This window comes from Clarias gariepinus, chromosome 14 (genome assembly GCF_024256425.1).
Source record: "Clarias gariepinus isolate MV-2021 ecotype Netherlands chromosome 14, CGAR_prim_01v2, whole genome shotgun sequence".
NCBI classification, from domain to species: domain Eukaryota; kingdom Metazoa; phylum Chordata; class Actinopteri; order Siluriformes; family Clariidae; genus Clarias; species Clarias gariepinus.
Window position 1 is genome coordinate 13,306,298 of NC_071113.1, and position 286,652 is coordinate 13,592,949.

General features: G+C 37.8%; 19 protein-coding genes across 30 annotated transcripts in view; 6 read left to right on the forward strand and 13 right to left on the reverse strand.

The window, feature by feature from the left end:
• Positions 1-5,749: 5,749 nt before the first annotated feature.
• ptenb (phosphatase and tensin homolog B) lies at positions 5,750-19,591 on the reverse strand. Its single transcript, XM_053511834.1, has 10 exons — positions 19,326-19,591; positions 18,326-19,200; positions 10,890-10,974; positions 9,879-9,923; positions 9,569-9,612; positions 9,221-9,459; positions 8,832-8,973; positions 8,217-8,383; positions 7,854-8,075; positions 5,750-7,590 (listed from the first exon to the last, which is right to left on the reverse strand). Exons 2-10 carry the CDS (start codon positions 18,402-18,404, stop codon positions 7,405-7,407), a joined length of 1,209 nt encoding a protein of 402 aa, XP_053367809.1. The 5' UTR covers positions 18,405-19,200; positions 19,326-19,591; the 3' UTR covers positions 5,750-7,404.
• A 659-nt stretch (positions 19,592-20,250) lies between these two features.
• atad1b (ATPase family AAA domain containing 1b) lies at positions 20,251-36,814 on the forward strand. Its single transcript, XM_053511836.1, has 11 exons — positions 20,251-20,463; positions 20,545-20,639; positions 25,831-26,018; positions 28,146-28,244; positions 28,725-28,845; positions 28,954-29,154; positions 29,421-29,527; positions 29,673-29,762; positions 29,864-29,914; positions 29,997-30,124; positions 35,044-36,814. Exons 3-11 carry the CDS (start codon positions 25,842-25,844, stop codon positions 35,162-35,164), a joined length of 1,095 nt encoding a protein of 364 aa, XP_053367811.1. The 5' UTR covers positions 20,251-20,463; positions 20,545-20,639; positions 25,831-25,841; the 3' UTR covers positions 35,165-36,814.
• A 355-nt stretch (positions 36,815-37,169) lies between these two features.
• Positions 37,170-45,011, reverse strand: papss2b (3'-phosphoadenosine 5'-phosphosulfate synthase 2b). The gene is made up of 13 exons (XM_053511651.1): positions 45,004-45,011; positions 44,512-44,677; positions 43,228-43,342; positions 42,870-43,105; positions 42,602-42,740; positions 42,390-42,508; positions 41,875-41,988; positions 41,506-41,617; positions 41,111-41,316; positions 40,865-41,000; positions 38,904-39,172; positions 38,551-38,780; positions 37,170-37,820 (listed from the first exon to the last, which is right to left on the reverse strand). Exons 1-13 carry the CDS (start codon positions 45,009-45,011, stop codon positions 37,682-37,684), a joined length of 1,989 nt encoding a protein of 662 aa, XP_053367626.1. The 3' UTR covers positions 37,170-37,681.
• Positions 45,012-47,056: 2,045 nt separating this feature from the next.
• On the reverse strand, positions 47,057-56,135 carry minpp1b (multiple inositol-polyphosphate phosphatase 1b). 3 transcript variants are annotated; one of them, XM_053512230.1, is made up of 6 exons: positions 55,987-56,129; positions 54,716-54,791; positions 52,731-52,925; positions 49,218-49,315; positions 48,524-48,654; positions 47,057-47,861 (listed from the first exon to the last, which is right to left on the reverse strand). In XM_053512230.1, exons 1-6 carry the CDS (start codon positions 56,044-56,046, stop codon positions 47,483-47,485), a joined length of 939 nt encoding a protein of 312 aa, XP_053368205.1. In that variant the 5' UTR covers positions 56,047-56,129; the 3' UTR covers positions 47,057-47,482. The 3 variants fall into 3 exon arrangements, with proteins under 3 accessions (XP_053368205.1, XP_053368206.1, XP_053368204.1); XM_053512231.1 differs by lacking the exon at positions 55,987-56,129 and adding an exon at positions 55,134-55,306 and having other exon boundaries at positions 47,058-47,861; XM_053512229.1 differs by lacking the exon at positions 54,716-54,791 and having other exon boundaries at positions 47,059-47,861; positions 55,464-56,135.
• A 5,194-nt stretch (positions 56,136-61,329) lies between these two features.
• On the forward strand, positions 61,330-75,519 carry cyth3a (cytohesin 3a). The gene is made up of 13 exons (XM_053511017.1): positions 61,330-61,589; positions 68,290-68,372; positions 68,463-68,527; positions 68,613-68,679; positions 68,758-68,876; positions 70,002-70,082; positions 70,304-70,416; positions 70,983-71,131; positions 71,208-71,319; positions 72,670-72,746; positions 73,509-73,580; positions 73,672-73,826; positions 74,498-75,519. Exons 1-13 carry the CDS (start codon positions 61,571-61,573, stop codon positions 74,568-74,570), a joined length of 1,185 nt encoding a protein of 394 aa, XP_053366992.1. The 5' UTR covers positions 61,330-61,570; the 3' UTR covers positions 74,571-75,519.
• A 258-nt stretch (positions 75,520-75,777) lies between these two features.
• Positions 75,778-86,188, reverse strand: usp42 (ubiquitin specific peptidase 42). Of its 2 annotated transcripts, XM_053511016.1 has the most exons (20): positions 85,978-86,188; positions 84,694-84,850; positions 83,526-83,771; positions 83,206-83,415; positions 83,008-83,118; positions 82,809-82,908; positions 82,595-82,662; positions 82,370-82,440; positions 82,114-82,196; positions 81,854-81,965; positions 81,567-81,707; positions 81,356-81,462; positions 81,110-81,260; positions 80,400-81,020; positions 79,454-79,524; positions 78,417-79,340; positions 78,038-78,306; positions 77,785-77,949; positions 77,640-77,669; positions 75,778-77,502 (listed from the first exon to the last, which is right to left on the reverse strand). In XM_053511016.1, the coding sequence occupies exons 3-19, from the start codon at positions 83,761-83,763 to the stop codon at positions 77,641-77,643; spliced, it is 3,471 nt and encodes a 1,156-aa protein (XP_053366991.1). In that variant the 5' UTR covers positions 83,764-83,771; positions 84,694-84,850; positions 85,978-86,188; the 3' UTR covers positions 75,778-77,502; position 77,640. The 2 variants fall into 2 exon arrangements, with proteins under 2 accessions (XP_053366991.1, XP_053366990.1); XM_053511015.1 differs by lacking the exon at positions 84,694-84,850.
• A 7,020-nt stretch (positions 86,189-93,208) lies between these two features.
• Positions 93,209-108,067, reverse strand: eif2ak1 (eukaryotic translation initiation factor 2-alpha kinase 1). Of its 2 annotated transcripts, none has more exons than XM_053512216.1 (15): positions 107,743-108,067; positions 101,450-101,617; positions 100,669-100,805; positions 100,527-100,570; positions 100,223-100,316; positions 100,052-100,132; positions 99,849-99,945; positions 98,645-98,705; positions 98,229-98,562; positions 98,044-98,137; positions 97,772-97,878; positions 95,838-95,967; positions 95,617-95,696; positions 95,235-95,468; positions 93,209-93,464 (listed from the first exon to the last, which is right to left on the reverse strand). In XM_053512216.1, exons 1-15 carry the CDS (start codon positions 107,888-107,890, stop codon positions 93,345-93,347), a joined length of 1,929 nt encoding a protein of 642 aa, XP_053368191.1. In that variant the 5' UTR covers positions 107,891-108,067; the 3' UTR covers positions 93,209-93,344. The 2 variants fall into 2 exon arrangements, with proteins under 2 accessions (XP_053368191.1, XP_053368192.1); XM_053512217.1 differs by lacking the exon at positions 107,743-108,067 and adding an exon at positions 102,013-102,147.
• Positions 108,068-108,308: 241 nt separating this feature from the next.
• Positions 108,309-119,552, forward strand: pms2 (PMS1 homolog 2, mismatch repair system component). Its single transcript, XM_053512353.1, has 15 exons — positions 108,309-108,830; positions 111,552-111,691; positions 111,787-111,873; positions 111,960-112,062; positions 113,177-113,360; positions 113,444-113,611; positions 114,446-114,543; positions 115,261-115,360; positions 115,437-115,521; positions 116,379-116,531; positions 116,621-117,479; positions 117,575-117,742; positions 117,825-117,925; positions 118,023-118,192; positions 119,204-119,552. Exons 1-15 carry the CDS (start codon positions 108,817-108,819, stop codon positions 119,345-119,347), a joined length of 2,574 nt encoding a protein of 857 aa, XP_053368328.1. The 5' UTR covers positions 108,309-108,816; the 3' UTR covers positions 119,348-119,552.
• Positions 119,553-119,701: 149 nt separating this feature from the next.
• On the forward strand, positions 119,702-125,348 carry rsph10b (radial spoke head 10 homolog B). The gene is made up of 18 exons (XM_053511652.1): positions 119,702-119,862; positions 119,940-120,015; positions 120,129-120,197; positions 121,056-121,229; positions 121,320-121,405; positions 121,494-121,614; positions 121,727-121,903; positions 121,989-122,219; positions 122,400-122,589; positions 122,704-122,812; positions 122,908-122,987; positions 123,096-123,241; positions 123,314-123,421; positions 123,641-123,790; positions 124,252-124,308; positions 124,418-124,475; positions 124,816-125,005; positions 125,136-125,348. Exons 1-18 carry the CDS (start codon positions 119,702-119,704, stop codon positions 125,335-125,337), a joined length of 2,385 nt encoding a protein of 794 aa, XP_053367627.1. The 3' UTR covers positions 125,338-125,348.
• Position 125,349: 1 nt separating this feature from the next.
• Positions 125,350-133,342, reverse strand: dlgap5 (discs, large (Drosophila) homolog-associated protein 5). Of its 5 annotated transcripts, none has more exons than XM_053512212.1 (20): positions 133,195-133,342; positions 132,481-132,713; positions 132,198-132,376; positions 132,051-132,113; positions 131,252-131,282; positions 131,077-131,145; positions 130,878-130,970; positions 130,689-130,766; positions 130,486-130,526; positions 130,182-130,369; positions 129,826-130,077; positions 129,626-129,714; positions 129,369-129,529; positions 129,108-129,209; positions 127,622-127,871; positions 126,733-127,522; positions 126,179-126,227; positions 125,928-126,102; positions 125,767-125,813; positions 125,350-125,601 (listed from the first exon to the last, which is right to left on the reverse strand). In XM_053512212.1, exons 2-20 carry the CDS (start codon positions 132,710-132,712, stop codon positions 125,497-125,499), a joined length of 2,994 nt encoding a protein of 997 aa, XP_053368187.1. In that variant the 5' UTR covers position 132,713; positions 133,195-133,342; the 3' UTR covers positions 125,350-125,496. The 5 variants fall into 5 exon arrangements, with proteins under 5 accessions (XP_053368187.1, XP_053368186.1, XP_053368190.1 ...); XM_053512211.1 differs by having other exon boundaries at positions 131,252-131,285; positions 133,195-133,340; XM_053512213.1 differs by lacking the exon at positions 125,767-125,813 and having other exon boundaries at positions 125,369-125,601; positions 131,252-131,285; positions 133,195-133,338.
• An 800-nt stretch (positions 133,343-134,142) lies between these two features.
• Positions 134,143-149,665, reverse strand: ccz1 (CCZ1 homolog, vacuolar protein trafficking and biogenesis associated). 2 transcript variants are annotated; one of them, XM_053512275.1, is made up of 17 exons: positions 149,479-149,665; positions 146,580-146,654; positions 146,354-146,450; positions 145,433-145,530; positions 143,783-143,876; positions 143,318-143,398; positions 143,139-143,186; positions 142,969-143,052; positions 141,791-141,966; positions 139,958-140,039; positions 139,323-139,384; positions 136,478-136,589; positions 136,298-136,331; positions 136,063-136,180; positions 135,035-135,193; positions 134,785-134,912; positions 134,143-134,619 (listed from the first exon to the last, which is right to left on the reverse strand). In XM_053512275.1, exons 2-17 carry the CDS (start codon positions 146,591-146,593, stop codon positions 134,564-134,566), a joined length of 1,443 nt encoding a protein of 480 aa, XP_053368250.1. In that variant the 5' UTR covers positions 146,594-146,654; positions 149,479-149,665; the 3' UTR covers positions 134,143-134,563. The 2 variants fall into 2 exon arrangements, with proteins under 2 accessions (XP_053368250.1, XP_053368251.1); XM_053512276.1 differs by having other exon boundaries at positions 146,569-146,654; positions 149,479-149,487.
• Positions 149,666-160,932: 11,267 nt separating this feature from the next.
• pvalb9 (parvalbumin 9) lies at positions 160,933-162,762 on the reverse strand. Its single transcript, XM_053511698.1, has 4 exons — positions 162,702-162,762; positions 162,349-162,481; positions 161,787-161,896; positions 160,933-160,958 (listed from the first exon to the last, which is right to left on the reverse strand). The coding sequence occupies exons 1-4, from the start codon at positions 162,760-162,762 to the stop codon at positions 160,933-160,935; spliced, it is 330 nt and encodes a 109-aa protein (XP_053367673.1).
• Positions 162,763-169,473: 6,711 nt separating this feature from the next.
• On the reverse strand, positions 169,474-171,493 carry LOC128541543 (parvalbumin alpha). The gene is made up of 6 exons (XM_053512015.1): positions 171,338-171,493; positions 170,947-171,012; positions 170,641-170,773; positions 170,447-170,556; positions 169,840-169,897; positions 169,474-169,745 (listed from the first exon to the last, which is right to left on the reverse strand). Exons 2-5 carry the CDS (start codon positions 171,005-171,007, stop codon positions 169,872-169,874), a joined length of 330 nt encoding a protein of 109 aa, XP_053367990.1. The 5' UTR covers positions 171,008-171,012; positions 171,338-171,493; the 3' UTR covers positions 169,474-169,745; positions 169,840-169,871.
• Positions 171,494-174,417: 2,924 nt separating this feature from the next.
• LOC128541579 (parvalbumin-2) lies at positions 174,418-176,811 on the reverse strand. Its single transcript, XM_053512063.1, has 5 exons — positions 176,704-176,811; positions 176,099-176,169; positions 175,697-175,829; positions 175,481-175,590; positions 174,418-174,735 (listed from the first exon to the last, which is right to left on the reverse strand). Exons 2-5 carry the CDS (start codon positions 176,157-176,159, stop codon positions 174,710-174,712), a joined length of 330 nt encoding a protein of 109 aa, XP_053368038.1. The 5' UTR covers positions 176,160-176,169; positions 176,704-176,811; the 3' UTR covers positions 174,418-174,709.
• Positions 176,812-194,499: 17,688 nt separating this feature from the next.
• Positions 194,500-196,768, forward strand: bhlha15 (basic helix-loop-helix family, member a15). The gene is made up of 2 exons (XM_053511537.1): positions 194,500-194,846; positions 196,030-196,768. Exon 2 carries the CDS (start codon positions 196,060-196,062, stop codon positions 196,561-196,563), a length of 504 nt encoding a protein of 167 aa, XP_053367512.1. The 5' UTR covers positions 194,500-194,846; positions 196,030-196,059; the 3' UTR covers positions 196,564-196,768.
• A 139-nt stretch (positions 196,769-196,907) lies between these two features.
• tecpr1a (tectonin beta-propeller repeat containing 1a) lies at positions 196,908-211,706 on the reverse strand. The gene is made up of 26 exons (XM_053511536.1): positions 211,572-211,706; positions 208,932-209,028; positions 208,575-208,807; positions 208,311-208,493; positions 208,120-208,242; positions 207,892-208,014; positions 207,613-207,787; positions 207,400-207,500; positions 207,188-207,289; positions 206,888-207,036; positions 206,073-206,626; positions 205,468-205,613; positions 205,208-205,363; positions 204,921-205,070; positions 204,549-204,706; positions 203,108-203,235; positions 202,921-203,023; positions 202,518-202,614; positions 202,291-202,370; positions 202,131-202,187; positions 201,532-201,706; positions 201,295-201,430; positions 200,134-200,226; positions 199,329-199,435; positions 198,392-198,511; positions 196,908-198,292 (listed from the first exon to the last, which is right to left on the reverse strand). Exons 3-26 carry the CDS (start codon positions 208,797-208,799, stop codon positions 198,146-198,148), a joined length of 3,588 nt encoding a protein of 1,195 aa, XP_053367511.1. The 5' UTR covers positions 208,800-208,807; positions 208,932-209,028; positions 211,572-211,706; the 3' UTR covers positions 196,908-198,145.
• A 2,890-nt stretch (positions 211,707-214,596) lies between these two features.
• Positions 214,597-236,183, reverse strand: baiap2l1a (BAR/IMD domain containing adaptor protein 2 like 1a). Its single transcript, XM_053512020.1, has 14 exons — positions 235,763-236,183; positions 233,985-234,060; positions 233,787-233,873; positions 227,101-227,162; positions 226,421-226,492; positions 224,752-224,886; positions 223,198-223,350; positions 222,550-222,705; positions 221,603-221,720; positions 221,251-221,464; positions 217,126-217,185; positions 216,842-216,980; positions 215,613-215,653; positions 214,597-215,520 (listed from the first exon to the last, which is right to left on the reverse strand). Exons 1-14 carry the CDS (start codon positions 235,811-235,813, stop codon positions 215,448-215,450), a joined length of 1,437 nt encoding a protein of 478 aa, XP_053367995.1. The 5' UTR covers positions 235,814-236,183; the 3' UTR covers positions 214,597-215,447.
• A 7,674-nt stretch (positions 236,184-243,857) lies between these two features.
• nptx2b (neuronal pentraxin IIb) lies at positions 243,858-248,778 on the reverse strand. Of its 2 annotated transcripts, none has more exons than XM_053511730.1 (5): positions 248,135-248,778; positions 246,897-247,116; positions 246,460-246,701; positions 246,079-246,258; positions 243,858-244,181 (listed from the first exon to the last, which is right to left on the reverse strand). In XM_053511730.1, exons 1-5 carry the CDS (start codon positions 248,558-248,560, stop codon positions 243,954-243,956), a joined length of 1,296 nt encoding a protein of 431 aa, XP_053367705.1. In that variant the 5' UTR covers positions 248,561-248,778; the 3' UTR covers positions 243,858-243,953. The 2 variants fall into 2 exon arrangements, with proteins under 2 accessions (XP_053367705.1, XP_053367704.1); XM_053511729.1 differs by having other exon boundaries at positions 246,460-246,704.
• Positions 248,779-256,523: 7,745 nt separating this feature from the next.
• Positions 256,524-286,652, forward strand: part of trrap (transformation/transcription domain-associated protein) — a 75,129-nt gene continuing 45,000 nt past the window's right edge. Inside the window, exons 1-36 of one of the 2 annotated variants that reach the window (XM_053511122.1) lie at positions 256,524-256,570; positions 257,327-257,487; positions 259,317-259,366; positions 259,477-259,587; positions 259,708-259,812; positions 259,922-260,005; positions 260,094-260,150; positions 261,372-261,497; positions 262,112-262,189; positions 262,386-262,474; positions 263,914-264,010; positions 264,131-264,269; positions 264,736-264,814; positions 265,583-265,817; positions 266,336-266,654; positions 267,076-267,173; positions 267,411-267,605; positions 268,096-268,287; positions 268,880-269,045; positions 271,832-272,088; positions 272,177-272,377; positions 275,605-275,756; positions 277,797-277,996; positions 278,158-278,375; positions 278,480-278,677; positions 278,771-279,031; positions 279,342-279,503; positions 279,908-280,004; positions 280,317-280,438; positions 281,714-281,884; positions 282,007-282,075; positions 283,652-283,771; positions 283,865-283,984; positions 284,084-284,248; positions 284,341-284,522; positions 284,635-284,833. In XM_053511122.1, coding sequence (XP_053367097.1) covers positions 257,388-257,487; positions 259,317-259,366; positions 259,477-259,587; positions 259,708-259,812; positions 259,922-260,005; positions 260,094-260,150; positions 261,372-261,497; positions 262,112-262,189; positions 262,386-262,474; positions 263,914-264,010; positions 264,131-264,269; positions 264,736-264,814; positions 265,583-265,817; positions 266,336-266,654; positions 267,076-267,173; positions 267,411-267,605; positions 268,096-268,287; positions 268,880-269,045; positions 271,832-272,088; positions 272,177-272,377; positions 275,605-275,756; positions 277,797-277,996; positions 278,158-278,375; positions 278,480-278,677; positions 278,771-279,031; positions 279,342-279,503; positions 279,908-280,004; positions 280,317-280,438; positions 281,714-281,884; positions 282,007-282,075; positions 283,652-283,771; positions 283,865-283,984; positions 284,084-284,248; positions 284,341-284,522; positions 284,635-284,833 — 5,214 coding nt within the window. In that variant the 5' untranslated portion in view covers positions 256,524-256,570; positions 257,327-257,387. The remainder of the gene's footprint in view (positions 256,571-257,326; positions 257,488-259,316; positions 259,367-259,476; positions 259,588-259,707; positions 259,813-259,921; positions 260,006-260,093; positions 260,151-261,371; positions 261,498-262,111; positions 262,190-262,385; positions 262,475-263,913; positions 264,011-264,130; positions 264,270-264,735; positions 264,815-265,582; positions 265,818-266,335; positions 266,655-267,075; positions 267,174-267,410; positions 267,606-268,095; positions 268,288-268,879; positions 269,046-271,831; positions 272,089-272,176; positions 272,378-275,604; positions 275,757-277,796; positions 277,997-278,157; positions 278,376-278,479; positions 278,678-278,770; positions 279,032-279,341; positions 279,504-279,907; positions 280,005-280,316; positions 280,439-281,713; positions 281,885-282,006; positions 282,076-283,651; positions 283,772-283,864; positions 283,985-284,083; positions 284,249-284,340; positions 284,523-284,634; positions 284,834-286,652) is intronic. The other variant, XM_053511123.1, reaches the window with a different exon arrangement.

Consider the following 286,652-nt stretch of genomic DNA (forward strand, 5'->3'; position numbering starts at 1 on the left):
TTGGAAGATTAGACAAGCTTAGATTTGCCAAACCACCAGGGGCAACCTTTGATCTTAGAGAATACCTACTTTATTTTTTAAATCCTTGTAACTAAGGATTAGTGCTCAAGTCATTAATGTTCCATTCAGTGGGAAAATGTTAAGTCAATTTTGTCAGATATTATAATATATATATTTTTTTAAATCTTGATAGTGAGGCAAAAAGGAACGGTGCAGTGATAGTAAGAAAATTAGAACTGTGCAAGTTGGGTTGTACTATGGTATCGTCACTTCTCACTTAACTGTGGTTGTCTGAGTATCAAGAATAAGACAGATAGCATGTCCTTTTAATGTTGTACAATATGCAAAACAAATTAAAATAATGAAAAAAAAAATACATTTCTGAGCAAAATACAGTACATTAAAATATTAACATTAAAACCACCACATTAACAATAAAGCCACCTAGGGTATGGTTTTGGAAAGTTAGGCAGCGTGTACAGCAGGCTGTGATACACTGGGTGTTCTGGTGCCTTTCTGTCGAGTTCAACGCAGTTTTTTTTTTTTTTAGCAATTTGAGCTGCATTGGCTTTTCTGTGGGATTAAACAAGACCTTGGGTGTCCATGATCCTGTCCTCACTAGTATATACTGTGGGTGTATAGTTGATTAATGTTATTCAGATCGTCTGGTGGTGGTTTTAACATTATGGCTGATCACTGTGCGTGTGTATAGATGTAATGTATTTGAATGCCAGGATCTGCTACAGAACCTACGATGGCTTGTGTTTTTGGCTCATTTTATAATATGGCGATAAGTTAATTTTTAAATGCTCAGTTTGGTCCTGCTGAGTCGGCAACTTGGCTTATGGTCCTCCAGTTAAAGACCCCAAAAGGGACCACACACAAACGTTGTCTTGTGTAGCTTATTTAGTAATTGATAATGTGCAGGATGGATTTCAGCGATTGTGCAATATGAACTGAAGACACCACGAAAGAAAAGCAAATCATGAAATTATAGTAGTTTGATCAAAATCGAAAAATACAGAATAAACACTAATCAGGAGTTGAAACAAAATCTGTTGTAAGCTACTTTACAAAATATAAAAGCCGCCGCTTGGTGAATGTCCAACGCAAGTGTGTTCCAAGACTTGAGGAAATTTAAACAATGGCCTACATTTTTTCCCTTACACTCCTAGAACTTTTCATCAATCCTGTGGCTGGGGATTTTTTTTCTTTTGGGAATGTAATTAAGATATGTTACATGATCCATCATTAGATGAGAAGTTTTGTTTAGCTCCATATCATCCACGCTATCTTCCGAAAGCAGCCACACGTCCTGAAGCACCCCAGGAGGTTACTATTACACGTTCACTGCGTAAACTCAGCCTGAAAGTCCAGCGGCAACACCGTTATTTACAGACAGCAGGGTCGTATGGTAAATTGGAGGTCTTTAGCACCGACACTACTGCAGGCCAGCACTAGGAACATGCTGAAGCTATGCTCAGGTAATTTTTTTTTTTTTTTTTTTTACAGCGTTAAGATTATTGGACTTATGGATGAAAACATCTCACAAGTGTAGTTGTACGAGGTGGAAAAAAATGCATCCAAAAAGAGGCTTATTTACAAGTGGCTGTAAATATTTTTTAGTTCTGTCCCAATAATGTAAATTATGCACAAGAGGAATTTTCAGAGAAGTCAACAGAGAAGAGGATTGGAGTCGGAATCGAGCGGCTGCTTGTTGCCACGAAATGTAAATATCACAAAGCTCCACTGCTGCTTAACATCAAGAACCTAATCTATAAGTAAACTGCCTTCGCTCTATCTATTTGATCTGATTAAAAAAAAAAAAAAAAAATTGTAAAACATTGAATTCAATTCAATTCAATTCAATTTTATTTGTATAGCGCTTTTAGCAATTTTCATTGCCGCAAAGCAGCTTTACATAGTCAAAAGAATTATTTAGGTTTGTATGAAATGTGAATTTGTATGAATCAAAATGGTCAGTTTGTCCCTGGTGAGCAAGCCGAGGGCGACAGTGGCAAGGAAAAACTCCCTGAGATGGTAAGAGGAAGAAACCTTGAGAGGAACCAGACTCAACAGGGAACCCATCCTCATTTGGGTGAAACAAAAAGCAGTAAATGATCTGCATTTATACAGTGTGTAGGGTGGGAGGCAGTTCAGCTATAATAGCTGATGTTAACTGATGTTAATATGGAGTCCAGGTAGTTATTGAAGACCCAGGTAGACTTGTAAGAAGTTCCAGTCATGAACTATCGAACTGTCAAGTCCCCAGAGAAACAGTTGCCAACACCAGTCAAGGCCAGAACCATCTTCTAGGTAGAGAGAATCATTCCCAGACACCAGACGCATTCCAGAGAGACACACGGGGCATCCATGTGACGAGATCTTCAGCCAGAAGCGGGGCACCAGGATGGGTCAGACAGGTCCGGAGGGCAGAGGGAGTCTGGATCACTGGCAGCTCAGGAACGACATGTGTAGCTCGACAGAGAGAGAGAGAAAGAGTGAAAGGGGGAGACAGGAGGAGAGAGGAAAAAGAAAGAGGGGGGGAAAGAGAAGAAGAGGAGAGATGGCAGTTAGTTATGGTCACAGTCACACAATGTATAATGTGAATGTATATTAACTGTAGCGTGCAAGCAGAGACTCCGGCAGGACTAACTATGACAGCATAACTAAAAGGGAGAGCCAGAAGGAAACACAAACATGAGGGCTTCCTGACATGTAAAGCAAACAATCCCCTCACCGTCAGCAAACCTGAGTGATCAATGAGAGTGAGGAAGACAGCATCCAAACATACCAGTTCACCATAATACTCTACGTCCATGAGTCCCCCAGATCTGCTCCTTTACCTATGGCAAATCTATTTATAAAAATGCTCGGCTAAATAAATAGGTTTTTAGCCTGGACTTAAACACTGAGACTGTGTCTGAGTCCCGAACACTATTTGGAAGACTATTCCATAACTTTGGGGCTTTGTAAGAAAAAGCTCTGCCCCCAGCTGTATTTTTCATAATACGCGGTACTGACAAGCAGCCTGCATCCTTTGATCGAAGTAGGCGTGGCGGATCGTAAGACACTAGCAGTTCGCTCAGGTACTGCGGCGCGAGACCATTTAATGCTTTATATGTCAAGAGTAGTATTTTAAAATCAATGCGAAATTTCACAGGGAGCCAATGGAGTGAAGATAAGATAGGGGTGATGTGCTCATATCTTCTGGTTCTGGTGAGGACTCTCGCTGCTGCATTCTGGACTAGCTGAAGCTTATTTATGCATCTAGCTGAACAACCAGACAGTAAGGCATTACAATAGTCCAACCTAGAGGTGATAAAAGCATGAACTAGTTTTTCTGCGTCGTTTAGCGACAATAAATTTCTTATTCTGGCAATATTTCTGAGGTGAAAGAATGCTATCCTGGTAATATTATCTACATGTGCTTCAAATGAAAGGCTGGAATCAATAATCACACCAAGGTCTTTCACTGTTGCATTTGATGGAACAGAAAGGCCATCTAAAGTTACGGTATGATCTAAAATTTTACTCCTAGCTGTATGCGGTCCTATGACTAGAACTTCTGTCTTATCCGGATTTAGCAGAAGGAAGTTAGTTAGCATCCAATTTCTTATGTCCTGCACACATTGCTCAATTTTAGTAAGCTGTTTTTTCTCATCAGGTTTTGCTGAGACATATAACTGTGTATCATCAGCATAACAATGAAAACTAATACCATGCTTACGGATTATGTTGCCCAGAGGAAGCATGTAAAGGGAAAAAAGCAGTGGACCTAAAACTGAACCCTGCGGAACGCCAAACTCCACTAGAGAACATGCAGAATAATCACCATTTAAGTCTACATACTGATAACGATGGGTCAGATAGGATCTGAGCCAGGAGAGGGCTGTACCCTTAATTCCCACTACATTTTCTAATCTGTAAAGAAGAATAGCGTGATCAACAGTGTCAAAAGCTGCACTGAGGTCAAGTAATACAAGCAACACTTTATAAAACATTGCAATCTGTAACAAATTTCAGAGGACATCTACCAATGCCAAAATCAATCTCTTTACAAGGCTGCAAGAGTTGACAAGAATGAGACTTTATTGGATTTATGTGGGGTTTATAACACTAAGATAAGGAGGGGGGGGGGGGTTACACATACAATTACAAACAAACAAGTGATTTGTATGAGCATCATAACCTGTACATAACCTATACAATATTTCATACATCGTTGGTTGTGTATTCTCAGTGCATAGCATTACACACAGAGCAACTGTTGCACATCACAAAATTATCCGACCAGGCTGAAATGGAATAAGGCTCTGTTTCTTTAAACGACTGAAAAATATACCGAGTTTATGTCGCGCCTAATTGGAACTGAATCCAGAGGAGAAGTGGAGAGGGGGACGATAAGGATGGTGCGAGGGGAGTAGGTCCTCTGCAGTGTGTAAAGCCCAGGTGAGTTAGTGCACAGAACCATCCTGCCAGTCCACATGCATTACACCATGTTTTAAAACTGGGTCTAAAACAAGCACTTTTTTTCTCTTTTTATTTAAGTAAACGAGGCACTTTGTGGTAACCACAGGCATCATAGCATATTGCACAAATCAGCTAAAACTAATGACATTAAACTTACACACTGGCACCTTAATATATATTTTTTAAATCATTAAAGCTGAAACGTAATTTTTTATGCTGCCTGTGAGCTCCACATAGTTTTTTTTTGTTTTTAAACCCGTGCCACATAAAGGACATAGATGTTTTCAAGAGGTGTTTGTATTTGATGTGATACAGTACTGAAGCTAAGTTGTTTGAATGTATTGAGGATCAACATGAAGGTGGGATAGGAGTTGTGGGATGTCCTAAGGATGGTTTGTGACCTGCTGCTAGCTTGTGATGCCCTTCAACAGATCTGTCCTACTTAAACAGCGTATATTTAGAAATCAGAATACCTGCAGAGGGTCTTACGAATACTGTCATAAATAATCTGTTTATTTTTATCCACGTTCAGTCAAAAGGTACGGATGGATTATACCAAGACACTTCATTATACGTCTTTCGTCCTACATTTTACTGCTTGCATGGCTTTTACTGAAGTGTGTTTGTGTGTGCGTGTGTGTGGGGGGGGGGCGGGTATACTGTGGACTGCTGAGTGAAACCCTGCAAAAACCTGTAACTGTGCAAAAATCTAGCACAATATGTTGCTCTGTTATAATAGCTTTAAATAAGTACTATGTAGTCAGTGCTTGGGCAGAACGTTAGATAGCAAGAGCAGAAAGTACGCATCGTCAACTTCAAGTAAGGCAAAGAATACCTCCCTACTGCCTTTGGATGAAATCAAACATACCAATAAGAGAAAAAAAGAAACCCCAACAAGCTTAATTTTGGCAGGTTTTCAGTGATAAAATGTAAACAAAACAACAAAAAATTTGTAAGGTTGTCTTTTTTTCTGGGTTGGCTACTGTACAGTTGCATTACAGAGGACCGAGAACCTCATTCTCAAACCTCTGGAGGGTATTCTTTGTAAAGAAAAGCCAGTTGTACAGCACGTGTGCAGAGTTGGTGAGACGAGCGAAGCCATGACGTCGACAGCAGGAATAGGCTCACTACCCATCACCCCTCAGCGATGATTCTTGCCCAAGAGACTGAGAGACTTTTTTTTTTTTCTTTCCTTTCTTTTTGTTCTGGCTCACGACTCGCTGTGAGACAGATGTTAAAAATTTGGCATGCGGAAAAAAAAAGGAAATTATACATATTTAAATACTCATATATAGGGCTTTAATATGTCCGAAGCAAGCACAAGACATGTAAAATCTGTAGCTGCACCTCATTCCAAAAGGAATGAATCCTGTTCAAGAATGGAGGAAAAGGAAAGAATAGGAACCCGGTCAGTCAGACAGGAGATGTCTAACAGTCAGAGCACATACACAAGTCGCACATCTGACAGAAGCAACCCACATGCAGACACGCACATTCTTGGCTCTAGAATTATCATTCGTTGCGAGTTTGTAGTTTGGCAGTTTTTAAGCACCACTGTTGAATAAGCAAATGATCCAGGTTTCATTAGACCACACAAAAAGGCTACAAACTGTTTAAAGAGCCAAGAATCTGATGTCTGAGGACAAAAAAAAGAAAACAGATAGGGAGAAAATAAAACTATGGCATCGAACTCTGAACGAGGTTTCTTATAGCACTTAAGATAAACGCCAGCTTACATTCAAGTCTCTTTCACGGTGCTCAGCGGATATTTGTGCACACGGCCAGCCCACGATCACAGGCCCCCTCGCCACACGCAGACCGTCGTTGAGCGGCATGATTCGCATGCGAGTCGACCCAGTGTGACTGCGCAGAAACCTCAAGTCAAGCGCCGTCTCATGTATCGTTAACGTAGTGATGAATTAAGTGGCCTGACTGACTGACTTTAAGAGCTTAAAACAAGAACCCGAAAGAGATCTACTCGGTGACAGCTCATTAATTACGCATTAGCAGTTTTTATAGGGAAAAAAACCCATGTACTATAAAATAATGCCGCTGATGGCTTAACAATTAATACACCTGGTGAGAGAATGACGTGGGGTGTCACCTTGTTTTACTAAACATAACCAGACCTTAATGCTAGCAGAAATGTTGAATATGAAAGGGAAAGAAAAGTGTATAACATTTATTTAACATGGATACTAATTGAATTAGCATGCAAACCTTTGTCCACTATTGTCTCAACATTATTGCAACACTGGTGTCCCTGCTGTGGTAAATTTAACATAAAAACATCACACCACTGACAGAATATTGGGGTTACTGTGTTTTCCTGCTGCATTTGCAGTTAATAGACAAGGATAGGAGGGAGTAGGCTGTCAAAACATCTTATAGCCTAATATGTGGAAGAATCATTATTACTATGTTAGTGGCAATGATGCTAGCAGACTATGAAGGTTTGCACTGCACTTATTTTTTTTTTAAGGGGCTGGTCTACAGACAGCATGAAAAGCTTCACAGTAGATAAAACAGAAGGCCCGGCGGATGGACGATCGTGCACTGGAGGATTGCACACGTAGGGGATGATGGACGCTGACTTTAGCACTGGCCTTGCTATGAACAGGGTTGCAGCAGCACACTTCACCCCCTCCACCCCGCTCCCTGCTATGGAGGTGTTAACAACTTTGTCAATAAAAAGGGGCAAATGGTGTAAGGGGGGGAGAAAAAAAAAAAAGCTAATTGGTCAGAAATAGTGTCCCTAAAACGGAGGCATCTTGCATGAAAAACGTCCCACTTGTGTACTTCTGTTTCGAAGAGGCAAAAAGAAAAGAAGGACTTGCTTTCAGTTCATATTCAAGTTTTCTCCTTTTTACAACTCTGGTTTATGTAAAGATTCTTTTTTTTTTTTGGCTTCCCATAAACAAAATAATAAGTTCAAACTTTCGTTATCTGCGTGTGTTGATCATCGTCCAGCTGTTCATTTTCTGGGTCTGAGTCTGTTGTGTCAGAATATCGATAATGGTCCGGTTCATTGTCACTAACGTCCGGGGTTACACACGCGGAAGTGCTGCCCTCTGAGTTGGATGGTTCCTCCACTGTTTTTGTGAAATATAGCTTCACCTGTGAAGAAAAAAAAAATAAAAAAAGAGGAAAACATGAGCAATTTGAAAGCGGTGTATGCGAGGAACAGTTTAATATTCATTCGATTTTGCTTGAACTAAAATGCACACAATAACAGAAAATAGTTTCCTTTTTAAAATCCTTATCCTTTTGATGCATTTTATAAAACGGGCTGTTTTGAACATTACTCCAAATAAGACTAGCCTAGTGTCTTCAGACTACCAGATACCACATTGGTGCAGTGTGTGAGAGCCTGTACTCACCTTAAAATTTGGGGAAAATAATCTGTTGGCTTTGTCTTTGTTGGCCTTGTCCAGGTCATTCTTTGTTAAAACCAGGATTAGATAATCCTTATCATTGTCCCCCTTTTCTGTGCACTGGATCCCATCCAGGTCCTTCAGTAAACTCCCGTTTTCTACCTTCTCAAAGTTCTCCTCTGGTCCAGGGATGAAAAATGTATTCACCCAAAAGTGAAACATCTTGTCCTGTTTAAAATACAACACAGTCCCCGCCCCCCCGCCATTTGATATTAAAATTAAAGCATTGATTAAAACCGTTGTGGTGTCTGTGACACGTGTGTGCACTTCCTTTGTGCGGAAGCTGTGGCTAATCTAAGAGATGCTTACCTTTTTCATCATCTTGCTCTGTTTGTGAAAGAATTCCACTTTGATATCGCCACACACTGGCAGCGGTTGGGGGAACTCAAAGTGCATGTATTTGTCTTCGCGCCGTGTGTGTGCCGGATTTGATGTGTAGATCTTTACCTTCAGCTGGTACACCACAAACTGTGGGTCTGTGAGAGAAACAGATACAAACCGTTATTCACCCTCACCTTCTCCAGTCGCACGCTCTCTACTTATCTCTGTGTATTTGATGAGCTTCATAGTACTACTCTAGTCGTTTTTAATTGAGTATAGTAAATGTTCAAAAACAGAAGCTAAATTTAGAATATACACACAATTCTGTTCAGTTTAAGACTTTTTATTTGGGGCTAGGCGAGTGACGATGACGTTTATGAGGGGTACAGACCAGAGCTCCACTTTTTTTTTTTTTCTGAGCTGATATCCTGGCAGTCATACAACTTGTCAGGAAAAACGACATTAAAAATAAATACATTTAAAATGAAAATTTGAAAAGAATGTGTGTGGAGGTGGGAGGCTATAATCAGAGCAATAACAGGTTAAGTGTGAATTCAAGGTCGAACAGCAGCTTAGACAGTGTTGAAAGAACGAAGCACTTACTGCAGTTCCCACCACTAAACATGGGCACTGTTTCAAACATCATCTTGTGAAAGAGCAGTGCCACCGGTTTGTAGTCAAGCTGGTTCTTCAGAAGGTAACTGTAGTAGTAGACGTATCGCCTCTGACTTGGGATCGTCACGCCCTGTGAACAGCAAATTGACAAAACATCTTTACGTTACAGACAATACTGAAATGTGTCTTAAACCTAGGTAACGACCTGACCCAGGCTTAGAATTAATATCAATTTATCATATCCGAACATGTGTAAACTTGAATAAACCATAACCTCTAGCGCACTAAAAAAACAAACAAACCAAAAAAAAAAAAAAAACACAGCATAAAGATTTTTCATCTTGCACAAACATGTAACGATAAGACTCTTTAATTACCTTCTTGTCTCTGGTCCTGACCTCCCCATAGAAGTCCAGAGCCTCTTTTGCTTTTCTAAACTTGCCTCGGTGCAATAAGTACGCGCAGATCATTACACCCGTCCGGCCCTTTCCAGCTTTACAATGAATGGCAGCCACATGATTGTCATTTTCACTGAGCCACTTATCCAAGTCTTCACAGAACGGTTTGATGAGCTCCAACTGTGGAGGATTATGATCTTCAAACGGGTATTGTGCAACTGCAGGAGACAAACAAAAAAGGTCAATGACTTATGAATAAAGCCTAATTATTTCAGGGTTGGGGGTGGTAGGTCAGGGGATGTGGACTGTGTGTGCTTGGCATCTTACCTCTGCAATTAAATTTGGCAGCATCATAATGTCTCTCTGCACATCTAAAAAAAAAAAAAAAAAAAAAAAATTAGTTACTCACACAAACGGGGAAAAAGGCAGGTGAGCATAAAATGAATTAATAGATTAGTTTTACAAAATTTTTAGATTGCACCATTGCACCAAAGACAACAAGAGATATGAGGACATGTAGTTTTTATAAGAAAACACATTTTACCATACTTTATGGTAAAAAACCTAATAAAGCAGCTGGCAGGAGGAGTTAAAAAAATAAAAACTATGGAAATTATATGATTTAATGTATACTTACAGATTATATATCTTGTAATGATTTTTATGCTTCGAATCCAGAAACCTGGGTAGAAAGAAAGTGATGATGATTACATTTCCAGAAATGTTCAAAGTTGCATCTGTCTCTACGCCTCGCTACTTCTGCCCAAACCACCGTCTGATTAGCATGGCTCTCAGCACACAGCATACCGTTACAACACTTGTGCCGCACTGACAAACACACCATTTTAAAATGGTCAAACAGCACATGACATTTATATACACTGTAAGGTCTACAAATGATTTGTGGCAAAAAGTCACCATGATATTTTTTTTCTTTTCCCCCCCTTGCATTGTGTTTAAAAACGCACGCACACACCATATTTAAATGAAGTGTGCAGGATTTCCTGTGCTGACCTCTGCCCTAGTAAAAGCAGCTTTCCTCTGCTGCATCATAGTTATTTGAGATCATCTCCAATTTCAGATAAACTAGTTTAACATGAATAAGTGATGCAACTATACAGAATTCCATCCATCAGCAGCAAGACACTTGGACAGAGCCATGCATCACGTTGTTCTTTTTCTTCCCTGAACATGTTCATTCTCCAAATGTCAGAGTACATAGTGTTCAAATGGGAGGAGTTGATCAAGGTCAACAAGATAGAGGAGTTTAAAGCTAAATGAACACCCAGGTAGGGCTGGGCAATATGATGAAATAAGATCGTCAATTGCACAATTCCATGAGTGTTTGCAGACAGTGGATGGTATTAAATCTTTAAAATTGTACAGCATTCCTTCCTAATTTTCATTGCTCAGTAACTAATTTTGAGACATTAAAGCATAAATATTTTTTTTAGTATCAACTAACTTTTGTTGGGTTTATAGCAAACTAAATTTAAAAAAAATCTTAAGCAGATTCAAAGCAAGGTCTCTACCGTTTCTACATCTCAGATTAATCTCATAAATGAAAACTTTGCGACAGACAGTACTACAAGGAAGCGATAAGTTTCACACTGAGAATTTTCTGTTAAATCATATGAGAACCACTTACCGTACGACATCGTCAATGTTGTTTCTGTACACCCCCTCGAGTCTCTCAGCAGGAAAGCCCATAGCAATTATGTTGGGATAAATATCTGTTCTGCAGAATTAAGGAAACCCGGCAAAGACATTTTTGGAAAGCTGACAACGTTGCAGCCAACAAAAACGGCCATTGCCACATTCTGGAACGCAACTGCGCGTTTTCAGCCTGCTATGGCTTACGAGCATACTTCATCTCTGTAGAGCTGTAACTGGGTGAGCCAAGGGGTACATTACATTACAGAAACAGTACATTTTTCAGTCACGGAGAGAAGTGAACACACAAATAGAACAATAAGCCAAACTAAAACTTAATTTACTCATATAACGTGGCATCCTAGTTTCTTCGTGCAGCGGGATACCAGAGAACATACTCCTGGCTAACACACAACAGATTGGCCTCGCTGTAAGAGACTGATGCATGGACCTCTAACCCAGAAGGCCACACAGGGGCACTAAATAAATCACACTGAGCTTCAGCCCAGCCTGGAATCGCTTTCCTTCCTCACCTTTCTATAACAAGTGCCATGAGAGCTCATCAGTCTTCACTGCCTGACATTCACACAGAACAGCGAGGCAGCGCACACAAGGCTGTAGACACACTTAGGTTAGAGCTTAGCTCAAAAAAAGAAACCTGTATTTTAAAAATGAAATACTACTGCTATTACTACTTCTACTACTAACAAAAATGAATAACACTACCAATAAACAAATTATTTGCAACACCGCATTACCGTACAATAGTGTGTGAGCAAAACTACAGGCTTATGTAATGATGCGCAGCATGGTATGTAGGAATGCCGTAACACAATCGTGATATTTTTGTCATCCCCATCGCGTCAGCCACTGCATTCGTGCTTCAAACGTGGAACGTGCACGAATCAGATAAAACCGCTGAGGAGGAAATGCCTTTGGTAAGTTATGCCCTTCTTCCAGGTTTATTGTTAACCTTTTCCATACAATTCCCTCGACTTAATTTCACTGTAAACTACAACATGCACAGAAAGCCTTGCAGAATTCTCACTACAACCCAGACTAGCATGCAATTCCTTTTTATTTTTAAAAAAACTCCATCATAAAACACCACATCTGGCCAAATCAGGGATTTTAGATACAAAACTGGTCTGCACAGTTGCATGTTGTGCAAGTGGATTGTTTGTTCCATGACAGTCTTTACTGAAACCTATTAAAAGTGTGTCCTGATATCAGAACTGTTTCCTTTCATTATAAAATGTACGATAATGTGAAAGACCAAAGAGGAAGTGTTTATCGTGTTAAAGGCCACTATAAACAAGAATAAACCCTGAGCAAATGGCAAAGCTGATCCGTTTTGTAAACATTCAGGCCCAGTGCTGTTGAAATAATTACTGTACTGATAACTGCAGAGACAGCCGGGGAATACCCTGTGATGAAACTTAATTGTAGAGCTCAAAAAAAAAGCAAAAAAAAGCAAAAAAAAAAAAAAAAAGCACATTTTGGCAACAAACATGAGAACTAGAACAATGCATTGTGAATATATAAAGACAGACATACAGCGACAGTGTGCAAGTAAAATAAAAATCAGACATTTACAGTTGTCCTACCCACAAACCAGCTGGCACCTACCGCCCTCACCATTATTTTCAACATTATGAACGTCATACTATTATCTTATTTTAACATTTATACCCAAGTCACACAAAATCAGACTTTAATTTGTTAACATCTGGTGTTTCTATGGTCTAACGCGGCTGCAGTTGGTTTGATGGGAGGTGTGTCATTATAAAATGACACACTAACTACGAGAGGATCTCTGAAATAAACAGGTTGAAGTCCATGCTTTCCTTCTGTGCAGAAACTCTATGTGGCAGAAAACTTAGCTCAGCACTTGAATGTGGATTGTAGCAGACAGTTGAACATTTTCATTTGTCACACAGAACAGGTCTTCCACAAACTCCTGACAATTCACCATGTTGTGTCACACTGTGTTTAATCCATCTGCCATAATTTCTTTTCTTATACGCATTTATACACGACAACCAAAGATTTAAGTATTCTCCATGTATAAGTACTGTGAAGTATCGGGAAATATTATTAGGCAATAATCAGCATCCTCATATACACTGCTCCACACAGAGACACCATTTAATCCTCTCATCACTATGCTGGCCTGTAATTAAAGGTTTCCCCTTACACATCAACTGGCATTTGAGTCACTGTTGTATTCGGCCAGCACGAGGATGATCTACATCTTCATGACCTTTTTTTTTTTTATCTTGTTGCAAATGTATTAAAAACTTTGACTGCATTCAGTTTCTACTCAAACAATCATCAAATGTTTCGTGAACTTTAATCTACCTCCTTGATCTTGACTGGAGTTGTCAAGCAGGTACAAATGCCCTGTAAATTAATCCAATTCCACCAATACACTAGTCTCTATTTGTCAAAACAGCACAGACTTGAGGGTCCAGAATGACGTCTAAATAAATCTGTGTCTGATTCATGAAGCATCCAAATAATTAAACAATGCGAGTGTAAATGATGAATCAGCTTTAGCTGCATGGACAAGCTGCCATGCACAAGTCCCTTATTTACATAGCACACATTAGTGCTGCACAATTAATCATATAAAAATCACAATGCGGACCTGTGCGATTATTTAATCGCAGAAAAGGTAACAATTTATTACAGGTAATATTCACATAGTTGGGAACTTGTGTAGAGGTCGTCGATAGTTTAATTATTCACTTATTTTTAGTCCATAAATAAATAATGGCAAACATCCCTTTAACAAGATCATTTGTACCATTACTTGCTGTTAGCCTAAATAAATGTTTCAATACAAAATGGTTCATTTAAAAGTTAAAGCAGTTTAAAATCGCATATATATTTGTTTAAATAATCGCAATGCTTTTATTTAAAAATAATTTAGCCTTAGCGAACATCCAAATTTACCCATATATACATATCTAACTTACTTAGGTCACTGTTAAAATCTGAAACAAAAAGAAAGGGCAGATAAAAAAAAAGGGGGGGGGGGGGGGGTTGGGAAATGGGACAGGCGCAGATGCTTCAAAATTTTACAAATGGAGGGTTTGCCACACAATTAATTGAAAAAGATAAAAATCTAAATTGTAATATGAATCTGTGCAATTATTTAAACACAAGAGCCTGCAATTTATTACAGGTAATATACGCATAGTCAGGAACTTATGCAAAGGTTGCTCTGGGTCTAGTTAAATATGCTTTAGTATGAAAATTTAACATTTAATACTTAAATATGACAATTAAAAATCATTTAATGGATTAGAGAATATTTGTCAATCACAATGTGATTTTTTTTTAAGCCAACTGTGCAGCCTTTCTCCATAAACACCAAGATAAGGTAAAAAAATTGAACCGTCTTCAGTCCTTACCTATAGGCAGTAATGTTAACTACATATATATCTAGCGTTTTACTCACAGCAATGACAGTCGTGGCAAATCACAAATTTACAGAGAAGAAAAAAAAAAGAAAAAAAAAAAGATCTCAATCTGGTTGGCACACACGTTTCCAGCCACAGAGCTTACACTGTAACGTGTCCTTCCTCAGCCAAAGTGTTGGCTTCACCAACGAGCTATAAATAGTTTTCCTTATCAGTCGTTAATCACCAGTTCAACATCGCTCGATTGTTCGAATGAACGGCCACAAATCTGTTAGTGTTTAGACTACAAGTCTTACCGTTGTCTAAAGATTTGGGTTCATACCAAACCCATGCTGAAGAGATAATCAACCTGATCACTATTTGAACAACTGTAGCATCTGTATGTTAACCACAGTCAGAGATGTTTCCCTGTTTCCAGGTAATTCAAATCTCACCTATGAGTCACAGGGCATTGGTTAACAATAAATATTTTAAAAGACGCATTTACTAAAACTTGACTCGAAACACTTAAAGCCTGAATCTGTAAAAGTCATTCATGGAATAGACAAAACTTCTTTTACAGAGCAAAGAACTGATGGATATACGGGTTAACCAGTAGTTTTATTATGTTACAGTTGTGCGGGTATGTGTGCGGGACCTAGAAACCACCAGGAAAGCATCAGAATGCACGAGATGGGCTGTAAGCCGCAATTTACTTCTGCACATTGTGGTTTTTTTTTTGTTTGGTTTTTTTTTAACAGGAAGTCAAGGAGGAAGAGTGTCAAAGAGCTCGAGTGATTTTTCACAAGCTATGCCACACCTCACTGCCAAATCTTAGCAAACAAGCCCCCGAGAGTTTTAACTGCTGATTTCAGCCACATACTTTTTGCGATTTCTTACTGATACTTTGTTGCTCGGTGACCTAGAGCAGAGGTTTCGATTGGTCTGGTACGCCTGCAGCAGTAACGGGGGGTGGGTGCTTGTTCACTGTATCATACACACATACTAACAGTGTATATATTATCTGCATTGCTACACACAGATCATCACAAACCATGATCGAGCAGATTTTGGAAAGAGAGTTAGTGTAAACATGCATGCCACACACAGACTCCATGTTTCAACACATTAGGTGTGGTTGGTAAAGAGAACAATGTCCAGAAAGCTGCAAAACCTAAACTACATGAATGGCACGAATAAGCTCTTGTTGCAGGTTGTTTACAGGACACATGTCTTCTAGAGTGCATCTGATTGAAGGCAAATCAGACATTTACAGAATAAATCATAAAAAAGCTCTTGCTTTTTCATGAAAACATCAAACTTTTTTTTTTTTTTTTTTTTTTAAATGTCCTCTCTTTTTTTTAAAGATATTTTAAGGTGCGTTTGTCCTTAGTGGTAAAAGACCTAATTTCTAAAAAAAATGATGTAGATTTCATTAACACTAACAAAACTTTTTTTCTACAGTGTACAATTAAATAAAGCCACCAAAAAAGCTTTTTTTTTTTAATTTACAGTCTCTCATTTACTCCTTTATAAGACCTAGATTATTGGTATAACGTTTATAGCTTCGGATTCACAATAGATAGTTGCACATTGTAAACAGTTACTCATTTACTGCAAAGTGTTTAAATGCAAAATCTGCTCTTATTTCTGTTTCGCATCGTTTATTTTGGTTAAGTACCAAGAAGTGTCAAAAACGAACGTCATAAATAAAAATCAAACACACACGCGCTATAAATGTAGCTGGTAGAGCACTAGAGCACTCTTAAACGACTCCAGGCAAGAACGTGTACAACTCCAGATTTACATGCTGAAAAAAATAAATGCTAATTTTTATAGGATAACTGTGCATAAAAAATAAAAAAAATAAAAAACCAAGAATAATTTCTTCAGACATTATAGCCTTTAGGTTCAGTAACACCATGTGGTCAGTTAGAGCCTATAGTTTCAAGAACACCATCTGGTCCACTTTCGTGCAAGCAAATACGTTTACGTATATTATAATAGCAACTTGATAGCTCTGGAAAGGAATGTGAATCTGTAGCTTAGGCGTCATGTAATCTCGGGTTAAACTAAACGAAGAATTGCTCACAATGTGTTCGCAGAAGGAAGTCGTCGTCCTAATAAGTCAGCCGATTAATTGCAACATTTATCCTGGAATGCTGTAAGAAAGGCTGCACCTAGAAAGCAAGGTGAAGGAAATGCCAGAACATAAATACCTAGTTTGTGACTAAAGCCAAAATATTTGAAACCTGGCAGTGTGAAATGAAAAGAAATTGTTTGATTAAGTTTCCACCAGCTCCATTCAGCAGCCAAACACCAAGCTAATATGATTCACCACTTATCTGTCTGGAAGCCATGAACGTAACTCAGGGTGTCAGTTGTGTGGAGACTTGCGTGTTCCCATTTTTAGCCTGAACTCCGATCTACAATCTCTGGTAATTAGCCGAGACTTGAAGCAAACGATTAAATGGGTGTGAATACTAAATCGTCACAGTGCCTTGGCTGTCCGCAAACAGTCTCAACACACCTGGAACACGGCCACCTTATGAAGGAAAAAATAAAACAAAGCAACAATCCTAGTCGTCTACATTTTTTTACACCTTTCACAAGTGCTAATATAATTTAAGGAAGCTGATCATGGGGAAAGCATCGCCATTTTATTGAATAGCCAGGGTGCCTCAGGAAGTACCACTCTGCTCTAAGGACAACCGTGGTTCACGTCTCTGGTAGGGGGACTCAAACTCACAACCTTTAACAACATATTCATTCCACAACTGCCCAGCTAAACTCCGAATCACTCAGATACAAAAGTATCTACCCAATATATAAACGTTAAATGTAAGCTGAAGAGCTGTGTGTGTAGCGCCAGCCTGTAAGACTTTTATCAGGCGATAAAGGTAAAGACGAGTATAAGCGTTCCCCATACAGACATGCGACATTGCTGATAAGCGTGTCATGCTTCCGTTCTCCTTCCAAAGACACAAACCTTTCGTGTGTGTCAAAAAATAAATAAATAAAAGATAGCAAACAATGGCATTACACAGATAACCTTGAGTATTAAGGATTACTCAGGTGTAAATGGACAGAAATCGACAAATTGTGAAGAGGAAACCGTTATTTCTTTAACTTTAAAGATCTAATTTCTTTCAAGGCAGAGAAAGAAATCTAATTTTTTATGGACACAAGCAGCTCAATTTGGCAATGTGCTTGGGATTCTTAACATCAGCCATTTTCTGCAAGCAGCTGATGCAATGCTCCTTTGTGTGTAGCCCTGATGGTGAGTGTAATCTTGCGTTATGTAGGCCAGCCGATCCTCTGCGCACAGAACCGCACCACTCCACACCGAGGTTTTGTTTCTGATCAAACCCCAAGCTAGCTTTATAGAAGGATCACTATAACATTCTGACCATCACATAGAACAGCAGCAACAAGAAAAGAAAGAAAAAAAAAAAAACGAAGAAAACCAACCATAAATCACTATGCAAGACAGGATGTTCAGAGGCTTGTCTGAGATTCTCAGGAATTTCTCCCAACCACCTCAGGAGACAGAAACCAGCAGACCTACATGTGTAAAGTGTACACTTATGAGCGGACGTATGATGATGCTGAACTGATCGTGCAGACTTGAATACCGGAGCTAGACGAAATGTCATACTCGGAGAGAGAGAGAGAGAGAGAGAGAGAGAGAGAGAGAGAGAAATCGAGGCTTGGGGTGACAGGTTGCCTGAATGTCAGTGGCAACAGTTTGAGCACAAATGGGTTAACGTGTCTCCCTCAGTGATGCTCAGATCTGACCAGGGCTTAACACCTCATCCACACACAATATACATACACACTAAATATATATAAATAAAAGTGTTATATATGCGCATACCTATGTATTTGATCACTATACATACACATATATATATATATACACATATATATATATATATATATATATATATATATATATATATATATATATATAAATAAACACACACTGTGTGTGTACGAAGACATGTGGTTATAAAGAGGATACACGTCAAGTCCAAATCAAACCCATCCTCCTGGTATCTCCTTTTGTTTCGGCTGACCATCTTCTGTATGATCGCAGCCATAGCTGTGAAAGGAGTCTTTAGGGTTTTTAAGGTAATCGACAGTATCGTGGCCTCCGGGTGAAATGCCGTCTTTAAGGATTTTTCCCCTAGAAAATGTTTTTCCTTTCTTTCTTAATTTTCGTAGTCCTTAGGTAGTGCTAGGTTTAGCCTTAGCTTCAGCTGCTAAGCTAGCGGCCGTGTGCTGGCTGCTGCTGCTCGCTCATACAGAAGGAGGGCCTGGAGCAGGCCCGGCCGCCCAGAGCCACACCGACACCCACACCGATCCTCCGGCTATCAAGCTCCACGCGTCTCCACGTCTCGCACAGAGAGGTTTCTGAACCACGCCAAGTCTCTGAATCCGCCACAGTCGCCGTGATTGTGCCCGAAAATGCGGAGAGAAAACCCTCTCCGACGTCGCTAAAGCAGAACGTAAGAGGCAGCAGCAGCGGTGAGCGTCAGGCAGGCAGGCGGCTCCGTGTGCCTCCTCTAACGAGCGGCTAGCTGGCTAGCTAGCGTGTTAGCATGTACGTACATCTTCAAAAAAAAATACATAAAACGCTTCAAAATTCAACCATCCACATCGTTGTCGATATTCCAATACATAAAGGGAAATTTGACAGCCTCCACCATGCGATTAAAAGATACTCCTTGATTATATATTTAAAAAGGAGCTGTTTGCAGAAGATTCCAGCAGCTCCTCGGTCCCCGCTTTTCCTCTCAGGCGCTGCTCCTGCTGCTAAACTTCCATCATGGCTTCCAATAAGAAAAGAGTTCATGTGCCGACAAAATAGTACTTCGCGGCACAAAATAGTCCCAACTGAAAGAAAAAAATATTTTCAATAGTTTTTATGTAGTAAATCTCTGGTAAAATTAACACTTTTGTAAAAAAAAAAAAAAAAAAAGGAAAAAAAAGTTAATGTCTGCTTGGATTTAAACACACACCATGAGATTTGTCGGTTTAACGGTCATTTTCCCACCGGTGTATGGCGGATGGATACACGGCGCGCGCCGACACGTTCGGACTCCTTTCTGTTCCTGAGTCACGTGTCTTTCTGAAACGAGGGAAGTGTCCAGTGCTTTAGATCAGATTACTTCAAATAATAATGTTACCTTTATGTCATGTAATAATCTTCTGCGTCTCTACAAATTTGTCTTCTTTGAGAAAATCCGTGTTAACGACGAGCAAGTCGGCATTGTGTGTGTGTGTGTGTTGTGTTTGAGTGAAGAGAAATCTCAGCTCGCGTGCATTTGCCCCCTTTGGTCTGCAAGAGAGGGGCAGAAAATTACTGAAATGCTTACGCAAGCAGAAAAGTAAAGTCAGAGCACAAAATGCGAGTCTAGGAGTGAAAAAAGGACGTTTTATCATAACACGAGCAGATGGTTTATATAGCCGAGTTTTTTTTTACTGACTTTTTGGGTTGAGTTAGATCTGGGATTGATGACTTGCAGGCACACTGATGTGCACTGAGGCACTGAAGGGCGGGACAGAGGTACAATATTTCAGACAAATCGTTATTCTTTAGCGCCATCTGCCAGATTATTTAACAATACCCAAAATACCAATGCTTTATATGTGCACTTATTTAATATCACAAATGGCATAGGCTATTAATCATTTATGTATATACACTTTATGTGATCATGTTTGTTTATGTCTATTTTATGGCGCACACGTTCAGTCAGGCATACAATTCATGATTTCCAAAAATAACTTGTTCTCAATTTTGTGATTTGTGTTTTGTATTTAAATATCAATGAAGACTTGCACAGTTCCACCCATCACACATGTTAAATGTTAAAACGCATTAGCGCATGCGCACTGTGCGTGTTAATCTTATTAACTGCATGTCCCGTTAGAAACCTGTCTCAGCTCTTTAACCGGTCCTGCGGCGCCAGGAGCATTCGCATGCGCAGTGAGAATCGAACGATGACATCATCTCATGTTGAACACGCCAGACCGCTAGAGGGAGCCTGCTTTTGGGGAGCGTCTTTGGCACACAACAAGAACCATATTATGTGTTTTTGTTCAGTTTTGTTTCAAAGTTAATTGATTTACGTATTAAACCATGGATTTGATGAGGTAAGGACGATTATTTCATAACTGGTTATTCTAGTAGTTATCTGCTCCGTTTATTAAACTACATCCTGTTTACGCTTAAAGACAGTAGAGGGCGCTGAACACTTGCTCGGTTGGCTTGCAACAGCTCATTGATTTCACCGAAGAAGTAAACACGGAAGAATCGGCAAGTCGTCGAGGTGAGTGTGTTATACAGTTTCAGCGACTGGAGTAAACCCAAAAATTGATTTATACTAAGCGAAATAAATGCACACGTAAACATTTTAAAGAGTCATAAGTGAAATTAATGTGAGACATTTACTCATCTGCTGTCTGATTTCATAAAGTGATCTCTTTTCGTGTACATTTAGTGCTGTGCCAACAAAAAGGTCAACGCTTAGAAAGGCGAAGCTTTCACTTTCGGGATAGCTGACGTTTACATAGTATGCTAATTTACTCAGCAGAATGCCTTACTCTATAACAAAACACCACTACAGCTTAGTGCGAGTAGATCTAGTTTAAGAGGCCGATGTTCTGCTGAAAACGAAAGAGAAGCGTTTTAAAGGGATATCGGTGCAGCTGTCTGTCTAAGTGAGTCAGTGAGCTTGGTTAGCTGGACAGCTAGCTCACATCAGTGTAACACAAACGAGTTGTGATGCTGCTCCACGAAACACACCGGTTTAATTGTGAACACACCTGGAGCCTTGGAGTGTGACGCGGTACCTGCTCTCTCTCTCTCTCTCTCTCTGTCCCTCCCTCCCCGCCTCTCATCAGCACGTGCTTTAGTGATACGTGTGAATCTGGTTAAAGCTTTGATGTTTTTACGCCAATAAAGCCGTGTTTTACTTATTATGCAGTGTTTATTCACGGCATATTCACTCCACTGGCGTTTCATGTTGATTGTATCCATTAGGGATGGGAATCACCAGTCCCCTCCCGATACAATATCACGATACCTAGGTCCTGATTCGTTTAATATTGCGATTCATTTTCTATGTTGTTTAACGGAGGTTGGAATCCAGTAGATTTAAATTCAATTCAAAAAACAATGTTGCCATTTACACTAAATGTAGGTCTCATTCTCCTTCGTTGTTTCGGCTTATTAAAACTGATTTCCGAGTCCGGGCCCTCTTTAAAAAAAGAAAAGGAAAAAAACATAAAATGCCTCCTTCCCTGATTGTCTTTTTTTTAGTGTCTAGAACTCTTCGTCTGCATTCCAGCATTTTCACCCACTCCATGTTCTTTACACGTTCCCTCTCTGTACCACCCTGCACTTTTTTTTTAATTGAAGTTCTGTAAGTTGCATCAACACCACCTATAGAGCTCACTCTCCCTCAACTGTCTTTTAAAGCCGACCTTCCAGTCCAGTCTTACTCAAAAAAAAAAAAAAAAAAAATTACATGCTTCCTTCGCTGATCAGGGAATCCCCATTCTAAAAGACATTGCCCTTTACTCTCCCTAGTTATTGGAGCAGAGACATCATGTCTTGCCTCACCTGCACATTTTTCCTGCACATATTTCCTGCAAGAGAGCAATACTTTAATAATAATTAATCAAATAATTTAATTAATCATGAACTGTTTTTGAACTGTCAGAGGTTTCAAATTGTAATAATTGGGTGGAAATGTAATATTGAAACAGGTTATTTATACATATAGAATCCTATATATTGTGATTAAATAGGTATCATGATTTTATCAATTTTGTGATTCAATATCGCATTTTCCCCTAATTTTGTTAAAATTCTAAACCTTTTAGTAAAATTTAAATGTAGTCTGTTTCTTAGAACATATTTAGTTTTCTTTCTTAAAAACCAGGGGGCAGCATTTAAACAAATTAAATTAACTTCAAATGCAAAAGTTTAAAATTAAGCAAAAGAGTGATATAAGAGTAGCATGTCTCTGTTATGTCATCCGATGTTATTATTATTTCTCGAGAAACTTGGCAAATAATTAACTTTTACCACATGAAAATGTGTAAATAGTTCAGTGTACCACCTGTAGGATTATTAAGTAACAGCGACGTTTACCAGGTCAAACGTGCCATTTATCGCCTCAAACATAATTGATTTGCCCTTGCTATGTTTTGAGACTAGTGTAAGTGGGTGAAATGCAAAACTAATTTGCTCACCGAGTTTGGAGGAAAAGGCAGATCAGGGCCCGTATTCACAAGGCTTCCTAGAATTCTTTTAGAGAGCTCCTATCTTAGCCTAAAATGTCCTAGCTGGGAGTCTTAGACTAAAAGTGATTTAGAAAACTTCTTAGAGCAAATTTGAGTAAGGATAGTACAAAAACCTTTATCTTAGTGAGGGGGTGTGGTTGACCCCGTTGCTTCAATTGATGCAGCAATTCAAGGACTGTGATTGGTTGATAAAAAAATAACCTCTGACCTCTGCAAAGGTCTTGAAATACACTCTTTGTAAAAATAGAATACATGTTATCATAATGTTTGTATATAATGAAATTGTATAATCATGACTACAGGCTACTTTATGCAAATTGTTCATTATAGACTAATATCTTAAAGATAATTAAACAGCCAAATGTTGAAAATAAGTCTACTTTAGAAGCAACCAATTTCCACACAGTAGTTGGAAAAGCAGTGTTTTCTTTTATCTTTATGTTCGGTATTTGGAGAATATTTCTTCTTTCCACCATTTAGTCCTCTGCTATAGAAACTCTTAAGCCTATTAAAAATCCTCCTCTCTACTCTTAACAATTTTTACCATAGGATCTGTTTTTAGGGCTAAAATGTTTCGTGAATTATTTTTATCTTAACTAACATTTAATTCCAAATTTTAAGGGGAAATTCTACGAAAATGTCACAATTCAAAGAATTTTTTTAGAATTCCGTCAGTAGGAGCAACTTTTAGGCGTAAGAAGGTTTGTGAATACGGGCCTAGAAGTTTTTTACATGTGTGATTTTTAATAATGTAAAACCCTTAAAATGAGTCTCTGTGGCGCTTTTTTCTCTATTGGTCCCTAAAGTCAAAGCAACTCGTTGTTGTAGGTCAGGGTTTCTCACTGAGACAAATCATGCCCAGTTTCAGTTCCAGTTAAACCTTGGATTGCTAGCCTAATTTGTTCTGGAAACGTGCTTGTATAATATAGCACTTGTAGATTAAAGTGAATTTCTCCATAAGATGGTTCGTTACACAACCCAAAAATATTTATATAAACATAATTATAAAAAAATATAAAGTAGCCTCTGAGTGGCGCAGTGGTAAATGGCTCACCCTATTATCTGGAGATCGCGAGTTCGATCCCCGGGTGATGCTGTCACCTCTCACAGCTGGAGACCTAGAGAGAGCTGATTGGCAGAGCTCTTTCACAGGGGAGGGATGAGAGGTACTTCATGCTCCCACATTAATTACGGCTCTACAGCCAATTAGGGGCGTCTGTGAGCTTAAAAGCTGAAGGAGTGGATAGCGCTGTCCTCCGACTGTGTTACGCTGGCCCCAATGGTGCGTGAGCAAGCACTTCGAACAGATGCGGTCGTTTGGCGTCACGTGGGCCGGAGGAAACTCGTGATATATATATATATATATATATATATATATATATATATATATATATATCACGATGGGCTAATGTGTAAGACGACTTTCACACACACACACACACACACACACACACTAACGGAATCGATGCTTTCTGACAGAGAGAGACTCTGGATCTTTAACAAGGAACCTCTCTAATGACACGTGCTTTTGCTTTTCTCTCGCGTACACACGTGGTCACAATATTATAATAGACAGTACACACGCACGGATGTTGACTATATGAGTGACGTGCGCGCGCTGAGACTGAGCAGAGATTACTCACAATATCGCATGGCATGTGAGAGAAGAACCATTGGCGCAGTTGTAATAACGGGACGCTCTGCAGACGAAGCGCATACATACTACTTGTATATCAGGTCCTCGCTCATTTATTAAGTCAAAATGTATAAAAAAATTTTGCTTGTCTTGCAAAATGCTCACAGACCAAGGTTCTACTGTAGTGGTCTACTTTCTTAACAACTCATGCGTGTAAATAAGTGCTGGGTCTACAAGAATCTCAAGGAAAGATTAATATTGCTTTTATCTTGTTAGTATATAAAATAAAAAAACTGGTGAGCAGAAAGTCTGTTAAGAGCCATGTACCGTACTGTACAGCTGCTTGTTCTTTTATGATTAATATAGTATGTGGAAGAGAGAACAAGTACAGGCTTTCTGTGCTCATCACATCTAATAAAAGAAGATGACGTCACATGTACGTTCCATTGGATGGAACACAAAGGGTGCGATAGTGAGCATGTCCTTGTGTGCCTCAAAAGGCAGTCATGTGTAAAAGATCACAGATTTAAAGAATAGACTTTAAAAAGACACAAAAGCGTGCTGTATGTACTGTGCTGCGGGATGTGTTTCCTAACTCAGCGTTACTAACTCAGTCATCTTTAATAAACACTTGATTCTCGTCAAAATCATTTGGATTTAAATAACTCATTGGTTTATATTACACCAGTGGCGGCCAGTCAATGAGGGGCGCTAGGGCGCCGCCCCCTTAAAGTTAGGCAGAGAAGAATGCTACTTTAAAATGTAATTATTTAACATAATTATTTATTTTAATAATGAAATAAAGTCATTTATAGAATACAGAATATTCTTCTGTATTTGTAAATACAATTTATTTATAAAAAAAAATCTAAACTGTATTGCGTTCATTTTTGTTCATGTACGCCGGTCAAATGAGTGTGATTTGAGGCTGAGCTTTAATTAGATTTTTTCAAAGTCATCCTTGGGGCGCAGCACTGTGCCAGTTCTATAAAATAACAGATTTGGAAATAGATTAATAATAACGACAACAGTCAATTTTTGTTTTAAAGCATGAATGTCAACAGTATCGTCAGCTCCATGACGAAACTGTCTCTCTTCAGGATTGTCTAGAATGAGTTAAAGTTAGAAGGTTTGTCCAAACTAGACCAGAAGAACACATAAGGTTTGTTAACACAGTGAGAGTTTAATCCTGTCGCAGTCCTGTAGCAGAAGATTCACAAAATGTGTTAATGTTCTGCTACAAATTTATCCACTCCTTCGGAAAACAGTCATACACTGCATGAAAAAAGATGAGTGTTATGATGAATGTTTTACCTATTAATAGCCATCCTGTGTTATGAAATCACTGCTTTGGTGGCGTATGTTCTCTCCTGTTTTAAACATTCAGTAATAAATGATTTCATTCTAATAATAGGAAACCTGCACAGTATGATTGATTTATACTGGCAAGATTCCAGCACCACCTAGAAACCACTGACGCACGGGTCTGACCTGCTCTCGTGTTATTTGTTTTTTGCCAGAGGTGTGCTCTGTGATGTTTGTTTTTTTCTGACAAATTTCAAATTACTCCTCAGGCACGTATGTGATGATGGTGTTGAAGGAGATTCCAGCAGACAATATCACCCGCCCCTTGGGTCGCAATGAGGTTATCGGTTTACTCTTCCGCCTCACGATATTCGGTGCCGTCACCTACTTCACAATTAAGTGGATGGTGGATGCGATCGATCCGACAAGAAAACAGAAAGTTGAAGCACAGAAGCAGGTAAATAAAAAATCCAGATTAGCATTCTTGTGTTTTTCTTTTTGTTTAATTTGGATGATCATATTACTGAAATGGCTTTAATTTACATAGATCTGGCAAAACTGGTTCAGCGTGATTAAACTATCTCTGTATGCAAATGTGCCCCGCCATGCCTACTTGACGTACTTAATTCTGGGCTGTTACTAAATAGGGGACGAACCCACGTCCAGGGCGGAATAATGCAGTTTGCTACACAAAGCCAGAGGTGGAGTGTCAATCATAAAATGTGCACGATTTCATTGTTAGCATAAATATTGAACTACAATAAATAGTTTTAGTAATAACATATAATTAGTATTACAGCTATTTCTTTCTTTCAACACACAAATTGGCCCAGCCTACTTATGTCATTCAAAAACTGAATGACTGATGTTGATTGCGCATTAAATATTTGTGCTTAAATAACGAGAACATTGAGCAGTCATACCTCTGTGGAAAACGCCAAGGAGAAAAATAAACAAACAAGCAAACAACAAAATTAAATTAGTATGTCATTTTTATATTGGTCAATTAGTTCATATAAATAATCAAATGTTATTAATTTCTTTCTCTCTCTCTCTCTCTTTCTCTCTCTCACAATTAAAAAATAAATAAATAAATTATTAAGCAATTGACTTAACAAGTGTTCATACCCCAGTCAGCCATGACGTTAAAAGCACTGACAAGTCAAGGGGTGTGATGTGACTCTTACAAACGTCCACATGGTCATTTCTCCAAAATGTCGAACACACAACTTGCTGCGCATTTGGCTGCATAGTCGTGTCCTGCTGACCCCTGTCACACAGTAAGTGTCCACGGAGGGCACGTGAGCATCAGAACTGAACCACAGAGCAATGGAAGTAGGTCGCCTGGTCTGATGAATCACAATTCTATTAACGATTCACAGATACTTTTGTTATGATGCAAAATATGAGTCAACCTCCACATCGACATGCCATCGTGAGTTTAAGAACATTTCCAAGTCTCTTTAAGAGGCGTCAAATTTGCAATATGCAAAGTTTTTATTTATTTATTTATTATTATTTTTTTATAAAGTAAAACCACTTGGGGCTTTAACATCATAACATCAGGCGGCGGCTAAGTCGACCCTCACGCAACCAGAAGCCCTTAGTCTAAACTAAGTCTAAACTCTGCAGAGAGTAAAAAAAGCCTAAAACCGTTTTCGCAACAATAATAATGCAAAGAGAAATAAAGAGCGGCTTCCAGCTCTGGCCGAGGCAGCTTGGGTTCACCTTACCACTCCGCGCATGCGGGCTGACAGTGAGGGACTGTTCAGCATGGCTCACTGCTTACTAATAAGCAGCCATGATCGGCTTGCCAAAAATAAAGGGACTGTGTTTTATTATAAAAACATTTAGTGCAGAGTTTCGTTCGTTATAATTACAAGTTAATTTTCTCAGATCTTAATTATATTTATTTGTGCACGGGAAACCCTGACCTAATTTAAAATGTTGACTCATCGGACCACAAAACACATTTCCAGTGTGCCACTGTCCATCTCAGATGAGACGGAACCCGAAGAAGTCTTGATGTCTTTATCTATGTCCTCCTTTTGTAAATGTGAAAATGCACAGACAATTGGTGTTAATGGACTATGGTTTATTAAAGTATTTGCGAGCTCACATCATGATTTTCACTATAGAGGTGTGATGTTTTATCTGAGACGAGGTTTCCGGCCCGGCCCTTTCCCCATTCAGCTTGGACGGGTTTTCTTGAATTTCTTGATAAAATTGCGTTCTCACATTGGGGAATGTTATCCTGCAAGTAGTGGATGATTTGCATCTGTTAGCACATCAGCGAGCCTTGCCCTGTCCTTGCCCTAGAAGTAATAGGCCTTTCTTTTAAACTCTTTGTATACTGTAACATAAATTGTTCTATTGTATAACATCACTTGTTTTTCATCACCTCGTGAATTCCATTTGTTACCATGTTATTAGTATTAAATTTACAGCTCAAAGATTTGAAATGAGTGCATTGTTTGTAAAAAATGTATGTCCTGTTGGTATTGCGTATTAACAATCAAATTGTAGATTATATAACTTGGGTGAAATGACTATTTAAACTTTCCTGCTATTTTTTTTTTTTCAGGCAGAGAAACTCATGAAACAGATTGGAGTACAGAATGTCAAGTTGTCTGAGTATGAGATGAGTATTGCAGCCCATCTGGTGGACCCGTTAAGTATGCAAGTGAGGATGTCTTAAATGTTATTATTCCAGAGTTCATGGCGTGAGGTTTGAATCAGGTCTTTTGCGTAGGCCTGTCTTAGAAGATGATGATAATTGGGGTCAATGATCTGATTGTTTTCGAGGCATAGTGTAATAAAGCATACAGCCCACTGTTTATCAATGTCTAAATAAAAAAAAAAAATTGGTGTTTATCTTTTAAAGTGCCTAAGAAAACATAAGACCGGATGCAATTTCATTAGTCTTTATAGAGTAAATCCGCTTATTATCCACATATTTGTTCATAAACTTTTTTTTTTAACCTGTCAAACTGACACTAATTGTGAGGGTAGCTAGTAATCATCTCCGCTAGATTATCTCACATAATCTCAATTAATTATAATGAGGTAATTATGTCATGCTTGTGGCCGACTGACTTTAACATGAATCACAGACTGGTTTCGTTTGAGAGAATGGCTTTGTAAAGTCTTGGCATGTCCACAGATTACCTGGAGCGATATAGCTGGCCTAGATGACGTTATAACCGAGTTGAAGGAGTCAGTCATTCTTCCCATTCAGAAACGGCATCTGTTTGAAGGGTCAAAGCTGCTTCAGCCACCCAAAGGTGAGGACGTGAATGAAACTGGTCAAAAGGTCATGCTGCATAATTACAATCAATTGTAATGTAGCTGACAGAGACAACAGCGTCTTGAGATTGTCCTGTCTTTACCAGGAGTGCTACTCTACGGGCCCCCTGGCTGTGGAAAGACTCTGATAGCCAAAGCCACAGCCAAGGAGGCAGGTTTCCGGTTTATCAACTTGCAGCCGTCCACTCTGACCGATAAATGGTACGGCGAGTCCCAGAAACTGGCTGCGGCTGTCTTCTCCCTGGCCATCAAGCTCCAGCCCTCTATCATCTTTATTGATGAAATTGGTAAGCATATGCATGTAAAAATTATAAAATAGATATATTATTTATTTTTACATGCGTAAGAGTAATCATAGTGTAGACGGTGTGTTTCTGCATGCTGGTTTGAGGACAGTTTTGCACGGATTGCACGGCCGTCACTGTTACCCTGTCTGGACCTTTCAGCTGATAAAAGGATGTCTTGGATACTGAAATACTAGCATGTACAAATCAATCCAGTAGTAAAATACATGCTAAATCTGAATAAATATTGATTCTTTTTTCATTTCTAGACTCCTTTTTAAGAAACCGCTCCAGCTCAGACCATGAGGCTACTGCTATGATGAAGGCTCAGTTTATGAGCTTATGGGATGGACTAGACACCGATTACAAATGCCAGGTACAGTATAGTGAGCAGGTCTATGTGTTTATGCAAAGTAAAAGTGTCTAATGTAATAAATGAAACCGGCTCTGCAGGTCGTAAAAAACAAACCGCTAATTGCCTACAAGATTTTTCAATTAAGACGGCTGTCCCGTTTGTTCAGGTTATTATTATGGGTGCTACCAACCGTCCTCAGGATCTCGACTCGGCTATACTACGCAGAATGCCCACTAGGTTCCACATTAATCAGCCCGTAAGTTTTAATTGTAAGGTTTTAGTTGTAATTGAATTACATCTGATACACTGTATTCATTAACTGTTCTTTTTTTTTCTTTTCTTTTTTTTGCTATGCAGAATAGCAGGCAGAGGGAGCTGATACTGAAGCTCATCCTGCACAATGAGAATGTAAGTGTTACATGCATATGAAGAGCATGGTTTTGAGTGGCGTGCTGATAATAAATGCACTAATCATTTTCAAATTCTGAAGGTTGGTGCTGGCGTAGACCTGCGTGAAATAGCGAAAAATACCGATGGCTTCTCAGGAAGTGACCTCAGAGAGATGTGTCGGGATGCAGCTCTGCTATGTGTGCGGGACTTTGTGCACGCTGAGGACGGGTAAGGCTTATAAAATTCCTCGTTTATGTAGTTATAGTGTGTGTTGTGTGCGTGCGTTTAATTAATATTTCTACATGTACAAATGCGGTGAGAAGGTTACATACACTTCTGATGAACATGATCGTCATGGCAATATCAGGTTGTTTCTGTACAACACATTGGTAAAAGAAAACCCCATAAAGTTGGAGCAAAAGATTTAATTTATGTTGGATTTTTTTTTTTAGATGGGCACAGTCTAAATTATACGTACATACAGGGTCAAGAATAAACATACACCACTTGGACTATTAATTTAGTCGTACTTAAAGACTAAAAAATGCCCTTTAATTTGCCATGCCCAGGGCTTCTCTGTGCCAATATAAAAATAGTTTGTTTGAGAGCGCTCACTGGATTGATCAACACACAGTGCAATAAGAAAGTCCAAGAAGTTTAGAGGATAAGCTCTGAAAAAGGATGGTAAATTAAAACTATTATATGTCAGTACAAGTTATTGGAAGTTGGAGACACTTTGCCAAGGTCTCGAAGAAGCTGTCACCCTCGGCTGAGAGAAAATTGGTTCAGCTGGTACGGAACAACCCTGTAACTATCTGGGCTCAGGCCTGCCATGAACTGGAAGCTGCTGGAACACCAGTGTCACTGTCTGCAGCCAAACGGCTTTTAGTCTGAAAGTCTCACATATCCATCCAGAATTTTGCCGAAAGCTGGTGGACGGTCACCCAAAGATTTTCATCCTACCCGAATATTAGTTGTGCTCTATGTATATTTTTGACCCTTTATTCATTTCAGACATCCCGAAATACAATAAAAAACATGTGCACCAAATTGTTGTATTATCATTCTGGTCCAGTTCAAAAAAATAACTGGGCATGACATTCATGTTCATGATGACTATGTAAATTTCTGACCTCAAAAGTAGGCTGATGTAAAGTTCTATGCTTAGATCATGTGAATTGTGAATTTGAAGATATTTGTCCATATGATTTTAACATATTATGTTACAAAAATCTTGTGTATGTTTCACAGAGAAGGCTGACTAAAGTTTTTTTTAATTGTCTGATAAGTCTGAGAAGAATGGTTTCATGTTGAATAGTTTGGAAATGTGTTGTGTTTTTATCTTAAAATAAGCAAGAAAAAGGATATAAATGGAGATAAATGGTACGATAAAAAAAAACTACACATAAGTGACAAAAGGGAAAATTATACAACGTTTAGTTCCGACTTGCTAATCTGGTTTGACGAGAGGCAGGTATTTTACAGTCGTTAATTACACTAACATTCAGTTGCAGCATGGGTGAAAGTAGGTCTGTACAGACCACAACACTAAGGAGGGAGCACCTGCCTGCCCGAACGTTCAAAATCAGTCGCAGAAGCACTTTAAAAAAAAAAAAAAAAAAAAAATGTTGTCATTTTAAACCTTACTTTAATAATTTCTCTTTAATACAACAGCAACACAAAACAAAGCCGTCTATAATGCCTAGACAATGGCACCTTTTGTTCTGTTAAACAAATGATTCCATTTATCGCTATTCGTGATAGGGCTTTGCAGTTAATTGAATTTCAATTTCGATTACCATTATTAACTTCCAATGATTATGAAAACAAGATAATCAGGATGGGTTTGATCATTGGGCCACATTCCTTTCCACAGTAGCGTTTTCATTTTGCATTATAAAAGCAGCACATCCATTTGCTTTACAGCGATGCATCCATTTGCTCTTGCCTCTACCTGAAAACAAAACTCACTCGCGTGTGTTTAGTTCCACCAAAGATTCTACACAGCAAGATAAGTTTACTTGCGAGTAAAACCCTTTAGCATCCTGTCATGAAATCGGGCAGCTTGATTACCACAGTCCAAAATCCATAGCATTTATTTTTTGTTTAGCAGTGTGTCAGGGTTTGGACCATTTTATCGTATGCAATCTTTGGCTCTGCTTGAAAAAAAATTTTGATGAAAGAGTCTCTTATCAACAAGAAAGGTAAATTCACTTCACTCGTTTGAAAATATTGGTTTCAAGGAGGTTGCCGAAGACCAACACTGTGGCACAGTCATTGATTCAGGGCTCTCTTGATAATGCAACTGCCTTCTCATCCAGCTCTCCGAGGCATAGGAAATAAATGCTATCACATCACATTTTTCCTAGCAAAAGATATGTGTCTGATTAGCACGGTACAAGAAACTGGAAAACACTTTAAATAAGAGTTTGTACGTGTATCATATCATTTTGTATACTTTTTACTTGTTTTTTCAGTTGTTGCATATACTGAACATGAAGTACATGTTCCACAGGCAACGAATAATCCTTTTCCATAATCGTGATCCCGGTATCGACCAACATAATCATGATTATAATTTTTGCCATAATCAAGCAGTGCTGATGTTCAACACCGGATGTTCCAAAGCGGAATCAATGTAAATATAAGGAGGACTGTATACTGCCTAAATAGTTTGTTCTTTTCACCTTTAAGCTACATACAGTATAAAACTACTTTTATCCCTGTTAATTATGCTATTTGTCACCAGCTCCACCAGTCACGGTTAGTTTAGTTCCACCAGGCATGGCAGAATATTCGCCTGCAGAGCAAATGAACTGGTTAAATAAACAAGCACATCATAAACTGTTGATAAATGCAGTTGGTGGAATTGTTGTATAAAAGCAAAATCGCCGCACTCGATCTCACAAATTACTTAACCAAAGCATAATGAGTGCAGATGCTTCGGGGTGGTGCAACAGGTATAGTATAAACTAATTAAGCGGTTATTACATGGTGTGTCTAAAAATACTGATCAGTGTCATAGGGACCTCAATGGCATAAGGAAAAAGAAAAATGAATCAAAGTTACTTTGAAAGAAAGTTTTTTTTATTAGATATGGTTTGCGCACCTAGTGTCAACAAATGTGTGTGCAAAGTGGAGAACCCAGACTAAACACTTGTGCATTTAAAGAACAATTAAAGAAAACAATTAAAGAACTTATTACTTGGTTTTGCTGAAAGTATTTCTTTAGTGAAATGCTTGCCAATGCCTCTAAATTAGTCATTATAATTGGTGAATCAGTGTATCAAGTATCTCGTAGTTCTATGAGTTTTATCTAGGAAGTCTTTAAGATCATCAATGGGTGTGTGTGTGTGTGCGCGTGCACTTTATTACTGCATAGTACAAGTACAAGAACAAAACAGTTTAGCGTGTACAAGAAATGCAAATAGTAGTGCATCATCCATAAATTTAGGAACCTCTGTAGGCCAACTAGGGGCCATGGAGGCCAATGGTGATCCGTGTATTTATTCCCATAGTCATGCCTGTGGTATGACCTCAACAATCTCAATGACCTCAATGATCAACATTCACACGGGCATTCACACAGTGATTTGTGAGTCACAGTGATTCCAAATACTGGAATTGTGCAACTTATTAGGTGCAGGTTAAATCAGTACTGTAGATTTGCATAAAGGAAATGCAGTAAATATTATATAAAATGGCCATTCAGTAACTACAGAGTAGATAATCTGTCATAATACCTGATGTCCTTCAACTGCTTCGCATAATAGGTGTGATTGGAAAATTGTGCCATATTATTGAGATATGGGAAAGTTCATTTTAATGTTTTGAGACCCTGATGATTGACATAAAAGATTGTAGAATTTGTCAAGAAAATGAAATGTACTGTACAATCCACTTCTCAGTCAGTGAAATAATTTGGATTTTTAAAAAAAAAAAAATTTCTTGACATTTTCTTATTCTCCCATTATAATACTGATGCTAAAGTGAATTGAATTAGCTAATAACTTTGTTGGGTGTAACGCGTTACAAAGTAAATTTTTTGATGTGACGAGTAATTTAACGCGTTAGGTCCACCATTTAAGTACTCAGTTATTTAGTTATATTTTCAAAAATGTAATTCAGACAATTTATGTAATCCGTGAGCCAGACAGCAGTCATTCCATTAGTTTGTGTGTGTAAAAGTCATTCTACAAGCCCTGCCCCCCTTATTCCTGCTGTTATACCCCATCTTAACTATGCGGTTTGACTCGCGGTGAGAAGCCGTGTTAGGCATGAGTGACTGCCCGATGTTCCGCGAAGTTTTGCAAGGTCCTCAGGCTTCGGCGAGGACCAATAGAAACGTAATCACAGCGCCAAAACTCGCAGTGAATCATGATGAACCTTACTTGCGGCCACCGCGCGTAGGTGAGGGAGCCGTAAGTACGATTAGTAGGTAACAGATTTATTATAATATCTTCGTTGAGTGATGATGGTGGAATAATTATAAAGGTATTGACTTAAACTAGTTACTTTAATCAGAAGGTAATGCTGTAATGTAACTAATTACTTTTTAATGACAGTAATTTTGTAATGTAATTAGTTACTTTAAAATGTAATGTCCCCCATCACTGGCTGATAATTTTTTTAAAAAACAGCAGATAATTGTTTTTTGTGTTTTTTTTTTATTTTTTTAGTACATTTGTACTGATGTCCTGTTTTTCTGTTTCGCCATTGGGCCTTTTATGACCTATAGCACAGTGTTATGTTTAATCAGGAAAAGCTGACTGCTATTATTACTTTTGTTATGCTGTTAACTTTACCTTGCTTTTTATCTGCTATTACATTTATACTTTTATCTTGTGACTTTTGATAGCAATCCAGTCATGCATCAGCATCGTCTTAATTGACCCAGAAATGCCTTTCACCTCATTACAACCGAGTGTGCACACTTTCAGGAGATTAAGCGATTATTTCCCAATGTTATGTTGAACGGCGCATAAAGCAGTTTTTTTTATATAATTTGTGTAATTGTACCTTCAATAGATGCTGAATTTCAGATCATTTATGACCTGTCTGTTCTCAGCAATTCCTGTGTAACTGCAGTGCTGTTTTTGCCCAGTGTGGTTAATAGATTGTGTTAACCTGCCTGTATTTCTGTACAGTTCAGAGGATGACTACATTCGACCCATCCAGCAGGCCGACCTCCAAAAAGGCATTGAAAAGATGAAAAGGTCAAAATCCGCAGGAACACCATGTATGCTGCAAGATACAGGTCTGGACTGAGTCTTATACTACTGACCAGGGGTGAACTCTGTCCCCAGAAGTTTGGGGTCATGAAAACTTTTGTAAATGTAATGTTTCTCATATAATATCGTTTGCGTAAGAAGGTGCTCTAAAAAAATGGATATTTGATCTATCAATTCTCTATTTACAACATGGCTTTTTTTTTTTTGCTTTGGTTTTGCCACATCATGCTATATGCTTTTCATTAGGTTTGCTAAGCACTTGCTGCATGGAATGTCAAGAGAATATTTATTAAGTTGTACAGAAATTGCCTGTATATATAACATACCTAGGCCATAATTAATTTAAGACCGTAAATATCAGATAAGGAAGAGAATAAATTTTCTTTGTATTTTTTGTTCCTGATTTACTTAATGAAATAGGTTTACAGAAACAGCTGATATGAGCGTACACACCCCTGTTAAATTCGGATTTATTATTATTTTTTGTGATCTAAATAAATGAAACTGAGAGAAGTTATTCTCTGACACTGAGTGTCAGTATTTTTCCCTCCAAAAATGTTATACAGTAGCAACCACATATCTTGGATTTGTGCTTTGGGTCATTATTTTGCTGGAAGTCGAAACATTTCATCATCTTCTGCTAGACAAAATAAGCTTGCAGGTGTTTATACCAGAATCAGGTTGTTAATCAGATTGAATTTTTCCGTGAGAATAAACATACCAGACTTGTAAAGAAAATGAGAACTTGTTAGAAAAATGCAGGCAGTAATTAATACTTCCCAAATATCACTGAAGCTGTTTTATATGGATCAGATCGGGAGTGACATCATGCCCTTTGTAATGCCACTGCTGTGGCCCATTTTCTCATTTTTGATCACCATAGCTTTCATGGTGTCCTGTAGCACATTAATACACTGATTGATCTATTTTCACTACAAGACACTGTACAAGTTTGTAAGCTTTTTGTATACATGGCGTTGTATACCTGTAGGCATGTCAGATGACATTCATATTAAACTTGTGTTAAGAAAATCTTGAAGAAATAACAGATCTTTATTCAGGGTTAATCTCAGTTTACTGAATGTGATTGGTTATCTCTGAGCACACCCACATGCACCGTTGTAAAAGGGTGTGCACAGTTGTGCAACCAGGTTTTTGAAAGTCGTTTTTTTTTTTCTTTTGAAATTCTTTTTTTTTAATGATGTTTATGATTTATATGTTGCTATATCATTTAAAGTGGGAAAAATGGTTTAAGATTTGTTTTTTTGTTTTGTTTCACAAAAAAACCTGCCATTTTAACAGGAGTGTGTAAACCTTTTACAAGATTTCCACTGTAGAATGCTCTTTGGACTGAAATAAAAAAAACATGTTGTTGAGCAGTGTACAGAGACAAGCTGTTGTGGTGTGTAATGTGGTATTTACCATAGCAATAAAATAAGGTGTTCAGATTGTCGGTTATTTTAATATTATATATATTGTTTTCAATTTTTTTATGTTACCTAAGCCATCCTATGAAAACTGTTCCGATGTCTTCTGTATTAGTGTGTGTGTGAATTCTGAAAAGATTTTCTGCACAAAGTAAAAAAAGTAGAATGAACATTAACGTAAGAATTCCAAGCGATGAACATGACTTGTTTGCTCAGTATGTATATGATGCTTAGTAAACCATGTATATCAGCCTTTTCAATTTTGTGTGATTTGAGTAATGCTGTGTAAGAGTTTGCGTCCACACACACACACACACACAAAAGCCATGTTTTATGTAATACTGGGTTTTATTGGTAGTATTAACCATGATGAAAATGATCAGATAACAAGTTTGAATAAAAGAAATTATTTAAACTTAACTGTATTCATGTACTGTAGTGTAATAAATATGATTAGTTTGTTACTTTACCAATATGAGCCAGTAATTTTTTTTTTTTTTTGGTCCTTCACATGGGTCCTAAAACACCTCATAGATGACAACTTCTTTTTGAGTTAGTTTTGCATAGTCAGTTCACATTAAGAAAATATGTACAAGTTTATCCTGAATGTGGAAATAAAGATTTCAGGCACATGAGAAAAATGGACGTATAAACTGTATATGTTCATGTTCCGAGGTATTTTTCTTTTCTTGGAGGTATTCATTTCTGAAGGAGTTGTAGTTCAAGCTGCTTTAATTAAGCATTAAGATGCAGTGTATATCAAATTGAATACTTTGATCAATGCGAGACCATCATATTAAACCAATATGTAAAACGTACATATAATAAAGTGAGTGATTACATGACCGGAAATTAGCTGAAGCATGTGGCTTCGTTTAACATGACAGCATGATAAATGGCTGCAGTAATGAAGCATCGCCTGAAATCTTGAGACACGGACCCTACACAATTTTCTTTATACATTCATTTAAAATAATTTGTTTTAAATATAGTACAGAAGAAAAAAAAATCATTTGAGTTAAGAGGACTTGCATTATAAATATACTGGACTAAAATCCTATAATTTAATTATAAAACTTGAATAGATATTGTTCAGTTGGTGCCTATTGTGACATGGCATATATACATTAATCTTTTTGGAGGGAGGCATAATACTCTGTGAGGACCTTCCATGCCTTGGGTGCCATAAAACCTTCTGGAGGATTTTCTCCACTGCGAGCCAGTTTTCTCATTTTGGTCCCAGAGATGAACTCAAAGTCACTGTGTCTGGGGGAAAAAAAAAAAAAATCAGTATGCTTTAGTTTTAGTAATATGTTTCTATGAAATGATACACACAGTACTGTGCAAAAGTCTTAGGCACCATATTATATGCTGTACCAATTTTGTTATACATGTTCATCATGTCTGCATTATTATGTACAAAATCATTTCCTTAAAAATTAATAAATAAATAACATTACAGGAGAATATATGCATGGCTTTAAAGAAAGAAATATAGTACAAGACAGACCAGTTTTCAGATAGAAACAAAAAAAATCTAATGTACGCTCCTGGGATTTGCATAGAAAGAAGCGAGTGTGACAAAGTTACCAGAAGAACTCATATTCTCCAGCAAGCTCAGTAAAACCTAACAGCTGTTTTCTTATAAAACTGCACACATCTGTGTCTAAAACTCCTGATTTTTAGGCAATGAGTTTTCACTCCAAATTGAGTGTTTATTTTATTACTCTTTATAGAAGTTTTTTTTGTGCAGAAATGTTTTTAAAAGAATCTTTTGCTTATGCCATATTTTTGTATGTGCCCAAGACTTTTGCACAGTACTATAAGTTAAAACAGTTGTTAGGTTTTACTGAGCTTGCTGAAGAATGAGCTTTTCTGTACCTGTCTACAGCATATAATATGGTCCCTAAGACTTTTGCACAGTATTGTATGTTTTGCAGTGATTTTTCTGACATTTAGGTTTTCTAGTCCATTAAGTAAAAGAAAAGTCTCTAACCTATCTTTGTTGTAGAAGTCCATTGCTTTCTTTACTTTATTGTAAGCAGCCACTCTGAATGGAATGATTTCTACAGAAGTGAGCCCTGGTGCCATGCTCAGCACTTTGCCACCATGTGTGGGATCATATAGGTCCTCTTTAGTCTCAGGATGCGGCATGCCTGCTGGGTCACGGCCAACGATGTAAAAGTTAGAACCTGCAATCATTCTGGCCCTGCAGTGCCATTGTACCTGTAGGCACACACATTTTCACACGCTTTTTCCACTGTGTTCAGCTATTATCAGAAAGTGTAATCAGACTCTTTGTCCAGTTAATCCTGTCTCAGGATTAGTTGTTAGGCACGAAAAGCTCACCTCTGTGGGACCAGCATACATCATGGGTGAGGGGAAGATGGCTACAATGGTGCTGGTAGGATCTAGCACACCGTCTTCAAGAACAGCAGCATGCTGCTTCATGCGCCAATCCAGAGGCACATCATCCTCTTTAGTCCACCCTCCGAGTGGGTGCAAGAGCAACACAGGTTTCTTGTAGCCACGCTCCAGCAGTCGCCTCCTGGTGTCCTGCATCAGGAGCGCGTGGCCGTTGTGCACGGGATTCCGCAACTGGAAGGCAAAGACTACATCTGCAAGAAAGGCGGGGGATGTGGTTTAGATTTAAGCTTATTAGCCAAATATTCTTTCAGCAGCAATGTTATTACACAACCCTGAGACACACAGATGTTCCTGAGAACAAAAAGTAAACATTTCGTGAGGTTTAGTACGGTGGAAATGATGAGTGCCTGCAGTTTAATTACGGTCTACAAACAGGAAGTTGACCAGCTGATAAGGTTACAGGCCTTTTGTCCCAAACAATAGAAACACCATGGACACAGCCAAGTGTTAAATGTCTGGTGACTTGCTTCTGGATAATCCCAACTTGGTAGCACAAAAGATATTCATCTACATGGTTTATTGATTAATATATTACTGCCTTACTTGGCAGGGCAGATAACCTGTTTTGCAACCACAGAACTTTTGAACCCTGAAAAAAAAATCCCTCAGTACCGGTCTTCTTAGCTTAGAAGACTGATCAACATTTATAAATAAATAAATAAATTGTAGGTTTGTATGAGTCAGGTTTGTGCAGTTATAAAGGATTATATCACTTTTTCAGCACAACCTCAGCAATATAATGAAATTAATTAATGAAATTAATTAATTAATTAATTAAGCAAAAAACAAAGATGGGTCACACATGCAAATAAATACCACATATACATATAATCACGTGTTTGTTATGGATGTTTCCAGTTGTTCTACACAGTAAAATCCTTTTCAGTGTTGATTTAACAACGTTCCTTTCCAGAGTCTAACTGGATCTATATAAACACTAAAGTATTAATAAAAAATAATAATACACACTTCTGACCTAATGGAATTTGGGAGTTCATTCATTCATTCATTAATACCATTTATACTTTACCGATCCCTGGAGATTTTGGGCACAAGGCATGGTACAGGGTGGCAATTTTTCTCATACAGGCAATTTGGGAACACCAGTTAGCCTAATCTGCATGTCTTTGGACTGTGGGAGGAAACCAGGGTACCCGAAGGAAACCCCCACCCGCAAGCATGGGGAGAACACGCAAACTGCACGCACACGGAGAGGAGGCGGGAATCAAATCATTTATATATATATATATATATATATATATATATATATATATATATATTTATATATATATATATATATATATATATATATATATATATATATAAACCTCACATACAAAACTCCCAAATTCCAGTATGTCCCAATTTCCTGTATTTTGAAACTTGTCCGATAAGTTGCATTGTCAATAGTGACTGGTACCAAAATATAAAAACATTCACAACCTGTGGCACGATTTGTTATACTACCACAAACAAACAAATAAATGCTAATTAACTAGTAATACATTACACTTTATATTATGAGTTTGAGTTAATGTCTTACTATAACCAAGGTGATATGTACAAAGGGCTAAACCCTCAAGTACTTTTGTCCCCAAGGCTCATTTACAAATGCTGAGCACTTAGCCTAATAAGATTAATAACTGTTATGATGATTATAATAATAATTGTAGTATTGTTTTGCTCTTGCACTCTAAAGAAACTTAATTTAAACAAAAGATTCTGTTTTTGAGTCTGGTATAATAATCCTAGTGTTATTCTTCTTTTTATGACTTACGCATGGCCTGTATAATAATAGTAAAGTTTTAGTCATGGCATGTTTAAGGAATATAAAAGAAACTTGATTACCCTCTTGCTGTATGTAAAAGAAGCTCTTGTATTACCTGCTCTCATTTCCTTAAATTTTTGTTTAAGCTCCTTCGGGCTGAGACGGTATTGATCTAGACCATCGTTCCATTTGATTCGTTCCAACACCTCCAAATCTCCACCGGCCAACCAATCACCACTTTTCATAACCATCTAAAAAGAAAACCAGATTGTAAAGGAACTGATACAACACATGCAATACCACAGTATAAGATGCCATAAAAATGAGGTATGATCACAGGTGTTTATGAATTTTCTGAGACCTCGATATAAGGGTGCTTGGGACATGTGGTTCCCCACTGTCTTGCGCAGCGTTCCTCCTTACGGTGTTCATAAAACTCGGGATTCCTCAGTATGGCCACTCGGCGACCTTTATACTCCAGAGCAAAAGCAGCACAACCATTCAACCTGTCTTTGTCTTCCGTGGACACTGGTAGGACAATTGGTATGGAAAGGTTGATGGCGCCACCTAGAAGGGAACGCAAAATAACATTAAAAGCCTTCAGTCGGATTCTACTACAGTACTTGTATTGGAGCTGAAGATTGGATAAACAGATAAAATCTGAAATCTGATTGTTCTAGAGTGACAGTCACAACGAATAGATTTTCTGTAACTGAAACTCAATAATAAATGTTTGTTGTTGTTGAATGTCTTTACCATCAATTAGACTACCAAAGTGAAGGACCTGCAGGAACTCCCTTTCCTTCATAAAGCCTTTCAGAGGAGTTGCCCACCCTTCAGCCAACACTTGAACCCATTGAAGATCCAACTGATTCAACACAAACCACAATTCAGATTACTGTTTTGCTGCTTCAGTTTTTCATAATTGCAATTAAAACTGATTCCATGAATATAACATTTGACTGTTTTTATGAATGTACTGTATCTATATGACTATGATTAAAATGAGTCACGTCAAGACAGTTTGAAGATTTAAGGACATCACATAAGTGTGGAATGATTAAATTTTATGCTTCAGTGAGCTACGCTTGAAATTATATTTAGTGCAAGTGCGTGCCACATTACCTTGGTAATGTTTACCCTAGGAAGTATGTTGGCATCACTCAGTGCCAGGACAATCTTGTTTTCAGGGACAAACAATTCATTGATCTCCTCCGTAAGGCCACTGGGAACAATTCCCTGCAAGCAAAGAAGACCATGCTCATCATCATCTAAATGCCAATACTCACTCACTCACTCTACTAACACTGGCTCTGTTACTTTAAAGCCATCTACAGTACAGCGGTGCCCAAAATCTAAAATTTATAGTGAAAATACTTCTGTTCGGAATTATTTAAAAAAAACAAAACACAAATGGTCTTCATTACAAATGATAATTAGTTAAGAATCTTTGAAATATTTACATCAATTCCAGAATTTTTTGTATTCTATATGTATGCATTCTGCTTTAAGAACAATGTATAAGAAAGGTGTATAGATTTGAGCACTGTGGGAGTACTGTGGATACAACGATACGTGGCTGCAAAACAGGTTATTCTGCCCTTCTTTCTAGATTTTACTATTTACAGACACTTCCTCACCTGCTCTTTAAGGAGATTCACCAGTTGGTGTATGCACTCATTCACTGTGAGCTCTCCAGTTTTTAGTACAAGCTCAGGCGAATCTGGCTTCTCATACTCCGAATCAATCCCCGTGAAGCCTAAAAGGTGAGTGAGCCAAAGTTATAGATTAACACATTTTAGCACATATTGACACAATTTCCGGTACCAGTCCTAGTCGGGTCAGACTGTACCTTTAATCTCTCCCGCACGGGCCATTCTATAAAGCCCTTTGACATCCCTGCTCTCGCACACCTCCAGTGGCGCATTTACAAATACCTCAAAGAACTTCAGGTTTGAATTCTCGTGGACCTTCCTCGCTTCATTTCGGTCCTTTGGGCATCATAACAAAGCACAAAGCAAAGTCATACTGAATACAGGGTTTTGGCAGTATAAATCATTTTTGCAGACATTTATTCAGCTGCTGTGCGCTGTATACTGTCATATTTAGTTGCACCACACCTTCGTAAAAGGAGAGATGAAGCTAGTGATGCAAACCAAGCCGGCATCAGCAAACAGCTTGGCCACCTCTGCAATACGCCGGATGTTCTCTTCTCTGTCTACTGTAGCGAAACCCAGGTTCTTGTTCAGGCCATGGCGAATGTTATCACCGTCAAGAGAATAGCACGGAATGCCATGGGAAACTAGGTACTCCTCCAGAGCAAAACCCACTGTAGTCTTCCCTGCGCCAGACAGGCCTGGATAGAGATGATAAACATTTCATTGAGAAAGAGTTTGTTTACATAAGCTAGTGGTGAATCCCAATTCAAGGGTGTATGTTCAGAAAGGGGTTTATTCTAAATGATTAAATGAATCTAACCTGTCAGCCATACAGTGCAACCTCGAAAACCATCTCTGGTTCCCACAACTTGGCCTCGTTTGTTCCTGCTCACATGGTGCGCCTGGTATACAACGTTCGTTGCCCTTTGGAGAGCCTGAAAGCCCAGTAAATTGCTCAATCAACAAAAAGCTCTAAAGTTAAACTCATTTCAATTCATCAGTAACTTATAAGAGTTTATTTGATTCCTAAAACCACAAGGTTAAAGGTTCTTCAGTTATTCGACACTTCTTAAACAGGCTACAATGTTATGCCAGGTGACCTTAGCCCGACAAACGATAAACTTTTACAGAACCGTGAAGAAGTGTTTAACAGCACATGGGCAGCCGCCACCCTTCTGAATTCTAAACTAACTAAAAGCTGTCTGCTCCATTTTACCGGCATTTTCACAACTTACATTTAGTGTCTGAATGTTAAAGAGTGAAAAGGAAAGGGAGGGGTGGACTTGGAGAAACAAATACTACTATTCATGCAGACCAGTAGAGAGGAGAGGTGGCCAGACTGGAACACAGCCACACTTCTCTCAGCCTTTCACCCACCCTAGCAGGTCCAACGTACATCAGGGCCTCCTTTGACTCTCATAAACAGTGAGCTACTTTTTTCTGACACAGAAAAAAAAAATTGGTCTTTTTACAAAGAACCCTGACTGCAACGGGATCGCACGAGCAGATCTAAGATGGTCAGGCAGACCATCAGCAGAGGAACGGAATGCCTAACTGATACTATCTGTCTTCTGATGGGGGTCTCTGGGTAAAGTAGAGACAGCTGATCGCAATGTTTTTTTTTTTTTTTTTGTTCTCACGAAAAGTAATGAACGAGGGGAAAAAAACAACAGGATGAAAAAAAAGGAGAGAGTAAAAGTTTTTAGAAGTTTAAGGCACATGATGAAGAAAATGTATATGATTACACATTCTGATTTGTGTAATGGGGGGAAATACTAAACATCATTCATTTTGATAGTAAGAATAAAAAAATGGCAATCCTTCGTGCATCAACTGTAGTATATGACAGTACAGCAACATTCTTTAAAATAATGATAATAATAATGACACAAGTGTTAAACCTTTAACTTCATGCAGCCCGAAAAGTTCTGTTGGCTAAAAGTGCAGATCCGATCAGAAACTGGACAGAAACTAAAAGAAATCTGACACTTGTGACTGTACCCAGTGTATCCGCTCAGTCCTGTTTACCTAACTGAGATTTACAGTGTGACTGTGATAAGAAAAAAAAAGTGAGAGAGAGAGAGAGAAAAACATTTGCACTCACCGTTCTCTGATTGTTGGTCCCAGACATGACGGCACTGATGATCTGAGTGTTAGTGTGAGAGCCGTGAGGATCGGAGGACGTCTTAAATAGCAGTGAGCGGAGGAGAGGAAAGCGCTTGGACACGTAGCACAAACACAACTTTCTTCCTCTCTTCCTGGAAGTCCTCCTCCTCCCGCCGATCGCAGCGCGGAGAGGCCACGAGGGGGGCGTGGCCCGCGCCGGGGTTTACATACTACACTCCAACTCGCCGTCTGATTGGATGTCATTCAAAGCGAGGGGGCGGGGCGTGGTGTATGACTGAGAATATTGCTGTGAGAAAATCTTCCCCTAAAGCTCAGCTGTGCAGTGATCATAAAACACAAATGATCCTGTTACATTGAAAAGGGAGAAGAGTTTGAAGAGTTTTAAAAAAGTGTCTGTTTTTGGTGAACCTTGGTGCTGGAGATCCAACGCACCAGTGTTTAGGCCAGACTTACTGTGCAAACATTCTACCTTTCCATGATGACCAGTATCACTTCACTCACTCATCTTCTATACCGCTTTATCCTGTATTTAGGATCGCGAGGACCTGGAGCCTATCCCAGGAGGCTTAGGGCACGAGGCAGGGTACACCCTGGACAGGGTGCCAATCCATCGCAGGGCACACACACACTACAGGCAATTTGGGAACAGCAATTAGACTAACCTGCATATCTTTGGACTGTGGGAGGTAACCGGAGTACCCAAAGGAAACCCACCAAGCATGGGGAGAACATGCAATCTCCATGCACACAGAGACGGAAATCGAGTCTGGGCGGAAATCGAACCCAGACTCTGCTCCGGAGGTGCAAGGCGACAGTGCTAACCACTACACCACCGTGTCGCCACCCAGTATGATCAAGTGATAAATCTGTAGACATGGGAACTGGGGTGCTAACGAAACTAATCATAATAATATATACAGTGTAGCCCAAAGGTAAACAGACAAGCAAGCAAATGCTGTCAAATTTGGCTTGGTGACTAACCCTGTCTTGTGTCGTGTAAATGAGAACATGCTCTATTTTTACTGTTAGAAAATAAGGGGAAAATGGAAATTTAGAAAAAGAGAGAAGTACAGTAGTGATTAGTACCGTGACCTTACACCTCAAGGGTCGAGGGTTTGAATCCTGCCTCGGAGGCTGTGTGCGAGGGGTTTGCATGTTCTTCCTGTGCTTTGGTGAGTTTCCTCCGGGTACTCTGGTTTGCTCCCACAGTCCAAAGATATGCAGATCAAATAAGGTTAATTTATGTTCCCCAAATCGGCCATAGTGTGTGTGTATGCATACTCTCCAATGGACTGGCTCTAGGTCCCCCTCACACTGTAGATCAAGCTTAAAATTGCACCACCAGTAACAAGCATTCCTGTACCCCCGTTTTCTGATGTCAGAATTGCAAAGCAAATTATCTAATATTTACCTAAACAAATAGTTAAGGTTTAACGTCAGCCACAGGTGAGTAAACTCAAAAACTCTAAAGTATCACATTATTCAGGACAGTTAAGCAATCTGCTTGGTCATACACATACAAGCACAATTTGTTGGATGGCTTCCAAGTGTGGTAGGTGTGTTCTGGAAGTCTTCCAACTCTGCTTACTGCTCAGCAATAACAGGGGTTGGTCTGCCATTGAATTGAATATGTACTTTGATGAGTGATAGTTGTACTGAAAATTCTTCATATTTATGATCAAACATTTAGTCAGTCACTTTTGTCTGGAAAACTGTGACTATGGATCTGGAAACACTGGCCATTAGCAGGTAAGCACCTTCAAGAGAAAGCAGGGTAACATGCACACACAGATTTACATACTCATTTATACTGTACCTAAAAGTTTAGCAATTTATCGTAGCAATGTATCACCCTCTAGTAACCACTCACTGGCATGTTTTTAGGTAAGTGTGACCTTGGTAACCTTGGTTTTTAGGTAATGTGCAAACTTAATGTCAAATCAGAAACTCTACTCCCCTTGCACCACATTAAGGCATAAGATGAAGTTCTGTTTTGGTATATTTAATTAAAGATTTATACTTTCATGATAAATAATAGTTAGCATATAGGTGGCATAGTGGTTTAGCACTGTGGCCTAGCACCTCCAGGGTTAAGGGTTCGATTTCGCCACAGATCTGTGTGCGTAAAGTTTGTATGTGCTTGGTGGGTTTTTCTCACAAACTCCAAAGACATGCAGATTAGGCTAATTGGCATTCCTAAATTGCCTGTTGTGTGTGTCCGTGTGTTTGTTCTGCGATGGATTGGCACCCTGTCTGGGGTATAGAAGATGAATGAATGAATAATAATTAACGGTAAAAAAATTACTTCATATGAAATGCACTGATTTTACATTTTTGAATTATAGGCAATTAGAGGCATAATCATGATACACACACTGGAAAGCATTTTAACAAGTATACATATTCTAATTTGTTTGAACTATCTGGAGTACATGTGTAAGAAGGATTTAGCCCCAAAAAACTCCTGTATAAATTAAAAAACTAATTATATATTTGCTCTAGTCAAATATCGGCCCCCTATTAATAAAAGAATGTTGACACAACCACCATCACGGTATGCATTCACACAACAGCCCACGTCAATGCAAACCAAACTAAGACATCAAACCATACTGTTTGCTTGAAAAGTACACACCTTAAATAAAAAAGGTGCCTTTTTATTTATTTTATCAGTAGAAAGGTCTTTTTTTCAGTAGAAATATATTTGGTTCCTTACAGTTCTTAATTAAATTTGGCTTCTGTTAAGAAATTTTCCAACTAAAAAAAGGAAAAAAAACCCCTAAACCATAAATAAACTACATATTTGGTCACCAACATGATCACACATATTTTGGTTATCTCATTCATCTTAACCAATAAAAACTTTTCGGGACATTTTTGCATTCTCTGATTCCTTTACACATGATTTCTTTCTGCTCACTGTCAGTTCAAACATTTCCTTATCTACATCACAGCTCAGAGTTCTTGACTTTATCTTTAGGCAATTTACATTCTTTCTGAAAATCACACCCACCCAGGAGGTCAGAGTAGTGGTTCCTAACTGTTTCATACAATGGAGCTGGTTCGCTTATGTTAGGAAAAGACAGAGGTTTCTCATTGAGGAAAAACTGTAGTCTGAGTCCATCTGGGCACTCATACAGGACAAAAAGCAGGTTTGCGGCGTAAGGCACTATTTGACCGGAGCGGAACTTGCGACTAAGCTGAAAGGGGAAGTTCTTAGCCGTCAGTGGTGTTTCATCCCTGAAGAAACCCATCAGAGAAAGCAGAGGTAGCAGAGTCTCACCATGGCCCAGCTGGATGGTAACTGCCTTAGTTACCTCTCCAAACCTAAATAATGATAATAAAATAACATTACATCCAGACTAAGGTCGGTCAAAAAGACCCTGAACAACTGCTGAGTCGAGTGTTTTTATACCTTTATTTATTAGGTGCAAAAAATCAATATGGCAGTCACTCGTTAATGTAAATCCATTTAAATAGAGTATAAGATGAAGTAATCATGATCAGGGTCCTGGATCAGGTTTAAGAACAGTCATAGCAAAACATTATGATCAGTATTGTAGTGTAGGTTCCCCTTGTGCCACCATAATCCTGTCATTAGTTTACTGGTATATACAATTAATAATTAGTGTTAATGTTTAATGTTATGGATGATCAGTGGATAAACCTAACAATCATCAAGAATCACACACATCATAATGCAATCTGAAAGTCTACAGTAGACTTTAAGTCCTAGTCTTATAGTCTTCGGCATATCCTCTAACTGGTCTGACCAGTTGCACATGACAAGGACCATTTCAATATGGTGAAGCCTTGTAAAACATGTGAATCATACTGAATCAACATACATTCCTTTATGTCAAAATCTTGTTCAGAGAATCTTAAGGTTAAGGAACAAGTTTTAAACCTGTAATATTAATTTTAAGAAATATAAAAAAAGAGAAGAAAATACATAAATAACTAAAGCCTGCCTTGGTGAAACTGCCTACCTGTAGTCATATGACGCCTGGTCGAGTCTCCTGAAGAGGTCATGGAAGAGGACACAGCTTGATTTGCGGTTAATGTCGTAGCCATATCCCCTTTTCCAGTACTGTTTCAGATCATTTTTATATTCAAGGACCTAAAAAAAAAAAAGATTAGGAATATGCTAAATATCATAATCTGTACAACTGTAATAAGTGTGATAAGTGTAAGACAGAAAAATACCTCTATTAAGCAATCATCCTAGTAATACAGTGGAAAAATGACACCAAGAAATGGAAAACAAATAATAAGCCTCTGGTTTATTCAACTAGTCCATTAAACCTAGTATATACTTTTGTAAGCAGCTTGCAAACAGTGACTGTCAATACTGTATAGTTTATCAGTTGCAAAGCAGTTTTACAAGAATCCGGATGTAGATTTAGATTCTTAATGAGCAAAGCAGAGGCGATGGTGGCAAACAGAAACTCCCTGAGACAACTTGACAAATGTGGAAGAAACCAACAATTTCTTTATTAACACATGTTGATAAATGTTATTTTTGCTAAAGTCCTCTCAATGGTGGTCAACAGAAAGTGGAAACACCTTGTGACAGTGTTTTGAAAGACGCCATCAAAAAAGTGTGACATCAAACCATTTACAATATTAAGTCCTACAAAATCAACAATATGACCGTCACAAAGAAAATTGATTAATGCGTGCCTGTGCGTCCAACTCATCCAGCAGGTTACACCACGGTGAATTCTTGGATTTGATTGCAAACTCATAAGCGCACAAGAAGAAAGCAGCCTCAACCAAATCTGTGGAAAAAAAAAAGAAAGAAAACAATCATTAACTCGTCTTTAGTTCTTCTTGACAAACAGCTAATTTGGAATGTTGAAGAAGACTATGATGACGAACAATGGTTTTTGTAATACAGGAATGTGACCGTGTATGGAGTCAAGAAGTATGTAACTAATCCTGTGCTGTATTCTTTGTTTTCTAACTTATGATTGATTGATGTGAAGTTCGATAAATACGTAAGTAATTAGAGAAAGAGGCCCTTTGACCACATTAGACTTTATCTGTAGTATTGTGATGGTAAAGTTTACATACACCTTAGCCAAATCAATTTAAACTGTTTTTCAGAATTCCTGACATTTAATTCCAGTAACTGTAATTGTCTGTCTTATCTCAGTTGGGATTATTTTATTTTAAGATTGTGAAATGTCAGAATAATAGTAGAGAGAAAGATTAATTTCAGCTTCGATTTACATTCCCAGTGGGTCAGAAGTTTAGATACACTTAGAGTACTTTATGTTTGGTAATATTGCCTTTAAATTACTTACATTTAAATTATCTTACAATGATTTGTTGGAGGTTTAGCCCATTCCTCCTGACAGAACTGGTATAACTGAATTAGGTTTGTAGACACCCTTGTTCGCGTCAATATCTACACTTTATTGCCCTAAAGGCATTTTGCCCTTACAACTTTGGAAATATGCTTGGAGTCACTGTCTATTTGGAAGACCCATTTGTGACTAAGCTTTAACTTCCTTGCTGATGTCTTGAGATGTTGCTTCAATATATTCATATAATATTCCTTCCTCATCTATTTTGTAAAGTGCACCCCTTTATGAGCAAAGCACCCCCACTACATGATGCTGCCACCCGCAGTGCTTAACGATTGGGATGTTGTTCTCCTTCTTGCAAACTCCCCCATTTTCCCAGAGACATCTATGGTCATTATAGCCAAACTATAGAAAAAGTTCCCATGTGCAGCTTTAGACCTTTGCCTGGCGTTTTTGGAGCAGTGGCTTGTTTTTGGAGCAGTGGCTTGTTTTTGGAGCAGTGGCTTCCTTGGTGAGCAGCCTTTTAGGTAACATTGATATCACTCTTGTTTGTCTGTCTCGTTTCCTCCAGGCTTCTCAAGGTTCTTTGCTGTTGGTCTGGGATTGAGTTGTACTTCTTGTACCAAAGTCTGTGTCTTCCTGAGCAATATTGTGGCTGCGTGGTCCTCTTTGTGTAGTATTGTTGGTACAAATGAACATGGTACCTCCAGGCATTTGGAAATTGTTCCCAGGCATGAACCAGTTGTTTTTTGTTTTTTTTTTGGGGGGGGGGGGTTTACACACGGAGGACAATGCTAACCGCTCCTTCCGCTTGCGTGAGCTCACATACGCCCCTAGAGAGAGCCGATTGGCCAATCAGCTCTCTCTAGACCTTCGTCTGCAAGAGGTTACAGCATCATCTGAGAATCGAACTTGCGATCTCCGGATGATAGGGCAAGCACTTAACCACTTAATGAACTAGATTTGAAGTCCACAATCCCTTTTATCTGAGAGGCTCTGAAGGTAGGCCTTAAAACACTTTCACAGGTACCCTTGGTAATGACTCAAATGATATTAATTTGAAAACAATTTGAAGCCTAAAAGAATCTCCTAAAATCATGACAACATGTTCTGGAATCTTCCAAGATTTGTGACACTCAACTGAGAGTAGGTAAACTTCTCACTGGTAAAAAACGTATTATTGATTAGAAAACGTAATACTAGAAAAATTCTAGAATTATACAGATATTATTATACTAATTATATTATATAAGTTGACACTACACAACTAATCACTATTTAGTTTTATTTGACTGTAAAAAAATTATAAATCCATACCTTCACATTTTTATTTTGGAAGTGTGAATGTAGATACATACAGTATTAAAGTAGATATTTTAAAAATCACATATTTTTAGAATAACAGTGTACTGTAAAAAGATTAATACACAAATAATGTGGCTCAGGACTATACATTTAAACAGGTTTATAATAAAAAATATAATATAAAAGGTTTATAATATAAAAATAAGCTCATGAATTCCAATATGTATAATCACTATTGATTCTAAATGACTTTGTTGCGCTGAATTTTTATTTTGCAAGCACAAGTTTTCAGTAGCAATTTAAAAAAATAAATAAATAGGGTGGATTTTTTATTAACAATTTCTATAAAATATTCCTTATATTTTTATAGCTAGAAACTGTTAAATCGTCATTGTTACGTGAGAAATTGGTATACATATTGTGTTCCCTGAACTACTGATGTTTTTTTAGCTAATCCTGAAGACACTCCTTGCATTAGTTTATTTTCCACAGTCTTTTAAAAAGAACAATAAACATTGTGTGAGCTTCATGTACAGTAATCTCTTCCTTTTTAAATATTGCAAAAGAGATTTTGTTTTATGATGGGAGAAAGGTGAATTTATTTATTATAATTAAACCCTACAAATGATTATCTCAGTTAATTATTATATAAGATATTATATATCTCAGATTATCTAAGCCATGATAGGACGGCTGGTCCAAACATTTGGAAATCCCTTGGAGCGAGGTCAGGACTGTACTGAGGGGGGGTGGATGCGTGGCTTGAATGATATTGTGTACAGTTCCCTCAGACAGGGCCATATCTTCTGCAAGTTGGTAAATTTTTAAGGATCAGGTGGTGTATGTTTATGGGAACGACTGCAGTGGGTTCTGAGTTTCGATCAGTTTTATGTCTTCATTCACAAAAACATTTTTTTTTTGGGGGGGGGGGGGGATTATATAATATTTCTTAATATAATCCTCACCAATGTAATTCCCAATACCTGTAAAAGAACTGAAGTATTTCTAGGCTTTTGTTTATTGTTCAAAGTCCAACTTCTGCACATTGACTCACATTCTTCCTATCTGAAGCCTTAGCAACTCATTTTACAACGAGACTCAATACACTTGGGAAGGGGTGCTTACAACTTCTCAGAATCATGCATTCAATTCAACCCCTAGCTAGAATAAAGAACCTGAAATACCAGATGAGGCTTACTTATTAAACACAGAACACATGGGTAGGTTTTATACAGTGTAATCATAGTAATATTTCATGCTTATTACTTGTCACACTATACAACATGGTTTCAAAAGAATCTTGGATATAGCCTATAGTAAATCTATCGATAGACCTGCATTTAAAGAAAATAATCAGTGTTGAGATGTTCGGTGGTGATATCCAGGCTTGTACAGAGGAGAAGATTGTTTAGAGGTCACAATGATATTCTTTCTGTTAGTTTGCATGTTTCGTTTGCATCTTATCATGCAATGATGAGTGTTAAAGCAGTTGTCAGATTCTGGGATATTTATTACCCCATTTTCCAACATTTAAAACCCATACATTATGAAGCTACAATCAGATGAAACTCAATTTTACCTGGTGTCATCTGAGTGTGTGGAATTTGTAAGCGACTGGCCATCCGCCTGCAGACCTCGTCCATCTCCGGAGATGATTTGAAAAGCGTGACCTCCTTCAGCGCAGTCTTGTTCTGCTCAACTTCTTCAACAAATCTTTTGCACTGATCGAAGAAGCGCATGAGTGAATCGTTCACGTAGTGTCTGAAACCCACATCTACAAAAGTAAAGATGAGAGTTAGCTGACAACATGAAGAGAAACCAAAATGAACGCTATGAGACTAGTGCATCATTTAAAAATGCTATTAGTTGTGACGGAATACACACGACAACCGCCACAATTATTAGTCCCTGCTGAAACAAATCCTAAAAAACATTCTGGGTTTCTGTTGGTTTTGAAATTGTATGTAATTCCATGTTATGGTTATTAATGACATTTCAAGTTCTCCATATAGGTTGATCAGAATGAAAATAATTTAATAAATCGTATGCGATTAAAACCTGGTTTGAGCTTTTTTTTTTAGATTTTTTAGAAGATTTAAAAGTCCTACAAGAAACTGCTGATCTCTGATGATGCCATTTTTTGTCATAAAGATTGATTTCTTAGTAATCTAACTGACATACAGTAGGTCTAACAGAGTTGTGTAATATCTACAAGGGAACAGGAAAGCGCTGTGGTCTAGAAATCAGTGGTAGAAATAAGTTGCTCAACATCACTTCTGCTATCGTGGCTTCTCTTGCAATGGCAGTAGATAGTTTTATATATATATATACCATAGTCCTTCAAGACTGCACATCCAGTAAAAATCAGTTTACACCCAAGTCTCAATAGTTCTTCAGCATTTAACATAAAGAGACAGTCTTATACACCCCCAAAGAACACATTTCCCCATCAAGTCTTTTTGAGGATTTTTTTCTGATGTTGTCTCAGAGTTTTTCCTTGCCTATGTCTCTTTTTTGTTTCATTCTTTTCAGATTGGAATAGACACATTTTTAAGCGTGCCTAGAAGTGAAAATTCCAAAGATACTTCAAATTTTCAAAGAGGACAGATTGTCAACTGAGACTGTTTTGTAACTATGTGTCCCAAAGACAAGTATCTAGGTATCATGATATACCCCTGTCTCCTGTAAAGACATACAGTTCAGATTGTTGAATGTTAAAACATTAACAGAGTCATGAACTTGTTGAACGATATTTTCGTGATGTTCAAAGAGATCTGTTGAGAACAACCCTCTCATTCCATCCCTACGCCTAAAGCAGTTAAAAGGAAAATCAACAAAATATTAATAATGTATTAATCGATAAATATTTCTTCCACAGAAATGCAACACATTTTGCTGCAAACATTTTATCATAAAATTGTGGGTGTGTCTCCCTGCACCTCCTAGGTTGGGGTTTCGAATCTCAAATCTAATCTGTGTGCGTGTGTGTCTCTCTCTCTCTCTAGTTCATTTGTTCCCTGTGCTTCCTGCAGGTACTAAGGGTACACAGACAAACACATCCACTGTATGTTGATTTCCAGTTGTATGTAAGGAGTGAGTGTGTGTGCTTGTACCCAGCATTGTTTCCCAAGGTTCCAGGCCCCATGTGACCCTACACAGGATAACACTACTGTATGTATGTCTATTACCTTATAGCATGTCTGTGTATATCCGGACAATGGTTGTGTCTATTGTTAAAAGATCAATAAAAATAAAATCTACAGAATTGGTCAATTATTTGGATGTGGGACAGTATTACGATTTTTACAAAGAGACTGTGATGCCTCTGAACGTTATTGAAGTATGGCTTCCTTAGGCCTTAAGGGGCCTTGACAGATGGTGTTAATAGACTAAGGTTTACCAAAGTGCTCCTGATCCCACATGATTATGTCCACTACAGAAGCATGACAGTTTTTAAGATGGTGATGTATGAGGAGTCAGAGATTACACATATTCAGAAGAGGTTTTCAGCCCATTAAGATTCGACAGGCTTCCTTACATTTCTAAATGGTATTGTGTACTCACTTTTGGGAATGCTATCCTGAAAGTACTTGATAATTTGCTGGTGCATCTTCTGGCAAATCGGCAAGCCTTTCCCCATCTAGAAGGAATAGACCAACTCTTCACATACTGCATCATAATCAGTTCACTTGTTTAACAGAACTTTCTCATTACCTTGTAATTATTGTTAATTTGTCCTATTGTTATTAGTCTTAAACCGGCCATGTAGTAACTATTTTGGTTTTGTCTCAGATTTGAAAAGAGTGCATATTTTCACTCACTCATGGCCTATACTGCTTATCTGGTACAGTATACAAGGTCACGGGGGCCTGGAACCTATCCCAGGACACTTAGGGCTCGAGGCAGGTTGACAATCCATCGCAAGACACACACACATTCATTCACACACTATGGGCAATTTAGGAAGGGCCATTAGCCTAACCTGCATGTCTTTGGACTGTAGAAGGAAACCAGGGAGAACATGCAACCTCCATGCACTCAGACGCCAAGACAGCAATCGAACCCGGACCCTGGAGGTGCGAGGCGACAGTGCTAACCACTACGTGTGCATATTTTCAACGAACTATTAAATCCACATGTGAAATCATCCAATAATTTAAAAGACTTTACAGCTGACTTCTCTTGGTTTTTACTGCCAATTCCCAAACTATCCCAATTTTTAAATATATATAGAATTGGGGTTTGTATCCAGATCAACATCCACAGTAGTAGTAGTAGTTATGCACTTGTCCTGTATTCTGGTTTGTTTTACCTCGCACGTCCCAGAGGTTGAGGAGTCCCTCCTGGAAGGCCCGGATGCTGTCCACACACCTGTGTTTGGAGCTGCTGATGAACTCCACGCGCTCTCGCCGCAGGTTTTCCTCTGAAATTAGTGTCGGAAACGACTTGCTCAACCTCACGGCCAAATGTCTCAGGTCATCTTTGCCTTTCTCTACTAGTTTGCCGTCCATATCCTCAGTGTACCACATCTTCCATTTCTGTTTAATGTCCCTGAGCCACTGCTGCTCGCCGGACGCCTCGGCCATCACCAGCTCGTACAGCCGCCGCATCCTCACGATGTTCTTCTTAGTAGGGAAGCGCGTGCCGTGTCTGATCACCGCCACTAAGTGCACTGCCTGGCAGCCGGCGGCTGGAGCTCTCACCGCGGAATGATTTACGAATAAAATATCGTCTATTAATTGTGGGTTCACCTCCTCATATCGACCTTTGGTCCCAAAGTAAACAGCAATAGATGGTATGTTCGATTTTTTTAGAAAACAGTAGGAAGCACTGACCGTAAACATACTTAGAGCAGCAATGAGAAAGCGTCTGTTTTTGCACACTGCAGGTTCCATCTTTAAAAAATGCTTTAAATACTCTTTTTTTTTCACTGTAGCAAACCTATAGATCCAGCACTCGAACTTTTTATTATTATTGTTTTACTTCCTATCTGTACTCCAATAACACCGCCCTCTGAGGCTGATGATTGGCTTATAGGCCACACTCCTACGGTTTGACTAGGTGAAATGAGCCAATCATAATGCAGGGGGCGGGATTTATCCTGTTACAGCCGTTAAAAATAATGTCTGAATTGTCTTCCGGGTCAGAATGCGAACGTCTTATTGTTCATTTGATTTTATGTTCCTGAAGTGGTTGCTAAAATTTTCAGCCGTTTGTGTAAAAATTACTACTGTAAATTCTACTTAGGTCTACAGTCAAATGTTTAGTAATGTAAGTCTAGCTGCGTTACTTTAACATGAATATTAATTAGTATATTACTATGTCCACTAGATGGCACTATCGTTACTACATTTCAATAGGGTAAAGGTTCTGCCATGATACAGCACCCCTGGAGCAGACAGGGTCAAGGGCCTTGCTCAAGGGCTCAACAGCAGCAACCTAGTGGAGCTGGGACTCGAACCGCTGACCTTCCGATCAAGAACTCAGTGCATTAGCACTCTCAGCTACCACTGCCCCTATTAATAGTAAAAAACATATGAGAAAAATAAATACCAGAATCTCTACTGATATACCTGTATATTATTTTAACAGAAATAATGCTTAGATTAGGTTGAAAACCTCACATGAGAAATATTGGCTTCTTTTTAACTTTAAATATTGGAAACTCAGGCTAACCTTGTTTCATTTTGTGAAGCGGTTTCCAAGCCGATCACGGGTTTGCTTTTACATAAATTTATATTCACTTACAGAACAGGTTACACAGAACACATCCAGAGCCTACTATCCAAATTTGCAAGTCATGAATAAGCAAAAGAAGCATGCAAATACTAGTCATATGTGCATGAGGGGGAAAACCATCATTGTGTGTTACTTAACAACCCAAATGCATGTAGACCTGCATCTAATGTGTTTCTGTAATTTGCATTAGTGCTTCTATTACTGCAAAAGACTGGTCTGTGTGCAAAATACTCTTAAACAAGAGAAATGTTCACTGTGTGAGCAATCCTACTCATGTGTGTTAGAAATATTGTAGACTTTAGTTGCTCTTGGAATTTTTTAGGTATGCATAATGAGCAATCTCATTTCTGGGCCCTGAAACTTTAAGAGATTTAAATTCATCAGTAGATAACAGCTATTTGGTTATACAGTTAGGGGTAAATTTTTATAAGTGTGTAATTACATTTTTTATTTTTAGTCCAACACAATGCACAATTCAGGTTCACTATGATGACTTCTTAGCCTTGAGCATTTATGGCTGGTATGTTAAAAGAATTTTCTAAAATAGGCTATTTTTGTCAGTCCAAAAATGCAGACATCACACAGCTTGCAAAGAGAAAGCGTTTTATTTTGTTTTCCTTTCTTCTGTGCCTAAGAAAAAAAGGAAAAGTGGCAGTAACAGGCTCTTCCTGAGTTGCAGCGGATGTGTTCTTTGTTCCTCATGCAGGATGTCATTCCCACCCAGGAGTCTGTGTTTTCCTCAGTACATCACAGAGTCAAATGTTCCTGCTGTTTTGCGCACCAAGTGTGGTTTTCAATGGAACTTTTTTCCTGTACAAAGCCACAATGCAGTAATTGCACATCTGTCGTGGTTTATGTTTTGCTTGTTTTGTTTGTTTGCATCAGTTATTGTAAAAAATTATTTTTACATTTTTGACAAGGTGTCAAAGTGACCAGTTTCAAAAACTGTTCCGGTTTAATGAAACCCTTCTTCCTTTAATTCTTCATGATACACACCACTAACTAACATAAATGAAAAACTAAGCAACAATAGTAGGTCCACTTCTTTAAATTTCTTATGTTGGTTTGGAATTAGTAGAGTATTTCCATGTGATCATTTCCTGTAGAGTAACTGGAGCAACGTCACCTCGTGACCATGACCCTAGTCCCACACGAGTAATCTATAACAGTTCACAGCTATGTCCCGTTCTTCCTTTTCCAATTCTTATTTTGATATTAAGATTAATTAATAAATTATAATCCACAGTTTTTTGCAAATAATTCCAATTTTGCATGATGTTAATTCTATCTGTCGATTTAGGAATCTCTGTTGTCCAACAAGGGCCAATGGTGATTACCATTGTATTTATTCGCATTTTGCGACAGTGGTAGGACTTCTGGTCAACATTCACTCGTCGGAGATGGGCCACATACCATAGTCAATTTGGTAACGCCAAATAGCCTCTGCATGTCTTTGGACTTTGGAAACTAATGTACCTGGAGAAAACTCACCAAACACGTGTAGTGCATAACTCCATGCACACAAACCCGTGCACACATAATCGGTTCACCTGTTATTTATCACAACAGCACTTGTTTATCTTTATCTTGTAATATCTACTTGACATATTGTAAGTAGTCTTAAACCGGCCATGTAGCAACTTTTTGTTTTTATCCCAGATTTGAGATGAGTGCATATTTTTAATCACTCATCGTCTATAGCGCTTTATCCTGTACAGTATACAGGGTCACGGGGCCTGGAGCCTATCTCAGGATACTTATGGCGTGAGGCAGGGTGCCAATCCATCGCAGGGCACACACACATGCTCATTCACACACTACAGGCAATTTGGGAACGCCAGATAGCCTAATCTGCATGTCTTTGGACTTTGGAAACTGGTGTACCTGAAGGAAACTCACCAAGCACAGGGAGAACATGCTGGAACATGCAAACTCCATTGCACACAGACCCGTGGCGTGAATCGAACCCAGAAGGTGCAAGGCGACAGTGCTAACCATTAAGCTGTGTAATTTAAAAAAACATGATATATTGTTTATGTTGATGTGGGCACTGTGAACACAATCTTATGAGGATAACTAATTATATTCCAGAACTTATGAATTATTGATCTTGTTTTGATGCTCCTGGGTTTTTCATATTTCAGAACAAAATGGTGAGCTGTGTATTTTGCCAGACCTGAATAAAGTTGCATGATGGATTACGCCCAAATTGGTTTGGAAGCATATTCAGATTAAAGCACATACGGATGCTGAGCCTCTAGGAAGAAAACAAGTTAAGCTTATTTGCTCTGTTGTAGCAGTATAAACAAAAATTGGCAAAAGGCTCAGTTGCTCAGTCCCCATAAGGCTGGAAAAGTGCTATGTAGAAAAGTTGGCAGCAGGCATGACCCAAACTCAAGAGCTGTTAGCAACAATGCAACAGTATAATAAAAAGCAGAGCTTAGAGGAGATTAGTACAGCTGCTTCGCAAACAGAGAAAGACCGTAATGCAGTCTCTGTTGTTCCTAATTTTCCTAATTTGGGTAATGAGGCCACACTGGCAGGAGAGTGCTTATAGCCAACCATCTGCATCCCATGATATTCATTACATTATGTATAGTGGGGCACAGCAGCAGCAATGAGTGCACTATAGACTTGTCTTAACTTTTTCTTACCAGGGCATCTTACTGCCTATCCTATGCTGTCGTACATCAATTGAAAAAGTGACTGACACACACATGTAAGAAGGTACACAGCTGACAGTGGGCAAGTTTTTCCTTTGCAGCAAAATCTCTTGAGCTTGATAAAGATAAATTCATTCATAAAATCATACTGAGCACACTATCCGCATGCCTACATGGTATCATTTACAGTTTCACAATTCAAAAAGGAAAATGTAACCTAAAGCAAAAGAAACTAAAAAAAAACAGTAGTTTCCTTTGTTACACATTCCAGATATAATGAAAAATTCGGTTATGATCATAAATATAAAGGATATGTAGTGCCCCATTAAAGTGATGAAAGTGACACACCAGTTCATGGTCCTTCTCTTTCAATTAGCTTTATTATGAAATAAACACATGGAAATATTTTACTAGGACGCCTGGGGGATTCAAGTCAAGTTTATTTATTTATTTATCACCAGCTGTCAAAAATGAACTCACACTGAAGAATTCAGAAAATCAGATTTTTTTCTTCTATTTTACATATGCGTAAGTGTTTCCCAGACTGCTGGGTGATGAATGGGTGGAAAGGTGTGGTTTGTAGAGAGCCACTTCCCATTATTGTGGAGTAATTCCTAGAACTGTTGCACTTTTTTCTGGTTGGGTGGGGAAAAATTTAACATGACAATTTTATATATTTTTTTAATATAAAAAGTTAGTTATTTTGTAATATTGGTGTATAACTTGAACTAAAATGAATAAACAGCCCTTTTACGTATCCATGATAAATGCTCTTAGGCAAACATACAGATGCTATTTTAAGACACAGTGGAAAGGATGTACTTTAGGCAAAGCATGTGGTAGGTGATTTCTGAATGCTCCCAGTATGTGTGTGACTCACAGAGTACAGACTGTAATAGGTGAGATCACTTTCTCTTCTTTGCAGGAATTGGTCAGACCTGTACATATAATACACAAATTCCGGTAAGTTATTTGGTCATCTGTATGTTTATAGGCTCGACAGCAGCATTTCATATCCAATGTACTGTTTAAAGGCTGTTGTTTGTTCTTTAAAGGCAGTTGGGAATCCGTTAGGACCTGGTTAATGATTGACACAACAGAAGTTATTCTTGTATTCACAAGCCTTCACAGCAAATTAGCACAAAAATCCAAATGACATTGTACAGTATGTTTAACCCGCTTAAGTACAAAATGTAGTTTTTCAATGATGATTTCATTTATTAAGGGGGGGAAAAGCTGCCCAAATGGACCTGGTCCTATGTGAAAAAGTAAGATAAACTGTGATTTATGGAAAGCTGAATTAAATTGCACTCACCGCACTTAGGACTGAATCTTGCCAGACCTGTTGAATCAAGAAATCACTAAATACAGCATCTCTGATAAAGTATAGCAGGCTAAATACAGTACATACAGTATATATATTACCCCACTGTCCTCATACGCAGAGGTGATACTAGAGCCTGTTGGGGTCCTAGGCCAAAATGTTCATGGCTCTCTCCAAATATCATTCATCACCATTTTCTTATCAAAATAACCAAGTTTGTCAGCCCTCCTGCCCCAAGCAGTTGCCTGTTGACATGCAGTGCTTCAGCTCATATAAGGACATTTTCCTCCAGCCTGTTCCTTTTTGAAGACATTTTAATTTGATCAGGAGTTAAATAAACTGATCACAGTTTTAGAACGTGAAAGGGATCAATTCTAATATATACTACAGGGGGCGGGGTTAGCTGGATGACGTCACTCCGCCTTTCTCCTGTATCCGAGGCTGAATGAAGCGGCTCAGTCGCTCTTTCAGCTTCTCTCGCGGTTCAGGCTGCATGAACACTGACGAAATGTGCGCTGAAATTTGACCTTGTCTTAACGAGGAATCTTCTTTCGGACCGTCAGCTGGATACTGTTGCTCTGCAGTTGGGTGACCACAAATGTGAGAAAAAGGGAAAGTCAATAAACCGGCCGCCTGACCTTGTGTTTGTGATAAGGTGTTTATTTTAGGTCTTTCCCCATCATCAACATCAACATGGATGAGGACAGCAGAGGTAAGACAACGGGTAGTTCAAATGGTTCATTTCTGTAAATGCTACTTTATGGTTGAATAAAATAAAGATATAATTATTATTATTCACATTAAAGGCACAAACATATCATTATTTGCTAAATAAATTTGCAAAAGAGTTTTATTACCTATATAGATCCTTTTAGTTATTGATTGGGACCCAGTGTGCTTCATGCTGAAGAAGTGCTTTATAATAATCTGTTGTGTAAGTTATTAAATAAGGTTATTTATGTCTAGGAACTAGGAATCTGTTGTGTAAGCCAGTGGTTCTTAAAGTGAATTAAGCCGAAATATAAACTGAAAAACAGCAAAAGTGGAGCAATTAATATCGTCGTCTTGGACCTGGGCATCACGATATAGCTTAGTGGTTCGATCCCTGTTCGATTCTCACCTCGGGTCTGTGTGCATGGAGTTTGCATGTTCTCCCCGTGCTTGGTGGGTTTCCTTCTGGTCCTCAGGTTTTCTACAACAGTCCAAAGACATGTAGTTTAGGGTAATTTGCGTTCCTAAATTGGCCGATTTGGTGTGTGGGTGTGTGTGTGTGTGCTCTGCGATGGATTGCTATACAAAATAAAATAATGAGTCTAATAATAAATTGGTAAAATAAACCATTGGTAAAATGTCCTGGGGTGTCCTTGGAATTTTGTTTTTCATTTAAAGTTGAATTGTTCTTCGGTCTGCGGTAGGTATGCTTATATGTTGTACGTCTGTGACCATGAAAACTCCCAGTATTAGTCCTTTTGTCAGCAAGCTATGTGGTCATATAAAAATATACTGTTTGGGCAAAAGTATTTGGACAATGACCATCAAAAAAATGTCATTTTTATCCAAAATTGCTATAAAGTTGGAAACACAGTGAATCTACAGTGTCTTTTAGTGTGATAACGTTTAGGGCTGGAGTAGAATATTCGAATATTTGTTTGGAGGGATGTATCTGTATCTATATTACACAAAAATGCGACTTTGCACTCCCTTGCGTCCGCAGCAGTTGGATGAACGGTTCTCGACATAAAAATGCAACAGACAGACACACACAGAGAGATTCCTGCCTTTATTAGAGATAAGAATATATTCAGCCCCCTCCCACCGAAGCTTCCAATATTTGATGTTAATCACTACCGAATACTTGAAGCTCAAAAAATGGTATTCGGACCAGCCCTAGTAACATCATTAGCACTTTGCTCAAGCATGACATTGGTTGGCCAAAGTTGGTAGAGATTAACTTGAGTGTCCTGCACAGAGCCCTGACCGTAACCTCACTGAACAGCTGAACACAACATCACTAAAACTTTTGTGGTTGAAGAAACACGTGTATGTACTCGCTACAAAATCTATTGAAAAGCCTTTCCACAAGAGTGGATATTGTGGTGTGGGTATAGTTTGATTAAATCAGCAAATTAGGACAAATTTAATATGGTTTTGGAATAGGGTGTCCAGTACTCGGGTGTCCACATCGATGTCTATCATCATTTCTGAGTATTAGAAGATGCAGATAAGTTGTGGAATTTTCTGATGATGAGACGATTATCAGCACAGATTTTACTATAACATTTTTATGTCTATCTTTAAAGATTGTTTTTAAAGAGCATGTCATTCGATGAGTAAACAAATAAAGACTATTTTTTATTTTGATAGCATTAGATTCAAGCATTAGATTCAAGTAACATAGTACAGTTTACTTTAAATAACACCTTTTTTTAACTAACAAATTTGTAGGCTATTCACAGTTGTATAATCTCTGTATATTGTGTTGTTTCAGTAAGATCATCGTTTGTAGTATTTTGTTAACAGTACAACTAATTCAGTTTTATATTGCAGCATACATTATGCCTTATAAGTTACCCCAAAGCAGATTTTTTTTAAATTACTTGTTTAAATAATACTTATTTAGATGGAAGCTTATTTCTGCTGTTATTGTCCACATTTTCCTGTAACTGACCTCACCACTAAACATGTGATCCTGCTCTCATATCTCCAGAGACCTGATTGGCTTTATCAGCATGCTGCCGCTTGTACTGTATATGTGTGTGTTAGCATCTGATGAATTGTGAAGTCAAAGTGAACAAGTCTCTTTTATTTGCAGGAGTTAGTGTTTTATTTGGCCATGGGAAAACCCAATTGGAAGCACTTCCCTCCATTTTCTTTGGCTAGAGTTTGAAAGGTAGAAAAAGGGAAGCTCTGAATTAGGACTGTTCTTCATGGGCAATCTGCCAAACTACCTCGTTTTCTTTTTATAATGTGTAAATAAAGTATGGCTTCAGTGACAGCTCATGGTTACCACTAGGTTTTTGCACCAATGCACATTCTAGTGAAGTTTGGCATCGATCTGGGCTTTTATTGCAAACTCAATGCCACTCTTGTCTGGCTCTCCTGGGGGTGCCGTCTGGCACTAGATGAGACCAAGGCAGGGGTCATCACCTCATTAATACTCATTATAGGGAGTGTCTCTGTTGACCTACACACTTGCAATTTGAATTGTCTTTATAATTTTTTTCTTCACATATAAAAGCATAATTTAGCCATTTTGGTTTGTTTAAAGATGCAGACCCTTATAAATGGTTTCTATTGGAAAAGTCTGTATCCAAACCATACCAATATCTTCACTTAATAGGGAATTTGTGTTTGGACGGCAAAACAGCATTTGCCTACAAACTACATTATCAATTAAAGCCTGTGAATTAGTGCCAGTGAGGGTTTTTCATGCATTTGAAAAAAAAAAAAAGAGGCAAAGAAGTATGTGAAGAGCTTTTTGTTGTCTGAGTAGCACATATGGAACTGCTTTAATAGGAACACTGGCCTTTAAGATGCTTTCCCGGCAGGAGATGAAGACGAGTGAGGTGACACATTTTTGTGTGGCTGTAATGTCTTCATTCTTGACTTCATTGAAGACAAGGGGTTCTGTCCTAGCTCTTGATTCTTACAAGGGATAACTGTAAAAAGAAAATGAGGTACAGTTTTTGTCTGGTACAATAAGCCTTTCTCTCTGTCTTCAGAAAAAGACCAGTCACAAGACCGAGGCATTTCTGTCTTTTGTACTGCTTTTGATTGATCATATTAATTTGCCTTAATAAGTTTATAGTCCAGGTTTTATAAATGCTAGTAATCATATAAAAGTGATGACAGTAGTCAATATGCTGAAGTAAAAACAGTATGTTGTAACGCAAAAAAAAATACTTAACACAAGTTCCATTGATATGATTGATGAACATTACATGACCATATGCATTTATATTGGTTATTTACAAAATATGCTTTTGATTAAATTATTAGCAAATTACAGAGCAATATTCATAAATGTGATCAGCAAATTAACAGATACTGGACATTTTTTTCAGACAAAATGGTATTGCTAATAACTTTTTGAATAAATAATTATGTTGAGTTTTTAATATGAAAATAAGACAGTTATGTTTAATTGTATAGTACATAATTGACTGGATACTTTTACTTATGCTACTGTAGTTTAGGATTTTTACATATCTATTCTTTTAAAATTCAGTTATTTCTTACTTAAGTTTAATTTCTTAGTATTTTTCCATCCCCACTCATAACAGATTCTGCTCATAATTTCTCTTCATAATTTTACAGTTCATATATTACTATATGCTCAGATATTAACAGTTGTAAAATGTGATTTAAATACTGATTGTACATGTTGACATTATGTTTAAATGCTTACAGCAATTAATTAAATTAATTTATTTATTTATTGTTCACTGCCCTTCTACCTCCTTGTTCTCGAGAGGCTGAGACTAAATAGGAATTTCATTGTACCTTGGTATATATGGCAATTAAAATCTTGAATCTTAATTCAGAGAAAACAAACTTATCTTAATAAAAAATCTTTTTTCAGAAATTATCCAGTGCATAATGCTTACAGTACTAGGCCAAATCCTTGAGACATCACTCATCTTACATATAAAAATAACATTTATTAATTATGTAGGTTAAATGAAAAAAAATGGGAACAAATATTTTACTAATCACCAGCCTAATCATCTGTCATCATCTGCACCTGTTCCTCACTGGTTCTGGCCTTAAGTAAGATGATTTTTGAATGATGGATAGATCACTGTGTGAGTTTAATTTGTTGAGTCGTTAAGTCGTATTCACCTCTTCATGATCTCATGGACTATAGCAAGTCAGACCTTCCTAGATGCTATCCATGGGGTTTTCTTGGCAAGGATACTGGAGTGGGTTTCCATTTCCAGAGGACCATCTACGTGCAGTTTGGGAACGCCGATTAGCCCAACCTGCATGTCTTTGGACTGTGGGAGGAAACCGGAGAACCCGGAGGAAACCCACTAAGTACGGGGAGAACGTGCAAACTCCATGCACACAGACCAGAGGTGGGAATCGAACCCAGGACTAAAAGGCAAGGAGACAGTGCTAACTACTAACACTGTGTGGCTTAATAAGACACATATAGCATTCTTCTGAAACTGGTCAGGTACACAGACTGGACCGATAATGAGAGGCAAAAAATTGGAGCATGGAGGATGGTTCCACAAGACTCCATGGAAACTACCAAAAAGTTTGGCAAATGAGAGATCATTTAAGACTTTTACACAGTACGGTATGTCCTGAGAAAAGCATATCCACAAAACATAATTTATAAAATATGCATTTTATGCATTTATTGTAACATGTTGGTTCTAAGGGAACAAAGAATGACATGAGAATCAGGAACTGCAGACTGTGTTTTATACAGAGACTAAGCTCTTTCCTGTCCATCTGTTTTATTTCTTTTTGAGTGCATCGACATCTAACACAGGTGCTGCTGAACTAACACAAATTCGCTACAAGATAACCATTTGTATTTGTACGTTGCTCTCTAAATTAATTGGAGCATGTACAGTCAGAATAACAGTGGATTTTACAGCGAACCAATAAATCTGTTTTGAGAAAAACAATCCCAGTATCACATAAGGGCAGGAAAGGACTCAGGAGAATCTTCCAAGCCAAACACTTTTATCTAGGCTGCTTTCATCAATCCAATTTGACATCGTATTGGATTACTCAGGTTTCATATCTTGGCCGTGAACGTGACCCCCTGTGAGTTTAACCAATCCGCTGCCAACATTAGCCGTTCAAGAATTACCTCACTCAGTGTGTATCTCTTACCGGAACTGACAGAGTATATTACTCCATATTCCCCTGATAGTGCAGACGCTGTCCATCTCACACATGACGCTGGGTTTAATCCTTTTAAATCATTTTGGAAATAATTAATTAAAGGCAGTGTATAATAATAATGCTGAGATTTATGGTGAGAAATTGGTTAGAGGATTAAGGACATGCAGTGCGGTTTATTAAAGACATTGATTCTATGTTTGGTTTTAGATAAGAAGATTATAAACTGGGCTAGAATCCAATTGCATTTCACTTCGAGATCTAAAACCAACATCGTTCATTGTATTGTAGTTCATTCATTTATTCATTCATTGCTTAACATATTTAACATTTATAATTGGCACCCTTTTCTTATGAAGCTTGCTGTTGTGTAATTGGTATGTAATTACACAATTATGATTTTTTTTCAGGGCTGGTATAAAGCAGGACTTCGGAATACTAATACTGTATCTTTATACTAATACGTTTTATGTGGTTTATACTTTTCTATATCACTCACTGTGGTTTGGCTTAAAACCAAAGTTTCCATTTAAAATAAGGAATATATACCCTCAGGGTAGTTTTCATTTGTTTGAGTGATCATTAAAGCAGGTAAATTGATTTTCTTATCCAACAGAGATTTGATCTACAATCTGGTATGTGATTCATAGGACAGACATCCTGTGCAGCAGATTAGACCAAAAGATCTGGTTACGTTATCTTGTGTTTTATCCCCCCTGCTTTATTTTAAGTTTAAAAGCACAAGCACTGCTTTGGGAGTAAATGGCACATCTTTATACCCTAGGCGTGTTGCGTAATTCAGCATCCTGTTGTGTAATGAACACATGACCTCTAATTTTGATTGAATAAAGCCTCTTAAACGAAGAAAAGCAGTTTAGGTTAAATGAAATCGGCATGTGTCAGAGATAAGCCTTTGGGGAATGTTGAACTCTGTTTTGTTAAATGCCTACTTTCCCTCTATTGTTAAGTGGTAGATGGAGACAACAGCAGGACATTCCATGTTACCTCGCATGTTTTTTCCAAATGTTTGTTTTTAGCATAATAACAAAGCACAATCACGGTCTAGAATGGCAGAACTGCGTTATTCCCAATAATTTATAAAGAAATGATGTGTTTTCAGATGTAAATCTGTTTATAGTCTCATGTAAAGGTATATAAAGTAAAAATAACATTGTTAACTATATATGTGCACATATTTAACATAGAACTGTGTGTGTGTGTGTGTGTGTGTGTGTGTGTGTGTGGCACTAGCAAAATTATTCCTGCCTTATTTGACCATGAACCTCCGTGCTTCCTTAGTTACGGTAATTGAATGGCTCATAGTTTCCTCAGACTCTGTCTAGCAATATTCCACACAGTGCCGGCACTTCCGACCTTTCCAACCGCTCTGATGTTTCAATTACTGTCACCTGATACTTTGTGGAAAAAAGCTTACTATCGATCTTAAAATATAACAGCTAATTACTTCACTGCATTATTGATCAGGGAACTGTTTTGACTTGTCTCTGTTTTCCTTCATTTCGACGACTTTTCTCCTTTCTTTCTTTTAGTACCTGAAGATCTCTCTCCAGCAGAAAGAGATGAACTGTCTAACATTCGACGAAGAAAAAAAGAATTACTGGATGACATTGAAGTAGGCATGGTTTGAATAACAGTGACATGACTTGAAAAAGAAGTCTAACCACCTGTTTCGTAAAAGCCTATTGTCCTCTCTCTCTTCCAGCGGTTAAAGTTTGAAATTGCCGAAGTGATGACAGAGATTGAACATTTAACTTGCATAGGAGAGACGTACGTGCACCTGACCACGAGCTATACACTTTACTGTCATTCCATCCTTAATATGGAATACTTACTTTTTTTTTTTTTTGTACAGAAAGACCACTCAGAGAAATAAGCAGATGGCTATTGGAAGAAAGAAATTTAATATGGATCCTAAAAAGGTACTAAATGATGTCACCAATATGTTTTATTATTATTATTATATAAAAAAGCTATGATTTAAATGTGCCATTTTTTAGGGTATCCTGTTTCTTCTGGACAATGACCTTTTGCAACACACACCTGAGGACATTGCACAGTTCCTATACAAAGGAGAGGGCTTAAATAAAACAGTCATCGGAGATTATTTAGGGGAAAGGTATGTGTCAGCATTTTATCAGCAAAACTTTTTTTTTTTAAATCTCGTTTTTCTCTTTTTCTGTCTTGTTTTGCAACGATACAGATTAAAATATCCCTTTCGTGTCAGCTCACTAACCCAGTTCCTAACATATAGGGCTCCATAATATGGTTCTTGTACCACACATCACACCAAGACCTACAGAAAATTGCTTTTTAAATATTCACACTGGTCAGTTTTCAGTATTGCAACACTTTCATTTGTCTAAAACATTTTTTTCAGTTGCAGTAAAATGATGTGAAAGGTCATATATACTAAAATACAAGAATATTGTCCTGACCTACAGAAATGATGTAGCCGATAATGTTGTGCTGGAGAAATGTGTGTAACATCATTTGAGTATGAGAGTAAAGTAAGACAAATCCCTTTCTATTATGTTATCCTTGTGATCGAGTATTATAAGAACAATTTTTATTATGATGTAATTATCGTCTAGTGGATGTTTCATCCCCAGATGATTTCAGAAGATGAGACCGCAGTTTAGCAGTGTTTAATATCACATTAAAGAGGAAATTTGCAGGCTTGCCTCATTATTTAACTGATGTAAAAACAAATAGTGTTTCATAGATATTTGGTCCAGATTTATATCCAGCTTTGGGTGAATTGTAGTCAAACCTTTGCAATTAATCTAAATCACCATCTCCTCTGCAAAGCAATGTGTACTTTGTAAAGTCCCCTAATTATTGATTTGACCTCCCATTATGTTAGTGGACAATAAAGAATGAATCACTTTTGGCAGGTAATGCTAATTGTGTTTGCAAAGATCAATTATCTGTTACTGAACCGCTCATCAGAGGTTGAAGGTACAATTTGGACAATTGGATGCAAGCCGAGTCAGAGGTGTGTGTTCAAGCTGCTGTAGAACGGTCAATTAGGTTTTATTTCCCACCTAGTTGATTTATTGTGCACATGTGCAATAGAGGCAGGACTACTGACCCAAGTCTGCACGCTCCTTTCGTAAAGGTTGTTTTTCTTTTGTGTCTAAATACCACTCATTTTATATTTCACACATTTAATTGATTCAAGCTGCGAGCAAATTTCATTAATATTCATTAAGAGCATAACCGACTTTTCTTTTATCTTCAGGGATGATTTCAACATCAGCGTTCTGCAGGCCTTTGTAGAACTTCATGAATTCGCAGACCTCAACCTGGTGCAAGCTTTACGGTGAGCAGCCTGTTTTCTCATATCGTAATGTTTGTAATTAAATCTGATATTGAACACCTTCATGAATTAATTTGTGTAGACAAGCAGCACATGCTTGAAAACCTTCTGTTAATATATACCTTGGGAAAACACAAAATATTGATTATATGACTAATTTTAGCCACTTTTGTCATCTCTTCCTGTCATCAACTGACCTCTTTTTTTCCCCCTCTCTCTGTCAGGCAGTTTCTGTGGAGCTTCAGACTCCCGGGTGAGGCTCAGAAGATTGACAGGATGATGGAAGCTTTCGCAACGCGTTATTGCCTTTGCAACCCAGGTGTCTTCCAGTCCTCAGGTTAGAACCTAATGCTGACAGACGAGCGCAGGAAGAACTCATGTCATTAAATATCAAATGACATTCATGATCATTAAAGTTGCTTAATAACAGACCTTCTTACAGTCATTTCAGACATGACATGGGTAATTCAACACTGTATAAAAACACTAATTACAGTCCTCTGTTTAAATAAAGAATGAATAAGTGGAATGAAAGTGGAGTGTAAAAATCCATTTGAAATAAACAGTGCTGATGTTGGCTTAGAAACGGGGTGAAGCTCTACAAAATGCAATACTTTGGCAGGAGAAAAAGGCCAACATGCTAGGAAGAACCATCATTTATTTAGAAAAGTAGGCTGCTCTATGCCAATCCATTAGGGGTTTTGTCCATACAGGTTCAAGATAAATGAAATGGAGTGAAACAAAAAAAATATGCTGTCTAAATTCATCAAATCTTTTGTGTTTGGTTGGTGTTCACCTTTTCCCAAGGGAAAAACATAGTTCTGTTTTCTCTGGATAATCCTTCAGGCCCTAGGTTTGCAAGAGCTCTTAATTAAAATTATTGAAAGTATCTTCGCTTCACAGACACGTGCTACGTCCTGTCATTCTCCATCATTATGCTCAATACCAGCCTGCACAACCCCAATGTGAAGGACAAGCCCACGGTTGAGAGATTCATCTCTATGAACCGCGGCATCAACGAAGGTGGTGATCTGCCCGAGGAGCTGCTCAAGGTGAGCCTCATGGAGTAACAATGATAAAAAGCAAGAAATGTGAATGTGAGCTAACTTTTCTCTAATTTTCATGCAGAACTTATACGAAAGCATAAAAAACGAGCCCTTCAAAATCCCTGAAGATGATGGCAATGATCTGACCCACACATTCTTCAATCCAGACAGAGAAGGGTGGCTGCTGAAGCTGGGCAAGTCAACTCATGTTGTCTCGAATAAGGGCTCATGGAAGCTGTTTTTTTTTTTTGTTTTTTTTTTACAAGTATAGAAGTTTACGGTAATGTGATGTAGGCTTAAACAGGCAAAACAGTTTGTAAAACATTTTGTAAATCTGGTGGAACGCATTCTCTCATGAACAACACACTACTGGGAGTGAAGCATGTTCAGCTGAGAGAGAGTCACAGCTTGCCTGCAGCTGCTGGATTCTCTGAGGACATCCATTGACTTGTCTCACTTTTCCCACTTCCGCTTTTTACTTCACTCATATTAAGTGCCACTTTTACTCCAGTGAAACCAAATCCTGCTTTTTTATCCCACTGCTAAATTACACTCTGGTGCAGTTTTTTTTTTCTGAGCTGAAGGCTCCCGGTCACTGAGTTACTAAGAGGCAGACTCTTTTACCTATTGTAAAAAATTTTATGTTTAACATACTTTATTAAGGATGTGCATATTATTAAGATCATCTGTGTAAATCTCTTTACGACAAACAGCATGTTACAAACAATATATGACATAAATTATAAAGTTTATAATGTATTTACAATTAACCAATTTTTGCTAAAGAAATTCCTTAAATTAACTTAACAGATAATTATCAAAAACATAGACTAGTACAGTAGTACCACTATTACTCCTGCATATTATATTAATAGGTAGTCACGTGTCTTCCTTGTGCATTCGATGGGACTATAGTAATCTTATATGTTATTAGTGGTGATGTGCAGTCAAAGGTTTAGACACAAGTTTGGATTTACAACAAGTCCAAGTGCTGGTCACTGGCCCTCCAGGACTGGATTTGGAGACCCCTGTTCTAGAACAATGCTGGAATTTTTTCAAAACTGTAAAAAAAATACATATGGAATTATATCATTAAGTAACAAAAACAACAGTCAGTTTTTAATGTAAACATGATGGTCAGCTCTTCTGGAATAGTGCTTGCAAGAACAGTATTGTCAAGCGCATTTCCGAAACCATTAAGCACCATGATAAAACTGTGTCTAATACCGGAAAAGCAAGAGCAAACCTTACCTCTGCTGCGGAGAAGAAGTTTATTTAGAGTCACCAGCCTCAAAAATCACCAGTTAACTAACAGCACCCCAGATTATAGGCTTTACAGAGCATAAGCAGCGAAAATATCTCCATATCAACTGTTCACAGGAGATTATTGCATATTTTGGATGCCTTCAGCATTGTTTCACAGTGTAGAAAGAAATAAAAGTCCGGAAATACCTTGGAATTTGAAGGTGTGTCCAAACTTTGGAATGGTAATGTATGTACTGTATAGTGAGGATTTTCTCATTGTTGTTTTTATCCTCTCACAGGAGGACGAGTGAAGACGTGGAAAAGGAGATGGTTCATTCTGACAGATAACTGCTTGTATTACTTTGAATATACAACAGTAAGTAAAGCTACACAAATGGTAGTGAATACAAACATAATAATAAAGAGAAAATTGGGATAAAATTAATATTAAAGAGATCTCAGTTGTGTTTTTTAGATTTACCAGCTTTTAGATAGTTCTCATGTTTCAACTGTTTTATATCTCAATAAATGGCCTAGGATGACAATACATCTTCGATATGGAATTAATGATTTCATATTGATTCATTGAATACTTTCATTGAATACTTTCGGGAGGTTTTTAATCTGGTAAATTGATTATTTCCATGGTTTAGACCTGGCATCTTTCACAATGGGTGTTATTCATTTAAATACAGTTAGAATTCTTAAAACCAAATGTCAAATTTTTGTACAGAATTTTTAATGGTAAAATGTATGTTTTTTAAAATTGTACTAATTAAATGTTTTAATCAAATTGCCCAATTTAATTAATAAATTATTTATGCGGCACATTCTTATATATGAACTCTTACAGTAACTCTTATGCACGAATGAATTTGCCTCGATTTGCTGCCTTTGACAACTAATCAACTAATAAGAGTGCACAATAAAACAAGTTTAAAGCCCACTAACAGTAGTAATGAGCTGGCAATCCTAAAGCAATCAGCCCCCTGCTGCATGTTCTCCTCAGCGACAGGAAATTTTCTTCCAATGTCGAGATCCAGATTTAGCTCCCAAGCAAACAATAGCAGCTTCTTCTGCAGGCGGTTTCTTCACTGTCTTAATCCGTCTGCCATATAACCTTGCTTGTGTCTTCCAGGACAAAGAGCCTCGAGGGATCATTCCACTGGAGAACCTTAGCATAAGAGAGGTGGACGAGCCAAGAAAACCAGTAAGCACTGCTAGTAGTGATCGTGGCATGCAGGAAAATGATTCCAGAATGATATTTTAAAATGTAATGCTTAGATTCTGTTATCTTTTAGAACTGCTTTGAGCTCTACAACCCAAATCATAAAGGTCAGGTGATCAAGGCGTGTAAAACAGAGGCAGACGGCAGGGTTGTAGAGGGGAATCATGTGGTGTACAGAATATCAGCCCCTACTCCAGAGGAGAAAGAGGAGTGGATCAAATCTATCAGGTAGGGTGCATCTAACTGCCTCTAACAACTGGGTAGTTTTGGTAGTTGATCTCCCATGTTTTCTTGCACGTTTTCACATTCCTATCTCGGTGATGATCCTGCTAAAGGAAGCCCGCAGCCTAGTTCCAGAAGGTACTGGTGTGTAAAATAACTAAGCCACAATCTGGGACTGATAAGTATAACAGAGGATGACAGGCCAGCTTTTGGAGATAGTGTAATTTCCAATGGATAAAACAGAGAGCAAAGCTATTCAAGTTGGTTTTGTCACTTTTTTTCCTGTGGAAACTAAAATGCATCCTGTGTCACATAAAGTATTCATGGCAAAGGTTTGTTTAGTGGACACTTTGTTTAGTGGAACTTTTATAGACACAGTAGATCTGAATCTGCCTATGGGTATCAAGGTCCCTTTGCCTCAGTTGTTACAGAGTGTGTGACTGCGTCCCATGTGCACACAGACTGTTTGTGCAATAAACGCTGTATCAGCATGTAGTGGGGACCTGCTGGGAACCCTGGGCCATTCTCCCTCTTTAACCCCTTCAGAACCAATAAGGAGAACGTGACTTTGTCTATTGTCAGTAGTGGATAAAAACGCTACACTAAGCTACTGCGCTGTATTTCCCCATACGTATAACAAGGATTTTCTATATTCATCAGTCCCTTATGTTTTACAGGGCCAGCATCAGCAGGGACCCTTTCTATGAGATGCTGGCGAGCAGAAAGCGGCGTGTTGCACTTCAGAAATGACAGCAGGATGACCTCTTTCAGCGTGCTGATCACTAATAGACAGTCTATTGTCTGCTCATCTACAGGGGAGCATATTAAATCGATACAGAACCTAAAGGAGGTTAGCTGCAAGGCACAGAGACCTCGACACTGAGCATCAAAGCTGCTCAGCAGGAAAACACTTAATGTTGCTTTATATTGTAGTGTGGTAATCGGCAGAAAAAGCTGCAGAACTCCACATTTGTTTGCAGGGAAATGGACAAAATGGACGTTTGGTTGTAGTGCCACTCTTAAACGTGGAAACATTTTTACGATAGCCCTGATAGTTCCAGAGTTCCTCTCACACTATATGTCCATCATAATATACACTGAGGCTACTGAGCAAAATCAGTACCACACTGCCCTCTAGTGGTCCACAGCAGTTATGACCACACATTCTTACTAATATTCTGTAGAAAAATTGGCTTATTTCTCTTTTATGATGATTATGATCTTATTGACACCAATTTACCTCAGAATTAACTGGTCAGCATTGGGAGGGCTTTCAAGGAGTGAATTAATTATTCTATTATTTAAAATAATTTCATGATCTCAGATGTATAATGTGATCAAAATCAGCAGGACTGATTGAGTTTTGCAATACTACTATACATTTTTTTTAACTGGTTTATGTCATATAGGAAAATGAAGTTTCTGTTTTGTCTGTAATGCCTTAAGTGTTTTTGTAGTGAAACTCAGTCTTTATTTACTGGTTTTAATTATAATAAACTATTTATTTTACCCCGAATGTCTCAGGACCAGTTAACTCTGGCTTCCTTCTTAATTACAGTAAGTATACAGTATACCCGTAACTGGAATAAAGAAAATGTAGAATTGTGTTGGTCCTTCTGTAAAAGAAATGCAGCTATGTTTTTGCCTTAACAAATTTAAATAGGCTATGCCAGTTATGAGTATTTAAATAAAAAGTGGTAATTTGTCAAGTTCTATGATTTCACTTTGAGAAGTTATATTAGGGAAAAAGCTTAGTAAACAATGCTTACAATGAATAAATAAATCAATTAACTAAATATAACACCAGAACACTAAACGTTAATATGGCTACTGTGAAATGAATGTCTAGTGTGTGACATTCAATAACTGATATCTAACATTTGAAAGAATTTTCCAAAATGCCACTATTAAATGTTTCACAGCAAAGACAGACAAAACTTTTTTTTTTTTAGGTTTTTATCCAAAAGGTGAGAATAGAGCTCACCCTGTACAAAGCCAAACACTCAACCAACCCTCACATACATGTCCATTCATTCCAACAAAAATCTGTAAACATACTGAGAAAATATTACAATTGTAGACATTAAGGCCTATTCCCTCTCGATTAATATAGAATGCACAACATAGATTTTTTTGACATGCTACAGTAAATGTAGGATTTGAATATAACCATTTTTACTTTTTTTTTTTTCTGTCAAAGAAGGGAAATATTTTAGAACATGGCCTACATTATGCTGAGTGGTTTTTCTAAAAGAAGTGTTGATACTGAACTCCTGATACAGGATTGCAAACAAATAACTGATAGTACAGTTGAACTTAAATTCACAGTATTTTTAAAAGGAAAATAAAGGTTAAAAACATACACACAAAATAATCCACAGCCATACATTATATAATGCAATGTATATTTTTGAAGGAAATTGTGAAAGTCGGTATAATGCCATTAGATGGATTCTGCAGATCTCAAGTTTAAAAGAAATTACAAAAAAAATGGGGAAGTAGGCAAGAAAATGTCAAGTGTGTCCAGGTTAACTGTGTATAAGTGCGCACAAAGCACTAAAAAAAAAATCTGTCCCGTTGAGATTTTAAACAGAAACGTGAAAACGGTGACATCATAGCTTGCAGCCGGGAAACAGTCTTTCCACTTTTATGCAGCATTTTAGTTCACTTTTTCATCATTCCCAGGTAGATGTCCTTAAAGGGAGAATGTGTATCATCTTCACAAGTGAGAAAGTCCTGAGTCTATGTCTGAGCAGCAATTGTGATGTTAAAGCTCCAGGCTTCTTATTCCGGTGTAAGTGTATATATATTAATTAATATTCTTTTTTTTGTACATTTTTCATTGAGATTTTTTTCAAAGTTCAGCTGTACAGCATGGTAAAAAAAATCCTTAATCCTAAAAAAATTTTTAAAGCATTTTTGTTGCAAGAAAAATACAGTATGTCTTCTCTGAATAAAGCACCTTTACAATGTCCAAATAGAAGAGACCAAGACTGGATTAACCCTTCACATGCAATGTTTCTTTCCACTCAAAATCTGAAACCTCTACTCAAAATTTGAAATGTACTTAGATTTGAACGTCTTCTCATGACCATTTTCAACACAAATTGTCACCTGACTGGAGTTGTTTATATGACAGCAGTTGGAGAAGAACTGGAGAAAGATTTTGACCTCATTCACGGTTCAGGTCAGACTTGCAGCGACAGATCTTTATGGCCTCGCTGATTCTTCTTGGTAAGTCGCTTTCTTCTCTCACTAGAACTTTTACATCCTTTGTGGAGAAGTTGTGGCCACTAGCTCTGTGATCGCAGAGGATGTTTCCCATCTGTGTGTTCCCGGAAACATGGCACCCAGAGTTAACTGTAAGACCAAGTACGTCAGAGAAATGGTGAGGACCTTGTGCGCCAGGTTCCTGGAATTTCAGCGATCATAAGAACACTCGAGACCTACAGGCCACGACTTCTCCACAGAGGATGTTCTAGTAAGAAAAGAATTCACCACTTCAAGCTCGGCCAGAACCGTAAGATCTTCCACCATTTCTTCTCCAACTATTGTCATATAACCAACTTTGATCAATGAATTTTAAATCTTAGATTTTGAGTAGAAAAAAAAAAAAAAAAAACATTCCATGTTACACCTTTACAATATTTAGAAAGTGTAGTTTTTCCTTGTCCTCCGATACCTTAAGGAGTAAAAGATAAAAAAAAAAACATAAGTATTTATAATTAAATGTAAAGTAACAAGATCTTAATTTATTCCTCCAATATTCAGACACTGCTAAATATTTATTTTATTATGATATTACGATCAATATCTCACCTTAGGTGTGGGGCAGGCCTCCAAAATTCACTGTTTTTCGTGGGAAAAACAAAGTGTTGCTTTAGTTTGTTTGTCTGACATTGTAAGAGTAAGTAAATTAAAAAACATGCAGTAATTCCCAAAGAACAACATGCAATTCACTTACATCTGTATGGCAGAGGGCCCGTCATGGCAGGTTCTCCTCCACATAAGACTATCTTCCTGCTGTTATTTGAAGAAGTATGGTTCAGGTCTCTATATTTGTCCTGTGCATCAATTTCTTTATGACAGAATCCTTGGACATATCCACTGTAATGGTTTATGCCATTATCTGTAGCATGTAAACAAGAGAGGTTCAGTATCTATGAAAATTCTACATCAAACCAAATAGTCATTACAAAAACACTTATTTTGCATACCTGACTGGCTACTGAGCTGGTGCTCAGTGCATGGCCGCTTGGCGTGGTGAGGAGAAACGCCTCGATCGGAGCTGCACTGACGCTTATGGCTCCTCCTCTCCTCGCCATTCCTGCCTTTGCAATCATGTTTGTCTGAGCTGAGGGTGGACCGCCTTTCTCTGTGATGTCTGTCATCCTCCTCGTCATGCCTCCTCTTCTTTTTTTTATTCTTTTTGTGTCGACTTGAGCTGCTGTCCCCATGCTTGTCAGACACTTCCCTTTCAGAACTCCTGCAGAATGTAGACGATATCAGTTACAGAAACTTAAAACTTATTTAAAATAGGGAAAGTTCTTTGTGTTGCAAAGCATAGAGAATAGAAGAAAAAAAACATTTATTTACCTGTGCTTATCTTTATTTTTCTTTTTAGATTTTTTGTATTTCTTCACCCTGCACTCTTCCGATGTGCTGTCTTCACCTGATAAACTGCGTTGTCTGGTGCCACGCCGGGGTGAGGGGCTGATGGAACGTGGCGATTGGGGTTTTGCTCTATTGCTGCTCTGCTCGCCATTGTAGGGCCACCTGTCACGACTGTCATCGCGTGTGCGGTGCCAGCCTGGCTCTTTATAATAGTTACTTGAAGAACGGTGTGAGGTCTGGTATCTCCGGTCATGTTCCCTCTCCCGCGGCCATTCCTCTCTGCCTCTTTTGTAGTGATGGTCACGCCGGTGGTACACATAGCTGTTCCAGTGTCGAGTTGGTGATTTATCTCTGTGGCGACTGCGGGAACGCTCCTTGCGTGGATAATGTTCCCTCTCTGGCCGGTGACCGTACCTAGAACGTTCTTTGCTCCTGGCATTGAACTCTCTGTAGTTCCGATGGTTCTTATAGTCTCTATCTCTGTCCTTTGTGGTAGTAGACCCATGTGCCTGTTTTAAATCTCGGTCATGCTCTTGGTGCTCATTTGATCTTTGTCTTTCCCAAGAGCTGGGTTTGTCTGACTGACGTATTTTTATGTCTTCTTTGCCGTTTGAGCCGTTCACGGTCTCCGCCTTCATCTTAGGTCCGTTTGGTAATGGGGGTTCGTCATTCACTTGCTTGGTGAGGCTGTGATTGCTCAGTGTGGACTCTGTCGTAGTCTTCACTTGACTCGATGCCTCTGTTAAGGTTGCCTGAATACCAGGTGTTGTTACTTCTGCTGGCTTAGCCAGTGTCTGGGTGTCTGCACCAGGTGTAGGTGTGGGAGCCGGGTGTGAAATGTGCTGAGTGAGTGAATTAGCTTGTTCTGTCGAGGCTGATGAGGAGAGGAGGCTCTCGGGCTTGGAGCTGGAAAAAGAAAATGAAACTTGCAATGGTTATTATTTTATTATGTAACATGCAAACGTAGAGTCGATGAAGATAAATAGATAAATAGTGCAGAGGAAAAGTTACTTTGATACCTTAATACACTCTGGGAGTCCAAACTGTTAGTGTCGCTTATGGAAGATTCAGAGTCGGTACTGTCTGATGCCTAAAAAAACAATGAAAAGATGTTAATAGCCAATAATGTATTTCACTGTAACAAATGTTTTATATATATATATATATATATATATATATATATATATATATATATATATTAAAAAAAACAGAGAAAGCACTATTATTTGTAAAATCAAAAACATGTGTACATTTAAAAACAATATATTATTTTCAATAGAACGGTAAACTATCAATGGCAAGCAGCCTAAAACCCCTTTCACGCAGCCTGTTCAAGGCGATGCTTTTGCACCTTTATTACACTTAAGCCCCAGTCACACAGCCGGTTTAGCGTAGTTAAGCAACTCATCAGTGGGAACTATGAAGGTTTAAAAACCATTAAAACAGCAGCAAACCATACATAAACGAAACAAGCACAACAGTCTGTTGTACATATTAACTGTATAATTACATTTTCTATTATAATAAATAATTCTAATTGCCATAATTACTTCTAAACAAACTTTGCTCCAACTACCCTGGATGTTGTGCTACTTGCCAATATATGAATAGTTTAGCAAACGGTGATGTTTCACCAATGCAAATGCAAAGATACAGTTTACATTTAAACATCATTGAAGAAATTTTTTTATATATATATATATATATATATATATATATATATATATATATATATATATATATATATACACACATATATACACACACTGACCACAAAAAAAAAGAAATATATATATATATATTATATATAAAAAAAAAATTTGTGGTCAGTATGGAGATGCATGAACTGCTACACAACAGAATCACAATAAATAATACACTGGACCGACTCCTCAATCTCTACTGATTAGCGATATTCTTTACAGATCTCTGTGTGAAAATGCCCAAACACAAGAAGTTTCATACCTTGTCAGAATGTGTGAATCCGTTGACTTTGTGATGGCCATTCAGGAGGCCATGCCCTGACCCATTCGCACCCGTGTGAGACTGTGACAAGCTGTTAGATCCATTTGTCTCAGGTGAGACAGAGCTAGAACTATGAGAAATTAGGCTGTGCGTGCCATTGTTACCACTGGTTGCCTTGGCAACACTATAAGTCTTAGCAGTACCATTGTCCAAGACTCTGCTCTCCTTGTCTGAGTCCTCAGATGATTCCTCATCATAGGGAACCAGAAGAGTTGCGCTGTGACATGAGGATGTGCCATTGACCTGCTTTTTGCACTGGAATTTTGAGGTAGAGGATGAGGACGAGGACTGTGGGTTAGAATAGCTGGCTGACGATGAGGAGACACCAGGGGTTGATGAGCACCGCACCACCTTTCCATAGCCAACAGTAAAGCTCATCTTGGGCCTCTTATGCGGCTCTGGGATGCCACTGGGGTGGACGGGTTGATGAGAAGTGGACGACGAGGAAGAGTAAGACAAACTGGAGGTGGATTTGTTCACTCCACTGATGTTGCTGCTGCTGGGCTTTGAGCCAATGTGATGCTCCTTTGAGGAACCGTTACCATTGATATACAAGTTTTTCTGCAAAATAAACAACAGTTTCTTAAGGGGGGGGGATCTGAAAGGTGGCATTTTATTGCTAATAAAAAGCTCTCTTGTTTAGGCTGTACCTTTAACACGTGAGAATGGAGCTGTGGATCGATTATTGACGAGGAGCTATACGAATGCCCATTTAGCTTCGGTATCACAGCTGGTCGAGGGGATGAATGACCTGGAGTAAAACCGTTCTGGTTTATTTCTCCATTTTTCAGGTCGGTAGACCTAAAAATAAATCAGAAGAGTTTTTACATAAGCAGGCTACATCATAGGCAAAATTAATTTCTATTTCTTTTTATGCATTAATGCCTTTAACATACCCTTGCTTGATGTAGAACAGAAGGTATGCTTGTTGGTTCAGCACAGATCGTATATCAGTGGGAGTCACTGATGAATCATTCATCTGATACCACTGGCCATTACTTGCCTGAAATAAAGCATCACGCATTTTCATATTACTGCATCTATCAGAAGGCTTTTTGTTTAGGCTTGATAAAATCTTGAACTTTAAAAATGTGTAGTAGGTCTAACCTTTACATAGCAGTAGTAGTGTCCAGCATAGCAGCTAAAGCCTGAGTGCACCAGCACAGCATATAGACCATAAATCTGTGGATCTCCGTGAGACTGAGACATGTAGGGTCGCAAGTCAAGATACTCTGTGTACTTCACATCCTGGGCAGAGGAGGATTGATAGAGTTTATGCTTTAGATTTAAATTTTACTTTATTGTAAAGTTTTCAATATTTCTTTCAGCGTTTGTACAATATGTCAAGATAAAGAATTTTCCTGGCTTCTTAAAATATTACAGGGGGAACCGACCTTGGAGATTTTGCCTCCGTTGAAGTTGGCAAAGCGCTTGAGAGAGATGGTTAGCACATTGGAGTTGCGGTGAATACTTAATCGTTTTGTGGCTTGAACCATTTCCTTACACCTACAGAAAGACGATAGATAAGACTAATGGTATACACTTTTTTTTTTAGCAGTAACTTGTTTTGAATATAATGTTTTTGTCCATAATATGGTCTGAGTGCTCACTGTTAACCAAAAAGGATGACTGAAATTTGTCAGGTAATACGTACGTGCCACACTTATAGGCATTCTCCCAATCCAACTGTTCAGGCTTAACAAACTGCTCGAGCGCCTTAGTAATGTTTGGGGCATTCTGCAAGACAGCACAAGTAAACATCACTTTAATGGAACAGCAGATCCTACGATGATCAAGTAATGAAGCAACTGTTTTCTAAATATACGGTCTATACAGGACAGAACATTTAGAGCAGGAGTAAACTCATGAGTAAGGGTATCAATATTTCTTTTTGCCACAATGAACATTACCTTGATGTCCAGTGCAATGTCCAAATAGGGATCAAATGTGTCTGATGCTGCCTTGCAGTTCAGACACTTCACTGTGGAAACAGAGATCTTTTAATTATTTGAAAAAAAATAAAAATAAATATAAAACAAATGTTAAAATCTAGAAGTTGCCACCACTGCTTAAAATAAAAAATGAAAAGAAAATAAGGCATGACAAGATAACTAATTGCACAATTTTCAACTCACCTCTGGACCTCAAATATCCTCCAAATATCTGATGGATCAAAGTCGTGGCCTGCGTTTGCCTGTCCAATCTGATAAAATGAAAATGTCGAACGTGATCAGATATTATAGAAATGTGTAAACATCACATGACAGCTGGCATTGGGGTTTATCAATCAACAAACAATCAAATAATACTAAATTGTTCAGCATGTTGATTTTATCATATTATACTCACTTATTGGACGGCAGACAGGACTTTTGCATAGCATCGACTGTATACCGCAAGAACTCGTGGGCATCCTCTTGATTCCCACACCGGAAATGCTTTGCAATCCCTAAATCGTATGGTAGCAAAAAACATTTAAAAAATTTATTCATTTTGATCCAAACAGTAACAGTATTTTATTTTCATTTATCAAGAGGTGTGTACTCACATTTAAGTTCATGCAACACGCCAAGGGGTTTAATAGCATTCCCCGAATTAGCGAACACCTGGATGATGTGATTCTGCATGGTACACAGCATGCAAAATCCGGGCTCATGACCTTTATGGGAAAATACAGCATTAATATAAATCAAAGTATGTCAAATATGTGCATCAAATGTATGCAGCAGAATGTGTTAAGACCCACATGTTTTGGAATGCTCTCGGGATAGCAGATAGTTGGCAAGAGGTGCAGTGTATGAAAGACACTGGAGAGCTGAATTCAGAAAACATGTGTTGCCCAGGTTCTGGAGACCTGCTCCAATACGATGGACTTGGGTCCATTTCAAGCAGATACGCTCTGATGGAAACAGGATCTTTTGGGGCACGTTGATACCATCGCCACAACTCATGGTCACTGCAGGAGAAATTATCAAGAATAAGGTTTAATAAATTAATAGGCTTTCTCTACATACAATAAAACAGACCTGAATAACCTTTACAGGTGAAGGAAACTGTGATTCTTGCCTTGCTCATTCGGCCTCTCAGCAGGAAGTGCCGTGTTGCCTCCATACACAGCAGCTTCGAGGCTGGGAGCCACACAGGTAGCCATGGTCCTGGAAAGCTCAGCTGTTGAAGAATCAACACTCCAGCTAGAATTGCCGTCTTCCACGCCTCCGGAAGAGACAGGAGTCAGGGAGCTGGAGCGGTTGCACTGCGCTGACTCAAAGTCAGATTTCTCTGAAGTGTTGTCAACTATAGTCATCGTTCATTCTGTAAAAGGCACAATTTATACAGCGCACGTTTACTCTTTTATAGCATTTTATGGTTTACACATCATGGTAAAATTCTTTTCATGCAACACGTTAATTATCATGAAGTCACAAACATGTATGTTTATAGATATATCTTATACATTATACATGATTCTGTCACTTTAATATCCAACTAAGCTGCTTGACATAATTCGTTTATCCATTCATTCACTTTTTATACCCCTTATCCTGTGTACAGGGTTGCGAGGGGCCTGAAACCTATCCCTGGAGACTTAAGGTACATATCCCAGCGTAACTGGGGTCAGAGCGCAGGGTAAGCCATGATACAGTGCCCCTGGAGCAGTTAGGGTTAAGTTTGAGTTTGCTCAAGGGCCCAACAGTGACAACCTGGTGGAGCTGGGGATCGAACCGCCGATCTTCCGATCAGTAACTCAGTGCCTTAGCCCTCTGAGCCACCACTGCCCCAATAATACCCGAATACTACCCGAAGGAAACTCACTAAGCACTAATGCAAACTCAATGCACACAGATCTAAGGCGGGAATCAAACCCTCGACCCTGGAGGTTCGAAGCCACAATGATAACCACTACGCCACCTAGACTCATGAATGCCATACACTCAGTATGGATACTATTAAGGTTGTTCTTCAACAACTAAAGACATGGAAAAACTGCCTTGTTCAAGTACATACTAGAAAGAAGACATTGTATCATTTAATCATTTAATTGGCGAATTCACTGAACAGGTCAAAAAAATAAATCCTATGTCAACTAAATGAACGTCAGGTAACATGGGAAACACACTTGTGTCTTCATTTCTTGCGGGGACAGGGGCAACGTTTTGGGAAATCACAGTTTTTGCCAATTTGCCAACAATTGGAATTGAAAGAAAGTGTTAAAGTAGTGTTTGTATTCACTGACCGTTCGTTTCCTGAGACCAGGGCTACGTGCATGTTTTGAGCGCGCGCTGCTGCTGCAGACAGACACCGTGTACTCTGCTACTGGAGCACCACGTGACTTGCAGGAAACGCAGAGGGAATGTCGACATTAGCGAAACCTTGCACTCCCAAACGTCCAGCTAGCATTAGGGGGGGAAAGATTAGGCCAGGACTTAAGAGATGATGTTGAATCCACCGTTTAACGTGTTTGTGATGTGCGGATTGTTAAGCCTTAGTTTTACACATCGCCGGCTAGTAGCGTTAGCCCTGGTGATGATGAACAGAGCCTCAGAGTGTTGCGAAGCTAACAGCACAGGACAGGTCTGTGTACAGTTTCGGTTTGCTGAGTGGGTACTTACAAACTAATTTGCCATGTTATCACGAAGACGCCGTGTGTGTGCGTGTGTGTGTACCCACACAGTAGTGTATAAAAGGTAGTGTGAGAAACGGAACCCTATCGCTACACCGCCGTCACCCGGTTACCAGCAGCTACGCTAGCCCCGGTGTTGTTTCCTGAGCGCTACAGGCAGGCCTCGAGTCGAATCAGTTCCCAATAAAAAACAACAAACATATCTAATCTAACTCTCTTCACAACGCAAGAGAGATAAATATAAATCCCTGGGTTATTGTATTGCGTCACAATTACCACCTCCCCGCGCGCGCGTATCTGCCCCGGGCTGGCATTGTGTACTGAACACCACGGTAACGGCGAAACACAAAAGTGGGACTATTACACAATCCCACACGCATATTAGCGCTGCCGTACTATTACTATTATTATAGTACTCAGTTTAAAATCAATACTGCTGTACTAAATAGGACGCCATCTACTGGTCTATTCTTTTTGACACCGACGGTATTATCATCATCATGCCGCCTTGGACTGGACGTGTGGTATAGCACGAGACAACTGCGCCGCAACAACCCGATCGAACGACGACAACCACAACTACCCAGGACCATGTGCGGATAAATAGTAGCGGATATACAACATATTAGACCGGCGTTGTTGTTGTTTTTTAAGTTATACGCGAGGAAGCTGGCGGACACAGAATAGGAGGGGCTCGAGATTTAAAATTCGCCGGTGCGCTTTAACCCAGAAACATTAGCCTCTTTGCTAGCGTACTCTCCGCACCGACATCAGAAACTCACCGCAGCAACCGTCCCATTTTCAGGCTACCTCCAGGCACGGTAAAGAGCTATACAGCGCCTACGCTGCTCCCAAAAACATCTGCGTGTAATATTAAATCCAAAGAATGAAACATACCTGTGATTTTATTAATAATTATCTAGTTATGTTCGTCCATTATAATATCCATAGAGCGTCCGGCGGTGAACAATGACGTAGTTTCCCCACTGCTACATCCGGGTAACAGGCAGCAGGTTTCAACCAACCAGCACCGGGCCTGCCGTGTGCGTCTACGCGCCTATCCGCCAAAATGTCCGACACTGTGTTTTACTACACATAGGCTGATTGTTTTTGTCGTTTTAAAACGTTAAAAAAAATAGACGCGTCTAATTTCTAGATGTGCTATTCCTTTTATGTACGTTTTAAAGCTGGAGGAGTGAGTTGTACTGGATAGCTCACATGCTTCATATGATACGTGTATGGAGAAAACGGTGAAGTGATACTTTTACCCAATTTCTGTATTTAAAAAAAACGTGGTCCTATCAAGGTTTTTAATAAAAACTTATCCAAGGAAAAACGAAATCTCGTCTGAACATGTAGCTTAGTGGTGCAGTATAAGCTGTGTAGAACAGAACTCCTGACTGTAATGCAGTTAAAAGACTATTTGTACATGTTTTTATATTCTGTAGACATTTAGCAGATCCCACCAATAAACATCAGGCTCACGTGCAATTATACTTTGTCTGCAATAATTATTCCTTTCTGTTTCTATACTTTTCACCAACAAAATGTCAAACCAGTTACATTATACTGAGGAAATTACAGTCTGTAAGCATGTATGTTTAGCATCTTAGCATGTATGTTTGAACCTTCTGACTCTTAAGGAGACAGTTGTCATTGCTTTCCCTCCAAACTGCATATAATAATTTTCTATTAGATCATTCTAACTTTTATACTACTACATAATGGTATTTCTCACCGTAAAACTGTACTGTAGGTAACACTGCTATACTGTAGCTAGACTGCTAACTGTAAACTGTCAATAGCACATTGCTTATTTGCTTTGTTCAAGTGGGTCAGTAATGGATGCACTTCAGGAAATTATTTTAGCATGAACAGAAACTAAAATAGACTGCATACCACACAATTTTTGTAACTGATAATTTCTTGTTTCTCTACACTGCACCTGCTCATTCTCTATTAATGAACACATCAGACCATAATAGCCACTGTGGATTTAATTGAGATCACATACTCACATAAATGCTAAATAAATAGGTGTAATGAATAACAATTCTGACTCAAACATGTTTAATAGCAGTTAAAAATAAAAAACAAATAAAATATAAACATTTTAAGGCAAGGGTTAAAGAGTAAATTATATTAAAAAAACATTTGGTGAGTTTGGAAATTTGTTTTTATTTTGTAGTTATATATATTTTCCAATTAACACTGGACACTCTAGCATTTATAGAAAATGGTGCACAAAAGGTTACAGCAATATATAAATATGCATTATACTAGATACATCATGATGTTTAAAATAAAGACATACTAGAAAGTATAGAAAAATATTTGTCACTCAAAAAGGTGCATGTAATATTTATTTTGTACGAAACTAACAGAAGGTTAAGGAGCGGCTAGAGATTGGAAAGCCACAAAAGTATGCTAGAACAGTGGTTGCAGTGGTGCTTGATGTGCGGCTGGCTGGGAATGGACTTGGAAATGTACCAAGTGGCAGCACCTATGCCAGAAGATGATCATTGTCCAAGACCCATTTTTACAAGATTTCAAACATTTTTGAAATGTGAATGAGTAACAGTGGCAGTGAGAGAGAATTACTGTAGCAAGACATAATCTGTCAGGGCAGAAAAAGACCTTTTGCCCCAGATGTGACTGAGGAGGTAGCTGAAAGCTTAAGGAGTAGCAAAGAGGCCTGGGGGAAACTACATGTGATGGATGTTTGCTTAACATTGGCTTTACCTGTAGTCACTGTGGAAGGGTAACAGGAAGAGTTTTGATGATGAACACACATCATCACATATCAACTAGGAGCCCAGCCAACATTAGTCCGACCGCAACGTTGTGTCTGGCCAAATACAGCCGTGGTAGGATGGCATTAATTGGTAAAAAAAAATGTACCAATTAAGGCACTGATTGGGAAAAATAATTGAACGCAGAACATTTCCTAAAAATCCATTCAGATACATTGTCATACATACATGTCTACAGTTGTCTGGGGTTGCATGTATAGCTGTTACTTTGACTTGACATGTGCAAGATATACCCTTCAAGCAATGGCGGAATGGCCACCTGGAGCAGGGTCGGGCAGAGACGTTTAAAGGGGCGGGTGCTCAAAGTAAAAAAAAGATACAACAGGCTGGATAACAGCAACTCACATTCATGACGAATCTAATATGGAATTGCATCATACTGTATGACTGTCATCAGGTGGGGACAATGCAAAGCAAATGCAGTGTTTATTAAATGTTTAAACTGTAAAGATACAATAATTTTACTTCTGTAAAATCAGCCTTTTATCTAATTAGAAATATAACCTTATCATCTGTTACCTAATATATTTTCTTTAAAAACAGTGTTTTTTTAATATTATAAATATAATAATCCATAATTATGTGGTGATCCATATTAGATCGTTTTAGTAAAATAATAGCCCTCCAGAAAAGAAGGGAAAAGTCCTGTAACTTACTTTAAAACAAAACATGTTCCCTAAAACGGTGGACAGAGCTACAGACCCCCTTGTAACACCCTTACCCAGTTAGCTAGCAGTTAATGACCATCACTAATTGTGCAGTTCATAAAAGGACAGGTAATGTTTGTCCCGCTGTTGCACAAACAGCACGATCATTTATTTCAATTCATTTGTTGTTATAGACTATAGTGTGCGCTGTACACCCTATTTACTGTTTTGTTGCAGTCTGCACCTTTCAATTAATTTCCCTGCTTCTCCTCCAGCTCCGCGCCACCCAGCCTGTAGAAAATGCGCGTGCACTTTGCGAGATCGTACTCGGCTCGTAACGAGCGCGCTCCGGCCTCAAGGGCGACCATTGGTTAATGGCAGTCATGTGACTGATGCAAGCCAGATCCTTTTATTTAGCTGATTGAGATTAATATTTACATTTTATAGTTGAGGAGCAAAGACAGGGCTCCATACGCGCATACGCATAAAAAATATGTAAAAATAAAAAAAAAGTCCCAAGAAAATGGCACTTGAGGCACCCTGGAGGAAAGGGGCGGGTGCTCGACGTTTCTTACCGTGCCTTCTCGATCCCCGCTTGGATACGTTTGAACTATTGATCACCATGGTAACAGAGTACCTAATCAAAGGCGCATGCGCAACGAAACGACACCACGCACCAAAAAGCACACGAGAAAGACTTGAAACTCTTGCGATATTCTGCGTGGTGCGATAGAGTCAGAACGTTTACTGTATGTAAAGAATTGTACCAACTAACTAAGATAATAAACAATGTAGCCAACGCACCTAGATTAATCGAAAGTCTTTGTTAAAAGAAACGTTAATTACTTAAATGACGACTAAACTGTAGGCATCATTGCTATATAGCTAGACTTCTGTACCGCGGTGAAGTTAGTTTGATATTCAGACATTCGACAGACATTCGGAAGCGGTATTTTAGGGACCGTAGACAAATTTCTGTCCAAATAAAGTAAAAAGTAGTGCTTGTTACTTACCTGGCTACGTGCCCCAGTTATTCTAATTTATTATTAAACATACAAATGCCATGCATACTGCTTTAGTTTATTAATAACTGTTGAATTATTAGATAATATTAATTGGGAGAATTGTAAAATTAAAAAGCAAATATTATATATATTTTTTATTAAATCACTATTTCTTCAATAGCTTTTTGGTCGTGTGATCATGTGACCCCAAATTTGTACCAAAATACTCATTGAAGCCCCACACAAGGTACACCTGATTTTATCCCAAGATGTGTCTTCATTCATTTTTATTAGAATTTTTACTAAAAGGAAAAAAAAACGCTATTTCTTTAATAGCTTCTCGGTCATGTGACCTGGTGACCCCAAATTGGTACCGAAATAATTTAATCTGAGACCCCCAAAAGGTACACCTGATTTTCTCCCAAGATATCTCTTAATTTAATTATATATATATATTTTTTTTAAAGACTTTTTTTTATAGCGTTTAGGTCATGTGACCTGGTGACCCCACACTCACAAATCTCATTAGAGCCCCACACAATACAATTTTTTATCCTAAAATATGTCTTCATTAAATTTTACCTATTTCATTTAAATTCAGAGCAAATAGGAAAAGCATTAATGTAAATAACTATATCCCTAACATATTGTGAGTAGTGCATATTGGGATAGCACATGGTGTTCCATGTAGTGATGAGCAAGTACATTTTGTTGGTACTACTTTGGGGTCACATGACCTAGACACTATTGAAGAAATAGCGTTTTTTTTAAATAAAATTTTAAATAAAAATGAATGAAGACATATCTTGGGATAAAGTCAGGTGTACCTTTTGGGGGTCTCAAATCTGATTATTTTGGTACCAGTTTGGGGTCACCAGGTCATATGACCTAGAAGCTATTGAAGAAATAACATTTTTTTTAAATAAAAAATAAAATAAAAATGAATGAAGACATATTTTGGGATAAAATCAGGTGTACCTTGTGCTGGTCTCAGATCGGTTTGGGGTTACCAGGTCACATGACCTAGAAGCTATTGAAGAAATTGCATTTTATTAAAAAAAAAATTTAAATAAAAATGAATGAAGACATATCTTGGGATAAAATCAGGTGTACCTTGTGTGGATTAATTAGATTATTTTGGTACTACTTACTACTTACGACCAAAAAGCTATTAAAGAAATAGTGATTTAAAAAAAAAATTAATAATAATAATAATAATAATAAAAAAAAAAAATATATATATATATATATATATATACATACACACAAATTAAATCACAATACCTAATTAATCTATTAATTCAACAATTAATAATAAACTAAAGCAGTATGCATGGCATTTGTATGTTTAATAATAAATTAGAATAACTGGGGCACGTAGCCAGGTAAGTAACAAGCACTTACCTGCACTTTTCATTTGTACAGAAGTTTGTTGACGGTCCCTAAAATATTGTTTTGAATGTCTGAATATCAAACCAACTTCACCGCGGTGACTTACGTTAACGATCAATAGCAAATTAGCAGTTTGCTAATCACAGTTAACAGTCTATCTATATGGCAAACATCTCGTTTTGTGAAGGAGCAGACCTTTTCCATGTTTCTCTACAAACACGAATCATTGTAAATTATCAAATAAAACATTTGGTAACCGAAAACACTAAGTTAATACGAACAATTTAATAACCCATTTTCTTTACATTTCCTACCGTGCCATTTCCATCAGTTTCGGCAGCTATATTTTTATTTCAGTATGACATAAAAGTTGATGACGACGTTACCTACTGCCTACCGGTGGCAAAAACCGTCTGTATCCGGATTTTAGGCAGCGTTTGCAGAAGTTTCATTTCATCTGGCGAGGAACGCCTGTGACACGGTGACAGTATGACATAACAGTAGAACGAGAGAGATGCCTGTGACAGTCAGAGTTTGACAGTACGCATCACAGTAGGACGAGAGGAATGTCGGTGACAGTCAAGAGTATGACCTACCAGTACACATTACAGTAGGATGAGAGGAAAGCCTGTGATGCGTAGTTATCTCATACTCTGTGTCACAGGCATTCCTCACATCCTGCTGTGACACGTCTGTGTTTTGGTTTTATATATAAAGATCAGACCTTTCCCAAGCTTCTCTACAGACGATACTCATTGTAACGTATCTTGGAAAACATTTCGTAACTGTGAACACTAGCAGAACAAGAATATATATCTCACTTGTAATTGCTTTTGACCATATGCATCCCTTTATAGACACAATTTATCCCTTTTCAAATTTATATTTCCTAGCATAATAATACACCATGTTCCAAAGCTAAAGACTCAAACTGGTGTTATGACATCCCAGTCACCAGATTTAAATCTGAACATAACCTTCCAAAAAAGGTATTTTAATTTTGAACACGTCACGGTTGTTGGTGCGTGACACGGTTGTTTTCTGAAACTGCTGATCTACTGAAATTTTAACACATGAAAATCTCTAGGGTTTTACAGTGAAATGTATGAAAAAGAGAAAATACCCAGTAAGCGGCGTTTTTCGGGCAAAAATGTCTTGGTAAGGTCAGAGGCGAATCGCCAGACATTTCTAATCGCCAGACATTTCTAACATTTCATAAATCCAAGTTATGCTGAAGAGCATCTCTGAATGCACATGTCAACTACGGCACACCGGGTGCCACTCCTGTCAACTAAGAACAACACAATTGTACAATAGAAAATTGGAAAAATTTTGTCTGGTCTGATCAGTCTTAAACATGCAATGAGTTCACTGTACTCAAATGGTCTCCACAAGCACCAGATCTCAGTCTAGTAGAGAAGCATATTTGGGATGTAGTGGAATAGAAGATGCTTATCGTGGATGTGCAGCCGACAAACTTGTTGCAACTGTGTAAAGGTGTACTTAAATGAAGTGGCTGTTGTGTGTGTGCGTGTGTGTGTGTGTATGTATATATATATATATATATATATATATATATATATGAAAGAGAGAGAGAGAGAGAGAGAGAACATCTGGCACAAAAGTCTGGCATAAAAGTTATTTAAAAATAAGAATTACTTTCCATTGACTTTACAGCACCTGTATATATGCTGAATATAATAATGTTAAACATTTCTAGTATGGTGAACTGATATAAAACTGAACAACCAGAATTTGTCATATACTGATTGGATTTCCTCCTTTAGTGCAATCCTTTTTCTGGGGCTGATTCAGTATTACAAACTTAAGATGACCCAAAAGAAAAAGATCTGAATGGAGTTTTGGTTTTATTTTCCCTGCAATTTTGGGTCTGAAATGAAAAGGGAAAAGATAGAATTAAATGTATGGGAAAATGGCTCTGGATCCACTGCTTTGGGGTACCCTGCATAATTGTGGTACCATTGTGACTGTTTTGTTTATTTATTTTTTTGGCTTTCACTTTGTATTTTAAACTTTTGTCAAAGTATTTTGATAGACATCTTTCTCTAATCTGCAGAGATACAGTATTTCTCTTATCTGTTGTTAAAATGACTATAGACTATAAGGGAATCTGCAAAACACAAAACACATCTCTCTGTTTCTATTCATTTCAATTTGTTTACAGCTCAACAGTCTTACCCAGAGTTTGACACAGGGGTCACATTTGGACAACACCGATTTAGTAACTTGCAAATGAATAAAGCAACTATCATAAACATATCAAATACTTTATTGGTTTAAACACAGAAGGAAAACTTGAAATTGTTGCCAGAAATCCACAGTCTACAGGGCAACTTGTCACAGGAATAAATAAAGAAAACTGTACACATAAGTCTCACTTGGCACAGTTATTTTAGTGATTCTCTCTCTGGTCCATTTTGTGAGGTTTGTAGTTTACTGATCTGTCTTCTGAGTTGAATGATTTCCTCTTCTTGCTCAGAAATTCTTCGTTGTAAACTGTGGATTACCTGGAAATTGAAGAGCACACAAACATAAATTCTAAATACATTTCATCTGGATTACCAATGCAGCACGAGTTTGCCTGATTACATAGCATCACCAAAAATCTGAGAAAGAACTTCAGAAACACATCTTCCTAAAATCTACCAGGTACATTGTCAATGATGCAGTCCACTTGTGTTTAATAAATTATAATTAAAGTCTAAAAATCTACAGGATATGTACTTCACTTCATAACAATCATGGAATAATAATAAAAGGTTTATTATAATGCGTAACAAGTTTAGTTTCTTAATGCCCATTATTCCCTTTAAATTTTCCTTTTTTAACCTGGCTAATGAAATTAAGAGATCAACCTACTTTCTATGTAAAAATAAGCTAATGTGCATATTTTCATGTACCTAAGGTCTAAATAAAACAACATGTGAATCAATAATTACAAGTATATAAATACTTAAATTTACATTGATCTGTTCACTTAGGCAGCTAGAACTAAATTGGAGTGGTGTATTGTGAACCCGTTTCCTGTATATAATAATATGGAAAGTTCTAGAAAATTCTCATATATTTTATTACATTTATATATATTTATATTATAAAAAAATGTAAGTACTAAAAAATCTCTTTAATATAAATTTTATTACCTAGGTTACAAAAGCAAAGTTAGAAGAGAAAAAAAATGGTCTTTTCTAATCACTTAAATAATAAGCAATTTGGAAACAACACCTTCTGACTAAAAACTGGAAAAAGTAAAAATAGTGGTATAATTTCTTAAGTGTTCTTAATAAATTCTGTATTTTACATAAAATGACTGAGGACCACTTTGTTATGTCCCCCACAAGCTTATCGTCCCCCTAAGTTTTAGATATGATTAATTATACAGGTAATCTGAACAATCCTTCAAGCCTTACAACTAGCCTGTATTATTACCTTTATTCCTTGTAATCATAAGTCATGAGTCTAGATACAACATGGCATGACTGAAAAATTCCAATTTAGTGAGGGAAAACAGCTTTTCAGTGTCACTACTACTGACCAAAGCAGCAGAAGATAAAATTCCTCAGAGCCTGCCACTGAGGAACTGTTTCTATTAAGCAATCTTCACACTGATAATAACTGCATATTTCATAAAAATACACATTGACTATGATTCATTAATACTGGATGCAGCTGGATATCGTCTATGTGAACCTCCATTAATGACATTTTATGATTTAATTAACTTATCTTCTAAACCGCTTTATTCTGTATTCAAGGTCGCGGGAACCTGGAGCCTATTCCAGGAGGCTTAGGGCACGAGGCAGGGTACACCCTGGACAGGGTGCCAATCTATCACAGTGCACACACACATACACACACTCATTCACACACTATGGGCAATTTGAGAATGCCAATTAGCCCAACCTGCATATCTTTAAAATGTGGGAGGAAACCCACCAAGCACACAGAGATGGGAATCAAGCCTGCCCGGGAATCAAACCCGGACCCTAGAGGTGCAGGGTGACAGTGCTAACCACTATACCACCGTGCCACTCATGGGGACCTGGAGCCTATCCCAGGAGGCTAAGGGCACGAGGTGTATATTCCTTTTGCATGCACACATTTAATGAAAGTTTTGTGAAATTATGTGGCAACATGTTAATGACTTTAAAGAAATCGATCAAAATTCAGGCTGTGGTTACTAGTTACAATTGGACTCATCAAACATGATGGTAAAGAAGAATACTTAAGTTTATTTATTTTTATGCAACATTTATAAGCCCCTACAGACCACATACCACGTCTTTGTTGTTAAAGAGATCACTTTTCAGTAGTTGGGATGCACTTGGTCGCAGTGAGGGGTCCAGGCTGGTCATCAGTTTAATTTGCTCGGTCAGGGCTGGCCAGTTTGTGTACAGGGCTTCTGGAACCTTCCCTTTTCTCAGATCTCCAAGTGTTCTCACACGTTCCATCTCTGTCCCAAACGGCTGGAACAGCTCCACAGCAATCACCCCAATGCTGTACATATCTGACTGCAAACACAAGACAGATTCTTTGAGACCCGGGCTCAGACAAAAAACAGAACTTGGTGTCTACCACCAGGCAGTTCAGCGAGCTTTTCCATACAACTGGTTACACTAATAATATATTTCAATATGTATAAAAAGTAGATTTAATTACCTTTGAGTCATAATTAGAACCCTGTAGCTGTTCTGGAGAAGCATAAACAAAAGTACCCACTCCTGTAGTGTGAGAGGACTCTAGAAAAAAAACAAGTTATTATTGACACAAAGGCTCTAAAAAAAACCCCAAAGAAACATGCAGAGTTTAATAGAACTGCATAGGATGATGGTGTAGCATGGTTATTTTTCAACATAATGAACTAGTTACTTAGATCTTACCTGCATTTCCATTTAAATGAGAACCGGAGATGAGCTGTTCATTTTCATTTATCACAATATCCGTACAAGCCAATCCAAAGTCTCCGATTTTTACATGGCACTCGTGCCCATGCAGAAAAATATTCCTTGGCTGTAAACAATCATAAGTGACAAAAACTGATGCTTACTGGATGTTTCTTTCCCATAGAAATCTGTGTGAATTTTATAAACAAGCAGATTCTGAAATACTTAAACCAGCTCTGGTTGCACAGACAACCAAAGTCAAAGCCAGTAGAATCATCCTTTTGATGTAAACATTAAATGACACCTGTAACCTGTGGCTACATGTTTTTTTTTTTTTTGCATTGTACTGCTTCCACATCACACTTTATTGGATAATTGTGCAAGTGATCAGGTAACAAACTTAAATAATGTTTTTGATTGTGTAAAGCTGCTTTGCGACAATGACAATTGTAAAAGCGCTATACAAATAAAATTGAATTGAATTAAATCACGTCAGCAGCTGTTTCTAATACAGTGGCCAGTATATGTTTACATATCCTTTCCACCTCACAACACAGTTCTCTATTTGTCGTACAGTGCTTCCCTAGACTGACAAAAATGTTGTGTGTTCTTGTAAACTGTACTGCTACGCTGTACAAATCCAGTGCTGTCTTGGTGTTACATTAGATTTATTGTGGAGATACAATGTCTTTGTCCATCTGTTCAACTGACAAATTTGGCTACAAGAATGTAAATACAGTATGTGATGAATACTTTAGCTATGATTCATAGATAGGGAGGAGGTGTTCCAACCAGGAAGATAGTCTGTTTTTTTAGTATTTATTTTTATGATTGAGTAAGTTGTAAGATTAAATAAAAAAAGGAAAAAAAGTTTTGGGGGAAAAGATGAAGATGGCTGTTGTAAATCATTATCCAAAAAAAGTCAGTAAAACAGAATGAATTCTTTCTATGGTACAATATATGACTGACTGCTAATTACACTAATAAACAGGTGGATATACAGTAATGTTTAAAAAGTCTTCATGTTATACTTTTGCCTCCTTATTTTTGCCCTGTACCTGACTAGTTTCAGAGAAATGATTTTTGTTTGTTAAGCCACACAGTGACCTGTGAATCATTCAAACATAAAAACATCTAACTTAAGGCATGAACCAGTGAGAAAAAGGTGCAGATGATGACAGATTATCAGGCATGTGATCGTGTATACTGATTATGATGAATGCGAAGTGGTTGGAACAGATGAGTTGCGAAATGAGGTTGCTGAAATGAGGTACATTTAGGCATTAGCAGCCTGTCACAGTAAAACATTTGTTATCATTTCGTTACATTTAAACTAACTCAAAGCTTTTGCAAATTATTGTAATTTTTTAAACTGCAAATGTAAATATGGATGCCATATATGGCAAAAATACCACTGACTCTACAATAAATCCTTCTGTGCAATAGGTAAAACTTTGCACTCTCTCTTTCTTAAACGTGGTATAATTATCTCGAATAAAACACTCTAGAATTGATTCATAAACAAGAAGGGCAATACAATATGATTGTTGCGTCCTTTGGTAATTAGATAGGATAGTTGTGTTCTATGTAAGCCACATGTAAACAAGGCACACAGCACAACAACTGCCACATTTTAAATTAGGAATCTTTGTGAAAAAATTTTTGAGCCTTAACAAAACCCAGCCTGCTTTTTTATATGCCTGTCTCAAGACTTCAGACAAATGGGTAAGACTGATGCACCAGATAACCTTTTCTGTCATAACTGGTATCAGATATACAAATCAGTGCAAAGTATAAATAAGTAGAATGGTTTCTTTTTACTATCACCCCCTTATTTTCTAAATTAGCACCTCATCTAACAGTTTTATTGCTGATCATTTCCGATTATAATCATGAAAATATAATGTATTTTTTCTTTTTTATTAACCTACCTTAAGGTCCCTATGCATGATTCCACGCGAGTGAATATACTCCACCCCTTCAAGTATTTTCTTTAAGATATCAGATGCTTGTTGAGTGTCAAATGATTGAACTGAGCCTGCAAAAAAACAAAATGTAACCACCATGCATTTATATTCAAAGATACTGTGCAAGAAAAATTTTACCCCTAATAACACAGAGCTAGTAACCCACGACGATTAATAATCCATTACGTACAACATATGAGGGGGCAGTGGTAGCTTAATAAATAAATGAAACTTACGTGTAGATATTGTAGAATTCCTTTCCTGAATCCATTCTTTCAATGAACGCTCACACAGCTGCATTTGTATATAAAGCATTAAATGGAATTGGACCTAGAGAACAGACATCAATGTCAAAATAATGAAGAAATTAAAACAGTAAGCTCTGACTGCATTGTCTGGAAGATGATAATAACCAACACACCTCTCCTGGATGTTTTTCAGCCCATGGCTGACTGCTCATATCAACATATGACTCCTCGGACACTGTTGAACCTTCCCACCGAAGTGCAGGGCAGTTCTCCCCAACAGAACGTGGCTCTCCCAGGAACGCACACGGAACAAAGTTATGTGGGTTGTGAACATTTTTTGTGGACAGTGCCTGATTCCTCTGCTCTTTTGCCAAAGCAGATCCCTGAATATTATTTAGGCTGCTATTTAGCACATTTGTAGACTGTCCTTTTCTGTCCTTTGAACATTCAGAGTTTTCAAAAACGATGGATGATCCACTGGAGCTACCGGTGGTCTTCTCAACAAGTCTGCAAAACAAACTCATTTTGATGAAACTACAGGAAACATGTTACACTGCTTGAGTTCAGTAAAGAATGTAAAAGATTTTACCTTTCTGCTTGTGACAGTGTTTCTAAGGCTGGTATATCAGATTGAATTGTAGGTGCACCATCTAGAAGGAAAAGACGTGAGTAATTGTTCAACAGTTAGTTCTGGTTGACTAATATAATTAACCAAGCAGTGTTCCAAGGATATATATATATAAGGACCTTTTAAGGAGTATGTGCAAGTCATTATAACCCATCTAACAGGCTGCCTGTAAGCGTATCTTGTTTGGGATCTATTTCTAATAGCTAAGCAAATTTAAACACAACTTTCCGCCATATCTACTTGTCTAAAATGTTTACCTATTTAATATTAATATCTTGCTTATAGAATTTTTATTTAAACATTATACAATCATGCAGTTATGCATTGAATATTGGCACTGGTGTGGTTAGCCACGGCACTCAGTCTACAGCTAAACCTAGCTATTCAGATATATACAGTAATACAACTACTCTCACTGTTAATCAGGGAAATGTTTGTTCAATTTGTTACTGTCTACGCTAAAGACACGTCCACACAGTGGTTTGTTTTGGCTTGCATACATGGACATAAAATTAAGTAAGAATGTGCTCAGTTTAAAAAAAAAGTCTCAGTTAAAACTTAATAAATAAAATGTTTACACTCTAGTGAATCACCATCAATAGAGGTATATCATAGGATAATTAAATGAGGCAACATACAACAATGATAATTATGGATTTAATTCTTGAGAGATTATTATTGCACACTTACTATATTGTAAGGACTGTAGCCTATCCCAAGGGACCTACAGCACTATACGGGGTACACCCCTGGACAGGGTGCAAATCCATCACAGGGCACAAGCATGCACACACAATACAGGCAATTTGGAAACGGCTTTGGTCTTAATCTGCATGTATTTGGACTGTGGGAAGAGACCAGAGTACCCACACGGAGAGAACATGCAAACTCGAACATAGACCCGATTCGAACCCTTATCCCCGGAGGTGCCATGCCACAGTGCTGCCATTGAAAATTACCACAGAAAATCACTAATGATATGAAGAATTCAATTAAACAATCCAATAACTTCAAACTTCCTGTTTAAAATTTTATACTACAGAGCCAACATTAAATATCTTGTGTTACACTATTCTACTGGTAAGCGATGGTATACAGAAAGCCTGAGTTGCAGAAACTGTGCAAGATATGTGTTTAAAATGCATACTTAATTTCAGTGACTTACTCTTCACAGCAGGTTGCACATGCTCCATCCATGCAGTGTGATATCCGACAATGTTCAGGTGCTGAAGACTGGAGAGAACTTTAACCTCCCGTAAAACCTACAGCAAATCGTTTGAACAATTTTACATATTACATTTCTAAACATTCATAGATATTCATGACAAACTAAATAAGCTGCTATACTATTTCAGAATATTCCTCTACCTTCATACAGTCGGTCCTCGTCACATTCTTAATCAGAATCTTTTTTACAGCGTAATTCTGTCCATCCAACTTGTTTTTCACCTGTTGAAAACACCGAAAACAAATGTCTTTGAAGCAAAAATAATAATAATTAAAAAAACGCAATATAATGCATCTCATAGATTACCACACCTTAACGACTTTTCCATATGATCCTCTGCCCAGTGGTGAAATTTCTTCGAATTCACTGAGGTAGCGAGAGGTTTGAAACAGGCCATCTTTTGTTCTGAAATAAAAAGGACACTAATTTATTTACTCTATATACATATTTATATATTAATTCCTAAATTGTTGCAGCCAAATTTTTGTTTAGAAAAAAATCTACACTTTAATGTTATCTTGATTGCTTCATTTTAAATGCTTTGTGATTAAATAGGGAAGCAAAATAAATAAATTACTGTCCAAAAACTTATGGACTTGACTATGATCGTCTCACCTTAGCACAGGGTTTTGCCCATCAGCATTTAGGTACCTTTGATTCTGTTAGGAAACAAAGTAAGAAATCAACCTGAAATAATCTCTGATTAAAATTCTAAAAAAAAAAAATAAGTGATAGCTGTTCACATTACTGGGTTTACCTGAGGAAACAGGGATGAACTGGCTGCATGCAGGAGCTCAGCGAAGGCCCGGCTGTGTTGCAGTCTCACTGTGCTGAACTCATCACTGACAGCCAGGGGGGAGAGGAGGTTCATTGCTGCTAGTCGCTGACCAATCACTAAAATAGGACAAAAAAGAAAAAAAAAATCATAAAAATACTATTAATTATTAATTCTCTGCTAGTTTATTCACATTAGGGGAACTGTGATGTTGGTTTAAATTAGATACTATAAACATTGAAGAGAATCAAAATAATCTCACACAGCTAATACGGCTGCATTTGAAAACAGACAGATATAAAATTTATTCGCGGTCACGCAACTGAATTAAAACTATATAATGTCCTTTTGCATACAGTACATACACATACAAATTACATTAATTCTTTTCCATATATGGATTTCCATATGGCTTATCCTGAGGTATAGGGGGCGTGGAGCCTGTGGAAGTTAAGCAAATTAAAAACAAGTTTTTTTCAGAACATTTACTTTTTACATTTACGGTATTTGGCAGACATCTGTATCCAGAGTGACTTACAGAAGCAGTTAAAAGTTGCTGTTGGTAAATATGTACTGATAGTAGTTACTAGTAGACACTAGGTCACAGACTATGAAAAACATCTACTCAATGATGTATCATGATTCTTTTGTGTGGTAATTCATGTATCACGTAGACTTCAAAATATTTTAATTCTATTTTATTTAGGAACCTTGTAAATAGTATAGCAAAACAGGAATGTTTTTTTTTTTTTATTGACCTTACCTTTGAACAGCATACGAGATTGTGCAGGGTCTCTCTCATACACAAAGCACAAATGCTCAAGCAGAGACCCCAGCAGCAAGTGATTAGGAATAGCAGAGGCAAACTCCTTAATGGAGGGATACTGTTTTCCTGCCATCAATAGCTCATAGTTATTATCCGAGTCTGAAGCTGTGGAAATACAATAATAAGAAAAGAAAGGGGCATGTTACATCATGTGGCTGTGAGGACTAAGTTAAAAATATACTCAGAAATAGATGTCACTACATTTGATCACACTATTCTCCTGTCCCAAAAGAGCGGGACATTTTAAAAGTTTATTTACGTTTTTATGTAATGAGTTATTATTACAATTATTTATTTGTATGAAATATATTTGTATGCAAGTTAAAAATATTTAATCACCACATAAATATTAAACCATCAAAAAGCCCAGTCCCACTACCAGACTACTTTCTACTTTCAAGAATGTACACACAGGCACAGTAATTGGGTTGGCCATATCAGGACTCAGGAAAAACAAACACAATGAATACAGTAGGTCTGGTTAAAGCCATGATTCCTACCTGCAGCAATAAACTTAGCAATCAAACTGGCAATGTCTCTCTGTTCTGAATCCATTTTGGTTTCGGCTACATTCGCATTAAGATACTATAAACATACTAACTGATGCTACATCTTCACTACACAGTTATGAGCAGGGCAGGGATGGGCATCGCTTATCAGCATGAAACATGTTATTCCCCACCTCGTTAGTGCTATGACTAGGAGGAAAACATAAAAAAGAACTATTTATATATATTTATATATGTGAGTTTTGTGTTTAGTAGCTTTTATGTAGCTTTTGTGTTGTAAGTCTTATGTGTTATAAAGTTTTACACACCAGTTAATGCTAAACTATCTGTAACGCAATTACATATCTTCTAAGGAACCGTTCAGAGTTCACTGCTGTGGATTAGGTTGTGGAAGATTTCTGTAGGTTATTACATGTGTGTGTGTTGTGCGTGTGTGTGTGTGTATGTGTGTGTGTGAGTGTGTGTTTTCACAATGTTTTTCCAGGACATTAACTAATGATCAGGCCCTTAATGCTTCAGATGCTGTTACACACAGGGGTAAAAATAGTTTGGTAATATGCTTAAGTAACAATTACTATACCTATCAAGTGTTATTATATATTTTTTTTTATAAAGTAAGGGTTTTTACTTTAAAATTCTTTAAGAAAAATATACATTTTTGCTCCTTATTTAATCACCTGAAGAGGTCCCCTGGTGGATTAGTGCTTTTAGTGCTCTGATAATGCTATTTTAAGCGAAGGCTCTCTTGTTTTTCTAAGGATTCTTCTAGGGCCCAAGGCACTATGACATCCTGTCATCGCCATTGCTCCTGAGTGCGGCTCAGGACCATCACTGGAGATTTTGGCACATATACATGTCGGTAGATCTCACTGAGCTGAGAACACACACTGAGCTAAGAACACACACACACACACACACTATGCAAACAGCTCTGTCAGGATTCATTTCAAAGGTAAAGTGCAGGTTAATTTGTTTTATTTTTACTTTGATTTTGTATTAATTTTGTAATAGTTTTTGTATTAATTATTTTTAGATGAATATTTTTGGGTTGTGGAACGAATCATCTGAGTTTCCATTATTTCGTATGGGGAAATGTGTTTTGATATACAAGCACACTTCCAAAAAGAATTATGCTCGCAAACTAAGGATCCACTGTACAGTATGTCATTACCACAACAGATGTTCATTAGATATTAATTTAATTAATAGAAAATAATACTTTGATTTCAAATGTATGTGAAGAATGTACAGTCGTGGGCAAAAGTTTGAGAATGACACAAATATTAGTTTTCACAAAGTTTGCTGCTAAACTGCTTTTAGATCTTTGTTTCAGTTGTTTCTGTGATGTACTGAAATATAATAACAAGCACTTCATACGTTTTAAAGGCTTTTATCGACAATTACATGACATTTATGCAAAGAGTCAGTATTTGCTGTGTTGGCCCTTCTTTTTCAGGACCTCTGCAATTCGACTGGGCATGCTCTCAATCAACTTCTGGGCCAAATCCTGACTAATAGCAACCCATTCTTTCATAATCACTTCTTGGAGTTTGTCAGACTTAGTGGGCTTTTGTTTGTCCACCCGCCTCTTGAGGATTGACCACAAGTTCTCAATGGGATTAAGATCTGGGGAGTTTCCAGGCCATGGACCCAAAATTTCAACGTTTTGGTCCCAGAGCCACTTAGTTTATCACTTTTTCCTTATGACATGGTGCTCCATCATGCTGAAAAATGCATTGTTCTTTACCAAACTGTTGTAGGATTGCTAATGGAGGGTACCATTCTTTATTCATGGGCTGTGTTTTTGGGCAAAATTGTCAGTAAGCCCACTCTCTTGGATGAGAAGCAACCTCACACATAAATGGTCTCAGGATGCTTTACTGTTGGCAGGACACAGGACTGATGGTAGCGCTCACCTTTTCTTCTCTGGACAAGCCTTTTTCTAGATGCCCCAAACAATCGGAAAAAGGCTTCATGATTATGAATATGAATATGATTTTGCCTCAGTCCTCAGCAGTCCATTCACCATACTTTCTGCAGAAGATCAATCTGTCCCTGATGTTTTTTTTGGAGAGAAGTGGCTTCTTTGCTGCCCTTCTTGACTCCAGGCCATCTTCCAAAAGTCTTCGCCTCACTGTGCGTGCAGATGCGCTCACACCTGCCTGCTGCCATTTCTAAGCAAGCTCTGCACTGGTGGCATGCCGATCCCGCAGCTGAATCCTCTTTAGGAAACGATCCTGACGCTTGCTGGACTTTCTTGGATGCCCTAAAGCCTTCTTAACAAGAATTGAACCTCTTTCCTTGAAGTTATTAATGATCCTATAAATTGTTGATTTAGGTGCCATCTTAGTAGCCACAATATCCTTGCCTGTGAAGCCATTTTTATGCAACGCAATGATGGCTGCACGCGTTTCTTTGCAGGTCACCATGGTTAACAATGGGAGAACAATGATTTTAAGCATCACTCTCCTTTTAACATGTCAAGTCTGCCATTATAACCCAATTAGCCTGACATAATGATCACCAGCCTTGTGCTCGTCAACATTCTTACCTGAGTTAGCAAGAAGATTACTGAAATTATCTCAGCAGGTCCTTTAATGACAGCAATGAAATGCAGTGGAAAGGTTTTTTTGGAAAGTTAATTTTCATGGAAAAAAAGGACTATGCAATTTATCCGATCACTCTTCATAACATTCTGAAGTATATGCAAATTGCTATTATAAAAAATTAAGCAGCAACTTTTCCAATTTCCAATATTTATGTAATTCTCAAAACTTTAGGCCACAACTGTACAAATGATCTTCTTTCAGGTTTGTCATGTCACTTTGAAAAAATGTCAGGTTCTATTAAAATATAAAAAAGGTTGTAAACTGTGGAAGGTGTTGCAGTAATGAGATAAATCAATCAAAATCACAAACAGTTAAATTAAAAATAATTACTTCAAAACTTCACGTAAATGTGCACGACTATTAATAATACATTTTTTTAAATGTGAGAATTTATTTGCTTTTCTAACAGTATTCATGTTTTCAGAGTGTTGCGGTATTGAGAATTTTTGAGACTTATTTCGGAAATTATGTTCGAAAAAAGTTTTTAAATTAATGTTTACAAATACTTCAGACTTGGTTGTTAATGTCTGGAAAAAAGTTAATTTATGCATTTTTTTTATTTCCATGCTTAAAATTATATTGTGATAATATCGTATCAAAAGGGCTCTATTGATTCCCATCTCTCTCTCAGTGCATCCTTAGTGCTGCCCCCAAGGTAATGAGGAGCTTCACTGTACTCTTTACAAATCTCCAACACTGTGAGGCTTTTTTATTTTCCATTCTTGATTTGCTCTTTTCCTAAATAATTCTTACTTAATTCTTAACGGGCTTTGGAGTAAGGTCAGGACTGTACTGTGGATATGGCATTAACTTCTGTTATCTTAGCTTCTATTAGATTTTGTAATGCACATGTGGTGTAGTGAGCAGGTTGAGGTCTGCATTAGCCTGCAACAAAATAGAACGTCTTTGGTGATCAAACCAGGTCATTTTTTCCCCAATGACCTTTAAGGAAGTTTCTGAGAAGCCAGTGTTTTAGCAGTGGTGATGACATGAAGCACGCAGTATTATCATGGGTCTGATGTACTGAGAAAACGTTTTACCTTGATAACATCCAAGCACTTGTGAAACCCTAAGCTAAGTCCATTAGAGAAAAAAGATCATTTTGGGAATCATTTTCATGTTGACTGGATGAAAAATCCAGGTAAAAATTGTGGTCTGTGCATTAACTGATCACAGGGATTCAAGTTGTACAATGTGAACTGGTCAGCCAGTGATTTTAAAAGAAAACATGTAGTATGTATTTTATTACAGAGCTGCCAACTCACGCAATCACTCGTCTTCACACGCTCTCATGCCATCCTGTGCGGAACAGGCAAGCAAAAACACTAAGCTCCAGCCTGTTTTTGATAAGTTGGCTATATTCTGAAGTCAAATTGTTACATCATCATTCCCTGACATATACTGGTGTACTGTAGCTGGAGCACACCGGCATGACGCTCTGCCACTTTGTTCTGTCCAAGTGAAGAGAAGTATGTCAGTGGGACTGACAATCCAGGGTGCTTGTATTTCTGGGGTGAAATATGAGGGATATGGATGAAGAACGATATGAAATACAGGTAAACCTTGGATTGCAAGCATAATTCGTCCTGCATGATTTTATTTCAAAGCTTTCCTGCTGCAAAAGGAGGGAGGCTCAGATGATTCATTCTATGACCCAACAATATCCATATAAAAATAATTATTACAAAATGTAGAGTAAAAATAAAACAAATTAACCTGCATTTTACTGTCAAAAAGCATCCCGACAGAGCAGTGTTTCTGTTAGTATGTGTACAGTTGTGGCCAAAAGTTTGGAGAATGACACAAATATTAGTTTTCACAAAGTTTGCTGCTAAACTGCTTTTAGATCTTTGTTTTCTCTTGTTTCTCTGATGTACTGAAATATAATTACAAGCAATTCATATGTTTTAAAGGCTTTTATCGACAATTACATGGCATTTATGCAAAGAGTCAGTATTTGCAGTGTTGGCCCTTCTTTTTCAGGACCTCTGCAATTCGACTGGGCATGCTCTCAATCAACTTCTGGGCCAAATCCTGACTAATAGCAACCCATTCTTTCATAATCACTTCTTGGAGTTTGTCAGAATTAGTGGGTTTTTGCTGTTGTAGGATTGCTGTTGGAGGGTGTTTTGGTACCATTCTTTATTCATGGCAGTGTTTTTGGGCAAAATTGTGGGTGAGCCCACTCGCTTGAATGAGAAGCAACCCCACACATTAATGGTTTCAGGATGCTTTACTGTTGGCAGGACACAGTGCTCACCTTTTCTTTTCCGGACAAGCATTTTTTCCAGATGCCCCAAACAATCAGAAAGAGGCTTCATCGGAGAATATGACTTTGCCCCAGTCCTCAGCAGTCTATTCACCATATTTTCTGCAGAAGATCAATCTATCCCTGATGTTTTTTTTTTGGAGAGAAGTGACTTCTTTGCTGCCCTTCTTGACACCAGGCCATCTTCCAAAAGTCTTCGCCTCACTGTGTGTGTAGATGCTGACTCTTTGCATAAATGTCATGTAATTGTCGATAAAAGCCTTTAAAACGTATGAAGTGCTTGTAATTATATTTCAGTACATCACAGAAACAACTGAAACAAAGATCTAAAAGCGGTTTAGCAGCAAACTTTGTGAAAACTAATGTTTGTGTCATTCTCAAAACTTTTGGCCATGACTGTACAGAACCCAGGGTTCTGTTCCACACCCCTGCCATGAAAGGTGATGGATCCACTGAGTCCGTAACCAGAAAGATTCCTGTGAATGAATGAAGGAACGAATTTTAACAACAACGCATTTTCTGAGACATTCATACCTGTGGCATGTCAAGGTATGAAATGGCAATGGTTTATGATGTATGTGAGGTATGGATTATAAATGTTTTAGATGGTAAATGTTAATCATTTTAATTAATAAAATCTACTTCACCCTCGGCTGATTGATGGGGTAAAAGGTGGTGTTTTTTTTGTGTACTGATTTGAGATATGATGGATCTGATGCAGTCAATGACTGTATACCTTTTATAAAAAACAAAAAACTCAGGGAGAACTAACATGAGTGTTTGTGCCATGCTGTGTGTGCCAAGTTGATTTCGGGTCACGTGACCTTTAATCAAGGGACTCACTGTCAAACTGGACGTCCTCTTCGTCCTGTGTAAGCTCGAACACTGCTCCAGGAAATGTCCCTGTGTCCCTGGAAAGTTGTGTGTGCAGCACCACGCTGTGACTGTCACTCATTACACCAGCTCTAATTCTAGAACCTTCTTCTGCCATGACACTTTAGACAATCCTTACTTAGTAAAGTTATGACAAGAGGTAAAGTCCAAGTTAGGATTTTCCATTAAGCGGTTTAACATACAGTATTGTCCTGTAAAAACCATCTGACCGATAACCACTGAACAGCAGCTTTAATAATACAAAGAAAATCACCAGCCAGCCAGCCGTTGGTATTACGCCATATTGGAAGTAAGGGAGCGTCACAAAAGATCCGTACCGCTTCATGTCACGGTTCCAAACCTCTCCGAATTTCTTATCAGTATGCACAAATCCGTTTACAATATGATATAGACACTTCGTTTATTTATTATACAAGCCTTTAAATCTTTTAGAAGCCTTGTATTAACATAGTCTTCAATTTTTGACCATCGGTTTTATATTTGTACACAGTCCCTAATTCCTTAGTGCTCGCTATACAGTATGATGAAACCTTTCCAAATAGTGTCAGGGATTTAAAAAGTTAGACATTTGCTCAGATTTAACTCAAACATTAGAAGCAAAATGGCTAAACAAAAATCTGATGTAATATTAAAGCAAGTAGTAATAGTAAATAATAGTAATAGTAAAAATGTAACCTAACGTCATACGATACTTTTATGCTAAAATGCACGGTTCTGCGCAAACTTTGTGGCGACACGATGCTCTCAAACGCAAACACTGGGGCGTACAACGCTGCGCATGACGCGTGCACGATTCTAGCGGGAAGTTGTATTGATAATACGGGAGAGAAGTGTGTATGTGCTGTTAGTTCATAAGGTCTGCAGTAAATGTTGTAACGTGCTAATTAGGTTCGAATCGTGCCAGTTAATTATCTAACAAATGTTCAAACATGTCATGTGAAAGTCAGCGTTTTAAGCTCTACCCTGTCTGTAAGTGCATTGGGAAGTGTTTGTAGTTCAGGATCTGAGAGACTTCCAGGAATTATGACAGAATCTTGGTGAGTTTTTTTTTTTTCTTATCTTTTCTTTACATTTTTATATAGTTTTTTAGTTTGGAGCTTTTCACATATAAATGAATCATTTTCAACATAATCTCCTTGTATTTCAAAATGCTTTGTGCATCTGTCAACAAGCTTTTCTATTCCCTTATTAAAAAATAATTTAGGCTTAGCTGAAAATGAAATGCACTGCTGACTCACTTCCTCATCAGAAGTGAATCTTTCTCCTCGTAGGGCTGCTTTCAGGAGAACAAACACGTTAAAGTCTGATAGATCAAGGTCCAAAACTGTAGGGAGTGTGCTTTAACACACAAAACAAAGTTTTTGCAGAGTGTCTACAGTGTGCGTAAAAATAGGCAAACATGTGTTATCATGCAAAATCTCACCCCGCCTGGATAGAATTAAATCCTCTGCATTTAATCCTAAGTTTGAGATTCAGCTCTTTAGGCATCTTACTGTAATGAGGACTGTTGAACCTTTTTCCTGATAATGTTACAATACATTTGGCCCTTTAGGATCCTTGAAAACTGTAAGCATCACTTTTCCAGCTGATGTTTGACTTTTGAACTTTTTCTTGGTCAGCAATTGAGGATGTGTCCACTGCACAATTTGCCATTTACTTTTAGGCTCGTAGTGATGAGTCCATGTCTTATCACCAGTAATGATTCTCTTCAAGAAACTTTTACCTTCCTTAAAGTGGCAGGCTTTGCAGATATCCAAATGCTTCTGTTTATTCTTTTCCGTGAGTTGTTTCAGGACCACCCAAAAAAACAAATCAGTGCAAGATTCGCTTTCATGGCATTCACAAGAGGGGCTCACTTTGCTTTCAAAACCTTGGTTCTTAGCTTCATGGATTTTTAAAGATGTTGGAAACATCCCTTCTGTTCCATGTTAACATGATTGCATAATTCAGTGTCTGAAGATTTTTCATGTGCACTTTCACTGATGTGACTCATTCTATAACATTCCAAAGGTGTTAATACTGGATTGAGATGCGGTGACTGAGAAGCCAGTGAGGAAGGAATCTTTGTCATGTACTTCAACCCAGTCTGAGATAAGCTTTTATAAGCTAGCTAAGTTTTTAGTCTTAAACTGTCCAGTTTTAGTAATACTGAGCCCACTGCAGCCTCAGTTTTCTGTTCTTCTCTGACAAAAGTATAACCCCACGTGGCCGCCTGCCATTGTAGCCAGTCTACCTCACTGCTTTTCTTTTCGGGTAACTACAGTTGTACAGAGTGGCTATCGGAGTTACTGTAGCCTTTTTGTGACCTTGATCTAGTCTGACCATTCTCTTTTGAGCGCTCTTATGAACAAGCTTTTACGATATTTCATGTGCCAGCAGTGTAACGCATAAAATCATGCAGATGCAGGTCAACATCGATACAGATGTTGACCTGCATCTGCATGATTTTATGCGTTACACTGCTGGCACATGAAATATCGTTCAGGTGTTTAGATAGTTTTATTAGGTGTACAGATGTTCCTTATAACGTGTTCAAGGTGTGTATGAGCTATACATTTTTATTAGAGATGGGGGGTGAAAATTTTTTAATTCTTTATGTGCCAATTTATCTATCGGCACATTGACTACAAAATAATTCATTTATATATATTTTTTCTTTGGAGTCATTACATTTAATAAAAATGCACCACTGATTAACCAGTGATCAGAATTGGCTTGTTTTCAGCTTGGTCAGCAATGACTGATCAGCCTTGGACATAACCGATTCTGTGGATGAACCTCTAAGTTTTTATCATTATCAAACGTTGCTTTTGTTCAAAAGCACCTGACTGGCGCTTTTCCTCAGTAGTCTGCAAGCAAATTAGTTTCACCCCCTTACACCTCAAAACACCACTATAGCTAATTAGGCTCGAAACACGCTTGTTAGGAAACACACATGCTAATGTTAGAAGCTGCATGTGCGTGCTTGCAACTGCTTAACATGTGCTCAAGACTATGATGTGGTAAGACGTCATAATTTCTTTATTATCCTAAAAATGATTATAAACTAAAAACTATTTATACACTGACATTCTGTTGCATAGTAAAATGTAGCTTTTTGTTTAATTTAATTTTAGTTTAAATGTCTTGTTTCTGAGTTTGTATTGTTAAATGCTTTAAAATGAAAAACCTATATAACAAATTGGTTACGCTTAATTACTCGTATTCAGTTTAGTTGGGCAGCTGTAGAAACTTGTATAATATTTTCAAGTTATGACAATTTTTTTTATTGTTTTAAAGGTTCATGGTCTTAAAATTGTAACACATTGCAAAAGAATGTAATTTTTTTTTAAACAAATATCAGAATATTTGTAAAATTTTAATACATACAGAAATGCCAAATATTGATGATCTTGGTGCCTACTTATCGTGATAATATTGTTTTGCGTGGTGATTATGCACCTAAAATCAAAATTGTTGTTTTAAACATTGAACACTGAGGCTCATTAGCAGCACACATGGTTTATTGGTATGTTTTTGGCTATGTTCTTTAAATATTCTAATTTCTCATCATCCCTTGGTTGCAAACGGAATACTTGTACTTTACGGGTGAGCTGCATGAATACAGGTGGCAGTTAAGCAGTTTAGTGTTCTGTCTCCATTCCTTTTCCCAGGAGAAAATGTCAACATTCAAAGTCAAATCATCTTAAAATGTGATTATGTATTTTTGTCTGGAGTTTAAATACAAATGATCCTAATTTGTTGGTTTGTAATTCCAGCTCAGAGCCAGCCAGAGCAATCAGGGCCATAGATAAACAGTCAGTGCATCAGATCTGCTCTGGGCAGGTGGTGTTGACTTTGGCCACAGCTGTGAAAGAGCTGGTGGAGAACAGCATAGATGCGGGTGCTACACAAGTTGGTGAGTGCGTGATTTTCAACAGTATCATGAGTATTACTTGCGATTCCTATGAAATTAAACTAAACTAATTCTAAGCTGTTTTTTTGGGATTTCAGACATCAGGCTCAAGGAGAGCGGGATAGAGCTGGTGGAAGTCTCTGACAATGGCCGAGGTGTGGAGGAGGAGAACTTTGAAGGCCTGAGTGAGTTACAATCACATCAGAGTAATTTTTTTATGGGGGAGGGGGTACTAGTTTAGTGTACTAATTTTTCTTTTCTGTATCCACAGCTTTAAAGCACCATACATCGAAACTGAGAGATTTCTCCGACTTAATTCATGTTGAGACATTTGGATTCCGGGGAGAAGCTCTGAGCTCACTGTGTGCTCTTAGGTTTGTCTAAATACTTTCTGGAACAACAGCACCGTTACAATAACACAATATTCATCATGATACACTGATCTGATATGAAGATGTAAATATCAGACAGCTGATTACTCTGCTTTCTGAAATGAAATTGTACTGTGTCTCAGTAATTTATACCATATGAGACATTTATACCACCATGAAAGGAAATTTGTCATCTACAGTGATGTTAAGCTGCTGAAGACAAGTGACAGAAAAAAAATAAAATAAGTACATCAGCACTGTATACTGTTGTAGTCAACCATGACTGCATTTTTAAGTAAATTTTTACTAATAAAGTAGTAAAGTGTTAGTAGCCCCATTATTTTGAAGACATGATAGAAAAAAATATATAATACAATATATAATACTGGGCAAAAGTATGTTTTTTAGTATAAACTTTCTTATGGATCTTTTTTTATTATTATTATAAAAAAAATTATTGTAGGACTTACAAAAAGTATAAAAAACATTTTTGATATTTCTGACCACCAAATTAAATGTTAAAAAATAAATACTTGTATGCCAGAAAAGGAAACAGCACATTATATAAGCAAACATAAAATAAAAAAAATAAATAGAAACTGCTGGGTTTTGCATGCCAAAAAAATTAAAATAAAAAGGTCCAAAGGTCAAAGTCATCGAAAGAACTGCGGGTGGTTCTGCAGGATGCTCAGTTCAACTTAGTAACTAATTTGCTTATAGAACTGCACAAATTGTACACAAGACAAAAAGGTCCTCAATGCATTGTCATGCCAAATCCTGACTTTACTTCATTAATTACTGTTTTCTGGGCTTAAAAAAATTATTAAAGGCATTTTCTTACATGTGCCATTTGCACAGTACTGCTTGGGTCTGGTTTCTGTCCACATTTTTGTAACCAGTTTGCTCTCACAGGGTAATAATAAGTTTAAATAGTTTGGAAGGAATGAAAATGCATGTTGCAGTCCAAATGTTGTACTAGTGATGCCCTTAACATCATCCATAGTGTTGACTGATGAAAGAAGTTTGCTTCTCCTAGATCAGAATAAATGAACGACATGTTGACTACATTAAGCTGTTCTTGCTATAGAGTTAAGTCATCCATAATTGTTGTCCTTAGTGACCTCACTGTGGTGACCTGTCACGAAAGTAGCCATATCGGGACTCGGCTCGTCTTTGACCACAACGGCCGTCTTGTCCAGCGAGCCCCCCATCCCCGGCAGCAGGGGACCACCGTCAGCCTTCAGCAGCTCTTCTCCACCCTGCCGGTTCGACACAAGGAGTTCCAGCGCAACATCAAAAAGGTTCAACAACAGTATGCAGATTCTGAAAATGTGAAAAGTTGAACAAGTTAAAGTGTGAGTGATTGAAGTGCTTTGCCATGCAGGAGTTTAGTAAGATGGTCCACATCCTGCAGTCTTACTGCATCATTTCCACTGGTGTGCGCATCACATGCACTAATCAGCTCGGCCAAGGCAAGCGTAACACAGTAGTGTGCACCAGCGGGAGCCACAGCATGAGGGACAACATCGGAGCACTGTTTGGCCCGAAACAGGTAAAAAAAAAAAGAAAATGCCATTGTTACTTTGGGAAACAGGGAAACTATTTTAAGATCCAGTTGAGCTGTAATCAGAAAGTGTGTTCCATGACCTGTGATGTAAAGCTCAATATCATAATGTGTTGCTTCTGTGAGAGTACGTTTTACTATTTAAAATAAAAATGTCATCAGTGAACATCTCTAAAGCCCCTTTTTTTTTTAAGCAGTCATGAAAATGAAATAACTCGAGCTCTGAGCTTGGTCAAGAAGATTTGTCTGTCTTTTAATCAAAGCTGGGCAATTAATCAAAAATTAATCGAAACTGACATTTAGACACTCTGATCGACGTTATCTTGCCCACGACATGTACTATTTAAAAATAAATCATATTAATAGGTTTTTATTTCTTTCTTTATTTACCTATTTTGTTAAAACTTTTCCCACTACACATGTTCATTTACTGTCACCTTAAAAACCTACTACCCCTTGTGTAGTCACATGATTTCTAACCCACCCAGTCTGTAATGTGAAAGAAAAAAACGCTTATTAGAAACAAATATCCCACCACATATCCAAAATATTCGTAAATCATAAACTTGTCAAAATGTTTAATTAATCACAATATTGATTTAAGGTCAATTGCCGAACAATAGTTCAGGTTGAATATGTTAAAGTGAGTGATTGAAGTGCTTTGCCATGCAGGAGTTTAATAAGATGGTCCACATGCTACTGCATCTTTTTCATCGGTGTGGGCATCACATGCACTAATCAGCCTAAACAAAAAAAATCATTAGGAAGCATTAAGTAACCAGAGATGTATTGTCTTTAATCTGGATAATATTCTGTTCACAGCTCCAGAGTCTACTTCCATTTCAGCAAATATCTCCAAATGAGAGTATTAAAGAAGATTATGGTTTAACTGGGGAAGAACTCCCTAAAGACCTTTTCACGTGAGTTTCATGGTTCACTTCCTAACATGATCATAAGGGAAATTATATATCTATATATATATATATATTTTTTTTAATTTATATATTTTTTTATATTAAGACTATCATGTGTTTCTGCGTGACGCCAGCCAACCGCATCTTTTCGAACTGCTTGCTCACGCACCGTTAGGGGCGGAGTAACAGTCAGAGGAAAGCGCTAGACTCACAGACGCCCCTGATTGGCTGTAGATTGACACATGATAGTCTTCAGCCCTCCCGACTGAATGGTAGTAGTAGAGCCGTGATGAAGTACCTCTCATCCCTCCCCTCTGAGAAAGCTCGGCCAATCAGCCCTCTCTAGGCCTCCGGCTCTGAGATGTTACAGCATCACCCGGGGATCGAACCAGCGATCTCCGTGTGATAGGGCGAGCACTTTACCAATGCGCCACTCGGAGGCTGCACATGCACATTCTCGTGCAGACCAAACAGTAAGCTGATCCATTGTAGTTTAATGTGCAGCTAAATCAAACAGCACACCCAAGTCTGGATTTCTGATTGGGAAACAGTCTACAAACCAATTGGTGTGAACATGTTCTAAAATGCTTCCTCAATCTTCTGATACTGCTTTCTAACAATAGCAGTCCGATGCATCCAAATTACGACTGTTTTGCATGCAGACACTTTTTAATAGATTTCTGTTAAGGGTACCTTACTTGTTTACTTGCTCTTGTATTCCAGGATCTCTGGTTATGTATCACAAGCCGATCATGGTGTGGGACGAAGCGCGACTGACCGGCAGTTTTTCTTTATTAACAACAGGCCTTGTGATCCTTCCAAGGTACCCGCATTTCATTTTTCATCATTTAGCTTACTTACATGTTTTTTTTTTTTTTCTAACTAATGTGTTCCTACAGGTTTCTAAGCTTGTAAATGAAGTCTACCACATGTTCAACCGCCATCAGTACCCATTTGTTGCTCTAAACATTTCTGTTGCTTCAGGTGAGAAATTTTTACAAAGCACAAGCCATACTGTAAGAAATCATAGATGGGTCACACACAATATATGCAGTCGGCCAAAACACTGTGTGTGTGTGTGTGTAGTTTCTTTATATATATATATATATATATATATACATATATATATAAACTACATACTGTAAATACACAAATGTGTGTGCCAAAGAAGCTACTTCTGAAGTCTATGAAACATTAAAGTGACCAATTTTGCTAGAAATTGACCGTTTTGGAGAAATTATTTTGTATGTGCTCCAAAAATGGTAGGTTTTCCCTTCAAACAATAATTATTTGAAATGCTAATTATATTTATTATATTTATTTATGAGTATTGATACTTCAATTGGTGTAAGCTCCTGAAGGATATGGTATGACCTATAAAAATTGTTGCTTAAATAAGCCAAAAATCTTTAGTGTCCATAACCATGTCAACTTCAGGTTGCAATATCCTAACAATTTAGCATTTTAGAAAAATAAACTTTCTTAGGTTTCTGTCTTTTCATGTAAAAACTAAATTGGCCAAGTTTTATCTGAATGACAATTGGGATCATTGAAAGATTTTAAGTAAAAAATGTTATGGACACTACATAAAACGGCATAAAATTGTATTTAGCCAATCTGTTTCTTTTTATCTGACAAAAATATAAATATGTTTGCATATTTACAAAAAAAAAGAAGCATGGTTGAGAGATCAAGTATTATAAAAAATGGTGTTATGTGATCCTATCTGAAAATTTTCTTTTTCACCTAGGTGAGACACTTTTTAGCACCAGTACCATTTTTTGGCCAAATGTAATGCATTTACTTCTTCCTTTTTTTTTTTTTTAAACACTACTGTGTAGAATGCGTCGATGTCAATGTTACACCGGATAAGCGCCAGATATTTCTGCAGGAGGAGAAGCTGTTGCTTGCGATTCTTAAGAGCTCTCTCATTGCCATGTATGAGACTGGAGTCAATAAAATCAGACTCAACAATACACCTCAAATCTCAGGCAGTATGTGTTCCAAATCCTTGCGTTTTTCATGTTAAAAATGATAAATGAGGCAAAATATAATTGTTTGTTTCACTGTTTTTGTTTGTCAGGTTTTTCCAGATGTAGTGATTCTGATATTAATTCAGAAGGTCCTCGAAAAACTTCGCTGACTGGACTGACTCCAGACAATGATTCAGAGACTTTGACACACACCCCGAAGACATCTTTTAACTTAGCTGGACTTAAGGCAGCATTTTCAAAACAGCAGGTTCCTGCTATTGGAACAAAGTCCTCCGATAATAAAACTGTTCATGAAGGTCCAACACAAAAAAAGATGCAGTCGTTTTTCCATTGCTCAGAAAAGACTAGCTACAGCAGATCATCAGATGCTGCTTCAATAAAAGCAACTTTACCCTTAGTAGCTCTGAAATCCAGTCTAACCAAGCACGAGAACAAGTCAGACATGGAGGCTGATTCGTGTCTGTCTGATCACAGCTCCGTTATTGACACCCCAGAGACTCTTTCTGGAAATCGTTCTGAATTTGACTCTCCAGACTCAGGTTTAGAGGAACCCAGCATTAAAACAGAGCCTTACAGGGAGTCTGTAGATAAAGTGCATGACGGTTTGCAAACTTCAGAGCAAGAGCCTGGGTCTGTTATTTATACTGAAAATGTTTCTAGTCCCAAGGCAAAAAAATGTAGGTGGGATGATAACCTATCAGAACAGCCCCAACTTACATCCTCCAGTGTGAGTGGTGCTTCATGTGGAGTGTTTGACAAACCAGTAAGCATGCAGAAAAAAACTGTGCCTTTGCAGTTTTCAATGACCGGACTGATTAAAAAAATGGAGAGACTAAAGACACGGCAACGAGAGCAGAACGAGTCTGAGCCAAAATATAGACGCTTCAGGGCAAAGATTAACCCTGGGGATAACCAAAGTGCCGAGGATGAGTTGAAGAAAGAGATAAGGTATAAAGATCATTTATTCTTTTTGTATTCTCATATTATTCTTCTTTTAATAAATGTCTTAAATTGTTTATCTATATATGTGTGTGTATTTTTAGCAAGGACATGTTTAAGGAGATGGACATCATTGGTCAGTTCAACCTGGGTTTTATTATTACCAAGTGTAAGTCGGATCTTTTTATTATCGACCAGCACGCCACTGATGAAAAGTACAACTTTGAGATGCTGCAGCAGCATACTGTCCTAAATGGACAGAGACTTATTGTGTAAGTTTGGACTTTGGTGCATTTTTAAAAAGTAATTCACATTGATTTTGAAGGTAAACGACATTTTCTGTTTTTATCTCAGTCCGCAAAATCTCCATCTTCCCGCTGTAAGTGAAACTATTCTGATGGAAAATCTTGAAATCTTCAAGAAAAATGGCTTTGACTTCTTTATTGATGAGAATGGTATGTATATAAGAGCACACCCAAAGTTGGTAAGCTCACTATGTGTCTGTGTACCTTAAGGAGAAGATTATTGAGAGTGAAATTTTATGTTTTATAGCACAAGTCATGCAGAGAGTGAAGCTGATATCTGTACCCACGAGTAAGAACTGGACCTTTGGCCCAGGAGACATTGAAGAGCTCATCTTCATGCTTAGTGACTGTCCTGGCGTCATGTGTAGGCCCTCTCGAGTTAGACAAATGTTTGCATCAAGAGCATGCCGCAAATCAGTGAGTATAAACGTGCATGTGCCTTATTTTAATACTTACACTTGCTTAACATAAATTGCATATATGACTTGTGAGTTGTCAGTGAAAGGGCAAGCAAATGTTTCCTTTGACCCCCTAACACTGCTCAACTGATCCCACCATCTCTCGAAGAAGATATGCATCTAGACTGTTGAATAAACATTCCTCTGGATGTACATACAGCCAAGTCAATACCCATCTTTAAGCAATAGCTAAAGCCCTTTCTGTTTTTTTAGGTATTTGGGTAAGGTTCTTAACAATATTTAATAATGAAAAATCCAAAGTCGCTCTGTATAAGAGCATCTGCCAAAGGCGCAAATGTAAATATAAGTAATATTTTTGCTTAAGCTAACTAAGTAGGTTCTTGCATAAACCGTCCTCTCAACCATTAGTTGGCTGAAAAGACCTATTACCCTTATGTCGCCGGCCATTGCTGTATGGGAAAAGTTATGTTGCTGAGAAACCCAGGATTCAGTCACTCACTTACACACACTTACTGTTCTCTCTTGTCTTCTTGGTGTTTAACGGTGGTTAGCATCGACGACTGTATGTTGCATTACCGTCATCTTCTGGTCTTGATCTCCTTCATCTTTCTTTCAGCTTAAATCATCTTTTCTAGTCCCATCGCCCTTAAGAAACACATCAGATATTTTCTTCCTTGTCCTCTTTCTCCATTTCCCAAAATACTTTTCACAATGTACTTAACCTCTCCAAATGACCTTTGCCCCTCTCCTGAATGTTGGAGTGGATCTCTCTGTGCTGGTCAGTCGCCGCGGCATCTTTCTCGTATCCCACGAAGGAGCATGAGAACATGACGAGATTCAAACCCTCCAACACTGGAGGTGCACGGCACTCTGCGAATGCGTCGCGCTGGACAATAAAGACATACTCTTTGAGATTCGTGTTAATGATGCTGTGGCTTTCAATATGATGTTTAGTTGGTTTTACAAGTCACTATAGTAACTGTGAGGAGTGCTCTTTTCTTTGTCACAGGTGATGATTGGGACTGCACTGAATAGCAGTGAAATGAAGAAGCTTGTGGTCCACATGGGGGAAATCGAGCAGCCCTGGAACTGTCCTCACGGACGGCCGACCATGAGACACCTGGTCAACCTTGATGTCATTTCTCAGGACTGAGGACTGATAATTTTTATTTTTATTTTTTTGGAATGCTGTATATTTAAAGCAGCTGTTTTTCTTTCAATGTTTTAGTACACATACTGTTAATTCTTTTTAAACTTTGTTTGTTTGTCGTGTGTATATTGTATTTATTTTTCTGTGATCATTCAACTTGCTTTTATATTCGCGTTTAAGTCTGAATTTCTTTACGCTAATAAAGAGCTGTCTGCACTAATGAGAAACGCATGTGATGTTTGACCCTTGCGAGCCGCCGTAGAAACACGGTCGCCTAGCAACCTGATGCCGTACACAACGCGCTAACACGCTGTTTGACGGAGTAGCGGATTAGCTGACGGGTTTACTGTGTCTGTAATGGCGGAAGATATAGATATAACGTTAGAATCAGACAGTTTAGCGCTAACAGAAACATTACCTGCTGATGAAGTGGAGAATCACTCCGAGGAAAGTGTGGATTCATCAGCGATCACAGAGATTCCAGCTGTGCATCTTCTCTCAGACCAAATAATCCAGAGGTTAGCGACTGTATACTAACTCTACCCGCTCTTTACATGCAAGATAAAACAGATCCACTCACCCGAGTGCCTTTCAGGTATGAAGGCGACAGGTCAGGAGAGGTGTTCCACGGGGAAGGAGTTGCTTACTTTAAGGGTGGACATATATACAAGGTGGTGAAATAATAATAATAATAATATTAATATTAGGTCAGCTGTTTTGATGGAATATGAAACGTTCTCATGTACTCAACCCTCCAATCATTTTTTCCCTGCTTATTCCCAAGGGAGGTTTTGTAGATGGTGTTATGCATGGCCGTGGAGAATACACATGGGCAGACGGGTTAAAGTATGAGGTGTGTAGACTTCTGTTTCATCCCTGCCCAAAGAACCCAAGCACTATGTGGTAACCAGGTCACATGCAAACTTATTTTTTATATAAGGATAAGGGACTTGAACAAAGTTTATCTGCAAGATTTACAGAAGGGTTATCTGAATACTGTAATTATATTATTATTATTACATTACATTTAGGCATTTGACAGACGCTCTTATCCAGACATTTTTATCTCATTACACATCTGAGCAGTTGAGGGTTAAGGGCCTTGCTCAAGGGTCCAACAGTGGCAACTTGGTGGTTGTGGGGTTTGAACCTGGGATCTTCCGAACCGTAGTCCAATGCCTTAACCACTGAGCTACCCGGGGCTTGGAGCCTATCCCAGGAGGCTTAGAGCACGAGGCAGGTTACACCCTGGACAGAGTGCCAATCCATCGCAGGGCACACACACATACACACACTACAGGCAATTTGGGAACGCCAATTAACCTAACCTGGATGTCTTTGGACTGTGGGAGCAAACCCACCAAGTACAGGAAGACCATGCAAACTCCATGCACACAGAGACGGGAATTGAGCCTGGCCGGAATCGAACCTGGACCTTGGAGGTGCAAGGCGACAGTGCTAACCACTACACCACCGTGCATATGGACAATAATATCAAAATATATTTTCATATATTTAAAAAATTACATGATATCAATGTTTAAACCCCCATATAATAACAAGCTACAGTTTCCACATTGTTTTTAGACCCTCTTAAAGGAAGATGTTCTCGTGACCTACTAATTTTTTATTTTAACTGCAGGAATTTTAGAACTAAACTGCAGAGTAGGAACACTCCAACACTAATTCTAACACCAATTCCATTTGGCAGGGGGACTTTAAAACAAATGCTCCTATGGGACATGGGACATACACCTGGTTAGATCGTAGTACCTATGAAGGAGAAGTATGCAATGGAATCCGCCATGGCCTTGGAATGTACAAATCTTCCAAAACCAGCACTGTATATAAAGGGCAGTGGTACAAAGGCAAAAGACATGGCAAGGTAGGAAAGAACATATCCCATAACTGTCACTTCACCGAATTTTAAATAGATGCAAGTTTCTTCATTTAATACAAGACTTGATTGCCATAGGGGACAATGTACTACAATGAAGAGGCAACATCGTGGTACAAGGGTGATTGGGAAAACAATAGAAAAGAAGGCTGGGGTATACGCTGGTATGTGCTGACTCCCATAGTTCCAAAGTTCATTCAGTGCTCAAACTCTAATAACATTGAAATGACCAATTCACTGCTTTCCCACTAGCTATCCATCAGGAGACACATATGAAGGTCAGTGGAAGAACAGCGTTAGACATGGTGAAGGAACAATGAAATGGATTCAGCTGGGTCAGGAATACAGTGGGCAGTGGCTAAATGGTGTTCAGGTCTGTGAGTCTTTCTGGTCACTAGTCTTAGGCATTTCACTATATTCAAGCACATGCTATACCTCATTGTGATGGTAAGTGGTATATATTATAGAATATATCTTCTCTGCAGCATGGGAACGGGACACACACATGGTTTCTGCAGCGGGTTTTTGGCTCTCAGTACCCCCTCAGGAATAAGTATAAAGGGGAATTTGCAAAAGGCATGCGTCATGGTCAAGGAATATTCACCTATGCAAGTGGATCAGTTTACTCTGGAGGTTGGAAAAATAACAAAAAACATGGTCAGGTAATTCATTTTGCATCTTTTCATGCGTTCGTTTATTTTGCTCATTGTTTCTTTCCATGGCATTAAAGGAAATGTTTTGTTTTAGGGAAAGGTTATTTTCAAAAATGGTTGCGTATATGAAGGGGAGTTTATTGATGACCGTATGGCAGAATTCCCAACATTTTCCACTATTTCAGTATGTGCACTGGGTGGTTTACCTAGTGGAGCTGAGGATTCAGGCAATAAGGGAACAGTACTTGGACCTGACATTGCTTTAAACATAGAGAATCTATTATCCCGAACTCCAGAAGCACAAAGAGGACAGGAGCTCAGACAGGTCAGTGCGGCCCGGGTTATGACATTATGATTCATGGTTTAAAAAGTGAGGCTTATTAACACTTGCTGTACAAATTTAACTATTTGGACTATATGATGTCATAAAGGTCTTTTTTTCCTTTCTTAGTAACCTAGACAAGATGCATTATTGTGATGATGCTCAGTGTGTTCATGTGTTCAGGTGGAATTCGCTATTATGAGACATATCGCATTGCTGAGGTCAACATACACACTATACAGCAGCCTTGGAAATGAGAACTCTCCAGACAACACCTTCCTGCTCAGTCACATACAGTGCTGGCGCTTTCTTCAGGATTGCAATGTCCACCAGCATGGATTAACACTGGCACAGTTGGAAAACCTCATTAACAGTAAATAAATCTCAGTAAAACTTGCTACATGGTTTCATGCAAATGTGCTTGATTTGTTTCGGTACAATGATGTTGTTCACTTTTGCATTTTTAACTAATGCATTTTTCTTGTAGAGGATATCTCTCCAGGGAAGGTTCTTTCACCTTTTAGTACAATGTTGCTGAGAGAATGGATTAGCTATATTGTTGTTGCAGCATTCTATATTTATCACAGAGACTTTGAGTAAGTTTTGCTTTTTTGTATAAATAAAGAATTGCTTATTGCTAACACTATAAAGCATTTCAGGCTAACAGCTTGCATCTAATTTAATGGTTCAGGCCATCCAGTTGTGTGCTTGCAGAGTGCTTTTCTAAGTTCATGAGGCAGAACATCATTCCTAATGCCAAGAATGTTAAAGGTAATTTGATGTTCGTACAGTGTGATGTATGCCATCATTTTACTTTATTAATTTTCAATGAAGTGGAATCAGCCAAAGCCCACATTTGATGTATAACATATAACATAGGACGTCTTTACTGTCATCCTCTTCGCGCTGCGATTGGCAAAACCTATCTTAACAAATGCTGGGAGATCTACCAGACTATCCCTAGAGTAACCTCATCTGTCATCTCTGACATCATGACTGCCAGACACTTCATCTGGATGTTTAAGGTAAAGAGTTTATCACTGATATCAAAATGAAATAAAACTTAATTTAACCAATTATCCATTTTTTCTCTATAGGTTTTACATCTCTTTGACCAGACACTAACCACAAGAAGATTGCTAGAGATCCTTTCACTAGAGAATCCTGCCATCTCCAGTTCTTCTCACAGTAATCTGGATTTGGAGGTTGGGTTCACTGTTAACATCACAATTTAAACCTAACGGCCATAAGCAATAATGCAATCGAGTTTTTGAAAACCCCAGAAACTCTCAAACCATTTAATTTAGAGCAATGAATATATACTAAAGTAGACTGGTTTGGAAAAACCCTGCTACAAATTTAAATTGTTTAATAAAAAAAATATATATAATTTTGAAATAGGATCTTGTTGAACTTCATTGCAGGTCATTTTTCTCGAGTTCTTTGAGTGTTTGCTGGCTTGTGCTGAAGTGAAGGACAGACTTGGAGTCAGAACGGCACAACAAAATCCTGCGAAAACGTCAGGAAAACAGATAAAAGACGACTCTATTCTGAACCAGATGGCTTCTTCTCAGGTTAGTGAAGATATCCAAGAAGTGACGCACTCGCAGCTTCGACACCTCGCTTCAACCGTTTAAAACAACAATGCATTTTAAAGATTCAGCTGAGATATGAAGCTTTTGCAAGGCTAAATTGAGTTTTTTAAAATTATGGTGTATTTGGTACAAATTTAACTCTCTTGTTCCCCTGGAACTAGCCGTACATCTTACTTCACTGCAGAAGCTTACTGAGTTTCAGCTGAACCTTGGAATGTATTTTTGCACAGAACAAGGGTCGTGGACTCTCTGATTACTTCTGTTGTATTAGCATTCCAGGTGACAAACTTCACAGTCAGTGAGCAGAAAGCTTAAAAACCAAGACCTATTGTAAATTTCTCATATGCACCTTAATTCAGATATAAGACAGAACCTTTCCTTTAACCCAAATGAGATTTGTATACATACCTAATTGTACACATTTCAATTTTGGTCTCCAGCAAAATAAGCCGACAGTGCCATGCTCAAGCACCATCATTTCATCTGCTGCCACCAGTGTAAAAATCCCTTGAGTTATTTACTTTTTTTTTTTTTTTCATCCAACTATTTTTTAAATTACTGTTTACAGAAAAATATAATCATTCTAACAAACATGTCTCCTTATAGGAATTTAAATCCAATACAACCCCGCCGTCATCCTATATTGAAGAAATACAACCTAAAGGTACTATTCTCTTTTAGATGCATGTCTTTGGCTTTTTATCATATACTAGATCACAGAGTTGACCTGACTGTTACAGACACATCTAAGATGGAATTAAACAAAGAATCTCCATGCAGTTTGTTAGTTGATGACACACAAATGACCAAATCATCATGTATAAACACAGGTACAGACTAGTTTAAAAAGGCTTGTATACATTGTGTATAGACTAGACTGAATTGCTCAAGCAAGCCTATAGTGTATGTGCAACACTGGGGTTCAGTCTGTAAGTGGATAAACGTAAACTTTACTCATCCTATCACCACCTGTCTCTTACTGTGGTTTGTGTATTATTGGCCAGAGTTGGCTGAAGAAGAGCGACCAGAAGACCAGGTGGAGAACTGGAAAAACCGTATTCACCAGTTCTTTACAGACATATTATTCCCAGCATATGAACACAAGTTGGTGTGTGAAAAAGAGATGCAAGAGGAACACCAAAGACAAACCACAGACAACAGACTCACCCTAGAAAAGGCTAAGGCGAATGCTAGGTATTTAACCTTTTGATTCAATTACATGGCATCTCGCCAGGTCTTAGTTATACTGCAGGATGATTTTCATTCATTCCTGCTCAATATATGGTGGTAATGAAATGTTGTTGAGCAGACATTTTGTTTTTAGGCTAAGGGAGCAGCAGAGGGCAGAAGAAAAGGAAATATCAAAAGAAGATGAGAAGATCAAAGAAAAAGTGGAGGAAGATGAGAGAAGTGATGTCTTAGATACCCTTGATGATTCATCTGCAGTTCTGACAACCCCAGTGACCACCTCTACCTCTGTAGATGTCAACCACCCACCAACCATCAAAAAAAAAAAGAAGACATGATTTTTTTTTTTCAAAAAAAAGCTCATTTTAATTGATCGAAATTTTGTAAATGCAGAAAGTATACATAAAATATGGCAATCTAAATATAATTAATATCAATTTTACTATAAAAAAGTAACACATAACCCCACATAATGCTTGTCCACATTTCTGCTCAAATTAAATATCAGTTGGTGGGGTAAACATCATGAGGTCACGCTCACACACTGACTGTCTTATTCTCTCCTTCAGCTCGGGAGTGAACAGCAACTGACCTGTGGTCATCTGAAACATAACAGAAGCTCTGTGAGACATTTTTACCACCAGTTCTCAAATCTCAAAATTATCTTAAATGCTGATCAAATAAAATTGTATCACATCCATATACAGTAAATAGTGCTGTAATATGTGAGAAAGTGCATTAGAAATTCAAGAAAGAGTCAAATCCACCTCATTAGTCCAGGGAGTGACCACCAATGGTGCCATTCTGGGAAAAGCTAAATCAAAAAATGTGAACAAGCCAGTCAGTGGTGACAGTACGCACTTAGACCCCCTTTGTGAAACACCCAGTGATTGAAAGCAACAGCAATGTGGACACCTTGAGTGCCTACCTGTAGGAGTCATCAGTGCATCTTGAACGGGCTCCTCTGCCTGAGACTGAGGGCTCTCCATTTCAGCATCTTCTAGGCCAAGGGACAATTCGTCCAGTGCCATGCTCTGCACGGGAGATAAGCTACATCGGGTTGTGGGTTGCAGATAACGTTCAAAATCTAATCCGGCAAGATTCTAAAATAATAATAGAAACATTATAATCATGGAATTTCCCCATAAGCGTGATGTTCAGATGATGTCTTATGATTACCTCACTGTCTTGATTTTGAGGCACTGTACCATCTGCACTGACAGGAGATCTGTTACACACACATCATTATGTATTAAAATACAAAATAAGAATAATACAAAAAAATAAATAAATAAATAAATAAACAACACCACAAAAATAGCACCTAATTACATTCTTTAGTAGGAAAACCAAAGGTCAGGTCTTGAGACAAATATGACAAGTGGATATAAAGCTAAAGCAGATTTCTTTTAAACACCTGGCTAAGAAGGACTGGACAGAAGAAAAGACCTAAGCACAAAATTCAAACGCCATAGTCACTGGGGAAAAACTCAGCATTTTCTGTATGACTACTAAACCTTAATTGCAAATTACAAGAAAATAAATTAACGCATAAAATACCCAATTTGAAAATTTATATATAAAAAAAAAATATATATCCTGAATCCTCAAAACTTTCTAAACCTGAATTCTCAAGTTCATGTTAAGTTTTAAAGTGTGAACACAGGTTGGCCTTTAAGAACTCTTATTTAACGTCCATCAATGTATGACTGAAATTCATCAGATGTGCCTACCTTTCATTGACACATGTGTGAGTTTTGTCCGCTGGTGTTGCAGGGAGGATTTGGACTTGCTGTTGTGTGGTGGACATCACACAGGGGGAGGAAGAGACTGAGACACACTTCTCCACAGCCTCCGCTCGGGGAGGTGTCTTGCACACCGGAGGCGAGTGGGTGAAACTTGTAGCATTAGTTTGACTGTCTGATGGGAACATGTCCACTTCAGCTACCACAGTCTCTGGAGTCATCTCCTGGGATAATGCTCCCACTGCAGACTTTTCAGTAGTTTCTTCAGGCACTGCACTGCTGCCTGGACTCGCAGGATGATGAACTGGCGGTTCTTTCTCTGACTGGCATGGAGAATTGTGTGGCTTGATCTCAGCTGACTGGTTCAATTGATCATCTACTTGTGTAACCATGAGGTCTGACTGGATATTGTTGAGACTGGTGTTATGATCATGCTGGCTGAGTGGTGTGTCCGTGTCTCCATTAGGTGACGCATAGGGGGCAGTCTTGTGGTGTTCAGGGCTGATGTGAAGGGGTTTGGGAGAGCAGGGAAGGGGATCAATGTGCCGTTTAGGAGTACAGACAGGAGAAGCAGTGGTGTGAGCTACCATAGCAGGAGAGGTAGGAGGAGATGCAGGAGGAGGTGCACTTCTAGAGGGAGTGAGAATGCATGGAAGTGGAGATGGACGAACGACTGCAGTGGGCCTCTGCTGCCTACTTGGTGTGCTAAATTTAGACCCATGTGGGGAACACTGGCTAAATGGAGCCACACTCATCCGAGACGATCTTCTTACAGCACCTGGGGGTAATTTTGTTCATACCTTTATCCAGCTGACACAGCCACAAAACATCACAATGTGTTCAAAAAATGATGATTAAGACTGTATTGGACTCATACCAACTACTTTGACTGGACTCTCCACCTGGAAGAAGCCGCCATGAAAAACGACCGTCTGGGTCGTCAGCGTGTTAGCAGGGGTATCTGAAGCAGGAGCCGAATCTTCTTGCTCTCTGTCTGAAGCCTCAGCAGCTTTAGCGGCTGCTGCCTGCTTGGCCTTCATGGCAGCTTTTACTGCAGCCAGACGACTCTTTGCAGCTGCACTGGCCCCCACACCTGCTCCAGTCTTACTTCCAGCAGCAGGTGGCTTCTAAATAAACATGCACAGGGAACACATGTATTACTTACATACTTCACCCATCTGCTCACAACAAGCAAACATATAAAAGTTGAATTCTTACATATAATTTGTAAGAATCTAAAACATGGATTTATTGCATGCTAGCGTGAATACCCACTGTTGAGTTTGTAGAAATAGTTTAAAAGGTTAAAGCTGGGAATAAGGTAATCAGCGGTTAATTCAGATTGAAGCCTATGTACATGTCTGCCTATGTTCCTGTATGACAGAACTCTGCCTAACTTATTAATACAAAGAAAAATTTGCACGAGTTTAAGCATCTCCATGCCTTGTTTGCGCTAAGTTGTACTTCTTTTGTCGTCATCCAAATACACTCAGTGTTCGGTAATTAGAGAGTCAATCACAGTTGAGTAATCGAAAAAGTAGATCAGATGAATATTAAGTTTTGATTTAAAACGACTCTAGAATATTAAAATTTTCTTATTCAATTTCAACACTCGAGTTATTTCAGCTGTAAAAATATTAACTAATACCAGTAAAAAAAAAAAAAATCAGTTTAGCTATTCTAGTTACCAAGTATTGGATCAGGTGTATTTACATTGAGCAAGTGGCTAATTTTAAAGTAACAACTGGTTCCTAACATTGCTTTTACTCAACATTTGATTAGAATTATGGTGCAGGGTAAAATTTTACGAACATATCTAAATACTGCAAAAGATTAATTCAATTTTGTCCAGTGCTCGATTTAAGACGCATCCACAGTTTGACGCATGCGTAGTACACTGTCAAAACTCGCGGTACATAATCTGGCATATAACTGCTCATAACTTCCCCTTTACTCAAGATTTCAATTTTTCTTTGCAAGGTTCAGTTTTCATAGTGTATATCCCATTTATAAGGGTGTGTAGATACATTCTGATCGTTTATGTCTTCTCTATATTTTTTTGTATACATATTAAACTATTGATTGGCTCTGTTAAGTGATGCAAGTAGCCACTCCCACCTCGGTAGATATTATGACATAATCTGCTAATTGGCTCAAATTGAGTGCGACTCTGTGATCTTATTGGATCGTCACCCATGTGAACTGTTAAGCCTAATCAAAATGATTTCATTCCAACTGAAATATTGTCAATGGAAACCGAGCTATTCTCAAGAGTGTGTTGGACAATTTTCCAAATGACTGGAATCATTAAATGCAAAAAACAGATTTAAATTTTAGATGTAAAGAATTCCTACAGTATATACCTTGACCACTTTTTTCTGCCTGGTGACAGGTTTGATCTCCTCTTGCCATCCCCGGGCTTCAGCTTCTTTTAATGCATTAAACTTCTTATCAACATCTTCCACCTAATGCAAGAGGCAGAGTAATAAGAATTTACTGATTGTTGAGATGTTTATACATTATTATTTTTACTGTATAAAGCACATGACACAGTGATGTACCGTCTTATTTATTGTATGATAGAAGAAAAAAAATTATTTAAAAGAAACATTTCAGTAAATCACCTGAAAATACACCATGTCCCAGAACCCCTGCAAGTCTGTGCAGGTGGTGATCTTCTCTCCTCTGCCAAAGTCGCAGTCGTCCACCAGGCCACTGAACTGAGCAAAACGCTCCTTCATCAGTAACCTGGCCTGGCCAACAGCTGTACGCATGCGGTCCCGCACTAAAGAACAATGGACAAGTGTACATTAAGGACGTATAAACATTTTCCAAATGAAGACTAAAGTTTAGTGAACTTTAATATTGACTGCCCACTTACTTTCTTCTGGGATGGAGGAATCATCAAATCGCAATTGCCAAATTTCAGACAACCCAGTCAACCTTTCTGTCTCACTAGCCATTACTGCCCTATAAAACACACACAAGCACATACACACTCAGGAATACAACATACATGTAATAAAATAAATATAATATAACAACATGCACATATGCACACACACAACAATTCTGTCTCACCTGAAATAAGGCACATCATGCTGAGGCTCCGAGGGAGCAAAAGAAGAAGGAGAGGCAGGAGGCAAAGAAGGTGGTGGGTGAGAGAGAGAAGCAGAAGGTGAGGCAGGAGGTATCTGAGAAGGAGCAGACTTGGAAGGAGAGGTAGGACAAGGTTCCAAGCAGGGTGGAGGTGAGGAGGGAGTTGGAGCAGAGGAAGAGTCACATTGTAGAGCTATTGGGCTCACAGACATCATCTGGGGTTCCACTGAAAAGCTGAAGGTAGCAAAATAAGAATTTGTGTAATTAATGCAAATGTCAAAACATTAAATATTTGTTAACATCATCAGGGGCACTTCAATGGTGCATGAATGAAATACCTGGGTGAGAGGAAGGCGTCAGCAGAGCGAGGGGAAAGGGGTGTGGGCTGGAAGGTTCTCAGACCAGAAGGGGGCTGGAACACAAATCCTTGGGGAGCAAACGAAACTGGAGTCACATTGGTTTCCTCCACCATTTTTTTTTCTTCGGGATGGGAGGGATTCACTGCAGTGACCACCTCATTGGCAATCTGGCAAAACATTAGTACAAGTTAGTTTTAATAAATCATACATACGTGGGTAGGTACACGTATGGACAGGGAAAGACAGAAAGGGCCAAGCTGTAGGTCTCTGCAGGTTTATTTACCTTAATTCCCTTCTCTTCTACCACCACAGATTCAGTATGTTCTGTTGGAAAGATGATATTTAGCCTGGATATGTGTATGTGTATATATATATATATATATATATATATATATATATATATATATATATATATATATATATATATAAATATATATAATGCTTTAAAATATATACAGTGTTTTTAAAACATGTATCGTGCATTACCCTGCATTGTCTTTCCTCTGCCTGAAGAGGGCGCTGCAGTTTGCCTATTAGCAGATTTAGTTTTGGCAGGTCTGAGATCTAGAAAAAGGGAAACAGCAACAGATAGAAAAATGGACAGAATTAATGTGCATATAAGTGAAGACCTAGAAATTTTAAGAACATCAGGTTAATGAAAGGATGGCAAAGTACCTGCAGCAGGTTTAGTCACAGGTTTGGTTGTTACTGCTGCAGTCACACTTTTAGCAGCTGATCGGGTGGTTGGAGCTCTGACAATTGGTTCAACTATAAAAGACAAGAGGACTTAAATTCCAAACTATATCTGACAAAGACAATTCATCAGCTTTGAGACTTATGAGAGACAATGTGGAAAACCTGTCAGTGGTTTTACCTGCAGCAGTTCTGTTTCTAGCAATCGATGGTGCTGATGACTTGTTAGCTCTTGTGCTGGGCGGCTCAGCTGTTGAGCAAAATATGTAAGCTAATTTACTGTGACAGAAATACTGTTTTTTAAATGGACAGAGGGGGGTGGATTAAAGACAAAATAAAAAAAGAGAAAAACCTACCCTTCTTTGGTGCAGACTGTTTTTCCACTTGCTGCTGTGGAAAAAAAAGAAAAAGGCATCATAAATACATAAATCTAACGAGCCCCAATCGGAGGTGCTGTAAATCTGCAGTTTCTGAGGCTGGTCATTTTAACAAATCCTCTGCAGCAGAGGTAGTTCTTGGACTTTCTTTTATAAGATAGTCCTAATGAGAGTCAGTTTTATCAGTGTGTTTGATAGTTTTGGCAACTGCACTTGGGGATACATTCAAAGTTTGAGATTTTTTTTTAATCAAATGATCTTCATTGCTTAAAATAATAACAGACTGGCTTTTCTCTTTACTTTACTAAACGTTTCTTGCAATAATATGGATTTTGCAGTAGTTGTATTAGCACTAATATGGCTATTGACTATTGTACACACCCTTCCTCTGCACAAGGCAACTGATGTTCTAAAGTACATAAGTACATTGCAAACTCTTTCCCCCGTCTCTGCTACGAATTACAAGATATGTTTACTGTTTATTATGTCATTAACTTGCACTACCTCAACTCACTTTGCGTAGTATATTGTCATTCTCTTTCTTGCACATTTGCACGTGCACTTCATGTTGTCTCTTTTATAGTACTTTTTTTTTTTATTTGTCTTGGATAGTCAGCTAATTGGGTATTTGAATTTTATTTTAAATATTAATAGAATTTATAATAATGAAAAATAAAGAAAAACACTGAAGATAAAGAGTTTATAAACTTTTGACTGGTAATGCATATGTAAATAATACTGTATAAGAATTAGTAGAGAATGCTGAAGACTAACGTACCTTTGGCTGCAGATGCTGTTTCATGGAGCGGGTCACCCTGGTGGACTGTATAGGTTCTGTGGTCTAAAACAAAAGCATATGAGTCACTGAGCAATACAGCTATAAGCCACAAGGTCCAAATGTGCATGGAAATAAAGTTAGGCTGACCTTTTTTGTGCTCGGTTGAACAGGATTCAAGGGCAAGTAACCCAGGGGCTGTGGTCGATAGAGACCGACCTTAAATGTGCCTTTCTTTTCTTTTTCTCGCTTTTCTTTCTCCTTCTGCAGCGCTTTGTTTTCTTTAAAACGTTCCAGCATCTTTCTCCTCTCCTCTATGGCACTGTTACCTGGTGAAACAACAAAGAAACTACTATTACATCCAAAAAGAACTGTAATTTAATGCATCACTTATTGAAAAAAAAACATTGGTGAGAGAGTAAAATCATCTTACTTCTATTGGCTTTGGCATTGTGTCCCATCTCTTGGGAGGAAAGGACTGACTTTTCAAGAGTTGAGACATCGACAGATAGTTCCAGCTCAGGTAGTTGGTCAAGGTGTCTGCGGAAATTCTGCATCTTTGCCCTGTTCTCTTTTTGTGTTTGAGACCGCCGCCTGGACATTTTCACTCTGATCATGGAGACACTACTGTCTCGCTTGTAAAGATGCGCAAAGCGGGAATCCATGCTGCAAGTGATGCATAATAATACAATTCAATTTAGTAATCTTTGTGCATTTAAAGGAAGAAAGGGGGGCTTCAAAATCACCCCTGCATGCAACTGTTAGTAATGTAATATAAATTCAAGAAAAGATTATAACAAATTCCAAGTATATGAAGTTCATAGGGTGCATATACAGTCCAAGGGATGACAACACTCACAACAGCTAAAAACAAATTATGTTCAAATCCTAGTTTGAAATCTAATACTCATACGTAGAGCATGATCTGTAGCACTGCTAAAACTTAATTCAACTTTAGCTGAGTATTAGGAAATATAAACGAATAACACGCAAACATGAGTAAAAGGAATAAAAACTCAAGCACTAAGCTTAACTGCTCCATCAAGACTCCAGGTTTATTATTAGCATAACGAACCAAAACTATATTTGTACCAGCTCACATTAGCTAAAATTAATTGTAAACATATATTTGAAATCTTATTCTTACCTGTTAAAGTGATAAACCCGCGTGTCCGTTGGAAAATAGCCGAATCTAATCTCAAATACGCAGTAAACAAACGACGTCCTCTACCTTCGGTTAAAACACACACAACATGGCGGGTAGGTTTTGAAAATTTGACACTCTCGTTTTGATTTGCTGATGGATACCCGGAAGTCGGCGCTGATTGGTCGTTGTCCCCGCGCGTGCGCACGTACAGAACTATGAACAAGAAGACTTGGCACCGTCCATCTTCCTCTTGATGACATTCCAGAAGTTTCCTGAAGTAAATTGCGGTGGTCTCTTAGTTTTATTTTTTTTAATATTGAACAATTTGGGAACACCAATTATCTTAATCTGCATGTTTGTACTGTGGGAGGAAACCAGTTTCATGTCTTCACCGTGCTTGGTGGGTTTCCTCTCACAGTCCAAAACATGCAGATAAGGCTAAGTGGTTTTCCCAAATTGCCCGTAGTGTGTGTGTGTGTGTGTTTGCGCGCGCGTCCTGCACTGGATTGGCACCCGTTCAAGGTCTTCTGGGATAGGCTCCAGCATTTAAAAAAATTGGCTACTTCAATTTCACAAGTTAGGCAAAAACAGTGAAAACAAGCACCTGGTGATTTAGCACATGCCCTTATCTAGAGCGACTTAATTTTTTTAAAATCTCATTATACATCTGAGCAGTTAAGGGTTAAGAGCTTTGCTCAAGGGCCCAGCAGGGACAACTTGGGGGTTGTGGGATCTGAACCTGAGACCTTCCGATTCGATCTTGACCACTGAGCTACTCTAAAAACCTGTGTATATCAGTATATATATATAAAAAAACTAAAATTTATTTATGTTTTTTTTTGTATTTTTACAATTTTTTTTGCATTATAAGACAAATGAAATATAATTATAATTAACATACATCACAGCATAGAAACATTCTATGAGCATGAACACAAAAAACGAGTAGAGTGAATTAAAATTTAATGTCAATTGAAAAAAGTGGAAAACATTAACAAACCATAATGAAGATGACCTAACAGCATAAAGGACAGTTTAAATGACAAATATAGTCTGACTCAGTTAACGCACAGTTTAATTCCTCAGTGACTATTCGGTCAAAAGAAGCAAAAACAAAGGGAATGGAACAAAAGTGCTGCTGACATGTCAATATTATATATACAGTAAAATTTTGATTTAAATTTTCTAATTAATTACAAGAATGCAGTCTTTTTTTGTATAGATTAAATAAAAATCTTTTAAAAATTGCATAATATGAAAATTCATTTTTTACAATGCAATTATTGCATTACACTGATGCTGTCAGTAAAACATGAACAGCTGACAGTTTGTAGTGCGGCTGTATCTCCCTCTCTCTTTTTCCTTGTCCTCAATCCAAGAAGAAAATATTATTGAACTGTGTTGCGCAAAGCCTCTTAACTTCTTCTGTAATGCAAAAAAAAGAAAGTGTGATGAAAAAAATTAAACCAAGTAACATGACAATGAGATATCATTGCACACCTTTAACTCACAATCGTAACCATATACTGTATAACTGTCATCATCAAAACTATTTCTGGGGGGAAAATGTGTTAGTGCACCAAGACATACCATTTACTTCAATTAAATTGGCATTCTTCTGGTTTAAAATGACATACAGCTCTCTCTGATCTGATTTCTTTCCCACTACCCAGTAGTCAGTCATTGCTTTTACAATGATTTCTTCATCTGCATCAACCCTTAGACATGAGCGAGAAAAAGGATATACAAAAAAAGGTCATTCTGACAAATTATCGATTACATAAACAACATTTGATGAATTGGATAAATCATCAGGGCACGGTTCTAAAATGGTAGTTACCGAGCAAAATCACTGTTGATGTCTCCAAGGATCTTCATGAGGTCGGGGTGGACAGAGGTGAGGGACACACTAGCTGTTTTGCGCATGTGGATGGTGCTCTTCTCAGCCAAGTTCATGTGGTTGAAGTAAATGAACTTAAACTGGGGCTCCTTTTCTGGCCTACTCATATTTAAACACAAAACACATACTTTGCAAACTGACATTCAAATATATAGGAAGCCCTAGTAAAAACACGCAGCGGTGAGTGGTCCCCTGGCCGCTGTTCCTATTTACTTATAAAACAAAATTGGAATATGTGTTTATTACACCTGGTGGTTACTGTAAAACCCTGTTATCTCTCAATTTTTATACATTGTATTATTTTGAGTTGCATTTTTACATATTTTATTTTGTGATTTTAAAAGCTAAAATTCTCCAAAAGTTTGGAAAATGCTACTCTAAAAGTGATAATGTACTAGAACTAACTACATGTAGTCCCTGAATTACGAACGAGTTTTATTCTGGGAGCATATTTTTAAGTCAGATTTGTTCTTAAGTCTTAAATGCCTTTGACACAAATTTACAATGTAAAGCATATACCAACCCGCTTGACTGAATTTGTCCCCTATTCCCCACACTGCCATCATGTGGGCAAGTACTGTAAACATGCTTAAGAAATGTTTCAAAATGCAAGTGTTGTCTGAGAATCGCAAATGTCATTTTGCCTTAGAGCTGTTTATCACTGTATTGGACTGTTTTGTTGAGGATTTTCTGAAATTAGGATTATTTACCATCAGGACAACTTTACAGGCCAGACATTTTTTATCATCTTACTTATGAACTAATTTATCGAAACTGGTGAGGCTGCCTCATTCGTAAGTCAGGGACTACCTGTATTTATTACAAACCTGAGATTTGCCTCTCAGTCTGCACTACTCTCTAAGCTTCTCTAAAATTTAGGATTCTCTAATGCTTTGGCATAGATTATATTAAAAGTTTAGATTTGTTTCAAAGCAATAAAGATAACAACACTGTAGATTAATACTGACCCTGATATCCTCCTGTTAATGTTGTACTGTTCACAAATATCTGAGGCTAGCAGCGTGAGCTGAGGTCCAACCAGTGCATCCAGCTGCTCACAAAACTCTCGTGTCATGTCTACTGATGCTGCAAGAAATGTTAATCACATGTGATGTATTAAGCTCCTTTTTCTAAACACTTTAAGTCCAACATCTAAAATCAACTAACATAACTCCAAGGCTTAAATGGAGAAAGTAAACTCACCATTTACCATAAAGCACACAGCAGCACTCATGGCCTGCAAGGGAGATGATGATGGTAATGATGATGGATTTTAATGTTTTCAGTTAAGATTTATGTAAAAACGGTTTTAACAGAATTTATACAATACATTTTGTATTATATATGATTCATATTTTTTGATGAACGATCACACACACTTACTTTGTAAACTATCAAATGTAGCTCCTCATAATTGTTCTCAGTGTTCACAAATATTCTCGGAAACCTGAATTTCGTTTCTGGATCTTTTAGGTTGGCTGGTCCAGTTAAGAATCTATTTTAGAAAAGACAAAAGAGCAGGTAAAATGAAAATCAAAGGACAGATTGAAAACTGCAGCTATTTGTCATCTATGTTATACTACGGACTTTATGCAGGGTGTGGTGAAGTCACCCAATTAAGAGGTGTTGGGAAGTTACAAAGCTTTATAGCTAATGAAACATTAAACTAAAATGAACGCAAAACATTAAGAGCAAAACAACTTTTTTATTCCATCATCCAAGTTTCTTCTCCTACAATTCTCCTGTTCTTTCTCCAATTCTTTTCACCCTCTATACATCTGACTTTAAATATAACTCAGAATCATGCCATTTACAGAAGTTCTCTGATGACTCTGTGGTGGTGGGATGTATTAAGGACGGTGACATCTGCGAGTACCAGTCTGTGGTGGATGACTTTGTTTTCTGGTGTGAGCAACAACTCAACATCAATAAAACGAAGGAGCTGGTGGTCGACTTCAGGAAAAGGGGAACCCCTGTGACTCCGATATCTGTCCAGGGAGAGACAGTGGACATGGTCTCTGAGTATAAATACCTGGGAGTGCATCTGGATAACAAACTGGACTGGTCAATTAACACATTGGCACTCTACAAGAAAGGACAAAGCCAGTTGTACTTTCTGAGAAGGCTCAGGTCTTTCAACATCTGCATTACCATTCTTTGGATGTTTTATGAATCTGTTGTGGCGAGTGTCGTTTTCTATGCTGTGGTCTGTTGGGGCTGCAACATGAAAGCAGCAGATAAAAACAGACTGGACAAGGTATTTAAAAGGGCCAGATCTGTCCTGGGCATGAAGCTGGACTCTGTTGATGTTGTGGCAAGGAGGAGGATTCTGTCCAAAATACACAATCTTGAACAATCCTTCTCACCTGCTACACAGTGTTCTCTCCGACCAAAGGAGCATTTTTAGGCAGAGACTGATCATGACCAGGTGTTCTACAGAGCGCCACAGGAGATCTTTTCTTCCAATGGCCATTAAACTATATAACTCATCTCTGTAACGCTTTCACTAAGGGATAGGGACTGTCAGTAGTTAATGCTCAATAATACTTTCGGACACTACTGTTCCCACAACTCAAGATAAGTTCCAAGTCTAAGTGCAATATCTTATCAGTACATTTGTGCAATATTAATTTCTATTCACTTATACAACATTTCAAATGCAATATCAGTATACAGATTATATGTTTAGTGCAATATGTAACAAGTGTGCTATATTTAATTCTATTTTTGCTTCTATTTATTGTATTTTTCTTTTAATTTTTATTTCTTGTATTTTTACTTTCCTTGTTTCAAGTTTTTATTTTATTTTTAATTTTTTTTTATTAATCAATGCAACTGTATGACCAAGACAAAGCAATTTCCCTCTGGGATAAATAAAGTTCTTTGAATCTTGAATCTATCATTCCAAGAGCAAGACATTTTATATCAAGGAGTATTCAAAGAGAAAGTTGGATATACATACTGCACAGTTAAGTAAATCAAGTAAAGGCAAATCAAGCCAGAAAAACTGATTATTAGGAATGCAGACAAAGAACACGACATCCTATTATGATTTTTAAAAAATAGAGTGCTTATTCAAACAGTTGTGTGACTAAACTCCATACCAGTACTATACTATATGTATGTATATGTACTATATGTATGAAGCCTGATTACTTTATGATTTACAAGCATACAAGAACATTAACTTGAGTTTGCTCAACAGACAAACAGGAAAGACATAAAGAAAAATACATAATAATAATAATAATAATTACTATTAATACTATAATCAATTAATTGATTTGATAATTAATAAAAGAGAGTGTTAGAGGACCAAACACAATTATATTAATTTTATTTTGAAACTGCACATATTTTGTTTGGTCTCTTATTTACACAGCCCATAGAGAGTGTTTTTCTCTGCCTCTAATTGGATATTGTTTATTCATGAATAATAGAAATGTGTATTTGAATTAAGAAAAAAAAAGTTATAAAATGTAGAAACGTTCCAATTGACATAACCACATTATATGAACCAGAGCGCATTTGTGCAACAGATAACAACAGATTAATAACAGTTACATTTAAAACTGATTTCATTTGTAAACCTTTTCTTGCTTCACACAGCAAGAAACTTTTCCTGTTGTGTGACAATGTCCACGGTTGTATAAAGAAAATAACATTGTTTGAATTACGCATCACCAGTTGTACAAAACTGAACAACTGTGACCTGATACTACTAAACCCTAGTTTACCTGTCTAGAGGAAATGATGAGCGGATTACTGGTGTGGAAGTGAATGGTGTTCATGTAGCCTTTGATTAAGAACCCTGGCCTGGTTGTCTGCCCTGATCACATAAACATAATGTTTGTGTACACAATCCTGCTGCAGGAGGCTCAGGGGGATAATCTAATCAGCCTGCTTGAAGAGAGCCAACACTCCATCAGCTCCGCTCAGTTGTATAAAAGTAATCTGCAGGGCTAACACTACTGCCAAATAAGCTGCAACACAAACCATGCTGGTGCACTCACTGACCTATAATCCACCATCCAGTACGGAGTCGGATGGAACAGGTCTTTGTTCCACGCCATCAGAGCACTTTAATTTCTTTTGCGCTACGTGATCAGAGGCAATCTATCAGAGCCAGGCTTTGTCAACTGAGCCAAGTACCCTGGACACCTGAGTCTAACACAGGCAGAGGATCAGAAATGTGGTGTATGTCAAGAGCAGACAGTTCTGTACTTACCTGCCATAGTGCAACAGGTTCCCCGTCACCTCCGGTCTTAGAGGCGAGTCCCTGCCTGCGAGCTGTTGGAGCACATACACAAAATTAATTTGTGTTCTACATAGAATGCTTTGCAGTTTCATAGTAAACTCAAATAGACACGGGACATGTAACATTGCTGGACACATCAATCTGTTAAAATAAAAGCTTTCCGACATTCAGAAAGATGTCATGCTATTGTTCTCTACAGCTTCATTCATTCATGCCTACACCTATCAAGGTCAGCATTTTCTTACAACATAACTGATAGATACGAGTGAGTTCCAGGGGGATTTTTTTTTCCTTGTTATTATTTAGCACATCCAGAACAATTTTTACACATCATTGTGTCCACTTTTGCTTAAAAGTCGGCCATTGTTTATTGCGGTTATACCAACAGCTTACAGAAGAACACCTAGAACTAGGTAATAGTTTATAAAACATCACCTAGACTGTGATGATTGGTAAACCCACTTACTGTATTTACCAACATCCTACATTAGCACGTCAAAACTTTGGGTGCACATAAAGCTGGCGTGTTCAGATGCTACTGGGTTAATTGAAAGGAATCCATGTCTAAAAGGGGCTAAATGCACTAAAAGTAAAAATGATCACACCTCAGGTTCAGTATGCCTTGGAAACAATGATGTTGTCAAGTATTTGTACAGAATGCGCATGTCATCCTGCTCCAGCCCACTCCTGGAAAAAAAAAACAAAAAAAAAAACACATTTGCATGATCATGTGACTTGGCAAATTCAAAAAACTACAGTGTGCTTTGTATATTTTCAAGGCTTGCTAAATCTAGAATCTGTTTTATCTGGTATCCAGGTATGCTGCACATACAAGCAACTACCCTCGATAGCAGGTCCTTAGGAACTTTAATATCAGAGCTCAGTCTGCATCTAAACCTTTGTATAAGTGAGATTATAGACATGTTTAGGAAAGGGCTTATTCTTTTCTCTGTATATACTGTAGGTATCTCAGTAATGTTACGCAAAAGTTCCTTTAACTTAGACTGAACATAAACTTCAGCAGTAATAACCCATAAGTAATTATATTAAAGTAACAAAGTTAATTAACACTTGCATTATCTAAACCTCTAACTTAAATACAAAAATATATTAGCGAAGACTGCAGTGTGTTACTTAATGTTGATAACAAAATGCACTCCTGTAAATATTTGAACTTGCTGTTTAGGATCAAATTCTGAATTTTGCCACTTTACAGCCATTCGCATTTTCAGTAAGGTGTTGTTTATTTCGGTTCATGTGGACAGAATAATCAATCCACAAGTTACATTAACATTTTTAGTGGTCATAAAATGTTAAATGGTCCACTGTGGTGACCCACAGCCGAATGGGACCTGCCAAAATAATACGAAGTGATCATAAACTTAAAAGTGTTAGATACTTTGCTAATGTTACATATTGTGTTTAAATCCTGAAGTATATGGTGTGTTAGTTTTTAAATATTATGCTTAATATTGTTATTTACGTTAAGACACCCTCAATGGGTTAAAGGGTTGGCAATCACACATTTCAACCACTCACTCTCTCATCTATACACTTTATCCTGTATACAGGGTTACAGGGGGCATAGAGCCTATCCCAGGAGACTTAGGGCAAGAGGCGGTGTACACCCTGGACAGGCTGCCATTCCATCGCAGGACACACACGCATACACACAAAATCACACGCTCAATCAGACACTAGGGCCAATTTGGAGAAGGCCAATTAGCTTAATCTGCATGTCTTTGGACTGTGGAAGAAGATAGTTCAAGAATTTAATAGGCAATATTTGCAATCTCAGGCAATACTTAGTTTATATGGACTTATTTGACAAATATTTTTATTCAAAGAAGTGTGATACAAATTCAGCATTCCACTTAATAGATCCAAAAGCAGAGCAGAACAATTGTAGGAAAAACAGACAAGAGCCACTAAAGATTAAGAGTAAAGTCAGTGCTGGTGCTTAATTGGTGCCAACTCTTTATCAGTAAATTACACTCTCTTGCCAAAATAAATTCTCTTATATAATAATATTTGCTTAAATCCCTTCAGCTTTAATTAAGGCACACAATCTCCACACAATTATTGATGACGGGAGAGTCTAACCACTCTGCAAGTTCGTCTGCAGCACATCCCAAAAACTATGGTGGCCAATCAAGACTTGACCAACTAAAGCAATGGCAGATCACAACACTGCCTTCAGAGGTTTGTACAGTGGCTACTATGAATGATATGTGCATTCTTTCCAGGACCATGGGATACATCTTTCGACATGGTTGTTTAAGTAATGAAAAGTTCCTAGAGTTAAAAGAATTGTTGCCAGGTGAAACATATTAATCAATGCGTTACTTGTACAGTTTAAGGTTTTTATAGAATTGCTATTCATATTTTCTTGGCCAGGCAGTTTATTATTTAGTAAATAAGCATTGTTTAAAGTTTACCAGATGAGCTGGTCATTGTAGAGAAAGGCTGTGTACTTGATCAAGCTCAGGTTTTCCTCCACTCTATTGACAAAAGACTGGATCTTCAGGTATGTCATTTTATCCAGAGGGAAGAAGCTGATTCCTCCAAACACATCCAGGAGGTCACATGACTGAAGGTGCAGTGTCTGTATGTACTACAGTGAAACAAACACAAAAACACAGAATGCATAACAGCTTGTATATGTCTGGTGAACTGAGGAAACCCTTCATATTGTTAAAATTTTTAATACGTCCAACTATAACCTCTCCTTCAACTGTAATGTAATTTAAAAAAAACAGCAATTTAGGGGAATTATGATTTCTTCTTAATTTTTTGGGTTTTTGACAGAATTCAGATGCAGTGACACACAAATATGTTTTACAGCATGACCACTGACATAACCATCATAATAAATAGATGTGGACCACACTCTGTGCCAGATCTCTAATTATTTTTTCATTATTCTTTCCTAAAGAAACCCAGAAACGTATTGTTGCTACTGGTAGTGGTTTCAGCTATTGCTCAAACTCCATTTTATAACTCAGATATGGCTGAATTAATTATGTCTGTGTCAGGAAAGGACCAGAGAAATAAATGCAATCACAAGTGCTAATGCCAGGGAGTCTTGCTAATGGAGGCTGACATCATGTAATTTGACAGTGATATACAGTAAGATGCTGAACTGCTTTTGCACAGCAGTCAGTGGCATTTCAACCTCGGACCACATTACAGCTTCACAGAGGCCACTAGGCCAAGGCTCGAGTTTGAATGGAGGTTATGAGAAGGGTTTTCCTTGACCACAGCTGAATTATTAAGACAGGTGAATAAGCACGAGTCCATCAGTGAGGCAATTTAAATAAAACAACTTATCAGACAAACAACACTTATTTTGCACAGCTGAGCTTCTTACTAGCGACAGACAAATAATTAAAAAAAATTACAGCTAAAGATAATGGTGAGGTTATGACTGTGTTATTTTCAGGAAGTGTACATTAAAATTTCATTCAACAATGATGGGTATTTCAGTAATTTGCTGGTATCCATGATCTCATGTTTTAATTACAACAACGTGGACTACATACACACTACTCACATAAAACTCACACAAGTCTTTTAGCTGATGAAGATCACTTTCCTTATGAATAGTTTATCTTACCCTGTAGAAGAACTTTTCAAGCTTTTGAGTAAGCAGCTCCACTCCACCAGCTTCAAATGCCCTGATGAAAGTGCCATTGAAAAGCTGGAAACAAAGACGAGGCCACAAACATGTAGCACAAATGCATTCAACCGATCAAGGGTTTTGATAGAACGGAAAATATAAAGTACCTTATACATGCTGTAGCACTGCTGTAACACTGCACCATAAACAGAGTCCTAAAACGCAGAAAGGGAAAGAAAGAAAAGGAAAAAAAAAACTTTGATACAGCGATTACTCTCAGACATTATCTATCCCGACCGTGTCCCTGAGATTTATCATAAAACAAATTTAGTGAGATAACACGAACCAGAATTTCCTCTTCTTGGTATTCTATAGTGGGTGGCTTTCCGTCTTTGTTGGTTTTTTCTACCATTGGGTTCCTTACGACCTTAAAAATAAAATCACAGAATATTGCAGAAAATGATAATAATGATGGATATTATTTAAATGTGATAGTATAATACATATATAAAGCAGGAACTCATTGTAACTACACAATCTAAAATCTATTAAATTGAGGTTCACATTCATGATTCTGCTAACACATACATTTAAACAAGTTGGGAAACACCTAAACTTTCAGAAATTCTACATTTCTTCTCTAAATGCTCTTTTTAACAATTAACAGTTAAAATTGTGCAGATCTGAGAAAAAAATGTCCATTTCTCAGGATACAAAACAAACACTGATCAAACATTTCATAAAGCAACACAGACTACACTACTCTGCAGCAAAGTACAGCAGCATTAAGAAAACTTCTAAATGTATATACCATGACCATCCAGAAATTCTCCTCAGGCTCGTGGAAGAACTGTCTGTTTTTCTGAGTGTGAAGTGCTTTTGCTGGCTTTGTGGGACAGAAGGTCCTGCAAATGTCAAAAAAAATCAGTAGAACATCAGGACTAATTTAAATTGAATGAGCACAATGACACAAATACAGAATAAATGACTGCATCAGCTTAATAATTCTGTACATAATATGACTTTTTACATCAATCTAGTTTTAAAATCTACTAATTAGTAAATTTTACCATTAACTGATATGCTTTGATCAATGATTATTATACATGCATACAATGAACAACACCTCATATTTCTCCATTAAAAAAAACAAAACAAAAAACTCGCAACTTTAATTATTGTATTACTTACAAACATTCCAGCACCTGGAAGCCAATCAGACTTTAACTTCTCTGCAGTTCCTATGTGGTTACTAAACACTAGAGGCTTTCCCTGAGAGCCTGATAAAGGCACTATTTAAGACTGATTTACTTAAAACAGCCAAATCAGATGTTGGTGCATCATTGGTGGGAATATTTTTTTTCACTAGATTTGCAAATCACTATGCCTGCACTAGAAACGTTACAGATCATTATACAGCATATCAAAAAAGTTTACTTAGCATGCTGGCTGAGTTATTGTGATCTTATAATAATAATGTGGGAGTTTTTGTAATTTGTGAGCTATATCTGATGTGAGAATTCTCTTAGTTAGGGTTTACATGGTGGTTAAAGGAAGGAATTTTTTGGGGGATTTATTAAAATTAAGAGACCATAAAAGTGGTAAGAGACCAAATTCCATAAAAGACCAACAGAACAGTTTCTGAACCAAAAAGACATGCTGTTGAATTTATTAAAGCCAAGGATCACCTGTATCCGCATGACATTGTTTGCTCCATTCAGAAGAAAAGGCCTTCAAGAAAACTTCAACATGAGCTCATACTTTATTTGTTTTATTGCAAGTAGTTATTTGATAAAAATGTGAGTAATTCTTTTGTCATTGTATTCTGTGACGTGAACTGTTTGTTAGTTTAATAGGTTGTGTTTTTGGAAGTCTTTTGAATGTGTGATTTTTCCCCCCTATTCTTCAGACTATCATCACAGCTGTAAGGCTATTTGTTATGCACCCATCACAAGTGTGCTGTGGTACTGTGCGTGTTTTTTATTGCTAGTTCCCGTTTTAGCTAATATTAAAAAAAGAAAATATTCTGCTGCGTTCATATTCTTGTTGGGTTAATGCTAACTAGAAACACAAATATATTCCCTGTGCTGTTGAGAGTCCACTGGCAGCTTTTACATTGAAATGTTTTCTTGCCTGTTACTCACCGCACCGATTAATGTTGTGAATCAATCAACATCATAAATTCTTCTGTGACAATTTAGACTTTTTCTGTTTTTTATTGGTTCTCTTGCATAACGGATAACCGATCATTGATCTTTAAAGCATTTACAAGAATTTCAACCCAGAGTAAACAAATATCCTTTTTCCTCACTTGGGGAGAAACTTCCAAGGTTTTTCATTTGTTCCATTTGATTACAGATTTGAAACTTACTACATGTGTCAAGACTAAGAGTCAAGATTAATTTCTGGTGCATACACACAGACGCATGTTTATTATTTTTACCCAAGCACAGATACGTACCTAGTGAACTGAACAATGGCCTCACAGAGTCCAACGCTGCGAATCTTTTCATTTTTCTCTATGTCACAGGGATGATAAAATAATATCTTTTTCTCCTCCTGTGCAACAGAACAAAGTGACAATGTTAGAGTAGTTAGCATCATAATTAAATGTTTATCAACCAATTAAAAAATAAGGTCACACAATACACAAAAGCTATCATGTCTGAAACTCAAACCTGCTTTCAGTTTATATAGCAATGGAATCCCAAATACAGATTAATAGTGAATATAGCAGTCCTTTATATAGCAAAGAAAAAAGGACCGCCACTGGGCTACATCTGAAAAGATTCTCAGTGTATCAGCTAAATGAGTCTAGATACAAGCTTGGGTCCTAATAAGCTGGAAAAAGTGCATCACAGCAATTACTGAACTTGTACATTCTGGCCACTATGTAAGTAACCATATATTTTTAAAAATGTAAACTCTTTTGTGTCATGTCATCTGGTCTGTCTTTGTTTGTATGGCCCCATTACACTGAAATCATGCATAGCTTCCTTTTTATTCCAATGTTCAAATTTATGAATCCTCCAACATGCCCAGAGTGGCAATAAAATGGTTAAAAACTATGACCTGATTGGTTAATCCTATTAACTTAATTACATTTAAATTAGATAAACAAATAAATCCTCTTTTTGCTTTCCATCACATAAAATTATTGACCTCTTTTGTGTGACATGTTTTATAGTCAATCAGGAGAAATTCCTATAAAAGACTCCTGTGTGTCTCCTTTTCATTTCCTAGAAAGTTTCAAGTTTCAGACATTCCAGTCCAACTGCACCATCCATCAACACATGCAAAAGTATGCACATGATTTATAAAAATAAGGATTCTTGTCTGCTTACAGGAATAAGATTTTTGTAAGAAAATTTCTGAAACTTACCTCCCCTTCACGCGGTCCGAACTTAGGGTTATAGATGAAAAAACTAAGCAGAGATGCGGGGTACTGTTTTTCCTGTGTTGCAGAAGCCATTCTTGGACTTACATAAGAACAGAACAGAAACAGAAAGAAAAAAAATCCTGTAAGAGACAGCGGGTAACATCTGTGTGTAGTTAACCTGACAATACAAACTGTAAGATATCAGGGGCATAGTTCGCTCTGTCAGCACCTGATCATCAGCATTTGAATGTGTTCGAAGTTCGTCCGTCCTCCCTGGGAGCAGCCTGATGGGCATGCCTTTAATCTGCAGAGCAACATTTGGCAGAAAGAATATCTTTTAAACAGCAATAAATACAGAGGCTACTGTATATAAAATCATGCAGCCTACATACAGAATCTTGCAAAAGTATAAAGAGTTTAATTACTAAGACTTAGGAAAAGGGTATAAAGAGATCAAACATCCATAGTCAACACTACACTACCCAACAGGACAATAGTCTCCAACACAATGCCAAAACAATGGAGAAATGTTTAAAAAAAACAAACAAAAAAAAAAACAGTTAATATTTTGCATGGCAAGTCTCAAGTCCCAGGATTTGAATCTAACAGACAATATGTTGCACCGGTTAAAAATTGCAGTCAACAAACAACATCCACATCCAACCCAAAGAATATGAAGCACATCAGCCAGGATAAATGGGTGAAAATAGCTACCAAAACAGAGGCCAATGCTGAGTGTAGCCTCAGATTAACCTTAGATTAACAGTAATTACTACAGTAAAAATGGTCCTACCAAGTGCTAGTCTGAAGGAGTTAAATATGTTTCCAAGCCTCATTTCTTCTTTGAACATACAGTGCTGTGAAAAAGTACTTGCCCACTTCCTGTTTTTGGCGCATATTTGTCACACTTAAATGATCAAGATCATCAAAAAAAATTAATATTACACAAAGATAACCCAACCAAATACAAAATGCAATTTAAAATTTTATTTATTTAAGGAAAAAAAAACTGTCCAGACCTATTTGGCCCAATGTGCAAAAAAGAAAAACTTTAAATAGGAATGGGAATCATTGGTCACCTTAATATTATCATGGTACCTAGGTGCGATTCTATAAGTAAATGGTGCTTATTTTATAAACATCCAGATTCAATATTACATTTTTCCCAGAATTTGTTACACTTTTAAGCCTTTTAAATTCATTATGATTAATAAATGTAGCCCATTCATTATAAAAAAGTTTCCCTTACCTAAATTTAAATACAATGCCAGCCGTAATTATTATTTCTAAACAACCTTAACAACTAATACAGCCCTACCACATGGGATGAAAATGTATAAATAGTTCAGTGTACCTTCTGTAGGATTATAAAGAAAAGGTGACTTTTTACCACCTCAAATGCCTCCAAAGTCTTAAAAGTCAACCTGACGGTGAGAGCATTAGTTAAGTGGTTGCGAGTGTGCAGGGGAGCTTCTAATGTGGGCACAGAGAGCTTTTACGACTAATTTGCCCTTGCTGTGTTTTGAGACTTCTGTAAGCGTGTGTAATTGCTTGGTTTGGGATCGCTCGCAGAGTTTAGAGAAAGGGGCTGACCAGAAGCTCTTAAAGTCCGTGATTTTTGATAATGTACCGCTATACAAATGCGTTTCTGCTGCGCCACTCAGAATCTTCTGCGCTCGGTACAGAATCGTTCATATCTGAGGCTGATCAGCTCATCACCGGCCATGGCCAATCAAACTGAAAACCAGCCAATTCTAGTCACTAGCCAATCAGTTTATCTCTATTATAAATGTAAAAATTATTTTCTTTTAAACTCTATTTTGAAGTCAGTGTGGTGATACATGAATCGAGAAAATTGAGATTTATAACAAAATCGATTTTTAGTCCCCCATCTCTAGTCGTGAAGCTTCCCAGAATTCGGCCGGCCTACCAAAATCACAAGAGCACAACTACGATTCATTCAGGAGCTCATTAAAACTAATGAACTGCAAACCTCAATTAAGTTCAGTGTACATGATTCAACAATAAAAAGAGAGTGTGAAAAAATGACATCTATGGGAAAGTTACAAGGCGAAAGTCACTGATGACCGAAAAAACACAAAGGCTACAAAAAAAAACTACGGAATGCTCATGTCTGCATTGTAACCCATGACTTAAATAAATTTGAAATGAGTTTCCAAAACAGTGTACAGCCAAATATGTGCTTCCGCTTCTTTGCTTGAAATGTATGATGGCAAGCTACCAACAGTTTGCCGTTTCCAACATGAAGCAAAAGTGAACAAAACATTGAAATCTTGGGTCCATAGCCAGGACTCCCCATTGAGAACTTAAGGTCAATCCTCATGAGGTGGGTGAACAAACAAAAACCCCAGAAACTCTGACAAACTCCAAGCATTGATTATGCAAGAATCACCAGGATGTGTTCAGTCAGGATGTGCTCCTGAAGTTGATTGACAGCATGTCAGGGTGAATTGCAGAGGTCATGAAAATGAAGGGTTAACACTGCAAATATTGAGTCTTTGCATAAACCTAATGTAATTGTCACTAAAAATCTTTGACGCTTATGAAATGCTGGTGATTATACTTCAGTATACCGTAGTAACATCTGACAAAGAGATGTGAAAACACTAAAGGAGCAGAGTCTATAAAAATTAATATCTGTGTCATTCTCAAAACCTTTGCCCACGGCTGTGTTTAGTGAATGAAACTGAAGATGACCAAGACTTCCTCAACACAGCTACAAGCCAGTGAAAATATACAAGAAATGAAAGTGAATGGATTTCCTTTTACTTTTTGGATTTGCTGACTGTTTGTGGAAATTAATCTGTGACACTAGCCAAACGGCCACTGAGCATAGTGTTGTCACAGAACCTAACTGAATATTTAAAAGGCTAGTCTACTGTCACGGTGTTCAAATCTTTAAGAAAAACCACGGGACGACTGGACAGATACACGAAAACGTATAAACTAATACAATTCGCAAAAAAAAAATACCAACAACAAGAATAACAACAAAAACACATACCGTTGAATGAACCCAGTTAGGAATACTGCTTGCTAATTTTCTTGCTAGCAACAGGACATAAAACAGTGTGACACGGATTCAAGTCCATTAACGAAGTACTTACCAAAAACATGCGTATCTTCTACAGCATTGCGCCAGAGATTAAGACACCAGCCGTCCAAGCTTACTATCGTGTGTGTACAAAAAAAGCAACCATGAGAGAGCAGTGATCAGTGAGCGTGCACAAAGACCCTCCTCCAAAGAGAAAATCTGTTTGAGGAAGCCTCTGAGGCGCTCGAACATACTTCCGGTTTCTGACAGCACACCGTGTGTAACTGCTCGGGTACATCAAATGCTGTGAAAAAAACAGTTCCGTGTAAACGTCACCAATTCTCGTTTAATGTCGTAGTAAAGCTGATTAATACATTAATTAATTAAAATATATTTCTTAAGCCTGTGATTATTATTATAAAATAAATTAATTAATAAAAATGCATAAATTTTTAGAAGAGCATTTAATTGGTTCAGAACAACTTGTTTAGCTACTTAAATTCTGTCAGCAATGAGAGCTGAGCATAAATCACAACCTGTCAAAACCCTGGATCAGTTCATCCCTTAGGTGTTCAGTGGGGTTGGTGTGGAGGTGCAGGCCAGTCGAGTGCTTGTGACGCTGCCATACAATTTGCTATTTTGTACTAATTGGTGTTCTCAAATGGCCCTGTAGTGTGTGTAATATGTGCAGGAGTGCCCTGCGATGGATTGGCACACTGTCCAGGGTGTACCATGCCTTGTGCCCAGAGTTTCCTGGGATAGGTTCCAGGCTTCCTTCCAGGATAAAGGAGTATAGCCAATAAATGAGGAGGCATGGTGGCTTAGTGGTAAGCACTGTTGCCTTGCACCGTCAGGTTCTGGGTTTGATTCCCACTTTAGGTCTGTCTGCCTGTTTCCCCCTGGGTGCTCTGTTTTTTGCGGTACAGACAATGTGTGAGTAAGTGAGAAGAGAAATGTATAAATAAATAAATAAATAATTTGCCAGGGTTTAAATACAGTGATTGTGCATTGTAGTAAACAGGACATTTCAAACAAACATCTGTTAAGTTAGGATAAGCAGAACAATCTGTGAAAGCCAAGCAGGATAAAGCATGTTGGGGGGGGATCATATAAAAATCACAGTACAATTACAATTTCTTTAATTGTTTCCCTAAACAGATTTGTCCTGGCTCATAGATAGATGGATGGATGGATGGATGGATAGATGGATGAATAGATAGATAGATAGATAGATAGATAGATAGATAGATAGATAGACTAAGAAGTTAAACAATGTAAACTATCCAAAAATTTCAAGAAGAACAAGATGAAAGCATTTGAGTTAGGGAAGCAGTGTTATATAGACTTCTTGATAAAAAATTGGAAAAGTTTAGAATTAATCTTTTTGTATTGGACAGGATCCAGATCTTACTAGATATATGTGTATTCCACCAATTAGATTTCTCATATATATTTGGAAAATTATATTTATTTCCATTTATTTGCACATCTGATTCTGGCTAAAAGAAGGTCTCTGCAAGCAGCCCCTGATCTATCACCGTGAGCCAGATGTGAGGGACAGACATGGTGATAGTCAGACAAAAGAGTAGCTCATATACTTTACATTATAATTATAAATGCAAAAACATGTGTCTAGAGTATACAACCTTATATTATTGATTTAATTGAATTATAAAAAAAGAATCAGGATAAGATCTGCATAAGGACAATGACAACATACATAACTTTACACTGCAAACTCCCAGTTTAAAGTGACATAATGTACTAATAAACGAACCAATGCAATAAAGATTTCTTAAACAATTAAATTATGAAATTGCAATTCTATTTAAGCACAATACGGAATATTAGGCAACAGATATAGAATAGTTCAGACTGAGTAATCTGATTGGATATTATCTATTCCACAAGTTGTAAAAATAGATGGTAACAGCATAAGTACATTTGACTACAATATATGTACAGTATCATTTCACATCGCAGGTGTTCAAACATTTGTTTATTACACTAGCTGTTCAGTCACAGCATGGGTGAAAGTAGGTTGCTACTGTATGGTCCACAGTACTGAAGAAAGCACCTGCCTAATAAAGCCACATTCAAAACCAGTCACAGAAACATTTTCAGCGAGAAAATACATCTGATAATGTTATGTCATCTTAAACAACACTTAGTAACTTCTGTGTTGTTTTGAACACAAGGCTGAATATTACATCCCTCTTTAACCCCTAAACAAAGGCACTACTGTACTTTGTGTGTGGAACAAGGGATTTTACACCCTAGCACACTAGCTTTTCATTTTCCACTATTTGGGATTCAACCCTGTAAAGGTTAAGGTAGCTATTATTCTAAAGTAAATAAGTGGAAATTTAAAATAAAACCTTAGATATACAAAGACTTACAGGAATTTCCACCACCTCCATGCTTTATTCTCCTCATCTTTTGGATACATAGTACCGGAAAGAATTTAAAACAACTTTCACCATATTCCTAATTACACTCTTGGTTGACAGCTCCTCCCGTCATAGTTAGTTAGTTTAACCAGTTGCTGAAAGTATATTCACTCTATATACGTGTTCAGCAAGAATGCGTTTTCACACATAAAATTATATTTTACACATTTCACACATGCACCGTGAACTCTTTATTTTTGTTAAAGGTCTCCTCAGATGTCTACATGCACAATGTAACCTGAAGGTAAACATGTTAGGAAATTAAGCTCAATCAATAGTTCAGTGGGATTCTAGGTGGAATCCTGTTTTACAGTGAAACACTATGTTTTTACAGTAAAAAAATTGAAACGTCTTTCTTTTTGTTTGTGTTGAATTCTACAAATGAATGGCATCCCTATTATACCAGGTTTTGAGTAGAACCCTTTTAAACAGTGTTTGGAAGCATAAACAGCAGCAGGTCAGATAAACCCATAGCATACAAGGCTTCTGGTAGAGAACTGGGAAACGCCCATTCTCTTAGACAGGACCATTCTTTGTAATTCTGCTATAATTAATGTATATACAGCAGAGATTTTGCAGTTCTGGGATCTCTAAAGCATTCCAAACTTCCTCATGTACAGCGTTTAAAATGGAAATTATTAATTAATTTTGGACTATGCTTTAAAACAACCAGAATGTGTTTCATTATGGTACTTTTTAATAAAATAAAGAATTGCTACTTTCATAAATGGTAAAACCATTCTTACCATGTCTCCTCTTTGGCATCAAAAATCTTATTTTATGTGAGGATCATTGTTGACAGTATATCATGCATCTAGAATTCACTTTCATTAAATACAGTCTTGTTTTTTAAATAATGTAAATTAAAATAATGAAAATAAATAACAATGAACCTTGATATAGAGTGTGGTTCTTCACATATAAATAATGTGTGCTTGTAGCATCTTAAAGCCAGTGCTTGCAAGAAAGTTTCTTCTTTTATTAAATTATTATCCAACATAAATTACTATAAACTACAGGTCTTGTGTTTAACTACAGTACCTGTAAATATTTGGAACAAGAACAAAGATAATTAGGAACCATAACTAGCCCCTGGTTTCTCAACCTCATAGAGCATCATGTGGTGAGAAAGAAGTCATATGTACATACTCTGCACATTCAAAGATTTTATACTTAATTATTTAGTTGTTTCATTTGGTCTTTATTATATATTTTTTATTTAACCGTTTTTTTTTTGTTTGTTTAATATAGAGCTCTTTTAAACCCACATGTTAATCAATTTATTAATTAATTTATTTCCCCCCACATCTAAGGAGAAAGTAGGTAGGGACCATCCCTATGCAAATCTATGTCTACAAATGTAATAGTTGTAATACTATAATAAACAGTGCAGATATTTGCATTTAAAGCAGTTAGAAAAAGGCTCAGAACTGAATGCTTCACACCCTGACACATGAGGGTTCTTATACTTTTGTCCAAGGTTCGTCGTAACAGTCGAGCTGGCATGCACTTTTTCTACCGATGCACAAGCTCAGTTCTCTTATTAAATTTGGTAAATGCAGAGTGCCTGTATTATGGGATATTACAAACAGTGAAAATCTATCATGTCAGTAAAATATGTTTAAAAATCCAAGAAAAAAAAATCCAAGAAAAGCATAGCTATTAGCAAGATTTCTATTTTCCTTCAGTTTTGCTAACACTATTACCTTCTGAACCTGACAGAAAATCCTTGTTTTCATTCTCTGGCAGAGCCCGCTGAAAGTTCCTGTGTCAATCAAAAAACAAAGTAGTCTTCACTCATTAATGACACATAATACACCTCATTTAAAAAAAATTATTTATTTTGAGTATTACCAATGAATATGTATTCTCAGATTAAGGGACAATCATGTATCAACAGCGTTAATGTGTTAACTGAGTAACTATATAATTCCCAAATGATATTAACACTGGACATCCCATTAGCAGCTGAATGTAGAATGATGTGTTAGATTGGAAGACAAGAGGCTCAGGTGGTAAGGTTCTCAATTATATTTAGAATTAGTTTAAAAGACATTTATTTCTGGATGTTTATTAGACAATCAGTTCAGTGCATCTTTTTATATTGTATAATGTATATTTTAAGTTATAAATTTAAAAGATTGTCACAATTCCCTTTTTTTTTTGTGTAATAAGTCTCTGGTCTCCAGCACTGTGAGTAATGCTCAGTGTGCACTAGTGTGAACTTACCAAGCCTTGCATTTTGTTATCTTGTCTGATTTGCCTTAGTTTTGATTCACTGGTTTGGTGATTTTTGGATTTTCCTCTAATACTCTGTTTGCTTATTGCTTCGGCTCACTGACTTTGTGTCTCACTGTGTTTTTGTTGCTGCCTCATGTTCTGGATTTGTTTGCCTCATTATCCCTCTTAGTAAATATTGTGTGTTTCTATGCTGTCTCTCATTCTAACACATCGTACCTCATTCAGCGAGTCGTGGGACATTCAATATTGATATTCCTTGGATGTCTTTTAGATGTGAAATTGAGGACACTCAAAAGATTCAAGTGAAAACTGATTAATTGATGGATCAACCCAATCTGGCCTAACAACATCTAGTGTTTACTGGGAAGGCTCTCTATCTCACTGCAAAAATCTTAATAAAAATGATACTGCAGTCAGCCTTAAAGTCACTTATCTGCCCTTGCCACAAGGTGCAAATAATCCACGCACAACACCCAACCAATGGTTTAAATAATAATTAAAAAAAAGCTTAGGAAAAAATTCCACTCACAGAATTGAATGCCATATCTGCTCATAGCAAAATTGTCTATTCACTATTAATGTGTGTGTGTGTGTGTGTGTGGTGTGTGTGTGTATGTGTGCAGGCTTTCATTCCAACCAAGCAGAAGCCACACGCGATTCCATCTTCTTTTCAACAGACTTTCAGCTGTAGCTTCTGCGTAGTTGGAATAAAAGGCTGCTGCCACATCATCCCTGTCTGGGTACAGTTTGACACCCCTGGCTTACATGAAACATACTAAACCTAAAACAAAGACATACTCTGACTCTTCAACAAACCCAGTCTTGTTGGTATCTTGTTGGTGAGTTAGTACATTTCCCTGATTTCCTCTGGATTTTTCTTAGTTGAGTAAAGAAGCTTAAAGAAATTCTTGAAATTGAAGAATTCTGGTGCTGCCAAAAGAAGTGCACAAGGGAGATAGGTATAATACTTTGTAAGAGTATTACTTTCCGAATTTCATTTAATTCATGAACAACAAGTCCATCAATCACTTGCAGTGTCTGGAAGGTAGGCAGAAGCATACTGAAGACTCTGTGTTGAAGAACTTTATATATGAAACCCTTCTAAAGGAAAAGTATTGACATTTATATGTTTTCTTTTTTCTAACTAACTAACTAACTAACTAACTAACTAACTAACTAAATAAATAAATAAACGAATAAATGAATAAATTAAATTAAATTAAATCAGCTGCAAATGTTTGAATCAGCTGTAGCAGACACATTCCTCAAAACATTGAGACTGGACTGATTAATCAACACACACGCAAACAAATTGATCCACACTACCAAACTACAAATACACACCAACCTGTAAATGCTCTTTTGCACAATATTCATTACTTGGTATTTTTGCACTAACTATTTTAATCCTTGCTGCTAATTATGGAACGTTTACTGTTTACTGTTTCTCCTCCCCTACTTTAACTCATCACCTCATCACCACAGAGTATTGTAATGTCAGGTTTGTCACACTGTCACATTGTCGCTCTTGTTTGCATTTGCACGAGCATTTTATGTTGTCTCTTCTGTATAAAAATCGTTGACAGTTCCCAACTAGCCAGCTCATTAGGTCTAACAAGTTAGTTTGTTAGTTTTGTTTAATTTATGTTGTAAATTTATATTGCATATAGCACCTTGATCCTTCACTTGTGTACTAACTGTATATGGTGGCAATAAAACCTATTTGACTTGACCCGATACAGACACTTTTCTGACCTATTAAAAGCCCAAAGGTTGGCAGCTATTGTGAAAGTTGATAGAGTATACAGTGGTGTGAAAAACTATTTGCCCCCTTCCTGATTTCTTATTCTTTTGCATGTTTGTCACACTTAAATGTTTCTGCTCATCAAAAAACGTTAACTATTAGTCAAAGATAACATAATTGAACACAAAATGCATTTTTTAAATGAAGGTTTACGTTATTAAGGGAGAAAAAAACCTCCAAATCTACATGACCCTGTATGAAAAAGTGATTTGCCCCCCTTGTTAAAAAATAACTTAACTGTGGTTTATTACACCTGAGTTCAATTTCTGTAGTCACCCCCAGGCCTGATTACTGCCACACCTGTTTCAATCAAGAAATCACTTAAATAGGAGCTACCTGACACAGAGAAGTAGACCAAAAGCACCTCAAAAGCTAGACATAATGCCAAGATCCAAAGAAATTCAGGAACAAATGAAAACAAAAGTAATTGAGATCTATCAGTCTGGTAAAGGTTATAAAGCCATTTCTAAAGCTTTGGGACTCCAGCGAACCACAGTGAGAGCCATTATCCACAAATGGCAAAACCATGGAACAGTGGTGAACCTTCCCAGGAGTGGCCGGCCGACCAAAATTACCCCAAGAGCGCAGAGACAAAAAGAACATTAAGGCTCGTCTCAATTTTGCTAAAAAACATCTTAATGATTGCCAAGACTTTTGGGAAAATACCTTGTGGACCGACGAGACAAAAGTTGAACTTTTTGGAAGGTGCGTGTCCCGTTACATCTGGCGTAAAAGTAACACAAAAAAAGTAACACAGCATTTCAGATACTATACTTGCTGTGATAGATGGAACAATGAATTCTACTGTCTACCAAAAAATCCTGAAGGAGAATGTCCGGCCATCTGTTCGTCAACTCAAGCTGAAGCGATCTTGGGTGCTGCAGCAGGACAATGACCCAAAACACACCAGCAAATTCACCTCTGAATGGCTGAAGAAAAACAAAATTAAGACTTTGGAGTGGCCTAGTCAAAGTCCTGACCTGAATCCTATTGAGATGTTGTGGCATGACCTTAAAAAGGCGGTTCATGCTAGAAAACCCTCAAATAAAGCTGAATTAAAACAATTCTGCAAGGATGAGTGGGCCAAAATTCCTCCAGAGCGCTGTAAAAGACTCGTTGCAAGTTATCGCAAACGCTTGATTGCAGTTATTGCTGCTAAGGGTGGCCCAACCAGTTATTAGGTTCAGGGGGCAATTACTTTTTCACACAGGGCCATGTAGGTTTGGATTTTTTTTCTCCCTAAATAATAAAAACCATCATTTAAAAACTGCATTTTGTGTTTACTTGTGTTATCTTTGACTAATAGTTAAATGTGTTTGATGATCAGAAACATTTTGTGTGACAAACATGCAAAAGAATAAGAAATCAGGAAGGGGGCAAATAGTTTTTTACACCACTGTATATATATATATATATATATATATATATATATATATATATATACAATATGCAAATGGAACCAGAGCTTAATTTTAGAAAATAAATTTAAGTCACATTTTATGCATTGTTATTGTTAATTTATTAATATCATCAGTTTTAAAGCATTGAGATTTTCTCTGTCATTGCATGTGAGCAAAACCTTCAGCAAAATGATGTTGCAGTCAATGTCAAAGTAGAATTTTTTAGTGCAGATTAAAGACAGAAAATACATTCCCAATGGATTGCAATCTTAAATGCGTTATGTAGGCATCTGTTCTCTTGAAAAGCAATTACTGCTTACTCCTCAATAAACCCACTGTTATTGTCATTTAAGAGGTGGAACACTGGAAAAATCTCTTGGAACTAAAGGACTCTGGGGCTGCCAGGAGAAGTGCACAGGAGAAACAGGCGATGCTGTCACACTGCCAATCAACCAGCATTAGCTCTTTTTCTTCAGATTAGAGCTTTCACTGCATCTTAACATTAAAATCCAGGCGTGACCTCAGTACTAAGTTTACAGGCACAGTCATTTCATCTCACATGCTGAATTACGTTGTTGTTTCATGTGATAATGACATGTTATTGTTTTAATGTACTTGTTTAATTCATTTTAATTAGTTAGCTTAGTTTTAGTTATATTTATTTGCCAGCAAAAATAGGTGTCCCTATTGTGTATTTAGTTTTGCATTAACTCATTCAAAGATCTTAACAGCATTTTCAATGCCTTTTGCCGAGAAGATATCAGTGAAAGACATATTTATCCTGTCAAGAAGCAACATGATAAATTATTTCCATACAGTACACCCAGCAAAAAAACTTTGCGTGTTTCTGCTTCATTAAATCTACAGTGGAAATCTTTAATATTAAAGAATGATTGAATTAGAATATTACTTAGAATTTTTAAATTATTTTTATGAAAAGCTTTTTTAATAATCATTTCTCCACAATAAATTGTAATAACAAAGGCAGGCGCACTTCCAGATATAACTTATAATTAGCTAATTATATTTATTAGCTGGGAATTTACTTTTTGCTGTTTGTGTTATTCTTTTATGTGACACCTCACAATGCAAAAAAATCTGTCTGTAAAACCCTGCCTTTAAATAATAATTAGCACATACTATTTATGGTTTGCAAAATTTTCTGTTTTGCTGTTTGCTGTGTCTTATTGTACATGTAATCACTAATTTTATATACAGTAACATACATATACAAAAAAACAGTAACATATTTTGTTTATTTAAAATTTCCATTTTGAAATATTTTATATTGATATCATTATTTATAGGATTTTGCAAGAATAAAAAAAATTATCTGCCTTTAACTGAGACCATCTTTGTTTCAAGTCAAAACATTTCTATTGTTTTCACTTAATGAACAAGAAACATTTAATTTTCATGATCATTAAATAAAAGAAACAATAATTTAAATATTGGTTTTAGGATTTTTAAAGGCCGGTCTTTTCACATCAATTCAATTCAATTGTATTTCTATAGGGCTTTTAACAGCAGTCATTGTTTAACAGTAGTTAAAGCAGCTTTACAGAATTAAAAATGAGTGAAAATAAGGCAGAACATGTAAAGAAAAAGTATAGATCAGTTTGTCCCTAAAGAGGTTTACATTTACATTTACATAACATTAAGGCATTTGGCAGTCACTCTTATCCAGAGAGACTTACATTTTTATCTCAGTACACATCTAAACAGTTAAGGGCCTTGCTCAAGGGCCCTACAGTGGCAACTTGATGGTTGTGGGGTTTGAACCTGGGATCGTTCAAACCGTAGTCCAATGCCTTAACCACTGAGCTACCCCTGGCCAGGTTAACAGTGGCAAGGAAAAAACTCCCTAAGATGACAATAGGAAGAAACCTTAAAAGGAACCTATCCTTATTTGGGTGTTTATGAGTTGACTTTTTCTGACCTTGTTTATGATTTGCTCTTCGAACACAGACTGGTGTAAATAACTTGTCAGTAATGTTGTAAATAGTGGACGTCACTGCCATTTTTGTAATACATGTTTTTTTTTATTGTTTTTTGATTAGATAGGAAGTAAGATAAGAGAGGTATATCTTTGGTTTTCTTTTCATTCGGTTAGGTTAGTTATTTCTGCGTTCGGCTTTAAAACAGCTGCAGGTCCTCTGCCTGGGATCTGAACATGGTCTGGAAGGATTGTCTGTGCTCAGCATGGAGTTGAAGGAGCTCCTAGGGTCCTTGAGTCTGATGGATGCTGGAGAGGGTTTGTACGAACTCTCCAGAGCATATAATCTTTCACTCCTGGGTTTCAGCACCAGTGTAGCACTTTTGAGATTTTGGGGGAATTAAGAGGTGGAAGAGGTTAGTCACAAAACTTTTATTTCTTTTCTAACCCAGCTTGTCAGCAGTCTGCTATCAGCCGTCTGCTGACAAGCTGAATTAGAAAAGAAACACACACATACAGACTCATATAATCAAATGCACACAGACTTACAAACACAGCCACACACATGCATTCTCTGCTCAGGGTACTGGCACACTTGGCCACAGTTTCTCTCTTAACACAACAAAAAACAAAACACATATAAATAAACTTTTTAAAGCAATATGTGGAAAGTAAGACGTGTTATCTGCTGACATCACCCGCCTCTGTCTGTCTGCAGGCGATGCTCCACCATACCCCCACTGCGACAAATGCATCATCAGTGATCACCAACAGAGTACCATTATTGACCAGGATTAGTCTTGTCTCAATGCTGGATGGCTGATAACCACAAATCTCTTTTCTTTTTTTCTCAATAGAAAGCTGTCTTCCAGGGTTTGGACCCATGCCCCACAACAAAACTACAAATAAATTACTTGCGAAATGGCAGGTGGTCATAACAAGCAACATGCAAGACCTCTATAGTCTACTTTTATGCATAATGCAATAATAATATAATAATAATAATAATAATAATAATAATAATAAAATTAGATTAATTAGTTTCTGAGTGATTTTTGCAGTTGGAGCTGCCACACATTTTTTCCTATTTAAATAATTGCAAAAATAAGCAGGTGTTCAGCTGTTTCTTAGAGTTGCTATTATGTGCACATTCCAAAAGTTTAGTGTACACATGTATGACTTTACAAAAAAAAAAAATCCATTGATGTGCAAGCGATCTGAGGCTGCAGGGTTGAAACCACTTAATATTTTAAATATGTATACTTATTTTTATAATAATAACTATGTTATTATGAATAATACGTTTAAACAATATATAGCAGAGAATAAACACTGTTTTTTTAATTTTCTTCAGGCCCAATTTTAATACTTTATATATGATTATGGAGTCTGAATTACTGTAATTCTGCATCTAACAATAAACAGAGAAAAGTGATGCACAATAATCTAAAGTAGGTTTAAAAACAAGACACAACATATTGCGGTTAGAGTTTACTTTAATTGTCTCTCCTTGGTCATATGGGACAAGCACGTGGACAATGTCATACATTCAACCATAATACATGCAGTCCCAGGACAAATAAAAATAAGCGCTTGTTGGTCCTTTGAAATACCATTGGAAACATAAGAAGCAGCAGGACAGATGAGGCCACAGCACACGTGGCTGATGGGAGAGGACTGAAAATCAGCCATGCTTTTAAGACAGGACCATGCTTAGGAATTCTGCAAGAAAAGCCGGTAGACATTAGTGCATATAGACCAAAGGTGTTCATAGATCAATTATATCTGTATACTGGGTTATGTCTTTGAGAATTATTATAACCTTTTTTATGTACAGTATAGCATTGATTTCTACAGGACTATGTTTTAAAGCAATGAGATATGTAATGTGTTCCAATATGGTACAGTTTAATAACAATAAAGAATGAAAACTTGGTTGGTTATAATTCTTAACATGTACTTATTCTTACACTTACTTTGAAATGAATGGTAAAATATATCATATATATTATTTAACTTGCTGGCAAAAAGTAGGTTGTCCTAGATATTATACTATATATTATCCTAGACATTATACTAGGATTAGGTTTTTTAAAATATGGAATGGAAGTCATAATTGTGGATCAAGGGTCTCATAGTTAGCTACCGGTAGCAATTATTAGTGTGATAACTATGTCTGTTATAGTTCACAGCAACCTGTATTACAGAAGAAATCTCTATCTCTCTCTCTCTCTCTCTCTCTCTCTCTCTCTCTCTTTCTCTATCTCTTTCTCTCTCTCTCCCTCTCTTGTTTGTTTTTTACACACTATTTGAAAGGTATACCTTTCACACCAGATATGCACTGTTCCTACTCAAATCCTCAAATGTATGCATGCAGTGGTAATGATTATAAAAGCTCAAAACTATCTTTATATTATACATATGGTAAACACACACTGCTTCTGTTATGGGCTCTTACAAAAAAGAGAATCCATTATACCAGTAACAAAGATTATTGAAACTATTATAGAAACAACACTTAGGAAAAAAATAATAATTGCCAGCATTTACCATCTACTCCAATTTTGCCATCGCTGTTACCATCTGAACCTGACATGAAGTTCTTGGTTTCATTCTCTGTCAGAATTCGTGCCCCTGGACCAAACCGCTGCAAGAAGAACCTGAGTCAAACAAACAAACAAAACAAAATGAAGTCACAAATCGTACACTAATGACATACATACATGCATGCAAAATGTATCATTTTTAGGAATTAAATAAAAGTATTGTTTTATGCATTCTTATTCTCAGTATACTCAAACTAGGTCTTTTTATCTCACTGCAAGTGTGCAAAACCCTCAGTAAAAACTGCAGTCAATGTCAGTCACTTTCCTCCACCTGCCACACGATCTAGAGACAATCATGTCTAATCATGTTTATTACAATTAGCAAACATTTTAAAGATTAAATTTCTGTACTGCATCTGTTCTCTCTCTCAGCTTGCTCTTGTAATGCTTAACTTACAAATTCTGCATAAAAGCAGAGGAAACTTGGAAATCAGTTATTGATGAGTAATTATTGGAGATATCCTCTGCTTACATAAAATAAAAAGCATTCAACTTAATAGTCATACTTGAGCTCCTGCTCCTCAATAAACCCGCTGTTGTTGTCATCTAAGAGGCGAAACACTTCCCTAATTTCTTCTGGGCTTTTCTTGGTCAGGCCAATGAGCTGGAAAAATCTCTTGGTACTGAAGGACTCTGGGGCTGCAGGAGGAGTGCACAAGAGAGGTGATGCTATCACACTGAAAATCTACCAACAGAAGCTCTTCTTCTTTAGATTTAAGCTTTAACTGAAACTTAACATTAGGATCCAGGCGTGACCTCAGTACTAAGTTTACAGGCACAGTGATTTCATCGCACATACTAGAATTGCGTTTATTTTTCATTTTAACATTCTTCTTTGTTTAGTTCTGCTTCAGCTCACCTGCGCAGTCCTTAATGCCATTTTCAATGGCTTCAGCAGAGAGGATATCAGTGAGAGACATATTTACTCTGTCAAGAAACAATAATAAACTGAGGTTAATCATTTCCATAAAAACTATTAATTATCATTATTATTATTATTATTATTATTATTATTATTAATTCCAGAGATGAACATCTGTGAGTTCTTTCTTAATAAAGGCCACACAAGAAATGTTAACATATCACAGTTATAAGTGAAAATTTTTTAAGGATTCAATAAGATATTTGTAGCTTAAGTGAAATTCTCTATTTAGTTTTAGTGATATATCTCTTATTAGTACTGTATGTCTTAAAATTAGCCAGAAAAATGTATACATGGAAAAGTGCAGCCACATGCTCTCGGATGTGTTTCTTTGGCTATCTTAATATTGCTACCTTTTTCACCTCTTTGACATTTTTTTTTTTTTTTTTTTACCTCTTTAAGCATTTTGAATATAGTTGTACAAAATTTCAGACCACTGATGTACAGTATAAGCGTTACTCCACAAGCTTGATAAATATACACCACAGGCACCTACCCAGGTCAAGACACATTCAAAAGGAACAAAAATCAGTGCCATCAATATTTCCATGCCAGTGCAGCTTATTATAATTAACATATTACCATAGCTACTTGTTAACAGATTTGTTAACCCTCAGACACATGGCTGTTTGTTAATAGAATTCTTTTTTATAATAACCAAACTTAATGTACATATAACAGTGTTAACTGTAAGCAAATTTAACTTTTTTCTTTTTTCTTTTTTAGTTTTTAAAAATAAGTTACATTAAAGATTACTTCACTTTTGACATTAATCTCTTACAGTCATACATGAAAATGTTAATAAGTTCTATTTTTCATTCACTAGCTTAGTAATCATTTTTCAACCTAAATGAGCTTAAACCATAAAAAATTCTAGGTGACAGGTCTAACTTTCTCAATTCTGTTAACTTTCTCTGATTTAGTGTAGTCGTGATGCTGGGATGATGCTCACCAGCGTGCGGCGACTCCCCTTGCTGGACCAAGCACGGCTCTTCTCAGTGTGTGTCCACCGAGTGTGGACTTATATAAGGCTTGATGACACAGACGATGTCTGACTATAAGGTTACCTGTCAGTGGATCAAATTCTTGCCGCAAGGCTCTACTTACTGGCCTAATTAACCTTTAGCGTGAGCAGTGCGCGCCCTGCAGACATATGCACTACACACGCCAATTCACACAACTTGGTGCCTCATTGCCACTCTCACTTTCACAAACTAGACACACTCTCACTCTCACTCTCACTCTCGCGCACACACACACACACACACACACACACACACACACACACACACACAAACACACTGTGTGTGTAAATCATTGAAGTCACACATTAATGCACATTCTCTTACACCTGAGTGTATATATGTTTATATATATATATCATATAGGTGATTATATGACAACTCAAAAACACATTTCTGATCAAATATTTTCTAATACATTTTCATTAATGAATTCATTTATTTATTCATTCATTCATCTTTAGAACCTGCTTCAACCTGGTAAGGGTTCTAATAGATTTCAAGCATATTACAGTAACATATAGAGACGCAGCATACTGTAAGTCACCCTGGATGTAATCCTAGTCCATCATAGTGCACCATTCACTCACATACTTACGTCATTCACATGTAATCAGTGCAACCAGTCTGACTGTCTTTTTTTTTTTGTTTTTTTTTTTTTTACTATTGTGGGTTCTTTTGTGGTACAAAATCAAAGAACCCACAATAGTAACCCATTAAGAACACGAGGAAAACATACAAAGCTTAGGATCAATTGGATGTTTGAGATGTGAAGTACTAGACATGCCCTGGCATCCCCAATATTGTATGTTCTTGTCTGAACACAGTGTTTTCAGGACCGGACCTGGAGCCATCATTGTTCAGAATCAGGATAAACAACATCATGGCAAGTGCAACTGTTTGTAATATTTAATAAAGTCCATATCTCTATATTTACTGTTTGTACGTAGGCCTGTAGCAGCTCGGGCAGATTTACCAATGGTAATTGGCATGAAAGAGATGCGTTTATAATGCTGTAAGGGCAACCTGTGGATGAGTGACAGGGGTTTCGGTATCCGACTTACATCAGCATAACCTCAGCACGACATGATGTTTATAATGTGTGAAATGATAGAGGAACAGTAAGGCTCAGGCTGTGAGGTAGGCTTGAGGAAGAAGAGACGACATATGAGCCTGTCAACAGAGTCTAATGTCAAAGAACTTACTGGTAGTGTTACAGTGTAGGGAACTATCCCTTTACTTTTTACTTTGCATTTGTAGACAGATGCTGCATATTTTTTGACTATAAAAAGACTAAGAATTTTTATTTAGGCAGGCACGGAATTCCAAGCTAGCGGCCTTTCTTTCTGTGCATTTGAAAATTATTTTAATCAAACTGACCCTACTAACTTTCTGCCTATTGTAGCAATGAAGCAAAATACTACTTCGTGCTTAAAACAAGCACTAATGAATGACTTTTATAGGAAATGCTTTCTTAGTAGTGATGAATGCATATTTTAGGTTTGTTTGTTTTTTTTGGCCAGGTTTGGTGCTGCGCTGAACACTGTCGGGTTAACACTGGAATCATCAAGAAACATGGTTCCCCAGAACACATTGTAGACTACAAATATGGCAGGGCTAGACTACAATTCGCAACACCCATGAACTTTGTCACGCCCAGGGTCATCTGATTTCTAAACACACACCTGAACACAATAAGTTCACAGGACTTGTTCCACACAGTTCCACACTAGCACTGTGAAATAACTCAAGCATACTGAGATTTTATTTTAGTTTATTGTTATTCTAATTTTGTGTTTGTTCTCCAATTGTACTCCTTCTCATTTTTAATTTTTAATTTTGCCAACAGTTGATGCTTGCTGATCAACTGACCAGTGGTTTTGGACCCACACATTTAGGGGACTACGGTATAAAACCAAATTTGCTTAGTGGCATCGGAAAAGAAAGGGGATTAAAAAAAACTTACAAAGAACACTGCTTCATTTGTCAGAAATACTTGGCACACCACAGTAATTATGATCATGGATTAATTGAACTGATGTAAAAGAACCAATAAAGAAGTATTCAATTAATTAATATCACACGAGAGGGAGTGCTATTGTACTGAGTATCAGCATTGCCATGATGCACAAGGCCGAAGCTCTCAGTTGGAAACCAATAATTAGTGTATTTAACAGGATAAAAGTAGTTTTAATGGCTTACTTGTATTATTTAGCCAAAATATGAGGAGAATAAATGATGGCAGTGATGGACTGTTCTGTAAATCTCCCAAGCTGCTTTATATTTCCACTTAGTTTTCTGTGGTTCCATGGTTGAATCCCAAATGGCATAAAGTGGAAATCGAGTGCACAGTGTAGAATGTATAATTCCTTGTTCCACAAACCAAGTGCTGTAATGTCCATAAGCTTGAGTTAGGCGTGAACAGAACAACATGGACAGGTCAGAGGCAATTCATAATGACTTACCAGCAATTACTAAGGAGGCAAAGTGTTGTTTAAGAGGACATAATTTTATCAGATATGTTTTCTTTATGAAAGTGCTTCCATGACTGCTTCTGTGGGGTTTGGCAGGCGGATGCTCTTCCCTTTTCAGTACTGAAGACCATATTAAACTACATTCAATATTCGCCTATGCTGGCTATTGACACTTAGTGTAATTAATGATTGTAGAAAACCTGTGATGTAAAGTGATACATATAATTTAACGTCCCAGTGATGTTATGCTTTACATCATCTCTCATGGAATGTCTTCAATCAGTTTAGTTACTGTAGTTGAAACTTATTACGTGCAGTGAAACCTCGCATTGCGAGTAACGCGGTTTGCGTGTGTTCCGCAAGACAAACAAAGATTTTTAATAAATTTTGACGCAAAGCGTCTATGCAGTGTTGCCAACTCATCAGTAAGGAAAGTAGCTATTGGCTGTCATAGAAGTCGCTAGAAGTCGCTAGATGACGTCATCACGTAATTTGCATAATGCACGCTGCACATGCAAGTTATTTGCAAATTCAGAAACCGAAAGTAAGAGACAATTCTGTCATATGGCTTTCATAAAGTTATGTGACACTCATTTGAAGCTTGAAACCCATTTGTAATGTATGTAGATTTACATTTTTTTTTATTTTTTACGTGGCACTAAAGCTCCATCATACCGTGGTAGTTTTTATACATAGATATATAAATATATATTACTATATATATCATAATTTTTTCATATTTAGCAGATGTTTTTATCCAAAGGGACTTATAAATGAGGACATTTAAAGGAATTAAAATCAACAAAAGAGGAAAGACATGCAAATGCTATGCCATGTCTCAGTTAGCTTATACACAGTGCATTTAGCAAATGCTGATGATAGAATAGAAAAAGAATAATACATGCTTATGGTAGGCCTCTGTTTTTATTTTTGAAATATATATAATAGCCTAAATAAAATAAAAAATATAGTAAACAAAAAGAACAGGAAAGCTAGTGTTACTGGTTAACATTAGTTTAGTTTTTTTAATGTCACAATTTATACCCTCCTCCTTTACCCGGGCTTGGGACCGGCAAAAGTGACCCAAATGAGACACTTTAGCGGAGTTTTTTTTTTCTTTCTGTTTTTGTTTTTTTTTGCTTGTTTTTTTTTATCTTTATAATCTTATAATCCACTTAGAACCTTAAAACATGAACAGTTTAACCATAACATTGTAACATTTTTTAAATACCATCTACATTAACAATTTAACAGAGTAGTCCAAATTTTTTTGTTTTAGTTTTTTCCAGACCCCCCTCAACACTAACACTAGTTAACACTTTGGGGAACTCCTGCGAGAGGACAGGTCTGTCAAGTGGCAAGTTGAGAAGAGTCAGTACAGACACATCAGAGTCTCCAAAAGTCTCCTGTAACACAAGAAAAAGTCGCCAGATTTGTCGCTAGTCGCTTTTTAAAACATTGTCGCTAGAGGGATTTGAAATGTCGCTAAATATAGCGACAAAGTTGCTAAGTTGGCAACACTCCGTCTATAAGAGTCATGTGAAAACACAACGAACGACTCGGAGTAGAAGAGTCATTGAGAAAGAACCGCACAATTCTGTTTGCTGTAGATAACCTACGGGAGTATTGCGATGATTTGTGCATGCATGCCCTGTAGAAAATGAACGAATCACTCTCAGAGACTACTTGTTCTCCTGAGTCACGTTTATGAACGACCCATCAGTAACTTTCACCTACACAGAGACACACAGACACACACACACACACACACACACACCTTTCTCTCTGCTCTACATAGAAGCACTGCTCTGTCACAATTCTTTTGAAAGTAAAGTGCAGGTTAATTTTTTTTTTTTTTACTTTACAGCAGTGATTCCGTCAGTGTGTCGCTCAATCGAACGTCATTAGAGAGATTTCTTGTTTATTTTTCTGATAAAACAGTGTTTCCATTGTGTGCGTGCATTTGTGTGAAAAGAGTGGAGGATGGGTAACTGTGTAAGACGAAAAGGGGAGAGGGGGAGGGGCACACACACACACACACACAGTAGCAAACGGAAACACTTATCTGTCAGGATTTATTTTTACTTTTTTAAAGGTAAAGTGCTAGTTAATTTGTTTTATTTTTACTTTATATTTTGTGTTAATTATTTTTATGTATTTATTTTTTGGGGCTGTGGAACAAATCATTTGAGTTTCCATTATTTTTTATGGGAAAATTCGATGTGGTTTACGAGTTTTTTTTGGACTAATTATGCTTGTAATCCAAGGTTTCATTGTACTTCTGCAGTAATCCAGCTCTGTGCTTAACAAAAGTAAACAGTGTCAGAGATTACTACTGGCAATCTGCAAAAACCCTTGGGCCATATTATATTGAGTTGACACACAGATGTTGTGAGTGCTAATTTTGGATTTGTGTACAGGGGTATTCAGATCATAGTCATCATAGATATAAATAAAGACATACTGTTGTGCTACTTAGAGAGTCACACAGGGAAAAAGGGTGGAGTTTTTCCAAAACTAAGGCATGTCTTAGCTGCACACAATTTTAAACTCAAGCTCTATTCTTACTAGATAGCAGGGGGGAGAGGTGTTAATGGTAAAAGTCCAACAACACTGCCTAACAGTTTCATGTAAGCCCAGTACGGATATACCACTCTGACACTAATGTTTAGGTCATACAGTAGTAGCGCCAACAAGAACAATAGCAATTCTATAGAAACTGTCTCAATGAATGGAATTTTTCACTGTATTGATTACCAATTAATTGTTTTCTAAGCTTTACATGGGAAAATGTTTCTATATTGAAGGAGCAGTTTGTAATTTTAGAGGCCAGGTAACATACAGTACCAACTTCTTCTGAATTCATGCATTCCTCTGGTACTCTTGTTTATTGTTGTATTAAGAAAATTTGCAGATATGAGTGACACTTTTTTTGGCTTGATTTAAATCTTTTGCATCTATCCGGAAAAAAAAATTAAGATATGCCTGAAATGAAACTAGCCAGATCCATCATATATCTGTAATGAGAATCAGTCTAACATATCTTAGAAACAATTGTTTTTTACAGATTAAGGAACGCTTTTTTTATTTTAAAACTGCACCTTATAGTAAATCTATTTTGTTTTTTGCCTTAGTGCCTTTAAGTAACCACAATTTGTACATGTCTTAAGTTGCAAAATAATATAAGAGAAGAAAAGGAGAGGACACAAAAAATGAAAAAAGGACATTTATTATCTTCTTACCATCCTTTCCCAAAAAGTGCATCACAGATTGTATTGTACCCCAAGTTCATGTTTGTGACATGGCTTAATCAACCATTTAAAGTCAGGACAGTGGGCAGCTTGGGAGCAGAAGGTGCGCAGGCATGTCAAAGTCATGTATAAAAATCAACTTGACTGAAGTGAGGCTTTTGGAATTGCTGTTCCTTTGCAGTAAGAGGTTGTCATGGTCAGCTGTCATTTAATCCTTGTCCACAGCAGCAAGCTCTGAAAGAAAACAACATAATTACATATCTGCAGGAAAACTGGGTTAGGAACAACCCATATTGAGTTAATAAAATGATAAAGAAAACCATTTTACCATCAACTCCAAAAATAGGCTGCATGATGTGCTTAAGCCTTAACAAGGGCAGCGAACTCTGGAAAAGGAAAAAAAGCAACAAGTGAAATTAACTGTGATTAAAAGGTATTAAACACTTATTTTCTATAGCATTTATCCTGTAGAATGTTATGGGAGGCCTAAAGACTATTTCAGGGAACTCAGGGCACAAAGCAGGGTAAACACTGGACAGGGTGCTAATCTATCCCATAGGCACACACACACATACTTTTACTTATGCACTAGGGGCAATTTGGGAAGGCAAACTAGTCTATTCTGCATGTCTTTGGACTGTGGGAGGAAACCGGAGTATCTGAAGGAAACACACCAAGTTTTGAGAGAACATGCAAAACCCACTCACACAGAACCTGAGTCGGGAATCAAACCCCCTATGCTGAAGCTAAAGCATTAATTACAACAGCGACCAACTATAGGGACACTAGAACAATTTAATAGAACATAAATAGATATCTGAGATAGATAACATAATTGTTCGAGTAAGCAATCAGTATACTGAGAGTTTGTCTCTCTCACAGATTTGTCTTCATTATGTAAGGATAATGCCTAAAGCCCAGTATTGTTTACGTACCATCAACTCCAATTTTGCCATCACCATCACTGTCACCAGCTGCAAGGAAGGCCTTGGTCTCAGCATCAGTCAGAGCTCTGGCACTACCGGAGAAGTTCTGCAGGAACAGTCTAAGGGGAAGAGATGAGGTTTTGAATGGATATTTCGATTATTTTAAACAAAAGAAAATTAAACTCTAGAATTTCGATTCTTACTTCAGCTCATCTTCCTCAATGAAGCCGCTCTTGTCCTGATCAATGACGGCAAAGGCCTTCTTGACGTCATCGCTGGACTTTCCACTCAGGCCAACCTTGCTGAAGAAGTTCTTGTAGTTGAAAGAGTCAGCAGCTGGAGAACAAATAACAGTTTTGAAGACTTTGATTTGAAAATCAGTCATGTCTTTAACATGTCTAGAATGCTCTGAAGTGCAACAGCTCTACTTGAGACTAGTGTTTTTCATGGTTGAGCCATCAAGTTTAGGTAATTTGGTAACATTCTTGTAAGGTTCAGGAGGACAGTACCTTGGCAAGCCTGCAGGGCTGCAGTGATGTCAGCTTCATTCAGAATACCAGCAAATGCCATTTTTGCTTTAAAGGAGAAAAAAAAAGGAAAAGATGAATAAACAAGTTATAAACGTTAAGATCTCACAGACTATCAAGTGAAGTTATAATTGTTGCATTCTGAAGTGCAATGGACAGTGCAACATGAACATTTTCATATTAATACAGGATACAAATATATTAGATAAGATGCAGACTTATTATCTACAAGGTAAATTGCATGTGAATGACTAAAGGCTAAGTTTAAAGAATAAATAAATTGAAATAATAAAAAAGATTATTTTTTAAAATAACACTAATACAATTGAAAGAAACTTTTAAAAATGATAAAAGTGTGCAGACACTCACTCACCTCAGACTGTGTTTGGGGCTGCGATGTGCACTCGGACTGATGAAACCTGGCGACTGCAGTGACCACATGCTCCGCGCCGTGAGGTTTATATACGCTCGCGCGGTGTGTCCACTCACCGAAACTTGAGGCACGCGCGTAACAGACACCGCGTGCCAAGCAGTTGCCTGAAAAACGTATCCAGTAGTCAGGCCGTTCTATTTATAAGCGTATAAATGAAGATGGTTAAAATGTACGTATATGTAAAAGTGCTTAATACTCACCAGTGGGCTAATAATACACGCTGCTGAGCCGGATGAACAGTGAAGACAGCGCTGCGCTGTGACACTCACTCCGTCCATATGATCGCTTTTTTTTTTCTTTAGCGCTGCTTTCATCGCTGCTGCTCATCGGGAAGCTTTACAATGCATTTGCTTTAAGGACTGACCTAAAATGTAATCGCATCGGATTATCAATTCGGTTTCTGTGTATAGACTCTAAAACTGGAATCAGTCGAGTGTCAGGTTTATAGTTTTGCTTTTTTATTGTCATCCTACTGTTTTAGTATTGTATTTATGTAACCTATGCCTGTGTAAATTTTAGGCTTAATATATTGCTAAATAATAAAACGCATTCATCATAGTTTTGGAAGAAAAAACGTATGCACTAAAAATCGTCATTATTATAACTCATATTTGTTTCCTTTTTTCCCAGATTGCACTGGACCCATCATTCAGCATGCCTGAAGTTAGATGAAAATTCCGAAGAAATTTCTTTCTGATGTGTAAAAAGGCCAAACTGTCTCTGATACACACAGTTAGGAATCTTCATATACTGTACCCGTTTCTACTGATGTTCAGTTCAGTTCTAGTTCAGTTTAAAGAGAAATAGGGAAAAAAAAACATCATTAAAGATATTTCGAAGATCTGTCTGTAAGTGAGTTGATCTTAAAGCAGCTATAGTAGAGTATTAATAATGTATTAATAACTTAACCTTATTTGCTCAACTATTTAACACATTGTGGTGGAATACATTGTTATCATAAACTTTGGGTGTTTGGTTACTCCTTGCCTGTCTGTGTAATATTAAATTAATATCTTTAATACTGCATTATGCAATATATTGCATTAAAAAGCTTTTAAATAGATGATGTTACGGTTTAAATTGTGTGGTATATTAAAAAAATTAAAAGATTTTCTGTGTATATTAGAAGAAACTCCATATGCATTTGTTGATTAAATTCAGTTGAATACATTAATCATGTATTTGGTGCTTTACTGACTTTTTTGCAACAAGAGTAGGCTATGAAAATTAGTTGAAATTGTGAATCCAATGCATTACATGATTTATGGTCTATTGGGTTTACTTTATAATACAATATATTCAAGGACAATGTACCTCAGGATATAGGCTATGTTAGCCTTTTGTGACAGTTGCACATACTGCCTGAATTACTGTACCAGAAAATTTTGTGTTTAGTGGCTAATTACCAACCCCACAAGTATTTCTACTCTGGCAAAATGCTATTAAATTTAATGCATTGTTTACGAAAGCTGTGAAAGGTGATAGCCATTCGCCATTAAAATGCTTAGACACAATCATTAGTGGAAATCTGTTTGCCCACTTAACCCACTTAACCCATGGTCAAACAACATCCCCACCTCCTTGTGTGCATGTATACGGAATAACAAATATATAATTATAAACATAACTCTAAAATAAATTCATAATTTATAATTATATTTTTTCCCATTCTCATAAACACAAATAAAAACATTTGTAACAGTCTGTATATTAATACTCATCTTTTTATTAATCGACTAATCAAGTTGTTTCGGGAACAGCTGCAGGTGACAGTATCATCACTCACTATGTGATTTTTTTTTTGCGAGTTATACAAATTTAAAATCTGCCTGTTTTTATCCTGAGATCCTTCTGAGATCAGAAATTCATTTACAGCGTGTACCAGAAGAGTCCTATACGTAGGGGATGGTTTGATCAACATTTTTGGGTTCTTGGATTGGTTGCTCTGACTCTCCTAGATCCCCATATTTAAGCCCACTTGGTTTGTACCTGGAGGCATGTCAAGGCCAATGTAGATCACAAAATTATACAGTACTTATATAGTAATTATACAGTACTAAAGCTTGTTTAAAGAAACTAATTTAAAGTGCAACTGTGTGTGTGTGTTAATATGAGATAACTGTGTATGTTTACAAAGAAATGGCAAAATGTTAAGGATGTTTTTTTAAAATAAGTTGCATTATGTCAAACAACATTAGTTTCTTCTATGTATAACAACTTTTTGGACACTCTAAATTTGTGTCTAACCATTTTAGACATTAAACCTAACACTAACTGCAACCTGAAAGCATACGTTTAGGAAGGTGGAAGATAGCCAGTGAGATATTTGGTCATTCAAAAGTTGTAATTCTTGACGTATAGTCCCAATCTTGAATCATTTTAATTAGATTTTAAAATAAGTTAGGTTTTACATATGTAGTATAAGAGAAGCTTAAACAAGCCCTTTTCAAATGTAAAAAATGTCCAAGCACATTTAGCTTAGTTTAAAAAGTAAAGGACATTTCACTGTATATTCATGTGTTCTAATTAAAATTGAACAGTCTGACTAAAATAAAGCATTGTAAAAGCAATTCCCAGTAAGACCTAACAAGTATAGCAACACCACTCTCATGTATGTACTACATACATGCAATGATACCGATCTGTCTTGGATAATTATAGACACATGTAAGTGATGCCTGTACAGTAATGAAGCCGAGCGTGTATAGAGGAACGTGGCTTAGAAACGTCTGTACATTCCTTCTGCTCAGACCCTCCATGCCAGAGATAGAGCTGAAAATCTCTAGCGTTAACAGTTAATGGTTTTTCTTTTGAACTATATAGTTATCCCACCTAAAGAATGTATTATTTACATGGAATAGGATAAAGTACTTAATTTTATGTTTCTTTAACTCAAAATAATTTTTAAGAAGAACTTATTATTTTTATAAATTAATAAAAAAAAACAAATACTTATTATAATATTATTCTACTTCAAACTGGTTCATGCAAGATTACATAAGTGTAAGATAATCAACAGATAAAATTGTACACCAAATGCAAATTTATTTCATTGTCAAAAGTGCAAAATGCATTTTATATTTGCACAGGTTAGGCTCTTTGCATAAATACATACCTAACAAGCAATAAATAAGCAACATGGTTTTAAGACATTTTGGCTTTAAGACATTTTTTTTCTTGCAGTGAGGAGTCCACAGTTGTCAAAAATAAATACATGTATAAAAAAAAAATTAAATATTGGAGCCAGGAGCACTACAAAAGTATAGAGACCTATTTCCAAAAAAGAAAACAAGAAATGGAGTCCGAGAGCACTTAAGCCTTCACAAGGGCAGCAAACTCTGTTGAATAAAAACAGATACAAACAATTAATCAAGCGTAAACATTAATCAACATGATATGGTTTATGTCTATTGTTTCAGAATAATTGTCACTTGTTTTTTTATTAAGAATCGAATCCAAAATCTATATAAAAGGTGCATTTGCATGAGGTGTTATAATAATACAAAAAACACATTTAAGTTTAGTTTTGCTCTGTCTGTCAGTAATATACAATGCAACAATAATGCAATGAATAAACTACAGCATATTTTATTGAAATTTTAGATTATTGTGCAAGAACTAATGCAAATTATTTTTATAAATACACTCATTAAGGTACAACAATACAACATTAAGGTACACATTAAGGTATACACAAACTTTGGCAGTACCCTGAAATGGAATGGAAGATATCTAATTTATCAGTAGCTGCTGATTCTTGGCAGAACTTTTAGCAGGTCTGCTTATTACATGTTGGTACCAATTATACAGTGTAGCAGCCTTCTCTTCTATTTATTCTTTATTTTAAGATGAGATATTCTGAAAGCTTGTTTAAACTCTGTGACGCTTAATTTTCAGGGCAAAATTACAAACTGCTCTGGCTTTTTGTACTCTAATATACTAGTATACATCTTCCACTGTGATGGAATATTATCTAGTTTGTATGGCATTTTTTGTTTTAAAACATAATAAATAAAAAAACATAAAAAATTATTGAAACCTGATTTCTTTAACTTCTAATCTGATTTAAATGCAATCCATTACCGTCAACTCCAATTTTGCCATCACCATCACTGTCACCAGCTGCAAGGAAGACCTTGGTCTCAGCATCAGTCAGAGCCCTGGCACCAGCAGAGAAGTTCTGCAGGAACAGTCTAAAGGAAAGCAAGCAGGGTTGAACAGACATAATTAAAATAAATTGATTTGCAGTAGGAAAAAAAAATTATTGATTTATACATCACACAAATGTTTCATTCTTACTTCAGCTCATCCTCCTCAATAAAGCCGCTCTTGTCCTGGTCAATTACGAAGAATGCCTTCTTAACATCATCAGCAGATTTTGCTGACAGGCCAACTGTGGCAAAGAAGCTCTTGTAGTTGAAGCTGTCGGGAGCTGGAAAAGCAAGAAATTCCACTTCTTAGTATTTTTCTTTCTCTTTTTTGCGACTAACAGCTTGTAAACTTTTTTTTAGTACTTTTTATATCTATTTTTATCAAAAGGTATCTAACTTAAATAAACTATGCTTTATTTCTTGGATATTTGAAAGGCATTAACGTCTTTGTTAAAAAACTCCATCTAGAAGTGTGAAGGGTTCATACTACTTTAAAGGTAGTATACACTGTGGACTATAAAGAATGCTTAAGGTTTTTTTTTTCTCTTACCAGAGCAGGCCTTGATGGCTGCAGCCACATCCTCGTCCTTAAGAATTCCAGCGAAGGCCATTTTTAGATATCTGTAAACCAAAGTGAAGTCAGGGATGTCAATTTTAAAGTCATTTATAATATATATATATATTTTTTATTCCTGTGTACAATATAAAAATGAAGTATTAATAATAACAGTATAGCAAATACAAATCTACATAGTAAAGTCCACAGTGATAAATGAACAAATTAATGTGTTGTTCTGTATCACAGTAAAGTATAATTATCACCATCACTGGGCACAGCATAACCCTCACATACTGTACAATGTTTATAAACTTTATAACCATATAAACCTCTACAGACGTGATTCTTAAACCCGTCACAAAACTTTTCCTATCACAGCTTGGACTAGCAAGCTCATCCTCAGGCATATAAAAATCCTTAAGATCAAAAATTATCTCAAAGATATTATGAGATAATAGCTTAGAATAAAAAAGACAGTCATATCCCGCAAAAGTAGATCCGTTTGAATCCAGCAGCAAGTTCTTGCTCCTCTTTTCCTTATGTGTAGTCCATGGTGGTGAAGGATGGAAGGATGAGTGTGCAGTGATGGGTCTCACCTTTGTGCTGCTGCGTTCTACAACAGATGAGGCAGATACTGTAGCTTTGGCCAAGTGTGCCTTCTCCCCGCATTTATACCCTTGTCTCCAGCACTGTAACAGACACCATACGCTTAGGTTGGCAATAGTTTCGAAAAAAATGTGTCCAGTAGTCATAAGGAACTATTTATAGGTTTTTAAAATGGGTAATGTGCTAAGCCCTTTTGCGAAACACAATATTTTACCATGAGGCCCTGGAATTTAGCAAAAGTATGAAGACCAGTTTAGGTGTAATGGGTTTTTTAAAGAAGCATTAATATCTATTATAACATTATCCTTTTCATTCATTCATTTTTCAATCTTTCTTTGATTGGTTCATATTGTTTAAAGATTTAATTACATTTAATAGTTACAATTAAATATTGCCAAGAGCAAAAAGCTTAGCTGTAAGAAAAGTTTATCCAAGTAATTAAATTAAATCGTAACACAAGTAAGGCATGGATGAAGGTATAATAATAAAAAAATAAAATGAATTAATAAATTAATTAAAAAAAAAGTAAAGAAAATCTTTAAACTTGAAGAAAATATATATTTTTAACTAAGATCTGCAACACAACTGACTTAAAAGAAGAATATAAATAATAATGTAATTACATTAATTTGCCTAAAGCAACATAATGTTTTGTTTGTTGGTGCAGTGAAATATTACACAATGTTTAACCTAATTATTAATTTTTTTATTATGTCATTGTTTCCTGTGTACTAAGGGCTTTAAATGTAAATGTCACATTCCTGATACATGTAGCAATTATATGATTAACGAGCCTTTACAAATAACTCCTAAATAGGCTTGAGTGTTTTTCCTGATACTGAGCTTCTATATGTTTCATATTACAGACATTATCTCTTTCTAACTTCTGTGTCAGGTGGCAGTTCAAGGACTGAAATGGATCTGTCTCCAGAACAGCTAAGAGATAGGAGAGAAATTCATTATTGCTGAGTTATCACTTTTGCCAGTGGTTTGTCTATATGTGTGTGTGTGTGTGTGTGTGTGTGTGTGTGTGTGTGTGTGTGTCTCAAGGTCATTTCTCAAAGTCGCTATTCCAAGGTCAGGGAAAATACAGTATAAGAAAAAAAAAATTTCCTGTGTGACTGAAAACAAACTAAAATCCCAATGACTAAAACACACTTTAAGTAAATGGCTTTATTTTATTATATTATTTTATAGATTTTGCACATGCACAACTGTGACATTGTATAATATGCAGCAAAGTAACGATCACTTTGCACTATGGACAGAAAGGCCTGAAAATCTGCATCCACAGGCATTATTTTCCATATAGGCAATTTGACCATTTTCTTTTAATTTCAGACTCAATATGGCTTTAAAACTAACAAAAAAAAACAACGATTTATTAGAACTAGATGTAACACTATTTGTCTTTTACCCCTTCTTTTTCTGGGAGCATCACAAGTCTCACTAGTGAGCATCAGCCCAAAACAATAGGTGCACTAAAGAGAAAATCCCTGCATACCACATCAATACTCATACATTCAGAAATGTTTCACTTTCTCTTATTTTAATGTATATACAACATCCATAAAGTCAAAAGATGCCATAATTTATCACTTTTTGTAATTTTTTTGCCTAATTACACTTTTGGGCTACGCTGAAAGTTGATTACCATTACAATTTTACATTTTTATTTTCCATCACATTGTAAACATTCAACAATATTTCTTTATCCAGTGTTGTGCGCCAGGTTTGGACTCAAAAATCATTCACAAGAGATGAGAATTTAAAAGGAAACAATTTATTAATGATCACTTAATATCAACCCATAAATTAAGTGGAGTAAAATATAAGTTATTTAAAACTACCTTAATATAATAATCTAAAAGCAAAAAAACAGACTGTACTGTAATGTGAGAATAAGAAACATTATTAGGAACACAATATGTTGGGTTCAATGACCTTGAATGTTCAATGATGATTATTTATACCGTATATACTCAACTGTAACTCATCCTGCTTAATAAATCCTCTCTTGTTTCAAGTATTTAAAAAATCTTCTCAGATGGAGACTTTTTGGACAGACCCAAGATTCCAAAAAATGTCCCTGAGCTAAAGGAATCTTTTGCTGAAATGTGGAAATGATAAAAATGGAAAATAAAAAAACAAAACTTTTCACTTTTTTCTTTTTACTTTTCACAAAAAAAAATATTATCTGTGTTTGTCTAACAATTAGAACATTATTCATAAGAAAACTATTTCTCAACCTATTAGAAATAAATGGCACCAATATGCTGCCTTTACCTTTGCAAGCATTGAGGGCAGACGAAATGTCAGACGCAGCAAGGAAGTCTGTAAAGGCCATCTTCAGGAAAGCAAGAAGATTTTCTGAAGCTCTGTCTATCTATTATATGGCAAGAGCATGGATTGTGCTTATTAGTATATGTCACAAACCAACAGTGCCTCAGTGTCACCTGCACCTGAACCCTTTACACCACCTGACTTACAACAGGACTTAACGTCATACAAGACTAAATTGCATTAAATGGAAGGCACAAATACATGCAACTGTTGTCTTAATCAATTAGTTTGAATAATTATCAGGTACAACTTCTACTGCTTGCTAGCACAAATATTTAATCAGCCAATAACATGGCAGCAACTCATTGCATTCAGGCATGTAGACATGGTCATCACTTGTTGATGCCCGAGGTCAGAGGCCTGACTGGTTTGAACTGATAGAAAAGCAACAGTAACTCAAATAACATCTCATTACAACCGAGGTATGCTGAAGAGCATCTATGAACACACAACATTTTGAACTTTGAAGCAGATGGGCTACAGCAGCAGAAGACCACACCGGGTGCCACTCCTCAGCTAAGAACAGGAAACCGAGCCTAGAGTTCACATGGGCTCATATTTATATTACATTATGTCAATATAAAATTTCATACATTTAATGTGAAATTTAGCTTTGAGTGCACAAATTAAAAGGGAACTGTCACAGTCGACTTTAAAATACAGTAACACAGCAGTAAAAAAAATGGCAAAAAAAATGGTAATCTTAGAGTATTTACTGTAGATAACAATATTTTAACTGGCCATTTAGAAAAAGGAATTTCATAGAAATCACCCACCTTTTTGTGCATAGTTTCATAATTACTTAGGGATAGGATAACTTTTCTTCGTGAAACTTTTCAAATTATAAACATAAAAATCTAATTAAAAATCAAAGTTTACACTTAAAATCAGTTCATGGTTTGTTCATGTTGTGCTTTTTAATTACGTAAACGGGCACCATGGCCAATATAGTGAAAGCTTGTATTGGTTAAAATAATTAAAATCTTGTTTCAGAACTCCACTACTGTATTGTTTGGTAACATGTAACGGCTATTTGAATCATGTATTAATCCCTCCATGGTCATGGTAAGTATTTATATTTTATGTGGTATTCTATGTCCTGTTTTTGTCAGATAAGTCACCTTTTTTGTCAGCTTTTTGAGATGTCATTTACAAATTGTTTAAATTACCACAGTAATACATTTTCATTTTAGTATTTTTTTTAATTGAAACACAATTTACAGTGAGTCTCATTCATAATTGAAAGCATTTTCAGCTATTTGATGCTCACCTGGTCCTCATGTTTTGAGACTAAAACAACTGAATTTAGATTTTAGACTATAAACACATTCAGTGCAATGGTAGCATTAGACATAAATGCAGAAGCATAATAATTAGAAATAAATTAGAACTAGTGCAGGAAAATATCTATGTTCTGTCTATGGTATATATACTATTTATGATGTAGTACTAATTTTAGGAGCCAATCTTACTTTGATTAAGAAATTAAGTTTTACTTTAATAAATGAACAAATAATCGTAGAACATTAAATTATCTTATTGTAAATTCATTTAAAATTTTTGCCAAATATTGATTAATTAGAAACTACAGCAGTTGAAGCCATTCACTTACTCACTATTTCACTTATGCTTACTGTATGGTCACAGAAGGCCTGGAGCCTATCCCAGCCAACTGAGGGCACCAGGCAGGGTACACCCTGGATAGAGCGCCAGTCTATCACAGGACACGCCACACTCACACACTCCCAGACGCACACAAACAAACACTATGGGCAATTTGGAGACAGATGTCTTTGGACTGTTAAAATAAGCCTGCTATTGGGAGGAAATCCACGAAGCTTGTTGAGAACATGCAAACTTCATGCACACAGACCCAAGGTGGGACTCGAACCTTGAAAGCTGGAGGTGCAAAGTCACAGTGCTAACCACTATGACACCCCTGAATGGGGTATGTCCTAAGTCCTCTTTACCGAATTAAAATATTGTATTAAAATTATCCAAAGTAAATACTCAGATTAATGTAACTGATTACTTTACATGTCAATACCAGTGTTACCAGCTATGCGCTACTTGTGGTCTGTCTTGTACAGTATTAAACTCACTCTACAAACTCATCTTGTGGCCCGTAAGTGGCTGATACTAATCTGTTGGTAAGTTTGTTAAATGTATACTATACTTGTTTTATGTTTTGTATCTATATGTTTCCGGACAAAGATCTTGCGTGTTTGTGGTTCATTCATTTAAAGCTGAACACTTTCATAAACATCCTGTTATTTACACATGGAGGTACAGGAAGGAAGATGAGTTTCTTTTACAAATCTGGAAAGGCATCAAACCTTATAAGCATGTAAATTCCTGATTAGAGGAGGTTTAATATTTAATCAAACCATCTTCCGTGTATCTTCATCATTTACCATTTTATGGATTCTCCTCTGAACCTTGAACTGTTTCCTGAAGTCAAGCTTAGAGACAGTTTTTTTTTTTTTGGATTCCCAATGTTTGTGTGTTGGGACCCCTACAATCTGTTTATGTGTATGTAGTGTGGGTGTGCGTGTACTTTTGCATGAGCACCAGGTTGAGGGGCTTCTCCTGTGTTCTGCTATGACGTATTTCCTTCACAGGCTCTTTTCCTCAGGATGGACCCTTGCATGCTGATGTGCGCTGCCAGCCAGCAATGACAAAAACATCCTCCCGGCCTGCTACCTGCCCCTGTGGCCTTGCTACTCTCCATACACATTCTCTTGTTTGCAGGAAGGCCAGGTTTCCTGTGTGACAGGGTTTGGTGGGGGCTGGAGTCCACCATATTTTGTCTTACACACTTAGTTCTGTATCTTTTGTTCTCCATTTTAAGGCTTTTACACACAGGTGGGTTTTTGATCATCAGATTCAGCTGCCTGCGTGTGTATACTCTGGACTTGACTCAGCATGAATGTGCCTTATGGTAAGTAAATAGAGAGTCTCACAATTCTAATTGTTTAATGTTAATGTTAGTGGATCTGATATCGCATCATGTTAAGGTATGGGAAATTTTTGACTACTGTATGATGTATTCATTTTCTTTCTCTTATTTTCATGTTACTTTTAATTCAATTGATTTGTATAGCATTTTTGTGTATGTATGTTTTAATTCACAAAGAAAGCCTGTAAGACGCATTGTCTTATTTATATATTGATTAAGATGTTAACTTTGTAATAGTGTGTACCTCCGTAATGAGTGCATGGTCAATTAGCCTGTGCTTTAGATGAAAAAATGCATTTGTATTTGCTTCATCAAAATGATTAACTTAGGTTTTATCTTGTGTATATAACAATCTTTGTATAGTTTTAAATACAGCTGAACTTTCAAAGCCCAGTGGTTGAACTTAAAAATGCACATATTGTATAGGTTCAGTAACAATATTTTGTAAAAATGTGTATTATTATTATTATTATTATTATTATTATTATTATTATTAACAACTGCAGATAGTATCATGTCTTATTTTATATATTTGTTTTTTTGCTTATCTATCTATCTATCTATCTATCTATCTATCTATCTATCTATCTATCTATCTATCTATCTATCTATCTATCTATCTATCACATTAAATTTCCCTAGAAGCTTTAATAATATAAAAAGGTGCAAGTGGTGAAATAATGATTGATGCACTGATATGTGAGTGTTATATTTAAATGAAAGTATCCACTAATTCCCACACAAGTCCATGATGTCCCTGGAGTATTCTGTGTAATCAAACCACTTGTCTTGATGGATCGACACCATTTACACTGTGAAGAAGCTTTGCTTGCCCTTGATGCTTTAATAACAATGTCATTTGGCAATTTGGCCAAAGCAGTCAAGTGGTATCTATTTAGTGTTATTAAAAAAAAAACTTATAAAGTAAAAAAAAAAAAAAAACCTCAATAAAGCAATGCTTCTTTATTATTACCATGGTCTGAGACTGTAGTTCATGCTCTCCCGGGTTCAATTACAGCTCTGGCTATTTTCAGCTAACCTACTGTGCTGGAATCGTGCCAGCAAGACTTCTGGCTTTAGACGAGATCAGGTCCTCAATTCTGACATCCATCATTCAACACTGGGTGTGCACACATTCTCGTACATTTGTGAGTACAGGTCATTGATATCACTAAATGTAAATCCGAATGTATGCATAAAATTCCTTATAATATTTAATGTTATTTTATTTTTCTTTTCTGTTGTAATGACATCAAGGCGAAATAAACAATTTCTTTAAGCCCATATCTATTCCCCATCTCACTTTTCCTATGTGTCTAAAAGCAAATGGCTGCGAGCAGTACACAAAGACACTGCTGATCATTCTATCAACATGTCTGAGGCTTTAACATGGTCTACACAGACATTAAGCAGTGGCATGGGGCCAGAGCAGTGCAGTTACACATGTGATGGACTCAGACAGGGCTGACGCTGTTGTGTAATATCTTGCAGTCACTCTCACTCTCCAGCACATGGTTTGCCAGAGATGGTCAACCTCAGCTCGTGGATCAGGTATCCTCTACCTCGGCAACAAGTCTTCTGGCACTTTTACACAGGCAGAAAATAGAGATGCCAGCACGGGGGGCAATTTCCTGTCTTTCGTCCTCCACGTTGGCATCTAAAATAGATCTCATCCTCTAAGTGTGCAAGGCATTAGAGAAACATGGTTTTTAAAAAATTTGAAAGAAAAATGTAATGGAAAAGCATCACTGATTTTATAGCATTTTAATTTCAATTGTAAAAATGAAATCACCTACAAATGTGAAGCAGTTCGGGAAGATTATTCTTCTTTAGGAAAGGGACATAAACAAAGTGGACAAGGCGTCCACAATCCTGGACCTCAAATGAGACAACAAAAAAAATTGCAATCATTGATTCTGTACATAGCACCTGGTTTGGCAGTCAAACTGTTTTTAATTCTATATAATGATATAACTGGGTGTACAATACTTGAGGGTTTGACTTAAGAGGGTTTGACCCTATTTTGGTGTTGAAATCCTTGCTTAATTTTAATTCACAAAACAAATACTACAATATCTGATCTTGCATGTGAGACTTAAACTAATAAATATGTAGACAAAGTCACTAGTAGTTCACCTGCCTGTCTCAGTGTGTTTTGGATTGAAATATAGAGTGTGCAACTGGAGTAGGGTGCTACCTAGTGTGCCAGTTGGGGTTTCCCTGAGCAGGCACTGGCCAGTCTTTGGGCTTACGACATGTCCTGGACAGATTTGATCTTTAACACTTGATCCTTCCTGCTTGACTATCAAACCTCATTTTTACATTTCAGCTTATTAACATTTGTCATCTCATTTATCATAGAGGAAAATTGCTGGTTGTGTGGGGTGGTGAAAGGAAAATGGGGATCTAAAGCTGAAAGAGTTCTTTGTTGGCTCTGTCTCTGCCCATGTGAGTGAGATGTCTGCCAGGCTTGTCTAGTCTTTTTAATGACCATGTTAACTCATCCTGTCTGTAAACACAGTAGAGAAAAGGAAACACATGTAATTCCTCACAGCTGTCCAGTTCCCAGGGGGTCACAGAGAAGAGGGCAAGTGGTGTGCTGGACATTACTGACTGTCCTTTACTCCTCCAGTTATTCTGATTCACAGTTGCGTTAAATATTAAATATATTAATATATTCCTTCATTCAGCACAGATAACTTTTTTTTTAACTTCATACTGTATTACATAAAACTCTGAAAGGCGCCTTCTGTACTATAAGTACTACGGAAGCAACCACACATCTACTATTATGTTGCTGCAAGAAATCCAAGATGGAGTGTAGATAAGTGCTTTTAGATATAGTTACAGATAGGGATATAGATAAAGATTTACACAAATAATCAATCTTATGATCTTGTTACAGTGGTGCATGTTAAGTGGTGGTGCATATTAGTAGGTGCACAATAGTTCTTGGTCGCGTGGTGGAGTAGAGCTTAGCACTGTGGCCTCGTATATCGAAGGTTTGATTCCCGCCTCCGGTCTTGGTGCATGGAGTTTGCATGTTCTCCATGCGCATAGTGGATTTCCTCCTGTGTTCCCAAATTGCCTTCAGGGTGTGTGTGTGTGTGTGTGTGTGTGTGTGTGTGTGTGTGTACGCATGTGTGTGTGCGTGCCCTGCGATGGAATGGCATCCTGTCCAGGGTGTAGCCCGCCTTGTGCCAAAAGTCTGCTGGGATAGGATCCAAGCCCCTGCGACCCTGTACGAGATAAGCAGTATAAATCAAGATAAATGAATAAATAAATGAACAGTTCTTGAAATTGAAGTTCCTTAGGCAGAAAAGATATCCGTGGAGGCCCTGACTCACAACTTACAGGACATAAAGGATCTCATGCTAACGTCTTGATGCCAGACACCTTAGCACACCTTCAGCAATGTGATGTTCAAAAATCACCTACAAAGTTTGGGTGTCCATTACCTTCTGGTGATATATTAAATATTAAAAATTATATAAAAGGTGTATCCTTATGAATAACAATTTGTTTTCTCAAAATCTGGCACTGCATGACATTGCATTACAATATTTTGACACGCACAGTTCCCCTTGATGTTTACCTTGCTTGTGTCTCTGTTCTCTGTGACTCCTAGACTCCCCAATCAGAAATAGACTCTCAAGTCCTGTAAACCAGTGTTACAGTATTTTGCTTGTCTTTTTTTCCCCTTCTTAGGATAATTCCAGTGTGGACTAGAACTCATTCAATATAATTCTCCTGAGGTAATGCAAGCATGTTATTTATAACCACATGGTTGCTGGTTGAACATTTTACTAACATGATAAACACATTTGCTTTGAGTATAAGTATTATAGTGAACAAAATTCAAATGTGTTTTTGTCATTTACATCCTCCCTATGACAGAATCACGCTTTTTATATTTCAATTCAAATTATTGATTCAAGCTTACATTCCAGTTCTATTGGGTGAAGTGCTTAGCCATGTGAGCCATAGTACCAGGAAAAGCAGAAACGTATAGAGTGGAAGGAGCCTCGCTGGGATTCGTTCTAAGAGGACAGTCAACCCCTTATTTAGACTCTTCAGATGTTCATTGGCAGGGTCTGTGCCAGCTCAGCCTGATCTCATTTCTGAGTCCTAAGCCTGGGTGGCTTTAGACAGAACATCAAAAGTACATAAACAGTTCATGTTTGATGCTCTCTGCGAGACTCGCTTTTGGCAATCTTGAATTTATTATTAGTATTTATTTATTTATTTTTTACATTCCATTAATTTTAATGACGTGGAATAAAATATACAAAAAACGTTGGAATTTATTATTGCAGTGTTTGTATTTAATGTGTAGTTGATGTAGGATATACTTGCACTTTTACTGACTATACAGCTCTGAAGTATAGGACACCCTCTTGGCGTTTCCAAAAAAGGTGTCGGTGGTTGAGGGGGATATCTCGTTCTTGTCCCTTATTCAGAATGCAGTGGGGCACAGATGAGCAGAGCTGAGGTAGTGGTACACAGCACTCAGCACCACTGGCTCTATTTTGCATGCTCAGAGTAAGCCCAATAGCATCCAATTACACAGCTCTCATGGATTGTTTGGTGTCAACTGTTGGAGGGATATGATGATTCTGCTCTTCTTGTGTAAAAAGATATATCAAGGTTCCTGTCTACGTTTTTGTGCGCATATTTTGTCCATATGCTCAAATGGTGGTGACAGCAACTGGGACATAATTAAAATAGTGATTTTTTTTGTTTGTTTCATTTTGGCAGTAGTGTAAATTTGTTTTCAGTCTTATTTACCCATGATAACTGTACATGATCAGGTGTCACTTATTTTGCAAGTCGTTCTGGGACTGGTGCACTTGTTTATAGTATGTTGTGTTTGCTGTCTAACATCGATGAGTTTCAATTAGAGAATAAGAATGATATTGCACATGATGGGCATTTGTGACATGTGAAAACAATCCATGAGAGTGGTGTAATTGGAGAGGTTAGGATAGAGAAAATAGCATGTGTAGGTTAGTGGAGAAGGCAGTACTACTGTACACATTAAAGATTAGGCTCTGGTTAAAGAGCCTTGTGAGGGTAGTGAGAAATGGAGAGTCTAATATAAGTGTCTGTCAGTCGGTGGGTGTGGATGTGTGTATTTGGGTTTTATTGGGATGCATTCTAATCTTTACGGCCAGGTTATTCAAGACCGGCTAGTGGTTTGGTAATTCACCCAAACACACCCACTAAACCTACATTAAAAGATGAGTTTGAGCTGCTGTGTGTCTTCAAACTGTTCTATACAGTGGCTCAGCAAGAACAGTAGTTTATATACACATCATATTATCAGATGTTTAAAAGGTCACAAGTGATGAGCTGGATTTGGTGATACACTTCTTAAATGTAATTAAATTATGAATTAAAGAGTAACAGAGAATACTTCCAACATCTTTAACTTCTTGTTAGTTTTAGTTTGTCAAAGTGTGGATAATTCACAACCACATTTCTTATAATGATTTATATTCTAATGTTCATATATTTTTTAAGCATATAGTCTATCTTTGTTAGGCAATATGTAATACAGTTATTGAGTAATCATGAAATAGGCATCAATTGTCTGGACAGTTTTTTCTTTTCTTTCTTTTCATCTCTCTCTCTCTCTCTCTCTCTCTCTCTCTCTCTCTCTCTCTCTCTCTTCCATTTAAGGATAATTTGCCCAACTGCTTTTGCCCACTCTACATTATAGGCCATCCCGCCAAGTCAAGTGGAAAAAGTGTTGGATGTCTGTCCACTCATCTTCATCTGGGGTCCTCTGTGAAACCAGACAGGAGCGAACCATCAAAACTCGACTGCGAAGAAACACGAGCCCCCTCTTCCTTCTCATCATGTCACTAAATGAGATACCATATGCATCTCTTTCTCTTTTTTTTACTGTATATCTGTAAACAAGTATGAGCATGGTTTGTCTGTTTATTGGTTGTGTGTGAGCTGACATGTGAGGCCCACTGGGAACAATATCCTGGTGCTGATGTGTGTGTGACATGGAAAACTCCAGCATCAGTGATTTTGTTGCTAGAGGAGTTTCAAAAGAGCTGTTGCAACTTGGTGCTAATGGGCTTTCTGCATAGAGCCCAAGACACATGAATCAGAGCCTTGTTCTTTTCGACCATACAAAAACAGTCTGCAATGAAGAGAGACAAGTTCCTCACTCCCAGTTTCTATCTGCCTGTACTAATGGTGTTACATGTTATACTTCCACATGACCACTAGTGGGCACTGCGTAAAGCTTAGGCTGTACTCTGAGTTTTGGACACAAGGGGGCATAGAAGTGCCAGTCTGGGTTTAATCACCGTTAATAATGTCTAGTTCTTCCAGTCTGATGAGATTCATCACACTCCAGTGGACAAATGTTCATTAAGACATTCTATTTTTTTTTTCCATTGTAGCATAGATTCTATTTTCCAGCATCATTTTCTCAACATCTTTTGTTGTTAAATTTAATCTTTTCTTTTGTTTTTCTTTAAGATTGCCTGCTCGGGTGGTTGAGTGACAGGCCTGGGTTTGAAGGCCTGGGTTTGATTCCCACCCAATGCCCAAACCCCAGCCACTGGATCCAGTGCTGGTCCCAAGTCTGGATAAAATGGAAGGGTTGTGTCAGGAAGTAAAACCTGTGCCAAGTTGCGTATAATAAAAATATATAATAAAATTAAGAAACATTATGTCATGTTGAAGTGGTGTGATCATCTTACAGGTACAGTTTTAGAATCAAGTTAAAAGACAGCAGAGTTGAGCTCAAAATGTAAGATCCTTTTTCATTTTACAACAATGTGATAAACCAACAGTTTGCTGCTTATCTTTTCATTCATTTTAGTAATAGTTCCAATTTCAGTTCCAACATTTTACAAATGTAAATATACAGTATATGTCTAGTTATTTAATGACAATATTTTACACGATTTATAATATGAAACTGAACAATGACTCCTTAGAATGTTTCTATAAGTATATTTCTGGTTCAACCTTGGACCATATTGGATTTATTTATTTTATTTTTTTTCTGTTATCATGCATTTTAAGAAGCAAAGAAGACAACAGAGAACAAACTGACAGGCATAAATTGTAAGTGAAGTACAATCCAGGATTTATTATTTAATGTATTACATCAGCACTAAGTAGTGAAACCAGTGTTGTGATGAATTTCTGCACAAATGCATAATTACTACTCAATTAACTAATCTCTAACCTCTAATCTCTAATATTGATATTTAACAATGACTGACATCTTAAAAATATATTTTATGCTACACCCATTCAGACTGTTCTTGTCTGGATAATCCACCATGTGACAAAGTGTGTTTAATGTACTAGGGAAACACACAATAAAGATAGGGGGGACTTCAAATAAATAGGAACTGAAAATGGATTACAATACATGTCAGGCAAAGTATTGTTCTGAATATAATCATGTTAATTTGCCCAGATAAAATATTAAATGGAATAAAGCCTGCTGTGATTTCTATAAAGTTCACCAAAAATCTGCGTTAATAAATATAAATTCACCTCTTTGAACCTTTTCCCATTTTTAGTGCTGCAATCAGGGATTTAAATGCAAGTAATCATGATTTTATATCCTAAATGTCCACATAATATGCCAAAATACTGAAGGGAGGTGAAAGAATCAACTATACATACAATAGTAAGACTGTAAGGGGTGATTACTTAATTAATGTCTCATGGGGGGCCTGGAGCCTGTCCTGGGAGACTTAGGGCACAAGACAGGGTAAACCCTGGGCAGGGTGCCAATCCATCACAGGGCGTGCACTCGCACACACACACACACACACACACACACATACAAACACACACACACTATAGGCAATTTGGGAATGTCAATTAGCCTAATCTGCATGTCTTTGGCTAAGCACTAAGCCACCATGCTTCCAGTCTACAACTATTTGATTTAATACAGTTATAAATGGTAGGATTCTTTTAACTGAAATATAAATGATCTGTGTAGTGTAAGACTGTTCTAGTTGTGGATAGTCAGTAGCTGGATAAATAAAGAAGGTACATTTAGATAGATAGACAGACAGACAGACAGACGCAGCTTTTCCAACAAAGTTAGTTTATTTATGAATATTCTATTTAGCTGGAGGTTTATTTGTTTGTTAACTGTTGAGACATTGAGAGTTGAGAGAGGTCACTCCTTACACATTCATTGTGTGTGTGTGTGTATGTGTGTTTGTGGGGCGTGGGGAGTGAGGAGGAAGCTAAAGACACCTGCTAAGCAAAGAGATGCTAATCCACAGGATAGAAGCACAGGAGATTAGGTCTGCCTGCCCAAAAGAAAAAAACCCTCTCTGCTCATACATAGATGGTGTGTGTGTGTGTGTGTGTGTGTCTGACAAGACAATTGTGAACTGGCATTATAAAATCTTAATCTACTCTACTGTGACCAGAGTTTTTTAGGCAGGTGTCCATTTGTGTTTTTGTGTGTATTGCTTCTCTGACTTTGTCACAGCACCAACTGAATCATCGTTCTGTATGCTGTCTGAGTCACCCATTTCAGGGTTGCCTAGTGACCATGGCAGGGGAAAATGTTTCCTTTTGCGTAGTTGCTGATGCTTGGTACCAATATTTATTCAAGATCTGCTCTGAGAGAGGAGGAGAAAATCATAGATTCTCTGTGACAGGATGAGTGTTCTTCCATGCAGGGGGAAAAAAAAACGCTTACTGGCTAATTTTGTATTTTCCTGGCTGTTGATAGTTACTTAATTTGGTCCTTGGTGCTTAATGGAAATAGCGTTGACCAGAAGAGAATTGACAATGCAATCGCTCAGAAGGTCACTGGTCACTGATTACTATTTGTTACTGATTACTATCGTATTGGTAACTGCTTTGCTGTTTTTCACTTAGTTACATCCTTTGGTAAGCCACTGCTGAGTGCAAGACAGGCTAAATCAGTGTTAGGACCTATAGAACAAAATCAATCGACTAATGTCATTATATGACCAATTTTATGCGCTAATGAGGACATCACATATCCCACACATTAAACCTTGTTCTAGGTGAATTCAGCCCTTGTTAAAAAAAAACTAGATATGCCACTTAATACAATATGTCAATTAAGTCTAAAACTGCTATACTCTGCTATCCTGAGAAGGAGTGCTATTGTGCTGGTTATCAGCACGGCATGATGCGCAGCGCGAGTGCTAAAGATATCACAGCTGTGCTAATATTCAGCACAAACTTAAAGTTGATATTGCTTTTATACAACACTTCCACAAACACCTTTTTTAATCAACAGATTATGATTTGTTGTTCATTTAGCCAGGTATTTTACTTCCTGTCAGTTAGCTCCCAACAGTTGTTAGCAGTGTAATCAGCAGGAGTGAAAGTAGTTTAAATTCTTTTACCAGTATTATTATAGCCAAAAAGTGAGGTGGTGGACAGTCCTGAGAACCTGTGACATTATTTTTTATGTTTTCATAAATTCTGCTTTAAAATGTTTGCTAACTTATGGGTTTCTGGGTTAAATCTCGAACAGTGTCATATGGAAAGCTGGTACGCACTGTAGGGTGTACAATCCCTTGTTTCAAACAAAAATGAATGCCCCTGATCAGAGGTTAGAGACGGATTTGGGATTCAGCCTGGTGTTAAAAGCTTTTTAGCTTTGTAGCTTGCGTTGGTTGAGAACAAAGTACAAATTACTTTTTAAGATTTAGTTGCTGTTTAAGATGACATAATGCTATTTTCCTGCTTTTTCAGAGTTGAGGAGTGTATACTTTCACTCAAGCTGGTAATAGACAGTTTGTGAAATTAACAATTGTTAAAACACCTGTGACTTGAAGTGATACATATAGGTAAATGTCCCAGTGTTGTTATCGACTCACCACATACCTGTATGCTGCTCTGTCAATTCCACTTGAAACTGTTTGGTACAAGCATCGTTAAGAAAAGAAAGAATTTGCTTACTCATATGTTAACCAATGAGCTAAAAGTAACACTATGTGGTCATTTCAGGACTCTGTATAAAAGCATTTTGAGACTTCGTCTCCCAATGACATTTTTGCATTAAGAGCACAGTTGGACTTGAACACGAAGGCTAAAGTGCCAAAAAAAATTCACCCCTTTTGTTCAGTTATATGTATGTACTGGGTATACTTCTTTTACTGTGTATTATATCCACACTCATTGTGCAATAATTTAGTGCCTTTAGTGCAGACGTTTCTTTAGGGACCCACTTAACCACAGGATGTGCACAGGGTATACTCTGTGGTATAAAGCTTAAGATAATTATTTACAGCACATAGCCACCAGGCTTCTGAATATTTTAAGTAAGTGAGTGGTAACTAGACAATGTATTTGTGTTCAAGGGAAAAATTGAACAGGGATGAGAGAGACAGATGCTTTAATGATTTTAGTTGATGCATTTCATGGTCAATCCAGCTAAGGCCTGCTGACATAACAGGCCATTATTATGTTCCTCTCATTTGGGTAGCTTTTGGCTCATGGAAAAAGTGACTTATCTGCCTCATCCACCTTTTATGACGGTGCATGAGGCAGACTTTAATGCCTTGGTTCCTGGCTGATCTCTTGTCCACTCAGAGCAGAAGAGGCGTAATGATGTCAGAGGCAGTATGACATCAACGGGTGGCCCATGGAGCATCTGTTATCATCTGTGGCCATAATACTACAGCAGATGCAAGGGATTGACTATGTGCAATTAATTATTGCCCCCCCTCCCCCAAAATCCACACACTGTAAATCACTAGTTCTTGTATAATTTTTAGTTTTAACAGTAAAGCATAAAACTTGGTTAAAAATGTTATTTTAAACAGCTAGTTAATTTTTCATACATGTTTTTTATGTGCTTGCCTACAATACTCTCTTGGGTGAAACATACAGGTGTAAGGCACACTTGTAGGAAGGACCAGTATTTGGTTAGCTATTTTTAGACTTGCCCTTGAAGCCAGCCAGCTGTATGCTTTTGCACCTGACGGAGACATCTAAACTTTAATTATTATTCTTATAATTTACTTGTTAAATACTAAAATGACTGTTTTAACTCTATTCTTAAGACACAAATATTTTTTTTTAAACATAGTTTACTTTAATGCCACAGACACTGGAAAGCAACAGATGAAGATTTGCCAATGAGTAACTTGTTTGCCAGATACCATGAGGGGTACTTGAGACTCCTGCAAACAGAGCATGTAAACCAGAAACTCTTTTGTATTCACACACTTCAGCGCTACTGCAAATGCGATTATGTAAATTCTTGGCCTTAAGTAACGGACGGAAGAGACTTGGGGAAGATTTGCGTTTATCTACACACGCATGTCTGTGGTTACTGAATGCATTAGTTGCTGATGAATCTACTACTTTTGACCTGTTGCCAGAGCACTGTATCAGTACCAGTGCCACTAGGAATAAACCGTGTACTTGCATAAGACATGTTTCCATGGTCTCAGCACTCAGATCAGGCTAGATTAAAAAGAGCAGGCTGAACCCAGGAAGCCTTGGCACCAGTTTCAATGTTCAAACTCTGCACACCAAGGACATCTTTTTGTGTGTGTGTATGAGGGAGGGCTGATAGACCCTGAGAGCTCTGCAGGTGTGCACTACACATTTACCTAGAAAAATCCTTGAAATGGTCCCTTTGGTACACCTTAATTTACAATTTATTACAATTATGACCTCTATAATATGAAAAACGTTACAATTTATAGTTCCTATTACGATATGTGTGAACCATTTAGGATGATAAGCATTTTTTTTTTGTATTGCAAAACAGTGTCAGAGTTTAGAAAGGCCTAGATCTCTATCTGTGTATGTACTTTATATTGCATAGGTTTCAAACTTCAATTTAATAATAACTTGTCTGTGTTTGATTTATTTAATGTTTGATTAGCAGTTAAAGTGTATTAACAGGGTGGCTCCCATACTTCTAGTTTTTCAGGTTTTACAAAGCTAACTGTGTGTACTTTTTAAAGTAATAAGCCTCCATGTGTTCATTAAAAAAAAAAAAAAAAAAAAAAAATTTTTTTTAATTTTAATAAAAACCCTAAGTGACATGTATATTCTGGAACTGGGCAAACTCGATAAAGCTGTGTCAAAGTTAATGGTAGTGTGGTACAGAAGATAACTGTAGTAATGCTGTTAGAGTGAGTTTGCTTAAGGCAGCCACCACGGCATGAGCTGTGCAAACAAAAAGGAAGATGGTTTATAAACCATGTTATATATTGTTATTATTATATTATATTTTATACGTCATAGATGTTATAGCTTACAGTTCTTTCTTTATCTCTCTCTCTCTCACACACACACACACACACAATTTATTTCATAATTTGCCAAATACCCCAAAACATTCAAATTTATAACCGTTTCCTAGCGCGCTCTCGACACATAACGAGCGCGCACCCGCGCGCGCTCCAGACAGCTCCGGGACACTTCCCAAACACCCCCCCACCTCGTACTCGAAAGTGTGTGCCGACTATGTTAAGTGTAATAACCCGTGGTCGAGTAGTGCTTTATCACACTACTTAGATCTACAGTGTGCGGTTTTAGACGGTTCCGCGGATCTCACCTCTGATTGGTCGAAGCTGTGCTACGTGGACATAAAGCAGAAACAGGTAGCCAGCTGCACGCGCGTGTGACCGTTATCACTTCGTAGCTTTAGGATAAACTGGCGCTGTGTGTATGTATGTGTGTCTGTGGAGTTCAGCTCAGAGGGGAAAAAAAAAAAACACTTAAATGAGGGTCCTCACTTATGAGTGAGGTCTCTTCATTAACTGCGTGTCTTTGGCTGTCAGGGAGTTTTACAGCAGTTGTGTAAAATTCAGTTTCACGGTAAGACATCACTTTTTTCCCTCTTATTATATTTTTTAACCAACCGAACAAAAAAAGATTATTCATAAAGCCAGGAAGAGAGTATATGACGCCTGTCTACTTCAAACTGTAAGGTTAGTGTTAAGGCACAACCTGTATACATTAATATATATATTTGTGTAACTGCTTGAGATTAAGCTACTGTACTTACAGTTTCTTTATAATATCACAGTATGTCTGTTGAGGAAGGTGAACTTCTCATAGCTATGTCCATCATAAAGGGTTATTTAAAGCAATATGTCCAGGTTTAACTAAAACTAAAAACCTTGAGATGACTTGGAGGCAGTTCCATTGAAATGTCAACATTACCAGAGAACAGTAAAAGCCTCTGAAGTACTTTGCTTTCTGACATAAATTGACCAAGCTTCACTCTTTCTCGTTGTTGCATTGGTACATCTTTTATATTATTATTATTATTATTATTATTATTGTTGTTGTTGTTGTGTATTTTAAACATGGACACATCAGGTCCATCCATTCTTTTATCTTTTATGTGCATACACACATGCACACATGCACTTACACAACCAGAGTATTAGCGGATAATTTCACCTAATATGGAAAGATCATAAAAACTGTACACACAGACCAGAGATGCTGAAGAAGCTGCCATACAATCAACTTTATATTCATGTGTTCAGCTGCATTATGTATTAAAAAGGTGTAAAAATATAGAAAAAAACTCTTTGGTACTTGAGTGGTGTAGTGTACGGGTGGTTGTGTAACCAGGAAACTTGGTAGAAATGAAAAAGCCAACATGGTAAGTGTTTTCTTTTATAGGCCGTCATACATTTAAGTTAAATGTCGCAAGAGTTAACCACAAAGAAAAAAGTGGGTTTTTTTTCCCATCACAATCATGACTCCAGATTCTCTACATCAGTGTACAGTGTATAATATCTTCAACAGAATGTTTACCTCATTGGTCTTCTATAAAATGTTGTGAATATCATGTGACAACCATTATACATTGAATTAAAATTTATAAGTGGATATATTTTTTATTTGTAAATATTATATATAATTTTAAATATTTATAAATTTTCAAGTCAATCCGAGTTCCTACATCACATTTACAAAGCTAAAAAGATTAATTTTCTTACACTCAGACAGAGTTGATCACAGAGTTTTATATATTTTCCCTCAGGGCCTGCACGGTCGTGTGGGTGATATAAAAATGAAGTCTAAAGGAAAGGGCTCGAAAAGGAGTCAGCACTCCTGGACTGAGCAGGAGCATGCTGACCTACAGCTGGATGTAGAGCCTGGTTCCAGCGAACAGGAGGGGTCTGAGGCTTCTCTTCCGATTGGGTCATCATGGCGGGCGTCAGGCAGAACAAGGACAGGCACACGCCGTCGCCGATGCCAACACAGCAGCGCTAAGGAGCGCAACGTGCGCAGGCTGGAGAGCAACGAGAGAGAACGGCAAAGGATGCACAAACTGAACAATGCTTTTCAGGCTCTGCGGGAGGCCATTCCGCACGTCCGAATGGACAAAAAGCTCTCTAAGATTGAGACTCTGACACTGGCCAAGAACTACATTAAAGCCTTGACTACTATAATCCTGGGCATGTCTGGTGGCTGTCTGCCCCACATGGATACTCAGCAGCATCTGGAGGATGAAGGCCACACTGACCTGTCCCAGTACCTGGAGCACATCCGGAGCTTCAGCCAGAGCAGCTAACAGCCACTGCATCATTCAGACCACTGCAAAGTATTGATAAGACTGTACAGTTTACTGTAAATAACACACAGTGATGCCAATGAGGAACTCCTAAACTCTGAGACTGGCTTACAGAGGATATTAAAGTCTAATATTGGTTTGAAGGATTATTTTATAAGGGTTAAATAGTCTTCAATCCCATTGTGCCATAATGAGGCAAATATTTCCTAGTTATTATATAAATACAGGGACCAGTTGAAAAAGAAAATAACCAAAGAACTGCCTATTACAGAGTACATAAAGACCAAAGCAGCACTAAAACCCTTGCGCATAGCGTAGTGAATCACAGTAACAGAGAAGAAAGCTATTTGAAGTCACATTTATTTTAAGGGCACATGTCATGCATACATTTACATCAGGGAGCGTTTTAATAAATACTATTTCCATAATTTAAGTTTTTACAGCCATAAATGTCCAGAGTTAAAAATCTGTATTTCATTATTGTATGTCGACAGAAACATGGTGCAAACTGTAGACCTTTTCTTTTCTTTTCATCGACATACAATTTACCAGCAACAACATTCAAGTTGTTTTTATGTTTGCGTCTATATATATTATAGTTTTATTTAATTTTTATTTATACTTATCCACACGTAATGCCCTAAAATCGTGCTTTAAGAGAAAACCACATTTACCTGCCAGCATAAAAGTCTTATTAAAATGACAATGACCATCATACAGTAGCACTGCCCATAATGAAAATTTTGAAAAATAAACTTTTTCCAACATCTCTTTTGTGCTGCTTTTAAAACAATACAGATAGTCATCAGTTATTCAATTCTGATGAAACATACACCTTGGGATTCCTGAGAAAAGTAAACCATTGTCTAAATGTTAAGTATTGATGATACCACTACAGTGAGCTTAGAGATAACGGCCAGCTGAATTAATAAAGGTTTATTTTCCTAGCAGCTAGCTGACACTTCTTCAAGCTTCTCAAGAACAGGATGTTACTCTGGTTTTAATGTTGAGTGCTTAGTAGGAAACTCATGTTTAGCAAGCGTCAGTCACTGTGTATGTGATCCAACTCTGATCCGTAGAGTCTGATCCGTAATCCTGTGTTTATTTCCATGCTGGTAAAATGGCCTTGTCTTTAAAAGTGTGTACTTTGTTTGTGATGTCTTCGTCAGTGGAGTACCTTGTCGAGCCTACACCAAGCCTTGAACACACTGTATTATTTGCTACTACAAATCAAATAAAGAAACGAAAAAACAAAACCAAGACCAAACATGTGTATCCACAGACAAATAAATAAATAGATCAATAAATAAATTAAATACAATTAAGAAATATAATTAAAAAATAACTAGGTAAAAAGTTTAGAAATATTACAACCAGTATGATGGTATGAGACTGTTTCCTTTTGGAAAAAAAAGAAAAGAATGCAATTTGATGTGTCACTGCTGAGAGATTAAATCAGAAGCTTACGGGTACCACACATTAGCTATATGACTATTAGAAAAAGGGGGTGAGCTGCTACACCAGGGCTAGAGAGTACAGAGAGGGAGAGACAAGGGTAGACAGAAGGCAAAAGGTTATGCTGCTAACATCCCACAGTGTTGCCGTTCATCTCTGCCGGCTGCAAGCCGTGTGGCGTTGTGTGACTTTTTCCGCTGTCATTCAGTGATGGCATAAGGATACGCGGCGCCTCCAGTGCATTGCCTCTCACGGTGATGTGGTCCCAACCACCCTGTGTTTTGAAAAAGGACATTTGTATTATTCAGGCTTAGCACTTAACAAGCTGTAAATGAAGCAATGTATCACAGGCAATCACTTAAGACACACGCACCCCAATGCCGTAGTCCCACGTCTGTCCTTTAGGCTCCAGGGGTTGTACCCCCAGCCTGCGGCAAACGGTCCCACAGCTCAGACTGTGGCTGCCCTGGACCTTATCAGCAATAATCCATACCTGAAAACACACAAAAAAGCTCAAGAACATATTTTTATTAAATGGTTAACCAATTTAAGGCAGCTGTTTGTCATTATTATATTATATAGACTTATAGCAGAGAGCTGCTGGGTTGTTGAATCTGTACAATACAGTAGGTATGAATTACTTTGACCACAGTTTTGAGTAATTTAAGAGACTTTTGCACCATAGAAGACTCTTCAGGACGTTATGATTTCTGGTTTCTCCATAATCCAAAAAAAAAAAGATGTAGTTCTGTTTTATACATTTCAGGAAAAAAAGGAAAATGAGGTTTTATCACTACTATAACTTAAATAATAACAGGAACTTGTCTCAAAGAGAAGGGTAATCAATTAAAAAGACAAACATGTCATTCATTAATAAATTAAAAACTGCTGAAAATGGCTGTGGTATAAGAGCAGTAAAATACTTCAAGATGTGAGGTCATAGCAAAACAATTGGCTTTGGTGGTAGGTTTAGCACTAGGGGTAGCTCAGTGGTTAAGGTGTTGGATTACTGATCAGAAGGTCCCAGGTTAAAACCCCAAAACTACCAAGTTGCTATTGTTGCACCCTTGAGCAAGACTCTCAACTGCTCAGATGTATAATTAGATAAAACATAAGTCGCCCTGGATAAGGGCGTCTGCCAAATGCTGTAAATGTGTGGTAACAATAGATAGATAAATTGTTATAGAACGGTAGAAAGAACTTCAAGAACATCTCCTTCACATCTGTTTTTCAAGGAATCATTCTAATCCTTGTAAAATCCACTATCCAACACTGAGGACAATCATCAGTGGCACAAGCCAGCTACATACCTGGTCTAGTGGCCCCACAGACACTTTTCGCACATTATTGGAGATGTGCTCCCACGATGAACCCTGAGGGTAACTGGGTGTCACACCATGTCGATACCACAAGTTTCCTGCACATACAGAGTCATACCTGAGTGTTACACAGCACTGCACAGCCTGAACCAAATGGATGCTACAGTACATAATGTTTTGTATAATATTGTTACAAAACAAATGCTTGTATACAGTACTGTGCAAAAATCTTAGGCACCTGCTGTAGAGCTTTTAAAAAAAAGGTTTTTCAACAAATACTATAAAAAGCAATAAACATTAATGAATGAAACAATGTCAATAATGGGTGTGACAATCCTTGGCTTAAAATATACAGTAGTCTCAGATACCAGTTGTGTAGTTTTATAAGAGAATTAACTGCATATTTTTACTAAACATCCTGCAAAACCAGCCACAAAGTTTCTGAGGACTTTGTTGCACCTGTTTAATTTTTTTTAATGCATGTGAAACTCAGAAGCTTTCTTTTTGTGTTTTTATTTATTTTTTGCCTGAAACAGAGTCTTTTACATAATATGCTGCTTTCTTTTCTGGCCTACAGATATTTTTCTTGAATACAAGAATACTAATTTTGGAAATAGGTTGTACTGACTTAATGAAGTCATAAAATTAACATGCATAGCATAAGTTTGTATATACATACATTCATAAGTAAATTAAAAAATAAAGAGACAGGCTTAGGACTTTTGCACAGTACTGTATGACGCATGCATAAGAAAGACTCTGAGCCACACTTAGTCACAGCTAATAGTGGTGTTACCATTCTCATCCACTGCACAGACGGACGTCCTGCCCACCGACACCTGTTTGAGCTTTTGGGTAGCTGGAGAGGGTATATGGTACCAACAGTCTCCTGCAGACACAAAGGCAAAGTGAAAGAGAGAGAGAGAGAGAGAGAGAGTGAGTAAGACAGACAGAAAGAGTATGACTTGCAAGTTTTTTTTTTCCTCCTGATTACACAGTCTGGGGCGTCACAGACAATGGAGAACCTCCACTGAATAGATATTGTTAATTTAACTTATAAAGGTAAAAAGGTTTTTTTCCCCCTGATAACTGACACTTTTTTCAGTCAAAGCCTTTAAATGGTCTTTCACGAATAAACATAGTCCTTTTTATAATCTTTTGTCTATTGTTCCTTTTTATATATGACAGTTTCATTTGCTTCTAAAACCATTTAATCGGCAGTGAAACAAACTGCATTTTAAATTTTTAATTTCTAAGATTTTTAAGAAGTTATACTGTATTTACTACTTCATCCTATTTAACTGCATTCTTTCAGACAAATTTTGTCGTCTTTTTCCCCCCGTTTATACAAAAAGCATTGAAGATTTACACGTACATGTCATTCCAGATGTCAATTCTATTAGCTTCCCTTTTTTTAATGAATTAAAAAAACATATGTATCTTGGTGCATTTTTAATTTATAACTCATACTCTAATGTAGGGCTGGGTATCATTCAAGAATTTTCAATAGCAGTACCAATACTTCGGTACTTCAGATACCTTGACTCCATGGTTCCTGGGAGTTACTTTTTTTTTTTTTTTTTTTTTAATACCAACTTTGTATGATCCAAATTACATTACACTCACTCTCACTCAGCACGCACACACTGCAGTTAGGTTAATCTATATGTCTTTGGACTGTAGGAGGACACCAGATTTTCAGAAGCATGCTGAATAATTATTGGCCCACTCATGGTACTAAGATTTACTACTTGGGTATTCAAATATGATGATTCAAGACTTTTCTCTACTATTGATAGTATCTAAGCTATTCAGTCGGTTACAAAAGTATTGAAGTTTGGTACCTTGCCCTACTCTGATTTTTAAAATGCAGAACTCTCTCACAAAATAGATTAAGTCTGGCAGATCTGCAATAGAGGCATGTGATAAGACAAGCAATGGACAGCAGGAATGTCACCTGCAGGATTTTGGGATGATACAGCTCCTCTGTAAAATGCTGAGCCATCTTTGGCTACAGCCCACACCTGATACACCCCACCAATCGAGATGGACTTGAAAGGCTGGTCTGTTCCTACATGGAGCCATGATGTTCCCTAAAAAGCCCATTTCATATGACAAAAAAAAACAAACAAAGGTTACAATAATTAAACATAAAAATAATGCATGCTTAAATTTTAAATGAAGGATATCTTACGGCAGGTGTGAACGAGGAGACCCCTAATCGGCAAAGCACGTCTCCCTTGTTGCTGATGGCCCACAAAGGCACCTGTTCCACTGTGGTCTTTGGGCTACATGGCAAAATTGTAACATCACTCAGAGCGATAGGTGGAACTTCCTGCCATGGCCCTGTGGTGGTGAGTTTACACTTCCTGTACAGAGAAAAGCAGAACAACCTAGATGTTTATACACAGTGACATGGATAATTGTATGTAGTGTAGGTATTAACCCTCACCTTCCCAAACCGGTAACTGTTAGCATCACAACAAACCCATGTCCAGTGCAAAAGTGAGTAGGGATTTGCAATAAGGAGACTAGGAGATAGTTGATTGAATATTAAAAGAAATTATATTGTGTGAATTGTTACTGCTGAAATATAAAATTAGTATTTCATGTAATGAGTGATATTTTAAACAAATCATGAAATACAGTACATTTTGTATTGAGAGCTTCTGTGAAGTTTAGGAATAAATACGATATAGGAACTTTAACCATTAAATATTTTATTAACAGCTGCAATTTTCCTACACAGCATCCCCCCCCCACACACACACAAGGACTAAGAGCCTATAATACCTGGCCCAACGCCTGCGACGGACAAAGTCCTTCAAGGTTTTATGACCGTGGTATGACCTGACAAAACAAATACTGTTGTTAACAAAAACAGCTTGTACCAGTTTAGAGATCACGCACATACACTGCACAGATGTAATGCACTAAATATTCGCAAACGTACGCTGGAAAATCAGCTGCATACTGCCAGCCCTCTCTGTCTGTTCCGTCAGTTACGCCATAGTCGATGACCCAGTCTGACACCTGCCAATCAATCACACATGCTATCAAAGTTCTTCACATCAAATTATAATACGACAAAATACATTTTAAAGAGCCCGATGCTTGCGAAAACATATTCATAATAAAAGAAGGTAGGTTAGTAGGCTAATAGTTAGCATCACAACAAACCCATGTCCAGTGAGGCGAGGGAGGTTTAGTGTTGGATTTGGTACACTCTTGAAGGCCTGAAGCATCACTCCACATGTAGCGATCTGTAGGGAGCCCTCTGTAGGAGACACACAAGAAGTGCAAAGAGTGCACACACTATTCATTCATCACACTTATCATTATTAACCCTTATTCTCAGCCACCTATGATGATAATATTTCCTAAAAAAACTCAGATAAAGTTCATATTTAAATAAACATTCACATTTATATAAACACAACACTGCAATAATAAAAAAATACTTCTATTCTACCAATGTGTTTTTTCTTGAGCTATTGATCATGACACTGTAAATGACTTTTTTTTTTTTTTTGCCTGATTAAGACTCAAGTGTTATATCATCATATGAAGGTGTGATATTTACTTGTTTGTGTAGCCAGTAACAGGATTCCAGCGCTGGTTCTCATAAATATATACACTCTTCACATCAGTCTGGGTGTAGATGTTATCTGTGCTGCTGGCAAGCCCTGGATATGAAATACATCTGCGGTTTGTTTTGATGCACCATGCATACCTTGGTAAGCAAAGAATATTCACAGAGGCTTAGTTACCCTGAAAGAAGCCTCCCCCGTAGCCGCCTGTGTGGACCCATGCTGTGTGGTCATAGCCGATTCCCCACACTACTCCTAGACTGTTACACTCCACAATTCTTAGATGTCCTCCAACTTGGCGCCAGAACCTGTTAGATTAATGAAACTGCCTGATGATCCCTCAAACTGTAATCTGCTCATACCACAAATGACATATACAGCATATACAGTATACAATATGCTGTAAACAAACAAGTTTCTTAAGAATGTAAAACACTTCCTGTATAACTCTCTAAAATGTTATTATTATATCTGCAGTTATTCTAAAGTTCTGCATAATTATTCTACAACGTATTCACTCATCAACAAACGGTCTGTGTTGTGCATTATATACAGTTAATTACACAATTACTGGCACCTTTCATAAAAATCAGCAAATAACAGTACCTCAGTAATACCTATCAGTATCTAATGAGTAATACTTGAAGCGTAGACATTTAAGAACCCAAGCCTTCACGATTAAAATGTTTTTTAAGATAATAGTTTTTTTTTTTTTTTTTAAAGACTGATTTAATAGTTGATTTTGAAACCTAAGAACCAATTAAACTATCATTTTGGACTGTGGCTATTAGGAATTCTTCTTCGCCTTCAGCACTGTCCTTATTATTCGACTGAGAATGGTAAAGTGTTCTTTCTGACAAAAAAGACTTTATTATGCTCCTGACTGTGCCACTGTATTTAACAAAAAATATGTTGTCCGACTTGTACGGGTCAAGAACAGACTGTGTCTTTTGTGCTGATAGCTTTTTGAATTTGCTCATGGAAAAAAGATACTTTACATGTCCAACCCCCCTTTGCGGTCAGCACTTTGACAGCATAGTTGGGTCAAAATTTAGATACTGCATTAGATACTGTTTTTTTGGATACTAAAATCAAATTAAGAGAAAAAAAATGCAATATTCTGTGCTGATATTTTTATGTTTTAGTCTTTAACAGATTAAACTAGTCAATGTTCAATAAAGAATATATTCATTAAATATTGATCAGCCATAACACCAACACCACCGCCAGGTGAACTGGACAACACTGATCTCTACGTATACACCAGGAAACTGGTGACCCAAGGCTCCCACATGCCTGCAGAGACCAAAAGGCTGGTCCAGTCGCACAGAAAAGCCAATGCAGCACAAATCAAATAAAAAAAATCTATACTGGCCACAACAGAATGGTACCAGAATGCCCAGGCACCACCCTCGCAACCTACAGCACATCACACCCCCCAGAGACCCCCAAGAGCCACATCCCAGAGGGGCCGGATCTGCCCCAGTGTTCCCAAGCAAAATCCTAGTTGGTTTTAATTCTAATGGTTGGCTGATCTGTGTAAAAAAAATGTCTAATAATGACCAATACATTTAAAAATCATAAGCATGCCCTCCAACTGTTTGACAGCGAATTGGCTCACATTTGGTCACAGGGTGTAGGGTAAGGTGAGGCCTCCAGTCCTGGTGTGGGCTCGCTGACAAAAATATCTCCTTTGCATGTAACAGACCAGATGGCCTGTTTGGATGGTGGACCCTGGATGCCACGGGAATCGCAGCAGGACAGACTGAGCAAGGCCAGCTAGGAGTAAACACAAAGTCAATCAAGAAACAGCAACAGCAAGACAAACACGCTCTGCTACTTGTTGTGGGACAAGAAGCCACACGTCAGGGTTTAGTCAAAGCTGTCAGACAAACATGTACAGCAACTATGAGATTCCTCCCTCACTCATTCAGTGCACTAATTAAAGGTGAGTAAAATGATGAGCACTTTTATTAGCACTGTCTTTTTTTACCCAGTCATGCATCTCCAGCTCGGTGGCAGCTGCCAGGCGGATGGGCCACCTCTGCTTAGTCCTCTCTGGAGTGTAGATCGCGAAAGTGTTTTTGGAGTCGTTCAGCACCGGTACCAGGATGGTGACTTCGTTAATGAACGCGTGTAGGTACTGAAGAGAGAAGCATGAAAGAGGGCGTACTGCATTACTACAACACTGATGGTTCTTAACATAACTAGGCGATAGTAGGCTACTTGTACAGTATTGGTATTCAATCTAAATTTGTAAAGTGTAAGCATGATGGTCACCTTTTTCTCATTGTTAAAGGAATAGTAAATAAACAAGATGCCATCCTTGTTGCCCTCAGCGCCTGAGAATTGCTCGAGTGCAAACTGCACATCCAGCCACTTGTGAGGCTTCCAGTCCCGCCACCACTGCATGGAGCCCTTTTTCACCCAAACTGACTGAAAGAGGTAAAAAGAAAAAAGAGGGAAAGGAGGATAACAGAATTGATGAAGCAACCACAGAATAAATTCACCTTCTACGTTAGTTTCAGTGAAGACATCACCTGTTCAATGGCTTGCTCATAATGTTTAAAGTTTTCCATCTCTCTCTTTGACCTCTCACTGAGCTGTTCAAAGATCTGCTTGCGCCAGGCCGCGGTCTGCGCGGGTGTGATGGACAGCGACATGGCCTGCACAGAGGCAGCCAGGGCTGCAAAGACACCAGGAATGTACGTCATTCTGTCAAAATTTTATGAATACCTAGCTTAAAAAAAAAGAAGGAAAAGGAGAATGACCATTTTTGTTGTCACTAAGCAACAACTTCATATATTAAGGACATGCCAAATTTAGATTGTTTAAAAAAGAAATATGACACTAAATGCAGTCACCATAATTACTGAATAACAGATTAGTTCCTTAAAATAAGGCAAAAATGTAAAAGTGTTAAACACAATAATTTATTTTTACGAGTGATGTGTCTCTTACCAGATGTCTGTGGGAGTTTTTAGACATGTCATTTAGTCTCTAAAATGAAATCATTTACATACTGAGTGGGATTTGAACTCACAACCCTATGGTAAATCAGCCGCTGAAGAACCACAAAAAAGCCTAAACATATTATAAACATAAATACTGCTAAGACTTAAAATATAAGACACAAGCAGCTGACCTGTGGAGTTAAACCAGGGGAGCTGGGAGTGCGAGTCGATATAGCAGCCTCCACCACTAACCCAGGCCCACAAGGGGTGATCATCAGGCCCATATGGCTCCTCCATGCCCAGGTTATAAGTGGCTACAGATGACAGGCTGCAAGTCTCGGCAGCATCCCCAGCGGTTCCCACGTTCACGTGTGTGTGAGCCTCCTCCAGGTCCACGTTGCTCCACTGGGGGTCTGGCAGTCCGGTTTGGTTAGAAGAAAGCGGCACGTCCGTGGCAGCTTTGTCCTTTCCCTCTGCATCACTCTCCACAGACTCTTCCTCAGGGATGGATGTGGCCTGTGTGAGGGCACGTTGCCCAATCTGACCTTCTCGATCAGACACCAGCTCTGAGATAAAGCTGTCACTAGTCACTTTGGGGATTCGCTTCTTAGGCTCGTCAGTCGCGATGGGGGGCGGCACTTCTTCTGCAGCTGCTGCTGCTGCTTTCTCCGTTTCAGAGTCCAAATCATTCAGGACGGAGTTTTGTGAGTGCAGGCGGACCTCGCCGCCAAAAAAACACCCGGCACTGCAAAATAATATTGATTTATGTTAATGCTCCTGGACTGTCACACTCGTAAACTGTATGTTACAGTATAGCTACACAACTGGCATTATGAACCGGCACATCAGCTTATGTTATAAATGACACCAGCTGGTGGACAGAGCTGTTGATTACTCTTGTGTCCCGGAAGCCGGCCAGCCAATGTCACTGCTGATACAAAGCGTGCTGACAGCTCCCCCAGGCTTCCGCCAACGAAACAACACCAGACTGTTGTCCTTCACTCACCTCTGCAGGCTGTTAGCACTGGCGCTGGAGTGGGAGCGCTCTGTGTCTCTGGGGACTGACACAGCCTTCCAGGCCTTCCCACTCAGCTCACTGACAGTCACACCCTGGCGGAAATGCACCGCCCGGTCGTCACAGCTGATGCCCCATACCTGCAGCATATGGACATGGTCAGAAACATACAGTATAAGTACCACCTCATACATGCTGCACTACAGCTCAGGGTATATGGTGACGAATACAGTATGATTCGGGATAGAATTTTAGAATAAACTTAATGCTGCCTGCCCTAAAATTTCTCACCTGGTCATTGAGTCCCACGTTTATCATCACCATCTCCCCGACCATCCCAATCCAGCCTGAGCCACACGGATTGTGAGAATTTACGCCACGCCTAAACCAGACCTATTATTAAAATCAACAGTGTTAGAGGTTGACATCTGTAACAAACACAGTGACTGAATACAGAATAAAGGGCTGTTCAGTCAGTGACTCATCTCTGATTCTTTTCTTACTTTATGATCTTTTGTCACAGCCCACACTACATTGACACCCACAGCGACATGTATAGCTCCGACTTCCGGGTTTGGTGATTCAACTACAACCCATGTCGTCCCTTGTAATGGAGAAATAGTTGAAATAAATCCAACAACCGATATAGATTTATAACATGTACAGTATTTAAATCATATTACAGTGTAATAAATGTATTCCATATATATATATACCTTTTGGGCAGTCTCTGCTAATGCCCTCTCTGACCAGGAACTGCCCCTCCCACAGTACCCCCCACAGAAGGTCAGCCGGTCCACAACTAATCTGCACCACCTCGCCTGGAGTTGGCACCTCCTCCCACACCGAGCCTTCAGGGTTGAAGTGGCTGATTCCATCCCGGAACCACACCTACACCGATACACATCAAGATATATACTGTACAATTAAGCAACTAATGTACATTAGTTAAATAATAATACAATTGTATACATAATACAAGTTAAAAAACAGACCCTGCCCTGAAGAGAGACAGCCCATAGAGAAATACGCCCCCTGGGCTCCTCTGTGATTTCCCAACCACCACAGCTTATATCATTAAACGGGTCTGGCAGGGAACTCGTCTGCTCTGAAGGGATCTGGTGACACAGAACACGGAAGCAAAAGAAGCAATAACTTCTGACAAAGCCGCAGAAACCACAGTGCAACCATTAAACCGAGAAATAAGACCCCATTACACACACCTTAGCCCAGGTGTCTTGTGCCTTGTACCTCCTGTAGCGTGTCCATTGGCGACGGCGCACACAAGAGTTCCACTTCTTGTCTTTAGTGTAAGTGGCCGGAAAATCAATAGCGTATGTCCAACCCTGCAAATGTGCATTAGATGAGCCACAGCTTCAAGAGAGTCAGCAGCTGATCGAGCATGTTCACTTACTCCTTTCTCCGTGGGCTCTCCTCCAAAGTTTTCGTCCACGTACCAGTCAGCCTCCCACTCCCAGTTCTCCGATGGAAGCTGGAAGCTGTCCAGTGGCTGATGCTGCAGGCCCGTCACATCACTCCACTGCCAGCGATCGCTAGGCAACAGGCGGTCTGAGAAACCGTCCACCGGGTTCCATCGCTGCCACAAACACACCTCAAACAAATGAGACGGCTTTCTGTACACAGGCTGTATACGGTGCTTACACTGGTTGAGGCTTACCTGATTTTCATAGGTCTCTTCACGGAAGCGGATTGGCACCTCGCTGGCGTGGACGCACAGGTAGATGTTGTGATCACAGGCGATGCCCCAACAGCACTGGAGCGCAGCGGCGACACGTTTGAACTCCAGGTGGGCATCGCGGCACTGTTCCCACTGCTGTCCTCCTGTCGACAGGCTATAAACCCTCCCATACACATCTACAGCCCACAGGAGGGTCCTCGGCATGGTGCGCACTGCAACACACAGTACATACACAGCCCGCAAATTAGCCCACAGCTCCAGGACTGTTATTGGCCTTAGAGATGGGATTGATTTTGGCTTTGATTTTGTGCATTTTTGAATTGAATTAAACTTCACCTATACTGGTATTCAGGTGATATGGCCCAGTTATCGCTCTCGCTCAATGTCTCCAGGTGGTTGCTCAAACCTGCTGCGGGCTGCAGTGCAGCAGCATCTATAATGACATTTTTGTTGTTTTACTACAGAATTCTTGGAATACACACAATCTCATGATGTAGTACACATCTTCCACCATTGTTCCAAATTTTCGATTTCATGAAGTACAAAGTGGTTGCATTTTATTTAAAAAAGAAAAAAACAATCAAATAGAAGCAAAAGGTAAGTAAATATGTTTGAATAACCTATGTTTTATCTAGAGGAAAAGAGTTTCCCCCTCTCTGCTGTAAGATATCTTTTATGACATGAATGCCCCATGTGATCTGTTTGCGGTGCGTGTAGTGACTGGGGACGGTTCCTGACCTCGGCTGATGCAGACAGCTGTCCTCTGAGGACTTGTGACTACAGTCGCTTGACAGTTCAGGACTGGAGTTTCCTACAGTCTACCTGAGCCTCCAATAACGAACTGGACTCCATATTAACCTAAAGACATCAACTGTTATCCAGCCTCTTAACACACAGTATAGCCCTATTCGGATGGAACGAGTTTTCCAAACGACATTTGAGTTAGAATTTTTTTCAGACGACGCCTGTCATTTCATGTATGCATTCAGAGGTAGGAGTGTCTGTGTTTTACATGTGGGCGTTGCACAAGACGTTATTGGTGTGCAAACTTGAATACCGGCGCGCTAGAGATATACTAGAGATAGTACGGTAGTTCATGTTGGAATTTTTACGGAGGTCGTGAAAGACAAAGACAGACATGGCAGATTCGGACGGGATTAAAATCACAAAGTACGTCTGTGAAACAGAAATTTCTCTAACGACCCCCTGTAAAACTAGTCCCATCCGAATAGGGCTTATGATGCAGCTCAATCCCTGCTATCCGTTATCACCCAAATGAGGATGGGATCCCTGTTGAGTCTGGTTCCTCTCAAGGTTTCTTCCTATTGCCATCTCAGGGAGTTTTTTCCTTGCCACCGTCGCCCTAGGCGTTCTCATCAGGGACAATCTGATCATTTTGATTCATACACATTTACATTTTATACAAACTTCCATAATTTCTTTTGATTGTGTAAAGCTGCTTTGCAACAATTCTAATTGTTAAAAGCGCTCACTCACTCTCATCATCTATACTGCTTTATCCAGTATTCAGGGTCATGCAGGGCCTGGAGCCTATCCCATGAGGCAGGGTACACCCTGGACAGGGTGCCAATTTATCGCAGGGCGCACACACACATACACTCACTCACACACTACGTACAATTTGGGAACACCAATTAGCCTAATCTGCAGGTCTTTGCAATGTAGGAGGAAACCGAGTACCCGCAGCCTGGCTGGAGGTGCAAGGCTACAGTGCTAACCACTACACCACTGTGCCGCCTAGAGCTATACAAATAAAATTGAATTGAATTTTGTAACTTTGATATATCTAATAATTTAATTTGTTCATTAATCATCTCTACCACTTATTCTGTGTACGGGGTCACAGGGATCTGAGAGACTAAGGGCACGAAGTGGGATGAACTATGGTCAGCGAGCCAATTTATCACAGGAACAACACACACGCACACACACACTCACACACATAAACAAACTCACTATGGGCAACTTGGGAACCCCAGTTAACCTAATCTGGATGTCTTCGGCCTGTGGCAGAAAAACTGGAACACCTGGAGAAAACCTACCAATAACGGAGGGGGGGGACATGAAAACGCCACGCACACAGACTCGAGGTGGGAATCGACCCCTCGACCCTGGAGGTCAGAGGCCACAGTGGAAACCACTCCGTCACCATGCCTTCTACTTCCACTTGATTAGAACTACTTACTTCCTGAATTAATCCGTGTCCTATCCTATTTAACAGTCTTTGCTTCCTAAAAAAATTATGCAGTGTAGCTTATATTAAGGACGTTATGTAACGGTAAACTTTTCCTGCATGTTGATCGCTCTTTTTGATTAAGTTGTAAACAATAGACAGTCAACATGAGTCAGCACTGAAATTGCCGTAACTTGGCTATTTTTAAAGATATCTTCATAAACCTTTTTGTAAGTATTTTCCAGCTCCATCCAAAATCCAAAGTAAACTCTTAATTTAATACACTCTCATGTTTTGCCTTCATCTTTCACTGCCATGGTTTGGTTGCCCTCAAGTGGTAGCTGATCATCTCCATGAACCCCTCCAAGATCCTGCTGGTTTACTGTCTGCTAAAAGCTCAGCTCTGTCGTGTCCAGATTAATAAACACTAAACAACCAACAAACCTCAGTTTGAACCAGCACTGGAATACAAGCCTGACAGGTCATGTTATGTTTAAAGATAATCACCTTTATGGCTCATGGATCTGGTAATACTGGTTATTGATTTGTCTGACAGAGGACAGTGATGAGGAAATGCGAATGATATAAATAGAACCAGAGGAAAAGGCCAGTGTTGACATGAAATGAATGACAAGAGCTCTTTTCCCATATTCCTAGAAAGCAGATGACACTCCAGGGAAGAGACTCATTAAGATTAACGCGACATACAGTAAGATTGGAGCAAAGCGGATATTACGATACGGGGATCCCTCGGGTTACAGCACTGCTGCTCTCTCACTCACCTTCAGGTCATCTGACATAAGGCTGGTCCGCTGAGATTATTCACAGATCACTGGAGCAGCTGAATGAATGTAAACTGCTATAAAAATTCAGCAGCTATGTCCCAGCTCTCAGCACTAAACCCGAACCAGGAAGTGTCCGAACGCGCTGACAGCGGCTGCATCTTAACGTCTTGCATTAATCACTAGGGAGTGCACTAGACAGGGCGAGGAGCGCGGGATGTGGAGGACTACAGAGTGCGCTTATGCAGGGAGTGCGGAGACGGTAAGATCAGCCTTGTTTAGAAACTAATGTGAGCGGTAGAGGGCCTCTGTTATAGCCGCGATGCGTTAGTCAGCCAGCAGGCGGCGCTAAACCGCTGAGCTTTCACTTTGGGTGTCTACAGCATTGATAGACGTTCTGCAGAGACACCACCTCTCTACTTAACTAATAGAGTACAGTGAAAAAGTGTCTCCTGATAGGTTTAGAGGGCAATATTAAATACTTTTTTACATAGTTAGCCCTATGCAAAAAAGTATTTAATATTGCCCTCTAAAACAGGTTTAGACAGCTTGTTTGATCACTTTATCCTGCATGCAGGGTTGCCGCTTATCCCAGGTGACTTAGGGCATGAGGCAGGGTACACCCTGGATAGTGTGCCAATTCATTGCAGGGCACACACGCACACACACACGTTCATTCACAAACTATGGGCAATTTGGGAACTCCAGTTAGCCTATGTCTTTGGACTGTGGGAGGAAACCAGAGTACCCAGAGGAAACCCACCAAACATGGGGAGACCATGCAAACTCCATGCAAACAGACTCAAGGTGCAAATTGAACCTGGACCCTGGACGTGCAAGGCGACAGTGTGAACCAGTACACCACTATGCCACCTGGACAGCTTTTTTCCCTTATTAAATAAAATCATCATTTAAAAACTGCACTTTGTATTCACTTGCATTATCTTTGCATAATATTAAAATGTTTGATGATCATTTAAGTGCGACAAATCTACAAAAAAACCCCAAACAATTTATTTCTCAAATGGCACGCTAGCAGTTAGCACTGTGGCCTTGCACCTCCAGGGTGTCAAGGGTTCAATTCCCGCCTCAGGTCTGTGTGCATCAAGTTTGGATGTTCCCCCTGTCCTTGCCAGGTTTCCTCCAGATTGGGCTAATTAATATTCTTTGATTGCCTGTTTTTTGTGTGTGTGCACGCGCCCTGTGATGGATTGGCACCCTGTCCAGGGTGTTCCCCACCTTGTCCCCAAAGTCTCCAGGGACAGGCTCCAGGCTCCCTATGACCCTGTACAGGATAAGCGGTATAGAAAATTAATGAATTTACTTCTCCAGTAACATTCCAGAGAAGTGTAAAGTCTGTGCCAACGTGCACAGAATCTGTTCTTGTGGGCAAACACCTCACTAATACAACTTACAGTCAAATCTAGTATTGTAGATATACAATGACACCCATTATTTATTTAAATTTATATACAGTAGCAGTCAAAACCACAGCCAAGACCACTGAAGATGTGAAGTTTGTCTTTTATGGTGAAAAAAACCCTTACATCTGGCCAAGTCAAGAACACTCTGTGAGGTCATTGTATCAAAGTCTACCATCAAGAGACACTTTCCTAAATGAAAATACAGACAATTTATCTGTAGAACAAAAAGGACAGATTAGCCACTGCTAGAAGAAAATTTAAAAAATGTTCTGGAACAATATACTTTGAACAGATGAAACCAAGATTACAGTAACTTACACCACAACGGCTAAGAGAAGAATAGAGAAAAAGAAAGGAAGGGCTCATGATAAAAAAACAAACCACATGATCAGTCATACATGGTGGTGGCAGTGGAATTGGGTCACTGGTGTTTATGTGACTGCTGATAAATGGAGGATGAATTCCGAAGTGTAGAGAGATAATCTTTCTGCTCAGATTCACTCAAATGGTGCAAAAGTGATGTCAGTATTTTACAGTACAAATGGATAGTAACCTACACATACCATGAACGCAACTCAATAGCTTTTTAAGGCAGAACTGCCATGCTTTTTACTTACTCAAGACAAAACTGAAGGTAAAAAGAACCAGTAGCAAACAGGAACTGAAGGCAACTACAGTAAAGCCCTGAGTTCTAGAGATTGACTAAAAAAATCGATTTAGTTACATAAAGATTTTTGTAGGGTAATTCATGTTTTGCCACACTAAGGCCAATTTTTTAAAAATGTATATACAGTACCAGTCAAAAGCTTGGACACAAGATTGGATTTAATTTCTTTATACTAGAACACCACTGGATCCCAAGACTGTACGACTACATATGGCATTAGGTATTTAAGTAGCAACAACAGCAACAGTCAGTTATTTTAAGACATGAAGGTCAGCTGTTCTTGAATAGTTTTTGCAAGAACAGTATTTTCAAGTGCATTTGAAAAACCTGTCATGCACCATGATGAAACTGGTACTCATGAAGACCATCACAGGAAAGCAAGAACAAAACTTACCCTTGCTGCAGAGGAGGAGTTTAAAATTACTCAATATCAACTGTTCAAAGGAGATTATTGCATATTTTGGATGCCTTCAGTGTTGTTTTACAACATAGAAAGAAATTATCAGGAAAGACCATGCAATTAGAAGGTGCATCCACACTTCTGCCTGGTAATGTAATAATCATACCAGTGTTGCAATCTAAACTACTCACAAATTGGCTGGCAGCACAGCATCCTGTGTGGCAGAAGCAAATTATTTGCTGAGTATTTCAGAATTGTAACAAAATCTAAAAAATAATTCTAACAATTATTATTAATAATAATAATAATAATAATCAGGATATTCATAAAATTGTGATCAGTAGAAAAATCGCAAAAATGTGTACAGAAACAAATAATTTCACTTTACAAATACTTAGGAATCTGAGTGCATGTTAATTTTTCTTTAAATTGTCACCCGTTTGCATGTTAATAGTTAATACCATTATTGTATTAATCATGATATAATTAATATCCTCTGTAACCCTGAACACAAAGTAAACGTTTAAAAAAAGCTTCATGAAAAATCTTTTATTCCAGTGCTTTTTGACAGAAAATAGAACAATTAAATGATACAACAGATTAAAAAGGTAACCCATACATATTAAAACATAAGTAAATAAAATAGATTTAAAAAGAATGATTTGGACAATTCCCTACATTAAATGCATTTGTTAAATTAAAAATAAGAATACACAGCAGTATAACTAGGCACAGACAGAACCCGTTTTTACATTGTATCTTGAGCTATGCTGTTATTTTCCCTGGGACACAGTCAACACCAGGCAGGATTCTCTTTTAAAACTGGGAGAAATAAACTATTGTGCTATATTATGTGCTTTTATAATTACCTCATTTTCACATTACAACACTTAACATATTAGAAAAACTAGTATTTTTAAACAACACAAAGTTAACTGGAACTGATGACTGCATACCACTGCATACCATATGGAATATTGTATATTCATCCAGTATTCTACATACATTGTGATACTTGCAGTTAACATATTTGAACTTGATTCTGGTCAAGCTGTGGCTTTTGATCAAATAAGGCTAGACAGATATACTAAAAACTGTCACTGGTTTAACAGCTACAAAGACCAATATGGTCAAACAATGTGTTAAATTGATAAAACTTAAGAAAACACTTTTGGCTTTTGTACCCAGTTGAACTTATGTTAACTGTAAAACCAACTTATTATTCATTCAAATCCACGCAATTTTACATTTTAACTTGGGCTTGAATGTAAAGTTAAAAGCATTTATGGGTAAGCCCTTTAATTTTCCCAACTGCTTCCCAAACAAGCTGTTTAATTTGAACAACCAAAATGAAAATGAGGCTCAAATAAACGTGCTGAATGGTGTTAGATGATCGGCGCTGATCTGTCGTTTGTGACCGTGGGCCGCAGCCTGACCGTTGCAAAGGGATTCCCACCTCTGAGAAGGAACAGGGATTATTAGTCATTCAGAAGAAGGAACCAAAGAAAATTAAATAAAATCGATATTCCCTTCAGCAATATGTTACTCACCCAAGAAAAGGAGGCTTCGATGTGCCATTTGACAATGACACCTGTTAAATAAAAACATCAGAAGGTTTAGTACTACTGGCAGTGTTTTTCTTGTGCTCCCTGGCTCATTGCAGGCTAAGCAAAGCTGCCCTGTCAGACTGGTTGGATTAGAATATCAGCTTATTGTTACTGTTGTGCTGTCGGGAAACGACTGACGCCAAGAGGCACCAACAATATTCCATAATTGACAAAGAATTTTAAGAATTTTTAAATCTTTAAGTACATTGAAAGTAAAATGTAAAAATGGATAAAAATTAACACCGCAACTAAAAAGTTAAAGTAAAAATTTGCCTGATTTTGTTCAGCTGTACTGGAAGTGAAACCTGTGCAAGTCATCCAGCCCCTAGGGGTGCTTTTGAGACATCTTGCTTTAGAGCACATTGCTGTCATTAGGGGGCAGAATTATGCCATGTTCCCAGATCCCAGCCCTACCAGTTACCCAACAATACAAAATCCAAGCCAAGTGGCAACAAAGTGCACTTTCTTGTACCTTGCCGTTTCAGTTCTATGCCATTTCTCCCAAAGCCAGGAAGTCAGTTTCAACAACCATTGTCTGCAGTACTGGGAGACTCAAAAGTGTGCAACCATGGATATCTGGTAGAGTGAGCACTAAAGATGTTCATGTGCTCGAACACTCTACTCTTTGTCCTCCCTCCTTCTCCCGTGTGTGTGTGTGTACAAAACCAGGCAGGGAGCATTTCTTTTAAATGTCTGTTCTTTTTTTTTTTTTTAGGACAATGGAAGCAATGCAAAGGATTCCACAAACCTTCACTTGTTCCCCATAACAAAAGTTATACACAGGCTTGTCTTTTTTCCATCTAATTTTCGTTTAAACTTTAGGTTTTTATACATTTTTGTTTAGTCTGTAATCTTGCAATCTAACATGTAAAATCGAAAGTGAATGGAGACTGCTTTGAGCTCGCTTGTTTTGAGTAGTGGTATACACCTGCAGAGTAGCAGAGTAGACATCAGGTTTCAGGTTCATCCCCAGAGGGAAATTTGACCTGCTGGAGAGGGACAATCCCTCAAGTTTTTTTTGTTGTTGTTTTTGTTTAACTCGGCAGAGCTCAGAAGACATCATGCATTAAGTGCTGAAACAGTCTCAGCTTTAAAAACATTGTCTGATTTTAAAAAAAATCAGAAACACTTAATAGAGAAAAGATGGACTGGAGTGTAGGTGTGGGTTATACCGTGCTCTGTGATGAGGGAGTGGAGGGCTTCCTGGATGAGTCACCATAGTCAGGGGGAGGCAGAAACACAGGCTGCTCTTCCTCCTCCTCATCCTCCTCTTCCTCTTCAGACCGCTTACAGAGATCTGCCACGTTCATGCTGTGCAAAGGGGACATACACATCCAGCAGGTTGTATAAGAATTACAAATCACTCATGTCCTTTAAAGCAAGTACCAGGTTAAATATTATAAAAAAGCAACATTACCTTGATTAAAATTACTAGTTATTTAGGGAAAAGACTCACAGGTTTGAGAGCACAGGCTCGCTGTAAGGTCGGCAGTACGACGATGGAAACCAGCCTCTCCTGTAACAACAACCCTGATATCACAAAAAAGATCTGACAAACACACACACATACGTATGCATTTCTATAAGTCATGTTTGATAAATACAATTTATGGCTGCATGAAAAGACAGATGCAATCTTCCCATTATTATCGAGAACAAGCGAGCCACTGTAGAGGTGTGTTTCTGCCACCGGTGGGAGACATGCATTAAGGCTTGGTTGCTTAGAAACTGTCTTATACAGGGGAAAGTCAATCGTAACTTTGAACTAGAGCACTTTAAACCCGCGTCAGTAAAAGAAAGACACAAAGACATTTCTCAAAACTGTAATGACAACATAATGGCTTCTGGGAGAAAATTGTGACAAAGGGCAACTTGGCACAGACATGTAGTAACCACACTGCTCATTTTTATTCATTCCAAAACAAAAAATAAAAGGAAGAAAACAAAAAAAGCACAAGCAATTATACAGATGCTTTGACTGAGCAATGGCCTCGAAATAACTTCACTGGTCTATTCCTAACCACTAAATTTGCTCTCTAATAGCATTAAAGACATATTCATGTAAAAACATGTGCTTAAGGCATCTTGAGGTGTAGACAGTATTTTCATCATTTTTAAAATTCGTTCTAAATCGATGTCCTGTTGTTTGTGAATTTGACAAAAAAATAAATAAAAAATGGTGGTTGGCCTTAGGTTGTGGATCACATGTTCAAGCTTACTCTAGGAATAGGGAATATTTAAATCACACAGTGATTGGTTAATTGTACACAAACAGATATACATCTAAGAATGTTATAAAATAGTACAGTCACAGCCAGTAGTTTGCATACACTAAATGGCCATGATCATTTTGGCAATATTGGGCTTTCAGTGATTTTAAAATGTTGTTGTTTTTTTCACCTGAAGCGACCCACTGTTGATAACCACCTTTAATAGAAAAGATTTCCTTCAATTGAGTTATCAGAAATCAACACAGGGTGAAAAAATATGCATACACCCACTTAGACTATTAATTCAGTGTTGATAATAGATAATATTTGAAACATTTTAATTTACCAAGCCTAAAGCCTGTCAACTTCCTGGTAGAGATCTCTGTGCAACATTAAATGTTTCTGTGACAGCACTCACTGGATTGATCAACATGCAGTACAACAAGAAAGTCCAAGGAGCTCGGTGCAGATCTGAGAAATATGACAGAAGGTTTAAACAGATCAGGAACATCTCATGGACCTACTGCTGAAGCAGCTACAGATTTTCCAAATCCCCAAAGCAAATTTATCCAAATTTACTTTATTGGGAAGTGTAGCCAGTTTGTAAAGGTCTAGAAGACGACGCAAACTGTCACCTTCAGCTGAAAGGAAATTGGCTCAGATGGTCGGAATAATCAAGCGACAGTTATATGTCTATAGAACTAAAGACTGCCATCCAACACCTTCGGGTCTCCAAGTGGCGCAGTGGTAAAGTGCTCTCCCTATTATCCAGAGATCGCAAGTTCCATTCCTGGGTGATGCTGTAACCTCTCGCAGCCAAAGGTCGACTGGCATCACGTGGTTCGGAGGAAACACGTGATAGTCTTTGGGCCTCCCGACTGACTGGTAGGAGTAGCCTTAATATTGGAGGAATTGGACATGACTAAATTAGGGAGAAAATCAACACCTTCACTCTGTAGCTAAACACATGAGCAAATAAAAAGTCTTCTGGAGGAAAGCTTGGACGCATGTTTGGAAAATTAAAAGTAGGGCATTCAACCTCAAGAATTCTTTATATACACAGTTAATCATGGCGGTAGATTTTGTGGTTTGTGGCCGTTTTGCTGACAGTAGAACTGAAATAATGAAGGAGGACTATCTCAGAATTCTTCAGCATAACCTAAAAATCACTAGCTTGACACAGTTGAAATTTCATTCAAATTCAATACTCTAGCAAGACAATGACCCCAAAAACAACAAGGTGGTTGTTTGTAAAATAAGAAAGGAAATTTAACTAAGCTTTTGGGGCCTTAACCCTATCAAAAATTTGTTGGACCATGCTCTAAGGTCAGGTCCATGCCAGGAAAACCAAAAACATTTAATTGAACTCTACCAATTCTGCCAAGAACGGTGGTCCAGAAGCTGCTAAAGGAAAAACATTTAAACTAATTTGGTGCACTGTATGTATAATTTTAATTCTGTCATAATTTCAGAAAACCTAGAAATAAATTACAAATGTGTTCACCAAATTCTTGGGCTTTTCTTCTATTAAAAGATGTACATATAAAGATGTACAGTGGAACTTTGGATTACGAGCATAATTCGTTCCGGAAGCGGACTCGTATTCCAAAACACTCATAAACCAAATTAAATTTTCCTATAAGAAATAATGGAAACTCAAATTATTTGATCCACAGCCCCTAAAAAAACAGAAATAATTAATACAAAATATAAAGTATAAATAAAACAAATTAACCTGCACTTTACCTTTAAAAAAAGTAAAAATAAATCTTGACAGATAAGTGTTTCCGTTTATGCGCGCAGGCGCTGTGTGTGTGTCTATGTACTGTATGTGTGTGTGAATCTAAAGTAAGCGAAGAGGAGGAATCAGCCTCTCCCGTCTTCCCCTTCTCATTTTGAACAGTAAATCTTTCGCCTTTCTTATTTGAATTTCAGACAAACACATAAACGGAAAGACTGTTTTGTCAGAAACATTTGCAAGAAACATCGCTAATGACACTCGCGTGAGCGAGTGTCTAACGGAATTACACTGACGAAATTACTGCTGTAAAGTAAAACAAACAAACAAACCTGCACTTTGAAAAGAATTGCGACAGAGCAGTGTTTATGTGTAGAGCAGAGTGTGTGTGTGTGTGTGTGTGTGTGTGTGTGTGTGTGTGTAGCCGAGAAGTAAGTGTGTGTGTGTGTGTGTGTGTGTGTGTGTGTGTGTGTGTGTATAAAGGGGCACAGTGTCAAATTGTGCACGGGCACACATAACGACAGGCTAATAAACTGGATCTTTAACCTCTCTAATGAGACTTTTTTTTGCTTTACACTCGCACACACGTTATAAGAAACAGTACACGCGCTTACAAACACAAAATAAAACAAGTGGTCACAGTGTTCTAGTAAACAGTACATGCGTGCATGGATGTTGATTATACCAGTGAGAGATGCGCACTAAGATCTAGCAGGGGAGACAATTAACCACAATTAATTGTCATGAAATTCATAATCCATGCACATAAATCTAACCGCAAACACAGCTGCTGTAAAAATGGTTGTAGTCTCCAAACTCCTTAAGACTGTATTTTATTAATTTCTCATGCTCAGTCTTGGACTTCGATAGTTTTTGTGAATAAAGTGCAAAAAGTCTGTATGCTTTAATAAAACCTATTGAAACACACCATCAAGAGAAGCCAAGCAGAAACTTGAATGAAACGGATAAATAAATTGCTTAATTGCTGTGTAGGCCAAGCCTTTTAATTTGCTGGCTGTGATTTAAATTTATTTCACACTAGCACATATATCCTTTATTCACTGGAGCTTCATTTTGTGACCTTCTCACTATGAAACCATTTGTACTGGCAATTGTTCTAAATACAGATTACAGAATACAGATTATAATGCATCAGTGAGCTTGTAAACGTATGCAGTGTGTGACAAAGATCTGAGAGAGCTGTCATCTTATCTTCTGTCTTTGGCGATAAAGTCGCTGTGCTGTAACTATGGCTGAGATCTTTAAACAGTGTCTGTGCGGAGTATAATTAAGAAGTTTAGTCACTCTAAGAAAATGACCAAACTAATTCAAGTAATGAGTCAAAGTATCAGAACATTCGTTTGTATTTGGGATCTTTGACATACCAAACATACCACACCGAGCCCTGTAAGCATTTCAGGAGTACAAAATTGACGACAGAGACAGACAACCAGTCTTTCCACTTCTTTCTTTTTTGCCAGAAATGATCTTGCATTATACATCCGAAAGCATAGAGTCATGAATCTCAGAAACAGTCGCTCGACACCAAATTGTCAGAAAACACAAAGCGTTGTTTGTGCTGCGAAAAACATACCATCTATTAATAAAGCCCCACTGAGCTTATCGGACTTACTGTCCAGTTTTCTCCAGTTCCCCGTAGAGCCAACCATCCTTCTCTTCCTGAATCAGCAAAATGATGATTTCTCCATCATCGAAGCTGAGCAGGGACTCGTTGTTGCCAGCTGTGTGTGGGAAAATGGTCTGCATTCGTGGCTTTTTTAGTATGTTCATATCACTAGACACAGATGTGGATCTGGACATTCCATTGCCATCAGAACTGTCTTGGTCTGTTGGTTTCAGATCACAACACATGGATCAGTTTATTCAAATCCTGACAAATTTAATATAGCAAACCTATATAACAATGGGACCAAAAAAATTGTTAGGACTTTGTTGATGGATTATGGGAGAGGTTTCTAACTTGCCTGAGTAAGGCTCTGGAGAGACCATGCTTCTGGGGATCTCCGGTGAGAACATATTCGCTAATGGACTGGTCTGAGCCTTCAGCGGTGGAGCTGGTGGAGGAACCATGGAGTCAGAATTCTGAAAGAAAAGAAGCCCAATAGGAAGGGAGGTCGTAAAAACCTGAAGAACTTATTGCAACATTCATATTAAAATGCTATGGACACCTGACCATTACATGTGCGTCTTCCCAAAACTCTTGCCACAAAGTTGGAAGCAATCATTCGTTTTGTATGCCTTTGCATGCCATACATATTTCTCTTCAATGAAACAAAAATTACAAACCTATTCTAACATAATAATGCCTGTCAAGGTTGGTGTAGAACAACAGGTGACCTCCAAAAAAAGCCCACAAAACACAAGAAACTGGGACGAGCTGGAGTTCTGACTGTAACCCAGACCTTCTCATCCACCATCAGAGCCCTACCTTACTAATGGTTTCTTAAGGCTAAATGGACACTAACCCCCAAAATCTCTCTTTAAGATCTAGTGGAAAGCCTTTCCAGATGAGTGAATGGTAAAATAACGTAAATGAGGGACTACAATTGGAAAAAGGCATTCAAAAATCAGATACAAGTATGATCAACAGAGGTCTACAAACTTCTAGTCATATAGTAGACATGTCATATACACATGATAAATAAAAACCGAGGGCTTCATTCCACAACACCGTTCTAGACTCAGTGTTGCAAGCAGCCCAGGAAGCTACAAGCCATTACAGTAGTTTAACAAAAGTTACCCACAAGGAAGTAACCTTTACCTAGGTTTAATGTTTGAAAGATCTTCCTCATTCAATACAGATTTTCCAAATATTTTTATTTTTACAAAACAGATAATAATCTTTACGAGAAAATCTGGCTTAAAATCCAGTTTAATCATTCTCTAATGCAAACTGAGCACACAGACTCACCCTGTCGAAGTGCTCCACACGAGGAGAAGACTTTGGCGTGTTGGAGATCGGGGTGCGCATGCCTTCAATCATGGATATCACGGTGTCCGGTACCTGGAGGGCATCAGTGCACTTGTTTTGCCAGCTGGGCAACTTCATCGAGAGAATCTCCTTTGCCTAAGAATCAGGAGAGACGACAAAGGAACAGGCGCAGGCCACACGGGAATGTTTTAACACGACTTGGTGTACAACAAAGCGACTTCTCAATAAATGAACATTAAGCAATGTGTGAAACATTTGTCTCGCTTACTTGGCTAACCGTTTTGGAGAAACAAAATTTCTAGATAAATCATAACACTAGTTCAATGACGACATATTTCTCAATCGTTAGTCTCATGATTGCAAAAATTGTAAAGAAAAAAATTGTTACATTTGATACAAAATGTATTACAAAATTATATTACAAAATGTACAAATGATATTGTAATGTCTATTAGACGCACAGTATTAGGAGCCACAATCATTTTAATAAAAAAAATCAACAGTTATTACTACAAAAAATTAAATACATTGTAAAAACAGGCATCATTTATGTTTTATAAATCTGAAAAATTCCAACATATAAGCATGCATGCATTATAAAAAATATATATATAAAAAATTGGTTACTTTGTCATGAAAATCTGCCATCTGATAGGATAAAGTGCAGTGTTTGTCTACTAGGAAGCAGAACCTTCTCTTCTCCTCCAGCAGGGCCTCCCTGCAGCCTTCTGCTATAAACTTTTGCATGTCTGTCTGCCCCGAAGAAATCGACTCCAGATACTAAAAGACCAAAATCAGTTTTCCATATAGTTACATTTTGTCAGGCACAACCCATTAGAATGTTACAGTAGAAAGTTTGCTCTGAAAACACACACAAGTCTATATAATAGTGCCATTAACTGGGAAATATGTTCATCTGTACGTTAATAAGTCGTGTCTTTCAGCCCCAATACCAACACAGTCACTATTTAGTGAGTAATGATGTCTGTAGACAGAAGACATCCACCACCCACTATGACTAACAACAATCTCAGAAATGCTGAGCGGCAGATGAGAAGCAGATATCCACCGCTCGCAGGATTCCCTTTCCTATTATCTCCCTGTGCCTGAGTTGTCATAGTGACCACGCGAGTGGGTTCTCTCGGGTGTCGATTTCAGCCTCTTGTCACAACCTTGTAGCTCGTCTCTATATGAAGGACACGTACACTCTATTAACCTCTGATGTCGCTTTGTGCTAATCAGCCAGACATACATACATACGTGTGACCTTCTGCAAATATAAATGACGTGTACTGTAGGCTGGTTATGCATTAAAAGCTATTAATAATCCGACATCCAAACTCAAAAACTTTCCACTTTGTAGACTTGCCCAGAGGGTTAAATATACTGGGATACAGTAAACCCATAATATATATTTGAATATTAAGCTTTGTCCTTACTTAATATAGGAACGCTTTCTGCACCTCTTACACTAAAATAAGCATTCTTCACAATACCAAAGTCTTGTCAGGTTTTTTATTTATTATTATTTTTTTATTGACGTCATTTCCGTCATTGCCTGAGGGCAGACAGTACGCCTTTACAGAACAAAACCACCCATGGCACAAGGTTCCTGATGTAGCACTGCAAATCAAGCTAAAAGGCGTGTGCGTTTTAATTTAACTATATTTAAAACTGACACAAATCTCATTCAGACGCGAGTACAGCATTTAATTACGACAATCATCAAACACAATGAATTCAACACAATGTCACTCACGGTGTCATTCAACACAGTGACAAGCTTTGCATTATAAGTGGAACACATTATATATTGGAATATAATAAAAAGTAGCAATAAGTAATACTTGTCCAGACACAATCTAAACATATCCTTAGACGTAAAAACATGCCGTTATAATCCCAAGCAGCGAAAGATAAAAAAATGGCAATAATTATTTAACAGAATGTGCTTGGTAATTCAAAAACCAGCAACATCATGTCATCAGAGTGCATAATTACTAAACACAACTACTAGAGAGAAGGTATACACCTGAAAGGAATATTATTAGCTAAAAAAGACCTCAATAACAAAAGTGAAAATTAGTTATATGATAAAGGAAAAGAAATCATCAGAATAAGGAAAAGAATGAGGGAAAAAAGCCCTTTGTGCTGATTTAAAAAAGTATGAAGAAAGCCGACCTCATTTTCTTTGAAGTCGTACTTGCTGGAATGCTTCCCCTGGCTTTTTCGGCGCAATTTCTTCAGATCTGCATGAGATTTGTCCAGCGAGTCCTGCCTCAATTTGTGTTCAGACTGGTATCTTTTGAATGTGGCCTGAAATAAAATAGAGACACAGTACCAGCAGAGTTTGTAAATCACATTCATAATCAGAAATGGCAGTGCTATTTGTGTCCAGTGCTTTGAAATGGAAATGGTCTTATATATAGTCACAACTGTAAGCATTTAAACAGCAACAGTTTATCACTCTGCCTCTTGAAAACAAGATCTGATTGACGTGCTTTCAGCTTTAATTCATGGGCTTGAACAAAAATATTGCATTAACCATATACAAATTGCATTTCCCTCTCCTCATCTTCATAGACTTAAAAGTATTCAGACAACTAACTGAAAAACAGTGCAATGTCCACCCATGTGCCTCAAAATTAGTATTATTCTTTTAAATAATTACTGTATGATTTTGGAGACGAAAGATTTCAGTCTGGAGTTGATTCCAAGTGTTGATTGTTTATTTGGTAGCTGTTCATGGGAACTTTTAAAATGTGGCCCGAACAGAATTTAATGCAATTAATGTAGGCCATCATTGCTGACGCCGAGGGGGAAAAAAACCCTAAAATAAAATAAATAAATAAATAAATAAATAAATAAACAAAACTTAATCAATGAAAAGCAAGAACACACACTTACAATCTAAGCTTATCATTATCAAATTCGACAAACAAGAGAGGTCTTCATAAATGTAAATACAGACGCATACAAACAACTGGTAACATTCAAAAAAGCGAGGAAGCCTGCCCAGACCTGGAACAAGATTCTATAAGATTAATTTGTAGTAGAACGATGTACTGTAATAGGAAGAATATGGAGCAGGAAAGAAAGAGCTTTCCAAAGCAAGAAAGAATGATCCAAAGCATATCACATTATCTATCGGACATGGCGAGGGCAGAATTAGGGCATGAACATGTTATGAGTACGGCTGCAAGTGGAACTGGGTCACCAGGTGTTTATTGATGATGTGACTGCTGATAAAAGTAGGAGGATGACTACTAAAGTGTATAAAGATTTACATGTTCTGGTCAGATCAAATGGTGCAAATAAATATGTTGGAGCTCATTTCTTTTACCATTAGACTGAACATAATGTAATAACAGTTTGTTCAATGATTGTTGTGAGGAATGAAGGATAGGGGGGGTCAACTGAAATAGGTCATCATCATTTTAAAAAGATCATAACATGCTTTTCTCCACATGGCTCTTTAATGTGTTTGCTGAATCTCTCATTGAACATCTTTAGGATGGTACCGTTCGTGTGCTTGCATTTTTTTGATCTATTAATAATTTAAATATTCTTCCCAAAATGAAACAACCTTACATTTATCCAGTCATCTTTAGAAAGTGTTATGGCAGATCTGGTGCCAACACACCTACTGACATGTTTTTGGCAAGTACACGGAAACTAGAAAACCCTTGTACAGGAAACACAGACAGAAGAAGATGAGCCAGCAAACTGTAACCCAAGCTCTGGATCAAACCTATGGCTGTAAGGCAGCAACACTGTGGTATTCATAATGACCCCCCCGCCCCCAACACACACACAATCTAATTATAGTTTCAGTGAGAAATTTACTTACAGTCATGTATTTGACATCCATATCAGTTTTCTTCTCCAGTTCTCCAATGAGCTCTCTATGGAACCTTTTGAACTGATAAGAATAAAAAAAGCAGATGGCATGAGAAAAAAAGGTAACATTAACAGTCGTAACACTAACAGGATAATTGTGTTGCATTGCACCTACATAAATCTAACAAGAGGCATATCTTATCTGTAGTTAAATATTCACAATCATCTGAGAATGCGTATAGCCAAGATAAACCAATCGAGGCGTTCTCAAAGAAAGGCTGAAGGTTACTAATGTGGAAATATTTCAGCGGCCACATATGACCCTGCAACGTACAAAAAAAACTCTACAGTGAAAAGCATAATTGGCAACAATGTAGGAATTACGACTCAAAAAGGAAAGATCATCATACACTCTGTAGATTGCAGAATACTGTGACCTTCTAAGAATGGATGAACAGTCTCTGTGTATATAAAAAAAAATAAAAAAGATTAAAGTCTGTCTGAAGAGACATTGTGCTATTTTAAGTGAAATGTGATTTTAGTGTCGCTTAAGTGTGTCGTCTGTGAACTGAGGTCGAGGTGGCACAGCAGGCACTGAAGTCAATGGCACAGCTGGAGGGTGAATAGAAAGAAGGGAAATAAGAAAGAGGGAAAAGAAAAGAAGAAGTTGTGTCACTCTTGCTTCCTTACAGTCTGCTCCAGCTCCGTCTGAACCTTCTTGTGCATTTCAGAGATCTCCATCAGGACCACCCCTGCAGACAAAAATGACAGCTTAGTATGCCAGACACAAATTATTGGCAGTTCAAACATTTTGCTAGATCACTGGATAGTTTATTTCATCATAACCTAAAAAAAGGATTTATTCTATAAAAAAAAAAAAATAATAAAAAATCAGCATTAAACCCATACTTTTGCAACAAATCAGGGTTCAGCAAATGTTATTTTAGCTTGCTGGCACTTATCTGGCATTACTCACGTAATCTAAACCCCAAAGCAAACAAACAGAGGCAAGGGGCTACATGACGGTGTGCATTAGCGGTGCTGTGTATGAACAGTGATGCTCTAATAGCAGCTACAACGTTATTACCTTGCAAAGGTCAGCACATTAAGCTGGTAAATGCTGCCTTTGTGGAAAGGGGGGACATGCGGACAAGGTTTTTACTGCATCTCTATGAACAGAGAAAGTATGGACAGATGGATCTTCCAAAGCAAGAACATGCTTAGGTACAGCTCTTTAAGACAAATATCAAACAGGAGTGGGCAGATATTAGTGTAGAAGGAAACACATACAGGCATAAAGAGGTTAAAAAAATAATAATAACGGTTTAGAAAAAGTTGATGTCTACATTAGTAAGGACAGCGTTTCCACAGACCAGCTACAGCCTTCTCGATTAAGTCCAGAACACCTGCCCTTCCTTCAACACCTTGCTTTTATCTTCTAATTATGGCTTTTCTTGAGACATGCACACACAGATACTCTGAAATGGTCTGTCTGCAGTTACAGCCTCCACTGCTGGGCAAAAATACCAGATGAAAAAAAAAAAAAAAAAAAAAAATTTATATATATATATATATATATATATATATATATATATATATATACACACACACACACACACACACATACATACATACATACATACATACACACACACACATACATACACACTGTATCTTGTTTGTTTTTATTTATTTATTTTATAAAGAAAAAAAATCACTACAAAACAGCAGTACTACCCCACCCCCCTCCCTCCAAGTGAACATGAATAAATTTTAAACGTTAGCTGATATTCTACAATAATACCTTATTTATAATACCTAGCAACAACGAAAGTGCTCTGGAAACATAACAGAGATGAGATGTAATTAAAAATGCTTGAGGGGGCAGGACACTGCATGCCATCGCGCTATGCAGATACCATGCCTAGCTTTTATATATATATATATATATAAAAAAAAAATAAAAAAAAAGCATTCTGTTGGCTTGCATAGCCGAGGTTATATTATGAATAAAAAAACTCCAGTAAATGTGGGCTTTAAAAATGGATGCAAAGGTGCCAAGTACGCAAGTGTGTTCCAGTGAAGCGAGCAAAGACAGGGAATCTGTTTCAATTGAGGACAGACACACATGCTTCCTTGCCAGGGTGTACACTTTGCTTATGAGATGGCATGACAAGAAAGTTGCTGCACAAAATAATAATAATAAAAAAAATAAAAATTCAGGTAGTTGGACTGATTAATATAAATGTTTTTTAGGTATAAATGTGCGAGCCTGAGTGTGTGTTTCTCACAACCTTGTTTTTAAAAAGATGGGATACATGCATAATTTATTCCTGTCAAAATAAGATGAAAAGCATCTCGCACTCTCTGCTGACTAATGGGTCTGATTAGCACTCTCTCTGTCGTGTCACTCACTGCCAGACAGATACTGCAGCTCTAACCTGCGCTCATCCAACACCCAGGCCATTACTTCTACAAGCAGTGCACACATCCTATGCTGAAGGATTAGGAGTATAGCACAGAGGCATGCTCAAATGTCCAATTTGCCTCCTCAATTTATGAGCACATGTTTACTAGATGTTTCTGAGCAGGCAAACGAAAAAAAAAATGCTTACTTTTTTCCCCTTTTATGATTTGTCTACAGTAATATATATCTCTTTTTTTCTCCCCACAAAAAATTTATTAAATAAAAAAAATTGGCCCTCACTCAAAAAAAAAAGAAAAAAGCAAGGGCTTATTTCAAAAGGACAATCAATACAAATAACAAAAACGAATAACAATTTAGAGCAGCCATTTAAGTAAACACTGGAAAACCTCTGTATAGGCACCAGCAGGTGGTACTCAGTGCTTTGTCTGTGTAAACACTAAACAATATCACCATCAATATCTCAGCCGTCTGGGACCGGTCCTGGAACACGATGGTCTATGAACGTAACAGAAAAGAATTTTAATACTTTAATTATACAGTAATTATTTTAGTAATTGTTTTTTTCCCCCCATTCTGTGACATTTTAGATAAAGGTTTATACTAGAAGATGGGATTTTGTAACAGTTGAGAGGGATAAGGGGTTGATGTTTATTTTTTTGATGAGCTGTGCATGTGACCCAAGTAAGCTTTTGAAAGCGCCAGAAAGCACTGTATCTGTACTGCTTTGCTATTTTATAACGGCTATCCCCATGTGCCCGGGTCTTTAATCTCCAGGTGGAGAACCTGCCAAAAGTGAAGCAACAAACACTGAGCAGAACCTTCCTGCCCTTTCACTGATGAACCTGCAAGAACAGCAACATCAGACTCTACTCAGTGGCAATGCCAGATTTGCAAAAGCACAAGCTGAGAACCAACTTTGGGATGTATCCAACCTTATCCTTGTCCCCTGAAATGGACCACTGACACTCCATCCCAGCCCTGGCCAGGATGACTCATTGGGATGCCTGAGGGTTGAGTAAAGCATCTAGATTCAGGCATTTTAGGCAAAATACGTAAACCAAGCTGAGTGCAAGCTAGATGTTTCACAGGGACAGAAAAAAAAATTGCTCACTAGGAATGTATAATCTTATCTCCAATGAAAGTCCAATGAAAATAATAAAAATGTTTTTCATTAGATAAGCAACATTAAGAGGCAGTTCTGTGGTCCCTGAGAAGATCCAGTCACACAGCCATCTCATTATTCAACCACTACTTATGCATTCTTTTTATGCTCTCACGTTCAGATGCAGTTAGCTCAGTGTGTGCGAATTGAATCTCAAAACACATAGAGCAACTGCAACCACGAAAGATGTTTTAAATTACATGTGGCACAGGCTCGACAAGAAATAACGTCACATCACTGCTAAATTTAATTGGTGTCTCATCACTGTTCATATAATTCCAATATTGGTTAAAACTGTGGTTTTCAACTCCAGTCCTAAAGGACCACTTACCTTGCACAGTTTAGTGTTTTCTCAGCTCATCGCACACCCAACGTAATTAACGAACAGCCTTTTCTTGAATAAAGTGCGTGTGATGGAGCAGGGAAAACACTAAGCAGGGCAGGTGGTCCCCCAGGTCTGGAGATGATAACCACTGGGCTAAGACATATTTGTGTATGTTGCTACCTTTACTTTAAACTTGTCACCTAAAATCAGTGGTATTATCATAAAATCGGATCTTGAGATGCCAACTGCAAGTCAACAACTACTGGACCGTGTTCTCCAGTCTCACTGTGTATCTGCTACTGTTGATTTAGATGACAACCAACATTTAAGGGCAGTCCCGAGGTTCCTCGAGATGAGCCGGTCTAAAACAAAAATACTGTCAAATTAGCCTATGTAAGCTGGTTTTAACCAGGCGCTACTAAACAAAGCTTATATTCTTATACTGGCATATTTCTTGGTGGCAGCCATGAGCTTCTGTTTGGATCATGGACAGGTGTGTCTCCAAATGAAATGGCTTTGGCCAATGCAAAATAGAAAATATGTGAGATTTTGGGACTAATAAAACATTATCATTATCAGCTTCTTTCAATATTCGAAGATCAGCTACTGTAGGTGCAGCATCACTCTTTAAAAATTTCCAACTATATGAATGTTACTAGAGATGGGGGAGAAGAAAAAAAAATCTATTCAACTATGAATCACATTTTTTACATTTATTAAAGAGATGCACCGGTCATTTGGCCAGAGTACAAACTTTGGGTTTAAAGTTTTTATTGTTAAATGCTGCACTTCGTTTTTAAGTGAGAAAACAAATGTTTTACAGAATAATCTACATTTAATTACTGATCTCAATATGGGGTTGAAGCTTTTGAACAAAACTAAGGTCTAAAACATTTGAGTTAGGACAACTATTTTGAAAGGTTCAATGTATTAAATTGCCATAACAAATCAGAATATTTATAAAATCATGATACTTACAAACCCATCTGTGTACAAACTAAACTCATACCCTCTGCATCATCAATTTTTGTTTAAACAAGCCAACTGGATTTTCCCCCTATTGTGACCTTCTATAAGAAAAGCCCTGCCCATACATACATACATACATACATACATACAATACATACTTCACACAAGGTGCTAAGCTTTAAATCATAAATGTGATTTTTCGCCTTTTCATTCATTCCTTCTCCACACATTACTCTGGTACAGGTTCTGTACATAACATTTGTGCCAGATCCCAACAGGCCATATGTGCCTTATAATATCCTATAAAGTGACTGGAAAAAAATTACAGTAACTGTATTTAACTGTAAATTCCACACACATTCCACAACATTCTTGTGCAAAAATTAATTTTTGACAAGCAAAAGAAAAAGATTGTATATAAGAAAATAAATATTTCTGGCAATCATAAGTTTATTTCCAGCTCTCCAGAAACAATGGAATCATGAACTATGCATTGAACTATACAGTACTGAACTATACAGTAGCTGTGTATGTGGTTTCTCATTCATAAGTAAACAAATTGTCTGCCTTTTTTAATCTTCATTGCTAAACAAAAATGCTGTACATCTGAAAGGAAGAATTAATGCATCTTTGAACTCATTCTTTGAAACCTGATACATAAGGAGAACCCCCAGGCTGAACAAACATTTCAACAACACAGTGATATTTAAAATAATTGACACACCCTCTAATGACGTCCGTCCTATATCTACTGAAGATCTCAGTAGTAGAGGGAACTTGTTTGCTTGGAAGCTTAAACTGCCTTGTTGTGGAAAATCATTATCATGTGACGTTTCAAACTCTGTGAAATCAGGATGTTCTGAGACATGATCCCAAGACTCAAAATAACAACATTACTTAGCCACTTCAAACCTAATTGGTAGTAAACCCATATGACAACACTACAAGCTGCTTGATAATATTAGCCATAAAACTGACTCCTATTTAATATCTTAAGCAAAAGTGCTGCTCAGAGACATTGCAAAAGACCATTATTGCTGTGGACGTTTAAGCAGGAAGTGTAGGATTGAGTCAGTTCAACTTAATTGGACCCTGTGTTTAAGTAAGTGTCCTACACACACACAAAAAAAAATCTTTTTTAAGTTTGAATCAAATGTTCAAACTCTGGCACAAAACCAGTACCAAAAAAAAAACAAAATAAAAAGGTATCTATTTTAATGGATATTGACAGACACCTGATTTTGATTACAAGGTGAAATAGCCATGTTAGAGCAGATAAATGATCTAACCATGCTAACTCTTGCTTTCTCTAAATAAACCCTAAATCAAAGGTTAGAAATGTGCTTTGGGAACCAACTACACCCTTATCTCAATTTCATGTCTCTAGCTACTCAGAGAACCCAATCCACTGAGTTATTTCTGTAGCATTTGTCACATTCCAGTCCAGCTGAAATGTTCCAGCGGCTCTTACAGACCTCTACATTTCTGGAACTGCAGTAATGAACTGCCACAATGGCAATTAATCATGCAGTGCCTTTTTGCAAAAAACAAGAGTGGTGAAAGTAATGAGAGAATTACATGCGGCAGCATGACATACTCAGAGAGAGAGAGAGAATGCGATTCTTAAGTCAATTTTTACGTCCCAAAAAGTGCATTTTAACTTCGGCATCGGCAACCTAAATGCTACAAAGCTTGAAGCAGAATTATGTGTAAAGATTCATATGAAGAGATAAAGCTAATACTCTTTTAACATCACAGTCCGTCTGAAATCATTTATTAATTACTGCTTAAAATAAATAATGTAACTGTTTTCAGACAAAAAAGGGATGAGGGACATCAAAGCGTTCTAAAGCAGATGGAGGATGATATTGGACAGGGAGACTAAGGAGGTGGAAGTGGAGGGTGGTCAGGCTCTCAGAGGGCAATGTTTGCTGCTGCTGCACTTTGCTCAACACTTGAGAGGATTCACACTGTCTGGGAGTCGTTCGTGGTGTCTGAAAGGGACTTCAGGGTTGAACACAGTCCTTGGGGTTAGAGGAAAAAAAAATCACACTAGAACTCAGACATTCTGCAGGTGGCCATGAATAAAAATCTAAACATTTATCTAAATGCTGGTATAGAGATCTGACCCCAAAATAAATAAATAAATTAAAATTGAGTGCACCACAGTTGTTCAATCAGGTGTATCTTGCATTTACACATCAGTGGATTATGGAGATGAAATGCAATTATTAAAATACATATTTAAAAAACAAAAATAAATAAATAAAATGCTGGCTAGCGCTGAAAGACCTGCCCTTTTCCCCCCACACACAAATGAATGTAGCGGCTTAGTCACTGCTAACAAACAGCTAGGACAATCTGTACTAAATATTCTGATACCAATATTCCAAACCAGCAGCAGTGAATCATCTACATTAGGACATGATCGACCTCTTCATCAGCATCCCTGGCCTATAGACACTCGCTCGCTCGCTCACTCACTCACTCACCCAACTCCCTGGAGACTGGTGATATAGCAGCATTCTCTCCGATCTTTGAGACGGCATCAAAATACGTCTTTCCAGCAAGCGTCATCGCTGTAAGAGGGAACTGCGCGTTTACTTATGCTTAGGTCTATAAGCACAAACATTAGCACAACTCATTGCTTCTATAGGTTTGATTTTGTGCATGTCTGTGGGTATGTTTACCTGTTACCGACTTCTCATAGTTTTTCCCCAGGTTTACAAGGTTGCGAAGTCCTGGGTTGAACTGCTCCATCACATTCTGTAAGACAACAGGGCAAAAAAAATTTTTTACATCAAAGACATGCAGATCCTTTAGCGTTTAATGAGTGATGGACCTGATTAAAAAAACATTTGTGCTCTTCCTGTTTAAAAATACCATATTGGTTGTCAGTGAAGTGCTTGTTTTGTTGGCAATTTTATTGTTTGTTTATAGCAATAACAACGTTGTCTTTTACAATACTGATAACACACACTGATATGAGTCATTTAACCAATCACCAAATGTTTTGTGTGTCAAGAGCATCCTGTCCGGCCTCAAATGCTAATTGGCACCTGCGTTTTTTTGGTTTCGTGCAATAAGAACACATTCTTAATCAACAAGTGAAGAAATATTACAATGTATAGCAAAATAACCCACAATAAACTCCATTTTAAATAGGTTTAAACTAAAGAATTCAAAAATTCTAAATATTCCTCTGTACATTGACAGTGCTCCATATGGTTTAAACTTTTCAATCAAACTTTAGGAAACATTGTTAAACCGCATTAACACAACCATTTCCCAACACACCTGGGATGATTAAGGAGTCCAGTGAAAAGCGCAGTCTAAATAAATATATGGTTAAAGATGAACTTCAAGGTGTGTACATTACATTTACAGAATTTGGGAGACGCCTTTATCCGGAGTGACTCACTTTTATTTCACTTTACTTCTGAGTTGAGGATTACGGGCCTTGCTTAAGGGCCCAACAGGGGCAAATTGGTCATGCTGGGGTTTAAACCAGTGACCTTCCAAACCGTAGGCCAATACCTTAACTACTGAGCTAGCCCTTGCAGCTTATTAGAAATGTTTATGTTTTGTACAGTTTTTCACTCTGCTCTATTTTTTTCCTTTATGATAAGAGCTTCCTCTACATCCACTCAAACTTGTTTTTTTTAATATGTATTTGGTCTCTGGTTATTAGATAGTGCACACACTGACAGCACACAACTCAGACACATGCATATAAACCTTAAAAGCAACCAGATTTTTTGCTAAAATAAATACATTTTATGTATGTTTGTGTCAGTGGGTATACGGGTGTGTGGGTTAAGGGGAGAGGAATTGATCATATGCATGTCTAGCCTGCTGAGAAGGAGAGTCCCCATTTCGGCTGGTGTTCTGGTGCTGTCCATCGAGTCTTTACAAACTAAAACCTCAAATCACTGACAATACGTTCTACTCTAAATATAGCATTACACATTATGTTTCATCATTAATACGTCTTTATCCTTGGATGTTCCCTTTTCAAAGAACAAAGTCATGTGATTCAGGCAATGAACCCACAAGTTGCATTTTCAGTTCCCGAGGCACACACCCATGACAAAAACAATGAGAGGACAGGTATGCAATACACACACTCATACACAAGAGATCAAACTGGTTTCCTTACACAACTCCAGAAACCTAACTGAAAGAGGAACAAAACTGAAAACTTAAAATTACAACTGAGAGGCAAGCATAAGCGAGAAAACATTAATATGAAGTACGAGACAAACTTTTTTCTGACAAATTAATTAATTAAACAATTAATTCATTAAGGTTAACCCTGATTCATGTTAACCAGGCAGGCAATATATATATATTAAAAAAAAACACACAACAAACTTTTCCATGATACTTCAAATGACAAGAATTTCTCGTCCCCCCAGCCCTGCCACACACACACACACACACACACACAATTCCCATTAATATTCACCTTGTACGTGCTTTCAGTCAGCTTGTTCACGTCGTCCGGGTCTCGAGACATTTTGGCCACCAATTCGTTTCAAACACGGGTGGCGGTGGGAAGTAACTGGGAGAAAAAAACAACAACAAGAAGCAATTCACTTGGCTGGAACTTTCCAGCAAATTCTCTTCCAGAAGTCCGCGTTACGAGAGGAAGCTTAACGAGTTCCTTCAGGTGGGAAATAGAACGCGCGCGCGTATGTGTGTACAGAGTCGCCTCTTAACACGAGCCTTTCCTCCTCGCTCCCTCGCTCGCACGCACGCGCGCGCACAGATGCCAGGAGAAGACTGAGCCGCGAGCGCGGTGTGTCACAGGTCGCCTGTGAAGAGGTAGGGTCCGTGACGTCATCCGCCGGTTCGCCTGATGAATGAACCGAAGCATTAGGCAGCTCGCGCAGATAGGCGGCTCATGTGCTTTTTAACGTCACGACTTGTTTTGTAACTGACCATTTGATGCATTCGTCCCCCAGCCAACCCCGTTCTCCAGGTCAACTTTTACCCGCCTCTCCAGGGTCGCCCTGCTCTCTCGACTTATTATAGCCATCTAATTTCATTTCCGTTTTTTCATTTTAAGTTTAAACCCTGATTAATTTCATGTTTACATAATCCATTGCCTAATTAAATATGTTGCAGTCATGTTGCAAGATATTTGATCAAAGACAACGACGGAAATACATAATTATAGTCATTAAAGTTCAAAACAAGCTAAAATGTAGGCTGTAAATCCTCATTAAAGTCGCAAGTAATTAGTGGTATTAATTTGTATTTGTCGCCATCTCATGGTCATAACAAGTAATTGGATTAGTTTTTCCAAAGCTTTGAAAAAAATGATATAAAAAGAAGTGATAATAAGTAAATGTATAAAACAATTTCAATCAGATCATCCCTGGGAGAGCTGCACCTAGCAGCATAGTACACAACGCCAGCAACATTTACACACACCTGCCGCCAAATCAGGGGCAGTGAGTGATCATATTACATCATATCGCAAACGTGCGCACACACACAAACACACAAACAGTTATTATTATTATAATAGCATTGATTTTTTTATTTTTTTTATTTTGTATAGTGGGGGCACAAGGCTGGGTTCACCCTGGATGAGGTGCCAATTCATTGCAGGGCAAACACACTACAGGCAATTTGGGAACCCCAATTAGCTTCATGATTCTGGACTGTGGGGGGAAACTGGAACACCCAAAGGAAACCCACCAAGTATGGGGTGACCATGCAAACTCCGTGCACAGAACTAAGGTGGAAATTAAATCCAGAACTTGAAGGTGCGAGGCCACAGGGCAAACCACTACACCACCATGCCACCCTATGTGCAAATGTTGCCATTAAATAGATGGACTATAACAAGCACCAGAACTGATACAAGAAGATTTGCAACAAAATTGATTGTGCAGATTAAACAGAGTAGCAAAATATAGTCTGTGGAAAACGTCTGTACAGGAGTTCAAGGACAAGGGATTTGCAGCACGATCAGTTTGCTCATTTGGGATTTTATCTATTTATTTTCCTATATATTACTGTATCTATGTATATCCCTATATATTTTGTGTAAAGAGATGCTGTGGCACCATCTATTGTTAGAAATGCTATATAAAAAAAAGAATCTGCAAAAGGAAAAGGCTGAAATATATAGTGTGTGGTGTGGGAGGAGGATATTTTTTGACACTTTTTATTTAATTTTAATGTAACTGCTGTAGAGAGATTGCACTGATGTGAGATCATATCCAAGACCTCACGTGCATCCTGTTGATATTTCCTTTTAATGTGTGAGGCAATACATACTGAACCGGATATTCTTGGCCTTTCTGATCCTCAGACCTTGTTTTTTACAGTGTTGGTCGTACAGTTAGTTACTGGTGTTAGTGGACATATTCATGTGTTTTGGATTAAAGCATGATAATCTTTTTGGGAGATACTGTGTCATAGCCTGTTTCTTAATATTTTCTTAACATTGGTGTTGTTTTACTTTGGCCCTTTTTGCCATGAATGAACAAGAACCACCGCAAGTGCAGTTTAATATGATTGAATTTATGATGGATATTGTCACAATGCAGTTTTACAACAATCTACAAATTTTGGAGAAAAATTTTACATCTAAAAGTTAATAATTTTTTCACAGGATCAGCACTGAGCAGATATTATCTGGGTAATAGACCCTGGCATGGTGGTGGTGTGTGGTGGTGTTGTTAAGTACAGGAGCTCTTACTGTAAATGCCTCCATATCACTACTGTGTTGTTAATAGTGCGCCCACAGTCACTGTTTTGTTGCACAGTTATTGCTAATTATCTCAGTGGTCTGGTTTTCCACCTTTGCTGCAAAGCCACCTACCTGAATAAAGAGATGCTGGTATTTTTGACCTTGATGCTGCAGTGAAGATCATTGCTGTCATTACTTTGATCAAGGAGCGAATGTAATTTGGCAACACAGATCACAACTGAACAAAAAGCTGTTTCCCAGAATTTTGTGTACTAGTAAACGCAACATTTTACAAGGAGCAGGCCTGAGATATAATGCACGCGGCAGCATAACTCATATACTTTTATTAAAAAAGGTTCGGTATAAAGGGAAATTGAAATTTACAAACAAAGGTAATGCAGACTCTACTGTAGCCATTTGACTCTGTTATCTTCAGTCTCTACAGCAGACTGCAAATATTAAAACATTTTATATATAGTACAGTTTTTATATGTTTTGTTTATAGTTTATATATGTTTATACATGTTATATATGCTAATATAAACAATTTATTTACTTTCCTCTAGATTCCTCTAGAGTTTGAGTAACAATTAACATGAGGCTTATTAATAATTAGTCATATAAATGAAAGGATATTTAAATTAAAAAAGACGATGTAATGTGAAAATGTTTCTATCTAAACTTTTTCAGCAGGTGTATAATAACTGCTGCACACACTTTCTACATTACAACAGTCTTTCCAGAGATTGTCTCTAAGGCTTTTTGCAGGATGTCCTTGAGCTTTGTGCAGCCGTTTGAATAAGTCTCTTAAACCTTACAATCCAACTCAAAGAGCAACGTCATTAGCTTTCAGCGATTAAATGTCCCAGGGCACAGCTTTCTTCACTTATAAATATCTCTTGTTTGGGAATGATGAAAATTAAAATGTGTGGGTGATCTATGAGTCGATCGTGACTCACCATAAACTAGTCGACTTCTGTAAATAACACAACGAACAAATTGTCCCAGAACTATAGGCCTCAAAAAATATCTCCTGTTAAGCCACACCATCTTCTTGATCGGATTATTAGGCTTAATTCTACATTCATTAATTAATGTAGAGCTGTGTCATAATGATTCTCTTCATCTTAGCTGTGAGTCAGCTGATTTGGCCTTGTGTCTCTCTGATTAACCCAGTCATCTTCATCACTGTCTGAGCAGAACAGCCCCAGCATAAAGCTTTAAAGTATGCAGCACAACTAAATACCTAAAAAAAAATGTGAATACTAATATGTTCAAATGAACACTCTCAGCAGGGTCGAGGTTCTCCCTGTACTTGTTTGGTTTCTTTCAAGTACTCTGGTTTCCTCCAACAATCCAAAGAATTGTGGGAGCACATTAGGTTAATTGCTGTTCCCAAATTGCCTGTAGTGTGTGTTTGTGCCCTGCGATGGATTGGCCCCCTGTCCAGGGTGTACCCAGCCTCGTGCCCTAAGTCTCCTGGCAAAGGCTCTAGGGCCCATGACCCTGTCCACAGGATAAGAAGTATAGAAGATGAATGAATAAATTAATAAATGAATGAATGGGCACTGGGACATTGTTGGTATTAATTAATGTGGAGAAAGTTAAATTACTTTAATAATATGACATTGGACCATTGTGGACTACATGACTTTTTGATAAAGGTGAAGGAATTCCCCATTACACAGTGGCGCACAGGATTTCAATTAAACATTTAATAATCAGCATGTAGTTTTTTACTCTAAACCAAAATACATTTTAAAAAATTTTATATTGCTGTTGCTAGGTCTTTTTCCCTACTGTAGCTGATGCACTGACCAGACCTTGACCCCTGATCTTTACTGCTGCTGTCTTATGTTCCTGCTTGTTTTTGTGGCATTTTTACTTTCAGTTTGCTTTCATTAAATAAAATACCTCTCAAGCCAAATAGGCAAGTAATATAACCCTATATTGCCTTTAGTGTTCATCCTGCAGTCATCAATAAATACATGAGAACCCCTTTCACTTGCTCTTATCTTTCTGTTTTGAGGCTTATTAGTGGTATAAAACCTGTGGGTAAATCCTCTGTATTTACACGGTTATTTGCCTTTTGATTGTTGCCTTTGATTTACAGTACTGTATACACACCTACCTGTTTTTATTCAGGGAAGGAAATCTGCAATTCTGCCACAAACCGGGTTTTAAATACTCTTTTGAGCCTTTTTGCATTCCTGAGTGTACAAGGTGGTATCAAAAAGTTTTAAGACAAGTTTTGTAGCATGCCAACAGATGGCAGCACAAGCCTGCATATACAGTAAGTGATCTTCATAAGACAGTGTGCCAAAAGACAATGCCCTGTGTACATCAGGAGCTGTGCAACTGGTGCTATTCTGATCACATGTATTACCATGTCTGCTATTTCATCATAGATAGCAAGTTAGAACAAAGAGCAAATGTGAAATTCTGTGTGAAACTGAATGAAAAACTGTGGAGTGATGCTGCAATGAGTCGTTCCAGGTGTTTTGAGTGGGATGCGTGCTTCAAGAGTAAAAGAACATCACTGAAGGATGATTTGAGGTCAGGAAGACATTAAAGAAGATCAACCCACCAAAATGTCTAAACCATTCTCATGATAATAGTCAGAGGAAAATCCACAACATTGCTGCCATTGTGGCATGTCATACGGAACAGTCTAGGCAATCTTCACATTTGAACATGCACCATGCTGCTGACCAAGGAGAAGAAAGAACATCACATTAAAGTCCACCAAGAACTCCCACAGTGTGCTTTAGGTGACACGTCCTTCATGTCGAGGATCATTACTGATGACAGGACTTGGGTGTTTGGCTACGACCCTGAGATGAAGCAACAGTCTTTATAGTAGAAGAGCCCATCATCTTCTACGGCAAAAGCGACCCGATCTGTCCAATAACTTTTGGTCCTTTATAATGCAGAACCTGTAATTTCAGCACAGTTCACCCAATTTGGGTGTAAATACTCTCAAATTAAAGCTGGCATCTGCACTTATGCATTATGCTTAATTCAATTTGAACTCCAACCTATTGTGCTAGACAGCTAAACCAACATTAACAATAACATTAACAAAATAGACATGACCGTATATTATTATACATCTTACATTATTTAAAATTGTGAAATGCAAAATAAGCCTTACAGATTGGTGAAAAATTACAGGATAGTTTTTTGTCCACTAGAGGGTGAACTACACCAAATTAAATCAACAAGTTAACATGATCCATAAGTGGAAAAATAAGAAAAGAAAAAAAAATTCCATTTCATGCTTTTAGTGAGCAGCCATAAATTATCTTTTATTTGCAGGCATTGAATTTTAACATTCAATACAGAAGGGCTTTCATTTGCAACCATCTCCATGGAAAAAGAAACTGAGCTTCTGATTCATCAGACCTGATGATGACTGGTACATAAAAAACTGCTAGTCATACTGCCTGCAATTTGTCTGTCTCACACATGGAACATGGTTTAATTAACATCTCGAAATTCTCTCTGCTTTTTCCAATGCATGAAATTTCATTTATAATCACATTAAGTACCAGAAAAAAGCATAAAGCAGCTTCATTTTGTCCATCTATGCCTCTGTGTAGTCAGTATGTGTGTGTGTTTGTGGGTCCTTTAGTTTTTTTCTCCTTTGCTTTGTTTCTCAGTTTTGCTAATGGCCATGCCTCAATGCTTTTTACAAGCGTAAGTTTGACTAGATACATATTTTTTCGTACCTGTTATGAATGTACTTTATGTGTGTATAAATTTTATGGTTTTTCAGTGTTTTATATTTGAACATAATATTACATAATTAAATATTATACAGTATAGGCCCAGACAATTCAGCTGTGACTTGTATTTGACATATTGCTTTATAATTGTCCGAACATTTGTCTAGTTAACTGAAAAGTGCCATTGAATAAATGCACACTGCTAGAGTGTGCAGGAATTAGTCCAAAGATACAGCATTGGCTGGCCTTAAGGGAATAGGACCTGCCCAGTGCCAAAGCTCATGAGACAATTATAAAGCAATATGTCAAATACAAGTTAGCTACTGTGCAAGGGAAATTGCAACGTCAGTTGGGTCAGAAAAACCTTTGTTTTGATTCAAATCAACTATCAGTTTTGCAGATATGGAAGTACAGCTTTAGGGTTTTTTTCACAAATGTTCATATAGTGTTGTTTAATTTTGTTAACAGCAGTCTAAGCATTGGCACAAACTCATAACCCTAAGGCTTTTCATATAAAGAACAATTGATCAGTGCATAAAAACAAAACCCCAGAGGCAAACCTGAACATAAAGCACAAGATTTTAAACACACATTCATTTTTGGATGCTCTACTACTGATTTATAGAATATGTCACCAATTTGTGGAACTAAAGTAAATTAATTTGGCTGTGCTGATTTATGATAGTAATTTGTGAAAAAAAACAAAAAAAAAACAGATTCATCCAAAACATTTTTACACACTTCAGGAAAAAGAAAATAGTATAATGTATATTATAATAAAATAATATTCATAATATTCTTTTATTATTCTCATAATGTTATCATATATATCAATATGAATATTTATTATATTTATTTTAAGTTTTCTTTTTCTAAAGTGTGTATATTTCTTGGCTGACACTGTAGTTTCCACTGACACAGAACAATTTTTAGCTGCAATGAGCTTTGACTTCACACCAGCAATGCAACCTACAGTACAAGTGCACACACACTCACTCATCCATTAAATCACTGTGACAATTCAGAAATGCTACATTGCATGTCTTCGGATTGTACAAAATGCAACCTACACACAGACAGACCGAAGGTCAGATTCATACCCTAACCATACAGGTTCAAGGTGGCAATGCTACAGTAACAGCTAAGCCACTATGGGTTTATTAATGTAATATTATGTAAAAATAATTAACTAAATACACAGCCTTGCCATTTTAGAAGGGTAAAATTCTTGGGATGCATCAAGCAAAAAAATTAAGGTTAAGAAAAGAACCCCTCAACACATTATCAAAACCTGAAAGCATAGTGCTGAACTATCAATGTGGTCGTAAAAAAGTCATGAATGCAGATCACTTAAACACTTTGTAAAGTTGCATCAGTAATCAGTACTCAACAGTAAAAATCATAGCTATATGAAATGGTGAAAGTAAGAGTTTTTCCATATACACACAAAGTGATGAGAGCTGTGTAGCCTTAAGTGAACCACTTGTTAGTGAGACTAATCAGATAAAAGGCTTCAATTTGGTAGGAAGCATAAGGATTAGACTTTGAAGCAATGGGGGAAAAAGGTCATGTAGTCTGAATAGTCCAAACTTACCCTATTCCAGAGCGATTGGAGTGTCAGGGTAAGAGGGTAAGTGCATAAAGCAATGCATAGTTCACACTGGTCAGGCCTCAGGAGGCAATGTTATAATCTGTAATTGCTTGACTTGGTCAGGTCTAGACTCAGCAACATAATGTGGTAATAAAGTCAGTTGATGACCTGAATGTACTGAATAACCAGGTAATCTTCCATTATAGCATAGCATATACTAGGCTTCAAATTGTTGTTCTGGGAGTGGTTCTGGGAGCATAAGGAATCATTTTCACACATTAACTGGCCACCAGTGTGACAAAAGTCAAATGTACCAATGTATGACTTTTTTGTGCCCATGCAATGTAAGTCCTAAAAAAAATTAACTGAATTAATGAAATAAATAGTTGCTCTGCTTAAATCTTACCTCATGTAACGTCTCTACATCCATGACAGAAACATAGTAAACCAGTAACATACACAAACAAATCCACACTAATTAACTAGTGAACTCAAATAAATGACACAATTTTAATATTTATTGTAGCAAGGCCCACATACATATGCTGTAACATAAAATACAAAAAAAAGACAAAATACATACTGCATTATGCAACAGAATCACAAAGCACAAGGAGACGGATCTGAGGACTTAATTGTCAAAAAGACGATCTTCACATAACTCAAGTGGCTCTTTAGATGCACCACCGAACACCTCGATGTTGCTGTCAGACCAGGCCACCACATTCCCAGGCACGTATGAGGAACAGTTTGCCATGGTGCTTATGTCCACATGTCGGAGAACCCGGTCCCACATGTTGAAGTGACTCAGCTCACCGACAAAGGCCTGCGTGGCATCAAAGCGGCCCCCAACCACGTCCTGTAGAGCCCATAAACAACAAAACACATTAATACAACAGAGCTGTAATTATTCCTTTTTTAGGAATAAGGAAATACTGGAAGAGGGTACAGATAGCACAATACTATATAAAATAATACATTATAACATATGCACCTGACAGTGTCATTTACACCCCTTTGTACAGTACATAGATACTGTAGATAGATAGATAGATAGATAGATAGATAGATAGATAGATAGATAGATAGAGTACCTTATACATACAGTTTATTTATTATTTATTAGGAATATTAATGCTGAGTAGAGCTCTATTTATTTGCTCTGAAAACAGCTTAATCTTTTAAAGTCTTTAAAGTCTTGATTATACAAGATGTTGGAAAAATTACTTCCTACTGCATCATGCAATTTCTGAAGACTTTTCCTGCACTTTCCTGATCTACGGCATCCCAAAAATTATAGAAATACTCAAATCAGCCTGTCTGTCATAAACAATCATGCCGTGGTCAAAATCACTAATATCACATTTTCCCACATTCCGATTGTTACTATGGATACTACCCAATGATGCTAAACCATATGTACATAATTTAATGCATTGCACTGTTGGGACATAATTGGCTAAATAGATAACTATGTGAATGATTAGGTGCTAGGTGTTATCATAAAAGTGCTTGGTGAGTTTGTGTTAGAATTTGAGCTAGAAGTACTGTGTAATTTTTAAAATTATTAGATGTAATTCCTCTGAGGAGAACTGCAACTTCATGATGACACTACTTTAAATGCCTTAGTTCTAAAGATAATTTGAGAACTAGACTAAACTCCATGTTCCATGTTATGTTTTATTTACTTTTAATTCAACTTTTTTTTTCGAGCACAAGTGTGATTTTTCCACAAAACACAGGCTTTATTGGCTCTGCACCCCTATCCCAAAATGTTTATTTTGTAACATCTGCCTTGGAGAGTTTAAAAGCACTGAGTCTCTTCCTGTAATCTCAATATTGTGCGAGACTTTGTTTCATTGCTCCATGGAGAACGCTTTTATATTCCCAAAAGGTGGCACAGTGGTGCAGCAGGTAGCATAGCTGCCTCACAGTTCCACAGTCCCCAGTTGCATCCTGAGCTCAGGTTACTGTCTGTGGGAAGTTTTACATGTTCTCCCCATGTCTGTGTGGGCTTCCTCCAGTTTTGTGCCACCTCCCAAAGACATGGAGGTGGATTAGTTATGCTAAAGGTCATGAGAGATGCATCAGTCTCTGAATGTGCACTGATGCTTCATCCAAGGTGTATTCCCAAAACATGACTCATGCACAACACTCTTGAAATGGACTTGGGTCCAATGTAAACCTTTTCCAGAATAAAGTGTTTACTGAAGATGACTAAATTAATATTTTTAGGATTGTTTTTGTTGATGTCCCTCTTTATTTCAGGACTGATTCTGAGTTCTGTAGGGTTCAAATAAAAAACAGTTATTGAATTACACCGATTTTGGTCATCATTATAATAAAAGCACTGTCCATGACGCGTGAGTGGTACAACAGAAATGTGTCATCCAGACATTGTGAGTTCGATTCTGTAGCCAGGATTCTAAAGAGCAGATTGGCCATGCATTCTCATTGGGGAGGCATACTCGCACTCCCAAATCAATCATTAATCCCTAAAAACCCTAATGTGGAAATCCTGGCAAAGGCAGACAGGGTTTTTGGGTGAAATATCTTAGTAAAAAACCATGATTCTTAAACCACCAGTAACCACTTTCTCTTGTTTTCCAGTCCTTTTTTGCCATGAACACAAACTCTAGGTTCAGTGTAACAAATTAAAATCTATATTAAATGTTATGCATTTTATCACCCTTCTTAGACAGTAACATGGTTTTCACATTTTGAAAATGAAAATACATGGTTGCCACTATTCTCACCTGTTCCTGGCCCAGAATAAGGACTCCATCAGGTTTAATGGGGTGCCATGGGGCCAGGTTTTCCCCTGATCCTAGTTTCTGACCATCCTGGTAAGTCTCCCACAAACCATCTCTTGTAGTCCATGTAATGCAGATATGGTGCCATCTTCCATCATTCACAGACAGAGGTAACTGTGCGACCTCCATAGGGTTGGAGGGGGAAGAAAGCACACAACTGTGTGAATGTGAACAATGACTACACCCAAATTAAAGGTTAATATGTAAATCTTATTTTCAGCTATATGTATTTTTCAAATATTTAGCAGCATATGATGTTTTTAGCTTAAGAAGACTGAAATGCTCTGAAGGATATAGCCTGAAAAAGAATAGGCTAATATTTACCTTGTCATTGATGAGTAGCTCTATTGGATTGTTGCCCCATTCAATCAGTACAATCTCGTTTGCCTGCCCAGGGACACCATATGAAAAAGGGGTCCCAATGCCAGGACTGGCACTGGACTTGAGCCACATGCACACAGTAAATGCATACATTTCTGGCAGGCTCTTTTTCACTCTGCCAAAAAGGTAGTTTGTGCGCAGGGGTAGGGAGAGTTTAAAATCCTCAGGGGACTTGAATCCTGTACCTGCTGGCAGAGAGTGTGAATTAGTAATAGGACACCTCTGGTGGGAATCATAGTTTTCTCTATAACAGCAAAATATGCTTTAACCCTTCCAGTGCCATAGACTTTTAATTTTCTGTCAAATTCACCTTTATGACTGAATAAAAAAACTAAAAAGTGACGCAATAGACCTTAAAAAGTATAAATAGTCGTGAATACCTTTCTCTAGGTCAGAGATTCGGTTAATAAGGGTGTTAAGGGTGTTTTCTGTTTGCTGACGATGAACAGCTGTCTCGTTATACAGCTGTGATTTCTCTTCCTCCAACTCATTGACTTTGCTCAGGAGCTGGCTCTCTAGATCTCCCAGCCTACGTTGCAGCAGTTCTCGTAACTCGCTGGGAAATGGAGCTCCAGAGAGGCTGGCTCGCATCTGCTGTTGCTACAAAAAAAAAAAAATCATATACAGAAAATGTTACAAATCTGAGATCAGAGATCAATTTAACCCTCATCTGGCAACACAGCATACCTCAATGACAATTAAACAAATGTATAAAATGAAATAAAATTCAGTTCATCATATTGCTTATGTTGTGCTAAAAAAAGGATTCATCACTCTATCCTGCACAAACCTGAGCCTTATATATGTTTATTCAAAAGAATTGCGAAACAAAAAATGGATAAATCCATTTCAATCATTTAGCCCGACAGATTCTATTAAAAAAAGTCCAATTAATTTATTCACTTCGTTCTTCATCTTTCATCTGTAGAGTAGGACTGATAATTAATTGTCATTATTCACTAATTATAGTGCTGTGAGCGTTTGCACAGGATAAGAGATATAGATAGAATCAGGTTGGGGATAATCCCTGTAAATCCTCACCTCCTGCACTTAATTAACCAAAATTAAAACCTCAAGTGTTGTTGGACAGCCTTTCTTAAAACAGCTAAACTTGTATGATATATAATTGACATTATTAATTGGGCATAAATAAGCTTATACTGTTACACATACAGCATATGTCATTTTAAACAAGAGAAAACTGTATTTTATAATATTTCATCCATCCATCCATCCATCCATCCATCCATCCATCCATCCATCCAGAACCTTTTTAGTCTAACTAAGGACTGGTTATCATTCACACACTCATTCACACACTGTGAGTAATTTGGTAACACCAATCAGCCTAATCTGCTTCTCTTTAGCCTGTGGGAGGAAACTGGAGTACTCGGAGGAAACCCACCGAGCACGGGGAAAACTTGCAAATACCACACACACAGACCCAGGCAGGAATCAAACCGGGACCCTGGGGGTGCAAGGCGATAGTTCAAATCACTAAGCCACTGTGCAGCCATTTTATAATATTTATACAAATGATTCGATCTGGAATCAGCAACACCTGTATTATACACTAATGTGTGTAAGTGTCCTTAACTGTGGGAGCAGTTCCTCTCACCTCCAGGTTTTGAAGTCTGTCCTTTAGACTCTGCATGGTCTTCCCCAGCGCATCCAGAGTTTCATTTGGATCTCTCGGGACATCATCCATGGTGTCTTCCTTGCCATTCCTCCAGGATGAGGACTCTTCAGCGGTGGTCTCACATTGAGACAGTTTGGATGTCAGATCTTTGATGGTACCCAGCTGATGGGTTATTGTCTCTTGTTGGTGGAGAACAGTCTCCCTGAGCTGCATCACTGTCTTCTTCAGTCCTTCACTCTGGATATTCTGAATGAAGTCCGTCTGGACGGGACAGCTCGGGTCCTCGTCCACAGGAATCACCGTGCAGAGAAAGCGTGTCTCCCTGTCCCCCTGGCTGTGCATCGCTTTCACGGTAACGCAGATGTTGGAAAAGACGCACAGAAGCAAAACGGCAGGACGAGTCATTGTCAGAGATAAAGATATAATAACTGCAAGGATAATAAAGCTGCTGCTGCCGCTGCTGCTGCTGATGATGATGATGATAAGGTCCAATTCAGAAAATTAGGGTAAACTTTTCCCTGGATTTTCCCATGCGCGCGTACTTTTGAATCATTTCCTCACTAAACAGCACTTCATCAGTGAAGCTGGGTTACAGTCTGCCACCTCTCCTCTCCTCTCCTCTCCTCTCCTCTGCTCTGCTCTGCTCTGCTCTGCGCTTGTACTGAGACTGAGATTAAAGCCTCCACTTCCCCTCCCGGTAGGTTAATAGTACAGTAGCCTGTTGACGTCACCACAGAGGCGCGTAAAGTAATAAACCAATGAAACCAACCAGTGAGGAAAGAAAAATATGAATTTATAGAAAACGATAAACAGTATATCATTATTGTACACTACACAGTTGCACATACCCCAGACATTCATGGACATTGTACATTGCACATTCATGCAGATTATGGAAATGTATGGACCATGGACATCTACACACACATGCACATTTGCACACTTCCTGGACATTTCCACTTATTTCCATTTGAATTCATCTTTATATTTTCTTCTCAGTGTATAGATAAGTTTTTTATATTTCTTATATATATATTTATATTTTGTTCTATTTATTTTTGTCAACTGTTTTTACCTTTGAAGGTCACAGGCGGTTTGCACTAACTTAACTTTTTAAGCATTTCACTGCATCGTACTGTGTATGACTGTGTATGTTACAAATAAAATTTTAATTTGAATTGAATTTAAATTTATCATTGCTGTCAGTTTACTTTATGAGCAGTCCCCTCACAGTGAGTAATGTTTGATATGAGAGGGGAGACTGGGATCAGATGTAAGTGACATGGTGCATGGTGCACTCACATGGTGCATGACAACAAAAATATAGGTTTTAGCAAAGGTAGGTTTTAGCCTTGCTTTCCTGGGAAGGTCTTCATGAGAGCCAGTTTCGTCAACAACGACTGTTGTTGTTATTGTTGTTGTTCCATTCCATATGTGGTATTTTATGTTTCAGTTTTGAATCTCCAGTATTGTTATGGAATGCAAAAATCAATCACAAAACAACACATTCATTAGAATTCATTAGGTGTCCAAATTTTGTATCTAATTTTTATAGTCATATGGGGCAATGGATGTTTAGAGGCTATCATGGCTGCCTGACATTTCTGGGGTTGGGAGTTTAAATCTGGTCTGTATGTTTGGAGTTTGCATGTTATCCTTGTTCCTTGTTGGTTTACTGTAATTACTCTAATGCTTTTCCCATAGTCCAAAGCCATGTGATGTAGGCTAATTGGGGTTTCCAAATAACTGTAGTGTGTGAGAGTGTCCAATGTCCTGTGCCCAATGATGGGTTACCTCCCCTCTTTTGGGTGTCTCCTGCCTTGTGCCTGAACGCCCTGCGATTGGCCCCAGCAAGGGCCTTAGAATGTTGTAATGAAATATATTTGCAAAGGACGTAAGAACGTGATATCTCCTCTTTTAAAAATTAAGAATGCTGCGATACACTCACTCGACATTTGCATTTACATCTTATCCAGAGCGACTTACAAAAGTGCTTTGAATTAAGCAACACTTTCTTTTTGTTTTGTTTTTGTGTAACTCATATGGAGTATTTGTAGATAACTTGAACAAACTAAACAGTGACAGCAGGACGTTATACAGCAATATATTGTAATCTGTGCAACCAGGCATTTGTCACAGGCAATGACATTAAAGGTCAGTGAAGTACAAAGTGAACACTTTACCAATCATATCAGGTTTAAAAGTTTATTCATCCAAATTGTGGGTTAAGGGGGAAAAATCAATTTCCTGTAAATTCTGTAATGGAAGAGAGAAAGCCAGTGGCATGCTGTGAGCTGACATTTTATACGCACCCTTTTAAGTGTAGTTAATATTAAAAGTTCTGTTTTTCTATCAGAATATTATTTAGAACTTACCCAAAATGTCAAAAAGGCAAAATGATATGCCTATAGACTGTATAATACAAAAACTACAGTTGCATTCTATTCAAATGGCAACCTGTATACAATTAAAATTAATCTTTATTAGTGAGATTGCTTAATGATGTTATGGCAGTTGTGTGTGTGTGTGTGTGTGTGTGTGTGTGTGTGTGTGTGTGTGTGTGTGTGTGTGTGTCTGCGTGTGTGTGTGTGTTTTGTTATCAAGACAAATTAATAATATAGATTAAATAAATTAATTAAACTAACATTTGTTTTAGTCTATGGCTATTAGAGCTTTAATAAATAAGTGGTTTTATATATATTTTGCATGTATTGGTGTATACAGTATGTTTATATGGTTTATTATGTATGGTGTGTGTATGTGTATAAGACATATTGTGACTAAACCCTTTTTTTCATTTGGAGAACAATTTTCAGATTTAAATATAACAGCATCTTTTGTACCCTGTGCATAAACCTTGCTGTAAGCAGCAGAGTGACCCCTGGCTCGGCTCTCTGCAGAGGCCACTGCAATGAAAGGTGATGCCAGATGCAGTGTATGTTCCATCCGGACACTGCTGAGTTATCAAAATTCTCACACCTTTCATTCTAGGCTCAGGATATTAGATACAAAGAAGAGAATACAAGGCTTGGTTGTATGGTTTCAGTATAGAACACATTAAATGGTATAAACATTAAACAATTATAAAGGGTGACCATAAAGTCCTTCCCTGATTAAATCCAATCAATAATTATGAAAGACTATTTCATAATTATTTATTTAACTATTTAAGAGTTAATATTAATATATATTTTTTATGTATTAAATATATGCAGTATATATATAGTTTATTAATACACATTTAAAAATATTTTATAATAATATAATATAGATTTTTTACATGCTATTATAAAAACATGAATCTTATTTTATAACATGGATCAATTTACACATAATATATATATATATATGTGTTTGAAATCTGGGAAAGACTTTATTCTAACCCTGTAGAGGTAATGTTACATAACGCTGGACATCAACAGTGGTCAGGCATGGCAAAGAAGTTGTTTTATAAGGTCAAGCCTTCTAATCTCCTTGTCAGCGTAAAACTTTTGACCACTGACGTCTGCAATATTGTGTAACCATCAGGGGTCAGTCCTCAACTGAACTTATGTTGTAGTCAAGGCAGCAATCTAACATACAGTAACAAAGTAAACCAAACCCGCAATCTGTAGCCTTAATAATTTGATTGATATCCAAACATAATACCCATTGTAGAGCATTTTGTATGAGTTAGGAATGTGTGTTTTGAAATGTTTTTAAAATGACAAATGTTCAAATGATGTTCTGGTGAGTTAATTAATCATGCCCTAATCACTAGTGAATACCATATTTGCTGTTGTCATACCAATGATATTTACACAACTCAGTCCTAAGCAAGCAATAATCAGTTTTTCTCACTACAGTATAAGACCAATATATTGGATGTAATGAATGAGTATAAAACTCTTATTTGTAAATCTGGGTCCAATCAGTTCTTAATCCTGCATTAACGGAAATAAAAGCCTGATATTCTGATTTCTAATTGAAAAACTGAATCGGTCCTATTTTCAGTAGGTTTAAATCCTTGATTCTTGTAATACAAAAATCCTTGTGTTTAAATAGATCGTTTCATAATCTTATATGCCATATTGTGTAAAATTAAATAGATAAAATACCCTTCAGGGATTTTTGTGAAAAGCTTTGAAATGGGTTGTGTCTGCAGCCACAGTGAGCATTGAGCAGACATCCATTTAGGCATTATCACAACAGTGAAAAATGCAATGTTAAATCACACATTTAGAAAATGAGGTTTGCAATAATATCAGTTCTCAGAGACGGGGAAAATGCATGCTGGTGCAGGTGTGTTCATACCGTGGGTCTCCCTTTTATGTAAAAAGAAATCTGGTATTAAACTAATCAACTGCATTTTAATCTTTACAATTCTTAACATTTATATAAATTTTAATCTTTACATTATTTGCATAGTAATAATTTAATGTATAAAAAATAAGGCCTTATGTTAAACAGACAACAGAGTTTTTTCCCCCAAAATACTTAAAGCGCCATACTATAAAATATAATTACTAGCATGAAGATACATTGCTTTAAAAAAAAAAAACATTAATAGTGGTGTTAGAGAGAAAGAGTGCTTTTATTTCTTCGTGTCACTATAAAAACACTATGTTGTTTTTTTCTTACGTCTTATTTTTTTGTAAAATAGGCAAATGTACTTTTGTTCTTTAAATAATCAATACATCCAAAAGTGAACGGCAATATAAAAAGCATGTGTCGTTAGTTTTCAGGAACTGAATAAATCACAAATACGATTAGTCATAAATTAGCTATTCAAATTAAAACATATTTTACAGGATCTCAGGTTGTTGAGGGTCTTTATTTGATCAAACAAACAACATATAAGCAGGCCACACTTTATCTCCATACCGAGCTTCTGCCTGTTTGATCGAGCTAATCTTGTTTGAAGTTTCATTTGCTGGGGGGTCACAGGATGTCACCTCTTCTTTTATGTTGGCACAGCTCAACGTTGAAGCCATTGAAATGATAATGCAACCTTTTCACCATCTGGATCATTTTATTGTGCTCCAGCATGGTTATTCTGATCATGCTCAGTTGTAGGACAAAGTTGGAAAATTACTTTATTAACCAGATGGCTGTTTTATTTTTCCAGTTTTATTTGTTATCATGATCGCTTTTTGTATTATTTTTCCCAGATAAGCAGAAAGGTATTTAAAAATTCAATGTGCTGTGATATCTATATTATTATTATTATTATTATTATTATTATTATTATTATTGTAGTAGTTGCAGTTAAAGAAATTGGAATCGCCATGAGCACAGTAGTTGTAGTGTAGTATATAACTACACGCAGGTCCAAAAATGTTTGGACAGTGACACTATTTAAAATAAAGCAATCAAAATTTAAGAGGTTTAAAAATGTGCCATTTACAATTTAGATTTTTTTTAAATTTAGAAGTCCCTCCATTTTTGCAGTATCCAAAGTGCATAATCACAAATATTAGGATTATTTTTAGTATTTGAATGCAGGAGCTTTATTTCAAAACCATTATGTTATTGTCCAGAGAAAAACATACAAAAATTTTTTTTTTTTTTAAGGAGTTTGTTTTTGAGCGATTCTTCTTTCAGTCTCTCCGTCAGGAGTTAAAATATTTTCTCAGTTGTGTTGAAGTCTAGTGATTAACTCGGCCAAGATAAAAAACCTTCTACTTTACCCCCCCGAATGAAGTCATTTTTTTTGGTCATTGTCTTCCTGTATGATGGCGTTCTTCCCAATCAGTTCTTCTCTTCTCATTAGTTTGTGTGCATTTCTCTGTAAATTAGCAGACAGAATGTTTCTATAGTGCTGTAAATTAATTCTGATACCAGCATGCTTTACATCATCCATAAAGATTAGTAAACTTGTTTTAGAAGCAGCCATGCAAACCTAAGCCATGACACTACTTACCTATGCTGTGCTTGACTGATGGATCATTAGCAGATCCTTTCTTTCTGTACGTATTGGACACTTCATCATTTTAGTAGAGGTTAATCTATAAAGAAACAAAAAAAATTACCCTGCTGTTACAATACTTTTTAAAATGTTTTAAAAAAAGCAATTATGCAAGTTTTAAAATACTTTGAGTATAAAACAACCTCGACAGGGTGCCAATCAATTACAGGGCACATATACTCACTACAGGCAACTTGGGTACCGCATGTCTTTGGATTGTGGAAGGAAACCCACCAAGCATGGGGAGAACATGCAAACTCCATGCACATAGCCCTAAGGCACAAACCGAACTCTCAACCCTGGAGGTGTGAGGCCACAGTGCTAGACCACTACGCCACCTTGCCGCCAAGTAATATACAAATTCTTCAAAATAATACTTAACTACAGTGAGGAAGTACAGGTGCTCAAGTATGTTCCATCCCTACGGAAGACTAATTTGAGTTGAAAAATCTTTTATTCCACAAAGCAAGACCATATTGACATTACATGATGTCACAGTGCTCTTACAGTACATGCTCTTGTAGATTATCCTTACCATATTGGTGCTAATGTAACTGCAAAACTCATGATGAAACCCACCTCAAACAATCTTTCCAACAGAAAGACTAAAAAAAAAAAGAAAAAACAACCTTAGTAGTCACTGCCAACTTTAACAATATGTCTGAATTTATACCGGATGGTGCAAATAACCAAACACATCTATATCAGTTCTTTAAAATCCGTGCTGCCAACACAGCATTGGTCAATAACATAAAAAAATATATATATGTGTGTGTACATCCTTGCTGGTTGTTAACAGGGAGTTACAGCCTCAGACATAAATTTTTTATATGTCTGGTACAGCAAAAATGTTTAATTACTTCTATAACGTGTAAATTTAACCACTACCAGAATATGGGAATAAATTAATGAATGAATATGCAAAAAAATGTAGAACTCTTTATTTGCGTGTTATTAACATAGTAATAACTTAGTCTTAAAAACTAACAAAAACGACCATGAAAAAGATGTGATCATGAGCATTTGTGCAATGTCTTTGCCTGTGTGACCCATTTTTAAATTTTTTTGCTTAGTCATGTTTGTATAGTTCGATAAAATGAAATAAACTTCAGTTCATTATATTTCCTAGGATGTTCTGAAAAAAGGATATGTCACTCTATACTGCACAATCCTGAACCCTATATATGTTTATTTAAAAACAGCTAAACATAAATGTTTAGTATTTTAAGGGCTACACAGAAATGCTTTATTAATAAGTGACATTACTGGAAATCAAATATCTGCTCTTTACAACAGTGGATCAGTGCATATCAGACGATGCATAAACATTTAGATGTCCACAATGAAACACACTCACTCAGTCACTTAGTGAATAAAATTTAACTATGATATTGAGTGGGGTTTATGGTATTGCTTTGGGGCATTCAGAGCTGCCAGTGTGTTAATGATCTCATCATTACTCAGGGTTGCTGCTATTACCACTCACTTACTTGCTGAATCATTCCTTCGATATAACTACCTGGAGCTATATGACAAGAATGAATAAAATACACCCTTAATATGCTACGCAAGAATGCTAGCAGTTGAATGAAAATCTAAATATACTGAATGAAACTTGACATCATTAAGGCACAGACACCTGCCTTAATGACGTCAGGTCTCATTCAATATACAGTGTTTAGACATTCATTCAAAATTCTCAAGTTTCACTGAAAATCTTTACAAATCCATTCAATACTCTCTATTTAAATAATTTTCTAAGTGGCATTGCATGGCATAGAAGTTGTCCTTTGTTACAATCAGTTTATCTTTATGAATAATTTTGAGAGTAGTGGGCGCCCTCATGTGGTTCAACAATAGCTTTACACCGTCAACAGCCTACCTTTGCGTAAAATATATTGAATGTGTGAAAAAATATATTAATTCATATTTATAAAATATTTTACCATTTTAAACGTACTCCGCACTCTGTAAAAACTATATAGATCGTCTATGTGAGAAAAATATTCTTGATATACTAGTATATTTCATGTTTGGTATTTTTGTATGGACAGACATTGGAAGGAGCAGATATTTGATAAGAAGCAGATTTTACTTTTAGTACAGGGCGAACTACAGAGAAATTATTCACTACGTTAAATACAATGAAAATAAAAGACCATTACTTTCGATGGTCTTCTCACTTCTATTACAGAAAAATATCCTTACGCTCAGGACTATATTATCTTATTGCAAATAGCACACATATCAGATTAACAAATATTTATTATCGCTAATGGTGCGGATTGATTAAATATATACATATATCTGTAATATATGGCCATATTAATTTAAAAACATTTACAGAATAAGGTTTTAACCCGACTGGTGAAGTGCGGGATTCTTTTAAAAAATCCTCCGCCATTTTTTATTCGGCGTAACCGGAAATACAAATCCGCAAAAAAACTGCTTCCGCTTTCCGTTAGCTGGTGAGTCTGGTTAGCTCTTTCTTTCTTTTGTTATTGTTTTAATTTGTGCAACGGAATACAATTGCTCACCATTGTAAATATCTGTTTTGTGGAGGTTTTTGTTTGTGTGTTTAAAGACGAATTCGCGGATTTAATTAGCCCTAAAGCTGCTAAGGTAGCGAAGTTAGCTCGGTGCGCGTGTTATTATTCCCAGTGTACAAGCTCGCGCGCCACCGGGTACGCTCTTTGATATGTTTGTTTCACGTCCGCGCGTAAGGGATGAATTATAGCGCGTTTAAACTTCAGTGTACTCTTTCTCTCTCTTTCTTTCCTAACTTCACACCGCAGTGATGTGTCCTTCTTTTCACCGCGGCAGCTCACCCTGTTAGCGCGCTAGTTAGCCTAGCTGGCCGCTCTGCAAGCCTGCAGCTTGGCGCGCGTGCAGTTTAAAGTTGTCTGGTATCCTTGATTAAGTTTGTGCCTTGCTTTTAAAGCATGCTGTGGTGATTATATGTGCAGTGCATATACATATATGTGTATGCGTACGTGTAACCCACGGGAGGTGTGTGCAGTATTGTAAAGCACGGTGTTCTGCACTGCAGGCTGTTTGCGACACCGCCTTACTGATGCATCCTGTGCAGTGCTGGTTATTCGTTCTGTATTCATTTCAATTATTAAATGATCTCACACAGTCTGGTTACGAAGCACATTGCATCTCGCGCGCATGGTGCTCATCACATCAAGTGAGTGACGTGGAGCGTGCGCTTGTCATTGCAGACAGGATGAGTTTGAGCTGATTATCCCACGCACGCCTGACTGAACCGCACGCGCCGCCGTCATGGCATTCGTGGCCACGCCCAGCGCCACCGTGGTGGACCAGACCACCCTCATGAAGAAGTACCTGCAGTTCGTAGCCGCCCTCACCGACAACAACACACGTAAGTATCAAGCATAAAATCCCCCCCATCACACACACACACACACACACACACACACACGCCACTTCTGTTTGGAATCAGAGGGTAAATCTCACGTTGGCATTAATAAATTAGTGACTTTCCCAAACCTTACCGTGTCAGCTTGGTTTTGCTTTCACAAACAAAAGTCTCGCAACATGAAAGGATCCATTTAGTTGCCAACCTTGCACCAGCTAAAGCCAGAAAACATGGAAGTTCCTCATTAACTAATCTTCAACTTGGTGCAACTGCCGTGACGTTGTTTTAACCTTTTCACACCAAGTCATTACATTTATTTAGTTGCATTAGTTAGCCGCGATCTTGTATCGATAACGTGAAAGTCAAGCATTCAATAAACACATGTTCCTTCCTAATACACGCGGGTGAGTCCAAAAATTACCCGAACTCTATCTGTAGAATTTATTTCAATTAACTTTTAGCAAAGACAAATACATATTTTTTTCAAAATAATCTGTTTGCTTTTCAATACACTTTGTCCATCTGTCCCCAAGCTTTCGTATTCCCTCATTAAAAAAGGTTTAAGGCTGAGCTGTGAGCCATGAATGCGCAGCGGACTTTATTTCTTCATCCTTAGTGAACCTTCATCCTCATAGGGCTCCTTTCTGGGGACCAAACAGGTGAAGGTCACAAGCAATATTCAGGATTATAGGGAGGATGCTTTAACAACTCAAAACAAATATGTATATTTTTTAATGCCGATAGTGAGAGCAACATGCCCTTGAATAGCAGTCCTCTGTGTTTAATCTGAAGTTTAGTCCTCAGCTCTTTAATAAGCATCTTACTGTGACAAGCACTGTTGATTGGTGAACTTTTTTCCTGGAAAAAGAATTCCAGGTAACTGTAAGCACCAATTTTTCAAATGATGATTGACTTTTGAACTTTTTCTCAGTCAGCAGGATATTTCTGTTCCATACTCTGCCGTTTACACTCAGACTCGTAGTCATGAATCCATGGCAAGAAAATGTCTCCTAGCTTAGATCTAGGAGATCTAGCTATCGCTTCATATTGTGTTTGCAGATATCCAAACTATTCTTTTTACGCTGTTTTGTAAGTTGTTGCGGCCCCAGTTGTACCCCCAAACCACAAAAAAACTAAACACTGCTTGCTGCTCTTTCTTTGTGCAAATCACAAGTGGCGATCCATTTTTGCTCACATTGCAGTTACAGATGAATTGATATAACCCGTTCACACCTGCACGGCAGTGACTGGGGAGACAGTAGCCTTGAACAGAAAGCGTTGTTAAGACAGTGTGGCCAACAGAAGTTTTCAGATCACTACAGAGACATCAGATCACTAGGTCTGCTTACAGCTCAGAAATAAAGCAAACTAGCGCTTTTTTTAGAATGAGTTGTACCATTTGGTTTTTGAGTTTCGGTTATTGGTCATACAAACCTAAAAAAATTTATAAAATCTATAACTTTGATTATAGAGAGTGGTGTTAACATTTAACAGTTGGTAAAAGACAAATGTGTACCGCCCTGTTCTGCCTGTCCTTTCAAGCTTATACTTATCTTTTTTTTGAGATAAATCGACTGCAGCAGTAATGTCAAGGTGACTTCATCCCCAACCACACTGAAGAGCATATAGTGTATAGATAAGGTTATTAGTCCCAAGTATGCCATGTAGGAGAAGAAGTGATGCTAAGCATGCGCCCAAATGGTTAATGGCCTTAAGTAGGAGGTGTGTATGAGAGAGTGACAACTGTGACAGGTTGTGTTTGTGCATGATGAGATAAGTTGGTAGTGCAAGAGAAACCAATAATATCTTACTCACACACTCTTATGCCACAGAGGATGAGACCAAGCTGAAAATGATGCAGGAAGTCAGTGAAAACTTTGAGGTAAGCCTTAAAATCAGTCATAAATGAAAGCCTCAGCATTTTTTTCCTCCTAGATTGCATTTTAGATTTTTATAAATTTAAAAGTAAAATGATTTGATTTGTTTTTCTAGAACGTGACGTCGTCTCCACAGTACTCAACTTTTCTGGAACACATCATCCCGCGCTTTCTCACCTTTCTTCAGGACGGAGAGGTGCAGTTTCTTCAGGAGAAGCCCACGCAGGTGCTTAATTCTCTCTTCCTACCTAACCACTATCTAAGTTCAGTTACTTTTAACCATAATTCTGGAAGCTCCTCATGGTTTATGCACAGTCAGGTTTATCATTCTAATGTTCTCCTCCAGCAATTGAGGAAACTGGTCCTTGAAATCATCCACCGCATCCCTACCAATGAGCACCTGCGCCCTCATGTAAAGAACGTCCTTTCTGTGATGTTTCGCTTCCTTGAGGTTGGTTTGACTTCACTGTAGTGTCTCTGCACCACAGTCGCAGTATTCACATATTATAGTAAACTATAAGTTACTATAGTAACTATAGATTTTTTTTTTCTCTTCATAGATTGAAAGTGAGGAAAATGTGCTTATCTGTCTGCGCATCATCATTGAACTGCATAAACAGTTCAGACCTCTGATCTCTCAAGAGGTGAAACACTGCATCATCTCCAGCTGTGTTATTTTCATAGCACGGTTAAGCAGCCAAAGCAACTGTTTACTTTTTTGTATTTTAACAGATTCATCATTTCCTGGACTTTGTGAAACAAATCTACAAAGATCTGCCAAAAGTAGTGGTATGTAGCTTGAGTTTTAATTCATAATTCTTTCAGATTTTACAATGAATTGTACTTTGCTTCTTTGTTTGTCATTTTTAAATGAATTGCATTTATATCACAGATCTACTGAGCTCTTTATTCTGGTCAATCTGAAGGTGTTGATTGATTTCCTGTAACAGACAGTGTCAAAATCTTCTATAACAACTACTAAGAAATGGACTTTTATAACAGCGCTCCACATAAACGGATAAAATATACTTATTGCATATTTTGAACAGAGATGCTAAACATTTTTGGGGACAGATTCTATGAAAAATAATCTGTTTTTGCTGACCATTTGCATTGACAGTAGAAATTTCTGTTTGCTTAAACAGGTTTGTATCAGTCTGAAAATATTCACTACTACAGCCATTTTTAATATGAAGCCAATATACTAATTTGATCAAATATTTATGCAGAATATAACTAAATAATGCAATAACAGTCTTTTTGTGAACCCCTTAATTAATAAAAATATAGTCTAAATAAAGGACTTGTATTCAAATTTCAGCGCATGATTAAAATTTGAATAGTCTGAACTAATTGTGTCCCGTCGCCTTATTTATTCCTAGACATTTACGTTATCTTAATAAAGCGAATTCAATTAATGTGATTAATAATGACGACATGTAATCACAAGGGCTTTTAACATGCATGAAAATATGCAGCAAGTTCACCATTCATGCAAAACCTTATGTGCAGTTACAAATGCAAGACAGTTAGCAACGTTGTCATTTCTGTCGGGTTAATTGTGATTGAGAGTCATATTCTGTGAGAAATATTTTTATGTCTCATTAGTTTATAACAGTGGCAAAGCTTTATTTGTTTTATTATTTGAAAAAAGAAACGGTGAACATAACTATAAGCTGATAACAAATGCATGTTCTTAAAAAAATAAAAAGTGTTCATTTTAAGAAACTTAAAAGACGTTTTAATAATACACATTAAAATGTTCTGTTATTAAGATATCTACACAATAGCATTCAGAAGTATGTTTTATTCCAATTTACAGATTATTACATTTGAAGGGTGACAAGATGGAAAAAATGTTTATTACATAAACATAACAGTGGTGATGATAATAATAATTATAATAATAATAAAAGTAATAATTAATTTTTGTTCTTTAATCAGCTAAAAATTGTTTCATGACAATATTGAATTTTAATTGACTGTGTTACACTCTGTCGTTTGTCTTAGACGAGGTACTTTGAGAATCCTCAGGTGATAGCGGAAAACACGGTGCCCTCTCCGGAAATGGTGGGCATGATCACGTCAGTGTTGGTGAAGACCGCTCCAGAGCAGGAGGACAGCGAGACCCGCACGGTTGGTGCCTTTTTATTTATTTTTTATTTATATTGTTAATATTTGAGACACAATGATGAGGGCGATGTGCTTTAGTCCAGAAAATGGTACGTGTGTGTGTGTGTTGGTGTGTGTGTGTGTGTGCTTTAAAAGTACCATCAGTCCTGGGCGCTGAAAGTAAAACTGATAAGATCTGAGTGTCTCTGCTGCTCTGACTCTGCCACCAAAGTTTAATTTACAGGCTCCATTACACTTAACTGAGAATCTGGTGCTTATGCAATCTCTCACTCAGCTTGTCTTATCTCTGTTATTTCTTCTGAATGGCATGTATCCCTTCAGCCACTAGAGGGCGTCCTTCAACCGTGATTGACCTATTTCCTGTCAGTCACAAGTGCTTATGTCTGAACTGAGAGACATTGCATCACCTACAGCTGTTTGATAATCCATTAATGTCCTTTCAAATAGACCCGGTGATCATTACGCTGCATGCAAGGGAAAAGCGCTTTCAATTAATTACTCCTTGTGTCATATTTTATTAGTGACAGCTGGTGCACCATTGAGCAGCCAAGCTCTGTGTTGTTTGAGTGATGTCGTCCCGCAGGGCGTGTCTCATTTGTCTCTTCTCTGTGCTGCAGCATACCATCATTCCCCGGGGGTCTCTGTCTCTCAAGGTCCTGGCTGAACTGCCAATCATTGTGGTGCTCATGTATCAGGTGAGAAAGAAACAACAGAAATTTCTACATCCACAGACTTCTAGCTCATAAAAAGAAAATGATTTTGTAGCACGCCGTACTGAGTGTAGAAATTGTATCCTGTATGCTAATTGGTCCCACGTGGTAAGCTGTACATTCTGACAATGTTTTAAGGCCTTTTTCTTTTTCTTTTCTTTCTTACTTTTTTTTTAAACAGCTCTACAAACTAAACATTCACAGTGTGGTGTCGGAGTTTGTGCCGCTGATCATGAACACCATCATACTGCAAGTGTCCCCTCAAGCCCGGTCAGTTTCCTGTTTTTAAGAAAATATCAGTGAAAAGTTTGGCATTTTCTGGGGCAGGGGAATGTTTTTGGATTTATTTTACTGTGCAAAAATTCGCTTAATATTTTCTTCTGAGGCAGTTTAATAACAAGCAGAAGGTGAAGGGATAGTAAAGCCTAATGTTCTACCTTAATGTTATCCAAGCACAATTGAAACACTAGTGCATTAGTGTAGCTGTGGATTATATAAAGAAGTAAAAGGATAAATATATATATATAAATATATATATATAAATATATATATATAAATATATATATATATAAATATTAGGGATGCACCGAAATGAAAATTCTGGGCCGAAAACGAAACCGAAATTTTTGGATGCACTTGGCCGAAAACCGATACCGAAACCGAAAATGTCTTCATTAAAAAACATGTTTAAAATATTTTCTTTTTGTTTGTATTAAAAAAACTACAAATTAATTAAAATTATTGCAACTTTGCTGTCCTCATCTGAAACTTTGAAGTGCTTCCAAACCGCCGACATACTCCGTGTTTGATGCGTAATGACAGCGCGAACGAGACGGGAGGATGGGAGAGGCGTGGCGACAATTTCGGCTTTTATTTTCGGCGCTTTCTTACGTTTCGGCCGAAACCGATAATGCTATTTCGGCCGAAAATTTTCGGCGCCCGAAATTTCGGTGCACCCCTAATAAATATATATATATATAAATATATATATATATATAAATATATATATATATATATATAAATATATATATATATATAAATATATATATATATATAAATATATATATATATATAAATATATATATATTTATAAATATTTATATATATATATAAATATAAATATATAAATATATATATATATATATAAATATATATATATATATATATATATATAAATATATATAAATAATATAAAAAGCAACATGGACCAACACAAGTCCCGGAAAGACACAATAAAGGACTAAATAATAAAACCAATAATTGTAATTATTCCTACTACCGCTGTTGCTCTGTGGTTTTACGTAATGCTTTCTGTAGACTTCCAAGTTTTTTCAAATTAATGTCACAGGTCATATGTCTGCTTTTCAAGAAAAATTTAAATCTATGTTTATTTTGAAAAGGCCTTTATGAAATGCTAGTTTGATCATCATGCCTGTTTGTTTGTGATGCCACTACTTGCAGATTGGTGTAAAAATGGGTTTAAGAAGTACTTCAGAGTGCATAAAAAGCTAATGGAGTTTGTAGTTTTAAAATATTTCATAAATCAAGTTCATGTGCATGTCACTTTCTCAAATACATTGCAGTTTATAAAGTTTTTCACTTCTCAAACCTTGTTTTATGGGGTTACAACTTAAACTTTGAACATATGGTATAAAGGAACTAACAGCAAGTTAAATTAATTCTTATTTTTTTTTCTCTGATCATCACAGGCAGCACAAACTGTACAATAAAGAACTTTATGCAGATTTTATTGCCGCTCAAATCAAGACCCTGTCCTTTCTTGCCTACATCATCCGCATCTATCAGGTACTTTAATTGTTAACGTTGGATCTCTTTTGTATCGACATTGAATTAATTCACCACAAATTTCTGCGTGATTACAGAATTGCTTTGTGTGTTTTTGTATGTGCGCCCGCTCTTGGTCAGGATCTGGTTGGGAAGTATTCTCAGCAGATGGTGAAAGGGATGCTGCAGCTGCTGTCTAACTGTCCTCCTGAGACCGCTCACTTGCGCAAAGAGCTGCTGATCGCTGCTAAGCACATCCTCACCACAGATCTGCGCAGCCGTATGTCCTCTCTCTCTCTCTCAACACCAGACTACACCATCACACACTCCTACGATGCACACAAACTTTCAGTACTGTTTTTCTGAAATTGTGGTACGGTGGAATGGGCAGGGGGGAAATCTAGCACTACGTGGTCTCTTTAAAACGTTTTGTGGTGCTGATTATGTTTGTGAATTTATTTCTATTTAATATTCTATGAAGAATTTAATGAAGTTTGAAATTGATGGAGCCACATTGTGCTAGACTCCTGCAGTCTTTTCTGTGGGCTTCAGTTCTCGATCAATAGTAGTTGAGAAGGCAACGTGATACACTCGGCTAAATCATTAGTCCTGTAGAGAATAAATGAATCAATGAGAAACTCTGACTACAAAGACACAGCATTGATGGCTCATGGTTCAGGGGCTGTTTGCCCTTTCTGTAATGCAGAGAGCTTCTGCCGGTATCTGATAGACTATTTATCTTGCAGAATTCATTCCATGCATGGACAAGCTTTTCGATGAGTCGATTCTCATCGGCTCAGGCTACACGGCGAGGGAGACTCTGCGGTAAGCGCACCCTTTGATAACCCCCTTTCCTTGCATGCTCTGGACAAGTGTGAATTAATGTGACACCAGTCGCCATGACTGCATCATTGTGTCCCATTAGCGATGCTGGCAGGTGTTGGCACATTTTCTAACAGATCCTAGTGTGTGCTGAAATTTAGTAGGGTTGGCAATAGACGGTTGGCATCTTCATAATGCTCCTCACACCACAGTCTCTGCCACTGTACTGACAAATTTGTGCAAAGGGGAAATAACATGATCAGAAAATGTGAAAATGACTAGTTAATGATTCGTCGTTGAAGTGTGTAAGCCCAGTAGACTAAGACGTCCCAAGTACTTCTCTCTCACTTACTATCTCTCTCTGAGTGCCAGCATGTCAGCACCTCTATGGGACACAGGGTGGTGGTGGTGGGGTCACATCCTGGTGCTGGTCAGTGTCCATCACTCAGACACCAAGCGTCACACGCCTGTCAGCATAGCTTTCACTTAGAACTGAGAACTGGTGCAGCCTTCAGTCTTCAGCAGCTGAATTTGGCTTATATTTGGATCTGTCTGGATGATTAGAGTTGTTTGTTCTGGATTGCTTTATTTATATATATATATATATATAAATAAATGTTGTCATCCTGTTTCAAGTGTTTGTCTCAAAAGATTTCTTTCAAATGAGGCAAAATATCCGTGCTTTGATCTTATTTCTCACGATAAAACGCAAACTAAAAAAACATAAGAATATGAATTTGTAGTTAAGATGTACAATCTTTTCTCCTTTAGACCACTGGCCTATAGCACGCTTGCAGATCTTGTACACCATGTCAGGCAGAACTTACCTTTAACAGACCTCTCACTGGCTGTTCAACTGTTCGCTAAGAACATCGATGATGAGTCCCTGCCCAGCAGCATTCAGACCATGTCCTGCAAACTTCTACTCAACCTGGTGGACTGCATTCGCTCCAAAAGCGAACAGGAGAATGGAAACGGCAGAGATATTCTCATGAGGATGCTGGAGGTGAGGATCTACACAGGATCTGTACCTTGACCAACGACTGGCACGCACTGAACCAGTTAACACTTAACAGCTATGCATGTCATAAGTACTATAGATATTTGTACTCCAGTTATTTTGTGTAGCCGAAACTTCAAACATTTTCTATAAATATCTCTGTACTGTACAATGTAATGTGAATAACATTGATTGTCTCATTACAATGCCACCTTTCAAGGGGTGGAATAAATTAAGAAGCATTAAGTTGGTTCTCAAAGTTGAAGTGTTAAAAGCAGTAAATATGGGCAAGTGTAAGAATCTGAGTGTCTTTGATGTGAGTGTAATTGTGATTGCTAGATGACTAGGTCTGGTGTGTCTATGTAAAGTATACTACGGTATTAGTTGCATTTTTTCCAAAATGTAGTCGTATGCATTCTTAAACCCTGTAATGATTGCAAAAAAACAAAACAAAACTATGTTTCCATCTATGTTTCATATATATGTATATGAACGCCAATCTCTTTTTCTATAACATCCACCAGGTGTTCGTGTTAAAATTTCACACCATCGCACGGTATCAGCTGGTATCCATCTTCAGAAAGTGCAAGCCCCAGTCAGAGATGGGAGTCGTGGATCCGGGAGCCTTGCCTGGCGTCCCAGCCACTCCTACAATCACCTTACCGCCGCCCGCGCCTCCCACTCCAGTCTCTTCGGCCCCTTCCGCCACGCCTTTTGACAGAACGGGGGAGAAAGAGGACAAACAAACATTCCAGGTGTCGGACTGCCGCAGCCTGGTAAAGACCCTCGTGTGTGGGGTGAAGACCATCACATGGGGAATCACTTCCTGCAAAGCTCCAGGAGGTGAGAACTTTGTGGTTTCTTTCGTCATGTACTACTTTAACAAGTACAAAGCAAGGAGACCTCTCTCTCTCTCTCCCTCTCTCTGTGATGGATACTAGTTGTGGGTATGTCATAGTATAAATGTCACACTATGAATCTTTATAGCCTTGTAGGTGTGGAGTATTTTTCTTCAACAGATTATTACAGTTCTCACACAGATTAATGGTGGATGGATTTTAAAATCTATATTCTTTTTTTTTTTAGTAATTGTTTTATGTGACTCCTTTTGGTTTGTAAATACTGTCAGGGCATTTAATTTTGTGAACTGTGCATGCGATCCTCAGCAGAACTAAATTTTATGACTTATGTATATAATGTATCATATTGCCTTTATATATCATATGATGTATTGTATTTTTTCACATTTTGCTATTTGTTGCAGAAGCGCAGTTTATTCCCAACAAGCAACTTCAACCCAAAGAGACTCAGATCTACATCAAGCTGGTTAAATATGCCATGCAGGCCTTGGATATTTACCAGGTATGACTGACTTCTGGTTATTGTGCAGTTTTGTCTGTGATAGACATCCACAACACTGCTTTTGTGCTTCGATGCAGTCTTGTCATGATTCTGAAACTGTAAGCGTAAAACGATAATGACATTGGATTAATTTTCTGTGACTCGAGAACTCGTGTCTGAGGCGCACAGTGTTGATGCTAATAACGAAGTCCTACAGCTTATCACAGAGACGACCCCTCCCTCCCCCCTTTTGGCTAGGTACAGATTGCCAGCAATGGGCAGACATACATCCGTGTAGCCAACTGTCAGACTGTCCGAATGAAGGAGGAGAAGGAGGTCCTGGAGCACTTCGCTGGAGTCTTTACCATGATGAACCCACTTACTTTTAAAGAGATTTTCCAAACCACTGTACCATACATGGTCGAGCGGATTTCCAAAAACTACGCCCTGCAGGTAAGATGACTTGCTTTGGATCAGACAACATTTGTGTTTATATGCTTGCTACAGTTACAGTTGGTAGCACAAATAAACCAAGCAAGTAACGCATGAATCAGTCATTTAAACAAACAATTTTCACACTGATTAATGCTTTTTTTTTTTTTTTTTCAAGGAAAATAAGTTTAGTATCCGGTAGGCCATAGGTTTCCATACATAGAAAAAAAATTTTTTTCATAAGAAAGAATTTATTCATACACGTACTATGCTGTACATGGTTACTGTTTTTTCTATATACAGTATATTAACATGTTTAAAAAAATATTAATTTTTCCTATGTATGGAAATGTATGGCCCACCCTGTAGTTTTAGAAGCTTTATGTAGCATCTATCTATTTTTTTATTTGAGTGTTGGCTGCTCACATGTGATAACTGTGTGATTGCAGGCTTCTGCAAGAATTTTTGCTAAATAATGTAAATTAATTTATTCATTTATTTTTTTCTCCAGATTGTGGCGAACTCTTTCCTGGCTAACCTGTCAACCTCTGCGTTGTTTGCCACCATCTTAGTGGAGTATCTTTTGGAGCGGCTGCCTGAGATGGGTTCCAATGTGGAGCTGTCCAACCTCTACCTCAAACTTTTCAAACTTGTGTTTGGCTCGGTTTCTCTCTTCGCTGCAGAGAATGAGCAGATGCTCAAGGTCAGAAACTGAAACCTCCTCATAGACTTTTTGCCAAAGATATCTGGGTTAGAAAGTGGATTTAGATGGCTCAGAGTTCCTCAAACGCTCCTAACTATGACAACAACCATGCCGTTGATCGCGTCTGTGCTAGCAGCCTCGCTACATTAATTTTAATGTGTTCTGTCAGCTGCTCAGATGAGAAATGACACTTGTGCCTTGGATTGACAGTAAGGACTCGATGTGAAGGTCACTGTGAAATAATGGTGCAGAGAGAGAAGCGCTTTAGTCTTCCTGACCCATAGCTCTAGGTTTATTGCATGCATGAAATGATATTCAGAAATATTAATTGACTTGCTGGCTCTTGTCACGTTTCAATCTGACAACTGTAATTCATTCTTTAACTTTGAGTGCTCTATGACATCCTTATACATCATTGATCACCTAATTTAAATGCCCAGTGCTGTTGCTTTGAGAATTTTGCACATAAAGCATGTTAGTGTTTCAGAAAACTGTTCTCTCTAAATTCAGATTATTGGTTAAAGGATGTAGGTCTTTGATTCCTGCAAAAGTAACTGTAAAGTTTACATTGTATTTTCTCTTGTGTGTACAGCCCCATCTCCATAAGATTGTGAATAGCTCTATGGAACTTGCCCAGTCAGCCAAAGAGCCGTACAACTACTTCCTGTTGCTCAGAGCTCTGTTTCGTTCAATCGGCGGAGGAAGTCATGACCTGCTGTATCAGGAGTTCCTGCCTCTTCTACCCAACCTGCTGCAGGGTAAGCAAATACTTCTGTTTGATTACGTTTGAATTACAAGACCTTGTTCAACTCACTACTGTGATTATTCACATCCATGATCACTAGTGACTTTTATTTGACTTTAATCAGTGGACATGGTCTGTTCTCCGACACGGCGCGCATGCGCACATCGATTCACCTTTGCTTACACCATCTAGATTAAAGTGTCATGAGTTCACACGTCCCTCATTCATGTCAAACAATGGGAAGTGACTTTAGCCCAAATTTTTATTAAATAATAAAATAAAAAAGCTTGTACTTTTGCTCTGGAAGACAGCAAGCAGTTAGTTGGCTTGAGGTCCAGAAGGAGGAAGAAAGCTAGACGCCTTACCTTAGCTGTTTTAGCAGCTATTATAAGCACTGCTGTGAAATCCCTGCGCTTCCAGTACTGACTGATGTCAGCGAGAGCTCCAGGCAATTTTTAAATATTGAATTATTTTTTGTAAATATAGTAGAACTGAGAAACATGGACAAACTGTTGATTTAAGGATTTATTTATCTATTTAAATTTTGCCTATTTTGCCTTAAGAAGCTACGTTTATGGGTTTTAAAAACTACTAAAATTATTTAATAAACAGTAAATTGCTGTTTAAAACCATTGGTTTTGATTATATCGATGTATTGTACACTTTTTTTTTTCTAACCCTTTCCTTCTGCTCCACACTTCCGTCCAGTATGGGGTGATGATGCAAGAAATCGGCCATAACCTTAAAGGAGATAATCGATAATCTTTTTGCAAGCATTTTGCAGGTAGTTTGTAAAAGATGCAAGCGGTTTATATTTTCTGCAAAAGTTATGGTATGTTCTAAGGATGTTCGCCAATTTTAGACTATTTTAACGTTTATAAGTTTACCCAAATAAATATAAAATAATTAAATTAAATAATTTTACCAGCAAAATTGCACCATCGATTAAATCACACAGCTTTATTAGAGACATGATGAATGATTTTTTTTCTTCGGCAGATCAGACCCCTATAGTGCTCCTGCTTGCTCTATTTACAACTGTTAATAATGTGGAAAATGTGTTGGACTTGCAACGCCCAGACTTTTATAACTAATTGATAAACTTTCCGTCATCTTTAACTGGGAAAAAAAGTTGCATACAAAGTGTAGAGACCTATAAACTTTATTTTTCTGGGCTTGTAAGTAAGTCTTGGGGTAAAGAACCTTTATTTAATATGACGCGATCATTACAAAAGTACTGCTGGCTTCCACTTGGATTCCACATGTCTCTCTCTATCCGTGTTAGCTCGATCTATCATTGCTAATCACAAATGCCTCCTCTGTTTGTCAGCAGGAAGCCTATAGAACGCCTTAGCATCCTCTTGTTCAATTTGGTTATGACATCCAACCACAAAACAGGTGTCAGGCATTGTAAAGCAATTATTGATATCCTTTACAATTTTCTGGCAGCTGTGAAAAATTGCCCTCCAACACAGAGACTTGCACATAAAAACAAACAAAAAAAAAACAGTTAATTCTGAAGCTTTGAGGTAATTTTGCAGGATCTGTATAGGGTAAAGGTTCACAGGGAGGCTGCCATTATATAGAAAGATCTTTAACAACTTACAAGCATTTCTTGTTAATAGTAGCATTTATAAATACAGTGAAACCTTTTTGCACGACGAACAAAGATTTTTAATACATTTAGACTTGAAAAACAAGCAAGTCATCCATCACACAAGTGCTTCTTGTTTTGATGCTGAGCGTTACGTGATCACAACTGCGCCAACGGTTTTTCTCTCTCTTTAGCTGCGGAATTGTGGGTAATTGACTCCCCTGCTGGGTCTTGATGTGCGTGTCTTACTGGTATAATCAACATCCGTGCACGCATGTACTGTTTACTATAACATTGTGACCACAAGTGTGTGCGTAAGACTCTTTCTGTGTGGGTGCGCGTTATTGGGCACCTTGCCCTACACACACACAGACCCCTCCTACTTTCGCATACACAGACACACACTTTTTCTCTCTGCTCTACACAAACACTGCTCTGTCACGATTCTTTTCAAAGGTAAAGTGCAGGTTAATTAGTTTTATTTTCACTTTACAGCAGTGATTCGGTTAGTGTGTCGCTCGATCGAGTGTCATTAGAGAGATTTCTTGTTTATTTTTCTGATAAAACAGCGTTTCTGTTGAGTGCGCGCGCATGTGAAAAAAGTGGAGGAAGGGTAAGTTGAGGGGGGGGGATGGGAGCCTGCGCGCACAAACATACATCTGTCTGGCTTTATTTTTACTTAAAGGTAAAGTGTTTTATTTTTACTTTATATTTTGTGTTAATTATTTTTGTGTTTATTTGTTTGGGCTGTGGAATGAATAATTTGAGTTTTCATTATTTCTTATGGGACAATTAAATTTGGTTTATGAGTGTTTTGAAATACGAGCCCGCTTCGGAACAAATTATGCTTGTAATCCGAGGCTCCACTGCATGGGATTTTTTCCCCCTCTGTGTTTTTATACCTGATACGATATTATCACAATACCTAGTTGTCTGTTTCCTTTGTATTGCGATTCTGTAAACACCCCCACACTAATGAGTAATCACGCTTTATAATAGCATTGAACTCTTAACATCATATTTATCAACACAGTGATGGACAAATTTGCCCCTTAGTCAAAGATAGAAAGGTTAGTAACTGGGACATGACACTGTAGTAAAAAAATTTTTTTTTCCCCATTACATTTCAGTTTTCCATACAGTAATTGTAGATATCATGCCAGATATGTGTGTTGAGACTATTTGATGTTTGGTTCTCCTCTCAGGGCTGAACATGTTGCAGAGTGGCCTCCATAAGCAGCACATGAAGGATCTGTTTGTGGAGCTGTGTCTGACCGTGCCGGTGAGGCTGAGCTCTTTGCTTCCATACTTGCCAATGCTCATGGACCCTCTGGTGTCGGCACTCAACGGCTCCCAGACGCTGGTAAGCCAGGGCCTACGCACCCTCGAACTCTGTGTGGACAATCTGCAGCCAGACTTCCTATACGACCACATCCAGCCTGTTCGTGCCGAGCTCATGCAGGTATACTCTTTTACCTTTAAAATCTTTTTTTTTTTTTTTTTTTTTTTGGACTGGTTTTAAAGCAACCGGGTTTCTGTTCGTTGTCTAGGCCCTTTGGCGAACTTTGAGGAATCCAGCAGAAACTATCTCTCATGTAGCGTACCGAGTGCTGGGCAAGTTTGGCGGAAGCAACCGGAAGATGCTGAAGGAGTCTCAGAGACTGCAGTATATAGTGACTGAGGTGCAGGGCCCCAGCATCAAGTCTGAGTTCACTGACTGTAAGGCCTCGATTCAGCTGCCTATGGAAAAGGTAGTTATTTATTATTATATTTTTAAACAGCTACACTACTGTGTGGAGTCTATCTTGTCATAAAATAAAAAGGGTTATTTACTAGGACTGGAAATCATCCAATGCAATATGGTCACAATACCTAAGATGCGATTCGATTTATAAAGCAAATTCTAATATCGCAATTTTGTAAATATCTTGATTCAATATTTATTCATTTGAAGCACATAATCTGTAAGATTATAGAGGAACGACATTATTTCACCTCGGGTGCAAACGTATAAATTACTTTTTAATCAGTGTAGCGATACATGAATTGTGATGCATCACTAAAAAATTATTTTCCTCATCTCTATTATTTTCATTGAAGTTGGGTCATGCAGGAACTAGTTTAGTGGGCATAGAAGGCAAACTGTTTTTTGTTTTTTTTGCCATTAAAGTTTTCTTCCTGTTGTATAATGTTCAGGTTTCTGTAGTGCAGTTCAGATTTTAATTGAGGCAAGGGTAAAGCAGCCTCCCTTTCAGCCGCAATTGCCAGACTCATTATAAGACTTATTATTACGAATAATTTAATTAGGAAATAACACAGTTATGATGACATTAGTTAACTAAATTCTCATATCAGCCATGAATACTCCAGTAATGTGCGGCAGCTTTGTATGTGCAAATTATTTTGCTAGCAGTCGTCCACTTAGCAGCAAACAATCTGTGACCAAGCCTTCACTGAGCCTGAAACATTTAGGACCTGGAAGAGCAGTCAGTCAAAATCGTATGGAAGCTCATGTGAGCAAAGTCCGCTTCTCATTGCATATCTTTCGCTTCAGTGCTTTGAGGAAGGGGCCAGGGACACGATTCTCATTGTGTAATGAATCCTTGTCAATGGAGAGCCTGTGTGAGAGAAGACAGTGTCTTCCCCAGGTAATTAAAGAGATCATCAGGCTGTAAGCAGCTCCTGTCCCCGTCCGCCTGATCCTCCCCCTCCTTAATCAATCTCTCTATGCCGTGCAGACGGGATTATTTGCTCCAGCTAATGGCTCTTCCTGCTGCCCGCCGCTACTTGGGAAAACACAAACTGTCATTTTTGTAATTGCCTTCGTGCCTCCAAGATGGATGCCTCCCGCCATTACGCTGGCGCAGCTTAATTTCATTTGCATACGCCTTGCGGTTGCGGCGAGCAGCAGCTGCTCTTCACTGAAGCCTGGAGCCCAGCTCTGTCGGTTTGGATTAAGAAGCTCAGATGCTCCATAACTCTCAATATTCCCCACAGGACGAACAACAACCCCCAGTCAAGCCTTTGCTCCAGCACCAAGTGTGACTACATTTTGAGTGTTTTAAGAACTCTTGATTGTGATAACTTCAGACGAAAAGCATTTGTTGTGAAACTTCAGTGTTTGTACACAGGAATCCAAGCTTACATACATGAAACTTAAAGCTAACAAATGATCCAGTGCAGTTTAACCTCCTGGGTTTCCGTCCCTCCAGTGTTGCAGAGTCAGCATTCTGTTTAGACCTGCTAGAGCTCGCGCGCTAAAGTTTGCTTAGAGCCGATTTGATTAATCTTCCCCATTTACCATCACCTTGGAGGGTCTGCCTGTATTTGTCTCTATTCTAAGCATGGAATTAGGGTTTAGCTTTTAGACAGCATGCACAAGTCTGTCTCACACATATGCACACGCACACACACACATTTACTTGTCTTGTGTGTGTGTAACAGCTAGTTACTAAGCCAGTAAAGTGCACAAATATGAAATGTGCACCTGTTATTTATTTATTTTTATTTTTTTAAATAGTCAGCCAAAACACAATATTGGTGATGATTTTATTTTTTTATGTTATACATATTATAATACAGAAAATGTGTGTGCGTACCAAAGATGTTACTTCTAAAGTTAATGCAGCATGTAATTGACCAATCTTGCTTCCAAAAAAAATTCAAGTTGCTAGTTTTAGCCGTTTTAGAGAGACGATTTTATATGTGCCCCAAAATTAGCCATTTTTTTAGTGTTACACTTCGCTATCGTTTGCTTCAAACAATAATGATTTAAAATTCTAATTATCCATATTTCTTTGAGTATTGAAACTAAAATTGGTGTAAGGTTCTAGAAGCATAAGACCTGTAAAAATTGTTGTTTGAATTTAAAAGGTTCTGGTAATTAAAACATAGAAAACTATAGTTTATTCAGTTAAAATAGCTTTTAGTAATGTGCCGTGTAAAAATAAAATAAATAAATGAAAAAAAAATCTTTAGTGTTGGTGACCATGTCAAATTCATGTTGCAGTATCTTAACAATTTAGCATTTTAGAAAAATACACTTTTTCTGGTTTCTGTCTTTTCATGTCAACTGCAAATTAGTCATGTTTTATCTGAATGAACAATTAAGATCACTGAAAGATTTGACATTACATAAAAGGGCATAAAATTGTGTTTAGCAAATTTGTTTCTCTTCATCTGATTCAATATAAAAATTTTACTGTACCATATTTACAAAAAAACGATGCAAGGAGATAAGAAGCATTAAGTGTTCTGAAAAATGGTGTTTTATGATCCTATCTGAAAGTTCACTGTTTTTACCTAGGTGAGACACTTTTTTTTTTTTTATTGAATTTAATTTTTTTTAGCACCAATACCACGTTTTAGGCCAAGTTTGTTTGTCCTTTTCCATGCCTGCCTTTTGGGGTTTGTGTGTGAGCTTAAAGGTGATCCTATTATAAATGTGTCACAAGGCAAAACAGCCTAGACTGAACCCTAGTCGTCTTTTCTTTTCCCCCTTTTATTTGTAACAGAGTTCACCTTCCATGAAAAGAAAAAAAAGAATTAAAAGTTTAAAAGCGCTAGGTTCACATTTTTCTGTAATCTTTTTCCCCCTTGTCATCAGCTGTCATATGTCAGTACAGTATATATATCCATATGACATTTGACTTGAATTTATTAAGGCAATTCTTTCTAATCTGTCCTTGAGTCAGATCATTTTTCATGACCTAAAGCTGGTATGTTCTTAATTCTGTTGGAGTTTAGTATGGCAGAGCAGAATTAGTTTATATGTATACTCTGGTTAAATGTTTCTGGCATTTCCTTTCTCCTTTCAGCCCTTTTTTTTTGGCTGTGACATCTAGTAAATCTAAAGTTAAGATTGTTTCTTTAAGTGTTGCTTTTCAATATTTTTATTTATTTATTTTTTTTCATTTTGTCAGTGAAACTTGACAAAATGAAATGAACTCATGAATAAACGAAATAAGCTGTTTTTCAGGCCATAGAGACCGCACTGGACTGTCTGAAGAGTGCCAACACAGAGCCATATTACCGGCGACAGGCTTGGGAGGTGATCAAATGCTTCCTGGTAGCGATGACCAGCCTGGAGGATAACAAACATGCCCTGTACCAGCTTCTCGCCCATCCCAAGTAAGATCCGCTAGTCTTTCACATAAGCCTTAAATATTTCCCTTGACATCTTAAATAAAACCTTAAATAAAGTTTACGTTGCATTCTCTGTTTGTTTTTTACGATGTGCTTGTCGCCTCCTTTTGTTTCTCAGTCATTTCTCCAAGCGGAATGTGAGTCTGTATTTTTTTTTTTTTTTTTCACCTCTGCGGTTTTTCAGCGCCACGTGCACCCTGTTAAAAAGGGCTAATTACTCAGAGACAGTTCGAGCGGCTGTGCATAGAGGGTAGCTGGGTCACATTACCCAGGCATTGAACTCGGCGCTGCGGCTAATTGACTTTCCTCTCTGTCTGTTTACCCCAAAAGCCTGCTGCCTGCGCCCCTCACAGAGATAATGAAGTGTGTCAGTTATGAAGGGGGAAGAGCAGCCTCCGCTGTCAGATGTCTTGATTCATGACATCCTCTCTTTCCCACTTCGAGCGAGGCAAGACTGCGCCGGTCACCGTGAAAGGCGTCTTTTCAGAATGCAGCATGCTCTCTTAATATCTCAAATGCCGGTCTGGATAATGGAGTCCCATTCAAGTGGCGGTGGTATGAATTTGAATTGATCCGCCACTCCCTCCCCTGCTAGCCAGATTCTCGGCTCCGTCTAGGCCAAAGCCAAAGTCTTTTAAATAGCGATAATGAAATGGCACAATCCATCACTGCTGCTACTGGCATTTGGCCTTATAGAATACAAGCTCAGGCACGGATAAAACAGCCACTCAATCATAGCATTCCTATCAGTGGGGGTAAATAATGAAACATCCAACCAAATGCCAGTCAAATTCAAAGCAGAAGTTCCCACAGGACTGAGCTGTTGCTGTAAAAACACCTTTTGTATCATTCACTCTATTACCTGATTTGAGGGTTCTTAAAATTTTTTATTTATGGCAATATGAAAAATTTCAGATGCTGAACTTGGTCTAACCCATAATGGCTATCACGGCAAAAAATAACAGGAAAAAATATAGGAAAGTTATACTCCTGAAAACTATTGTTGGTCATGTTCGCCACATAAAATTTCACTTGCTAGTTCAACAATATATATGTATGTATTTTTTTTTCGACAGTAGCGTTGATGCTGCTTTTATACAACATTTCTACACATCTATTATCTATTTCTTATCAGCAGACCATGTTTGTTTCTTTAACCAGTTATTTAGCTTTACCAACGTTGATGACTGACAGTTAGTGTCGTTAACGATTGTTAGAACACCTGTGATGCAGAGTGATACATATAGTTAAACATCCCAGTACTGTTATGCTCCATATGAGCATTCGTGGAAATACGCTAAACCAATCGGATTACTTTGTCGGAACCAACTGTTGAACAGACACTAGATATCACATTCTCCTCGGGTATACTTCATTTTTCACTTTACTCCCTTCGCAGGGCTTAACGGTGATAGACAAAACGTTGGAGTATTTTGGAAAGTTCATGAAAGTATTCCCATTGTGAACCCCCCCTCCCCCACAAGTAAATTGGTTAGCAAATATTCGCCAATTATGACCATCATTTTTAGTCGTTTTTGTTGTGTTTTTGCACCCCTCATGAAAATGTACAGGCAGTTGTCTAATTCAATCAATCCACATTTATGTGGATGCATATAATATGGATTCTCATCTGTTAGACTCTAACAGTATTGCTATTAAAATAAAAGTAGATTGGAATATCTTTGGAAAATATACTTTGTTCATAAATTTTTCCTATTTTTAAACTCTGTATCAGTATAGTGAATTACAAATTCTACTCCTACAGAAAGGCAGTTCATCTCAGAAAGCCCTTTTTCCATAGCGTGTTATTTGTTCGTTAGCTGTAATGGGGACAGAATTGACATGAATTCCCATTAGTGAGATCAAAGTGGATCAGTTTTGCACTACAGGAAAACAAACCGTGTAAAAGCCTTTTCTGTGGTGACCACGTATGTACTACATTTTGAAGTAGATTACTTTGGGGGAAAAAAGGTTTGTGTTTAGTTAATGTTGAATGTACAATTCATTAAATTCCTTCTTTTGTAGCTTTACAGAAAAATGGATCCCCAATGTGATCATTTCTCACCGGTACAAGGCCCAGGACACACCTGCGCGCAGGACATTTGAACAGGCCCTGACTGGAGCCTTTATGTCCGCAGTCATTAAAGATCTGCGTCCCAGTGCTTTGCCTTTTGTGGCCAGTCTCATCCGGCATTACACCATGGTGGCTGTAGCTCAGCAGTGTGGTATGTACAACCCTATAGTTCTTATGCAGTGGACCATGCATTGTGTGTTTTTTTTTGTTTTTTTTTTTTTTTTCAATTTGGATTCAAGGCCACTAAATAAGTTAGTGTTTGTGTGTTTTTTAGTTTTGAGTTCTGCAATTAATGTTGATTTTTGATTGTAGGACCTTTCTTGCTGCCATGCTACCAGCTAGGCAGCCAGCCAAGTACTGCAATGTTCCACAGTGAGGAGAATGGCTCTAAGGGAATGGATCCCCTAGTGCTGATCGATGCCATTGCCATCTGCATGGCATATGAGGAGAAAGAGCTGTGTAAGATTGGCGAAGTTGCACTGGCTGTCATTTTTGATGTGGCTAGTATTATCTTGGGATCCAAAGAGAGGGTGAGTGAGTCTTTCTGCTGCACACATCCCACTGATGCCTAAAATGACTAATGTTTAACAGTAGAGTCTATTTGCAGTTAAAGTGTAGTTTTTGTCTCTGCCAGGCGTGCCAGCTGCCGCTCTTTTCCTATATCGTTGAGCGTCTGTGTGCGTGTTGCTATGAGCAGGCTTGGTATGCCAAGCTTGGTGGTGTGGTGTCTATAAAGTTCCTTATGGAGAGGCTGCCACTTATTTGGGTCCTGCAAAACCAACTTACCTTCCTCAAGGCTCTGCTGTTTGTCATGATGGACCTCACTGGCGAGGTAGGAACAAAGCCACGGTGTATCTGTACCAGTTGTGATACCCTGTGAGTAAACGTTTTTCCTTAAGCTGTCCCATTTAATTGTTTATTGCAGGTATCTAATGGTGCAGTTGCCATGGCGAAGACCACCCTGGAACAGCTCCTGGTGCGCTGTGCCACCCCACTGAAGGAGGAGGAAAAGACAGAGGAGTTGCTAAGTGCACAGGACAAATCCTTTCACATGGTGACCCACGACCTGGTCCGTGAGGTCACCTCACCCAACTCCACTGTGCGCAAGCAAGCTATGCACTCGTTGCAGGTTCTGGCTCAGGTCACTGGCAAGAGCGTGACTATTATTATGGAGCCTCACAAAGAGGTGTGTTTGAGTGATGCATCTTCAGGCTCCTCTTTTTTTTTTTTTTTTTTTACTTAACACTGATGTTGAGTTACGGTATGAAATGTAGCACAAATCATGAAAAAACAAAAAATAAACATTATTTTGTTAGTTTCAAAGCTCTCAGATTTTTCACAAAGATAACAAAAGCAATAATGGTAGCTGGCGACAAATGGAGCCTTTGGATAGAGTCTCTCACAACTGTTACTGTTACAAATAGAAAACAATAAATGATTGTATGCCTTCGCATTGTAATCTAAAAAGGTTATGAATGAGGTTTATTTGCTATCAGGTTCTTCAGGACATGGTTCCTCCTAAGAAGCACCTTCTTCGTCACCAGCCTGCCAACGCTCAGATAGGACTGATGGAAGGGAACACGTTCTGCACCACACTGCAGCCTCGCCTCTTCACCATGGATCTCAGCGTCAGTGAGCACAAGGTCTTCTACACTGAGGTGAGCTCTGTGCAGTGCAAAGGGCTAGAAGTCTCTCTCTGTCTCTCTAACTCACACACACACTGAATGTAACTAATTATGTCTAGTTTTAATTGAACAATTGTCTTAAATGTTTTGCTCTGCAGTGCTATTAAAGCAGGAAAAGACTGTACAATAATTCTTATTTGTACACATTTCTGTTGACTTAATAAAATAACTGTTCTTTAACTGTTATTCTACATTTCCCAGTACAAGTCAGTTATTATGCATGTGGTACTGTAGGATTAGAGTTTAAACATGGACTTTACTAGTGTGTGTGTGTTTTTTTTATTTATTTTTTTAGTTTTTTCTCTCAAAGGACAATCAGCAATCAGTGTTCTAGTTTTTTTTTTTTTTGCCTTAAGCAGTGTTTGTGTCTTGTGCAGTTGTTGAATTTGTGTGAGACTGAAGATGCAGCACTTATGAAGTTGCCCTGCTACAAGAGCTTGTCCTCTCTGGTGCCGTTACGCATCGCGGCGCTCAGTAAGTATTCAACTCCCTCCTAATAGATAAAAGAAAATGTCACATGGTACTCCTTGTTCTGATTGTGGCAGGTGTAAAAATTTTTTTTAAAGATACAAATGATAATATATACAATTTATAGTGATCATTACAACTGTCTACTGTTATAACTTATTTTATAATCATTTATACCTGTTTACCAGAATAAGGCAATGACAACAGTAAGTTTTGATTGTCTTAGACTGCAAAAGGAATTGCAAGAGCTGTAAACTTTCTCTGAACTTTAATATGCACCTTGTATAAACCATGGTCTGTGTGTGTGTGCTTGTTCAGATGCTTTGGCGGCCTGTAACTACCTGCCCCAGTCTAGAGAGAAGATTATTGCTGCGCTCTTCAAGGCCCTGAATTCTACCAACAGTGAGCTGCAGGAGGCAGGGGAGGCTTGCATGAGAAAGGTCAGCTCTCTCACAACACTGGTCTTCTTTTATTCCCCTTTCTCTGCATCTCTCCCTGCCGTGCCGCCACTAATGAGTTCTGCCTGGAACAATCAATACAGGATAGAGTGAGGCAGGCAGTGAGGAAAATGAATGTGGCTGTGATGCATCATCTTGCTTTGGGAGATCTGGCCTGAGCTTTATTAGAGTGGCCTTTCCGCTGCTAATGGAGATACACTGGGCTTTGAGTTTTTCGGCCCCACTGTTGAGGGGAGACTGAAAGGCAGCGTGCTGTTTACGTGCAGCATAATACAGCTACGGAATAAATTCACATTTCTCCTCCCTTATGAAACCACACACACAGGCTCGGGAATGACGTATATTGTTGCCAGGGCATGTTAAGACATTAAAACATTATTCGGATCATCTGCATTAATATAGATGATTTGAATTTATCAGAATAAATTAAATTCTATTTGTCTGGTTCTCAGTGAAGCATGCACGCATCCATTCACTCGCTGACTCAATCAAGTAATCAAGCGGTACTTTTTGTTTGCATATTTTGTACTAGAACGAACCGAACTGTAGTAAATACTTTTTATTAAAATGTATTTTTTGTAGTTTAACAACCATGGAAATAAGAACTACCCTGTCCTTATTGACATTCAAAAGAAAAAAATGTTTTGTTTGTGCATTTAAACACAACGCTTTTCCTGGTAATGTGGTTTATATCAATGTTGTAACTATAGTGCATGTTTGTGAAAGCCACCACTTGAAGGACTACACACAGTGGTTAAAGCATGGTCTGACTGGTGAATTAAATAGTCTGTGGCGGCATAGCGGCTGGCACTGAGGCCTCGCATCTTTGGGGTTAATGGGATTGATTCCTACCTCGGGTCTGTGCGCGTGGAGTTTGCCTGTTCTCCCTGTGCTTGGTGGGGTTCCTCCCACAGACCAAAGACATGCAGAGTAGGCGGTTTGGTGTTTGCAAGTAGTGCATGTATGCACTGGAACCCTGTCCAGTGTGCATCCCATTTAGTGTTCAGGGTCCCCTGGGTTAGGCTCCAGGCTCCCCATGACCCTTTACACGCTATGCGATCTTAAGAATGTGTGAGTAAATAGTGTGTGCAGATAAAAGAAAAGCTAATTGTCTGTTTTGGTATTGAATATTAGATGTAACTCAGTGATTTGCTGATTAATTTTTTCTATAAGAGCTCTGTTGTTCAGCTGACAGTTTAATAAAAGCCACCTCAATTGAATATGTGTCTCATTGTGTTTTCATGTTTCCTTTCGCAGTTCTTGGAGGGAGCCACTATTGAAGTGGATCAGATCCACACTCACATGCGGCCTCTGCTAATGATGTTGGGAGATTATCGCAGTCTGACTCTAAACGTGGTGAACAGACTGACCTCCGTCACAAGACTCTTCCCCAACTCCTTTAACGACAAGTTCTGTGACCAGATGATGGTGGGTTACCATCACACAACGAGACATTTCAGTTTTTATATGGCTCTCTGTTACTTTATCACTATATGAAATGTCAAGACACTTATGTTACTCCTACCTGTATAATCTTTGTTTTTTCTCAGCAACATTTGAGGAAGTGGATGGAGGTTGTGGTGCTCACTCATAAAGGAGGCCAGCGCAGTGACGGCAGTGTAAGTGTCAACGTGGCTCCTTTTGGTTCGATTAGCGGTCAGCAGGGCAGAGCGACCTTCTCATCGACTCCCGGTGTCCTTAGTGTGACCTTTAAAAATTTCCAAGTGCAGTGGTTTTCTGCTTTAGCGTAGGCCTCTGCTGTTAGCATCGTCACACTGTCCAAGCTGCACGTAATGAGAGGGTAGCAGAGGCCTGAGGTGGCTGTACTGTGTTGTGCCCCAGAACAGCTCTCTCAAATATGAGGTGCTAGTGGCCATATTACAATCAATGATTAATTAGGCGCCGGACTCCCAAGGGCCGGCTTGCTAACAAGCCTCAGAGCACTGGATCCTTGTTATCTGGCGGGCAGATAACCTTGTAGAGGAAGAAAAAAGGTGAGCGGATGGAGCCTCATAGATTACCGACATTCTTTGTGGCACTCTCTTTGCACCCACTTCTTCTAAATATATTGTAATTACATGCAAATTGGCCCTCTGTACTTGTAACTCATTAACGGACATGCTGATGAGGCAGGGTCAGCCAGGGGCAGGGGGCGGGGCTCGGGATGCTGTGCTGGAGGAATGAATCAGGACGGACAGCGCTGATGACTTTGTAAATTTCTTTAACCTTGTCTTTTTAATGTGTGTAAAGGCCTTTTATAACTTATCACTACAACTTTTAGACCCCACTCAGTCCCTTTTTTGTCAGTTTGCGCTTCACGACGAGCCTATATTCCACTCGTTTGGTTGACACACCACATTCTTTTCTTTTTTTTTACGCCTCAGCCATCCCTCCATCATTAATGTTTTTCACTGCTGTCCTGTCACTCACTGCTTTGCTGATTGTGTGTCCGTTATTCTCTTGTTCTGGAGCAGCCTGCCATGGAGGGTGTGGAGGTGAGATGGTGCTGTGTTGGGAGGCGTTAATCCTGTGCTTGTGCTTCTCGTTCTCTTTGTGCTGATGGAGTGCTTTGTAACTGTAACTGTGCCTCTGTGTCTGTGGTGTCGTTGTGTTTGATTTCTACGTATCACCATTGTCCTCTGCTCGTCCCTTTTCAAGACTAGACCTAGTCATTGTTGAGTGTGAAGCATTGAGACAGCTGATTGGTAAGAAGGAGGTGTACATATGTGCACTGAACTAGGAGATTTTTAAACATGATTTTACATTTCTAAAAGCTTGCTGTCTATAAAAAATTATGGTCTGTGAAGGTGGTTGATGTGCTTTAAAGTACCAGTCTTTTTAAAGCTTAAGCATTAGACTACCCGGAGGAAAGATTGCTCTTTTTTATTTTATTATTCTTTCTTTTGCACCGTGCCCTAGGTCAGAGAGAGATCTTTTATATTCCTTTAAAACAAACTTAATTAATGAACTGTTTTTACAGTCATGAAATCAATTTAGGAACATCGGGAATATTATTATTATTTTTTAATAGTTTATGGTCTGTCTTTATTATTTTCAGCGCTAAAACGTAAAACCTTCAATTTTGATTCTGAGGATTTTTTGCAGTGTTCCTTGCTGTTCATTTTTACTTTAGGTATAAATCTTGTGTACAGATTATTAACAGAATGATGCTTTTTTTTTCCTTTTCTCGTATAGGAGATGAAGATTTGCTCTGCCATCATAAACCTCTTTCACCTGATCCCAGCTGCTCCTCAGACACTGGTCAAACCTCTGTTGGAGGTAGTGATGAAGACTGAGCGAGCCATGCTAATTGAGGTACAATAAAAATACATAAAAATTCAATAAACAATTAAAGACTGTTTTGTTAAATTAGACAACAAACTTGGGCTTTTCTGTGTGTCCATTAAGGCTGGAAGTCCTTTTCGAGAGCCGCTTATCAAGTTTCTGACGCGCCATCCCTCCCAGACAGTGGAACTGTTCATGATGGAGGCCACGCTGAATGACCCACAGTGGAGCCGCATGTTTATGGTAAACCATTTTGGGTGTTTTGCTCATAAGCACTTATTTACTTTAGAATCCATCTGTATGGTTGAATGATTTGCTAACTTAATAAACCTCCTTTTTCAGAGCTTTTTAAAGCACAAAGATGCCAAGCCTCTCCGGGACGTATTGGCCTCAAACCCGAGCCGCTTTGTCCCACTGCTAGTTCCCGCAGGCACTCCAGGTACAGTGCGGCCTGGCTCACCCTCCACCAGCACGGCTCGCCTAGACTTGCAGTTTCAGGCCATTAAGGTGAACAAAAGTCTTGGGTCATTATTTTCATCATTCCACATTAATCTGAAGGCTGCAGAAGTATAGTGTAACTTTTCCTTCTTCTGTCTCAGATCATAAGCATTATAGTGAAGAACGATGAAGGCTGGCTGGCCAGCCAGCACTCATTGGTCAGCCAGCTTAGGCGTGTCTGGGTCAGTGAGGCATTCCAGGAGCGTCACCGCAAAGACAACATGGCTGCTACTAACTGGAAGGAGCCTAAATTGCTGGCTTACTGCCTGCTCAGTTATTGCAAGTAAGGCCAAGACTTTCTAAATGTTGTTCAGTCACATGACTCTGCAGAAATTCATGTTATATTTAACAAATTCATTTTTGGTTGTTGACTGCATGGATTATTGCTTCATCAGACGTAACTACTCTGAGATCGAGCTGCTGTTCCAGCTGTTGCGAGCCTTCACTGGCCGCTTCCTGTGCAACATGACCTTCTTAAAGGAGTACATGGAGGAAGAGATTCCAAAGAACTACAGCATTGCACACAAACGAGCACTCTTCTTTCGCTTTGTCGAATTCAATGACCCGCAGTTTAATGACGAGCTCAAAGCCAAGGTGAGAGAACTTTTGATGTTTTGAAACTGTCAAGTTGCCATGATTGGGAAAAATAAAAATAAATAAATAAAGGTTAGTTGAGTAATAATACAGGACTGAATTTCCAAGGCTTGGGGACTGGGCATGATTAAATCACCAGACGAGACTCTCTGAAGTGTTTTGCATTCCTTTCCTACATGAGGGGAAACTCTGATCTGGCTTAACTTTGACATGACCCTTTTCCTCTATTAGCTTGGACTTATTTAAGGGTGTGACTGATTTTATGACATGGATCAGCGTTTCCTGTGCATAACAAACACTAGCTCTGTAGTTAATTAGAAGCAAAATGGCGAAGGTAGGAGATTGGAACGTGCTCCTGTCATGCTCCCTGAGCATTGGGAGTATAATTCTGTGTTTAATATACATGGACTTACTGTAAGCAGGGAGGAAGTCTTTTGTCATGGACAAACTCAGTTTTACACAGCATCTGCATTCTTCTAGCTCTTTGAGGAGCACTACTGAATATTTCCCTCCAGATTATCCAACTTTACTTTATCATAGGAAGAATTGAGAATTTAAACAGTCGATAACTTGTGTCCTAGTGACAGGTTGGAGATTTATTCATGGAAATATCCATCATGATACATTTTTTAAAATACTGCTGTTTAGTATTTAGTCATTAGTGTAATTTTATAAAATTTTTCTTTCCCTTTTACAAACACTGATTTTACGATGATTTTTGGTCATTCAGTCATCGCTACACTCAGCTCAGCAGGTTTCACCCCCTGCCAGGCCGCATCCGAATTACTGCCACTCAAAGTGCACGGAGAGACGTTTTCCGAGAGCAGACGCAGCAACCTGTTTTTCAGCAACACAGAGTGCTAGCTTTGAGTGATATTCTCTGTGGGCTTTGTAGAGGATGTGTAGGGGGGGGGAGTGTCTGTGTTTAGGGGATGTGTGCTGCCGTAGTAGATAGTGTGTAATGGAGTCTGCGCAGCTCCATCACTCATGCTAACGGCGTAGGGGCTCATTAGGGCGGGGGATAATGAAGGCACACCTGCAGCCCTGCGGCCTGCCTGATACCAGCGCCGTACGTGCCGTCATTTATTTTACACACATGCTAACACAACAAAAACATAGACGCCATGGCCACTATCAGACAACACCGCGCAGTCAGCCGACACAGACGGTTTTTGTCTCACCTGCAGAGACGGACAAAGACAGGTTTGCCCACTGGTCTGAATTACTCTGGGGAACAAGCAGACATGATTATTGATCACCTTCTCTAATGGGATGTGTCTCGATTCAAGTGGTGCTTCCAGATGCTTTTCTGTGAGGGCTTAATGAGATTGGGTTGAGAGAGAGTCCAACAACTTGACAGTTTCAATGTGACATTAGTGTTTTCAAAATGTGATGTTTTATAAGAGTATTTAAATTAATTTATTGAGTGGCATGATCAATAGCTTATAAAGGTGAGGTTTACTTTACTCACTTTTCTGTAATATTGGAAAAATATAAAAATTACCAAACTGTGTGTGTGGGTCCCAAAGCCACTGTTTGACAGTTTTCGCAATCTTTATGCTCCTTAACAAATTGAAGCCGTTTTATCTGATTAGTCCTACTCTGGTTGTCTTATGACCACACAGCTGTTTAGTCTCTTTAGTTAGGGCTATGCAACTTTGATGATTTTTATTTATTTTTTTCTCTGACCACATTTCTTCCCCATACGTTGACTATTCAGCCCGCCCCCTTCCAGGTTTTGATATGTTGAAGGGTTTCCTACCCTGTTCTATTAATTTGAAACCTCCTTAGTTGTTTTCTTTGCTTGATGATGATCAAT

Excerpts from the sequence above, each read along its gene's own strand:
- papss2b (XM_053511651.1), bottom strand. Across the intron at positions 42,509-42,601 it reads CCGTGCGGGAGAGATTAAAG|GCTTCACGGGGATTGATTCG; the intron begins GTACAGTCTGAC and ends CTCACCTTTTAG. Across the intron at positions 41,001-41,110 it reads CCAAGCACCCTTATATCGAG|ATGGTTATGAAAAGTGGTGA; the intron begins GTCTCAGAAAAT and ends TTTTCTTTTTAG.
- cyth3a (XM_053511017.1), top strand. Across the intron at positions 68,877-70,001 it reads GGAGATTATTTAGGGGAAAG|GGATGATTTCAACATCAGCG; the intron begins GTATGTGTCAGC and ends TTTTATCTTCAG. Across the intron at positions 71,320-72,669 it reads AGGGTGGCTGCTGAAGCTGG|GAGGACGAGTGAAGACGTGG; the intron begins GCAAGTCAACTC and ends ATCCTCTCACAG.
- baiap2l1a (XM_053512020.1), bottom strand. The coding sequence starts at position 235,813 with ATGTCTCGAGACCCGGACGACGTGAACAAGCTGACTGAAAGCACGTAC. Across the intron at positions 234,061-235,762 it reads TGACTGAAAGCACGTACAAG|AATGTGATGGAGCAGTTCAA; the intron begins GTGAATATTAAT and ends GTTGTCTTACAG. Across the intron at positions 226,493-227,100 it reads AGACGGAGCTGGAGCAGACT|TTCAAAAGGTTCCATAGAGA; the intron begins GTAAGGAAGCAA and ends TATTCTTATCAG.
- pvalb9 (XM_053511698.1), bottom strand. The coding sequence starts at position 162,762 with ATGTCTCTCACTGATATCCTCTCTGCTGAAGCCATTGAAAATGGCATT. Across the intron at positions 161,897-162,348 it reads ATTGAGGAGCAGGAGCTCAA|GTTCTTCTTGCAGCGGTTTG; the intron begins GTATGACTATTA and ends TGTTTGACTCAG. Across the intron at positions 160,959-161,786 it reads TGGCAAAATTGGAGTAGATG|AATTCCTAAGCATGGTCCTG; the intron begins GTAAATGCTGGC and ends CTTTTCTTGCAG.
- pms2 (XM_053512353.1), top strand. Across the intron at positions 114,544-115,260 it reads CTCCCTAAAGACCTTTTCAC|GATCTCTGGTTATGTATCAC; the intron begins GTGAGTTTCATG and ends CTTGTATTCCAG. Across the intron at positions 115,361-115,436 it reads GGCCTTGTGATCCTTCCAAG|GTTTCTAAGCTTGTAAATGA; the intron begins GTACCCGCATTT and ends GTGTTCCTACAG.
- nptx2b (XM_053511729.1), bottom strand. The coding sequence starts at position 248,560 with ATGACTCGTCCTGCCGTTTTGCTTCTGTGCGTCTTTTCCAACATCTGC. Across the intron at positions 247,117-248,134 it reads ACAGACTTCAAAACCTGGAG|CAACAGCAGATGCGAGCCAG; the intron begins GTGAGAGGAACT and ends TTTTTTTTGTAG. Across the intron at positions 246,259-246,459 it reads AGCTACTCATCAATGACAAG|GTCGCACAGTTACCTCTGTC; the intron begins GTAAATATTAGC and ends AACCCTATGGAG.
- eif2ak1 (XM_053512216.1), bottom strand. The coding sequence starts at position 107,890 with ATGGCAGAAGAAGGTTCTAGAATTAGAGCTGGTGTAATGAGTGACAGT. Across the intron at positions 95,469-95,616 it reads GTTCTAATTATGACTCAAAG|TCAGATATGTACAGCATTGG; the intron begins GTAATTAAATCT and ends TTGTGTTTGCAG. Across the intron at positions 93,465-95,234 it reads TCTTTAACAACAAAGACGTG|GTAATCCACAGTTTACAACG; the intron begins GTATGTGGTCTG and ends TTCAATTTCCAG.
- tecpr1a (XM_053511536.1), bottom strand. The coding sequence starts at position 208,799 with ATGCCGAGGACCCTCCTGTGGGCTGTAGATGTGTATGGGAGGGTTTAT. Across the intron at positions 199,436-200,133 it reads CTGTGCAGTGGATGAGAATG|GAAACTTGTGGTATCGACAT; the intron begins GTAACACCACTA and ends CTGTATGTGCAG. Across the intron at positions 198,512-199,328 it reads CTGTGGGGCCACTAGACCAG|GTATGGATTATTGCTGATAA; the intron begins GTATGTAGCTGG and ends GTGTGTTTTCAG.
- atad1b (XM_053511836.1), top strand. The coding sequence starts at position 25,842 with ATGATGGTGTTGAAGGAGATTCCAGCAGACAATATCACCCGCCCCTTG. Across the intron at positions 26,019-28,145 it reads AAGTTGAAGCACAGAAGCAG|GCAGAGAAACTCATGAAACA; the intron begins GTAAATAAAAAA and ends TTTTTTTTTCAG. Across the intron at positions 29,155-29,420 it reads CATCTTTATTGATGAAATTG|ACTCCTTTTTAAGAAACCGC; the intron begins GTAAGCATATGC and ends TTTCATTTCTAG.
- LOC128541579 (XM_053512063.1), bottom strand. The coding sequence starts at position 176,159 with ATGGCCTTCGCTGGAATTCTTAAGGACGAGGATGTGGCTGCAGCCATC. Across the intron at positions 175,830-176,098 it reads AGCCATCAAGGCCTGCTCTG|CTCCCGACAGCTTCAACTAC; the intron begins GTAAGAGAAAAA and ends TTGCTTTTCCAG. Across the intron at positions 174,736-175,480 it reads TGGCAAAATTGGAGTTGACG|AGTTTGCTGCCCTTGTGAAG; the intron begins GTAATGGATTGC and ends TTTATTCAACAG.
- ccz1 (XM_053512276.1), bottom strand. Across the intron at positions 143,877-145,432 it reads GCCATTGTTCAGTTCACTAG|GACCTTCTGTCCCACAAAGC; the intron begins GTACGTATCTGT and ends TGACATTTGCAG. Across the intron at positions 140,040-141,790 it reads TACAATGACCAGCTCATCTG|GAGTGGGCTGGAGCAGGATG; the intron begins GTAAACTTTAAA and ends TTTTTTTTCCAG.
- dlgap5 (XM_053512211.1), bottom strand. The coding sequence starts at position 132,712 with ATGGATTCCCGCTTTGCGCATCTTTACAAGCGAGACAGTAGTGTCTCC. Across the intron at positions 127,523-127,621 it reads GAGTCCAGTCAAAGTAGTTG|GTGCTGTAAGAAGATCGTCT; the intron begins GTATGAGTCCAA and ends AATTACCCCCAG. Across the intron at positions 126,103-126,178 it reads CTCAAAATCAAGACAGTGAG|AATCTTGCCGGATTAGATTT; the intron begins GTAATCATAAGA and ends TTATTATTTTAG.
- LOC128541543 (XM_053512015.1), bottom strand. The coding sequence starts at position 171,007 with ATGGCATTTGCTGGTATTCTGAATGAAGCTGACATCACTGCAGCCCTG. Across the intron at positions 170,557-170,640 it reads ATTGAGGAAGATGAGCTGAA|ACTGTTCCTGCAGAACTTCT; the intron begins GTAAGAATCGAA and ends TCTTCCCCTTAG. Across the intron at positions 169,898-170,446 it reads TGGCAAAATTGGAGTTGATG|AGTTCGCTGCCCTTGTTAAG; the intron begins GTACGTAAACAA and ends TTCCTTTTCCAG.
- rsph10b (XM_053511652.1), top strand. The coding sequence starts at position 119,702 with ATGGCGGAAGATATAGATATAACGTTAGAATCAGACAGTTTAGCGCTA. Across the intron at positions 120,016-120,128 it reads AGGGTGGACATATATACAAG|GGAGGTTTTGTAGATGGTGT; the intron begins GTGGTGAAATAA and ends CTTATTCCCAAG. Across the intron at positions 121,615-121,726 it reads AGTGGCTAAATGGTGTTCAG|CATGGGAACGGGACACACAC; the intron begins GTCTGTGAGTCT and ends TCTTCTCTGCAG.
- ptenb (XM_053511834.1), bottom strand. The coding sequence starts at position 18,404 with ATGGCTGCGATCATACAGAAGATGGTCAGCCGAAACAAAAGGAGATAC. Across the intron at positions 9,924-10,889 it reads AACATTGACGATGTCGTACG|GTTTCTGGATTCGAAGCATA; the intron begins GTAAGTGGTTCT and ends CTTTCTACCCAG. Across the intron at positions 8,384-8,831 it reads GTTTAGTGGTGGGAACTGCA|ACCCACAGTTTGTGGTGTAC; the intron begins GTAAGTGCTTCG and ends TTTCTCTCACAG.
- bhlha15 (XM_053511537.1), top strand. The coding sequence starts at position 196,060 with ATGAAGTCTAAAGGAAAGGGCTCGAAAAGGAGTCAGCACTCCTGGACT.
- usp42 (XM_053511015.1), bottom strand. The coding sequence starts at position 83,763 with ATGACTATAGTTGACAACACTTCAGAGAAATCTGACTTTGAGTCAGCG. Across the intron at positions 81,966-82,113 it reads AATGCCTATAAGTGTGGCAC|GTGTAAGGAAATGGTTCAAG; the intron begins GTACGTATTACC and ends GTCTTTCTGTAG. Across the intron at positions 79,341-79,453 it reads GACTCCCAGAGTGTATTAAG|CTCCAAGCCCGAGAGCCTCC; the intron begins GTATCAAAGTAA and ends TTCTTTTTCCAG.
- minpp1b (XM_053512229.1), bottom strand. The coding sequence starts at position 56,046 with ATGGAACCTGCAGTGTGCAAAAACAGACGCTTTCTCATTGCTGCTCTA. Across the intron at positions 52,926-55,463 it reads CAACCTCTGGGACGTGCGAG|ATGTGGGTTTCAGACACTAC; the intron begins GTAAAACAAACC and ends TTACTTTTGTAG. Across the intron at positions 49,316-52,730 it reads ACACACTCAGATGACACCAG|ATTTGGTTGAGGCTGCTTTC; the intron begins GTAAAATTGAGT and ends TTTTTTCCACAG.